The sequence below is a fragment of the Phyllobates terribilis genome, unplaced genomic scaffold (genome assembly GCF_046119375.1).
Source record: "Phyllobates terribilis strain yellow unplaced genomic scaffold, ASM4611937v1 Scaffold_11__3_contigs__length_659146591, whole genome shotgun sequence".
Taxonomy (NCBI): Eukaryota; Metazoa; Chordata; class Amphibia; order Anura; family Dendrobatidae; genus Phyllobates; species Phyllobates terribilis.
Window position 1 is genome coordinate 346181175 of NW_027362771.1, and position 288358 is coordinate 346469532.

A 288358-nucleotide genomic window follows, 5' to 3' on the forward strand; every position below is an offset into this window, starting at 1 on the left:
AAATTCTTATGAAAAAAATATTCCCCACAAACTGCATTGAACTACTGTACCCAATTTATTCCATGTTTTAGGAGTCAGTCTATTTTATACCGACTCCACAGCCCTGCTGACAGGTGTGATACAAATATATGTTATATTTCGTATTACAAGTTAACCGAAAGCAGTCACCTGGCAGCGATGTTAGTTCTAATACAGCTGTATATATCAATAGAGATGTGACTGATGTGTCAGACATTAGATTCAATGCAGAGATCTCATACACTCTGTAGATCTGTTTGTTATGCTCAATTGACATGCCAGTGAAGACTTCAGGTTTGCAAAAACTACTTTATAATATATGCGATTATTCTACACTGACAGCACACATGCTTAGTGTGGTTTGAAGAGAGTCCAGCTGTGGCTCCATTTCAAAGGCTTTGGGAGGGAACCATACATCACCTTTAAATCCCTTCATTGCCACTCCAGTGGTAGAGGTCTAGTGTCTTTAGTCTCCATCACCCATTTTTGCTGGCGATCATAATCATGGCTTGTCTCATGAAGGCCTGACTTCATTTTACAGTTAGGCCATGTGCCCACGATGCAGAAATGCTCCGGATTTTTTCCTGAGCGTTTCGGCATTTCCCTGGCAAAAAAAACGCATGCGGATTGTACATGCGTTTTCCTGCCAGGGACATGTGGAAGTGAAGCGTTCACATGCATTTCCGCATGCGGGTTGACAAGCGCTTTCCAAGAGATTTTAGCATCACTTGCAAAGTGCTTGTCAATTTGGTCACACTATATAAATCCATGCAACCGGCATGGATTTATATACTGTGACCGAAAGAATGTAAAAAAATAAATCTATACTTACCTTCCGATGGCCCCACAGTCTTTTCCCTCCGTCCCGGCTGCGGTACACTGAGGGACCTGCTGACATCAACGTCGCGTGACCAGTCACATGACTATGATGTCAGCACAGGTCCTTCAGTCCATCGCGATTTGCTGGCATGAGAGGAGTGCAGCGGGGGCCGTCCGAAGGTAAACATAACATTTATTTAATTTTTTTACAGTTTCTATGGTACCCAGGTCCGGACGAGAGTCTCCTCTCCTCTAGACCTGGAACGTGTGCATTACGCATGTCCTTATCTAGTGAAGTGCAATGCATGCGTTCTAATGCAAGTCAATGGCGGCGAAAACGCAGCACTTTCGGAAAATAATTTGTAGTGCTGCGTTTTTCCCCGTAATGATAATCGGCACCGGAAATTTCCACAGCATGTGCACAGCACATGCTGATCATTGGGGGAACATGGCAGGCCTTCTGCCATGCGTTTAAGCGTTTCTGCCGCTGCGGAAATGCTTAAAAAAACGCATCGTGGGCACGCAGCGAGATTTGACAACACAAAAAAAGTTTAAGTGCAAGCTATAGCTACAACATCGCTTTAACTTAAGACAACCAGATGGCTGCTCAAGGAACCGTAACAAGATTCATGAAATCCAACAAGATGCACCAGTTATACATTTGGTGCATCTTCTGCCCATCTCATCCTGGTTCTATGCCCTTTAAATTTAAGGGCATATTATAAGGGATACCCCACTTGACATTTATAGCATATTGATGGGAAAAGTCAAATAAAGGTTCTGCATTTATCTTTGCCCCATTGCACAGATCTCAATTTCTAGAACACCAAAAATTACTAAAGCACACTTCTCCATTCACAACATTGCATGACAGCGACTGCTCCCTAGATAGATGCAGGGCCCAGAAGTGTGACAGCCCCTTTAATAAGTCTACCCTATTGAGTGTTAGCAGAAATTAGATACAGACAGCTCCTTATGGGGCCAACAAATCTTTTCATTTACATTTTTATGATCCATTTGTACACTTAAGATTCTGAAAAAAAAAAAAAAAACACTCATTTGCATCCATTAAAGCACACCTCCAACTTTTTTTTTTTTTTTTAAGTTTAAGTGCTGCTAATTTAAGTTCCTTTACCCCGAGCCTTATATTTACCAGCAGTCACCTTCAGCGCTGCTCCTTTCCTGCCATCTTGTAATCCCACTTCTACCTGACCAGAAGTCATAGGTAATGGGTGCAAGTGCTCAGTGTACATCTATGAGAGCATCATTGTGGTTCTCAGACTTGAGATGTAACTGATTACTCCAAACACTGGAGAGGTCACAAGTTGCTGGAGACCGATGAGCGCTGATAAAAGATGAAGATGGCAGCAGATAAATATAATAGCAAGTGCAGGGAACTTAGATTAGTTGCACCATTCCAGAATATAATTTATTTAAAAAAAAAAAAAAAGATCCCAAAAGGAAGGTGCAAATGTGCCCAGTAACAAATTATATGTATTTGAGGTGGCATGAACTGGTTTTCTTAATTTCAGGGGCCTTTCTGCACATGTTCTGTCAGGAGGCATGGCAGTGATGGGGCACAAGAACTGAAGTTGCTACAAGCAGAGCCACCGACTCACTTCCAGCGTGCAAGAGCCCAGGTCAGCTTTACGGTTAGTGGCCAATGCCCATTAGTAGCAGCCACTGTAGGCAGATAGCTGGAGAAAGGACCAGTGTAAACATGCGCATCGCCAGCAATGATACAGTGTAACAAGTTAAAGCGCCAGACAGGACACAGCCGGACATCCTCGTGCAGGAAAGCTATAGCCAGCACCACTGCACGGGGCCCGGGAGACCCGGTGGTGGCACTGCCAGCCGACTTCCCGCCAGTCTGCTCTGTAGGCGTGGCCTGTGGAACCCTGGACCAGGCAGATCCTGCGCTCAGCGCCCGCCATGACTGGAGCAGAGTGCACGGCGCTTGTATGCAGCCCAGTCCTCCATACAGACAGTGCACGGCCCAGTCCTCCATACAGACAGTGCACGGCCCAGTCCTCCATACAGACAGTGCACGGCCCAGTCCTCCATACAGACAGTGCACGGCCCAGTCCTCCATACAGACAGTGCACGGCCCAGTCCTCCATACAGACAGTGCACGGCCCAGTCCTCCATACAGACAGTGCACGGCCCAGTCCTCCATACAGACAGTGCACGGCCCAGTCCTCCATACAGACAGTGCACGGCCCAGTCCTCCATACAGACAGTGCACGGCCCAGTCCTCCATACAGACAGTGCACGGCCCAGTCCTCCATACAGACAGTGCACGGCCCAGTCCTCCATACAGACAGTGCACGGCCCTTATTTGGGGCCCAGTCCTCCATACAGACAGTGCCCGGCCCTCCACATACACTGCAGGGCATTACTGTAATATGCATTACCTAGGGCTGCAGAGTACAAGGCGTAAGTAACCGAGCTTTTAGCAAAGTTTGCACTAACTCTAGCCTGAGGCCTACGCACTGCACGGGAGCCCGCACCGCGGCCAGCAGCCCCTTACCAGTGGAAAAGCCATTGCACTCTACAGCCTCCCCGCGGGCGGAGCTTCTTCAAACTTATATTTTTCTTTGGTAACCCTCCGGTGGTCCCGCAACTTGCTGAGACAAGCTGTAACGTTTCCGTTTTGCACCGACTTGTGCGCGGGAACAGGTCACTTATATCCCCGCCAAATGCACTGATTGCCTGCACCTGCCTCCCGCGCGTCAGAGCCGCGGCTACTCCAGCGGTGTGGGCGGAGCTGGGGGAGGAGCTGTGGGCGGAGCTGGGGGAGGAGCTGGGGGCGGGGCGCTGCTGAGTGCTGGCTGCCGCTTATTCCTAGAGGGAAGGAGTGTGCCCAGTGTCCATACTGAACGTGTAGTGCCCGCACTGAATGTGTAGTGCCCGCTCAGGCCTTGCTTAGCTGCTGCTGGCCTGTTCTCTACTGAGGTGTGAGAGGCAACAAAAATTGATTTATTCAAGGCCTCATTCAGATGTAATTTTTTATTACATATTTTTGCATGTGAGAAAAAAAATACTGACCAAATACTGATCGTGTGAACATGGCCTAAGGCATAGCCGCCAACACCGACGGGGCCATTGAGTTTAACCCTAGAACTCATACCTGGCGCCTCGCAGGCCCGCTCTGTTAATTGTTTACTATTTTCTGCAAGATTACTTTAGTTAGAATTTTGAAACTCTAGGTATTCCTCAGGTACATAGTTGTTTGTCATTTCCAGTTGTTCATTTGTTTTTATGTTACAGGCATTTTCGGTATAACAACTCTTTTTTGAAAATACCCATTTTTATGGTCATGCGTTCTAGGGTTAATGAAGCAGGCTGAGTCACATTGTGCTCTGTCTGACCCCATTTTCGTCAGTGTCCGCCTTATTTGAGGTGGACACAGAATACCACATTTTTGTCCCTGCTCAAAAAGGAAGTCACTGCCGAAAATAAGGTCAGAGCACAAAGTAACTCCTCTTCACTGGCCCGTCGGCGGATACCCCTGAATCCCGTTTTTCAACCGTTCAGATGGAAACCCGAACTGAGCTACTGATGTGTGGCAAAAACGTGATGTGGACGTTGCCTACGTTCACACAATGAACTTTTGGTGCGTTTTTGATGTTGCAGATTTTTTGCACCATTTCTGCTCCTATTATTGAAATTAGGTTACTTGCATTTTTTTCATTACACTTTTGCGCTCGTTTTTTTTAACATGCATATTTTTTCGTGTTTTTGACGCTGTGTTTTGTTGGTGTGTCATGCTTTAAGTAAAGCTGGTTTGTTTATGCTACTTCCTGGTGTTTTTCTTTGACAAAACTTTATTGCTATATTTAGGTGCGGATTACATGCGTTTTTGATACGTTTCAGTCGTGGAAATGCACTAAAAACTCATGTGCGTTTTTTACCTGCAGATTTTCTGCATCTAATGCAAGTTTTTGGGGAAAATTCACACAGAAAACTCAGCGTACCCGCAAGAGAATTTTACATGTTGTGGAATTGAAACACGCACCGCAGATCAGTTTACGCTGATTTAAAAAAAAGCACAGTGTGCATGAGATTCTATAAATGCCATCCACTTTGCTGGAACTGTAAGGCTGTGTGCCCACGATGCGTTTTTTAAGCTTTTCCGCAGCGGCAATTCCACTGTTCAGACGCTTAAAAAACGCATGGTAGAAGGTCTGCCATGTTCCCCATTGATAATCCGCATGTACTGTGCACATACTGCGGAAATTTCCGCTGCGGGTTATCATTGCGGAAAAAAACGCAGCACTACCAATTATTTTGCGGAAGCGCTACGTTTTCGCCGCCATTGACTTGCATTGGACCGCATGGAATCCGCATCACTGCATCTGTACATGCGGAATCCATGTTTTGGCTTTCAATGTGCAGATGGTACCCGGGTTTGGAGTAGAGGAGACTCTCCTCCGGACCCGGGTACCATAGTACCTGGAAAAAAAAGAAAATAAAAAATAAATATTATACTTACCTTCTGATAGCCCCCGGTGTCCTTGTCTCGGCTTGCCGGCAGATCGCGGTGGACTCAAGGATCTGCGGTGACGTCATTTAGTCATGTGACTTGTCACACGACCGCTGACGTCGGCAGGTCCTTTAGTCTACCGCAAGCGGCCGGCAAGCCGAGACGCATCGAATAAAGACACTTGGGGCCATCAGAAGGTAAGTATAGATTTATTTTTTACCATTCTTTCGGTCATACTATATAAATCCATGCCGGTTGCATGGATTTATATAGTGTGACCAAGTTGTCAAGCACTTTCTAAGTGATGCTAAAATCGCTTGGAAAGCACTTGTCAACCCACATGCGGAAATGCATTTGAAGAACGCTTCACATCCGCTTGTCCCTGGCAGGAAAAACGCATGTATAATCCGCATGCATTTTTTCTGCCAGGGAGATGCAGAAACGCTCAGGAAAAATCCGGAGCATTTCTGCATAGTGGGCACATAGCCTAAGACGCTGCAGTTTTTGCTGCAGCGTCAAAAATGCACTAAGAGCTCATTGTGAAAACATAGCCTTAGGCTATGTTCACACACGTTAGGATTTTCAGCATTTTTTGCGGCAGATTTTTATGCAAATTTTCAGCGGCGTTTTGCATTACCAGCAAAGTCTATGAGAAACCAGAATTCTCTGTTCACACATCTTGTTTTTTTTGTTGCTGTGTATTTTCTGCCTTGGTTGGGTTTTTGGAAAATTGAGCATGTCACTTCTTTCAGCGTTTTTCCAGCGTTTTTTCACCAATAGGAAGTAATGGGTGGCGAAAAAAACACTAAAAAAATGCATCAAAAACGCACCAAAATTTGCATCAATGGTTTTTCAGCATTTTTATGCAAAATAGAATGGGGTTCTTTTTTTTCACAGAACTTTATGTACTTGCATAAATAGGGACAGAAGGACAGTGAAAAAAACACTGAAAAAACGCAGCAAAACCTACGCTTTTGACGCAGCTGATTTCCTGCCAGAGATTAGGTTTAGCTGCAGATTTGCGATGCAGAAAAACCCAACATGTGTGAACATAGCCTAAGTATTCTGGATCCGATTTTCACCCATTCTTGGACCATGTGTCCAGGGCTGTGGAGTTGGAGTCGGTATAAAATGAACCAACTCCAACTCCTAAAATATATAATAAATTGGGTACAGTAGTTCAATGCAGTTTGTGGGGAATATTTTTTCATAAGAATATGGGAAAGTTATGAAATGTCCTATAAATGTCTGTCCTATTCCTGATCTAAGGGTCTAGACTTTTAGCTGTGCTGCAGTAAATTTATCACTTAAACATGAGCCATGTATGAGGGAGTCGGAGTCGTCGAGTCAGGGAAATTGAGGAGTCGGAGGTTTGGCTTACCGACTCCACAGCCCTGCATGTGTCCATTTTTACTATCTGTGTGGAATCCGTTTTTCTTAGGCTGTGTTCACACAATGAGCTTTTATCGCGTTTTTTGACGCAGTGTGTTTTCCTTGCTTCAAAAACACAGCGTCTTCCAGTTCCAGCAAAGTGGATGGGACTTCTAGAAGCCTCCTGCACACTGTGCTTCTTATTTACTCAGCGTAAACTGACCTGCGGTGCGTGTTTCAAATCCGTAACGTCAATTTCTCTTGCGGATACACTGAGTTTTCTGCGCCGATTTTCCCCATAGACTTACATTAGATGCGGGAAATCCACAGGTAAAAAACGCACATGTGTTTTTAGTGCGTTTCTGCGGCAGAAACCCATAAAAAAAACGCATAAAATCCGCACATAAGTGTATTAATAAAGTTAAAAAAAAACAGGAAGTTTCAAAAACAAGCCAGCTTTATTTATAGAATGACACACCAAACAAAAACCGCAACGTGAAAAACGTGATAAATACGTGGGTTAAAAAAAGCACACAAAAACGCAATGAAAAAACGCATGTAACTTAATTTAAATAATAGGTGCAGAAAATCCACAACAACAAAAACTCACCAAAAGCTCATCATGGGAACGTAGCCTTATATGCATAAAAAAATTCAAATCTTCTACCCATTAAAAAGTAGTAGGCAGCACTCGGATGATACAATGAAAGCGTCTATGTGCTCAGGGGCGAACATAGAGAGAAAAGGGCCCCTGTAGAAGAACATTATATGGGCCTTTGCTCAGTACTTCTCTCTATGACAGAAATTGCTTACTGCTTTGGAGGTGGATGGCGCCCCCTTGCGCCCCCTTACCTCTCGGGCCCCTGAGCAGCTGCACAGGTTGCAGCAATGATATGTCTGCCCTTGTGTGTGCTGTCCATCTTTTTCACAGACCAATTCATTTGAATGGACTAGTTTCATCCGTGTCAGAACTCATTTTTCTGCTTTCTGTGAAATTAGATCCATTAACAACTAATGCAATACGGATGATGTCTCTATAGCGCCTGTGTTGTTGTTGTTGTTCGCTACTGTTGAAATCTATACTTGGCCTCACTTGAAAAATGGATTAGACTAGCGCATGCTGCGATCTTTCAAAGACCGTTGGATCGTGTGGAATACCGTTCATGTGAACTAACACACTGATTAACATTGGTCCGTGAGCAATCGGTTTTTCTCACAGACAATACTCAGATGTTACATAAACGTCAAATACATTGTGTGAACGTCCTCTAACATAGAGGAGTCAACTATAGCTAACAGAGAAGGTGGCCTTGTTGCCTAAACAACCTCTTAGAATCCATTATTTTTCCAGAACAATGTAGAAGACGAAGGGTGACTTTGGCTTAGTTTCTATGGGCAGCAAACGTCACAAAGTTTTTTTGTTGCCTGCCATGTATAACTAAATATATTCACTATATGTAAATTGCGCCCTATTATACAAGGAAAATGTCTCACAAGCTTTTAGATGTTTGGGGCAGTGAGGAGAGGGGTGGGATTTGCAGGATAATTTTATGAAACAATATTATGAAGCCCATTTTTTATGAATGACTTTCTCTGAAAATATTTGGGATTCTAAGTGTAAACAAAGAGGAGAGCGGTTTCATAATGAAATGAACATTTTTTTTCATGGTAGAAAAATGCTTGCTCCATAATTGTGGACAAGATAAAATCTCTTCTAACTTTTGCATTGCAATAAGCTATATTCACTTGTGGTGTCTTTGCAGCGTTTTTTTCTGCAGCTCAAAATTTCACACTTAGCAGTAAAAACTCTGCATATAAAATGCAGCCAAGTTGTATTTTTGCTGTTTTTCAGGCGGATTATATGTGTGATTTGTCTATAGTATGTGTTAATAAAGTTCGTTTTATTCACTAAACATGCTGCAAAAATGTAGCACAAATATTATGCTGCGTTTTTTTGTAATGTTTTTGCATTTTCTCATTGCTTTCTATACATGAAAAAAACTGCAAAAACTTTGAAAGAATTGACATGCTGCAGATTTTCAAAAATACTACAGTTCTCAAATTTAGTCTGTAAAAAAAAAGCTGTGTGTGCATGAGATTTCTGAAATCTCAAAGCTTTTGAGAATATTGTAAAACACAGCTTCTTTTCTGCATAAAAAAAATGCCCTGTGTGTATAAACTGTATTGTTTAGTTTTCCATCACACATTTGGGGGAACTCTATTAAAGGGGTTGTGCCATTTGAGATAATTATTGTATGTCCAGAGAAAATGTATAAATGCCAAATAAATGGAATTTTCACCACTGGGACCCGCATCTGTCTCAAAAACGGGGCCCCATTATGTTGTGTGCCACTACCAGGGGAGAGGTGGCCAGGCATACACAGTTTTCTCCATTTTTTAGCATGGATGCGGCTGTGGATGAGTGTCCCCACCTCTCTATTACTAGCGGTGTGCAACAGGTTTCATTCTCCAGATAGATGCAGGGACCTGCATTCATCAGACATTTATGGCAAATGCATCCTTTCTTATTTAATCTCATGTATTTTTCACTGTGAAGCAATATAGCAATAGGGTTTCGTTAAGCATCCTGGACTGTTTAGCTTCTACAGCCTTTATGTCAGACATGCACAACATATGGGCCGATTTCTGGTGGCCAGCTCGGAGGACCAGTAAAAGGCTCTTGTTTCAGCGTGGGGGGACACTTTGGAGAGGTGGCAGCGTGGAGGAGTGGGGTTGTCATATGAAGAGATGGGACCCTAGGGGGACACTAAACATGGGGACAATGAGAGGACAGTAGGCCATAGTTCTGAAGTAAGGACAGTGTGGCAGTTATAGATCATAGGGAGGACAGTGTTCTTGCTGTAATTTATAAGAAACGACAGTGTGGTGGTTATAATCTATAAGAAAGAACAGTGTGGTGGTTATAATTTATTAGAGGAGACCATGTAGTGGCAATTTATCATATGATGGACAGTGTGGGGGTCATATTTTGTGCAAGATGCACAATAAGTGGCAATTATTTATTCAGGAGCAAAGCATGGCCAGATATTTTTATACGGGAGCATTATAATGACACTTTTATTTTTAAGAGCACTATATCAGGATGTGCTGCAGGAGACCGGAGAAGAGGGAAGTTTTCAGGGATGAGCTGAGGTCGGGAAATCTCATCATGGCGTTTGTACTACACAGAGATAAAAGGGATGAGAACAACTCCAATCATAGAAAACGTCGCCTGTAAGGCAACTCGATGTAAAAAAAATTTGTGATGCTGACTACATCTCATCAGTGATGTGGTTGTGGTTCCTGTATGTTCTGCAGTCTGATGATGGCTGATAACAACAACACCTAGTATCTCCTTACCCTTTCTAACGTGGAGCGTAATAGTACACCCCACGTCAGATCCCCCTGTTTGGTGTGGGCTACGGCGCTGAGCCCGCACCTTTGCAGGCACATGTCAGCTGATCTATACAGCTGACATGTGCCCGCAACAGCCGCGGATGGAATCGCGATCCACCCGCGGCTGTTAACCAGTTAAATGCCGCTGTCAATCTCTGACAGCGGCATTTAACTCGCGCTTCCGGGAAGCGCGTCACTGGCCCCACCCATCGGCGACCTCGTCACATGATCGCCGGTCGCCCATGGGTTGGCATGACAACCCTGGTCTGCAGGAGACCCCTGTGGTTGTCACTGCCAGATTGTTATGACCGCCACCCAGCAGTTGGCGAAAAATAGCAAGTGAACAAATCTGCTACATACAAGCGATCTGATCATCACCTGTGTGTAGTACTGAAGATCAGAAAAGCGCTGCTTCTAGTCTGTCAGAGAGACTATTGAAGCATGCAAAAAGTAAAAAAAAGTTTTTAAAAATATAAAAAAAAAAATATATAAAAGTTTAAATCACCCCCCTTTCACCCTATTCAAAATAAAACAATAAAAAAAAAACACATACACATATTTGGTATCGCTGCGTTCAGAATCGGCCGATCTATCAATATAAAAAAATAATTAATCTGATCGATAAATGGCGGAATTGCATTTTTTTTGCAATTTCACCGCACTTACTTGGATTTTTTTTCCCGTTTTCCAGTACACGATATGGTAAAAACAGTGACGTCATTCAAAAGTACAACTGGTACCGCCAAAAATAAGCCCTCATACTGCCATATTGACCAAAAAATAAAAAAGTTATGGCTTTGGGAAGAAGGGGAGCAAAAAACGAAAACGCGAAAATGCTCCGGTCAGGAAGGGGTCAAAGACATACTGAAAGTTGCAGATCCAATGCAATACAAATGTATATTGTGGGGGCTGACATGACATTGCAATTGATTTCTGTACTAAGCTTTGTGCTGCATTCATGTACTCATGATGATTCTGGTGATGTATTCATGTACTGACTGTGGTAATCTTCAAATTCTCAAAAACTCAAATCTCCTCAAAACTTTTTAGTTTCTGCTCATTTTTTTCTCAGTTTCTCCTCCAAAAGCTCAGTGTGAACATTCCCTAACTTACAAAGTAAGCTGCTAAAAACCTATCTGCAAACAAAAGAAATTTATCTTATTTTAATTTTGGCCAACCAAATTGTGCAGGTCTGCCCTTTTTTCTTGTTAAAATACTCTGTATCAACGTACCAATGAGAGTTCTAATTATAGAAAAAGGAACAAATAACGAAGCTCACCACGCCAATATTATTCGGGATACACAGGAAAGTTGATGAATGGGTGCCAATTCCTGCTGGTGAAGCTCAGCTATTGTAGAACCAAAGAAGGATTTTCCTGCACTTCCATCCATAAAATTCATATTTTATTAGAAAGTTATTTAAAAACAGGAGGCAACATCATGAGGATAAACCTTACACGTTTCTGGCATTACACCCCTTAGTCATAGGAATGGTCCTATAAAAAGTTGAATTTTTTTGGATGGAAGTGCCGGAAAATCCTTTTTTCTTCTTCAGTTCTAGAGTTCTAATTGCTGGAGAAACGAGTCTTGTAAGTAGTATTTGCACTATCATCAGAAATTTATGGTATGTACTTTCAATATGCCATAAATGTCACGTAGGGGCATACCCTGTAATTTTTCTTTTTTGTCCCTTTGGATTGGTTCAGTATGACAGTGCGGCCTTTGGACCAAAAAGGTTGTGCACACTATACTATGTATTACAGTACATAACTGGCGGTAGAGTGAGTTACCAGTGAAATCCATCAATGAATTTTGATGGCGGGGTCTGTAAACCTTATCTCTATTCTCCTGAAAAATTTTCTTAGTCAATCTATGAAGAAATTAACACCTGTTGCTTATAAACATTGCTTATATTTTAGTTCACCAAATCATTATGCCACTTTTGTCATGATGCAAGTAATATGATATGAATGATCTTTTCAAGGTGAACTATCCTGTACAAAATCACACTGACCTTATGTTAGGCCCGGTTCACTCATTGCTTCCTTTGGGTATTTTGGCTGTTCCATTTCATTTACTGCAATAACTAAAAGCTCAAAGTTGTTAAATGTATGAAATTTACCAACATTGCAGATTTTTTTTTGTTATGATATTGTGATGTAGTTAATGTTCTCAGTAATTGTACTATGATCCTATGTACAGGTTAATTTATTTAAAACATAACAGTGTCAGGGCTTACCACATTCACATAATATTCAAGGAGTTCCAGTCTGTCATCTTTGGGTTCCAAAATCTCATTCTAGCAAAATATGGAAAGGAATCACAGCACTTCCCCTTCTTCTTAAAAACTTTCACTTTCTATTTATAAATCCTTTAAAAGATTAATATTCTACATGCAGTTCAGACTAACTGGCTGTTTTTTGGCTAACTAGGCGCCCTTAGTCATAGTCTAAACACAGGATTATGGGAAAGCCTTTTACAACCCCTGATATCCAACCATGTGTGACTGTATTAGAACCATGCAGAGTATCAGTAACTCAGATATAACATCATTATGAGAAACCTACACAGAGTGAACAGTTCTCAGTCTCCTATTAAAAATAAATGGCAAATCATTTCTGAAGTTCATGAAATTGGGTTGTTTTGTGTTTAGTTTTAATATCAAATATTCTTCTCTTAACAGGAGCTGTGTTTGCCATTGGATATAATTAACCCTTTCTGTGCCATTAAACTATATATATTAACAATGACATTACGTATCTCCACAATATGCTTAGTTGCTCCAAATAGGTTTTATTATTTTTGCTGATGTTAGATAAATACTCCGTAATTCACCTTTTAAGATTCCTAACGGTACATCCAATATATCGGATGTTACACAATTTGCATAGTTGTCGCTTTCTTTTCATTATAGGAGCTGGGTGACAAAATATTGCCAAGCGATCTACCTCTTTTGGCTGTACATCAGCATTCTTTACGAACAACTTATTTTAAGACCTTATCTTGATGCAGAACAGGTAAGTATTTAGAAATTATCGTTCTTATTAAAATTGCTTAATTGCATTATCATTCTTATTATCGTTACTTTATTAAACTGCAAACTGTACGGGGTTGTGAACACCAAATTGATAGCTTCATTCTTATCCCTTTTTCCTCGTCCTTCAGAATATAACAAAGTAAGTTGTGATTTATGATTTTCTTTTTTTCACATGCTGCTTTCACTGTTTTCTCACTATAATCTAACAATCTAATTAATTTATATATTTATTGGGCTGGGAAAAGTGGCTAATTATAGTTAACAGGGGGCACAGTGGTCAATTTACATTTGGAATGGTGGGTTGTATAATAGCTAATTATATATTAATGGTGGGTACATGTCTGTATTCAGTGGTGTAGGATGGGGGATTTCTTTTTCAGGAAACAAATGTGTATATATATGTGACCTTTTTTATTTTCAGGGGTGCGGTGATCAGTGCGGCAAACTCTGCAGTTACCGTGTCACAGCGTTAGGACATCGGCATGAAGGTTTGACAAGATGAGAAAAAGACTGTAATAAGACGAGATGTCAGCGGTAAGAGCTCCAGCCTCCGTGGCTTTTCCTGGTGCTTATGAGACCATTTAGAGGCTCTGCTAGGACATGACAGTTTTCAGAACTGTTCACTGTATGTAGGGCCTATGCGTGGGCTCATACTGTATGTAGGAGCTATGTGTGGGCTCATACTGTATGTAGGGGGCTATGTGGGGTCTCATGCTGTATATACGGGGATGTCAGCATATTTAATTGTCCTCAATATTAAGTCATACAATCAATGTAAAAAAAATTAGAATTAATATTAATATTGAGCAGAATTAATTTCAGCCTATTGGTTCAGCCTCCACAACAGTCACGGTCTCTCATATAGCCCTTTAGGAAAATTAATCTCTCACCCCTGCTCTATTATCTATAGCGCTATGTTATGCATAGTGCTGTACATAAGGGTAATATTTGCGCGGGGCACTGTGCGTGCCGCTGTCTTTTTTCATCTACAGATGTGCACCAGAGCATCTGTGTGTTACTCATATGACCTATCACATGATCTATCAAAGAGGATCATGTGACAAGTCATGTGATACATCGGGTACCTGGGTGGGGTACCACGCCTTCTAAATTGCCTGGGGCCCTGGCTCCTCTTAATCCACCCCTGCTTACAGGTGGTAGTGGGAATGGTGGACATTCTCCGGCTCCCTCTATGTCTGTCCATGTGATCTCTATAAAGAATGGATGATCCCTGATGTTGTTCACTGCTACCTGCCAATTCTCTGGTGACTTATCCTACAGCTGGAAACATACAGTATAATGAAGACTCTAGTCATCGTATATTTTCATTGTGTTTATAATTTCATTTATCTGCTGTATTACTGAAATGTGTCTTTATACTAACCCCCTCTATTATGGCTTTGATTTGGGGGTCTAGTTTTTTTGGGTAGATAAGATCATCATTGATCAGTGACTCTATAGTGGTCTCATCCAATTCACCTTGATAGAATGGATATTTCATAGAATCATAGAATCATAGAATGGTAGAGTTGGAAGGGACCTCCTGGGTCATCTGGTCCAACCCCCTGCTCAACGCAGGATTCACTAAATCATCTTAGACAGATGTCTGTCCAGCCTCTGTTTGAAGAAGTCCATTGAAGGGGAACTTACCACCTCTCGTGGCAGCCTGTTCCACTCATTAATCACCCTAACTGTCAAAAAGTTTTTTCTAATATCTAATTTGTGTCTCCTCCCATTCAGTTTCATCCCATTGCTTCTAGTCTTTCCTTGTGCAAATGAGAATAAAGATGATCCTTCTACAATGTGACAGCCCTTGACATATTTGTAGACAGCTATTAAGTCTCCTCTCAGTCTTCTTTTTTGCAAGCTAAACATTCCCAAATCCTGCAACCGTTCCTCATAGGACATGGTTTGCAGACCAGTCACCATTCTGGTCGCTCTTCTCTGAACTTGCTCCAGTTTGTCTATGTCTTTTTTAAAATGTGGTGCCCAAAACTGTACACAGTATTCCAGATGAGGTCTGACCAAAGAGGAGTAAAGACCGATAATGACTTCACGTGATCTAGACTGTATGCTTCTGTTAATACATCCCAGAATTGTATTTGCCTTTTTTGCTGCTGCATCACACTGTTGACTCATGTTCAGTCTATGATCTATTAGTATACCTAAGTCTTTTTCACATGTACTGTTGCTTAGCTCTATTCCTCCCATTCTGTATATGCTTTTTTCATTTTTATTGCCCAGATGCAGTACTTTGCATTTTTCTCTGTTAAAAACCATTCTGTTGGTTGCTGCCCACTGCTCCAGTTTATTTAGGTCTTTTTGAATCCTCTCTCTCTCTTCTCTAGTATTAGCTATCCCTCCTAGCTTTGTGTCATCAGCAAATTTAATCAGTTTATCCTCAATTCCTTCATCTAAATCATTGATAAAGATGTTGAACAATACAGGTCCCAGGACGGAGCCCTGTGGTACCCCACTTGAGACATTCATCCAGCTGGATGTGAAGCTATTTACAACCACCCTTTGAGTCCGATCACTAAGCCAGTTATGAATCCACCTAACAGTTGCCTGGTCCATTGCATACTTGGTCATTTTTTCAATAAGGATGGTGTGAGATACTTTGTCAAATGCTTTGCTGAAGTCAAGATATACTATATCTACAGCATTTCCTTGATCCACCCAGTCAGTGATTCTGTCATAGAAGGAAATTAAGTTAGTCTGACATGACTTGTTAGTTACAAACCCATGCTGACTCTGGTTAATCACTTCATTCTTATCCAGGTACTTACATACATGTTGTTTAATAATTTGTTCAAAGATCTTTCCTGGTATAGAAGTCAGACTCACTGGCCTATAGTTCCCTGGGTCCACCTTCTTCCCCTTTTTGAAGATAGGAACAACATTTGCTCTTCTCCAGTCTTCTGGGCCTTCTCCTGTTCTCCAATAATTTTCAAAGATTATGGAGAGTGGTTCTAAAATTTCTTCTACGATCTCCTTCAGTACTCTGTGGTGTAATTCATCTGGACCTGGAGACTTGAACTCATTTATGTTAGCTAAATATTCCCTCACAATCTTTCTGTTTACAGATAACTTGGATTCTTCTATTCCTTTAAAAGGACAGTGAAGATCAGTTGATGTTACATTTTCTTTCTGAGAGAAAACAGATGCAAAATAGGAATTAAAAAGTTTGGCCTTCTCAACATCCTCTCTTACCATTTCTCCATTTTCATCTTGTAAAAATCCTATAGCATCTTTGACTTTTCTTTTACTTTTGACATACCCCCAAAATCCTTTTTTATTGCTTTTGACATCTCTTGCAAGCCTTAATTCATTGTCAGCTTTAGCTAACCTGATACGTGCCCTGCAGGATCTGCAGACTGCATTATAATCTTCTTTAGATATGCCTCCCTCTTTCCATTTAATAAACATTTCTTTCTTTCTTTTTAGCATGTGTTTAAGTTCTGTGTTCATCCATCCTGGTTTCCTTAAATGCTTCCCATTCTTCCTACTTTTCGGGATTGTTAACGATTGTGCTTTGAGAATCTCATTTTTAAAAATTTCCCATCCTTCCTGAACATTTTTGTCCTTAAGGACATCCAGCCATTGGATCCCTCCTATTCTCTTTCTGAGTCTCTTAAAATCTGCCTTTCTAAAATCTAACCTTGAAGTTTGAGTCTTCACATGTCTTCCTCCTCTAGTTATCCAAAATTCTATAATAGCATGATCGCTGCCTCCTAGGGTCCCAGCCACCTTTACCTCCTCAACCATTTCCTCCCTGTTTATAAGGATTAGATCCAAAGTAGCAGATCCCCTTGTTTTCTCCCCTACCTTTTGGAAGATAAAGCTGTCAGCAAGAGAGGATAAGAATTTGCTTGACCTGTTAGTTTTACTTGAGAGAGATTCCCAACAAATGTCTGGATAGTTGAAATCTCCCATGACCACTACGTCATATTTTTTTGAGAACTTGGTCATTTGATACATAAAGAGTTCATCCATATCTTCAGCTTGCCCAGGTGGCCTGTAGTAAATGCCTACAATGGTGTCCTTTCCGTTGTTCTCTCCTTGTATTCTTACCCAAACAGTTTCCACAGAACTCCCAGTCTCTGAAGCTTCAATCTCTGTGCAGATATACGCTTTTCTAACATACAATGCGACACCTCCTCCTCTTTTATCAAGTCTGTTTCTTGCAAATAAGTTGTATCCTTTTAGCCTTTTATTCCAATCATGTGTATCGTCCCACCAAGTTTCAGTGATTCCAATGACATCATATTTCTTTCCTGCGTTAGTAGTTCCAATTCTCCTTGTTTGTTGCCCATGCTTTGTGCATTTGTATAAAAACATTTTAGTTTGTGATTGGTTTCTCTTCCTCCCATATTTTTATTATTTAAATTGTTTTGCCTTTGTTCTTCCTTTCCACTTCCAGTAGCAGAGATCTCAATAGTATTTGTCAGCTGTATATCTTTTTCTGGCCTTTTGCTTCCCTTCCCACATTGTTCTAGTTTAAAGCTCTCCTGATGAGTGTAGCAAGGCGACTTCCAAATACATGTTTTCCAGTCTTCGTAAGGTGCACCCCATCTCTAGCAAGTAGTCCATCGTATAGGTAATTCATTCCGTGATCCAGAAATCCAAATCCTTGCTGATGGCACCATCGACGTAGCCAGTTGTTCACCTGTAGAATCTTATTCCACCTCATTGTTCCATGGCCATCCACTGGGAGGATGGATGAGAAGACCACCTGCGCTCCCAATTCTTTCACTTTCTTGCCTAAGTCTTCAAAGTCACTGCAGATGGTTTCCAGGTCCTTTCTTGCGGTGTCATTTGTCCCCACATGTATTAGCAGGAATGGGTAGTGATCTGTAGGTCTGAAGAGTCTTGATATCCTGTCAGACACATCTTTAATTTTTGCTCCTGGAAGACAGCACATTTCTCTTGAGGTTATGTCTGGTCTGCAGATAGCGGCCTCTGTTCCTCTTAACAGGGAATCCCCCATGACCACCACTCTCCGTTTTTTCTTCACAACATTCTTCTTTCTCCATCCAGGAGGATTCTGAGGGCTCACAAGGTTATTCATTGCTGGCAAAGTCTTATCTTGCTGTATTTCTTCATGGTTCTCCTGCGAGAGAGCCTGGTACTGGTTCCTGAGCAGTATGGGTGCTGACTGCCTCTCGATCCTCCTGCTTCTGTGGGTCACATGCTTCCATTCCTCTGTTTCCTCAGGTGCAGTTCGAATTTCTTCTGTTTCTGAATCATGAAGAGATAATTCTGCTCTGTCTAAGAACTCTTCACCTTCCTTAATGATTTTCAAGGTAGTTAACCTCTCTTCTAGATTTCGCAACTTTTCCTCCAACAGGGACACAAGCTTGCATTTCTGGCATGTGAAGTTTGGCTTTTCCACTGGCAAGTCTGTGAACATGTAGCAGGATATGCAGCTCACTAAATGGCTCCTGGACTCTTCCATGTTCTTACTGTTAATGTTCTGAAAACAGTGAAAAACGCTTAAAAAAAAAGCTTCAAAATGCGCACGCCGCCAGGCGCGCGGTTTACCAATGTCCTCTTTTCAGCTCCAACAGCCAAAATCCAGTGTTCTTTGAGCTCTCGGAGACTCTTCACTTACCCCAAAATGCAGTGGGAATATGCAAATTATCTCCTCAGGACTCCTCCCCTTGCCAGTAGCCATCTCACATATCACTACACCAGCAGAGAACCAGTCCACTGCCGTGTTATAAGGCTTCTCTAGATGAATCTGTGAAGACATGAAGAAGACAATAAGGACATTGTCAGCAGAACGTCAGCAGAAGACATGGAGACATCCAGCCTTGTACTCAGTGATAACTCAGTGACATTTAAATGATTTCTCACCTCAGGATCCATGTGCACAAGAGTCCAGGCCCAATCTGAAGTCTTTGTATTGCCAAAGATGTTCATCACGACAAGACCAACATCAGCAATGCTGTCCAGTTCTCAGGTTTTATGTGTCTAGTAAAGGAAATAGTTTGTAAACACCATAGTTATTATATGAATGGGGTTGATGACCCCATGATGACCTGAGATACCAAGTGTCTACAGAGGCATTAGAATGATGGTGTAGGAATATTTATACCAGGTCTACATAGAAGAAGATGTGCTGCACTTACCTGTGTATGATGGCTCTTCGTGTGGAGAAACTGCTGCCCACAGATGATCTTAGCTGCAATAAATCTGTTGAGATAAAAAGAGAAATCCATCAATATCCAACATTTCATCCACTAAACTAAAACACTAATAATGACATAAAGCAGGATGTTCCAGACAACCATCGTCTTCATCTAATATCCATGTTGTGTCTTATCTGGTGGCTGGAATGGGGAATGGCGCATTGGTTGTCATGAGGCCTGTAAGGTCTCCGCTACTGAGATACTCCATGACATAGAAGACGTACTCATGTGATTAAACATAAGATAATACGGGTTATTGCCATATTCTAAATTTGGAGCACTGGTTGTAATCTAATATTACATGTGATAAATACTGTGGTAGTGGCTTGGAAGAACATTACCCACAGATTGGAACATAGACTGGCATTCATAAAATACATAGAAGACTCCGAACTGTTAGATTAGGAGCCTCTTACCTGGGTCTGGAAGGTATCATAAGCCCGAGTAATGGACCTGACTATCAGGATGAGGGGCAGTGTAGGCGCATATGTTGGAGAGGAGCAGTGTGAGGGAATATTATGCAGAAGGGTAGTGTGTGGGGGGATATAATTTGGAGAGGTGCAATATGGGAGGATATTATGGAGAGGAGCAGTGGGGGGAGAATATTATGAAGAGGGCAGTATGGGGGTAATACTATGGAGAGGGGAAGTATGGGTGGCATTATGGAAAAGGTCAGTGTGGAGGGAAATTATGGAGAGGGGCAGTGTAGCGGGATATTATGGAGAATGGGGATATTTTGGAAAGGGACAGTGTGGGAGGATACTTTGGAAAGGGGCAGTTTGTGGGGAATATTATGGAGAATGCCAGTGTGGGTAGGATATTTTGTGCAAGAAGCTCAGTGAGGGACAATTATTTATTCAGGGGCACAGCATAGAAGATATTTTTATTTATGGGGTAGTATAGTTATACTTTTATTTTTAACCACTTCACGACATATGACGTTAACCTGTTAAATCCCGCTATCACCTCTGACAATGGCATTTAAAATGCACACATAGGGGTGCTCATCATTGCACACTCCCATCGGCACGCTCGTGACGTGATCGCGGGGCACCGATGGCCCATCATGACAACCGAGGGTCTGCTGAAGACCCCCGTGCCTGTCATTAGGCTCTTCCTGTGAATTTCAGCTCGTGGCCAGCGTGTAACGATTCCACCACTCAGTGCTGAGCTGTCTGTGCAGTGATTGACAGCTCAGTTGTCCAGTCTGGTGCAGGGGGTGATGAGCTGTCTGTGCAGTGATTGACAACTCAGTTGTCCAGTCTGGTGCAGGGGCTTGTTGAGCTGTCTGTGCAGTGAATAACATCTCAGTTGTCCAGTCTGGTGTAAGGGCATGCTAAGCTGTCTGTATTTTTATTGACAGCTCGGCCTTCCAATCTGAGACTGGGAGGTAACATAGATTTAAAAAAGACCTAGGTCCATCAAGTTCAACCTTCCTCCCCCAATTGTGCTCCCTACACTAACACTACACTAACTTACTAACTAACTGGGACTAGGCCTCACAATATATTATTATTACCATTTTTATTATTGCTGCACTACTACAGTTAAAAATATACCTGTTTATAATTTAATTTTTAAATTAATTTTATATTTTGTATTACTCTTGTAATTCTAATAATGATATTACTAAAATCCCTATGCCTAAATCTGTTGATCCAGAAGAAAGCAAAAACCCCAGGACACATTCAGCCACTTTGTGTCACAGGGGAAAAATTCCTTCTTGACCCCAAGAAACGGCGATCAGACCTAGAACCCTAGGTTCTAGGTGCTCCCGGTCAGTTCCCTAGATTGTTCAGCTATTTAACTGAGCTGGCAGTCCCAAATAGCTGTCAGCTTTAGCTTCAGCTAAGTGTGGTTGGTTTACTCTGTGCCTTGTATTTTGCTGGTTGATGTATCGCTGATTGACCTTGGACCTCACCATCCTTCTGTTTAACCCCTGTAAGGTAGCGCTATTCATCATCCTGGGGTACTCGCTTCACCGGGTCAATTAAAGCACACATGCAACGTTTTTCCGGTAATTCACAGTCCAGCAGTTTATTACATAAACTGCACATAACATAGTCCATCTCAGTGGCTCGCCGACATGTTACACATATAACATCCAAGAGCCTTTCCAGTGACAGATATGCCCACTTGGCTCCAGACACAGCCTTCAGCAAGGTAACAATATCAATGTTCACATCAAGCAGCATTTTTACCTTTGCCGGGTCGTAGCTGCTTCAGTCAGCTCGGTTCTGCCACAGCTGTGGCTTTAAGGCTTCCCAGATGGGTCCTCCAGGCCACGTACATTCAAAGGCTACTGGTATCTCAAACACAGGGGGATCCAGCCTCTGCCTTCCAGGCTAGTGGAGTCCCACACAGGGACCAGGCCTCTCGCCCTCCAAGGCTACTGGTATCTCAAACACCGGGGATCCAGCCTCTGCCTTCCAGGCTTCACCAGGCCTCTCTCTCTAGGCCTCACCAGGCCACTCTTTCTCTCTCTGGTTCAAAACTACCAGGGTTTATATATCCTTTTGTGATCACAGGACCAGTCACGTGATCAGTCACCTGAGGGGGAGGTAAATGGTCAGCTAGAGCACACCCTCTGGACATTCTAGCAATGCAGCAAGCCGCTGCATTACACCCCTTTGCTCTTATCCACTATCCTCCTGGTAATTTGACCTCGGACCATTACCCGACTATGACTTTATCTCTTCCCTCTGTTTATGACATACCCTCCTGGCTATTGACCTCGTACTCCTTTATCATCCCCGCTCATGGCTTGTCCATGAGAAGTGACTCAGCGTCACATTACGGCTGACCGATACGTTTTTCTTTTTCACTAGTATGGAGCCACTACACACTCTTTGTGACCAGGTAGCGAATATGACGCTGATGATGCAGGATCTGGATAAGGAATGCCAAAGTCTGGAATCATCGCAATATCAGTTGCAGGGTCAGATGATTAGTTTGAAGAAGGCTCTCGACAGCCCTCCATTGCTGGCAGTGACTTTGACATCAGTAGCCTCTGACGTACAGTTGGTTTCTCTTGAACCTGTAATGGCACTCCCTGATAAATTTGTGGGTGAGAAAAAACAGTTTAGAATTTTCAGGGAGAGCTGTTGGTTATTTTTTATCCTGCGTCCCCGGTTGCCAGGAAATGAGTTCCAGTGGGTGGAAATAATCATGTCCCTACTGCGAGTGGGTCCTCAGACCTGGTCATTTTCATTGTCCCCACAAGCCCCAGAACAGTCTTCAGTGGATGCCTTTTTTGATGCTTTAGGTCTGATCTATGACGAACCTACAGGATCCAGGTAGCCGAGGCAAAGATCATGAACCTGGCACAGGGGGGCTGCACTGTTGAAGACTACTGCACTGAGTTTCGACAGTGGTCCACTGAAGTTCTGTGGAATGATGCAGCTCTCAGGTGCCAGTTCCATAAAGGTCTTTCTGAGACTCTTAAAGATGCTCTAGTTCTTCATGACCCCCCCTTGTTCTCTGGCGGAGGCTATGACCCAGGCCATTTGAATGGACTGCAGAATCCGTGAGAGATGTGGTGAACAGTGGGCTGCCCGTTATACTTCCCCAGAGCAGGTCCATTTACCAAAGGTGGAACCATTGGCGGTTAGAGTTGCCAGTCTTCATGTTGTGGAGAGAAAACGTAGACAAGATCTTGGACTCTGTCTGTACTGTGGTCTCACTGGACATTTTGTCAAGAATAGCCCAACTCGTCCTCAGACAAGCAAACTGTTGGGAGAACGTCTGAGTCTGGTTGACAACCTTTATCATCCCCTGATAAAGTACTGATGAATACAGTGTTATCCTTCAAGGACCAGGTGTTATCAGCATTGGCATTCATTGCCTGCAGTCTGCTGCTAACTTAATTGATTCAGGACTAGTACTAAAGTTAGGATTACTAACAATTAGTTTAGAAAGACCCATTCAAATGTTCGCCATTGACATGGCACCCGGAATCGGGTCAAGAGGGTAACGGTGGATATCACGATACAAGTGGGAGCACTCCACTCTGAATCTATCTCTTGTTTTGTTTTGGATAATTTACCTGCTAGGTTGGTACTGGGGCTTCCATGGCTGCATATTCACAATCCTGTTATTGATTGGTGTCAGAAGGAAATTGTTAAATGGAGCCCCAATTGTTATGTGACGGGTAGATACTGCACATGATGTTGTTAAGCATCCAGCAACTAGAGGGGTTAACAGGGTTCAGCTAAGGGGAGTGGTCAGGCCTGCCCCAGGGAGACTGGGTAGTTTCAGTGCTGTGCTGGAGAGGAAGCTTGAAGGATGCAAGGTTCTGGAACTCTCTTACTGTAACTGCCTGCTAGTTGCGAGTAGTATCTACAGGAGAAAGAAGTGGAAGCAGGAGTTAACTGTTGTTCAGCAGAGGAAAGTATTGAACACCACGTCCGAGGATTGGACTTATCCTTCTGTTCTCCCCCCCCACCCCCCACCGTACCTCACCGCAATCCAAGGTAAAGCGTGTGGCACTGTGGACAGGGACTTCTGGTGGAAACACTGAAGTAGTGGGACTAAGAGACTGTGATTGTGATTAGGGCAAACTGTGCGATATAAAGAGACTGTTGGTTACTGTGCCTTTACGAAGAACCTGTATTGTGTTGAAGCCTGTTGCCCAAGAGACTTAAACTGCACTAGCCGTGCGGCTACATTAAATGCTACTGTTCAACTGTTCATGAGGACTCTGTCAATTGTGTCTGTGCAAGCAAGTGAATCCATCATGTGCCTGAGAGAGCTGCAGTATATGGTCGCCCTGAGTAATGGTTACCCCAGGATTCCAAAGAATTTATGAAACCTGTCTCGCCCCTATCTAAACCTAGCGGTGTGCACGTAAAAGTTATAAGAAATGTCTAAAGTCTGTACAAATATACTTTGCTAGTCTAAAGGTTCTGCTGGGTTATCTGAAGGATTTTGGAGATGTGTTCTAGGAAAAAGAGGTGGAGATACTACCTCCCCATTGTCCTTATGATTTTGCTAATTATCTTGTCCCTAATGCCAAATTACCTAAAGCTCGCCTGTACAATTTCTCTGGGCCTGAACAGGTTGCCATGAAAGAATATATTAACAAAAGTTTACAGAAGGGTCATATCTGTCCTTCCTCCTCCCCTGTAGCTGCGGGATTTTTCTTTGTAAAAAGAAAATGGCGGCCTCCGTCCCTGCCTCAATTTCTGATAACTACAGTCATGGCCAAAAGTATTGAGAATGAGACAAATAGTAATTTTTCCAAAGTTTACTGCTTCATTTTTTGTAATGGCAATTTGCATATACTCCTGAATGTCAAAGAGTGATCAGCTTAACAGCAATTACTATACTTGCAAAGTCAATATTTGCCCAGAAAATGAACTTTAACCCCCAAAACACATTTCAACATCATTGCAGTCCTGCCTTAAAAGGAGCAACTAACATCGTTTTAGTGATTGATCCATTAACACAGGTGTGGGTGTTCATGAGGACTGGGCTGGCGATCAATCAGTCATGATTAAGTAAGAATGACATCACTGGACACTTTAAAAGGAGGCTGATTCTTGGTATCATTGTTTCTCTTCAGTTAACCATGGTTATCTCTAAAGAAACACGTGCAGCCATCATTGCACTGCACAAAAATGGCCTAACAGGGAACAGTATCGCAGCTACAAAGATTGCACCTCAGTCAACAATATATCGCATCATCAAGAACTTCAAGGAGAGAGCTTCCATTGTTGTCAAAAAGGCTCCAGGGTGCCCAAGAAAGACCAGCAAGCGCCAGGACCATATCTTAAAACTGTTTCAGCTGCGGGATCGGACTACCAGCAGTGCCGAGCTTGCTCAGGAATGGCAGCAGGCTGGTGTGAGTGCTTCTGCATGCACTGTGAGGCGGAGACTCTTTGAGCAAGGGCTGGTTTCAAGGAGGGCAGCAAAGAAGCCACTTCTCTCCAGAAAAAACATCAGGGACCGACAGATATTCTGCAAAAGGTACAGGGAGTGGACTGCTGAAGACTGGGCAAAGTCATTTTCTCTGATGAATCCCCTTTTCGATTGTTTGGGACATCTGGAAAACAGCTTATTCGGAGAAGAAGAGGTGAGCGCTACCACCAGTCTTGTCTCATGCCAACTGTAAAGCATCCTGAAATCATTCATGTGTGGGGTTGCTTCTCAGCCAAGGGAATTGGCTCACTCACAGTCTTGCCTAAAAACACAGCCATGAATAAAGAATGGTACCAGAATGTCCTCCAAGAGCAACTTCTCCCAACCGTCCAAGAGCAGTTTGGCGCCCAACAATGCCTTTTCCAGCATGATGGAGCACCTTGCCATAAAGCAAAGGTGATAACTAAATGGCTCATGGAACAAAACATAGAGGTTTTGGGTCCATGGCCTGGAAACTCCCCAGATCTTAATCCCATTGAGAACTTGTGGTCAATCATCAAGAGACGGGTGGACAAACAAAAACCAACAAATTCTGGCAAAATACAAGCATTGATTATGCAAGAATGGACTGCTATCAGTCAGTATTTGGTCCAAAAGTTGATTGAGAGCATGCCAGGGAGAATTACAGAGGTCTTGAAGAAGAAAGGGCAACACTGCAAATATTGACTTGCTGCATTAACTCATTCTAACTGTCAATATAACCTATTGGTACTCATAATATGATTGCAATTATATTTCTGTATGTGATATAAACATCAGACAAACACTAATAAAAACCAGAGGCCAGCAGATCATGTGAAAATATAATTTTGGTGTCATTCTCAAAACTTTTGGCCATGACTGTACACAAGATCTCGGTTAAAAATACTTATCCACTTCCACTCATCGCCCAACTATATAATCAGCTTCTGAGGGCTAAGTGGTTTTCTAATCTTGATCTTAGAGGGGCTTACAATTTGATACGCATCCGGAAGAGTGATGAGTGGAAAACAGCTTTCTTAACTTCTGAGGGTCTTTTTGAAAATCTTGTCATGCCATTTTGGTTATTCAATGCAAACGCTGTTTTTCAAAATTTTATGAATAATGTTGCATTGGAAGATTTGTTGTTATTTACCTTGATGATATTCTAATTTTTTGCGCCCGATTTGAACTCACACCAGAAACATGTCCCTGTGGTATTACAAAGGTTGAGGGAGAACTCTTTGTTTGTAAAATTAAAGAAATGTGTTTTTTATGTTCAGAAAATTTCGTTCTTGGGGTTTATCTTGTCAGTAGAAGGGTTTAAAATGGACCCTGGGAAAAGATGCAGGCCATAATTGATTAGGTTAAACCTTGTGACCATAAGGCTTTGCAACATTTTCTTGGATTCACCAACTATTATATGAACTTTATCAAGGGATTTTCTCAGATTGCTAAACCTCTTACTGACCTTACACATAAGGGGGCAAATCTCAAGGTTTGGTTGCCGGATGCTATAAAGGCCTTTAACAAATTAAAATACTATTTTATGTCTGCTCCCGTTCTAATACAAACTTGATCTCCAAGAGCCTTTCATTGTGGAGGTGGATGCTTCGGAGATCGGGGTAGGGGCCGTTTTATCACAGGGGCCCAAAACTCTGACTAACCTGCGTCCATGTGTTTTTTTTTTCTAAAAAATTCTCATCTGTGGACAGAAATTATGATGTTGGGAATCATGAGTTACTTGCTGTTAAATTGGCCTTTGAGGAATGGAGCCATTTTTGGAGCAGGTGGTTCATCAAGTTACTGTGGTCACTGATCACAACAATTTAGCTTACATTGAATCAGCTAAACAATTAACCCCCAGACAGTCCAGATAGTCCTTGTTTTTCTCTAGGTTTAATTTCTCTATCACATTCAGGCCGGGTTCTAAGAATGTGAAAGCTGACGCGTTATCACACAGTCTCTATTCAGCTTCTCCTCCAGAACATCCGTCCTCCATTCTTCCTCAGGGTATTGTGGTTTCTATGGTAACCTCGGAGTTGAAAGATGAGATCCGTAAAGTCCAGTCATTGGCTCCTTACGCTGCTCCAGGATCCAAATTATTTGTGCTTGTATACCTAAGATTGCGTATGTTGCAGGAGTTTTATGATTCAGTTTTGAGTGGTTATCCTGGGGTTACTGCTACAAGAAAAGCCATAGCTAGACTCTTTTGGTGGCCATCCATGCCTAATGATATTAAAGATTTTGTATTCGCTTGTGAAGTCCGCGCATGCGCTAAAGTCAGTCATAGCCAGCCGGGAAATTGGCTCCATTGCCAATTCCGGAAAGACCATGGACTCATTTGTCCATGGATTTCATTACGGATTTGCCTCTGTCTGGTGGAAAAACTACTATTTGGGTGATAGTTGATCAGTTCAGCAGACAAGCTCAAAGCAAGTTCTTTTGTCAGGATTACCAAATGCAGAAACACTCTCCAGGTTATTTATTTCTCATATTGTAAGGTTACATGGGGTCCCTCTTAATATTGTGTCTAATAGGGGAGTGCAATTTTTTCTACATTTTGGAGAGCTTTTTGTTGCGTTTCTAGCTGCCAGTACCCGCCTGTCTGCATGCCAGCCGTGCCTGCCAGTGTCCACCTGTCTGCATGCCAGCCGTGCCTGCCAGTGTCCACCTGTCTGCATGCCAGCCGTGCCTGCCAGTGCCCACCTGTCTGCATACCAGCCATGCCTGCCAATACCCTCCTGTCTGCATACCAGCTGTGCCTGCCAGTATCCACCTGTCTGTATGCCAGCCTAACTTGCCTGTTCCTGCATTCCCCGGTGTGGGTCAACAGCTGTGACCGGGGTTGGACCTGGAGTAGCACCTGGTCCCTCTGCTCGGTTCTTCCCTGGTTCACGGAGTCGACTGAGCCGCCGTGTGACCTTGGTCGGACCGAGTTGATACTTAGTTACGCCCCTCCAGGCACTCCTCAGTTCATGGTACAGTGGGATCACTAATCATGCTCACGACAGTCAGTCCGGGCGTGTACGTAACAATATCAAACTTAAGGTACCATTGGCAAAGTTGGGTCCGAAGTTCATCGGTCCCTATGAAATTTTGGAAGTGGTCAATCCACTGGCCTTTAGGTTGAATTTTCTTCCATCTCTCTGCATCCCTAACGTCTTCCATAAATCCCTGTTGAAAGTGTGTGTCCCCTCAGTGCCGGTGTCACTTTTGTCCTCCTCCGGTTGCTGTTAATGGCAGTTTAGAATATGAGGTGCAGAGAGTTGTGGACTCACATAGGGTCTGAAATTCCCTCCAGTACCTCGTCCACTGGAGGGGATACGGATCTGAGGAGAGATCCTGGGTCCCAGCTTGAGATGTGAAGGCCGAGCGGTCAGTCAGGGTCCTCCATCTGAAGTTTCCTGGGAAACCTGGGGATCCGGTGTCCCCCCTAGAAGAAGGGGTACTGTAACAATTCCACCCCTCAGTACTGAGCTGTTTGTGCAATGATTGACAGCTCAGTTGTCCAGTCTAGTGCAGGGGCGTGCTGAGTTGTCTGTGCAGTGATTGACAGCAGGGCCCGCGTCACCACTCGGCGCACTCGGGCAAGCAGGGGGGTCCACTCACTGTCAGGGACACCAGCACGCTATGGGGCTCGTGAATCATGGTGGCCCGTGCTTTATTCTGCATGGAGCATTATATGGGGTCCATTATTCTGTATGGAGCATTATATGAGGTTCATTATACTGTATGCAGCATTATATGGGGCCCATTATTCTGTATTGAGCATTATATGGGGCCCATTATTCAATATGGAGCATTATATGAGGCCCATTATTCTGTATGGAGCATTATATGGGGTTCATTATTTTGTATGGAGCATTATATGGGGTTCATTATTTTGTATGGAGGAATATATGTGGTCCATTATTCAGTATAGAGCATTATATGGGGTCCATTATTCTGTATGGAGCAATATATGGGGCCCATTATTCTGTATAGAGCATTATATGGGGCCCATAATTCTGTACGAAGCATTATATGGAGTCCATTATTTTGTATAGAGCATTAAATGGAGCCCAATATTCTGTACGGAGCATAATATGCAGCCCATTATTTTGTATGGAGCATTATATGAAGCCCATTATTCTGTATGGAGCATTATATGGGGCCCATTATTCTGTACGGAGCATTATATGAGGTCCATTATTTTATATGAAGCATTATATGGGGTCCATTATTCTGTATAGAGCATTATATGGGGCCCATTGTGTTTGAAAAATTATATGGGGTCCATTATTCTGTATGGAGCATTATATGATGGCAATTATTCTGTATGGAGCATTATATGGGGTCCATTATTCTGTATGGAGCATTATATGGGGGCCATTATTCTGTATGGAGCATTATATGGGGTCCACTATTCTGTATGGAGCATTATATGGGGCCCATTATTCTGTATAGAGCATTATATGGGGACCATTGTGTTTGCAAAATTATATGGGCCCTTTATTCTGTATGGAGCATTATATGGGCCCATGATTCTGTATGGAGCATTATATGGGGCCCATTATTCTGTACGGAGCATTATATGGGGTCCATTATTCTGTATGGAGCATTATATGGGGTCCATTATTCTGTATGGAACACTATAAGGGGTCCATTATTCTGTATGGAGCATTATATGATGCCCATTATTCTGTATGGAGCATTATATGGGGCCCATTATTCTGTATAGAGCATTATATGGTGTCCATTATTCTGTATGGAGCATTATATGGGGCCAATTATTCTGTACGGAGCATTATATGCGGCCCATTATTCTGTATGGAGCATTATATGGGGGCCATTATTCTGTTTGGAGCATTATATGGGGCCCATTATTCTGTATAGAGCATTATATGGGAACCACTGTGTTTGCAAAATTATATGGGCCCTTTATTCTGTATGGGGCATTATATGGGCCCATGATTCTGTATGGAGCATTATATGGGGCCCATTATTCTGTACGGAGCATTATATGGGGTCCATTAATCTGTATGGAGCATTATATGGGGTCCATTATTCTGTATGGAACAATATAAGGGGTCCATTATTCTGTATGTAGCGTTATATGATGCCCATTATACTGTATGGAGCATTATATGGGGCCCATTATTCTGTATAGAACATTATATGGGGCCCATTTTTCTGTATAGTGCATTATATGGGGCCCATTCTGTAAGGAGCATTATATGGTGTCCATTATTCTGTACGGAGCATTATATGGGGCCAATTATTCTGTACGGAGCATTATATGCGGCCCATTATTCTGTATGCAGCATTATACGGGGCCCATTATTCTGCATGGAGCAATATATGGGGTCCATTATTATGTATGGAGCATTACATGGAGTCCATTATTATGTATGGAGCATTACATGGAGTCCATTATTATGTATGGAGCATTAGATAGAGTCCATTATTCTGTATGGAGCATTATATGGGGTCCATTATTCTGTATATTGCATTATATAGGGTCCATTATTATGTATAGAGCATTTCATGGAGCCCATTGTGTTTGCAGCTTTCTATGGAGCCCATTATTCTGTATGGAGCATTATAAGGGGCCCATTATTCTGTAGCGAGCACTATAATTAGGCCCATTATTCTGTATGGAGCATTATATGGGGCCTATTATTCTGTATGGAGCATTATATGGGGTCCATTATTATCTATGCAGCATTATAAGGGGACCATTATTCTGTATGGAGCAATATATGGGGTCCATTATTCTGTATGGAGCATTATATGGGGTTCATTATTTTGTATGGAGCATTATATGGGGTTCATTATTTTGTATGGAGGAATATATGTGGTCCATTATTCAGTATAGAGCATTATATGGGGTCCATTATTCTGTATGGAGCAATATATGGGGCCCATTATTCTGTATAGAGCATTATATGGGGCCCATAATTCTGTACGAAGCATTATATGGAGTCCATTATTTTGTATAGAGCATTAAATGGAGCCCAATATTCTGTACGGAGCATAATATGCAGCCCATTATTTTGTATGGAGCATTATATGAAGCCCATTATTCTGTATGGAGCATTATATGGGGCCCATTATTCTGTACGGAGCATTATATGAGGTCCATTATTTTATATGAAGCATTATATGGGGTCCATTATTCTGTATAGAGCATTATATGGGGCCCATTGTGTTTGAAAAATTATATGGGGTCCATTATTCTGTATGGAGCATTATATGATGGCAATTATTCTGTATGGAGCATTATATGGGGTCCATTATTCTGTATGGAGCATTATATGGGGGCCATTATTCTGTATGGAGCATTATATGGGGTCCACTATTCTGTATGGAGCATTATATGGGGCCCAGTATTCTGTATAGAGCATTATATGGGGACCATTGTGTTTGCAAAATTATATGGGCCCTTTATTCTGTATGGAGCATTATATGGGCCCATGATTCTGTATGGAGCATTATATGGGGCCCATTATTCTGTACGGAGCATTATATGGGGTCCATTATTCTGTATGGAGCATTATATGGGGTCCATTATTCTGTATGGAACACTATAAGGGGTCCATTATTCTGTATGGAGCATTATATGATGCCCATTATTCTGTATGGAGCATTATATGGGGCCCATTATTCTGTATAGAGCATTATATGTGGCCCATTATTCTGTATAGAGCATTATATGGGGCCCATTATTCTGTACGGAGCATTATATGGTGTCCATTATTCTGTATGGAGCATTATATGGGGCCAATTATTCTGTACGGAGCATTATATGCGGCCCATTATTCTGTATGGAGCATTATATGGGGGCCATTATTCTGTTTGGAGCATTATATGGGGCCCATTATTCTGTATAGAGCATTATATGGGAACCACTGTGTTTGCAAAATTATATGGGCCCTTTATTCTGTATGGGGCATTATATGGGCCCATGATTCTGTATGGAGCATTATATGGGGCCCATTATTCTGTACGGAGCATTATATGGGGTCCATTAATCTGTATGGAGCATTATATGGGGTCCATTATTCTGTATGGAACAATATAAGGGGTCCATTATTCTGTATGTAGCATTATATGATGCCCATTATACTGTATGGAGCATTATATGGGGCCCATTATTCTGTATAGAACATTATATGGGGCCCATTTTTCTGTATAGTGCATTATATGGGGCCCATTCTGTAAGGAGCATTATATGGTGTCCATTATTCTGTACGGAGCATTATATGGGGCCAATTATTCTGTACGGAGCATTATATGCGGCCCATTATTCTGTATGCAGCATTATACGGGGCCCATTATTCTGCATGGAGCAATATATGGGGTCCATTATTATGTATGGAGCATTACATGGAGTCCATTATTATGTATGGAGCATTACATGGAGTCCATTATTATGTATGGAGCATTAGATGGAGTCCATTATTCTGTATGGAGCATTATATGGGGTCCATTATTCTGTATATTGCATTATATAGGGTCCATTATTATGTATAGAGCATTTCATGGAGCCCATTGTGTTTGCAGCTTTCTATGGAGCCCATTATTCTGTATGGAGCATTATAAGGGGCCCATTATTCTGTAGCGAGCACTATAATTAGGCCCATTATTCTGTATGGAGCATTATATGGGGCCTATTATTCTGTATGGAGCATTATATGGGGTCCATTATTATCTATGCAGCATTATAAGGGGACCATTATTCTGTATGGAGCAATATATGGGGTCCATTATTCTGTATGGAGCATTATATGGGGCCCATTATTCTGTATGGAGCACTATATGGGGCCCATTATTCTGTATGGAGCATTATATGGGGCCTATTATTCTGTATGGAGCCTTACATGGGGTCCATTATTCTGTATGGAGCAATATATGGGGTACATTATTTGTATGGAGCATAATATGGAGTTCGTTATTCTGTATAAGGCACAATATATGGGGCCCATTTCTCTGTATGGATTGCTGTATGGGGCTTATTAGTCTGTATGGAGCAATATATGAGGCTCATTATACTGTATGGAGCACTATATTGGACCCATTATACTGTATGGAGGACTATGTGGTGCCCATAATGCTGTATGGATATAGCAAAAATATATAGTCGGCACTCCGTTGTGAGGTGATGAACGTGAAGAAAATAATGTTACAAGCAATACTGTATGGAGCACTATGTGTTGCCCATAATACTGTATGGAGGACTATGTGGTGCCCATAATACTGTATGGAGGACTATGTGGGACCCATTATCCTGTATGGAGGACTATATGGTACCCATAATACTGTATGGAGGACTATGTGGTGTCCATAATACTCTATGGAGGGCTATGTGGTACCTATAATACTGTATGGAGGCCTATGTGGTGCTCATAATACTGTATGGAGGACTATACGTTCTGGTCTAAAATTAAATCTACAGTATTGAATTCCCCCAGGTCACGCACTGTGCGCTGCGAGGATTTGCTGGTTTCTGAGCTAATGTAGAATTTACAATAGATATCGCTCATGTAATGTAAGAAGTGAAATCTTTGGCATTGTTCTATATATATATATATTTCTCTGCCATATCTGTGCATCATGAATCGTGGTATGTGTTAAAGGGGCCCACTGAGACTCTTTCACCCGGGTCCCAAGAAACCTGGAGCCAGCCCTGATTGACAGCTCAGTTGTCCAGTCTGGTGCAGGGGCATGCTGAGCTGTCTGTGTAGTGATTGACAGCTCAGTTGTCCAGTCTGGTGCAGGGGCATGCTGAGCTGTCTGTGTAGTGATTGACAGCTCAGTTGTGCAGTCTGGTGCAGGGGTGTGCTGAGCTGTCTGTGTTTTTATTGACAGCTCGGGCGTCCAATCAGAGACTGGGAGATGCTGAGCTCTCGTCAGGTGCCCCAGTTTCCTTTATTGTTCAGCTATTTAACTGAGCTGGTAGTCACAGATAGCTGTCAGTCATAGCTTCAGCTAAGTGTAGTTGGTTTACGCTGTACCTTGTATTTTTCTGGTTGATATATTGCTGCCTGACCTTGGACCATGGCTTCATGGCTATGTTAAAGCTTAAAAATCCTCAACATTTAGAGATTTGAGATTATGAGGAGGATTTGGTAAGTTTCTGCTCCAAAAACTCAATTTAAGTTAGCATGATTTTTTTGAAGCAGAAACTGAACATAAACTCTCCAAATGCTCCTCAAATACTCAACACTTGGTCCTAGTGATGTATTAATGTTTTGATGATGGTTCTGGTGATATATTCATGTACCCTTTAAATTTTCTTGCAGAACCTGGGTTTGGTTTTGTATTTCCTAAAACAAAACAGAGAAATGGAATGTCCGAATGGATATGAATACAGCCTAAGTGCCCTTTATATCTCTCCTGTTCTTTTAAATTAATTTGGTTAAGATTGTGTTTCCAATGACTGCTATGTGGACGGAAAAATATAAAAGTTATGCTTCTTGGAATAAGGGGAGGAAAAAAAAATGAAAAAAAACCCCTGAAATTGACCGTGGCATGAAGGGGTTAAAGAGTTTGTATAGTTTCATTTTATTGCATCTATTCTAAATTGACTGATATAAGCCACGATTCACACAAATATCGTCAATGCATATTTATTTCAGTAGAAATATTCCAGATTTCAAATATAAATCTTTACCATCAGTAAAGTACAAATATAACATCCACCACAATCAACATTTAGAAGTTGGTCTGATGTTAAGGTTTCTGAACTATTAAGTGCAAGCCATGGTTGTCAGAGACACTGCAGATATGGCGCCTTTTGCTGCTGGGAGAGAGTCTACTGGAGGAACTAACTCAGTGTATTAATAAAAGGGAATGTCCAGATGAGAAAAAAAATTCTGTCTTTACATGTGTAGCTAGTGAAACCATATATAACTAATATACGAATCTATTTCAGAGATACCCAGATCTTCAGTTATGAGCTGTGGCTCTGTCCTATCAGCTCCACTTCTGGCTTGTGCAGAACACAGGAGGAAGTTTTGTGTCAGCAGTTCACTAATGCTGTGCGAAAAATGGACTGGCTGGCTGCCTCTTTTCCCTTTCACTGTCTATGCTTCAGCTGTACAGATAGAAAGCTAATTAAAGCGTTATTTTCATGTTCATTAACAGTTAAAATAGCAAAATGATCACAAAAACAAAAAACGTAACAATTTATTTATTAGTGTTTCTCTCCTTTCTTAAGGACAGAAGGATTTTTAATTTTATTGTATCGTTGCATAAGGAACCAGCCACCATTCCAGTTTAGCAGGGTTGACCGACTGCAGAGTTCAACAGCTATTTGGTATAGAGCTTGTAAGCACAGCTCTGGAGCTGGCTGAGTCACTGTAATACATTGCTAGTCCCTGATCAGTAGCAGCATGAGAGAGCACACAGTTTGTGCCATCTGTGCAATATTGCCGATGGTCAGAACTGTCAATCAATCAGAAATGCACCCCCCTCAGCAAGCAGGAAGCCTGGGGAGCCGTGCGCTCCTGCTGAAGATAAAACTCCTTTAGCTACTAATTGTAATATCTATTTTTTATTGTATTATTTTTTATTTTCATTTTTATTTATTTTTGTAACTTTTTTTTTTTTAGATTTCTTCTATTATTATTATTTTTTCTTTGCCTCCTTTTATTATTCACCATTTCTTTATTATTCTTTGTGGATTTCATTCAACTGAGTTTCATTCATGTTTGCTGTGGATTTTTATATTTTTTTTAACTTTTTTAATATGCAATTTTTGTATGCATTTTTTTCATAGATCGTATTACACTAGTTGGCGCTTTAATAGATTTTATATTTGCCTTTCGATTTTTATCCTTATCTTTGATGTTTTTTTCACTATTTGCAGGATTCATGCAAAGTTCACATAACGAAATACTTGTTTATATATATTTACACTGATTTGCACTTAGCACTTTATATATAATCCTTACATAGGTCCACTCTAGTTAAGAACATGCACTTTCAGATCCACTCCACCCCTTTCTTGGTTTGTCCGGCAATTTTTCCCCTTTTATGTCATCCTTTCCATTATATCTGAGATCAGCCCTACAAATGGCGGCTTCTAGTGGACTTCTTAAAAATGAACACCAATGTTCGTATGCGCGATGTGCTCCGATGCCTGGCAGCTTCATCCAGCCATCAGTAGTGCGGCACGCGCATGTCAATGCAGTCATTGGGTTCTGATTACCTGACATGCGCGCACTGTCATGATGGCGGTGGGCTGAAGTGGACATCAATGGCACGGACCACGATGCCCATGCGCCATCTTAAATGGCACCATAAATAGATAATATAAATGTCTGGCAGGACAACAACCTTCTAACACTTCCTCTTGAGAAATCAATTACGCGAAACTCACGTCAGGGCTCATCTATCCTCCTGATCATGGGTAAGCAACATATCTTACACTAAACAGCACATACCCTTTACGGTTTTATTCTAGGTTGTGGGCACTTTGATGCTATATTATAATGACTGATTACAAGGACCGTTCATGTGGTCTATGCTGATAGTTCTGTACATTTATGGATATTGATGGTTTCCCACTATTTCCTCCTTTCTAGACCTGTATGTACATGATGGTTCTTATTTTTAATGTTTCTAAATAAACTATTATTTTTAATACTTTATTGGTGGCTACTCCATCAGTTGGTCTTTTTTGAGTTCATAAATGTAATATCTGACTGCAGTGTATAACTTTTTATCTGAAACTGGATGTACACTTTATCATAAATAATTTGGGGAAAAAAATGACACAGCACTTATGCTTCTTCATGTTCACTTTATTGACAGATGTTAATAAATAAAACTATAGTCTTACACTGAAAACAGTACACAGGGTAGGAAACAGTAAGAAGCCCCTGGAGTCACCCCAGGGTTATACAGCGTCCTACTGTCACGGTATCACATCCCATCAGTATGTCTATCAATACTGTGTTGCTAAGAACGCAGCTGTCTACAGTCATGGAAGCACAGCACAGATAGAAACAATATTTGCTCTCATTAATGTAATCTTAATGTATTGACTACTTATAATTTTCACTTATATATTGTGCTGAATACACAGAACACAGCCTCTCACCAATATCTTTTCGAGAAAGGTATACAGTGGCCCCTCAAGTTACAAATGTCTTAAATTACAATCTTTTCAACATACAATCGTCTTTCTTCTTGGATAATTCATGGGTAAAACACCTAAATGGATGCACCAACTGTCTCCTTAGCAATGTCTCTCTAAAGGCTCCCATACACTTTAGCCTAATGGCAGCTGGACCCGCCGATATTGACGGATTTGGCTGACAGTCTAATGAGTATGGGGGCGATGGCCGACGGATGGTAGGGAGAGATGTCGATAGCGCATGTTCAATTTCGGACTGCCGATTGCATTGTTCTCCAGGAGATAAGCCGCCGTCCGAAGTGTCAGCCTGTTGCTTTCTCATACAGAATACAGGAGCACTTGGCTCGGAGCTCTAAGTACTGTGCAGTATTACATGTACACTAATAGTCTTTACCTGGGTTAAGATGAGTTGCTCCTTTGCACACCAGGTGAGGACAACTACATATTTTTCTGGTGCGCAGTGTGTACTGCATAGGACCCTGAAGAAGCTCCTGTCCGCTGTACTGACAGTGATTTACATCTTACAAACAGCTCTTTCTGACTTTTTATGTAATGAGTTGTTTTCTCTGTATTAGGCAGGATGCACACTATGTCTGTGCACTTAGCCTGCAATATACGGCTGGAGCTTTTCCCATGTATACTGTAACATTGCTATACTTCCATTCTCAAGATGGCGGCCTGAAGTGTGTTCTTCCGATCTCCGTCTGACAGATGTGCTCCTGAATACTGCCTGTGTAGCTATACAGAAAAGTACAGCAGACTGCACCTTCCTATACAGAGGGCTAATGCAAGGAAACCTATACCATGCCATATGCATTTTTTTTTACAGTGGTTCCTTATGAGTCCTGACTGTGGTCACTGTGGGGCGCATACCTCCTGAATGTATATGCCTGGCAGTGGGCCCAAACACAATGTGTATCTAGCCTTAGTTATCCAAGCTTCAGGCTTTGTCTGATTTTTTTGGGGAATTAATTCTAGTTTTCCATTGAGATATGATCTCAAGTTACTATACTTTTAGCAGACAATACTCATCCCAGTTTAACTTAAGGGGGTTGTGCGGTCCAAATCGATAAGTCTATAGTCTCTCTGTGTGACTGCAGACTTATCCTCCGGTCCTGGCTCAGAAATCAGCGAATGCCCGAAGCACACACTGTGACTGCAGACTTAACAGTTTGGACCGGACAACCCCTTTAATGAATTACTCCCATGTTCGTAGATGGATATTGTCAGATAGTGCTTGTAAATACAAGCAATTTTGCAATTTACTGCATATTAAAATTTACATCCGTTCTTGAGACATTAACACTTTTGTTTACAGTTCGTAGCCTTGGAAACCGACCACCGCTGCTAAAGCAGAACAAGCACAGTGCTAACAGTCTCACTTCTATTGAGCATGTATACACTGTTTTTAAGCTAGCAAGGAGCGCTGGAACGTGCTGTTCCCATCTAATCCTGCCCAGCTTCAGCGCAGTGCTTAAATGCTAGACAGTAGCAGTGGTCGGTCTCCTAGGTAACAAGCAGTAAAGAAAGACAAGTGTTAATATTTCAAAAATGGCTTAATATTTTTATAAGCAGTAAATTGCAAAAGTGCTTCTTTTTATAAGCGCTATCTGACAATATCCATCTATGATGATGGGAATAACCGTTTAATATTGTAACTTGACTACAGTATATAAATATATTGTTATAAGTCAACCACTGCTGAAGGGTACACTAAAGGAGTTGTAAACACAATATTTATAAGAGGCTCTCTCATTGTATTAATTCTGAATATATAAATAATAGAAGACACCTGTAGACCTGTGATTGTAACAATATGCCATAAAGATACTTGGTTCTGCATTCACCGTTCTACTTTTGTTAATAATGACATTTCTGAGGCAAAGTAAAATTAAGGCCATACAAGTACAGTGTCTTTATCTCTTTTGGTATCCATTTTATCTTCCTCTTATTTAGGCATATAAATAAAAGATTTTCTGATGATGGTCTTATAAATAAACGATAACCTTTAAATGAGTGTTATCAGCATAGTAGATGTTCTATAAGTCACGCAGCATCTGATCTTTACAGTTGTTTCAGTGCAAGTATCGAACCAATACCACATGTGCCCTGTTCCATAATCACCTACAAACTGATCACTGTGCAAGGGCCTGGACAATGTCCTTTGCTAACATGGTTGCGATCACCATTTTTTCGCTATTGATAGTCAGCAGTGCAGAAGTAGCATCCTTCAGAGTCAGGGTCACCAGGACCAGGGTTCCACTGGACACTGTTTTAGCGGCAAATCTGTAGAGATATGACAAATATTAGTAACAAAGTCGTGTGTATATAGAATATATATATTTCCACACTATAGCATAGTACTATGTTGAAGGGCAATGTATTTACAGAGCTGAAAGCAGAACAGGAGAAATAAATAGCAGCAGTATGGTGTGAGTGAGGAGACACGTGGTTTGAAGCTATCAACAATCAGAGTTCTCTGGTGTTTTGATGGAAAACTTAGCGTTGCATGAGTGTTATTTTATTGGCCAAATGTGACAGAATCTGCAACAGAGGATCCTTAGATGCAGATGTGAACAGCCATAAAATACAAATAGTGGCAAGAACTCTTTTCCTTTTGCAGAAGATTCTGGTTTGGCTGTATATTTATAAGTCATGTGGCAAGGCCCTTTAGGGGGTCAATATTAACTTCTTCTCCTTCAATAGGTGGATGTAGGGACCTTGTTCTCTTCCTCTTTGAAGAGGCTATTCATACTCCTTTTTTCCCAGGGAGCATTGGATGGTCAATACGTCTCCCTAGGCCAGTTTGTTGGGCTCCTGAGAAGAAACTTTACTTTGTAGACCCTCTGTCAAAGGCTTCTTGAAAGCCTTAAAACCAGCCAAGTAGTCTCCTGCTTTGCGCTGACGAGATGCAAGAATCCTGAAATGACTGGCTGCTGTTTGCAAATGGATGTTTTTGGAGAAGATTCTGGTTTGGCTTTGTATCCTAAGTCATGTGGCAAGGCTCTTTTAAAGGGTGAATATTGACCACTAGGATTGCTACTCCCAATAGGTGGCACTAGAGCCATTGTTCTCTTCTGTTTTATGTGCCATAAAATCATCTTTCCGCTATTGGTCTTATACAGTAATCCTATAGCAGTATGGTGACCCCACATATGTAACACTGTTTCTAAGTGTATGCCAAGGGAGGACAAATTACTAACACCATGTTGTTTTTTTGTTAACCATTAAATGCACTGCACAGCACTGATTCATGGGCTAAGACATTTTGTGCAAACAGGGGTCAACTGATATAAGAAAGACGTGAGCAGAATTTTACATGCATGTATAATAGGAAGGAAATTGTATGATTCCCTATTCATATAAAAAACAAACAAACCAGGAATACCTTTTGAAAATCATAAAATAAAAAAATGACCTTCTGTTTCTTTGCTGGGTAGAGTAATTGATTATGCTATTCTCCTCGCCATCAGAAAAAAAAGTTTGAACAAAGCAAATATTTTCACTACAAAAGCTTTGACTCCCTCAAATATCAGTCTATTTTACACCAAAAAATCTTTTTCCTATGCTTATATTTTGAGTCTACTGGGAAAAGCTAGTTAGCATTATCCCAAAAAAATGAAACGATTTTTTTGAGATCCATCATCACACTACGTGTTGGTGGAGCTCCATTAAACCATTGATTTTTCGGATGATGCTGGCTAAGTTCTTTCTGTTTTTTTATGTCCTTATCTGGAATGGGAATCTGGATTGTTTGGCCTTTTGTATCAGGACACAATTAAGTGGTAATGATAAGAAAAACTGATGGTAAAAACTGACACATTGAGCAAACTCTGATGAAAATGTGATCAAAAACACTATTGAATCTCAGACCAATTTTACTTACTAGAAAAATCACTTGACATCTGAATTAGCTCTTAATTGTAGAGTTGTGGGCAATGATGTAATGGATGTTTAAATTATATAAACCTATCAGCCATAACATAGCTTATATTAATGAACCATTTGTAGATACAAATGGATAGCCTTATTGTTTGGGTGTAGTGGATATAGATATGTTGATAGAACCCTCTCACAAAATGGGATTCTGCGTATGTGCCAATGGGGCCATAGACTATAATTGTACCGACGAAGTGAACGTGTGCTCTGTCGTGCATCATTTTTGGACGTGTACACCTAATGGAGACAGACACCCAGATGCAGTCTACTTCATCTGAGTGTCCGCCTCCAGTAGTCGTACACGCCTGGAAATGATGCACGACAGAGCACATGTTCACGCTTTCGGCACCATTATAGTCTATGGGCCCATCGCTGCATACATCCGAATCCTGTTTTGCGGGGGTGGCAGGTTCGAACATAAGCCCCGACAGGACCAACGAACGGGTGCCAGAATGCAGTGTGAGAGCACTTTTACAATTGCCCATTTTTCCTGCTATTTATTTACTGCTTAATATATTTACTGGAAGCATTTTCTCGAGATAATCAGTGTTATTTATTGGCTTTAATGTTAGAACTGATTGGTGTATGTATAAACTGCAGTCTATGATAGCACCTGTAATACTCTGAAGATTGGTATCAGCCACTCTCATCCTAATTAGAAAACCCACTTGATTTTTGGACATAATTTAACAAAGGCAGAATAAAACATCTAAAAAGACTGTATGTACTACTCTTTAACACACCATGCATCCACTACCTTATACATGTGGGCTCTGCCTCTGGAATATCTGTGTCACTGTATTAGGAAAACAACTGATTAACATAGGCTGAACGATAAAAACACTTGCATATGGAGTTTATTTATTATTTATTTATATTTGACATTTTTCATATATTTAAATTTAATTGAAAGTACAGTCTACAGAAGCACTCCAGCAATATTCTTCAGTCTTATAGCACAGCTTAGCCTATTGCTAAAGAATAGTGTTAGAAATATTTGTGTATGGGCCATCTGCAATCTTGGCTCCTTCTCTGATGTGGTTCTCCTATTATAAAGCCCGGAAGCCATTATTTCCCATTATGCCCCTGGCTTTTGAGAGGGAGCAGAGTCTCATCACACTGCACTGGTTTTGCTTTGTGCCCTATCTAAAGACAGCAAGTGATGGAGCTCAGGGACATAAAACTTACATTATTTACTTACAAAACTCCACTAACACTGCCATTGCTATCAGCTGTTTGCAGAATTTCCAGAATTCAAAGAAATGCTGCTTCACAGTGGTGTCTCCTGCCTCATACTTGATTGGGAGAATCATATGAAGGCAGGGACAGCAGCATGGTGGCTCCGACAACAGTTATAAAACTTCCCTTAGGATAAAGGGGTATTCCCATCTCCAAGATCCTATCCCAATATGTAAGAGGTGTAATAATAATAATAATATTATTATTATTAATAATATCAAATACCTCCAGTTAGAAATGTAGTATAGTTTTTCTGATTGGCTATGTCTCTTTTCTCATGTGCAGGCATTGCAGGACCTTAGGTATCCATGGTTACGACCACTAGCAACTAGCTAACTAACAGTCACTATATCAGTGGTCGTAACCATGGATACCTAAGGTCCTGCAATGCCTGCACATGAGGAAAGAGACATAGCCAATCAGAAAAACGATACTACATTTCTAACTGGAGGTAAATGCTAATATTATTATTAACACCTACTACATATTGGGATGGGATCTTGGAGATGGGAATACTCCGTTAAGTTAAGACGAACACTGAACTTTGTGGACTAGTCACGCAAATTGCGGACATGGCTGGCTCCGTATATTATCCACATAGCAAACGGATGCAAGAGCTGCCTACTATTTCCATGCACTAGTCTGGTCTATAAATTGAACCAGACAAGCACATGCTACAATATTTTGTTTTTCATGTGGAACAGAGGGACATGCTTCAAATTGCCAATATTATTATTATTTATTATTATAGCGCCATTTATTCCATGGCGCTTTACATGTGAAAAAGGGGTATACTTATGCACGAAAGAGCACATTTTCACTCTTTCGGCACCATTATAGTCTATGGGCCGGTTGGCAGATACACCCGAATCCTGTTTTGCGGGGGTGGCGGGTTGGAACATAAGCCCCGTCAGGACCAACGAACGAGTGCCAGAACGCAGTGTGAGGGCACCCTTACACCTGCTCACTAGCACATAGTCTAACATTGGTCCGTGAGCACACAGACCGAAAGTCGTTCGTGTGAACGAAGCCCTAAGGCCCCCATACACATTAGACTACTGTCAATAGAACCCAGCAATATCAATGTGATACTGGTGACTTCCATTTTTCCTTCTCATACATATGGGAAGGAAAAATGGAAGTCACCAGTACTCACTGAATGGGAAATCATTGGGGAATTCAGAGATGGAGAAGGACTTGGGCATCTTGATTGATAGCAAACTAAATTGGAGTGCCCAAAGTCAGGCCGCTGCTGTAAGGGCAAACAGGGTAATGGGATGTATCAGAAGAGGTATAGCTGCAAAGGATGAGAACATTGTTCTTCCACTGTACAAAGCACTGGTCAGACCACACTTGGAATACTGTGCTCTGTTATGGGCCCCAATATATAGAAAGGATATAAATGAGCTTGAAAAGGTACAAAGGAGGGCAACAAAATTAATAAAGGGAATGGAGGGACTGCAATACCCAGAGAGGTTGGCAAAACTAGGACTATTCAGCCTGGAAAAGAGAAGGTTGAGGGGGGACATAATAAATGTGTACAAATATGTTAGGGGACAGTATAGAGATCTTGCCCGGGATTTGTTCAAAAGGAGGGATATTACGGTAACAAGAGGGCACTCACTAAGACTGGAAGAGAAAAGGTTTCAGCACCAGCATAGGAAGGGGTTCTTTATGGTAAGAGCAGTGAGAATATGGAATTCACTGAGTGAGGAGACGGTAATGTCGGATTCACTACACCAGTTCAAGCGGGGACTGGATGCATTTCTAGATACCAGGCAGATTTCAGCATATACTTAAAAATAAAATAAAATAGTAGGTTGATACAGGGATTTATTCTGACTGCTGGTTTCAGAGTCGGGAGGGAATTTTTCCTCAGGTGAAGATTGGCCAAATCATTTGGGGTTTTTGCCCTCCTCTGGATCAACTTTAGCAATTACAGAACTAACAGGTCGAACTTGATGGACGCAAGTCTTTATTCGGCTTTACAAACTATGTTACTATGTTACTATGTAATGTGTTTGGCCTACAGTCTAATGTGTATGGGCCGATGGCCAACTGATCATCTAGGGAGATGTCGATCGGGCATGTCTGATTTTGGGCTGCTAATCGCTCTGTTGTCCCAGACATAAGTTGCGGGCAAAGGTGTTTGTTGCTAGTTTTCTCATACAGAACACATGGGCTCTCAGCTGGACGAGGGCTCCTGTGTATGCTAGAGACAGATGGAATGGCTGTTGGCCGAATGATTGGTAGAAGCATTGTTCGACTGATCGCTATCTAATGTGTATGTCCAACTTTACTCAGTACCTCAGAGTACTGTTTGCAGAGGGTCCGTTTACAGCTATCAGATGCAACATCATACAGCTCTATCCTATCTCCAGCTTGTGTGTTTAAAATATCTCAGTTAGCTTGTAAAAGTAAGGGCCCCGTCACACTAAGCGATGCAGCAGCGATCCCGACAACGATACGACCTGTCAGGGATCGTTGCTGCATCGCTAATACATCGCTGGTGAGCTGTCAAACAGGCAGGCTCACCAGCGATCAGGGGAGCAGCGATATCGTGGAAAGAATCGTTCCACGATGTCCTGCTCCCGTTACCAGCCTGCTGCAAGCAGGAGCAGGCTGGTAACTATGGTAAACATCGGGTTACTAAGTGCGCGTGTGCCCCTAGTAACCTAGTTTACCATGGATACCACTCTGCTACGGTGCGCGGGAGCCTCCGTGCACCGCAGCAGAGTGGTATCCATGGTAAACAGCGGGTTACTAAGTGCGCGCGTGCCCCTAGTAACCCGATGTTTACCATAGTTACCAGCCAGATCGTTGGTCCCGCTGGCCAGCGGGAGGCCAACGACCAAAAAATGGTCCAGGACACTTTGCAACGATCAGCGACCTCACAGCAGGGGCCTGATCGTTGCAAAGTGTCACACACAGCGACATCGCTGGTGAGGTCGCTGGTGAGTCACCAAAACCGTGACTCAGCAGCGATATCGCTAGCGATATCGCTATGTGAGACGGGGGCTTAAGACTCTGTGGATATTCATTGTAGGGAAACAAATACTATATCAATGCACTACTACCTCTTTTCTTTGTTGCTCTTTAAACCGATGTCCCACAAAGTACATTTTTATCAATAGGTCTTGGAATAAAAATAAGTTTCACAATTGGATTGTGTTAAAAATGTTCCTGTGCTGAGAATCTTATAAATGTGCCCCTTATCATACCACAGCAACTGGGCAGGAGAGGAAGCAAAAGAGTATACAGACAAGACAACATGAGATTGCAGGTGATTCTTTCTGTGAGGTAAAACATTTTCAAACAGGCAGGGAAATGTTTTACCTCACAGAGAGAATCCGCTGCAATCCCGTGCTGTCTTGTATAACGCTCAGTGCACATAGGTTGCCATTATTCTCGGAAGCGCTAGGACGATGCATAGCTGAGAACAATGATCTTTTGTGTGGCACAAAAGATAATTTCATCTGATGAACGAGTGCTTTGCTCGTTCATCGGGTGATCGGAAGCCTGCTTACACTGCAAGTTTATTGTGAGATTGTCACGATAATTTTTCAGAGTAATTGCGCCTCAAGGCTGTATCCACATGTTGCGTATTTTACATGCAATTATTGCAATACTTCACCAGGTATACTGCAGTTTTCCTGAAACCATGGAGGCTTTGTAAAAAACTTGCTGTATATCCACAACACTAAACATAGTCTGTTACCTGGAAAATGGTGCCATTTAATGAGGACTTATCACTGTCCTATAAAAGACATTTTTATTATTGTAAAATAAAGAAATGTGCAAGCCATTTCTTTCTAAATATGAATATTTTTTGAAGGCTTTGAAATCCTTCAAGGGCAATATTTATTCATTAAACTGCATGTATTATGGTATAAAAATAATTATGGTATATAAATAATAATTTAATTTTTTTCAAATTTTTGCAAAAATTGGCCTTTAAAGGTTCTTTGTTTCCCTGCACATATCTGGCTACAGAATGAGTTATCTGAGGATCTTTATTTACCTTGTTTTGATGGAAAGTTTGTGTAACTCTTATCTGTCCTTTGGTGAGTTCCTCTCAGCAGATTTATGACCCACATCAAAGTTCAACTCCACATTGATGCGATCTGTGGTCATAAATCTGCATCAATTCAGTAAAAGACAGATAAAAGAGTTCAGGATTGTCTGCCAGAACCAGCTCACTGACAGATTTTCAGGTAATCTCATTCTGCAGTCTCCAATGTGCAGGGAAACAAACAGCCGGTAAAAGTCAAATGGTGCAAATTATTTAATGAAACCTAACAGCAAATATTATTTTTAACTTACAATACATGCATTTAAGTAAAAAGAAAAATGTTCCCAAAAGTGTCCAAATCCTTTAAAACTGTCTGTTTGCGGCATCTAAAGAACCCCACTGTCCAACAAGAGTTGGGTCAAAACTTCCAGGTGTTAGCAGAGATTCTTCTCTGGTGGTTACTTTTTTCCCTTTATGACACAGCCCAGTCATAAGAAAGTCATAGAGGGGGAAAAAAGCAAACGTCAACAGAGAAGGTCAAAACAGGCTCAATTAACAAGGCTGAAAACTCCTCACTGTCATCACCTCCTGTCATTACAGCGCCAGGAATGGAGGAGAACTGCAGTGTGTCACATGGGAGGGGCCGAAGGACAGCAAGGTTGATGATTATCTGAGCCATCCCATAAGGCAGGGTTGTCAAACTCAAATACACAGAGGGCCAAAATTAACAGCTTGAACAAAGTCACGGGCCAACCTTGATTTTTGTAAAAAAAAAAGTCTACAATTGAAGAAGTTTTTCGTTATTATCAAATATAATGATTAACTTTTTCATATGAAAACAAACTTAAAGGGCTCGTCCCACGAACAAAGTACATTTTAATTAATAGATCTTAGATTAAAATATTGGAATAAAGTATGATGCAAACAAAAGTGCCCCCAAACACAGTATGATATCCCCACAGTGAATTCCTCCACAGTACCCTTCACACACGGTATGATGACCCTACTGTACCCCCTCCCTCAATCCCCCTGACAAAGAATTGTGACCCCACAGTATGATTCTCCAAATGTAATCCACATACAGCCTTCTACTGTTATGTTCTGCTACCAGAGCTAAGGAAAGAGAGGAGATCTGTCCCTACGATAGAACTCAGCTTTATCCCTACGATGTAACAGGGGACCTGATCCTGCGATCAAACCTGCTAAAGTCCTAAGCTAGTCTGTACGGAGACCTATAGATGTGGGGAAGGAATCCCTACAAGTACTAAGGACTGGGAGGAAAATGGGACACCTCCTAACAGAAATAGTAGCAGACAGACAAACAAACAAAATATATAGAACACTGAGGTCCGTAGACCAAGCAAACTAACAGAGTTAGATACAGAGCACAGGCTAGCTAGAAAGTAGTTATACAATGAAGTCCAGCAAAGCCAGAAGAGCGGAGCAGGATTAAATAGGCCAACAAGGTCATGTGACCAGCAAAGGAAAAAAAACCTAAGAGCAAGGTTCTAACAGTACCCCCCCTTCTAAGAGGATCCTCCGGATCCCCTAGGACCAGGCTTATCAGGAAATCTCCTGTGAAACGCTCTGATAAGTCTGGACGCGGAAACATCATCCGACCTCACCCAAGAGTTATCCTCGGGTCTGAAACCTTTCCAGACCACAAGATACTGCAAACTACCTCTATACAGTCTAGAGTTAAGGATGCGAGAAATTTCATATTCCCCGTCCTCCACCACCGGAGGAACAGAGGCAGAGGCGTCACAATCCGATACAACAGCTTTTTTCAACAGAGAGACATGAAATACTGGATTAATTCTCCAGGAGGTAGGAACCTCCAACCTAACAGCAGATTGGTTGACAACCTGAAGCACCTTAAAGGGCCCTACAAACTTGGGACCCAATTTCTTAGAAGGAATCCTCAACCGCAGATTCCTAGAGGACAACCAAACCATGTCACCAACAGCGAACAAATCCTCCTGTCGTTTCCTATCAAAGTAGTCCTTAGATTTTCTGTTGGCCTCCTGAAGATTACCACGCACATCCGTCCAAACTCTCTCCAAATCACCGGAAAAATTCTCCTCCTCAGGCACGGCAGATCCCAACTTGGAGAACGACCCAAACGACGGATGTCTCCCAGAACAACAAAAAAAAGGCGAACAACCAGCAGAAGAAGATGTATGATTGTTCAGAGCAAATTCAGCAAGTGGCAGAAACTCAGACCACCCCTCTTGATTGTCTGCCACAAAACAACGCAAGAACTGCTCAACATCCTGGTTTTTCCTTTCTGTCTGGCCATTAGATTCAGGATGATATCCGGACGAGAACGACAAATGAACTCCCAACCTGTCACAAAAGGCACGCCAAAAACGAGCCACGAACTGAGGACCCCTATCAGAAACAATGTCAGTAGGAACGCCATGAAGTCTGACAATTTCCTTGACAAAGGCCTTAGCGAGAGTTTTAGCGCAGGGCAGTTTGACGAAGGGAACCAAGTGACACATCTTGCTAAAACGGTCCACGACCACCCAGATAACAGTAAAACCCTCAGAGGGGGGAAGGTCAGTTATAAAGTCCATAGCCAAATGTGTCCAAGGAGCACTGGGAACCTCCAAAGGACAAAGCAACCCCGCAGCAGGAGTATGTGAGGACTTAGATCTAGCACATATAGTACATTGACGCACCCACTTAATGACTTCCTTCTGCCATCCAGGCCACCAAAAACTGCGACCCACCAGTCTCTTGGTCTCAGAGATTCCGGGATGACCTGCCAACCGAGATTCGTGACACTCAACAAACAAATCTCTCCTAAAGGTCCCAGGCACAAACAACCTCCCATGAGGAGTGTTAGATGGGGCATTCTCCTGTGCTTTAAGAATCTCATCTTCCAAAACGGAGTCCAAAGCAGCTATCACAACACCTTCTTGTAAAATGTTCTCCTCTTTCTCAGCACCGACTATGGGAGAAAAACTGCGAGACAAGGCATCCGCCTTAACATTCTTAGTACCAGGGATGTAAGTAACGGAGAAATTAAACCGCGAGAAAAACAGTGCCCACCTAGCCTGACGGGCATTCAGGCGCTTGGCAGCATCAAGATAAATCAGATTTTTATGATCCGTAAGAACCTGAACGGGAAATTCCGCACCTTCCAAGAAGTGGCGCCAGTGTTCAAATGCGAGTTTAATAGCCAATAATTCCCGATTACCAATATCGTAATTCAGTTCAGTCTCCGAAAATTTTTTTGAAAAAAAGGCACAGGGATGTAATCCATCCCCGTTATCCTGAGACAATACTGCGCCAACCCCCACAGAGGAAGCATCAACCTCAACCAAAAACGGCTTAGTCACATCAGGCTGCATAAGGATGGGAGCAGAGGTGAACCTCTCCTTGAGATACACAAAAGCTTCAATGGCCTCAGAAGACCACTGAACCGCATCAGCACCTTTCCTGGTGAGATCGGTCAGAGGTTTGACAATACTAGAAAAAATTTTTATGAATTTTCTGTAATAATTGGCGAAACCTAAAAACCTCTGTATCGATTTCAAACCAATAGGCCTAGGCCATTCCTGTACAGCTTGAACTTTAACCGGGTCCATCTCAAAACCTTCGCTGGAGATAATGTAACCCAAAAAACTAATTCTCTGTACAGCGAACTCACATTTTTCCAGCTTAGCAAAAAGCGAATTGTCCATTAACAACTGTAATACCTCACGTACGCTCCGCCAATGAGACTCCAGATCCGGCGAATAAATCAAAATGTCATCCAAATACACAACCACATTTTTGCCGATCAAAAGTCTAAGGATGTCATTAATAAGATTCTGAAAAAATGCAGGAGCATTAGTAAGACCAAAAGGCATAACCAGATTCTCAAAATGACCCACAGGAGTGTTAAAAGCAGTCTTCCATTCGTCACCCTCCTTCATGCGCAACAGATTGTATGCCCCCTTAAGGTCAATTTTAGAGAACCACTTGGCCCCCATTAACTGGTTAAACAGATCAGGAATCAATGGCAGTGGGTAAGGATTGCGTACAGTAATTTTGTTAATCTCACGAAAATCCAGACAAGGACGTAAACCGCCGTCCTTTTTTTTTACAAAAAAAAATCCAACCGCCACAGGAGACTTAGAGGGCCTAATGTGACCGGCGGCCAAACTTGTCTGTATGTATTCCTCCAAAGCTTTCCTCTCAGGAATAGTAAGGTTAAATAAACGGCTTTTAGGAAGAGTCGCTCCAGGGACAAATTCAATAGAACAATCATAGTCTCTATGGGGAGGCAAAACCTGCGATTCCTTCTCAGAAAAAACTCTCCAAAAATCCTGAATAGGAACAGGCAATTCTCCCCTATCCAAAGCTGCAATACTCCCGTTACAACACTTGTCATAACATTTATGGCTCCAGGATTTAATTTCACTGGTAGACCAATCCAGTACAGGATTGTGAAATTTTAACCAGGGCAATCCCAATATTACTGGAGAAGGCAAGTTATTCAAAACTACCAAATCCAATTTCTCATGGTGAACACCATTAATAGTGAGAGGAAATTCACAGACCTTGAGAGTAATATTCTTCAAAGGGGAACCATCCACAGAAACCACAGCAATGGGGGATGATAAAGGTTCGGGTTTTAAATTGAGTCTTTCCAAGAATCCCCCATCAATTACATTCAGAGTAGACCCACAATCAACAAACACCCGAAATTCCATTAATTTTTCCTGAGCAATCGTGGAAGCAGCTAAAAATACACCCTTGGAATTTAAACAGGCAATACGGGCATGACTGACCATTTTTTTTTTCTTTCTTGATACGAAGCTCACAGCCTTTAATCAAATGACCAGATTTTCCGCAATAGAAACACAAGCCTTCAGAAAATCGACGGTCTTTTTCTTGAGAGCGAGGTGCCACCGATCCAATCTCCATCGGTTCACCACTGTTCGTACACACATTCTCATAACCAGAAACTGACATAGCAGAGGATTTGCTCTCATTAACCCTTGCACGCAGTCTCCTATCCACCCGTATAGCTAATTGCATAGCCTGTTTCAAATCTTCAGGTGTAGGATAAGCAATTAGCAGGTCTTTAACCCTTTCATTGAGCCCAGCAAGAAATAGACTTTTCAGAGCAGAATCGTTCCACACTGTTTGAGTAGACCAACGACGGAAATGAGTACAATATTTTTCCACATTACCTAATCCCTGTTTCAAACGTCTCAACTCAGTCTCAGCTGATGCGACACGGTCAGGATCATCATATAATAGCCCCAAAGCAGAAAAAAAACTATCCACTGATCTGAAGCATGTATCACTAGGTTGCAAAGAAAAGGCCCACTCCTGAGGCTCTTTGCGCAAAAGTGACATTATGAACCCTATGCGCTGGGATTCATCCCCAGAGGACTTGGGTCTCAAATGAAAATACAATAAGCAAGCATTTCTAAATGAAAAAAATTCTCGGTGTTCACCAAAAAATAAATCCGGCAAACATACCTTAGGCTCCAAGAAATGTGCTCCAGGACAGTTACTCACGTGCTGACGGAGCTCGGCCACCTCCAGAGAGAGTCCCTGCAGGCGATGAGCCAAATCCTGAACCGACACCATGATGGAACAGAAAAATCTTTCCTTAGAGAATTTGCAGGCTGGACTTACTGTTATGTTCTGCTACCAGAGCTAAGGAAAGAGAGGAGATCTGTCCCTACGATAGAACTCAGCTTTATCCCTACGATGTAACAGGGGACCTGATCCTGCGATCAGACCTGCTAAAGTCCTAAGCTAGTCTGTACGGAGACCTATAGATGTGGGGAAGGAATCCCTACAAGTACTAAGGACTGGGAGGAAAATGGGACACCTCCTAACAGAAATAGTAGCAGACAGACAAACAAACAAAATATATAGAACACTGAGGTCCGTAGACCAAGCAAACTAACAGAGTTAGATACAGAGCACAGGCTAGCTAGAAAGTAGTTATACAATGAAGTCCAGCAAAGCCAGAAGGGCGGAGCAGGATTAAATAGGCCAACAAGGTCATGTGACCAGCAAAGGAAAAAAAACCTAAGAGCAAGGTTCTAACATCTACACAGTATAATGGCCACAAAAAGTGCTCCATACAGTATTGTGGGCCCTACATGATGCTCCATACAGTATAGTGGGCCCTACATGGTGCTCCATACAGTATAAAGGGCCCCACATAGTCCTCCATACAGTATAAAGGACCCCACATGGTGCTGCATACGGTATAAAGGGCCGCACATAGTCCCCCATAGAGTATAAAGGACTCCACATAGTGCTGCATACTGTATAAAGGGCCCCACATAGTCCTCCATAAAGTATAAAGGACCCCACATAGTGCTGCATACTGTATAAAGGGCCCCACATAGTCCTCCATACAATATAAAGGGCCCTACGTAGTGCTGCATATTGTATAAAGGGCCCCACATAGTCCTCCATAGAGTATAATGGGCCCCATATAGTGCTCCATACAGTGTAAAGGGCCCCACATAGTGCTCCATACAGTATAATAGGCCCCACATTGAAAAAATAAGTAAAAAACTCACCTCTGCCCGTTCCCTCACTTGTCTGGTCTCTTCATGATGTCTTCAGATCCTCTGTACATCTCAGTGCAGCGTGTGCATTGTAATGATGTCATCGTGCCTGCTGTGCTTAGATGTAAGACACAGAAGAGGAAAGATGGGAGAGGAAGCATCATCTGACGCTCCCTCCTCCATCATTGCTTTCAACTGTATCGGCATCTAGGATCCCAATTATAGTTGTAAGTGCGATGTCGGGCAGAGACCAAATATATTCTGAGGACCCGCCCGACTCACCCTGAGGGCCATATTTGGCCCACGGGCCAGAGATTGACATATGTGCTACAAGGGCTAGCTCACATGACCGTATAACATGGTCGATGTTATATTATGGGGTAGTGCATGTGTGGCACCCCAGGGATCTGGTTTCCACAGTAACAGCAATGTTATGTCTGAGAGCAGGTGGGAGGTCTCTTGGTCAGGAATCCTATGCATGCCACACCTCCTGCCCAGTCCTGGGAGGGGAAGAACTTCCCCTATATAAACCTAGGGCTGAGGCAGGGTTAGTGAGTAGAGAAGAAGTAGAGACAGAGAAAAGAAGCAAATATAGGAACAGAACATCAGGAGCTCTGTGGGAGCAGTGTTACAAGGAGTCAGGGGCTGGCAGCTGCAGAGCTCGCCCTGACTGAGAAGATTTCTTACCGGACCCGGAGTCCGAGGCTGTGGGGACTAACTCCTACCCAGCAGCAGAATCCGTCAGGCAGGGGATTCCAGGTCCTCTGGCCAAGAAACCCGAAGGCACGGTCACACGCATGGGACCAGCACCGCCGTCGTGGAGCGGAAGCTACTAGAAGGCCCCGAGTCACCGGCCATACGGGTGAGCACCACACGGTACACTCAGGGACGTGGGCTACTTATACCCGCCTCTAGCAAGGTAGCCAGAAGAGTACAGTTAGTTTGGGAGGCCTACAACTCCGCCTGGCCAGGGGAGATCCCATCTGCTCAAGGACTGACCAGGCCCCAATCGCTAGCCAGTACTCCGGGAGGGTCTATCTTTGTCACCAGTAAAGACCCTGAACTACACCGTACCGTCTCCGAGTGGTTCCTGCTACCCCCATCATCCACGTCGGCTGCCCTGAGGCCATACCCCTCCCGTTGGGGGTTATACTATCACGCTGCACAATCCTACCACCGGCCTCAGCGGTCTGCCCTGCAGCAGCAGCTCCTTAGCTGTACTCAACGGGTGGCGTAGTCGTCCAACATCTACCGCTGATACATCGCCGCTCAGTTTGACTCCCTGGGCACGGACCGGGTCACCGCCACGAGACTACAACCCTCAACAGATCCGGCTCCGGGTAAGCTCCGCGTGCGCAACGCAGCGCGACACAGGCCCAGGGGCGCGTCAACTTTTGGCGTAGTCGGCAGGATTTCGTGCCCGCAACCACCGGGTACTGCGTGCCTGAAAGAGACTGTTCAAACTTACCTGTGGTGAAGATTCCCGCCATCCGGCGCCATCTTCAGCCTTCTTCCCGCCATTGGTGAAGATTCCCGTCATCCGGCGCCATTTTCAGCCTTCTTCCCGCCTTCCGTGGAGTTTTCCCGCCGTTGGACGCCATCTTGAAGACGTCGCGCGGGAAGAAGAGGGGCGTGGACTCCGAAAGCGCGCGAGAACTGAAGCCCCGCCTCACGTCCGGACGTCTCGTAAGGTCCTGGAAGGAGCCCAGCAGACGCCGACGTCACAGGAGCGCGACGGAAGGTCCTCAACCCTGACGATCTACTGCGGAGCCGCGGCCTATGGAAGAGGATCATCGCAAGGTAGGCCACGGTCCACTAGGGGGGAGGAGGATGTCGGATACGGAGGAGAGCTTCACTGCCTCAACCCCCGCCAGTGCCATCGCTGCTGCAGTCATGCCTTTCACCATGCCCTATATCCCGGGAGCGGCCTGGCTACCCCAGTACTCAGGGGAGTCACATACCCTGCATGACTTTAGAGAAAAGCTGGATAGCCTCTTCCAGGTGTACCCCCTCACAGAAGAGCAAAAAGTGAGCATCCTGGTGGCCCAATTAACTGGGGCAGCCCGAAGGGAGGTAAAGTCCTGGCCACCTGGGGGGAGGACTGTCGCAGGGATACTAACCCGGCTGAGGGACACCTTTGATACCCGCACCTCAGCCGAGATCAAGCTTAGATTCTACGGGTGCAAACAGCGGGCACATGAGAGTATACGGGACTATGCCCTGAACCTACAAGAGGCCCTGAGAGCCATTAAGCAGACCGACCCTGACGGCGTGGGAGACGAGGACAGGCTGTTGACTGAACAATTTATAGAGGGTTTATATTGCAATGCCCACCGAACCCAGTTGCGGGCAATGGCCTTACAGGACCCTCATCTGGGATTTGCACAGTTCAAGGACAGAGCCATCCGGGTGCTCCGAGAACCGGCACCAGGTGGCGTTGTGACCCACAGACGCCCCACTACTACTTACCACCAGGAGGCGGCGCCCTTGTCGGCAGGGCCTGTGGGAGCTGATGCGCAGGCTTTGAGCAATGACCCGGCTCCAGACCTGCACCATCAGGTCCAAGAGCTAGCTAAAAGCGTTGCTGCGCTAACCCGAACTGTGCAGTCTTTACAGGTTTCTACTCCAGGGAAGATCCAGCTGGCATCCGGACTGGAGGACATCCCGTGGCGTCGACCAAGGAGGACCCCACCGGCCAGAGGAAGACCCAGCGACCGATACAACGAGGACGGACGACCCATCTGCCGCCGCTGTAATCAACCCGGACATATGGCAAGGTACTGTCCTTTAAACTGGCACAACCTAGGGTAGAGGGCCAACCCCTAGGAAAAAGATCATCAGGCCCATCGAACTGGCGCGACAAATATGTGGGAGGACGTCCAGTCTTGCCTGTGGTACTGGATGGCATTCCTATGAGTGCCCTACTGGACACCGGGTCACAGGTCACCACCATCCCGTACGTGCTCTTCAAGCAGTACTGGAATGACTCGGATATTACCCGCTACCCTGACGACGACTTGAGTATCATCGCCAGCAATGGTCAGCCCGTGCCACAGATCGGATTTAAAGAGGTGACCATTAAAATTGGTAGAGTTGAACTGGCAGCACAGGGACTGATCATTGTAGACATTGACAAACACGAGAGTCACCCAAAGATAACTCTAGGAACTAATGTAATTGAAAATTGTCTTGCAGAGGTGATTTTCCTTTTACAGCAGGTTGCCAAGAACGCCAGCTCCGGCGAGCAGCGAGTGCTCCAAAAAGAGATCCGGGCACTGATGCGACGGCAACAGGTGGAACTCTCCGGCGGTGAGATTGGTAGCGTGAGAATGTGTGACCCTTTCCCTATTGCCATGCCCCCAAAAAGTGAAATGATGATTTGGTGCCGGGCAGCTATTGGTCTGAGAGGTAGAGATTACCAGGCAATGGTAGAACCAGTTTACTCAGACAGTAGGCCCACCATCTTGACAGCACGGGGGGTGGTTAATGTACGCCATGGGAGGGTGCCCGTTCGCATAATCAATATCGGGAAGAGGGAAGTGTACCTGCCCCGGTATGCCACGCTAGCCAAATTATATACCATTAACCAAAATGCTATACAATCTGTGGAACCCTTGCCTCCATCTCACCCGGAGGAAGGTAACGGCTCTAAGAAAACAATGGAGGACTGGTGTCAGCAACTACATTTGGGTACTGACTCCACTCCCTCACACCAGAAACAGGGAGTCTATCGGGTGGTTCAAGAGTACGAGAGAGTGTTTAGTAAACACCCGTTAGACTTCGGGCGAGTCAAGGGGGTAGAACACCACATCCCCACGGGAGACCATCCTCCCATAAAAGAGAGGTATCGACCCGTACCCCCTGCACACTACCAACACGCCAAGGGGATGCTTAGAGACATGAAGGAGGCTGGGGTGATCAGGGATAGCTGTAGCCCCTGGGCAGCTCCACTAGTCTTAGTCAAAAAGAAAGACAACACCATGAGGATGTGTGTAGATTACCGGAAAATCAACCGTATCACACACAAGGATGCGTACCCCTTACCAAGGATAGAGGAGTCTTTGGCTGCTTTAAGATCTGCTAACTTCTTCTCTACCTTGGATCTCACTAGTGGGTACTGGCAGGTTCCTGTAGCAGAGGCGGACCGGGAGAAGACCGCATTCACCACCCCGATGGGACTTAGCGAGTTTACCTGCATGCCGTTCGGACTCTGCAACGCACCAGGAACCTTCCAACGATTAATGGAGTGTTGTCTGGGCCACAGAAACTTCGAGACGGTCCTGTTGTACCTGGACGATGTCATCGTATATTCTAAGACTTATGAGGACCACCTGAAACACCTGGCGGAAGTGTTCGAAGCTCTGGCAAGCTACGGCCTAAAGGTGAAACCCTCCAAGTGTCACCTCCTGAAACCAAAGGTGCAGTACCTGGGACACGTGGTGAGCGCTGACGGAGTGGCTCCCGACCCTGATAAGATCACCGCAATTAAGGAATGGCCAAGTCCCTCCAGTGTAAAGGAAGTGCGGCAGTTCCTCGGGTTGGTAGGCTACTACCGCAGGTTCATCCCCGGTTTCACCAAAAAGGCAGCTCCTATGCAGGACCTCCTGATAGGCCAGTCCCGGAAGGCCAAGAACCAGAAGCCGCCCTTCAGATGGGAGAAGTTGGAAGAAGAGTCCTTCCGCCAGCTGAAGATGGCCCTCACGGGGGATGAAATCCTGGCGTACCCTGATTACAGCCAGCCCTTTATCCTCTACACCGACGCAAGTAACATCGGGCTAGGAGCCGTGCTGTCCCAGATCCAGCAGGGGAAAGAGCGAGTAATCGCTTACGCCAGCCGAAAACTGCGACCCACCGAAAGAAACCCTGAGAATTACAGCTCATTTAAGCTAGAGTTCCTGGCAGTGGTGTGGGCAGTCACCGAACGCTTTAAGCACTACCTCGCTTCTTCCCGGTTCGTCGTGTACACGGATAACAACCCGTTGACACACCTGGACACGGCAAGACTCGGTGCCCTAGAGCAGAGATGGATGGCCCGCCTGTCCAACTACGAGTTCACCATCAAATACCGGGCAGGACGCTCCAATACCAACGCGGACGCCCTGTCCAGGATGCCAAACCTACCGGACGTAGGAGAAGATCCAGAGGGACTGGAAGAAGTCGAACTCCCCGCGTTTCACCGTCATGGGACTATCCAGTATTCCCATCGGGTAACGAGTAAGCAAGGCGCTACGCTTAACCCCTTACCTCACTACAACTGGGCGGAAACGCAAGACAGTGACCCTGCTGCCCGGCTGGTGAAGGAGATGCTGACTCAGCCAGAGGCTCGCCTTGACCCAGACGCTCCGGAGGAAGCCAAGCAACTGTGGGCAGAAAAGAGTAGACTGTTCCTTTACAAGGGGAAGTTGTGCCGCAGGATGGTTAACTCCCGGACGCATGAACTAATCTGGCAAGTAGTGGTGCCACGACGAGACGCAGCCATGGTGATGGAGGCATACCACGATGGAGCTGGGCATTTCGGATGGAAGAAGCTGGAGTTCCTGCTGCGCGGGCGGTTCCATTGGGTAGGCATGAGGGGAACCATCGAGAGGTGGTGCAGAGACTGTGGCCCGTGCAACCTGAGGAGGAAGGACCGTGCCAGCCAGAAGACTCCCCTGCAGTCCATCGTCACCCGGCAGCCGTTGGAACTGGTAGCCTTGGATCATGTAAAACTGACCCCAAGCAGAAGTGGCTACGTCTACGCGTTAACCATCGTGGATCATTACTCCCGGTTCTTGGTTGTCGTCCCCGTCAAGGACTTAACGGCTCAAACAGCAGCTAGAGCCTTCCAGCAGCACTTCTGCCGTCCACACGGGTACCCGGACCAAGTGCTGACGGACCAGGGACCTGCCTTTGAAGCGGAGGTCTTCCAGGAATTCTGCAATCTGTATGGCTGCCGGAAGATAAGGACGACACCCTATCATCCGCAAACTAATGGACTTTGTGAGAAAATGAACCAGGTGGTAATGGATCTTCTGAAAACGTTGCCCCTGGAAGAACGCAGTCTGTGGCCTGAGAAGCTGCCCGATCTGGTGGACCTATACAACCACATCCCGGTAGGTTCCACCAACTGTACCCCGGCTTACCTAATTAGGGCGAGACCTGGTAAGTTACCTGTTGACCTGGAAATGGGAGTCCTGACACCCGAGGACACTTCACCAGAAGCAGACTGGGACACAGAGAGGCAGCAGCAGTACCGGAAAGTACAGGAGAGCGTGGAGCGAAGTCTCTGTCAGGCTAGGGAGAGACAAGAGAAAACTTACAACCAGTATGCTCCCGCTGTTCCCCTGGTGCCCGGAGAGCAGGTCTTGAAGAGCAAAAAAGACGGCTCCACAAGTTGGACGACCAGTGGGAGAAGGACCCGTACACCGTACTGCCCTCAAGCCACGAGAACCCGAAGGTCTGTACCATCAGTAAAGACGGAGGGGAGACCACAACCATTGTATCCCGGGATCACCTGAAGAAGTGTCCTGAACAGCTACGGAACCCTGAAGAGGAACAGGAAGACCATCGACCCGTAGAGGAAAGGGAAGATATGGTTAGTACTGTGCTCGGAGACTTCCCTCGGTCTTGGACTCAAGTCAATGGTGCAGTTGTGGTATCCGTACTCACCTTCCTCCAACCAGCATCCCAAGCACCTACGGAGCAACAGGTAGAGCTGGAAGAACAGCCGGTCCAGGAGGCGGAAGACCCCACACCAGCAGACCAGGAGGATCAACCCTCTGCTTGCAGTGAGCCTGCCATATCCCTAGTGAGCCAAAGGGCCCGTAGACCGCTGCCCAGTTTACCCTTAACAGCTCCTACACCCTGTAGTTCAGGGCCAGACAGTCAGCTCCGTAGGTCCACTAGGGCCACTAGAGGCCAGTTACCCGCACGTTGGAGGATTTGAAGTGTATAAATTGTTTTATTTGTGGTTACCTGTTTTTCTTGTTGCTTGTGTATAATTATGTGTTTCTAGTTGTTTATAGGAGTCTTTGGTGGATTTACCGGGAATCCTGTGTACATAGTTGGAGCGTAACCCAGGACGGACTAAAGACTGTTAAGGACTCGGGGCAGGACAGACCCCTACCTGGTTACGTCTCCCTGTTTTGGTGAAATGGACACCTTGCTTTCTTCAAAGACTGCACCCGGTTACGGACATGCCGTGACCACCTTTATGTGTTTCTTTATTGTATTGTTATTGTTATATCTTGTTATGTTTTTCTAAAATATGTTTAGTCCCGGAGTACTAAATTTCACTAGGGGGGAATGTGGCACCCCAGGGATCTGGTTTCCACAGTAACAGCAATGTTATGTCTGAGAGCAGGTGGGAGGTCTCTTGGTCAGGAATCCTATGCATGCCACACCTCCTGCCCAGTCCTGGGAGGGGAAGAACTTCCCCTATATAAACCTAGGGCTGAGGCAGGGTTAGTGAGTAGAGAAGAAGTAGAGACAGAGAAAAGAAGCAAATATAGGAACAGAACATCAGGAGCTCTGTGGGAGCAGTGTTACAAGGAGTCAGGGGCTGGCAGCTGCAGAGCTCGCCCTGACTGAGAAGATTTCTTACCGGACCCGGAGTCCGAGGCTGTGGGGACTAACTCCTACCCAGCAGCAGAATCCGTCAGGCAGGGGATTCCAGGTCCTCTGGCCAAGAAACCCGAAGGCACGGTCACACGAATGGGACCAGCACCGCCGTCGTGGAGCGGAAGCTACTAGAAGGCCCCGAGTCACCGGCCATACGGGTGAGCACCACACGGTACACTCAGGGACGTGGGCTACTTATACCCGCCTCTAGCAAGGTAGCCAGAAGAGTACAGTTAGTTTGGGAGGCCTACAACTCCGCCTGGCCAGGGGAGATCCCATCTGCTCAAGGACTGACCAGGCCCCAATCGCTAGCCAGTACTCCGGGAGGGTCTATCTTTGTCACCAGTAAAGACCCTGAACTACACCGTACCGTCTCCGAGTGGTTCCTGCTACCCCCATCATCCACGTCGGCTGCCCTGAGGCCATACCCCTCCCGTTGGGGGTTATACTATCACGCTGCACAATCCTACCACCGGCCTCAGCGGTCTGCCCTGCAGCAGCAGCTCCTTAGCTGTACTCAACGGGTGGCGTAGTCGTCCAACATCTACCGCTGATACATCGCCGCTCAGTTTGACTCCCTGGGCACGGACCGGGTCACCGCCACGAGACTACAACCCTCAACAGATCCGGCTCCGGGTAAGCTCCCGCGTGCGCAACGCAGCGCGACACAGGCCCAGGGGCGCGTCACATGTAGCATCGGCGTCTCTGCCCCGTACTAGGCAGAGACGCCGTCCCTCTCACCTCCCCGCTCCTGGCGCGGCGTCCTCCAGGGCTTCTTTCCCCGCTGCTTCCGGCACGCGCTCCTTCCCCGGCAGTGTGCTTAGGGCGCGCACGCTCCCCCTCTCTTAAAGGGACCGCGCGCGCCGTCCTAAGGAGTCCCCGGCCAATTGCCGGAGGACCTCCCATATTTAAGGCACCTCCTCCAAAATGGAGGTGCCCGAGCAATGTTGTTGCAAAGCCTTCACTCTGCTTCAGCCCTCAGGTCCCGTTACCAGTTACCAGCCAGTCACCTGCCAGATTCCTGCTTGTTACCTGCCAGTCACCTGCCAGATTCCTGCCTGTTACCTGCCAGATTCCTGCTTGATACCTGCCTGATATCCGTTTACCTTCTTGCAAGCCTGCCCGCTCACCTGGGAGCGCTCATCTGCTACCTGCCTGCTAGCCTACCTGGAGGCTCCGCCGTCACTTACCGTGACCACCTGCCTGTCCAGAGACTCTTGCCTGCTCACCTGGGAGCGCTCACCTGCTACCTGTCTGCTAGCCTACCTGGAGGCTCTGCCGTCACTTGCCGTGACCACCTGCCCGTCCAGAGACTCTCGCCCGCTCACCTGGGAGCGCTCACCAGCCACCTGCCTGCTGTCCTTCTACCCAGAGACTGTCCCTGTCACTTGCTGTGAGTACCCGTCCTTTTACCCAGAGACTGTCCCTGTCACTTGCCGTGACTACCTGCCCCTCTACCCAGAGACTGTCCCTGTCATTTGCCGTGACTACCTGCCCCTCTACCCAGAGACTGTCCCTGTCACTTGCCGTGACTACCTGCCCCTCTACCCAGAGACTGTCCCTGTCACTTGCCGTGACTACCTGCCCGTCTTCCCTGGGAGCCACCCGCTTCCTTACAAGGACTGCCCCCTTGTATAGTTGCACAGAGGTTCCACCTCCCAGACCCGTTACAGTGCAGATTTGTTATTGTTTGTTTTCTCATGCCAATTGTAGCTTGCTGCGAGTGCAGCTGATATTCGGATCACGACCACCCATACAAGTCTATGTGTGTGTGTAAAACATTGGACTGCATTCGGATGTCTTTCGGGTGTAGTCCAATGTATGCACACATAGACAATGGAGAAGAAGGAGAAATTAAGTTCTCCATCTTCTCCACACCTGTGCTATGATTCTCTCGCATGTGACTTTGACAGAGTTTGAGCCGAGTGTCATTAGCATAGTTGGTTTGATTCTCTCGCATAAGAGAATTGACGGCTGTGTGACCCTGGCCTAATAATGATCTTCACTGCTCCAGGTGGTCCCATGCTGCAGCTCTCCTCTTTTCCTTTCCCGATGCTGTAATGTCAACTCAACTCTGCAGCATCATTAGAGTGGTGGACCAAATGATTACTTCAGCTTAGCTGGATTCTGCATGACATTACAGTGCCCCCTGATTTGACACACTGCAGCTCTCCTCTCCCTCTCCTGGTGCTGTAATAACAGGAAAAGCCAGCAGTGAGGAGCTCTCATCATAAGTCAGGCACATCAAATCTCACCAGATCATGCTGAAAAAGCCTGTTCTAATCTTCTCCGTAGGTGTTTGATTTTTATCCCCTCTATGATGCTACCTCCTTATGATTAGGCAGCGTCTTAAAGAGGGAAAAGTAAATGCCCCTGGGAAGAATCTCTGTTAATGCCCCATGGTTGAAAGGGAAATTTAAATATCCTAAAATTCAGGAGCCCATATCTCGGTGAACCAGTGCAAGGAAGGAAAAACACACGTTTTAATCGGCTCTTCAACTCCTTTCTACTGAAATATACAGTTTAAAATAAAGAATGCAGTGAAAGGTCCTAACATCAATTACTCTGGCTACTTTTTAGTTTTGACTAGTATGTCATGTGGAAATGTAGAAGTCTTTTATATATTAAAAGTATATTATTTCTTCTGTCCCCAGATTCTTCACCACAGTTTTTCATGCCAGCAGCCTTCACCCCTATGCTAGAATTAATATGCCTGCCTAGGTTACTACACAGGAGCTGCTATTCGGCTTTGCCTTCTAAAATGATGATTCCAATGGTATACAAATATTTGTGATTTTATTAGGAATTTTTCAATTTTCATTTTGTTCTATTGCTTCTTACCTGTATTCTTTATCTGCACCACAAGGAACACGGTTCATGTTAGCAGCAGATGTGATTCGCTGTACAATGACATGGTCATTTTGATATTTCCCAGACACTGACAATCGTTCTGTGATCTCATTCATACCAGTAAGTTTACCTGCATTACAGAATATACATGTAATTATTTTTTTAAAGCTATTGTAGTGCAAGGCAAATAACTTGTTGCAAGACATTATAAAATGAATACACTCCAAGTCAAACTGAAACATTCCTACCTTTATATTATATTGCAGTAATTTGACTAAACATAGAAACAATACTCTTAACATGGCAAACAATTAACAAGGACAAATGGAAAAAAGAAAAAGCAGTAAAAGTGGTATATGGTTTATTTCATGGGATTTCTATGTTTTAACACATGTAGTCAATTGCACTTGCTAATAATGTTTAAAAAACCCTGAGTTAAACCGACTTAAAGTGAATTTGTCACCAGGTTTTTGCTACTTCATCTGAGAGCAGCATAATGTAGGAAAAGAGACCCTGATTCCAGCCATGTATTACTTAGTTTACTGGGTGCAGCAGTTGTGACACAGAGTTTTTAGATGTAGCAAGTAGTAGTGCTGAAAAGCTGCCCTCGCCCAATTCAAGCTCTCTATGTACATTGTCTGTTCACAGTGAGCTGCTTATCAGAGGCGGGCATGGTCAGTCTAGCAGTCCTGTGAGCTGTAGTCTGGGCAGTGATAATGTCATGGCGATAAAACCTTCATTGTAAGTGAACAACATCTCAGTCAAAAAAGTGACACATCACTGAAATCTGTATTTAAGCCCCTATCTCCTGCTATCTTCAGATTACTATCCATATATTCATTAGGTACAGTACAGACCAAAAGTTTGGACACACCTTCTCATTTAAAGATTTTTCCTTATTTTCCTGACTATGAAAATTGTACATTCACACTGAAGGCATCAAAACTACGAGTTAACACATGTGGAATTATATACTTAACAAAAAAGTGTGAAACAATTGAAAATATGTCTTAAATTCTAGGTTCTTCAAAGTAGCCACCTTTTGCTTTGATGACTGCTTTGCACACTCTTGGCATTCTCTTGATGAGCTTCAAGAGGTAGTCACCGGAAATGGTCTTCAGTTCACAGGTGTGCCCTGTCAGGTTTAATAAGTGGTATTTCTTGCCTTATAAATAGGATTGGGACCATCAGTTGTGTTGTGCAGAAGTCTGGTGGATACACAGCTGATAGTCCTACTGAATAGACTGTTAGAATTTGTATTATGGCAAGAAAAAAGCAGCTAAGTAAAGAAAAACGAGTGGCCATCATTACTTTAAGAAATGAAGGTCAGTCAGTGCGAAAAATTGGGAAAACTTTGAAAGTGTCCCCAAGTGCAGTTGCAAAAACCATTAAAGAGCTACAAAGAAACTGGCTCACATGAGGACCGCCCCAGGAAAGGAAGACCAAGAGTCACCTCGGCTTCTGAGAATAAGTTTATCCGAGTCACCAGCCTCAGAAATCACAGGTTAGCGGCAGCTCAGATTAGAGACCAGGTCAATGCCACACAGAGTTCTAGCAGCAGACACATCTCTTCAACAACTGTTAAGAGGAGACTTTGTGCAGCAGGCCTACATGGTAAAATAGCTGCTAGGAAACCACTGCTAAGGACAGGCAACAAGCAGAAGAGACTTGTTTGGGCTAAAGAACACAAGGAATGGACATTAGACCAGTGGAAATCTGCGCTTTGGTCTGATGAGTCCAAATTTGAGATCTTTGGTTCCAACCACCGTGTCTTTGTGCGACGCAGAAAAGGTGAACGGATGGACTCTACATGCGTGGTTCCCACCGTGAAGCATGGAGGAGGAGGTGTGATGGTGTGGGGGTGCTTTGCTGGTGACACTGTTGGGGATTTATTCAATATTGAAGGCATACTGAACCAGCATGGCTACCACAACATCTTGCAGCGGCATGCTATTCCATCCGGTTTGCGTTTAGTTGGACCATCATTTATTTTTCAACAGGACAATGACCCCAAACACACCTCCAGGCTGTGTAAGGGCTATTTGACCAAGAAGGAGAGTGATGGGGTGCTACGCCAGATGACCTGGCCTCCACAGTCACCAGACCTGAACCCAATCGAGATGGTTTGGGGTGAGCTGGACCGCAGAGTGAAGGCAAAAGGGCCAACAAGTGCTAAGCATCTCTGGGAACTCCTTCAAGATTGTTGGAAGACCATTTCCGGTGACTACCTCTTGAAGCTAATCAAGAGAATGCCAAGAGTGTGCAAAGCAGTCATCAAAGCAAAAGGTGGCTACTTTGAAGAACCTAGAATATAAGACATATTTTCAGTTGTTTCACACTTTTTTGTTAAGTATATAATTCCACATGTGTTAATTCATAGTTTTGATGCCTTCAGTGTGAATGTACAATTTTCATAGTCATGAAAATACAGAAAAATCTTTAAATGAGAAGGTGTGTCCAAGCTTTTGGTCTGTACTGTATTAGATTTTGTCATAAACATTCTTTAAATGGTGTGCGCGTGCATGCTGCGCTGTCTGATGTCCCCGCTCTGCCCCCGGCATCTCCATGGAGCCTGCGTGTTGTCTCGGAGCCATGGCAACTTACCCTGGTCTTCCTGACATGCGCGGGTTACCTTGATGGCTGTGGGCGGTGCGGCTGACGCACAGGGCGCAGTGCGCATGCGCCGATATACCATGATATGATGGGTCCATTGTGACCATAGGTCCTGACCACATTTAAACAGGCATGGAAGGTCCATTTAAGCATTCCCCCCGAGGAAGCTGTCAAATACACCACGCGAAACGTGCGTTGGGGATTTTTTTTGTTGGGCTGCTACCTTCAGCAATGGGTAAGAGTGCAATATTATGACTTAGTGCATTTTTCTATAGGTTGATGTGCTGACACGACTGTTATACCATTTTGCACAGACAATGAACTTACTATTGGATTTGATTGTCGTGTGCAGCACTTAAACAATTATCCCATGTGGGAATAAGCACTGCTGCACTTTTTCCATTGTGGCTTTTACCTTCTAATAGTAGTAATATGAACATATTTATATATGCTGCCTAACTTTGGTGCCGGGTTGTTCCTTTTTTATGTGATTTGTCCTAAGTGTTTAATAAAATATTTTGCTAAACCTTTACCAAAAAACTCCTGATTTTTCGTTTTTGCATACATATCTTCAGATTACATAACAAAAACCTGCTGACAGATTCCCTTTAAACCACACTAATATATGTAAAAAACAGCAAGTTTTTTTAATACACTTAGTCTGTCCGAGTCTAAACCTTCCCACAACCTCTGCCTCTGTCGTTGGGTGGCACCGTGCTTGCACTGCCAACAGCACTGGTGGATGCAGGTGTACTCCTTACATTATCTGTTGTAATCAGTCCTCTGGTGAGCCTTGGGTGAGGCTACTCCCAATTTAAATCTCCTGGAGGTACTTCTAGCTGCCAGTTATAGTTTGTTACTACCCTGGTCTATAACTTTCTCTAGCGCTTTTATTTTGTGTGTCCTCCTGGTTAGCAACTGACCTTGTCTCTTTTTCCTGTTTACCTGACTGCCTCACTATTCTATCCCTTACTTTAATCTCCTGGTAACGAGACAGGTTATCTGCCACATTGCTCCACTTGCCAGCAGCCACTTTATGAACGTAACCCAATAGGCCCTGCGTAAGTCCAGATCCCTGCATTGGACACAGAGTGGCTTGTACAAAGCCTATCTGTAGAAGCCCTATTAAAGGGAATCTATCACCAGGTTTTTGCTATTTAATCTAAGACCAATATGTTGTAGGGGCAGAGTCCTTTTTTTCCAGTGATGTGCCAATTACTGGGCTGCTTGTTGCAGTTTCAATAAAATCAGCGTTTTATCAGCAGGAGATGATCATTAGGCCACGGCCCCACTTTCAGCACTTGGTCAGTATTTGGTCAGTATTTTTTCTCAGGAGTGGGAGCCAAAACCAGGAGTGGGTGATAAATGCAGAATTGGTGCACTTGTTTCTATTATACCTTTTCTCTGATTGTTCCTCACCTGGTTTTGGCTTCCACTGCTGAGAAAAAATACTAACCAAATACTGATAGTGGGGCCGTGGCCTTCGAGAACTAGTTGTTTCCTGCAATGTAGTCCTCCTGCTCTGCATAACCCTACCCTTACCACTGAATACAAGCTTTCTGCCAATTGACAGTGTAAACAGAATCAGTGATGTGTGCGAGATAATACAGAGCTTAGCATTCAGAGAACTGCTAGATCTACAGCAGAGAAAACAGTGATTTTACCAAACTGCAGCAAGCAGCCCAGTAAGTGACACATTGCTGGAATCAGGGTTTCTGCCTCTACATTACACTGCTCTCAGATTACATAGCAAAAACCAGGTGACAGATTCCCTTTAAGAGCTGCCAGGTTCCAACAAAAAGAGCTACATTACAACTTTGCTGTATTTCTTATTTCATAAATCAATAGTATACATGACAATAAGCAAATTTGTAATATATCTTATCAGCGAAACCTGCTTCTTTCTCCTCCAGGACTGATCATTAGTTTTCAAAATTCTCAATTTTCAGGTAAAATCTGTACTCAGTGAAGACAGACTTTCCCATTACTGAGATAGGCTATGGCAGCTGCTACTGATGAGATTCTATGTAAAAGGGAGAAAGGGCTAGAGGCAGAGATCTCCCTCACTTGGTCTTCATAGAATCTTATCACTAGTACTTACCATCTCCTATCTCAGTAATATAACAATCTGTTTTCACTGAATACAGATTTTACCCAAAAATTAAGAATTTTGAGAATAAAAGATCAGTCCTGGCAAAGAAAGAAGCAGATTTATCTTATACAATATATATTACAAAGATTCTTATTTTTATGTGTACTATAAATTTATTAAATAAAAATTAAAACAACAGTTACTCTTTATTTAATGCACTGTCAGGATTTTAAATACGTCAGCTGCCATCAGTTTCCCAGATGTGACAGGCTGCGTAAAGTCGTCTGCTTGAGATAGACGTCAGGTGAGAGCAACGTTCTCTCAGATATCGTGAACGCGCATTCATCTGTTCACTCAACCTGACAAGACACCATAGAGGAGTTGAGCGAACTAAAGCAGGAGATAACCTTTCTTTAGCTGAGTGTGATTGAACATACAGTACAGACCAAAAGTTTGGACACACCTTCTCATTTAAAGATTTTTCTGTATTTTCATGACTATGAAAATTGTACATTCACACTGAAGGCATCAAAACTATGAATTAACACATGTGGAATTATATACTTAACAAAAAAGTGTGAAACAACTGAAAATATGTCTTATATTCTAGGTTCTTCAAAGTAGCCACCTTTTGCTTTGATGACTGCTTTGCACACTCTTGGCATTCTCTTGATGAGCTTCAAGAGGTAGTCACTGGAAATGGTCTTCCAACAATCTTGAAGGAGTTCCCAAAGATGCCTAGCACTTGTTGGCCCTTTTGCCTTCACTCTGCGGTCCAGCTCACCCCAAATCATCTCGATTGGGTTCAGGTCTGGTGACTCTGGAGGCCAGGTCATCTGGCATAGCACCCCATCACTCTCCTTCTTGGTCAAATAGCCCTTACACAGCCTGGAGGTGTGTTTGGGGTCATTGTCCTGTTGAAAAATAAATGATGGTCCAACTAAACGCAAACCGGATGGAATAGCATGCCGCTGCAAGATGCTGTGGTAGCCATGCTGGTTCAGTATGCCTTCAATTTTGAATAAATCCCCAACAGTGACACCAGCAAAGCACCCCCACACCATCACACCTCCTCCACCATGCTTCACGGTGGGAACCAGGCATGTAGAGTCCATCCGTTCACCTTTTCTGCGTCGCACAAAGAAACGGTGGTTGGAGCCAAAGATCTCAAATTTGGACTCATCAGACCAAAGCACAGATTTCCACTGGTCTAATGTCCATTCCTTGTGTTATTTAGCCCAAACAAGTCTCTTCTGCTTGTTGCCTGTCCTTAGCAGTGGTTTCCTAGCAGCTATTTTACCATGAAGGCCTGCTGCACAAAGTCTCCTCTTAACAGTTGTTGTAGAGATGTGTCTGCTGCTAGAACTCTGTGTGGCATTGACCTGGTCTCTAATCTGAGCTGCTGTTAACCTGCAATTTCTGAGGCTGGTGACTCGGATAAACTTATCCTCAGAAAAAGACGTGACTCTTGGTCTTCATTTCCTGGGGCGGTCCTCATGTGAGCTAGTTTCTTTGTAGCGCTTGATGGTTTTTGCAACTGCAACTGGGGACACTTTCAAAGTTTTCCCAATTTTTCGCACTGACTGACCTTCATTTCTTAAAGTAATGATGGCCACTCGTTTTTCTTTACTTAGCTGCTTTTTTCTTGCCATAATACAAATTCTAACAGTCTATTCAGTAGGACTATCAGCTGTGTGTCCACCAGACTTCTGCACAACACAACTGATGGTCCCAATCCCATTTATAAGGCACGAAATCCCACTTATTAAACCTGACAGGGCACACCTGTGAAGTGAAAACCATTTCAGGTGACTACCTCTTGAAGCTCATCAAGAAAATGCCAAGAGTGTGCAAAGCAGTCATCAAAGCAAGAGGTGGCTACTTTGAAGAACCTAGAATATAAGACATATTTTCAGTTGTTTCACATTTTTTGTTAAGTATATAATTCCACATGTGTTAATTCATAGTTTTGATGCCTTCAGTGTGAATGTACAATTTCCATAGTCATGAAAATACAGAAAAATCTTTAAATGAGAAGGTGTGTCCAAACTTTTGGTCTGTACTGTATATCTCAGTCAGTCAGCCTGACAGATTTAGTCTAGGACGGCATGGAGCTGCTGGAATAAACGATACATACATTTTTACTTCTGTCAAACTTACTGAGCAGAAATGCCCGGGCTGGCAAAAGACAGTTTGCATTGCTTGTCCAGCAGCTCTGTCCTTCTGCCCTCCAATAGGCCTGTCAGGTTGACTTTGATAAATGTTCAATCTCAGTCAGCTAAAGAAAGGTCATCTTCTTCTGCTTTAGTCTGCTCCACTCCTACGTGGTGTCCTGTGAGGTTCAGTGAACACAGGAATGCGCATTCAAGATACCTCCAGTAGACATCTTTAAGCAAACCGTCCTTCAACGTCACAGCTGGGAAACTGCTATAGATGGCAGCTGAGATATACAAAAATCCTGACAGTTCACTATATAAAGCTTACCTTTTTCCTAATTTTTTGCTAAATACAGGTATTCAGTAAAATTTGTAATATTTAAATGTATTTTATTTATTTTATTAAATTTCTTGGAGAACCCCTTTAAGCGGCATCTTCAATAAAAGAATAGCCTAACCAAACATTGGTAACATAGCCTAATCAAGGAATGTCTGTGAAGTACCATAATATTTCTTACCTACATAATAGTTTCATTTTGCATGTTTCTTTTAGGCTGTGTGCCCACTATGCGTTTTTCAAGCGTTTTTGCCGCGGAATTTCTGCAGTGAAAACGCTTAAAAAACGATTGGTAATACTTGCCCCATGGTCCTCAATGATAATCCGCATGCGCTGTGCACATGCTGCGGAAATTTCCGCTGCGGATTATCACTGCGGAAAAATCCGCAGCATGTCCATTAATTTTGCGGAAACGCAGCGTAATTGCGCCATTGACTTGCATTGAATCGCTTAATATCCACATGACTACATGTGCACATGCAGATATTAAGCGATTTAATGTGCGGATGGTACCCGGGTCTGGAGAAGAGGAGACTCTCCTCCAAACCCGGGTACCATAGTACCTGTAGTTAAAAAAGAATTAAAATAAAAAAAACATTATACTCACCTTTTGATGGCCCCCGGTCTCCTGTACGGTGTCTTTTGCAACTCGCGGTGGTGTAAAAGGACCTTCCATGACGTCATTTAGTCATGCGACAGGTCACGCGACCACTGACGTCGGCGGTCGCGTGACCTGCCACATGACTAAATGACGTCATGGAAGGTCCTTTTACATCACCGCGAGCCGCTGAAGGCATCGGATAAGGAGACCGGGCGGCCATCGGAAGGTGAGTATAATGTTTTTTTTATTTTTCACCATTTTATTCTTTTTTTTTTTACTATTGATGCTGCATTTGCAGCATCGTAACTTGGTCACACTATATAAATCCATGACGGTTGCATGGATTTATATAGTGTGAACAAGTTGTCAAGCACTTTTCCAAGTGATGCTAAAATTTCTTGGAAAAGCGCTTGATAATCCGCATGCAGAAATGCAAAAACGCTTGACAAACGCTTCTACCTGGCAGGAAAAACGCATGTGCAATCCGCATGTGCAATCCGCATGCGTTTTTCCTGCCAGGGAGATGCGGAAAAAATCCGGAGCATTTCTGCTTCGTGGGCACTTAGCCTTAGAGTATGAAATATATTTAATGGAAAACTATCATAAAATACAGTTGGCCTGGAAAGCAAAAGGAAAATAGGTTTTCCATTATTTAGTATTTGATCGGTCTGTAATCTCTCCACACATTCGTTCACTCACCCTGCTCTCTCTTGAACTCATTTTCACTCATAAACACAGGAAGCATTAGCTCTCCCACTGGTGGCTGGATGGACACATAAAACTGGCGTGTGTGCGTGCTGAAAAATAAATATATTACATTATGCTACATCTCTTTACATTCTGATTAGCAAGGTTATTGCGATAAACTTAGAATTTACAAAAATAAATATCAATAATTTTTACAAATATATGTTCTCACCAGAGCTGGAAGTTGGCCGCTTGTGTGGAGTCACAGAAATCAATGCCCATTATCACAGTGGCAGTTTCACCCGGTGGCAATGATTCTGTAGAAAAAAATGAATATGTTGATGCCTGCATATAATTAAAAGTGAATGTTTACACCAATCAACAGCTTCTTTAAGTGTCCCCTTTAGTGTTGAGCGAGTATGTTCTATTAACCCTTTCGCCGAGTATGCTCAGGCTGAGCTCCGAGTATTTACAGCTGCTCGGTGATATGTTTGAATCGCTCCCGTGTGCATGATTAGCAACTGTTTGACAGCTTTATTACATGTGAGAAATGTATATTTCTTACACATTCCTCACATGTAATAAAGCTGTCAAACAGCTGCAAATCATGCACACGGGAGCGATTCAACCATATCACCGAGCAGCTATAAATACTCGGAGCTCGGCCCGAGCGTACTCGGCGAAAGGGTTAATAGAACATACTCGCTCAACACTAGTCCCCTTCATTTCTGGTAAGTTTTCAGAATAAACAATCATGGGCGTTCTTGAATAATCCAATTTCTGGCCATTGTATGCCCTATAGCCCATAATTATTTGCGAGTTTTCCCCTTTGCAAGCTCTATCTCTAATTTTCAGTTGTCTCTAAGCTAGTGGGTGGAAACTAGCTGCTATGATGTCTACACAGCACTCAGAAAGAGATGAATTCCTACTCTTCTTTCTCTGTAACACACAGACAAATGCAGCAATAAGATGCAAAATATTATACAGCAGTACTACTCAGTTGTGTGGCTGTGCATCCAGCACTGAGGTGAAATACATTTGCTGAAAGCCGCAACACGCCCTGCTCGTGTCTACCCGGCCTCTCACTGCGTTGAGTCCTCCTCACTACTTTTACTCCTTCCCCTCTGCAGGATATAATAGGCTAAATAATTTGACACCTCATTATGCTGGCAGTCTATGTTACTTTGACCAAGATGGGTTTGAGCTGTTTTTCAGAGTGCATGATTCATGAGGCAAGAGTAATGGGATGAAGGGTAGGAAGCAGATTTCTCTGACAATATACTTTACAAAGATTCTTATATTCACTTACATTCACTTGTACTATTGATTTATGCAAAGTTTGTCCAAATGACATTGGCCACTCACTAAAGGACTATTTTACAATTAAAAGATATGGGCATTATTGTAAGCATTTTTTTTACTTAAATGCACAGATTTTAGGCCAAAAAACTATTTGGCAATTGGTTGTTATTAAAAATATTGCACCCGTTGCCGCTGATAGCCTCTGCATTACACTTTATATTGCTGGATGCGAAATGAGTTAACTGAGAGCTGTCAGTGAGCTTGTTCTGATGGAAAAATTCAGCTCAACTTTCCCGTGGTTATAAATCAACTGAGAAGCGTTCCATGAACTGCCATTTTGAAAGCAGGAGTGGTGTGCAGTCTGTGGGGAAGGTTGCACTAATACACAAGTTACAATTTATAAAAAAAAAAAAAATCTTATATATTAGTATGTGCCATAAAATTAAAGCTCAACAAATTTGTGAAAATAAACATATAAGCCCTGAAAAGCTTTGAAAAGTGGAAAGAATATTGTGCAACGCGAGGTTGCGCAAACATTTTGCGACCTTTGGTGTCTTCACGCCATTTTTGCCCAGCTCCCACAAAGTTGGCGGAGCTTGGGCGGGATGGGTGCAAAATAGTATTCATGACAAATGGCAATGTTCTCTAGGTCACAAATCTTACTCCTGTGGGGACTGGAGTAAGATTTGTGGTGAGGCACACGCCATTTTGTGACTTGGCTGATTTATTAAGAGGCACGCGCCTCTTAACGAATCGAGACCCTCGCACTCCAACAGGCCCCCTCATTTTGACCAGCCTGAAATTGCCAGTCTTGATGAATCGGGACTACAGTGATCAATCCCTTTGATGCTTCCTAAAATAAATCCAGAGATCTTTTTGTCTCCATCTAAGGCCTCTTTCACAAGTTCTGATATTTCTGGTACTGCAAAAACCAGTACCGGAGATATCAGTGTCCGTGTGTAGCATACGTTGGGCAAACGTGTGCTGCATCCATATCACACGTACCGACACCTGGGAATCAGCGGTACAGTTAGTGCTGTTCCCAGGCGCTGGGTGATGAAGGCATCTCTCATCACTGTCCCCTGCTTGCGCTGCGATCAGCGTGAGCAAGGGACAATGTTGAGAGTTGTAGTCAGCCCTCTGTCCACATAGAGTGTAAAATTAAGAATGAAATAAAAAACACATTTTACCTTTACACCTAATTCCCTGAAGCCATTGTCCCCTTTAAACAAACCAAAAATAAAAAAGAACAATATCCTTCGCCTGTCCGAAGATGACAGTGTCCCATGCCGTAATCCATCTGATCGACATTTCTTCATCAGTGTGCGCGGTGGCTTGAGGAGAATGACTCGCTGCAAAGAGCGGGCCCCTGAACTGCGCTGAACTCAGTGAGGTCACCACGGTTCAGGGGCCCACTCGCTCCACACACACATACACACGGACATTGATATTTCCGGTACTGTTTTTTCCAGTACTGGAAATATCAGGACGTGTGAAAGTGGCCTAACACAATCTATACTAAAAAGAGCCCTTGATTTGTCTCCATGATACCTCAATAAATACATACTTACTTTTTTGAAGTATTCTTTTATTACAATGTGAATACATTCCCATGAGGATGTACTTCTGAAGTGAATTTTCGTATTAGGCTATGTTCACACAAGTTGTGTTTTGCTGCATATTTTGCAGCAGATTTTGTGCAAATTTTCAGCTGCGTCTTGCAGTACCAGCAAAGCGTATGAGAAACCAGAGTTCTCGGTTCACACATGTTGCTTTTTGTTTGCTGCGTATTTTCTGCCTTGTTTGCATTTTTGGAAAATAGAGCATGGCACTTCTTTCAGCGTTTTTTCACTCATAGGAAGTAATGGATGGGGAAAAAAAACGCTGAAAAACGCACCAAAAAACGCAGCTACATTTTTTTTCAGCGTTTTTCCAGCATTTTTGATGGCAAAATATGGGTTCTATTTTGTGATTAACCATCTTGTCTTGGTCACTGAGATGGTTGTTTGCATTGGGAGAGTTTAATTAAATTAGTGATGCGTAAGTGTAAACATTAGCTGACCTACATGTGAAATTGAACAATACCTGTGGCCCAGTGAGGTATGAAATTGAACAATGCCTGTGCAAACTGAATGGCAGACCCCATAGTGTGAAAGCAAATAGTGTCATACAAACTCAATGCATTGCCAGTGTCTAAACTATTCCTGAACAATTCACCTTCCCCACTATGCCAAAAACAGAATGAGATTTTTTTTTACACAACTTTATGTACATGCATGAATAGAGACAGAAGGACAGTGAAAAAAATGCTAAAAAACCGCATCAAAACCTGCATTTTTGATGCAGTTGTTTTCCTGCCAGAGAAAAGTTGTCAGCAGATTTGCAGCAGATTTAGCTGCAGAAAAAAAACACGTGTGTGAACATAGCCTTAGTGATTAATATCTTCTCTTTTGGCAGTGTGATCCTTATGTGGGAATCTTCACAATAGCCCATTGGATGGCTCTTGACGACTATTACATCAATACTGCAAAAAAAACAAAACCTTTTGAAACTAATACAAACTATTTACCTATTTCCTGAAACTCTTGCATCCTCATACCGCTCAGCAGCTTAGGCTCACTAGTGCGGATACTTCGCACTTCACTCTCGGTATTGTTGGAGATCTTTATTTGAACAGACACCATCCGATGATCAGGTGCAAATGGCTGGCGGCTGAATATATATTCCATAGACAGGCCCTCTCCTGTCATTCGATGTAGCAGTTCGAATGTGCGACCAGATGAAAATATAGGACTGATTACCTTAGGGGGAGATAGAAATACTAAAACACTAAAATGTGGAATAGAATAAACTGACCATTATAAATGAATAGCACATTTTTATTTTAATAGGGTTATTAGAAGCCACCATGATATAGCCCCATGTTACTCACTGTGGGGGTTAGAGAGGTGTCCGTTAATGATAATCCTTCAAGGTCAGTCACTAGGCTGGATGAGACAATACTCCCTGAAGCTGTAAGAGGGGCAGACGGCACTGAGACTATAAAACAAAAAAAATGTATGTTACATTAGTTAAGGAGTTTGCATAAAGTGATGAAATAATATGACAGGGTATCTGTATTATATTGCTGGAGATGGGCTCAGGGATTTATTCTGATTGCTGTATTTGTTAGATGCATTTTGTACATATTTGTTCTATCCGTGTTTTTCACTGATGATAGAACAAGTACCCATTATAGTCTGTAGGGCTATTCGCATGTCAGTATGTTTGAGGACCAAGTGTCCACAAAAACCAGAGAGATGTGTTTGTTTTTGATCCAAGTTACAGATCAAAGTCACCCATTTAAATTAGTGAGTCCATAAAAGAAAAATGAGCGGCACACAGATGCCACCCATGTGTCACCTGAGTACTGTCCATTTTTTAAAAGTTTAATATGTGGGAAAAGCTTAGATATCTTTGCCGCATGAGAAGAACGGATGCGCCACTGATGGTAAAAATTGGCACACGGACCAAAAATGAATGAAAATCAAATCTAGCACACTGATGAAAAACAGTCTGTTTTTCTCTCGTATGAAAACCCACCAACAAAAACAAAAATCAGAATGAGGCCAGCGAAAGGATTTTTTCCCCTCTTAGGGTATGTGCACACGATGCAGAAATGAAGCAGAAAATTTCTGCATCATTTCTGCATCTCCCTGGCAGAAAAAACGCATGCAGATTGTGCATGCGTTTTTAGTGCGGAATACATGCGGATTCACATGCGTTTCCACATGCGTTTCCGCATGTGGATTGACAAGCGCTTTCCAGGCGATTTTAGCATCACCTGGAAAGTGCTTGACAACTAGGTCACACTAAATAAATCCATGCAACCGGCATGGATTTATATAGTGTGACCCGAGGGAGTGGTAAAAATAAAAAATATATGTATACTTTACCCTCCAATGGTCCGCGCTGTCCTGCTCAATCCGTTCTCCCTCGCCGGAAACTTTGAATTGAAAGACCTGCCGACGTCAGCGTCACGTGACCCGTCACATGACTCTGACGTCAGCGCAGGTCCTACAACTCACTGCAAGTGCCGGGAACCAAGCAGGAGCGGTGTGCGGGCCGATAGAAGGTAAGTATACATTTATTTTTTATTTTATTCTTTTTTTACAGATTTTTTAATGGTACCTGGGTGTGGAGGAGAGTTTTTGCAGTTGCGTAAACGCAGCGGAAACGCATTAAACACGCATGGTAGAAGGGCAGCAATGTTCCCCAATTGAAATCCGCATGTGCTGTGCCCATGATGCGGATTTTTCCGCAGCGCATACGCTGCACTCAAAAATCCGCAGTATGTCAATTAATTTTGCGTAAACGCGGCGTTTTCGCCGCCATTGACTTGCATTAGAACGCGCCAATTCCGCAAGACTGCATTTGTACTTGCGCTATTGGCGCGTTTTAATGTGCGGATGGTACCCGAGTGTGGAGAAGAGGAGAGTCTCATCCACACCCAGGTACCATTAAAAAGCTGTAAAAACAAGAAAAAAATAAAAAATAAATGTATACTTACCTTCTGTCGGCCCGCGCACCGCTCCTGCTTGGTTCCCGGCACTTTGCAGTGAGTTGAAGGACCTGCGCTGACGTCAGAGTCATGTGACGGGTCACGTGACGCTGACGTCGGCAGGTCTTTCAATTCAAAGTTGCCGGCGAGGGAGAACGGATTGAGCAGGACAGCGCGGGCCATCAGAGGGTAAAGTATACATTTATTTTTTATTTTTACCACTCTCTCGGGTCACACTATATAAATCCATGCCGGTTGCATGGATTTATATAGTGTGACCTAGTTGTCAAGCACTTTCCAAGTGATGCTAAAATCGCCTGGAAAGCGCTTGTCAATCCACATGCGGAAACGCATGTGAATCCGCATGTATTCCGCAGGAAAAACGCATGCACAATCTGCATGCGTTTTTTCTGCCAGGGAGATGCAGAAATTTTCTGCTTCATTTCTGCATCGTGTGCACATACCCTAACACTTCGTTCACACACAGCATCTTTAAATGCTTTAAAAAAAAAAAAACGAACAATATTTATATTAAAGTAACAACAGGCTGCAGTTAAAAATGCCACATACCATATTTTTACAAAAATGCTGTGCATGAAAAGAGCATAATATGAGCCAATTGACAACTGTTTTATAGAGGTTTGGGGTATGTGCACACATTCGGTATTTGCATATACTGATGTGTTGTAGGAAAAATACATGTGTTTTTGATGCGTTTTTCCCCACACATTAGTATGATTGAAATCTGCAAGAAAAATAGAAGCAACATGTACATGAGACTTCAGGATTCTCATTCACTTTGCTGGCATCAGGAAACCCTTCAGGTTTTGTGACAAATCTGCTCAGAAAATACGTGACCGAAACCGCAATGTGTGCACAGACCCTAACACGGTGCATTATTTTAGACTTTGTCTCTATTTGCTGCTATAAAGAATTGAAGGTCTATGCTGACATTACTATGTGTTGGAAAACAATATTTTGCAATATTTGATCATTCTACCAATGAGAAATGGAAATGTGTAGTTCAGAGGTCCAAAATGAGATACCAAGCAATAGTGACAGTCATCTAGAATTAAAAAAAACAAACATCTTTTTTGCTTGTTGGATGTTAAGAAGCCCCTATATATAATATAAAAAAGTCTACGCTTCATGGAACTTTTTCCACCTTCTATCACGAGAATCATTAAATGGTTTCTGAGTGAAGTTTGTGGAAACTCTTTTCAAGCAGCATATATTCTATTTGCAAGAAAAAGTATTTCTAATATTAAATAACATAGTGTTGCACTGAGGTTTATAGAAAAGGTATTTTATGTTAGGGTATGTGCACACAGCATTTTCTACACACTGGTGTGCCCGCTGAATCTTGCAAAATGAAGATGCTTCAGGAAAATGTCAGCGCTGGTTTTCCTGTAGTGCTACTTCTTTTAACAGCTTCCCAACTTTTGAAGCCTGAAGTGGTTCTAAGAAGTGATAAAAGATGTAGCATATGCACAGCAAGTCATTTTTACATTACTGTGCATTATGTTAATTCTTTCTAGTGTTTTTTTTTTCAGTGTTTTTTTCAGGTGGAATCCACCTGAAAAATACATCATGTGTACATAACCTTATACAAACACCAGTGAAACTATCCATATGTCAAGATTTTACTCACAGTCATCTAGATCCAGTAAAGACATCTCTTTTGTCTCCTTGGACTGCTTCACTGCTGGTTTGGAAGGTACAGACTGAGTAGGGAAAGAAAGCCATGTCACCCATACATATTCTCTCCTTGACAATTTGAAATCCTATACACTGGAGATCTGTTATGATAAAAGTGTCACTAAATTCAGCTTTACCTATTTCAGAGGAACTCAGATTACATCATGTTAAATCATACTTCTCAACTCTCCAATAGTATTTGGGAGGCTCTTCGAAAAAGAAGAGACCTAATAAACAGTGAGTGGGGTGTGAAGGGACCACCAGTAAAATTGAATTTGAGGGTCCACTGTTCAGTTACATGCAAATATTATATTACCCTCATTCACAAATTGTTCTGGACTAATCCTGGGTGAGATGTAATGACCCCCTGCTCTGCTCTCACTGCAGAGAGATTACAAGTTGAGCACAACAGACATAAATGTGATTACTGAGATATGTCCAGACAGGCTGGGTGAGGGAGGGACAATACAGCTGACAGTGCTAAGAGATGAGGTGGGGCTGATAGAAGTACTTGTAAAGTGACACAGCTCAACTCAGCTGTGCTTCCCTCCCCCCACAGGGACCTTATCTGAAAGGTGTTCGTTATCTATGCTTTCTAACCATGGATGAGATTAGACCAGAAGAACAAAGCTGTGTCATTACACCTCATACACTGAGAAAACTGCTTTAACCTAGGGTTGGGCGTGTTCTTCTTTCTTTTGAGTGTGGCTGCCTGCTTATGATTGGTCAGCATCATACAGGGAGAAGAAGTACACGCCTCAAACAAAATCTGTCTGATAACAGTCACTTTGACTTTTAAAAAAAGTTAACTCATTAGGTGTCAAATACATTGATTTCTAATACCTCTGTAATGGAAAGGTGAAATAAAAAAAAAGATTTATTCTACTCTTCAGCCACTATTACATCGTGTGTCCAGTTCAACCTTAAAATTTGGTGAAATGTCTTTTTTAATTCTCCCATACTCAGGTCTCATTCACACATCAATTTTTCCCATACGCATTCTATCCTTGTTTTTCAAAGATAGCTCTTGTACCTATAATAGTCTATGGGATAGTTCACATGTCTGATTTTTTCCTCGGACATGGCTGAGACATGTCCAATATTGATCCGAATGTCGTATAAAAATCATCAATGCAAGTCTATGGATCCATGAAAGAATCAGACAGCACTTGGACGTCATCCATGTGCAGTCCATTTTTCAAGGGCTGATAAACTTTTTTTTTCCTATCAGAGAAAAACTGAATAAAATCTGATGACACTGTGATGAAAATCTGATGAAACTGATGAAAAGAATGATGAAACGTGGACCATTTTTCTCGTACGGGAAAACTGATGTCTGAATGAGTTCTAAGTCTTAGTGCTTTATAAAAGAACACAGAAGTGAAAAGGACTGAAAACTGCAAAAATAAGGAGAGCTGAGTATTGGCAGAGTTTAGAGTTTCTGTTCTTAATATGTACTTATGTGGTCTCAGATCTGTGTTTATTTAGGGGTCTGGTTTGTGGTCGGTATTAGTTTTGGGTGACTGCTCTATGGCTTGAGTACATTAGGTTGTCTGGTTTGGCATCCAGATTAGTTTTCTAAGATAGAGACTTACAGGCCTTTTCTTTTTAGGCTCAGGCTGTGGTTGTTCTTTCTCATCCTCTTCCTCGTCATCCTCTTCTGAAGAAGATTCACTCTCAGATTCACTCTCTGAGCTGCTTTCTTCTGATGCCGATTTCTTTGATTTCCTCACTGGGGTTTTCTTCCCTTTTGTTGTAGATCTTTGATCCCGATCACTTTCTTCACTGTCAATTGATCAAGAATGTCTTTACTGACTAATCAGTTTTAATGTTTTTTTTTACATGCAAACCTATTTAACTGTTACTTTTTTTTCCCAAACAAAATAGAGATATTATATGAATGGTCCCCTGTAATGGCAATGGCAGCAAAACACAATACTGAACCTCTCCTCAGCCTTTGCAGATGTTAAAGAAACAAAAGTTAAGGTTCCAAAAAGTGTGTTATATCTCAATGGGCTTACATGTAAAATGGGCACATGCTTCAAGTGTTATTTAGGGTCCTAATAAGCATGGATCAGTTCTTGCTTATATTTCTAAGCCCGGGGTCACACGGCCATCGATTCTCTTATGCAAGAGAATCGGGCCGATTATGTTAATGACACTCGGCTCAAACGCTGTCAGAGATTGAGCCGAGTGTCAGTTTACTGAGATCCGATTCTCTCGCAGAATCACAGCACAAGTGCGGAGAGGATGGAGAATGTAATTTCTCCATCTCCTCCATTCTCTGTGTCCTCGGATTCCGGACTGTACTCGGATGACATCCGAGTTCAGTCCGATGTTTCACACGCACCCATAGACTTGTATGGGTGCATGTGATCCAATGATTGGATGCACTCGCAGCATGCCGCAATTGTTTTCTCATGCCAAATCGGTATGAGAAAAAAAATCGCAAATCAGCACTGCTCCATAGTATAACATTGGGCCGAGTGCTATCCGATAAATCATATCAGCACTTGGCCGTGTTATAAACCAGTGTGAGCAAGCCCTAACACTTCTCCGTACCTCCCCTCACTCTGTAGTTCATCCTTCTTGTCCTTTTTCTTCTCTTCCTTTTCAGACTCTTCTTCATCTTCACTCTCTTCCTCCTCTTCTTCACTCTCAGACCCTGAACCACTACCACTGCTACTCTCACCACTCTCTGACTCGCTGACTGACTCTGGTTCTGAAATAAAAATATTATAAGGCATTTATCAGCATATGTAAAAAATACTCATGGTACATATGGAAAATTAATAATTTGAACTAATCTTCTGTAATGTGCATACGTTTACCTTAAAGAAAAACATACAAAAAGGGCTGACATTAACTATTGCAAAGAAAAATAGACATTATTAAGAATGTTCAGCTTCTCAATTTTCTTTGTCAACAGTTTCACATGTGATTAAAATGAGTAATAACAGTGTTGCCTTTTAAAAGGGAATCTTTCACAAGGTTTTTGCTACTGAATCTGAGAGCAATGTGATGTAGGGGCAGAGATCCTGATTCCAGCAATGTATCACTTACTGGTCAGCTTGCTGTAGTTTTTATAAAATCACTGTTTTATCAGCAGGAGATTATCACTAGAGGACTAGTAAACCCGCTGTCATGTATACCTCCACATTCATGAGCTCTGTATAACCACGCCCCCACCACAGATTGTCAGCTTTTTGCCTATGCACAGTGCACACAGAAAGCTGCCAATCAGCGGTGTGGGCGGGGTTATACAGAGCTCAGCATTTAGAGATCTGATAAATCAGCAGCAGATAAAACTGTGATTTTATTGAAAATACAATGCACAGTCCAGAAAGTGACACATACTGTGACTGGAATCAGGGTCTCTTCCCCTACATCATGATACTTTCACATGGAATAGCAAACACCTGTTGACAGGTTCCCTTTAACTAGTCTCTTACCACTGTCTGCAGACTCAGTTGGTCCTGATTCACCATCTGAATCAGAATAGAATGGTTTCTCCTCCCTCTCTTTCCTCTTCTCTCTGCTTGGGCACTTAGTCCATTCAGGTACCTGGAAGAGTCAATTGAATTACTATATGCAAGGAAAGGTGAAGTACAAATAGCATTCCAAAGCAGACAAAATTCAGTTTTATTGTGATTCACTTGTCCATTAAAATATAACGCTAAAAAGAAAAATAAATTAAAAAAAAAAAAAAAAATCAAAATACTAGTTCAGTAAAAAGTGTTTCCACTGAATTATAACATGCCATGCCCCAATTCCTAAATGTATATGCATGGTCGGGTCGACCACGGTCAGGTTGCAGTATTTCAATGCAGCAAGAAGTCAATAGTGACTACCAGGCACCTCTAATAAACAAAAAGGAGAGGCCTGACAAATCAGCATTTGGAAAACTTGTCTTCCACACTGTTTGAGATTCTGTAACACATATTTTTGCCAACAGATCCCTTCAAAATGTAATTTCTGTGGTCACCTTTGATTTGCAAATAATGGTATCTAGATATTACATTCTTATTACGAGACCATGTGATGACAGATTGCTGAAAATGGAGCTTCTGTCTGTTCTCTATCCTACATTGATCTGTTGCTGGTTAAACAAACGAGTCTAATTGTAACTCCTGGCCTCTATAAACTGTGGCCTCTAGGTCTATTTCACTCATTGGAGAGTATCAGGTTGGTAGTGTTACAATGATAAGCATGTTATTAATGGTCAGTATTGCTGTAGCAATTAGTTATAGGGTAGAACAAGGTACAGAAAAATCTATTATAAAAAGAGAAAAGAATGGTGCTAGGTAATAAGTACAATTCAACAATTAAGATATTGGAAAACAATTGTTGCAATATGCAATTTGAATTAAGCAGGGAAAAATGGCATAAGCAGAAAGGATAGGTGCAGTGTAAGGCTGCGTACACACGCTGAGCAACTGCATACAGCCAAAATCTTTGCCCATCAGCAGGGGCGAATAAGCGCACAGTTTTGCAGGTAGCACTTGATTGTGAATGCATACGCTTGCACTTATTTGTATCCGCAGGTGGGTATGACTGTTGGTCATATGTGGCAGCCGCACCGTGGGAACCTAGCCTATGGCTACAATCAGCAATAAGGGCACATAGCATTTAACAGCAGGCTGACATCCATGCATTTTAGGTCTGATTTCACGTAGAAGTAATTCAGTTACTAAGGAATAAAGAGGTAAATTCATTGGTAGAATCTTGATGTTCCCTTGAACTATATTGGGGACACGTTTATTACATTTGTGAATTCAGCCTTAGGTAGTGAGGCGAGAATGTAGGTCACTGCACACAGAAAGAGAAGGCTAAGTGGAGAAAAGGGCACACTAAATCACACACAAGTGACACCTCTTTCCACTCCCCCAGCAGGCTGATGTGACACTCTGTGGGCTCAGTATCCTCCTCTTCCTGTATATAAGGAAAAATAGTTGATTTATAATATGTTACACTATCAAATCTAAAAATACCCTATACTACAGACTGCATTGATGGATGAAAACTAAAAGGATTGTCTGAAACTATAGCCCAGAGCAGCAAAACAGAGCAAGTAGCTAGAAAGGGACAGATATTTATGCGGGATAAAAAGCAGGGGGGATAGCAATGGGCTTTGCCTACATCCCTATATACTCAGGTTAGCACGCACAGCTTCCTTCACCTCCACGTTGCGCACAGATGGATCGGGAGCCTCATCTGGCCAGTCTGGTAGCTCCTGATACCCAACAGCTTTGGCATTCAACAAGTGAGAAAGCGAGCCCAACTGAAAGTGATCCCGATCTGTGTGCAGGAGAGAAAAGGATTATTCCTTTTAGTTACATATTCAATATCCTTATTGTTACAACCTCGCTTATTACATTATTTATAGAAATCACAAGAGCGGCACAGTGATGAGCATTTTCAAAGACATGCTGCAATTTTTTTTAAACTATGTTTTTTTAAGGTGTATTCTTACAAATGAAATGTATCCTCTGTGCATAGAATAGAGGATAACTTACTGATCTCTAGGAGTTCCACACAGATCTCGACTCCGAAAACACGGAGGTGCACATGCTCGACCTCCACTTCATTTGTTGTCTATGGGACTGCCAGAGAAAGCCAAGTACAGTGCTTGACTATTTTTGGCAGTACCATGGATAGTAAATGGAATGGAAGTGTTAATACTCAACCACTGTTCCATTCAGACAATGATCTACACGCCCCCTGATGAAGAAAGTGCGAAACGCAAATTGGGGAGGCGGGGAAGTCATTTAACCAGCAGCATTACATGTAAGTGCCTCATCTATTATAACCTTAACTTTATAGGTATACTATGCTTGCACAGTCACTTTAAGCCTTAATTTGGTTACTAATTATACTGTTATATGTCATGTGGACCTGGTTTATATAAATGTATCATTATTTATTAAGTTAACTATACTGCAAATGGTCACTTCATAGTCTTACTAGGTGCTAATTGCACTACTATGTTATGTATATCTGGTGTAAATGTATACTATATACCCCTGCATTTAAATAGCAGCACTTAGTTTTAATATAATTATTTTTTTAATTTATTTAACTAATAAAAATGTATTGTGGTTTAATATGCTCTGGGTGTTTGGGCTTTTCTTCATACCAGTAGTTATGCTTCAAGGATCTACAGAGCCCGGTTCTCAAGATCTATTGAGGTCCCAGCAGTCGGACCACTAGTGATCAGTAAGATATCCCCTATCTAATAGAGGATAACTTTTAAAAGTGGTATAAAACTTTTAACTTGCAAGTATTAAAGCAGATGTAATTATTACTCTCTTGGGTTATACAAATCACTAGTGGGGGGATAAAAATAAAAAAAATACAAAAATGCAAATCTGCTCATCCGCAACATAGCTTATGATTCATAACTTTAAAACAGAGTGCAGATGCCGGTGAGTGAGGCAACGAGCTAATGTCTATTACAGGCATTAGGACAGTTCAACACTACTGCTTCTTCCCCATATTGCAAGAGAGGGAAGCAGTAATGATGACACTCAAATTTGATGATATTTCTAAAATTATTCCTATACTCACAAATGTTGTTAAATTGTATAAAAACAAAGCAATACTAACTTCCCTTCTACTTCTAGCTTCCATTTTACAGCTAGTATGCAGATAGTAAAAAATAAAATATTGAAACATTTGAATCAAGAGTTAATGTAGATAAAGGGAACTTTTTAAGTATTCAATTGTAGTTTAATTTAGTTTTAATTTTATTAATAACTTTTATTCCAAAGAAATTTGTTTGTTCTTTCAATATTTTCTATTGTACCTTTTTTTTTTAACATTTCTAAACCCCTTCCAAAGGCATCCTTATGGGAAGCACCAGCTTCCTGTATAGGGAGAGCAATAGGGAGTGCATACTTTCTGAAAGCTGCCATAAATGAGATTCAATCTACAGAAATATGTCATAGGCCATGTTCACATGCAGTATTTTTGAAAAAAAAAATTCTGCAGCCAAAACATGCTGTATAGGCAGTAATAACGCTGCATTCAAAATGCAGATTTTGCTGTATTTTTTCAGGCTTTTTTTTGCTGTTTTTGGTGCAGATTACATGTGTGATTTGTCTATGGTACATGTTTAATAAAGTTAGTTTTAATCACCAAAATGTGTGAAAAATGAGTGAAAAAAACACTGCAAAAATTCTGCAAATATTGACATATTGCAGATTTCAAAAACGTTGCAATGCTCAAATTCAGTCAGAGAAAAAAAAACAAGTGTGCGCATAAGATTTCTGAAATCTCATAACTTTTGCTGGTGTTGTAAAACTCAGCAGAAAAAAAGCAACAAAAAGTGCTGTAAAAACATTGTGTGTGAACATAGCCTTAGACTACAACAGTCTCCAGAAAGCCCCTTCCCTAGGAAACAAGGGATATGCATATATAGCTTTATCTGTATGTAAAGTGTTACTATCCTTGTTTTCTCGGCCTCAAGTAGTACAACAGATATTTCATTGACTCCCCCACCTTCTATTCTGAACTATAGGTGCATCTCACTAAATTAGAATATCATCAAAAAGTTAAATTATTTCAGTTCTTCTATACAAAAAGTGAAACTGATATATTATATAGAGTCATTACATACAGAGTGATCTATTTCAAGTGTTTATTTCTGTTAATGTTGATGATTATGGCTTACAGCCAACGAAAACACAAAAGTCATTATCTCAGTAAATTAGAATACCTTATAACAGGTTGAAAAATAAAATGTTTTAAAAATCCAAAATGTTGGCCTACTGAAATGTATGTTCAGTAAATGCCCTCAATACTTGGTCGGGGCTCCTTTTACATCATTTACTGCATCAATGCGGCGTGGCATGGAGGCGATCAGCTTGTGGCTCTGCTGAGGTGTTATGGAAGCCCAGGTTGCTTTGATAGCAGCCTTCAGCTCATCTGCATTGTTGGGTCTGGTGTCTCTCATCTTCCTCTTGACAATACCCCATAGATTCTCTATGGGGTTAAGGTCAGGCGAGTTTGCTGGCCAATCAAGCACAGTGATACTGTTGTTTTTAAACCAGGTATTGGTAGTTTTGGCCGTGTAGACAAGTGCCAAGTCCTGCTGGAGAATGACATTTCCATCTCCAAAAAGCTTGTCGGCATGAAGTGCTCTAAAATTTCCTGGTAGACGGCTGCGCTGACTTTGGTCTTGATAAAACACAGTGGACCTACATCAGCAGATGACATGGCTCCCCAAACCATCACTGATTGTGGAAACTTCACACTAGACCTCAAGCAGCTTGGATTGTGTGCCTCTCCACTTTTCCCCTTGACTCTGGGACCTTGATTTCCAAATGAAAATTGGAACTCTGGGACCTTGAAGAGTGTGTCAATGACTGCCTTCTGGACATCTGTAAAGTAAGCAGTCTTCCCCATGATAGTGGAGCCTACTGAAACAGACTAAGGGACCCTTTTAAATGCTTAGGAAGCCTTTGCAGGTGTTTTTTAGTTAATTTAATTTACTGAGATAATGACTTTTTGTGTTTTCATTGGCTGTAAGCCATAATTATCAACATTAACAGAAATAAACACTTGAAATAGATCACTTTTTGTAATAACTCTATATAATATATGAGTTTCACTTTTTGTATTGAAGAACTGAAATAAATTAACTTTTTGATGATATTCTAATTTAGTGAGATGCACCTGTAGATGACTCTTCTCATTCTGTCTCAGTCTACAAAGCAAAGCTGACAAGTGAGCAATTAATTAATTAATGGAAATAATACCTTTAAATGGAGACTCCAATATAGGTGCAGGTTTTTGAGCCAGAAAGAGCTTCTTGGCATGCTTGCTAAGTGCTCCGCTTTTTTCAGTGGGTACAATTAACTGGCGAATGAATCTTGTTCTGTCTCTGATGTCATAGTTTTGGTCATACTTTGCCAGATTCAGAACATACTGAGTGAGAAGCTTCGTCTAAGAACACATATGATGCGGTTAATACTTTAATAAGGACAAACACTAACATGATAATAGGCTACTAGTTTCAAACACATAGGCCCTGAATCATTAAAGCTTTTACGCCAGAAATTGGCCTAAGATGCTTTGAAAACTCACATGTTTGGGCAAGCCGGAGTTGCGCAAAAAATTGCGACTTGGCAGTTTCACGCCAGTTTGAAGCAGCTACATCAAAATGGGCAGAGCTGGGGATGATCCAAAGCAGTATGGGGCGAGGCTATGCCCATCAGTCATATTCAGAAAAAGTACAGGCGTGTCTTACACCAGAAATGCTACTCAAGTCCCCAATTAGAGTAAAAATTTTTGCGAGGCATGTGCCAGAGAGAAGATGCACCAAACTCATTAAGTGGCGTGCGCCAGCAGGCCCTTCATTAATACAGGCGTGCGCAATGCCAATCTTAATGAATCACCCCCGTAGACTGGAAGCATGGAGAAAATGTCTGTTTAAACCCAATAAAGTTTCATAAGCATTGCTTCTCAATGTGGTTTCTGGGATGCGGTCTCAGAATTCACCACAGAAAGAAGTACTTTATTGCTGCCAGTCTTACTGTAGCAGTTTCTTTTCTCTTAGTATAGTAAAGGGACATGGTGCCAAGGAAAAGGGGAGGAATGGAGACACAGCAATGTAGAATACGTCTATGACAAATCTAGAGAAACAAAATGGTGAAAGCTGATGTTGGATCCCAGACCCTAAGAACAACACAATCTCACCTGAAAACACAAAAAGTAGATTTCCTTGTCTAAACTGCTTACAGTGCAACAAAGTTTTCAAGGGTGATAGATGATCCATCATCCACAAACCGGTAAGGGCACCCCCATCTGGGGATTCTTCACAAGCGAGACATCTTTTGTGATATATGCTATTTCCCAACTCAAGTCCACAATTCGTTATGAAAGACTCATGATATCCTTTCCCTATCATTTCCATAGAATGGGACATGGACTTTCGCAGTTGAAATTCCAAGTTTTGGAACAAGTCCTTCCAAACAAAAGGGGAGGGGATCTAACACAACAACTCAAAAAGAGGGAGACATTATGGCTACATGACTTACACACAATAGAGGGTAAACAGAAAATTTGATGTCTAGTTTCTCTAGAGTTTTTCTTGATGGTCCTAACTGTTGTCCGTCTTTTCTTTTGGTTTCAGCACTATCTGTAGCATCTAACGAATCGCAAGAACACCATCACCAGCAACTTATATGTCAGCACATCTACTATCTCCTTGAGGGATATTCCACCTTTATTACCTTCTTTTCTTTCTTTCCTTGTCGCTCTTATTTGCTTCTTGTTACTCTGAGCATATTGTGACACTTTTTCATGTATTTGTGAACAGATTTTCTATGCTGCTTCAGCATATTCACACTTACAAAACATGTATTATGTATTTATTAGTTTTCTTTCATGAATTTGCTAATATTGTATTATTATTTTACAGTGTATGTTTGATGAAGATCAGTTTCACCGAACCGTCACATGATTTATTCACTATATGCTGCACTATACGATTACAGATTTTTCTACCCAAGAGTGCTGGATTCTTTATTACATGGATATTTACGGATTGGGACCTACATGAGAACCTACATACCCATACGTATCAATCAATTAGGGATGGTGTTCAAAAAGGTGAAATGTTTCTTATTGAAGAGGTTTCTGTGTGAATACCACTTGTAAAGTTCAGCAGGTATCCATGCATGGATTAGCCCACATGTACGGAGCTAATCTATAAGCGAACCCCCTGCTGTTAAATCTGAAAATAAACATCACAAATCCAAGGATCAACCTCAGATTCCACTGTACACACACTTAATTAAAAAAAAAAGCCAAATGATCATAATGAGAGAATGGGACCTACATGAGACACGAAGACGTACTTAAACAGCTATGGATTTGGATTGGATCCAATGATACGCCTATAACAAGCAAGGATTGCTTAATAAGGTATGTACCTGTTTACAGCATCTGAGCTAAATTAGTCTGAAAACCATACATATTATATTTCTATAGCACAGCTAGATGGCAAAGACTCGTGTATTGTTGTATCATGCTAGAACAGAAGAGGACCACGTAATGGCGTCTAGAAAACCTCAGCAGTACAATTGTAAAACAAGTCCACAATTGTTATACTGGATGTAGATACTCATGATATACGGCATACATCCCTAGTCAGATCTTTTACTCCTTCTAGGACAATATAACATCCACATACCTGCTTCGAATTAGTCAGATACAGCTTTGCAGCCAGGTTTATGGTCTGTAGTTTAACAATGTCTTCTTCATTAGTGAATGACTTGGCCATCTTCCTCAATACGTCAGGAGCTATTTTAGGCACATGTTCACAGTACTCACCAATCAGCCACAAAATGCTCGCTCTAGCCATGGGCACCTGAACAAATAGGAGAAATCAGGTCCTACTTGTTAGGCTGTGTTCACATGCAGTGGCCTCAAACTAAAACACTTCTTTTTGCAAGCTCTGTTACCTGTAAGATGCATGGACAATCGTAATGATCACGTGGTTTTGAGAGTCAAACAGCCAATTACCTGCACAATTAAAGGGCTTGTCCACTACCTGGGAAACCCTTTTATTAAATAAAGTATTCACCCTTGTAAAATAAAAATAACAGATACTCACCACCCACACTCTTGCTGTTCCAGTGATGTCGACGCCGGGTCTGTCGGGGTTTGCGTGACATTGTTATGCTAGGTGAGCCCTGGAGCCAATCAGTGGCCGTTATTAGGCTCATTTCTCTTAAGCAAAATTCAGACAAGAGGAAGTAGTGAGAGCACAGCAGCCAAAATATGACAGGACTTACCTGTCATAAGAAAGTCACGTGAACCCAGGGAGGCTTAGTGCTGATATTGCTGTAATGGCACCAGTGTGGGAGATGAATATCTGTTATTTTACAAGGGGGGGTACTTTATTTAAAAAGTGGTTGTCCATGTAGAGGACAATCCTTTTAAGTGATTGTGCATTGAAAAAACCACAGTGGTACAGGACTGCTGTGGTTTTCATCCACAGCGCGACCGCTGCGTATGAACATATGGGTTTTGTATGCAGAAAATAATTAAGAGTTGAACTATTATGTACATGTAATCCCATAAGAGACATGGAGTCATAAGTCCAAATAATGAAAATATCAAGCTTTATTAATGCATATCAAATAGACATAGGGCACAAACATGTAGACATAACAACATAAAATCTATCATAAAATAGCAAGGATACGGGTATTAATAGCAGGTGATCCACCATACGTAAAGGGCAGGGAAGGTATATTACCAGATGTCATAAATAAATACTATTCCCACATCAAGTAACCTGTAGAAATCCCAATGTAACTTTGCTGGTATAACACCAAACACTGCTGGCAAAAATTATTACCTGTATAGTAACTTTATATACAGTGCATTGTGAAAGTATTTGGCCCCCTTGAACTTTTCTACCTTTTGCCACATTTCTGGCTTCAAACATAAAGATATAACATTCTAATTTTTTGGGGAAGAATCAAGTGGGACAAACAAGTGGGACACAATCGTGAAGTGGAACGAAATTTATTGGATATTTTGAACTTTTATAACAAATTAAAAACTGAAAAGTGGGGCGCGCAATATTATTCGGCCCCTTTACTTTCAGTGCAGCAAACTCACTCCAGAAGTTCAGTGAGGATCTCTGAATGATCCAATGTTGTCCTAAATGACTGGTAATGATAAATAGAATCCACCTGTGTGTAATCAAGTCTCCGTATAAATGCACCTGCTCTGTGATAGTCTCAGGGTTCTGTTTCAAGTGCAGAGAGCATCATGAAGACCAAGGAACACACCAGGCAGGTCCGAGATACTGTTGTGGCGAAGTTTAAAGCCGGATTTAGATACAAAAAGATTTCCCAAGTTTTAAACATCTCAAGGAGAACTGTGAAAGCGATCATATTGAAATGGAAGGAGTATCAGACTCCTGCAAATCTACCAAGACCCGGTCATCCCTCTAAACTTTCATCTCGAACAAGGAGAAGACTGATCAGAGATGTAGCTAAAAGGCCCAAGATCACTCTGGATGAACTGCAGACATCTACAGCTGAGGTGGGAGAATCTGTCCACAGGACAACAATCAGTCGTACACTGCACAAATCTGGCCTTTATGGAAGAGTGGCAAGAAGAAGGCCATTTCTCAAAGATATCCATAAAAAGTCTTGTTTGAAGTTTGCCACAAGCCACCTGGGAGACACACCAAACATGTGGAATAAGGTGCTCTGGTCAGATGAAACCAAAATCAAACTTTTTGGCCACAATGCAAAACGATATGTTTCGCGTAAAAACAACACAGCTTTTATTCAGCAGGGACAGGGAAGATGGTTAAAATTGATGGGAAGATGGACGAAAGCCAAATACAGGACCATTTTGGAAGAAAACCTGTTGGAGTCTGCAAAAGACCTGAGACTGGGACGGAGATTTAGCTTCCAACAAGACAATGATCCCAAACATAAAGCAAAATCAACAATGGAATGGTTCAAAAATAAACGTATCCAGGTGTTAGAATGGCCAAGTCAAAGTCCAGACCTGAATCCAAACGAGAATCCGTGGAAAGAGCTGAAAACTGCTGTTCACAAACGGCCTCCATCCAACCTCAATGAGCTCGAGCTGTATTGCAAGGAAGAATGGGCAAGAATTTCAGCCTCTCGATGTGCAAAACGGATAGAGACATACCCCAAGCGACTTGCAGCTGTAATCGCAGCAAAAGGTGGCGCTACAAAGTATTAACTCAAGGGGGCCGAATAATATTGCACGCCCCACTTTTCAGTTTTTAATTTGTTAAAAAGGTTTAAAATATCCAATAAATTTCGTTCCACTTCACGACTGTGTCCCACTTGTTGTTGATTGTTCCCAAAAAAATTTGAATTTTATATCTTTATGTTTGAAGCCAGAAATGTGGCAAAAGGTAGAAAAGTTCAAGGGGGCCAAATACTTTCACAATGCAATGTAGTTAGCAGCAATATTTACTAAAGTGCTGGTGCAAAATAGCAGTAAATGGGGTATAGCAGCAAAAGGTTAGAGGGATGCATGAAATCATGCATCACAATACCATATATTTTTTTGTGCTTAATCCAACAGGAAGGGAAAAAAGATATCATAAGTACAGGGAGCAACCTTACCCATAATGTAAGCCAGTGGGCACCCGCAAAACAGCAGCCCCAACGCGCGTTTCACGTGGGCTTCCTTGGGGGCTGTGAGAGCGCAGAAGACAAAATATGACAGGACTTACCTGTCATAACAAGGTCACGTGAATGCAGGCAGGCTAAAGGCCCCGTCACACTAAGCGATGCAGCAGCGATCCCGACAACGATACGACCTGTCAGGGATCGTTGCTGCATCGCTAATACATCGCTGGTGAGCAGTCAAACAGGCAGGCTCACCAGCGATGAGGGGAGCAGCGATATCGTGGAAAGAATCGTTCCACGATGTCCTGCTCCCGTTCCCAGCCTGCTGCTTAAGCAGGAGCAGGCTGGTAACTATGGTAAATATAGGGTTACTAAGTGCGCGTGTGCCCCTAGTAACCCGCTGTTTACCATGGATTCCACTCTGCTACGGTGCGCTGGAGCCTCCGCTCACCGTAGCAGAGTGGTATCTATGGTAAACAGCGGGTTACTAAGTGCGCGCGTGCCCCTAGTAACCCGATATTTACCATGGTTACCAGCCAGATCGTTGGTCCCGCTGGTCACACACAGCGATGTGTGCTGGCCAGCGGGAGGCCAACGACCAAAAAATGGTCCAGGACACTTTGCAACGATCAGCGACCTCACAGCAGGGGCCTGATCGTTGCAAAGTGTCACACATAGCGACATCGCTGGTGAGGTCGCTGGTGAGTCACCAAAACCGTGACACAGCAGCGATCTCGCTAGCGATATCGCTTAGTGTGACGGGGCCTTTAGTGCTGAAATGAATGTAATGGCACCAATGTGGGAGATGAGTATCTGTTATTTTACAAAGGGGTTGTCCAGGTAGAGGACATTCCTTTCAAGTGATTGTGCAGTGAAAAAACTACAGTGGTACAGGGCTGCTGTGGTTTTCATCCACAGCGCGACCGCCGCATATGAACATATGGGTTTTGTATGCAGAAAATAATTAAGAGTTGGATTGTTAGGCTGACAGGGTACATGTACCTATCAGCAACTAGATTTACAGAATATGACTGAGTATAAATGGTTTGCAATTATAGCACTACACAAAGCTAAAATTGCTAAAAAGTTCGGTTGTTGCATTATATGCATTTATTATATTACACGTATCATCACAGTAAGACATGGATACCTGAATATTGTCGGTTAACTTGGCCATGTGCTTTATTATTTCACTGTGCTGTGCTGGCTGCATCTGGAGTAATTTCTTGATAACCACCACAGATTCTGCAACAACCAGCTCTGTAAGAAATGTAAGCAAAATTAATCATTGTGCATATAATGTATAAAATGCAAGGTATCACATTTAGTAGAAATGTGAAAAATAAAAATCTCCTGATTTTACATAAATATATATTCATGATTAGATTCTATATTATTTTACTTAACAAACAAGCCTTAGTTAACTATTGACAATACTGGTAGTTTGAATGTCACAATTTGTATGTGTCTATCTGTCAGATACTTTTCAAGATCATTTCATGTCCAAACAATTTTCATATTTTTGTACATGTGTTTATTCTATTTTGTGTTCACTTATTAAAATTTCGTTTGCAGTTTTTGTGCAATACATGGTGCCTAATTTTTATGGCAGTTTTATGTTCATATTTTTGGGTGAAAATCTAAAGAAAAATGAAAATATGCTTCTATTTTTCACATACTTTTTTAATAGCACAAAATGTCACTAAAATAAGTTTTTAATTGCATTCACCCTTATGTTACAATCACTTTTTACATATTTGATATAGCTGTTTTTTTGTTGAGCGAGGATTGATCTAGCAGTGTCTTATTTCTTATTTAATTTACAAATTGTATCATAAAAGACCTTTGGGGAGCATTTCAATATTAGAATTATTTGTATATATTGCTGATTTCCTCTGTAACTAGGGCTAGTAAATTAATCCCTGTTACAGATCAAATTCAGTCTCTCGAGTGCACTGTAGAGCTGATCTAAGTCTGCTAAGTCCCAACAGCTCCTGCTGCTTACTGGCATCTGGTGATCGCTAAGGGAGGACTCAGAGAAAGTGTCCTGAACTCTCTACATAGCACCCATTCTGCTGTGTATATAGCAATATGGAAGGCAGAAATGGTAATAAACCTTTTCTGTCTTCTGTACGGGCAGTCTCAGACAGCTGAATCTCCACTTCTGCAGCTGCAAAAGAAGGTTCAACTGATGACTGCGCAAATGTTTTAAAACATTTTTGCAGAGTTGTACACAGACTGCCCCAATGTTTTATAATGTTTTTCGATCAATACGTGGGTACAGTATACCTCCAATGAAAAATACTAACTTCACAGTGCCATATACCATTAAAGGAAAGGAAATCCGTCAGCTCACCACAGCTTGTACACGGCCACTTCTCTAAGTAGAATTTGGCTATGAAATCACAAACGCCAGCACAATGTTCCATATAAAAACTGGATTTTTATTTCTTCAACAATGCGTTAAAACAGTAACATAGTCAGTATGAAGAAAAAAACATTTTTGTAAATGACGAGTTTCTGACCATATAGACCTTATTCATGGTCCATAAGTGAAGACTATAAGTAAGGACCATTTAATCAGAAACACATCAGTCCCAAGAATGTTTTATTCTGCATACTGACTATGTCACTGTTTTTAATTCTTTGGTGAATAAATAAAGATCCCATTTTTATATGGAGCACTCTGATGACGTATGCTAATCCTCATAAACAATACCTTTGTAGAGCCTTTCCCTTCAAAGCTCAGCTATTTGTTCTGCAGACATGTCCTTTCATTTCTTATAATTGTCTGCTTTGTTTCAGGTACAGTGAAGATGCAACCCGGTCATTTTTGCTGGGAGTGGTTTATGTTCACTGTTTCTACAAGCTTGCCAATGAAAATCATATTGCTACGTGCCCCCTCCTCTCTAACCTTTGCTTAAATCAATTCCAAAGCCATGTACTTGAAAGTTAATATTAATCAACACTTTAATTAATAGATCTTTGAATAATAATAACTTCCACAATTGAATGTGTATCAAAAAAATGTTCCTGTGCTGAGATAATCTTATACATGTGCCCCTGCTGTGTACTGTGTAATGGCTGTGTCTGACCGTGCAGGAACATGGTCTGATTATACCACAGCTCCTGGGCCGGGGAGGAAGCAAAAGAGTATACAGACATGACAGCAGGGGATCACAGCTGATTCTTTCTTTCATGTAAAACATTGCTAAAAAACAGGCAGTGAAATGTTTTGCCTCACAAAAAAAAAAGTTGCGATCCCATGCTGTCCTGTCTGTATATTCTCTTTCGCTTCCTCCCCTGCCCAGCAGCTGTGGTATGATCAGACCATGTTCCTGCACGGTCAGACACGGCCATTACACAGTACACAGCAGGGACACATTTATAAGATTATCTCAGCACAGGAACATTTTATTTAAACACATCCAATTGTGGAACTTATTATTATTCTAAGATCTATTGAGTAAAATGTACTTTGTTCGTGGGAAAACCCTTTTGTCTAACATGTTCCCTCTGCAGAAACGCGTTATGATTTTCTGTTCAGGTAGAAAATTATTTGCAGTTCTTAGTAACACAATTTGTCTTACCATCCCGGTTTGATAGCAGTTGGACAAGCCCATTCAGACAGGTATCGCGTACTTTGCCTATGTTGGTAGCACATCGGCCAATGGCCTGTATTGAAGCTGCTACAAAATCTTTATCCATGCTGCGAATGTAAGTCTGAAAGGATTGAGATAAATACATTGTACTAGTAATCAGTAATATTGTTAGGTTTTGTCTATTTTGACAAACAGGAATATTACTAAATGCTACTTTCACTCTAAAAGTATGGTTCTTTTATTTTTATAAAATAGAAATTAAAAATGCCCTTAAAATTGGAAAACTGAATTACAAAAGTAGATATAACATGGCACAGGTACTTGAGGTACAAATCCAATCTAGATGCTCTACTAGTTGACATAGAGTCATTTCCGACATGTTTTTAGACTAAACTCGTGTAATTACTGCCACACTTACTTGGAATTCCCGCAGAATTATAGAAATGTTGGTCTCATTGGCCAGATTTGTCAGGACTTCCAGCTGCGCAAGATAAAAAAAAATAAAAATTAAGGTGGACATATATTTTTTAATCAAAATGTTGTGGATACACTATATTTTTTTTATTTAAAGAAGAACTCCCAGCAAAAATGTTATGTCCTAAACCTTTCTAAATATCTATCATCAACCTACAAGCAATGCTACAGAGAACTACAATCCGGTCACAGTTTTTCCTAAAACTAGTTTTACTGAATGATGTTAAAATAATGATGACAATGATCATAGGTAAAAGATGGTCAATATTTGAGAAGTCAAAATGTAAAGGGTTAACTAGCACACGTGTAAAGACCTGATTGTATATAGGAATTTCAGTCAGTTAATAAAATAAAAACAGTGTAATAGAGAATAATAACCAGGTTCATTGAACAGGATTAGAATTGAAGTATCCTAGTGACATCATTCAAAGTATATTTCTGTGGAGTACAGTAAGTGACATGATGTGGCCAATTAGACAAGGAGCTGAATAATCATGACTGTGCATAACAGCGTCACTAAGCAGTTAAATCCACAGCATTAATAGACTGTATAAAGTGCTTACCCATGAGGAAGTGTCAATACTAAACCCAATGACTGTACCTGATGCGAGTTTCGCATGAGCTTTTTCAAGGGTTACCACATGTGTGTAAGTACATTAAATGTAGTGTAAGTGCATTAAAATACTCACCGATTGCCATTTTCCCTGGTTTCTAGCGCTACTCAGGTCCCTTTCACGTCACGGAAACTCCAACTAGCCAGATCACACCAGGGTTTGTTTATGTGTGAACCAGAAGTCGCTTTTACAATGTAAGTCTATGAAGCGTCAGAACTGGGTTCCATAGATTTACATAGTAAAAGTGACATTTTAATAGAATTTGAATTACACTAAAACGCTTCTTTAAAGATTGCATAAACATAAAAGCATTTATTCCTAATATGTACTTTGCAGCAAACTAGAGAATAAAATGTCTCAAAAGAGGACTGCATTGCTAGCTCCCACGGTGCATATGATCTTTCCTATCTTACTACTGTAGAAGTTACAGTCAAAGTTGTACGCACACTGGGACGTGACTACGGCAGTAATGAATAAATGAGTGGCAGGTATTTAAAGAAAACAGAGAAAATATCTGTATGTTTGAAAGCTACATTTTACAGCAAATCTGTATCAATCACAGTTTGCAAACTGATTTCTTACCTTCAAAATCTTAATCTGAGTAGGGTCAGTAGATCGGATGTAGAAACTTTTTAGGTACGGCTCAAACATTCCCTAAGAAAAAAGATCAATGATAGAAACAGATTAACATAAATAACATGTGTTTAAAGGAGTATTTTCATTTTTGGCATAGCCACATGACATACCCTCGTGACCTCTTCATTATTACTGTATAGTCTTTTTCTAGCGGGGATTAAAATATTTGATAGAATAGTTTGTTTTTCACTTTTTAAATGGATGTTCCCATTTCTGATACCTAGATTTTATCAATAATATTGCTATTAAAGGTGTTGTCAACCTTTGTGGGCAATTTTTTTGTCACTTTAATACAGACCTAAAAGTAATTTTTTTTTTACATTTTTCATGAAACATTTTGCACCATTTGCCTTCTATAACCTCAATGATGCTGTCTACTTCTGGCTGCCGAATGAGTTAACTGAGAATTCATCAGTCGGCCCGCTATAATATTCTGCCAGGGAAAGACTGAGCACTGACTGAACCTGTGCGTGCACCCCTATGACTGAAAACCCGAGGCTGCAGGGAGGAATAAAATTAATTTCCTCCTGGCAGCAGGGCTCTCTGTGCAGGCGCCGGACTGCTTTAGAAGGCTAATAACATGCAGATTATCCCCATAGCTGCATGTTAATAGCAATTTTTACATGACAGGTTCCCTTTACACTGGACACATAAAGTAATAGTGGCTGTAGAGTGGAATAAAACATTTTATTTTTATTTTTTTATTTCACTTATTCGCTTCTGAGATTTTAGTAATCAAATTATTTGGCAGCTAGTGAGTTAAGTAGTCCAAGTAGGGGTTAACAGACAGTTTTCATTGGGGGCATGTACTTCTTCTCCCTATAAGATGCTGACCAATCATAAGCAGGCCACAACACTCAAAGAATAGAAGAACATGCCCCACAATAGCTAGAGCAGACATCTCAGTGTCTGAGATATAAGCACACTTATGTCTACTGTGCTTAAGCAATTTGTCATTGCTCTGCAGTGAGACAAGAGCAGGCTGTCATTATATATCCTACAGGAGCAGTCTGTTCTGGGCTACTACTGTGTGAGATGTAATGAGACCTAGCTCTGATTTTACTGCAGAGCAATTATAAGTTGGCAACAACAGACATAAATATGATTTCTGACAGGTGTGACCGTTCTATGGGAGGAGGAGAGCGGATAAAAGATTTTGCAATGTGACACAGCTAAACTCAGCTGTGCCGCCCCTCCTCACTCTGACTCATATAGGATGTTAAACCAAGAGATCAAAGTTGTATCCTTACATTTCGCACATTGAGAAACATGCTCTAAGCTTTGTTGGGTGGCGTGTTCCTCTTTCCTTTAAGTGTTGCTGCCTGTTTATGATTGGTCAGCATCATACAAGGAGAAGAAGTACAGGACCCCAGTGAAAACTATTTGATAACACCCACTTGGATTTAAAAAAAGTTAACTCATTTGGTGCCAAATACTTTGATTGCTAATATCTTTGCAATGGAGAGGCAAAATAAAAAAAAAACGTTTTATTCTGCTCTGCAGCCACTATGTCATGTTGTGTCGAGTCTAACATGTAAAATTTAGTGACAGGCCCTCTTTAAAGTGCCACCTTTTTACTGCAGAGCTTCAGAAGAACATTATAATAATGTATGCTGTCAAGTTCCAATGCCTTCATGTCAAGGGTGTGTCATATGTGACAGACAGTCGCTCTGCAGTTGGCTGCAGAAGATCTCTTCATTGGGAATTACAGACACCTTCTTAACTGTTTCACTGTAGGACCCAGCGGCTACCACCTTCCAGCTAATTGACACCCTGGCTTGGATGTTTAAATAGTTTCACTGTGCAGCAGGAAGGTGTCGGTGATACGTTTTCTTGTGAATGCTTGGAGCTCTCAGACTGCTATCTTCCTCTGTGGTGCTAGGAGGATGCTTGGAGTTATCTCTTTGACGTCGGCTAAAGCTAAGCTACTTTCCCCCGTGTTTGTCTCCCTTGTTGTCTTAGTGTGGATTGACTAGTGCTCACCCCCCCTTCCCTATCCAGCGCCAAGAGCTAGGGAAAAACAGGGTTTAGGTTCGCGTGCGGCGATTGGTGAGGAACCAATATAGGGATGTGAGTGGAGACAGGGTGATATCAAATCAGCCTAGGAGGTCTCCACTCCCGCCTTTTCCTAGAGTCTGGGCTCCCTTTCCCCCTTCCCTTTGTGTTGCACTTAGTCTTTCACAAACCTTGCGTGACAGCCTTGGTTCTAAGTGCAGTGATCACAGACCAAAAGGATTGATCTTCAATATTAATATTTTAATCCCTTGTATGTCGTGGTCAATACTGACCTGAGGTGTCAGGCAGACGGAGGGTGTTACTGTCAGTTCATCTACCTACCTGCAACATGTTCAAGAGCCAATGCTTACAGTGTTATGTAAAAGTTTGGGCATCCCTGGTCAAAATTACTGTTATTGTGAACAGTTAATCAAGTTGAAGATGAAATGATCTCAAAAAGGCCTAAAGTTAAAGATGACACATTCCCTTTGTATTTTAGGCAAAAATATATATCTAGTCATCTTTTACATTTTAAAAATTACAAAAAGACAAATGGGTCAATGCAAAAGTTTGCGCACCCTTCGAGATTTGTGTGCTCAAATAACTTTGACCAAGGTTTCAAACCTTAATTAGCCTGTTAGGGTTATGGCTTGTTCACTATCATCGTTAGGAAAGGCCAGGGGATGCAAATTTCCCAGCTTTATAAAAACCCAGCCTCCTCTAACCTGATGACAAAAAACAGCAGCCATGGGTTCTTCTAAGCAGCTGCCTAGCACTCTGAAAATGAAGGCCCATAAAACAGGAGAAGGCCACAAGAAGATAGCAAAGCGTTTTCAAGTTGCCCTTTTTTAAGTTCGAAATATAATTAAGAAATGGCAGTTAACAGGAACAGTCGAGGTCAAGATTAGGTCTGGAAGACCAAGCAAAGTTTCATTGAGATCTGCTCGTAGGATTGCTAGAGAGGCAAATCAGAACCCCCGCTTGACTGCAAAAGACCTTCAGAAAGATTTAGCAGACTCTGGAGTTGTGGTACATTGTTCTACTGTTCAGAGACACCTGCACACCATAAAATTCAGCGTCAGAAGTATGCAAAAGAACATCTAAACAAGCTTCATGCATTTTTGAAACAAGTCTTGTGGACCGATGAGGTTAAAATAGAACTCTTTAGCCATAATGATCAAAGGTATATGTGGAGAAAAAAGGACACAGAATTTCAGGTAAAGAACATTTCGCCAACCATTAAGCATGGGGGTGGGTCAATCACGCTTTGGGGTTGTGTTGCACCAATTGCACAGGGGAATATTTCACACGTAAAAATCCACAATAGACTACCTCAAAAGGCGCAAGCTGAAGGTTTTACAATGGCCTTCACAATTCTCTGATCTCAACATCATTGAAAATCTGTGGCTAGACCTCAAAATAGCAGTGCATGCAAGATGACCCAGGAATCTCACAGAACTGGAAGAATTTTCCAAAGAAGAATGGATGAAAATCCCTCAAATAAATCTGCAAGACTCTTGGCTGGCTACAAAAAGCATTTACATGCTGTGATACTTTCAAAAGGGGGTGCTACTAGGTACTAACCATGCAGAGTGCCCAAACTTTTGCATTGGCCCATTTTCCTTTTTGTAATTTTTAAAATATAAAATATGAACATATAAATGTGTCAACTTTAACTTTAGGCCTTTTAGAGATCATTTAATCTTCAACTTGCTTAACTGTTCAGAATAACAGTCATTTTGACTGGGGGTGCCCAAACTTTTACATGCCACATGTACATTGACAAGCCGTGAAGCACTTCCAGCCTGATTTAAGCATAGGTGTTATGCTAGCTTTCTCATGATGGGGCACAACTGATTTCTACAAAAAAAGGTATAATTTTTTTGGGGGGGACAAGCTCCAATACAGCCATACCGCTACTTCCATAAGTAAAAACTTGGTGGCAGGTTCATTTTAAGAAATGGAAAGTATTAAAAAAGCATCATATAATTAATTTTAAATATCACAGAATCTTTCACCTACCCTTCTCTTGATTGACATAGTAGCTACGTTCTGTAGCACAACAAATTGCACCTCACTGGAAAGGGAGAGAATAATTGTTAGAAGAGCAGGAACAACAAAAAGAAAAATGAAATGATAATGAACCTCAGATGACTGAAAATCAATCTAGTGAAGAAAAGTGTGACTTTTTACATAAACAGGTAAGAACATGTAAAACAAAACAACATGCTTTTCTTGCCTATACAGTGAAGGAAATAATTATTTGATCCTTTGCAGATTTTGTAAGTTTTCCCACTGACAAAAACACGAACAGTCTATAATTTTAAGGGTAGGTTAATTTTAACATTGAGAGACAGAATATCCAAAAGAAATCAAGAAAATCACATTGTATAAATTAGATAAATTTATTTTCATTTTGCAGTAAGAAATAAGTATTTGATCCCTCTGGCAAACAACACTTAATACTTGGTGGCAAAACCCTTGCTGGCAAGCACAACAGTCAGACGTTTTTTGTAGTTGATGATGAGGGTTGCGCACATGTCAGGAGGAATTTTGGTCCACTCCTCTTTGCAGATCATCTCTAAATCATTAAGACTTTGAGGCTGTTGCTGGGCAACTCGGAGCTTCAACTCCCCTCATAAGTTTTCTATGGGATTAAGGTCTGGAGACTGGCCAGGCCACTCCATGACCTTACTGTGATTATTTTTGAGCCACTCCTTTGTTGCCTTGGCTGTATGTTTTGGGTCATTGCCTTGCTGGAAGACCCAGCCACGACCCATTTTTAATGTCCTGGCGGAGTGAAGGAGGTTGTCACTCAGGATTTTACGGTACATGGCTCCATCCATTCTCCCACTGATGCGGTGAAGTTGTTAGAACCCTCCAGTTAGTTCTTTTTCTATTTTGTTGGTCACATGACTTTCTGCCTATATATCCAGCTCCGCCCTTCTGGCCTTGCTGGACTTCAGTGTTACATTTTACTCTTAAGCTAGCCAGGTGCCTTGTACCTTACTCTGTAGTTTGCTTGGTCTTTGGACCACTAGTACTTTTTGTTTGTTTGTCTTTGCTCTGCTACAATTTCTGCTAGGAGGTGTCCAACTATATCCCAGTCCTTAGTTCTTGTAGGGACCCCTCCCTCATATCTATAGGTCTGCGTTCAGACTAGCCGAGGACTTAGGCGGGTCTGTTCACAAGGAACAGGTCCCCCGCTGCATCGTAGGGAATCAGCTTAGTCCTATTGTAGGGACAGTTTTCCTATCTTTCCTTAATGCTTGTAGCAGTTCATAACAGTAAGTCCAGCCCAAAATAAAACACTCTAAGGAAAGTAATCCAGATATCAGCATGGTGTCGGTTCAGGAGTTGGCTCAACGCCTGCAGGGACTGTCTTTGGAGGTGGCCGAGCTCCAGCAACACGTGAGTAGCTGTCCTGGAGCGCATTTTGTCGAACCGAAGGTAGGACTGTCAGATTTTTTTAATGGTAAACAGCAAGATTTTTTTTCCTTTAAAAACGCTTGTTTATTATATTTTCGTTTAACCCTAGAACGCATACCTGGGGCCTCGCAGGCCCGCCCTGTTAATTGTTTTCTATTTTCTGCAAGATTACTTTAGTTAGAATTTTGAAACTCTAGGTATTCCTCAGGTATATAGTTGTTTGTCATTTCCAGTTGTTCATTTATTTTTATGTTACAGGCATTTTCGGTATAACAACTCTTTTTTGAAAATACCCATTTTTATGGTCATGCGTTCTAGGGTTTTAAGACCCAGATCCTCAGGGAATGAATCACAGCGCATTGGGTTTATAATGTCACTTTTGCACAAAGAACCACAGGGATGGGCCTTTTCTCTACAACCTAATGATCCGTGTTTTAGATCTGTGGAAGATTTTTTTTCTGCTATGGGGTTGTTGTATGATGATCCTGATCGAGTCTCATCTGCTGAAACTGAATTAAGACGTTTGAAGCAGGGATCAGGTGATGTGGAAAATTATTGTACATACTTCAGAAGATAGTCGGCCGAAGTGGAATGGAATGACTCAGCATTAAAATGTCTGTTTCTTGCTGGTCTAGGTGAAAGGGTTAAGGATCTGCTGATTGCCTTCCCAAAACCAGTAACCTTGCAGGAGGCAATGCAATTAGCTATACGTGTGGACAGGAGACTGCATGCTAGGATTAATGAAGAGAAATCTACTGCTATGGCAGCTCCTAGTTTTCAGAGGGTCTGCTCGGAAGGTGGAGAACCGATGGAGATTGGGGCGATGTCACCCCACTCTCAGGAAAAAGACCGCAGGTTTGCTAAGGGATTATGCTTTTATTGCGGTAAATCTGACCACTTTATTAAGAACTGTGTGCTTCGTTTGAACAAAGAAAAAAATAAAGAGGTCAGTTACGCCCGTATAGCTTGTTTAAACTCAAAAGGAGTATTTCTTTCTGGAAGCACCTCATTCCAGGAGGAGTTGATTGAATTTCGGGTATTTGTGGATTGTGGTTCTACACTCAATGTGATTGATAAGGGATTTTTGGAAAAATTTAAATTAGAATCCAAACTTTTGTCATCTCCTATTTCTGTGGTTGCTGTTGATGGCTCTCCCTTGAAATATATTACTCACAAGGTTTTTGAATTTCCCCTCACCATTAATGGTATTCACCAACAGAATTTGGATTTGGCGGTATTAAATAATTTGCCTTCTCCAGTGGTTTTGGGGTTACCTTGGTTAAAATTGCACAATCCTGTACTGGACTGGTGTACCTATGAAATTAAGTCTTGGAGTCCTAAGTGTCATGATAAATGTTGTAACGGTCGCATTGCTGCTGTGGAAAGAGGGGAATTACCTGTACCTATTCAGGATTTTTGGAAGGTTTTTTCTGAGGAGGAGTCGCAAGTTTTGCCTCCTCATAGGGACTATGATTGCACCACTGAGTTTGTTCCTGGAGCTACTCTTCCCAAGAGTCGCTTATTTAATCTGACTATCCCTGAGAGAAAGGCCTTGGAGGAATACATACAGACAAGCTTGGCCGCCGGTCACATTAGACCTTCTAAGTCTCCTGTGGCTGTTGGATTTTTTTTTTGTAAAAAAAAAAGGACGGCGGTTTACTTCCATGTCTGGACTTTCGCGAAATTAATAAAATTACCGTACGCAATTCCTACCCACTGCCATTAATTCCTGACTTGTTCAACCAGTTAGTGGGGGCCAAGTGGTTCTCTAAAATTGATCTCCGGGGGGCATACAATTTGTTAAGTATGAAGGAAGGTGATGAATGGAAAACTGCTTTTAACACTCCGGTGGGTCATTTTGAGAATCTGGTTATGCCTTTTGGTCTTACCATTGCACCAGCGTTTTTTCAGAACCTTATTAATGACATCCTAAGACCGTTGATTGGTAAGAATGTGGTGGTGTATTTGGATGACATTTTGATTTATTCGCCGGATCTGGAGTCTCATTGGCAGAGCATACGTGAGGTATTGCAGTTGTTAAGTGACAATTCGCTTTTTGCTAAGCTGGAGAAATGTGAGCTCGCTGTGCAGAGAATTAGTTTTTTGGGCTACATTATCTCCAGCGAGGGCTTTGAGATGGACTCGGTGAAGGTTCAGGCGGTGCAGGAATGGCCTAGGCCTATTGGTTTGAAATCGATACAGAGATTTTTGGGTTTCGCCAATTATTACAGAAAATTCATTAAGAATTTTTCTATAATTGTTAAGCCGCTGACCGATCTCACCAGGAAAGGTGCGAATACGGTTCAGTGGACTACGGAGGCCATTGAAGCTATTGTGTATCTCAAGAAGAGGTTCAGTTCTGCCCCCATCCTTATGCAGCCTGATGAGTCCAAGCCTTTTTTGGTCGAGGTTGATGCTTCTTCGGTGGGGGTCGGGGCTGTTTTGTCTCAGGAAAACAAGGATGGAGTACATCCCTGTGCCTTTTTTTCAAAAAAATTTTCTGAGACCGAACTTAATTACGATGTTGGTAATCGGGAATTGCTGGCTATTAAACTCGCATTTGAACATTGGCGTCATCTCTTGGAAGGTGCTAAATTTCCCATTCAGGTTTTCACTGATCATAAGAATCTGATCTATCTTGATGCTGCCAAGCGCTTGAATGCCCGTCAGGCTAGGTGGGCACTTTTTTTTTCGTGGTTTAATTTTTCTTTTACTTACATCCCGGGTACCAAGAATGTAAAAGCTGATGCTTTATCTCGCAGCTTTTCTCCCATGGTTGGTACCGAGGAGGAGGAGAGCATTTTACAGGAAGGTGTTGTGATAGCAGCATTGGACTCCGTTTTGGAAGATGGGATTCTGAAAGCCCAGGAGGATGCCCCGTCTAACACTCCCCATGGGAGGTTGTTTGTGCCTAGGAACTTTAGGAGAGATTTGTTTGTGGAGTGTCATGAGTCTCGGTTGGCAGGTCATCCAGGAATTTCTGAGACTAAGAGACTTGTAGGTCGCAGTCTTTGGTGGCCTGGGTGGCAGAAGGAAGTCATTAAGTGGGTGCGTCAATGTACTGTGTGAGCTAGATCTAAGTATTCACATGCTCCTGCTGCGGGGTTGCTTTGCCCTCTGGAGGTTCCTAGTGCACCTTGGACGCATCTTGCTATGAATTTTATTACTGACCTTCCTGCCTCTGAGGGTTTCACTGTCATCTGGGTGGTCGTGGACCGTTTTAGAAAGATGTGTCACTTGGTTCCTTTCATCAAACTGCCCTGCGCTAAGACACTCGCTAAGGCTTTTGTTAAGGAAATTGTCAGACTCCATGGCGTTCCTACCGACATTGTTTCCGATAGGGGACCTCAGTTCGTGGCTCGTTTTTGGCGTGCCTTTTGTGACAGGTTGGGAGTTCATTTGTCATTTTCATCTGGATATCATCCTGAGTCTAATGGACAGACAGAAAGAAAGAACCAGGATGTTGAACAGTTTTTGCGTTGTTTTGTGGCTGACAATCAAGAGGGGTGGTCTGAGTTTCTGCCACTTGCTGAATTTGCTCTTAACAACCATACATCCTCTTCTGCTGGGTGTTCTCCTTTTTTTTGTTGTACTGGGAGACATCCGTCGTTTGGGTCATTCTCCAAATTGGTTTCGGCTGTGCCGGAGGAGGAGAATTTTTCCGGTGATTTGGAGAGAGTTTGGACTGATGTACGTTGTAACCTTCAAGAGGCTAACGAAAAATCTAAGAGGTACTTTGACAGGAAACGTCAAGAGATTTTGTTTACGGTTGGTGACATGGTTTGGTTGTCCTCTAAGAATCTGCGGTTGAGAATTCCTTCTAAGAAATTGGGCCTGAAATTTGTAGGGCCATTTAAGATACTTCAGGTAGTTAACCAATCTGCTGTTAGGTTGGAGGTTCCCACCTCCTGGAAGATTAATCCGGTGTTTCATGTTTCCTTATTGAAAAAAGCTGAGGTTTCGGATAGGGACGCCACTGTCTCTGTTCCTCCGGTGGTGGAAGACAGTGAATATGAAATTTCTCGCATTCTTAATTCTAGATGGCATAGAGGGAGATTGCAGTATCTCGTCGCTTGGAAAGGTTTCGGTCCCGAGGATAACTCCTGGGTAAAGGCGGATGATGTCTCTGCTCCTAGACTTGTCGGAGCGTTTCACAGGAGGTTTCCTGATAGACCTGGGCCTGGAGGATCCGGAGGATCCTCATAGAAGAGGGGGTACTGTTAGAACCCTCCTGTTAGTTCTTTTTCTATTTTGTTGATCACATGACTTTCTGCCTATATATCCAGCTCCGCCCTTCTGGCCTTGCTGGACTTCAGTGTTACATTTACTCTTAAGCTAGCCAGGTACCTTGTACCTGACTCTGTAGTTTGCTTGGTCTTTGGACCACTAGTACTTTTTGTTTGTTTGTCTTTTCTCTGCTACAATTTCTGCTAGGAGGTGTCCAACTATATCCCAGTAATTAGTTCTTGTAGGGACCCCTCCCTTATATCTATAGGTCTGCGTCCAGACTAGCCGAGGACTTAGGCGGGTCTGTTCACAAGGAACAGGTCCCCCGCTGCATCGTAGGGAATCAGCTTAGTCCTGTAGTCCTAGACCTACAGATCACTACCCATTCCTGCTAATACATGTGGGGACAAATGGCACCGCAGGAAAGGACCTGGAAACCATCTGCAGTGACTTTAAAGACTTAGGCAAGAAAGTGAAATAATTGGGAGCACAGGTGGTGTTCTCATCCATCCTCCCAGTGGATGGCCATGGAACAATGAGGTGGAATAAGATTCTAAAGGTGAACAACTGGCTACGTCGATGGTGCCGTCAACAAGGATTTGGATTTCTGGATCACGGAATGAATTACCTATACGATGGACTACTTGCTAGAGATGGGGTGCACCTTACGAAGACTGGAAAACATGTATTTGGAAGTCGCCTTGCTACACTCATCAGAAGAGCTTTAAACTAGAACAATGTGGGAAGGGAAGCAAAAGGCCAGAAAAAGCCATACAGCTGACAAATACTATTGAGATCTCTGCTACTGGAAGTGGAAAAGAAGAACAAAGACAAAAAAATCTAAATAATAAAAATATGGGAGGAAGAGAAACCAATCACAAACTAAAATGTTTTTATACAAATGCACAAAGCATGGGCAACAAACAAGGAGAATTGGAACTACTAATGCAGGAAAAAGAATATGATGTCATTGGAATCACTGAAACTTGGTGGGACGATACACATGATTGGAATAAAAGGCTAAAAGGATACAACTTATTTGCAAGAAACAGACTTGATAAACGAGGAGGAGGTGTTGCATTGTATGTTAGAAAAGCGTATATCTGCACAGAGATTGAGGCTTCAGAGACTGGGTGTTCTGTGGAAACTGTTTGGGTAAGAATACAAGGAGAGAACAACGGAAAGGACACCATTGTAGGCATTTACTACAGGCCACCTGGGCAAGCTGAAGATATGGATGAACTCTTTACGCATCAAATGACCAAGTTCTCCAAAAAATATGACGTAGTGGTCATGGGAGATTTCAACTATCCAGACATTTGTTGGGAATCTCTCTCAAGTAAAACTAACAGGTCAAGCAAATTCTTATCCTCTCTTGCTGACAACTTTATCTTCCAAAAGGTAGGGGAGAAAACAAGGGGATCTGCTACTTTGGATCTAATCCTTATAAACAGGGAGGAAATGGTTGAGGAGGTAAAGGTGGCTGGGACCCTAGGAGGCAGCGATCATGCTATTATAGAATTTTGGATAACTAGAGGAGGAAGACATGTGAAGACTCAAACTTCAAGGTTAGATTTTAGAAAGGCAGATTTTAAGAGACTCAGAAAGAGAATAGGAGGGATCCAATGGCTGGATGTCCTTAAGGACAAAAATGTCCAGGAAGGATGGGAAATTTTTAAAAATGAGATTCTCAAAGCACAATCGTTAACAATCCCGAAAAGTAGGAAGAATGGGAAGCATTTAAGGAAACCAGGATGGATGAACACAGAACTTAAACACATGCTAAAAAGAAAGAAAGAAATGTTTATTAAATGGAAAGAGGGAGGCATATCTAAAGAAGATTATAATGCAGTCTGCAGATCCTGTAGTGCACGTATCAGGTTAGCTAAAGCTGACAATGAATTAAGGCTTGCAAGAGATGTCAAAAGCAATAAAAAAGGATTTTGGGGGTATGTCAAAAGTAAAAGAAAAGTCAAAGATGCTATAGGATTTTTACAGGATGAAAATGGAGAAATGGTAAGAGAGGATGTTGAGAAGGCTGAACTTTTTAATTCCTATTTTGCATCTGTTTTCTCTCAGAAAGAAAATGTAACATCAACTGATCTTCACTGTCCTTTTAAAGGAATAGAGGAATCCAAGTTATCTGTAAACAGAAAGATTGTGAGGGAATATTTAGCTAACATAAATGAGTTCAAGTCTCCAGGTCCAGATGAATTACACCCCAGAGTACTGAAGGAGATCGTAGAAGAAATTTTAGAACCACTCTCCATAATCTTTGAAAATTCTTGGAGAACAGGAGAAGTCCCAGAAGACTGGAGAAGAGCAAATGTTGTTCCTATCTTCAAAAAGGGGAAGAAGGTGGACCCAGGGAACTATAGGCCGGGGAGTCTGACTTCTATACCAGGAAAGATCTTTGAACAAATTATTAAACAACATGTATGTAAGTACATGGATAAGAATGAAGTGATTAACCAGAGTCAGCATGGGTTTGTAACTAACAAGTCATGTCAGACTAACTTAATTTCCTCCTATGACAGAATCACTGACTGGGTGGATCAGGGAAATGCTGTAGATATAGTATATCTTGACTTCAGCAAAGCATTTGACAAAGTATCTCACACCATCCTTATTGAAAAAATGACCAAGTATGCAATCGACCAGGCAACTGTTAGGTGGATTCATAACTGGCTTAGTGATCGGACTCAAAGGGTGGTTGTAAATGGCTTCACATCCAGCTGGATGAATGTCTCAAGTGGGGTACCACAGGGCTCCGTCCTGGGACCTGTATTGTTCAACATCTTTATCAATAATTTAGATGAAGGAATTGAGGGTAAACTGATTAAATTTGCTGATGACACAAAGCTAGGAGGGATAGCTAATACTAGAGAAGAGAGAGAGAGGATTCAAAAAGACCTAAATAACCTGGAGCAGTGGGCAGCAACCAACAGAATGGTTTTTAACAGGGAAAAATGCAAAGTACTACATCTGGGCAATAAAAATGAAAAAAGCATATACAGAATGGGAGGAATAGAGCTAAGCAACAGTACATGTGAAAAAGACTTAGGTATACTAATAGATCATAGACTGAACATGAGTCAACAGTGTGATGCAGCAGCAAAAAAGGCAAATACAATTCTGGGATGTATTAACAGAAGCATACAGTCTAGATCACGTGAAGTCATTATCGGTCTTTACTCCTCTTTGGTCAGACCTCATCTGGAATACTGTGTACAGTTTTGGGCACCACATTTTAAAAAAGACATAGACAAACTGGAGCAAGTTCAGAGAAGAGCGACCAGAATGGTGACTGATCTGCAAACCATGTCCTATGAGGAACGGTTGCAGGATTTGGGAATGTTTAGCTTGCAAAAAAGAAGACTGAGAGGAGACTTAATAGCTGTCTACAAATATGTCAAGGGCTGTCACATTGTAGAAGGATCATCTTTATTCTCATTTGCACAAGGAAAGACTAGAAGCAATGGGATGAAACTAAATGGGAGGAGACACAGATTAGATATTAGAAAAAACTTTTTGACAGTTAGGGTGATTAATGAGTGGAACAGGCTGCCACGAGAGGTGGTGAGTTCCCCTTCAATGGACGTCTTCAAACAGAGGCTGGACAGACATCTGTCTGAGATGATCTAGTGAATCCTGCTTTGAGCAGGGGGTTGGACCAGATGACCCAGGAGGTCCCTTCCAACTCTACCATTCTATGATTCTATTGTAGGGACAGTTTTCCTATCTTTCCTTAGTGCTTGTAGCAGTTCATAACAGAAGTAGTCCTGTGCCCTTAGCAGGGAAAGACCGCCAAAACATAATGTTTCCACATCCATGCTTGACAGTGGGGATGGTGTTCTTTGTGTCATAGGCAGCATTTCTCTTCCTCCAAACACGGCGAGTTGAGTTAATGCCAAAGAGCTTAATTTTTGTCTCATCTGATCACAGCACTTTCTCCCAATAACTCACAGAATCATCCAGGTGTTCATTGGCAAACTTCAGATTGGCCTGCACATGTGCCTTCTTGAGCAGGGGGACCTTGCAGGCACTGCAGGATTTTAAACCTTTAAGGAGTAATGTGTTACCAATGGTTTTCTTGGTGACTGTGGTCCCAGCTGCCTTGGGATCATTAACAAGTTCCCCCTGTGTAGCTTTAGGCTCATTTATCACCTTCCTCATGATCAAGGATACCCCACGAGGTGAGATTTTGCATGGTGCCCCAGATCGATGTCGATTGACAGTCATTTTGTATTTCTTCCATTTTCTTAATATTGCACCAACAGTTGTCTCCTTCTCACCCAGCGTCTTACTTATGGTTTTGTAGCCCTTTCCAGCTTTGTGCAGATCTATGATCTTGTCCCTGACATCCTTAGAAAGCTCTTTGGTCTTGCCCATGTTGTAGAGGTTAGACTCTGACTGATTAATTGAGTCTGTGGACAGGAGTCTTTTATACAGGGGATTATGTAAGACAGCTGTCTTTAATGCAGGCAACGAGTTGATTAGGAGCGTCTAACTGGTCTGTAGGAGCCAGAACTCATAATGGTTTGTAGGGGATCAAATGCTTATTTCTCACTGCAAAATGCAAATAAATGTATCTAATTTATACAATGTGATGTTCTTGATTTTTTTTGGATATTCTATCTCTCAATGTTAAAATTAACCCACCCTTAATATTATAGACTGTTCAAGTCTTTGTCAGTGGGCAAACTTACAAAAACAGCAAGGGATCAAATAATTATTTCCTTCACTGTACTTTTACATTAAAGTCAATTTTCTAAATATTATTTTCAAAGCAGAGTAAAGCAGAAGTGATCTTTTAGGTTAATTTCTTTGGCTTCACATTTACAATATTATGTGTGACAATTTATTGTCAAAGTGGTATTAGTGTATTTATTTAAGGGCTGTTCTCCTTTGTGCTGATGACACAATAGTGTGTATATTTATAAGCTGTACTCTATTTATAAGCGCTGATTTAAATTGATGATATCACAACTGTGTGTCTATAGTTGCAGGCTCTGTTCTATTGTAATGATGTCACAGTAGTGTCTTTATTTGTATGGGCTGTGCTTTATTGAAATTATGTCAAAGTATTGTGAATTTATATTTATTCCTATTAGCACTATAGTGATGACTAGTCAATATGTGAGGATGTCCCAAAAACAAGTCTGAATCCTCTTGTTTTGATGTTACAATATTTATGATAGTTTACTTGTATTGATAGGCTGTACTTTATTGGGGGACATCAGAATACTCTGTGTTTTTGTATTTATTCAATGGGGTCTGGTGGGATGATTTCACAACTGTGTTTGACTATTTATAGATTGTCACAATTTTAGGTGTTACTGTATTTATAGGCTTTGCGCTGTTGTAATGTTGTCAAATAGTGTGTATATATCTATAGGCTACAATCTATTTCATTATTTATTTTACTCACTTATATAGCGCCATTAATTTACACAGCGTGGCTCACAATATAAGTTCCCTTTCAGTACGTCTTTGGTGATGATGTCACAATAATGTGAGTTACTGTGTGTATTTAAAGGCAGCATAGTATGTGATGATTCACAATAGTAAGAGTGTTAATTTGCTTTCTTACAGAATAGGTCCAAAATTAACTATACAGAAGACATATTTATGATTTTTCTCATTACCTGTGACTGCGTAACAAGCGAACCAAGGCCTTTGCTATGACTCCAACTTCTGCTTTTGGTGCTAGATGAAAGTACAATTGCGCCACTGCCATAACCACCTGTAAAAAGATATACATTTATATATATATATATATATATATATATATATAAATATATATAAACACCCACTAAATAAGTTCTTATAAGCACTGTATATAAATAATAATTTCTTGTAAATGTAACATTATTGTAAAATAGTTGGACTTCCGTTAAACATTTGCTTTTGTTAATCCAATCTTTTTAATAGTAGATATAATAAGTCTTTCATAATATAAATTGTATGATATATTACAACAATAATGAGTATTTGTTTACTAAAATATCTTATCTTTTCTGTACGAGATAAACAAGGTGAAATATGACAAATGGCCAATAGGTATGTTCAAATACGCCCTAAGTATGACACTGACAGTACTGTATACACCAAAAGGAAACAGCTTTATTTTACCGCAGCATTGCGACTCTGCAAGAGGGGCTTGGTATTGCGAAGGAGAAGACGGTGGTCTGGGTCCATAATGTATGGCTTGCGTTTGACAACAGAAGATGGTTCTGTCTTTTCCTCTTTGCTCCCTTCATCTTCATCTGAGCCATAGAAAGCTTTCTCTGGGTTTTCTTCTAGAAGGGATTCCTGGAAGAAAGAGAAGAAACAGCAATACTAATAAAGCAAGCTAGAAATAAAGCTCATAGTGCGACATGGTTCAGCATAATAGAGGGAAGTAAGGACTCAACCCAAAATAAAATGTTGAACTTACATTATGGTTAGGGTTCAGAAACTGGGTCCTTGCATAACGTGTCAGCATGTTGATAATGACTACCTGTCCCCATTCCTCCACATCAATCAGCAGGTTACACAACTTGCGATAATTCTTATGTATCAGGTCAATGCGTTCAGGACACACTTCTTCAAAAGCCATTACTACACTTCCTGCAACCAGCTTTGGAGAACAATTAAATAATTAATTCTAATAGTTAATTATACCATATTCTGCAAGACTTAGATGCACAATAATTAGACAAGTGAGTATTATGACCATATTATCATTCTTATGCAGATTTTCCAACCCCAAGCTGTACAAACTGGAATTTGGATGAAGCAGATCAGGAGATGTGATTTGTGTAATGAGGGAGGGTGAGGCCTAAGGATACAACACCCTTTATCATGGTGTGCAGAATTAGTAGGCAGCTTGTTTTCCTAAGGCAAAATGGGCCAAAAAGGAGATTTAACTGACTAAAAAGTCCAAAATTGTTACAGCTCTTACAGAGGGAGGCACCAGTCTTGATATTGGGGGTGATCACAGAACCATCAAAAGTTTTGTTGCAAATAATCAACAAGGTCGCAAAAAATGCACTAAGAAATAAAGATGCACATTAACTGCCAAAGATTTGAGAAGAATCAAACATGAAGCGACCAGGAAGCCATTATCCTCTAGTGCTGTCATATTCCAGAACTGCAACCTCCCTGGAGGCCCAGAAGTACAAGGTGTTCAGTGCTCAGAGACATGGCCAAGGTAAGGAAGGCTGAAACCCGACCGCCACTAAACAAGACACAGAAAGAGGAACGTCAAGACTGGGACAAGAAATATCTGATGACAGATTTTTCAAAGGTTTTATAGGCCTGTGGCTGGATCAGTAACAGGCATAGATCTCCACTTCGACTCAGGCGCCAGAGGTTGGGTACTGCAATGGGTTGGTATTATTAAAGATGAGCTAGTTGGATCTTTTTGGGTTGAAGATGAAATCAAAATCAGCTCCCAAACCTGCTGTCAGTTTTAGAAAACACTTTGTTCAAGCAGTGGTAAAGGAAAAAGTCTGCATCTTTCAAGAAAACCATGATTTTTATCGAAGTACTACACTCCTTGGCTTGCCAGTAAAGGCCTTAAAGGGGTTGTCCACTATGTTCCCCCTTATAAAATAATAACGCCTATACTCACCTCCGGTGGCGGTGCTGTTCCAGCGGTGGCGGTGCTGTTCCAGCGGTGTCGGCACTGACTCTACTGGGGCTTAAATGACTTGTTATATCACATGATCCCTGCAGCCAATCAGAAGCCGCTTCACTTTCTCCTCCTTTGGACAAATCAGACATCCAGAGGAAGTGAGAGAGCAGCTGCAGCTCTCACTTCCTCCAGATGTTAGCTATGTCTGAAGGAGAGGAGAGTGAAGTGGCCGCTGATTGCCGCAAGGAGAGCCCTGGAGAACCAGTGCCAACATCGATGACATGGCGCCGGCACCGGGGGGAGCATGGGCGTTATTATTTTACTTTGTATTAACATAATGATTGAGAAGGGGTTGTCCAAGTAGTGGAAAACCACTTTAAAGACGAAAGCATAATGACATGGCCCCCTTCCTCGCCTAACCCTATTGAGAACTTGTGGACCCTTCTTAAACTGAAGATTTACCGTGAAGGTTAAATAATACACCTTTCTGAGCAGTGTCTGGGAGGCTGTGGTTGGTGTTGCCCAAAAAGTTGATTGTCAACAGATTATGAAACTGACAGACTCCATGGATGGAAGGCTTATGACTAGTATTGAAAGAAGGGTGGATATAATGGTCACTGATATCTTTTTTTTAAATGTAAGACAGGTATACAAAATACACAGTTGTGTGAATATACCCTTTTGGGCATTAATTACATTTTTCTGTTCCTAAAATGGAACAGACAGAACTGTCAAACAGACATGTGAACTTAGCCTTAAACAATCCATAACAAATATGGATTATCCAAAACAGACAATGCCTTTCACTCTTACTTATGTGAACAGAATGAAACTCACCGTGGTTTTATCAGATAAAAGTTTCTCAATCACTTCAATGAGCTGATCTTTCTGGTCTGAATCCAAGCTGCAAAAAATGTTACGGCAATGAAAAACACCAGAGAAGAAAAAGATATTTTGGGGGCATATTATGTAATCAAAAATATTTGATAGGTATAAAGATAACAAATCAACTCCTATGATTTAAAAAGGTGAATTCAGACAGAGCCTAAATCTACCTACAAATCTGATGCAAATCCCTGAAAAAATGTGCAAGTGTTACATGTGGATTTTCTCAGTGGCTACAGATTTTAGCCTTTGCCAATTCAATGGTGAAAATTTTGCTGCATATCCACAACGTTATAAGCATGCTGCAAACTGGAACATTTACACCATGTCCTAAAATCCACAGATGACACATGTAAATTGGGTTTACAGTACAGCAGTACACTAAGGACAGGGCAGCATCATCTAGGCATGCATGCCTATCCTACAACTGTACAACTGCTAGACGTAACCTAAAGTCACCAAATCCAATCCTATTGTCTAATCACTGGGCATCCCAACGTGGAGAGACCTGCCAATGACTAGAACGCAGTTTCCGCACCTCCATTCCTCCTCACTGAGGTCTTGCATGGTTTGAATGGAGCAAAGGTGGAGAACACTACTCCACCTACTATCCATAGGGTTGACAGAAAAAGCCCACTCAGCTGTTTCTGATTGGCCTATATACAGGAGCATCTCACTAAATTAGAATATCATCAAAAAGTTAATTTATTTCAGTTCTTCAATACAAAAAGTGAAACTCATGTATTATATAGAGTCATTACAAACAGAGTGATCTATTTCAAGTGTTTATTTCTGTTAATGTTAATGATTATGGCTTACAGCCAATGAAAACACAAAAGTCATTATCTCAGTAAATTAGAATACTTTATAACAACTTTATAGCTTGAAAAATGTTTTTAAAATCCGAAATGTTGGCCTACTAAAATGTATGTTCAGTAAATGCACTCAATACTTGGTCGGAGCTCCTTTTGCATCAATTACTGCATCAATGCGGCGTGGCATGGAGGCGATCAGCTTGTGGCTCTGCTGAGGTGTTATGGTAGGCCAGGTTGCTTTGATAGCAGCCTTCAGCTCGTCTGCATTGTTGGGTCTGGTGTTTCTCATCTTCCTCTTGACAATACCCCATAGATTCTCTATGGGGTTAAGGTCAGGCGAGTTTGCTGGCCAATCAAGCACAGTGACACTGTTGTTTTTAAACCAGGTATTGGTACTTTTGGCCGTGTAGACAGGGGCCAAGTCCTGCTGGAGAATGACATTTCCATCTCCAAAAAGCTTGTCGGCAGAGGGAAGCATGAAGTGCTCTAAAATTTCTTGGTAGACGGCTGCGCTGACTTTGGTCTTGATAAAACACAGTGGACCTACACCAGCAGATGACATGGCTCCTCAAACCATCACTGATTGTGGAAACTTCACACTAGACCTCAAGCAGCTTGGATTGTGTGCCTCTCCACTCTTCCTCCAGACTCCGGGACCTTGATTTCCAAATGAAAATGCAAAATTTATTTTGCAATTACTTAGTGTGTCAATGACTGCCTTCTGGACATCTGTCAAGTCACCAGTCTTCCCCATGATTGAGGAGCCTATTGAAACAGACTAAGGGACCTTTTTAAACGCTTAGTAAGCCTTTGCAGGTGTTTTTTAATTATTTAAATTTAATGAGATAATGACTTTTGCGTTTTCATTGGCTGTAAGCCATAATCATCAACATTAACAGAAATAAACACTTGAAATAGATCACATTAGTTTGTAATGACTCTATATAATATATGAGTTTCACTTTTTGTATTGAAGAACTGAAATAAATAAACTTTTTGATTATATTCTAATCTAGTGAGATGCACCTGTATATTGAATAGGGTGACAGGGTACATGTACAACCACCGCTCTATATAAACTGCATTGTTGTTGTATAGTGAGGAGGGATAGGGGACTCGGGATGCCTGTTCTAGTGATCGGTGGGAGTCCAGCAATCAGATAGGTAATAAACCTTCATTGTGGAGAAAACCCCTTTAAGAACATTAATATTTTCAAGGATGGACAGTAATGATAAAGGATGTCTATCAAGAGATTATCATAACCTATTTCACAAAGTTTGTGTGCCTTTCTATGGGATTTTTAAGTGGTTTCAATATGTTATGACTGCCTTTATTTGCATGCTTTGTTAATAATAAAAATCATATATCATTTTTGTAAAAAAATCTTGCTGTGATATATAGATACTGGTGTGCCCTGCTTTTCTTATACACACAGTACATGTACTTATGTGTTGTCAGTAGTGTCCAGTGTTAGTAGCAGTACCCCTTCTCATTCATGGTTAGTGGCAGCCTTTTTTCCTTTTAATTTTTTAATTAGGATACACAACCAAAAATCGCTAAGTAATAGCACAGTACCAGAAAATGAATGCAAACACTAACTGAAAAGAAGTGAAATCTTTTGCAAAATCTGCATACAGCGTAAATAATATCTACCATGTCTGGACCTATCCTTAGGCCATGTTCACACGTTCAGTATTTTACATCAGTATTTGTAAGTCAAAACCAGGAGTGGGTGATAAATACAGAAGTGGTGACGTGTTTCTGTTATACTTTTCCTCTGATTGTTCCACTCCTGATTTTGGAACATATGAAATCAGAAGCAATGTAAAACCTAAAAATTTGGTTTATGTCTACTGAAGAAATGTTTAAAGATATTTTTCCAATTATCTTGATGTTACCTATACAGTTTTGGTATAGCATGTGCTGCTGTCTTTCGTACATAAGGAGACATGTCTGATGCAGCTTCTTTTATTGCAAGCATCATAATTGGCACAATGATTGGCACACGGATACTGGAGAGGACACGTAAAGCACTGGCGCGGATAAGCTGATTAGGATCCTGCAAAAGAAAACACAGTTAAGATCTGTTCACATGAAATTCTGAAACTTCCATTAGAGGTCGATGTTAGCAGGGCTCCTGAAGTATATATTTAACGGAAACCTAAAGCTTATCTCTTTGTATAGGTTTTCCCACAATAAACTCCCTGACAGATTTTGGCAAGACAAAAAGTTTTGTCGCCCACAGAAAGTAATGTGATATTCAAACAAATAATTATCTTAAAATACAGATGTGTTGCATAACATTGGTGAATGAAGTTGTGGTGCTATTAGAGTCATATTTAATATTTTGTGTGACTTCCATGAGCTTGAAGGACTGCATCCATGCGGTTCAACAATGATTCATGCAATTTATTAATGAAGTCATCAGGAATAGCAAAGAATGCAGTCTTACATGCCTCCCAGAGTTCATCTAGATTCTTTGGTTTTGTCTTCCAAGCTTCCTCTTTCATCCTACCCCAAACATGCTCAATGATGTTCATGTCTGGTGACTGGGCTGGCCAGTCCTTGAGCACCTTGATCTTTTTTGCCTGGAGGAACTTTGTTGTAGAGATGTATGAGATGGAGCACCATCCTGCTGCAGAATTTGAACCCTTTTATGATTTGGAATGTAAGCGGTAGCTAATACTTCTTGATATTTTAGGCTACTGATATTGCCTTCCACTTTGCAAATGTTTCGCACACCCCCATACTGAATGTAACCCCAGACCATGATCTTCCCACCACCAAATTTAACTGTTTTCTGGGTGTATTTTGGATCCATACCAGTAGGTCTCCTGCAGTATTTGCGGCGGCTGTGGTGTAATTCTACTGAATATTCATCAGAGAAATCCACCTTCTGCCACTTTTCCAGCATCAATCTGTTTAGCAGGCTATGGGACTTTGCAAATGCCACACGGTTTTTTATTTGCCTTTTGTTTAGTGCTGGCTTCTGGGCACTGATTCGACCATGGAGGCCATTTCGAGACAGAATCCTACAAACTGTTCTAGTTGACACAGGGACTTGAGATGACCAGGCCTGTTGGAGCTCTGCTGCAGTGGAAGAGGAGCTTGTTTTGGAATTTCTAACCTGCAAACGTTTCTCCTGAGCAGTTCTCTTGCGGGGTCTGCTGGACCTGGGCTTGTCAAACACATCTCCAGTCTCTTCAAATCTTTTTTTAATTCTTTGTACTTGACGCTAAGACACATTAAAGATGCCAGCCACCTCTGCAGTGGATCTGGTCTTCAGCCTCTTGATAATCAAGGCTTTGGTCGCATGGTGGATTTTTGGCATGATGTCAGAGCTCAAGTTGCAGTTCAAGTGAAGGTCTGGGGTGCTGGGTTTCTTTTTATACACACCCACTAATTAACCGATCATTTACTGAGCACTGGTGAGGATGTAAACTAGGATTGGGTGCATTATATGACCAGGCAACAAAACTTTTGTCTTGCCAAAATCTGACCATTCTGTGTTCATTAAATGATCAATATTTCAGCATTGATGCCAATTTATTTTCTTAACCTAAACCAAATTTGGGAGGGTTTCAGCTTTCAAAAGAGTAATTTATAAAACCAATGGATGAACTTAACGTCAGGTTATAAGATTTTATTTACATAACATGGATAAGCGACATAACGTCTGTCAGGGAGTGTAGGTACACAGCGAAGTACATTGCTTGTACTATGCTTTTCAGCAGCAGAAGGGAAGGAAGGGAGACACAGATTCTCTACTTCGTGGGTAGGCGGAGCCCCATAGGATAGTCACCTCAGATTGGAAAATGACGACCGGCCCCTTCAGTATATAGGCTCCTCCTACTCCCATGTTCATCAGTCTTTTTATCTGAGGTCTCAGAGGATAGTCGCTGCTTCGGCAGCTCCTCAGAAGAGTTTGTTATGTTACCCCCGTGGTCTAGAGGTCTCTGGGGGTCTCGGCGCTGCTGAGACCCCTGACCCTCCCCTGGCAGCTCTGTGTACCCCTTGAGGAGGTTCCCACTTATGCCTGCCGGCCCCGGGGGATACAGGGCGCTCCCTGGCGGAGGCGCACACCACACATCTGAGAGGGTCCCTGCGTGCTCCGCCATAGGGGGGAGCAAAGGGCCATGGCGCCACACATCCCTGAGGATCCCTGTGGCGTTCAGCCGGGTAAGTGCTCTTTGGTCTAAAGAGTATCTTTGACGGCTACGGCAAGTGTACTGCCTGTGTGTTTCTTGTCTATTCCAGACGCTGCCTTGACTGGGGAGCAGAGACGGAGGCCAGTAATTTTTATTTGCGCATGCTTTTTCGTTTTTGCTTCCTGCCTTCATTGAGGCAGGAAGCTCCCTGTATTTGCACGCGTTTCCTTGCTTTTATTGACTTGCTTCCTGCCTTCATAGAGGTAGGAAGTTTTCTGCCCTCGTTTTTTGAATAAGCGCGGGCTTTGGCGGGGGGCGTGGCCTAGCGGGCGTGGCCTAGTGGGGGCGTGGCTTAGCGTCTCCTGGCTTCCTGCCGTCATTACTTAGACAGGAAGTGCTTGGTTGAGCACGCGCTGGCAGTCCCTGCTTCTCCCTCCGGCGTCCAGCGGCATCTCCTGCTCTCTGCTCCCCGTCCGTCCGTCCACACACTCAGGAGGAGCGGTCGCCGCAGTACCGGTGAGTCCCCTCTGCCTCTGGCAGAGGTTCGTTGTCAGTGCTGTCACTTCGGCTACCTATTAGGAGTCCTCGTGAGCACTGCCGCTTTCCCTCCTAAAGCTATTTACTCCACTGACCTTTTTAGGCAGCGTAGTATTATAGTTGCTGTGATGTTAACCCCTTCTGAACAAGTGGAGCTTTAGGGGAAACACATGGTGTTTAAGGGAATTTCTCCCTTTGATTTTTTGCTCGGCATTTCTGGGGTAGCTCTTTTCTAAAAGTGAGCTTTAACCCTTCAGAGCCTGACGCATATATATATAAAAAAAAAAAAAAGTGAAGCGACACACTCAGGAGGAGCGGTCGCCGCAGTACCCCCTCTGCCTCTGGCAGGGGTTCTTTGTCAGTGCTGTCACTTCGGCTACCTATTAGGAGTCCTCGTGAGCACTGCCGCTTTCTCTCCTAAAGCTATTTACTTCACTGACCTTTTAGGCAGCGTAGTATTATAGTTGCTGTGATGTTAACCCCTTCTGAAAAAGTGGAGCTTTAGGGGAAACACATGGTGTTTAAGGGAATTTCTCCCTTTGATTTTTTGCTCGGCATTTCTGGGGTAGCTCTTTTCTAAAAGTGAGCTTTAACCCTTCAGAGACTGACGCATATATATATATAAAAAAAAAAAAAGTGAAGCGACACACTCAGGAGGAGCGGTCGCCGCAGTACCCCCTCTGCCTCTGGCAGGGGTTCTTTGTCAGTGCTGTCACTTCGGCTACCTATTAGGAGTCCTCGTGAGCACTGCCGCTTTCTCTCCTAAAGCTATTTACTTCACTGACCTTTTAGGCAGCGTAGTATTATAGTTGCTGTGATGTTAACCCCTTCTGAAAAAGTGGAGCTTTAGGGGAAACACATGGTGTTTAAGGGAATTTCTCCCTTTGATTTTTTGCTCGGCATTTCTGGGGTAGCTCTTTTCTAAAAGTGAGCTTTAACCCTTCAGAGCCTGACGCATATATATAAAAAAAAAAAAAAAAAAAAGAGTGAGTTTTGAAAACAGGCTGTGCAGCTTTTACACTTTTTTTGCCATCCTTGTTGTACATCCTGGCATCTGGTGTGGGTGGCATGTCGGATCAGGGGCCTGGGAGTGCGGATCGGTCTCCTGATCCGTTTCAGGTTCAGTCGCACGCCTCTGATACACTCAGGCCTTCTACTACATCAAGTTCAACGCTCAGTGATGTTAAAGTGGAGGCGCTCACTCGCTCCATTGATAGTCTCTCTAGTCTCCTGGGACAGTGGGTGTCAGCTAGATCACACCCAATGCCACGAGGTAAAAAGCGCCACAAGACTATGGTGGCGTTGTCTCCCTCGCAGAGCGCATCAGAGGCTTCGGATTCACCAACAGATTCGGTTGATGAAATTTCTGAGTCCGAAGAGGAGGATCAACAGGATCGCTCTGTTTCTCTTTCAGGTCGTGTAGATGGGCTTATTAAGGACATGCGGGAAGTATTAGAGCTGTCTGAAGAGCCGACAAGACCGTCTAGGTCGGCCCGTCTGTATCAGAAGACGCGCCGTGTTCGTTCTACATTACCTGCGCATGAGGAACTTAACGAAGCGGTGGAGAAGGAGCGTCAGTGTCCGGATAAACGCTTCAGAGGAACGCGTTTTTTTTTTTGATGCCCTATATCCCTGTGCCAAGGAGATGGTTATTAATTGGGTTCCCTCTCCTGAGGTGGATATATCTCTGTCTCAGCTGACCAAGTCTTCCCTGCTTCCTGTTAAAGGGAGAGCCAATCTTCAGGATCCTTTGGACAGAAGATCGGAGTCAGCGGCGAAATCCATCTATGAAGCCGCAGGTCATGGTTTCCAAGCGGCCTTGGGGGCCATGTGGGCCGGTGAGGCTTCTCTGCGGTGGTTGGATCAGCTGCGTGCGGCGTGGCAGGATGGGACTTCGCGTTCAGAAGTGGAAAAGCTTTTTCAGCGAATGGAAGAAGCTATGTGTTATGGCAGAGATGCAGTACTGGACACTGCTTCAATTCTATCCAGGGCTCAGGCTTCGGCAGTCACGATTAGAAGAGCTCTGTGGCTTAAACAGTGGACCGGAGATGCGGTATCTAAACAGGGATTGCTTAGTCTGGCATATAAGGGCGGTCAGCTCTTTGGTTCAGATCTTTCGGAACTAATTGCCAAAGCTAAAGCTAAGGATGTTACTCTGCCTGGGAAAAAGGCAGTGGCATCCACAGCCAGCAGGACAGGGCCCGGCAGAGGTCTTCGGTCCTTTCGGGCCAGGGGACGATTCAGTCAGCCTTCTTGGAGATTGGGTCGTCCCTCATCCTCCGGCAGATCCGCCCAGAAATCTCGTACTCCCTGGAAGCAACGGTCCCGTCAGGACAGACGGGAGGTTGATAAAAAGTCCGCTAAGGCTGACTGACGCCAGGGATCCCCCTGAGGGCTCTCGGGTGGGAGGTCGTCTGCTACAATTCGGGTCGATCTGGGCATCCCACATAGCAGATGCCTGGGTGACACGGGTTATGTCGGCAGGCTATTTCATAGAGTTTCATTCTCTACCTCCAGACAGGTTTCGTCTGACGGGCATTCCGTCCGTGCCAAGACTGGCTGCCGCACTGTTTCAGGAGGTCGACTCTCTCCTACAGCAGGGTGTGGTGGTTCAGGTTCCTCCAGAAGACCAGGGAAAGGGTTTTTATTCCAACCTTTTTGTGGTCCCCAAAAAGGAGGACAAGTTTCGTCCGCTGCTGGATCTCAGGGATTTGAATATTTACGTCCAGACACGGAAGTTCCGCATGGAGTCTCTCCGATCGGTGATAGCGACCCTGTCGCAGTACGATTTCTTGGTGTCGATAGACATCCGCGACGCCTATTTGCATATCCCTATCGGCAGGGCTCACCAGCGTTTCTTGCGTTTCGCTATAGGTCAAGCCCATTACCAGTTTGTGACCCTACCCTTCGGGTTGGCCTCAGCTCCCAGGGTTTTTACAAAAATTCTGGCTCCTCTCATGGCGCTTCTTCGAAGACAGGGGGTTACGATCCTCCCCTACCTGGACGACCTGTTCATAGTGTCACCCACAGCAGAGGAGGCAATAACGGCTCGCGATCTCTCCCTTCAGTACCTGATGGACTTCGGGTGGCTGATCAATTGGAAGAAATCGTCATTGGAGCCAGCACAGTCCATTCTTTTCCTGGGGATGCAGTTCGATACAGTTCGGGCAGTTGTGTCCCTGCCTCCTGTCAAACAGACGTACCTTCGTCTTCTGGTCCAGGCTATGAGGTCGGCGCTGTCAATGTCCCTTCGGGAATGCATGCGCCTTCTGGGTCAAATGGTGGCAACTATGGAAACAGTACCGTTTGCACAATTTCATTCCCGGGATCTCCAAAACCTTATTCTGACCCATTGGGATCGATCGCTAACTTCTCTGGATCGCTCGGTCATTATCTCCCGCAGGGTGCGAGAGTCTCTTGGATGGTGGTTACGTCCGGAGTCTATATCCGTGGGGAAATCCTTCCTTCCCCCGAGATGGTCGGTGGTGACAACCGATGCCAGCCGGACAGGCTGGGGGGGAGTTTGGAACGACCTCTGGATTCAGGGGTCTGGTCGCCAAAGGAGTCGTCTCTCCCGATCAACATTTTGGAGTTGAGAGCAATATTTCTCTGCCTCCAACATTGGACGGTCTTATTAAGCGGTCTACCGGTCCGGATCCAGTCGGACAACGCTACGGCTGTCGCGTACATCAACCACCAAGGCGGGACGAGGAGTTCCAGTCTCATGTCGGAGGTCTCTCGGATCCTGGTCTGGGCCGAGTCCAAAGTTCCAGCAATTTCTGCAATTCACATTCCAGGGGTGTTGAATATCTCGGCGGACTTCCTCAGTCGCGAGCAAGTGGACCCTGGGGAATGGAGTCTCCATCCAGAAGTGTTTTCTCTGCTGTGTTCCCGTTGGGGGACTCCTCAGGTGGACTTGATGGCATCCAGGCTGAACGCCAGGGTTCCGACGTTCATGTCCAGGTACAGGGACCCGGAGGCGGTGGCGGTGGATGCTTTAGTGGCCCCGTGGGGTCAGTTCAAGCCGATCTATGCGTTTCCGCCGATATCCTTACTGCCTCTGGTGATCCGACGGATCAAACTCGAAGGGGTATCAATAATTCTGATAGCACCAGACTGGCCGCGGAGGACATGGTATTCGACGCTGGTGTCTCTTCAGGCGGCACCTCCGTTTCCGCTGCCCCTTCGCCCGGACTTGCTCACTCAGGGGCCCATTCGTCATCCGGACCTGAGGTCCCTTCGTTTGACGGCGTGGCTCTTGAGACCGAGATCTTGACCCGTCGCGGTTTTTCGCCCGAGGTCATTGCTACCTTGCGGGAGGCCCGGAGTCCAGCTACGTCCAGGATTTATCACAGAACTTGGGAGTCTTTCTATTCATGGTGTTCTGGATCCTCAAGAAACCCGAGGGTTTTTTCCATCCCCAACTTCTTGGCCTTTCTGCAATCTAGTCTGGCCAGGGGTTTGGCAGTAAGTACGGTGCGGGGACAGGCTTCTGCTCTTTCCGCACTTTTTAGGAAGGCTATTGCCTCTCGCAGGGATGTTCGTTCTTTTTTTCGCGGAGTCGCACGTCAGTTTCCGCCACGGAGGGCAGTTGTGGCTCCATGGCGGCTTAATCTAGTCCTGGAAGCCTTTCAGCATAGGCCTTTTGAGCCTATGGATTCTGCTAAACTTTTACTACTTTCTTGGAAGGTGGCCTTCTTGGTGGCAGTCACCTCTTTGAGAAGGGTATCGGAATTGGCAGCACTTTCTTGCTTACCTCCTTTTCTGGAATTTTTTCCGGATCGCGTGGTGCTTCGTACTCGTGAAGATTTTTTGCCTAAGGTAGTGTCACAATTCCACATTAATCAGGACATTGTGTTGACTTCGCTTTGTCCAGGACCTAAGAATCCAAGGGAGCGGGCCTTGCACTCGTTGGACTTAGTGCGGGCATTGAAGTTCTATCTTACGATCACTCAAGGTTTTCGGAGGTCGGACTCTCTTTTTGTAATTAAGGCAGGTCGTCGGCGTGGTCAACGTGCTTCCAAAGACACGATAGCTCGGTGGATCCGTTCAGCTATCCTGGAAGCGTACCGGCTCAAGGGCGAGCCTTGTCCGGTTAAAGCTCATTCCACGAGAGCCATTGGCTCATCGTGGGCTTTTCGTCAGGGGGCCTCGGCAGCGCAGCTCTGCCGGGTGGCCACCTGGCGCTCCGTTCACACCTTTACTAAGTTTTATAAGGTGGACGTAAGTGCTTCAGCCGATGCGGCCCTGGGACGCAGGGTCCTGCAGGCGGCGGTAATTTAAGTTATCCCTTTATTTAGTTTTCCATTATTTAGCGCGGTTTCCGCTCTTGCCTAAGTTTTGGGGTATGGAAGCTTCTGCCTCTATTTCCCACCCTTAAGTAGGTACTGCTTTAGGACGTCCCACGAAGTAGAGAATCTGTGTCTCCCTTCCTTCCCTTCTGCTGCTGAAAGACGGATTTTGGTAAGAACTTACCTGTAAAATCCTTTTCAGCGAAGGAAGGAAGGGAGACACAGCACCCTCCCAGGGCAGAAGTGTGTTGTTGTGTTTCTAGATGCAGCGCGTCTCCTTCCTGATGTCGATCTTCTGGACTGGGTTTAGCGCTCTACGGCTCTCCTTCCAGTTTCGCCAGCTCTACACAGTTGTCAGGTCCAATGGGGTATGCCTAAGACTGTGTGTTTCTATTACATAACCTGTTTTCTCTCATTTCTGAAATTTCAGAAGGGGATATGTTGTTCTGCTGGTTGGTCTGCTCTTCCTTAGCTTGTGTACGGACTGATGAACATGGGAGTAGGAGGAGCCTATATACTGGAGGGGCCGGTCGTCATTTTCCAATCTGAGGTGACTATCCTATGGGGCTCCACCTACCCACGAAGTAGAGAATCTGTGTCTCCCTTCCTTCCTTCGCTGAAAAGGATTTTACAGGTAAGTTCTTACCAAAATCCGTCTTTCCCTCCCCCTCCTTTATAGAAAATGTTGCCAAATTTAAGTTAAACTGACTGTCTGATCTACTACAGTTTTGTTAAATGTAGTGAAACATTATATTTTTTATCTTCTGTATCTCATGATTATGGGATTATGGTAGCAGTCTTCTTACCTGAGTGCATCTCTGATCTGTTAAAGGGAATCTGACTAGAGGTTTTGCTACCTCATTTGAGAGCAGCATGATGTAGGAAGAAGGATTTTTGGTACTCAACATAAAATCTCTTTTTTGGAGCCTTCATTGGGGGATACAGATAACCAAGGGTGTATGCTGCTGTCACTAGGAGGCTGACACTACTAGGCAAAAATAATAATTAGCTCCTCCTCTGCAGTATACACCCACCGACTGGCACAAAGCTCGTCAGTTAGTGAAAAAGCAGTAGGAGAAGCAACAACAACTATGTGCAGGCCCAACAGAAGCACATAGACCCAACATAGGCACAAAACCAGGGTGGGTACTGTGTCCCCCAATGAATGCTCCAAGAGGTTTTACAGTACCAAAAATCTTTCTTTATCGCTTCATTGGGGGACATAATTAACCATGGGATGTCCTAAAAGCAGTTCCAAGGGAGGGAACAGACTAACTTGCACAAATTAGGTTGAACGGTGGGCAACCGCCGCCTGCAGGATCTTTCTTCCCAGGCAGAAGATCTGACCCTTCAGAGTACTGAGAGAAAGCCCAGAGTTGAGACCGAACTGTAGAAAAGCCAGAATGGATGGGAGAGAAAAAGACATAGGAGCTGAGTGGTTGTCCTCACATCAATGGAAAAAGGCCTTCCAGGTCCTATGATAAATGTGAGAAGACGCAGGTTTTCTTGCGTTGATCATGGTCTGTATGACCTGAGGTGAAAAACCTGCTTCCGTCAGAATGGCGGCTTCAACAGCCATGCCATTAAATTCAGAGACTGAGAATTCTGGAGGAAGAGGGGACCCAGCGAAAGCAGATCTGGCCGATCTGGGAGTTTACAGGGTGTGTCCGTGAGCACGTTGACTAACTCTGCGTACTAGGCCCGTCTGGGCCAACCAGGATTACGGGTACTTCCTCTGCCTTGATCTTCTTGATGACTCTTGGGATCAATGGGAGAGGTGGAAAGAGGTAAGGAAGCTGAAAACGAGACCATGGCATGACCAGGGCATCCTCACCGATCATCAGAGTGTCGCGGGACCTGGTTACAAAACGAGGTGCCTTGCGATTCATTTGAGATGCCATCAGATCGATATCGGGGGTGCCCTATCTTGACAGATCTGATTGAACACGTCGGAGTTGAGGGACCACTCGCCAGAGGTGAGGTCCTGGTGACTTCGGAAGTTGGCGGCCCAATTGTCCACCTCTGGAATGTGCACTGCTGAGATTGCCGGTACGCTTTTCTCGGCCCAAACTAGAATCCTTGAGACGTCCGTCATAACGGATTTGCTGCTTGTTCCGCCCTGGTGGTTTATGTACGCCATGGCTATGACGTCTGATTGAATGAGAACTGGATGTCCTACCAGGAGATCCTGTCAGTGGAGCAGGGAGGTAGATTGATCTGATCTTCAGGAGATTGATTGGCAGGGAGGCTTCCCGAGAATTCCAGTGACCCTGGACTGTGTGATGGAGGAAGACCGCTCCCCAACTGAGGAGACTGGCGTCGGATGTTAGAACCTTCCGATGGAGAGGGAGAAATGATCTCCTGAGACGAATGCAGGACCAGAGAATTCACCATATCAAAGACTGCCTCACCCGGGGTGGGGGGGCAATATAATGGGATGATCTAAAGACGAGATCCTCTTGTCCCAAGCTGACAGGAGGGTCAGCTGAATAGGACGGGCATGGAACTGTGAAAAAGGCAAGGCTTCCAAGGCAGCAATCATCTTCCCCAGAACACTCATGCAGAGCCGAAGAGAGTGAGGGGATGGGCACTTTAGAGAGCGAATTCCCAGACGGAGAGCAAAGATCTTTTCCTCTGGGAGAAGGACATTGGCGTGGGCGGTGTTGAACAACATGCCCAGGTATATATTTATCGTTGACCCGGAATTAGAGAAGATTTCGCCGTGTTGACTATTCAGCCAAGACGGGCAAGAGTGTCCAGGGTGATTTAAAGGCTTTGGCAGCAGTCTCGAAGCATGGACTCTTGATCAAGAGATCGTTCAGGTAAGGGATAATTCCAATCCCCCTGGATCGCAGAATGGCCATGACAGTAGCCATTGCCTTCGTGAACACCCTGGGATCAGAGGGTAGGCTGAGGGGAAGAGCTGTGAATTGATAGTGACTCCCTAGAACCATGAATGGGAGGAATCTCTGATGCGGTACGCAAATCAGAATGTGCAGGTACACGTCCTGACTGTCCACCGAGCAGAGAAACTCTTTGGGTTCCATTGAGGCGATTACCGAGTAAAGAGACTCCATTCTGAAGTGACGGAGACATACTCGTCGGTTTAGACATTTGAGGTCCAGGATTGGACGGAGGGAGCCGTCCTTCTTTGGGACAACAAAAAGGTTGGAATAAAAACCTGAAAAGCGTTTGTGAGAGGGAACAGGTACGATGACTCCTGCCCAGAGGAGATGGCTTGAAAGAAACCTGGGACCTGAGCTGAAAGTTTTGGGGGTGAGACATGAAAAAACGTCTTCCTGGGGGGGAAGAAAATTTAATCTTGTAGCCGGAAGTCACAATCTCTCTGACCCAGGCGTCATCGACCACAGATAGCCACATGTCCCAGAAGAGGAGAAGACAGCCGCCCACCCTGGCAGAAGTCCCAGTTGGGGGTGAACAGTCATGCTGAAGATAACCTATTGGAGCGGGACCCAGAGGACTTTGAAGAGTGACCCCTTGCGCGCCAGTTAGGTGCGGGCTTGAACTACACTTTTTGTTTCTCCTGCTGGGCGGAAGGGCGGTCCTGCTGGGAGGAGGTCCCTGTAAAAGGACGTTTTGGCTAAGGCTGAGAGGTCTTAGCTGATCTGATCTAGCTAAGACTCAAGGAGTCTTGAACCCTGGAAGGGGAAATTAGTAAGGGACTTATTGGAAGCTGGATCAGGCGTTCTAGGCCTTAAGCCAGAGAATTCTTTGCATAACAATGATATTGTTAGTGACGCGGGCTGAACAGCTGGCAGCATCCAGGGACACAGTGAGCAAGTATTTCCTTGCATGGGCGATCTGGTCCGCAAGGTCAGGCAGCTTGTCTGGGGAGGCGGCTAATAGAATGCCCTGCTGAAGGAGTTTTGCCCAGGCGGAAACATATTTGGCTACAGATGTGGAAACAAAGGCTGGACAGTGGGATGTGCCAGCAGCCTCAAAGGCTGATTTGGCTAGAGTCTCAATCTGTCTAGCGGTGGCATCCTTGAGAGAGGAACTGTCAGGTAGAGACAGATCCATTTTTGACAGATAGGTGGGAGACAGGAGAATCAACGGTCAATGACTCTGTCCACTTACTAATGAGGTCCAGATTAAAGGGATATAGGATATCCAATTGCTTTCTGACAGAAAAGAGCTTTTCCGGATGCTCCCAATGTTTCAAAAATATCCCCTCAAACTCTTTATGATTGGAAAACATCCAGTAAGGACGTTTCACCCTTTTAAACGAGACAGAGTGGTCCTGGGGGTCATCCTCGCCTTCCTTAATATTAAGGGTCTGGTTAATGGCCGATATGAGGCTGTCAACCATATCCTGGAGCTTAGAAGTCTGACCTGTGTCTGGCTCAGAATCTGACTCAGACTCTGAATCGGACCCCAGGGCTACCTCAGGGGAGGAGGCGTGGGATAACAAGGGCATCTTGGAGGATGTGGACGGGGAAGGAGAACTGGATGAGGAGCTTGAGTGAGTCTGCTTGTTGGATCTAAATCTTGATCAGCCCCTCTGAGAGTAGTGGTGGGGTGCCTGCGAATCGTCCAGAGGAATGTTCGGAGCACTTGTGGCGGAAGACAAGTTAGGTAAACGTTCTATGACCTGGACCAGGGACTGAGATACCTTGGTGAGGTCAGATACTGATTGAGAAATGACAACAGCCCACTTGGGGGGAGGGGAAGTGCTCTCGTCCCGGGCGGCGGGGGTTTGTTGTGATGCTAGCATGGTGGAAGGGCTGCAAGCTGGGCAGAAGGCTGAGGTCTGGCCTGTGGGCCACTTCTTCTTGCAGAGGGCATGTTAGAACCCTTCTGTTGGTTTTTGCTATCTTGTGTTTTGCGGTCACGTGACCATCTGCCTATTTATTCCAGCTCCGCCCTTCTGGCTTTGCTGGACTTCAGTGTTGTTTGACTGTCTCTCTAGCCAGGTGCTTCGGTGCCTATCTCTGTCTAGTTCGCTTGGTCCTCTGGGACCTCTAGTACGTTTTGTCTGTTTGTCTTTTGTGCTCTGCATCTACTTCTGTTTAGGAGGTGTCCCATTTTTGTCCCAGTCCTTACTTCTTTTGGGGTCCCCTCCCTTAACTCTATAGGTCTTCGTTCAGACTAGCCGAGGACTAAGGCGGGTCTGTTCACAAGGAACAGGCAGCCCGCTACATCGTAGGGATTCAGCTTAGTCTTACTGTAGGGACAGCTTTCCCCTATCTTTCCTTAGTTTATGTTGCAGATCATAACAGGGCACTGGCGTTGTGAATGATAGTGGGGGAGGGGTGGGAGGGAGGCTCCCTAGGTCTGGGCATATGTGAAGGCCTGGGGAATACTGCTGAGGAGGGCGCCTAGAAAAAAAAAGGAAATACAACAGCCTGGACAGAGCCCGGTCCTGGAGAATGAGGTCTTGTCAGCGCTGATTTGGAGAAAACGTTGGTCCGGAAGAGGAGGCTAATAGCGCCATCCCGTGAGGCACTGTGGGGAGAAGACCGGAGCTTCTGTAAACTGACATGGCAGAAGCATGGGAGAAGAGGGGGTGGCCTGAGCAGGGAGCGCTATGATGGCCCTCACTGTAGGAGACAGGTCTTCTGATAGGATGAAGAGGATAAGGGGATGTGCGCGAGTGCCTCGCACTGATTGGCCAGCCCGCCCGGGGGCGTGAATAGGCCAGCAGGAAGAAGACTGTAGATGATACCCGCGCTCTGATAGGCTGGTGCGCACTGGAGGGGGCGTGGCCAGCTGAAAGAGCGAGGGAGAAAGAAAAAAGGATCTAATAGGGGGAAAAGCAGGAGAGGGGCTGTGCCAAGAAAGAAAAAAAAGGAGAGAATAGAATTAAAATGGCGCCCCTGTCACAGAGCATCGGGATAGGAAAAACCACCGATGCACCCCCACCGCCTTGGAAACTGTGGAGAAGAGGAACAGTACCTTTTGATGTGAGACCCGGCTCCTTCTTCTCTGCTTTTGAAGATGGCATCAGGAGCCCTGTGTTAAAAAATAGGGGTCACTGGTAACGGAAAAGGCATCCTCCTTCCCGCACCATCATGGTCCTAGACGGTGCAGAAGATGGTGTTGACCCCTAAAAGAAGGGGGAAGGTCACCTAGAAGGAACCACGGTCTTCCTCCCGGCCCGCTCTGAGGAGGGGGCTGGAGTGGGGAACAGGCAAGGACTGGCCACTTCGAATCACCCTGAGACACTGTGAAGTGACAGGGGATAAGGTCCTGCCTAGCAGACTGAGAGTGGACGATGTGGGTGACTCCACACTGTTCTCTCGGTCGCTTGTGTTTGGAAAAACAGGTTGAGAATTTACACCCTGTTACCCTGTGAAGAATCTGGAAAAGAAAGGGGAAAAGATTAATAAAACACAACAGGAAAAGGAAAAGACGGATCTGAAATCAGATCCAGGTCTGCCTCCTACTGACACTAAGCTTAAACTGATGAGCCTTGTGCCAGTCGGTGGGTGTACACTGCTGAGGAGGAGCTAATTCTTTTTTTGCCTGGTGTCAGCCTCCTAGCGACAGCAACATACACCCATGGTAACCTGTGTCCCCCCAATGAAGTGATAAAGAAAAAATAATAATAAAGAAAAAGAGACCATGAATCTAATGATGTATCACTTAGATTAATGGGTGCAGCAGATGTGACACAATCAGGGTTCTTAGACTTAGCAATCAGCAGAGTTCAGAAAGCTTACCCCGCCTACAAAAAGCTCTCTAAGTACGTTGCCTATGTCAGTGAGGTGCTTATCACAGGGGGAAGGGGTGGAGTTGGACTAGTGCTCACAGAGCCTGCTAGTCACAGCAGTAACTCCTAGTGATAAAACCTTCATTATAAGTAAACAACAGCACACACATAAGTGACACATTGTTGAAATCTGGGTCTTTGTCCCTACCTCACGCTGTCCTCAGATTACATAGCAAAAACCTGCTGACAGATTTTCGTTAACAGCAGTTCAGAGATATATTTACATCAGACATGTGGTCCATAAAGATACTAATGTCTGGCTATGGCCCTTGTTTGGATGGTGCTGTGGGCATGCTTTGAGGACCTGTGCAGAAGTCAATGTACTGGAAGTGGATGGAGGTGAGCTTTGTCATCACCTATTGCAAATTGATTGGTCCTAATATAGAGGTGCTAACTTTTATTGTAATCCTGGCAGAGATGACTGCTGAGAAATTATCTCTAAAGAACACATCATTTTAGCTTATTATGAGGTCCTAAGATAAGTGGAAGAAATGCTACAATTCAGTATTTTTATATAGATAGTGCAATGGAATATTAGAAGAATTCACCAAAAAAATTAAAATTTTCTGAATTTACAACCTCTTTAATGCACAACATTAAACCAAAAGGCGCCTATAAGAATACAGTCATTACTCAACCAACCTTTAACCCCCTCTGAAAGGTGGAAATGGAGAGAAGCGCCAGATCCTGTTGTTCCTCAGCATATCGGACCAAATAGACATAAACCAACTTCTTCACCTAAAAAGATAAATATGGTTTGTTAATGTGGAAAGCTGAATGCTGGGGTCCTAGGGTATTGTTGGTCTTAGCTTCTAGACATACTGACATGCATTGTATTCATTTCTGTAGGCCAAGAAAGCCTATCACATGGACTTTATGCATCTTTTTAGTGCTTTATCCTTGTAAGTTATTGTAACATAGTTAAAGAGAGAGATTTTTTCATTTATTGGGAATAAAAGTTAATACATTTTAACACTATTTTTCTAATAATTTGCAGTGGCCATTTTTTTTAAACTTGACATCAGTAAGTGCAGTCTTAGGCCACATTCACACCTCAGTATGTGGTCAGTATTTTGCATCAGTATTTGTAAGCCAAAACCTGGAGTGGAACAATCAGGGGGAAAGTATAAGAGAAACACGTCACCACTTCTGTATTTATCACCCACTCCTGGTTTTGGCTTACAAATATTGGTGAAAAATACTGAATAAATACTGAACGTGTGAACGTGGCCTAATGGGTGCACTCACAAGTTTACAAAAAAAAAGGCCACTGCAAATTTTTATAAAAATGCAAAGTGACCTTTGGCCAATACTCCAGTTTCTGATTTAACAATACATGACATGTTAACACTTTGGGTGGAAATGCTCATTAAAGTGCTTTTGTCAAGTTTGAACGCTATCACCTATCCACATGCGTGATAACTTATGATCGCTTTGGTAGCTATCTAATAATGTCTATAAATTGTCTGAATTGTAAAGCACTGCGGAATATGTTGGCGCTATATAAATAAAAAGATTATTATTATTAACTACATAATTCTCATACACAATTAAAAGAGCAGTAGTGAACACCAATCCATTCTTGAGATTTGTGGGGTCCTAACAGTCGGACCCCCAGCAATCTACAAGTTACCATCTGTCCAGTACTTTCTAACTTGATACAAACCTTTTCTGTCCATCATCTCTAACTATTGAGAAGTTGGAAGTTATGTTTTGGTGCCTGGTACGAGCAATTTTGAGCTTAAGAGAAACTGACTAAAATAAATGGGATTAGTGACAGGAAGTCCAAAAAAATTCCTTTGCCCTCAGATTACTATTTTAGTCCCTCCTATAAAACATAAATACAGTATATATATGTGTGTAAATGATATGTAACATCTTCTTACTATCTTAAAGGGAATCTGTTACCAGGCTTTTGCTACTACATCTGAGAGCAGTGTAAAATAGGGGCAGAGACCCTGATTCCAGTGATTTGTCAATTACTGGGCTGTTTACTGTAGTTTTGATAAAAGCAGTGTTTTATGTGCTGCAGATCTAGCGGTTCTCTGAATACTGAGCTCTGCATTACCCCACCCACACCAATGATTGGCAAATTTCTGCCTATGCACAGTGTACACAAAAAAATGCCAATCAGTGGTGGGGGTGGGTTATATAGAGCTCGTGAATATGGAGAACTACAAAGCAGCATTCCTCTAGAAATAAAATCACTGTTTTAATAGCAGGAGATTATCTAAACTACAGCAAGCAGACAAGTAAGCGACACATCACCGGAATCAGGGTCTCTGCCTCTACATTATGTTGCTCTGAGATTAGGTGGCAAAAACCTGGTGAAAGATTCTCTTTAAATCAAATAAGACAATATTTACATCATATTTGAAGCCTTTATCATATATGGTAGGAAAACTGCTCTGCTTGTATGCTTAACCATATGTATACGGCTCTATTCACCAGACAGAGACCAAAGAAGCGTACTTCTGGCCTCCATTGGGCCAGTGTCTGTTGGCATACCTGTTCTGTGATATGGAATTGCATGGTACACTAATAGAATACACTATTAAATACAAAGGTATATATATTTTTATTTCAATGGGAGTCTATTAGTGATGTTTCCAACTGTATCTCCAACGTAGGGTAAAAACATAATGTGAATGGAGCCTTAGCTGCTGACTTTACATTTAGCTTTTCTTGAACCAACAAGCATATTACTTGTCGCCATGTTTGTCAGCTCACCTCTATGTTCTTGCAGGCCACATTTTTCACAACAGCTGGAAATAGATCCGATGTATTCTTTCCTCGAGCTATCATCTAAGGAAAGAAGAGATAACATAATATATATTATATAATATATATCATAATATATATCAGGTAGAAATAAAATAAAAACACTTACAGCAACTATCCTCTTCATAGCCTCCAACTTCAGAGAGTCCTTGTTGCTGTCCAACATTTCTTTCAAGTCATCGTGTCTACATTTAAAAAAAAATGTAAGTGACACATTAAAACCACATTTGTATCAAAGAACCAATTCCTATTTATTTTTTACAAATTTTACATGATTGACAAATAGTTTGAACAGATTATATTAACTATGATCGTGAAATTTTTTTGGATGTGTTCACCATAATAATAATCTTTTTATTTATATAGCGCCAACATATTCCGCAGCGCTTTACAATTCAGACAATTTACATAACTTGGTAAGTGGTAACTGCTGCAGGTTTGCATTGTATTTTTGGCCGTGCGCTTTTTATAGGTGTAATTCATGTATTGAACCATCTACATACAACAGGACCCTGTAAATATAGAATACATTTTCTGGGAATTCTGACACTGATAGATGTATATTTGGAGTGACACAAGAATGTACTTTATAAATTAACTATATTTAAGGCATAACTGAACTTACACACAAAATATCTAGTTTTTGGTATAAATACAGTCCTAGTCCAACATGTCAAAAAATTGTCCCAATTTTCACACTTTGTATCTAACCAGCCACTCTTTCTGAGCAGACTGTCCCTCTTCATCAGCATTCTGCCAGCACTATAGCTACTGGAATCTACTTTTTCTCACTACACAGCATGTATTGTGCTGACATTGTCTAATTACTTTTTATCCCCAATCTGAAAGTCCACCTCTCTGTTATATATATTATGTGTACAATAGGGTCTTGTACAGTAGCAGGAGCGGACACAGACAGAAGAGCGTTAGAAAAGCGTTAGAAAAGTTAGAAACAGTTAGAAAAGCGTATATCTGCACAGAGATTGAAGCTTCAGAGACTGGGAGTTCTGTGGAAACTGTTTGGGTAAGAATACAAGGAGAGAACAACGGAAAGGACACCATTGTAGGCATTTACTACAGGCCACCTGGGCAAGCTGAAGATATGGATGAACTCTTTATGTATCAAATGACCAAGTTCTCCAAAAAATATGACGTAGTGGTCATGGGAGATTTCAACTATCCAGACATTTGTTGGGAATCTCTCTCAAGTAAAACTAACAGGTCAAGCAAATTCTTATCCTCTCTTGCTGACAACTTTATCTTCCAAAAGGTAGGGGAGAAAACAAGGGGATCTGCTACTTTGGATCTAATCCTTATAAACAGGGAGGAAATGGTTGAGGAGGTAAAGGTGGCTGGGACCCTAGGAGGCAGCGATCATGCTATTATAGAATTTTGGATAACTAGAGGAGGAAGACATGTGAAGACTCAAACTTCAAGGTTAGATTTTAGAAAGGCAGATTTTAAGAGACTCAGAAAGAGAATAGGAGGGATCCAATGGCTGGATGTCCTTAAAGACAAAAATGTCCAGGAAGGATGGGAAATTTTTAAAAATGAGATTCTCAAAGCACAATCGTTAACAATCCCGAAAAGTAGGAAGAATGGGAAGCATTTAAGGAAACCAGGATGGATGAACACAGAACTTAAACACATGCTAAAAAGAAAGAAAGAAATGTTTATTAAATGGAAAGAGGGAGGCATATCTAAAGAAGATTATAATGCAGTCTGCAGATCCTGCAGGGCACGTATCAGGTTAGCTAAAGCTGACAATGAATTAAGGCTTGCAAGAGATGTCAAAAGCAATAAAAAAGGATTTTGGGGGTATGTCAAAAGTAAAAGAAAAGTCAAAGATGCTATAGGATTTTTACAGGATGAAAATGGAGAAATGGTAAGAGAGGGTGTTGAGAAGGCCGAACTTTTTAATTCCTATTTTGCATCTGTTTTCTCTCAGAAAGAAAATGTAACATCAACTGATCTTCACTGTCCTTTTAAAGGAATAGAGGAATCCAAGTTATCTGTAAACAGAAAGATTGTGAGGGAATTTTTAGCTAACATAAATGAGTTCAAGTCTCCAGGTCCAGATGAATTACACCCCAGAGTACTGAAGGAGATCGTAGAAGAAATTTTAGAACCACTCTCCATAATCTTTGAAAATTCTTGGAGAACAGGAGAAGTCCCAGAAGACTGGAGAAGAGCAAATGTTGTTCCTATCTTCAAAAAGGGGAAGAAGGTGGACCCAGGGAACTATAGGCCGGTGAGTCTGACTTCTATACCAGGAAAGATCTTTGAACAAATTATTAAACAACATGTATGTAAGTACATGGATAAGAATGAAGTGATTAACCAGAGTCAGCATGGGTTTGTAACTAACAAGTCATGTCAGACTAACTTAATTTCCTTCTATGACAGAATCACTGACTGGGTGGATCAGGGAAATGCTGTAGATATAGTATATCTTGACTTCAGCAAAGCATTTGACAAAGTATCTCACACCATCCTTATTGAAAAAATGACCAAGTATGCAATGGACCAGGCAACTGTTAGGTGGATTCATAACTGGCTTAGTGATCGGACTCAAAGGGTGGTTGTAAATGGCTTCACATCCAGCTGGATGAATGTCTCAAGTGGGGTACCACAGGGCTCCGTCCTGGGACCTGTATTGTTCAACATCTTTATCAATGATTTAGATGAAGGAATTGAGGGTAAACTGATTAAATTTGCTGATGACACAAAGCTAGGAGGGATAGCTAATACTAGAGAAGAGAGAGAGAGGATTCAAAAAGACCTAAATAAACTGGAGCAGTGGGCAGCAACCAACAGAATGGTTTTTAACAGGGAAAAATGCAAAGTACTACATCTGGGCAATAAAAATGAAAAAAGCATATACAGAATGGGAGGAATAGAGCTAAGCAACAGTACATGTGAAAAAGACTTAGGTATACTAATAGATCATAGACTGAACATGAGTCAACAGTGTGATGCAGCAGCAAAAAAGGCAAATACAATTCTGGGATGTATTAACAGAAGCATACAGTCTAGATCACGTGAAGTCATTATCGGTCTTTACTCCTCTTTGGTCAGACCTCATCTGGAATACTGTGTACAGTTTTGGGCACCACATTTTAAAAAAGACATAGACAAACTGGAGCAAGTTCAGAGAAGAGCGACCAGAATGGTGACTGGTCTGCAAACCATGTCCTATGAGGAACGGTTGCAGGATTTGGGAATGTTTAGCTTGCAAAAAAGAAGACTGAGAGGAGACTTAATAGCTGTCTACAAATATGTCAAGGGCTGTCACATTGTAGAAGGATCATCTTTATTCTCATTTGCACAAGGAAAGACTAGAAGCAATGGGATGAAACTAAATGGGAGGAGACACAGATTAGATATTAGAAAAAACTTTTTGACAGTTAGGGTGATTAATGAGTGGAACAGGCTGCCACGAGAGGTGGTGAGTTCCCCTTCAATGGACGTCTTCAAACAGAGGCTGGACAGACATCTGTCTGAGATGATCTAGTGAATCCTGCTTTGAGCAGGGGGTTGGACCAGATGACCCAGGAGGTCCCTTCCAACTCTACCATTCTATGATTCTATGATAGGGCCCCTGTGCAAGAACAGTATATGGGCCCTTTACAGTCCAGTAGCTCATCATAAAGCACAATTCCACTTGTTTTGGAGGTGGTAGTGGCCCCCTTACCTCTTGGGCCCCCAAGCTGCTGCACGGGTTGCACCAATGCCATGTCCACACCTGCACAGCAGTATGGTTCTGTACTACAGAGTGGTAGGCACTGGACATCTTCATTGTACCCTCCACATCATGGCATACAACTAGTATCGAGGTCAAATTTCTTTTGGATACCTTCCTTTTCATATACATTTCTTTGAAAATCGAATACCTGTTTAAATTCTAACTGAAAATGGTGTGTACATGGTTTGTATTATTTTATATACATTTTAGCATTTGCATAAACTTATCGATTATATAAACTTTATATTATTCGTTTTATTACTTTTTCCATTCTTATTTGCCTTCTAATAAATGTATAAAAAGAAAAAGAAAGTCAAAAATGTCTTCAGTCTGTTGCTACCATAAAACTTGACAGTAGGTTTTAAAATATTCATTCGTGGTATCTTATTGCACTGGGATGAAAAGGTGTAAGACGGGCCACAGACGGTATCACAGCAACCATGGGTCTTAAATTCCATTAAATGATGCTATATACATTGCCCTCTAGATGCTAATGTTGAATAGACTTCTATGTAAAAAGCCAGGAGTTCAGGAAGAAGTATGATGGAACTGGGCTTACAATAAATTAGGAGAAAGTACAGGGCATAATTGTAAAAAGGACTAAAATGTAACTATTCATGTGACGTCATGGCTATCATTTTACACCAATTTAATTGTTATTTGCAAAGTAGCAATAAGGTTTCACATTTACAAATAACAAATATAACATAAAATCATTTTAATAATTGAAATTGCCCTGCAGCAATGTACCTATGTCATACCATCTACACAAGATTTTTTTGTGGTTCCCAGCAATAGGGCAGTGCAGTCCTGCAAAGATTACGTCCTGGTGAGTCTGACACTTCCGCTGTAGAATAGACATTGCCATGTGAGACTTCTCACCCCTGAGCTATTTTACCACCCAGCAATTTAGAATACGCTCCACCAAAGTTGGACTGGGGTGCCAGGGGCCCATCAGTAACATCAACTCCAGGGCCCCACTTTTCAGCTACATACAATTGTGACTTTATCCTAATTCACAAATGTCTAGAGCAATAAACTGGGTAGATTGTTAAATGAATAAGACACTGCCTTTGTCTGCACATAGTGATTCATGTGTATTATGCCAAGTACTGCTCATATAGGAGGGTGATGGTTCACTGATGCACAGGGGCCCACCGGGGGATACTCCTGTGGGCCAGTCCGAGCCTGCGCTCCACAAACTACCATCCCGATGTTTGTTTACAGACAGTAAATTAAAGTATCACCACTTTCTAGAAATTGTCTATACACCTAGGCCATATGACAGCACAATGGATAAACTGATTACTTTATCGGTATTATCACTTTTTTTTGCTAATATGACGCCACTGTGTAGACTTTTTAGATTTGTAGCATGTAGACTAATACAACTTGTAATGTTTGCAATTGAGGAGTCTGTTTTCTGTACTATTAGTATTGCCATTAATATGGAGAGACTAGTCACTAGTGGACCATCTGCACTCTACCCAAATATCGTTGCGATCACTATCATACTGAAGCAATGGTTCTTGGGACTGCATGTAAAGTTTGCACTGGCTTCTTTCTACCTGATTCTGACCGGTCTGGAGGCATTCGCTTTTCATCACTTCTATTTGCTTTCCAGCTCACAAGCCCTATGTGAAGGACATGTCCTGTTCATTACTACACACGGCACCTTTCAGTCTCCTGTAAGTATTTGATCATCTAGTACTTATCTAATACTTAAACATGGACATTGTATATGATACATGTCTACTGGAGTCAGAGAATCCAGACTGATACTATGGAACACAGGGACAAGAAGAGTAGAAATACTACAAGAATATGACGTAATTGTACAATAAGGTATTAGGGTACTGTATCCAAATCTCTCACTTAAGCTTCTGTTCACAATAAAACATTAATTAAGGCATATTATCAATTTGATTATTAAGTATATCTATGTATTTCTATTGTTAATACCCAAACACAGCATGCTAACAAAAATATTCTATCTATATGCAACTTATGCACTACTAAAGCAATGCAAGAGGTATTAGCCAGAGGCACTAGGTAGTTCAGGGGCTCCATACCGCAGAGGCTGACTTTGGGAGCTGGATCCACTGTTTTCTGTGCTGGTTTCTGTAGCTGGAGACTTGAGCAGTTTCAGCTCATCTGCTTGTAGCGCATTGTAAAAGGTCTGGACTCCTCCATCTGGTGTCAGAACTGGGCTTTTTGCCTCCTCTGATCGGTGATTCTTTACCAGATTCACAGCTGTCACCGGCAATTGTAAAAGCTTCTGCATGGGCTTCATCTCTGTTGGTTGGATGCTGGAAGCCCTTTCCAGCCAGAACCAAAAATTGTAATATATTGGAAGACTTGATAGTATTTGCAGCACGGATTAAGGCAACATTTAGAGTGATCACTAGTTTGCTATGGTAAAAGGTGAGGGACGAGTCTACAGTCTGATGGGCTCATTCACTTTAGAATAACACAGCACTAACTGTAAAACATCCTTTTTTGATATCTGTTTCGTCCAACAGAAAAGGAGCCTTTTAGATCCCTCAGAAAGATCCAGTATAATCCACAGGTGATTTAGTATATGGTATAATCAATACCCAGGTACGTATGCTTTAAATGGAACCTGCATGAGAAGTGCACCAGGTGCTGGCTCAGAGTATACAGCTCCTAATGCTGTCCACTTCAGTATTCAGTGTGACATAATGCTACCTGTGCCCCATTCATCTGTGAATAGCCTGCAATGCAATAGTTCCAGATGTCTTTATACTGAGGATCAGATTACAGCCCCGCCTGTATTTTTCTTCAAACCTCCCATTCACTCCTTACCTATCTAATTTCACTTCTGACAATATCCCTCCTTCAGACTTGTCACTTCACTCCCTTCTTTCTACTTAGTCTCCCATCATCTGATCTTCCCTACCATGCCTTATTCTCTTCACCCTCTTTCATTCCATCCTTCCACTATTTCATCCCATTCCTTTCTACAGGAATGTCTCAGTCTCCCTTTATCTGACCTGATTGTCCTGTTGTTAGCTCTTGCTCTTTTAGTTTGTTTTGCCAAATTATATCCTAAAACACTGTTCCGTTCTTTTCTTCTATTTTACCAGCTGATCCTGTTTCAGTCATTTTCCAGCCACGTTTGCAGGTCATTCTCCTCCTCCAGCTTCTCCCACCCCTCCCACACATACTGTACACACATCTCTGAGAACATGACTCAGCCTAGATGATGTGCTGCATACACTCCTTTACTCCCACCTACCGCATCCACCACCTCCCCGTGCCACCATGATCATTCTAGCCTCCCCTGTACTTCATATCGAGCGGATTATATTACGAGAAATGCTCCAGTAAGCAGACTGATCATCAATATTAATGATCCTTTTGGTCGCACTGTAGTAAAACAAAATCACTACATGCAAACAGCAAGTATAAAGCTGTCCTTAGGGTACGTGCCTACGATCAGTATTTGCAGCGATTTGGAAGCAGCTCACCTGTGCTGCGTCCAAAACGCTGCGTTCTAGGTTAGAAGCACAGTGGATGGATTTATAGAAATCCCATGCCTATTTGCAGCAACGTAAACTCACCAGTGGCGTGACTTTATGAGCAGCAGCATGTCAATTTCTGTTGCGGAGATGCTAGTCTCCGCAACAGAAATTTCCACAATAGAATACATATGGCAGAAAAAGAAAGGGAAAAATCAGCTCACCCACCTAGAAGATCAACAGCACGGAGCCAGGAGTGCTACCAGACGAACAATGAGGAACCAGGAAGATCCAGCTGAACAAATCTTCTAAAATCCATATTTTATTGGGTCATGCAAAAAATATTAAAAGTTCACCTTGGAGAGGAACAGCAAACGCGTTTCGAACTATAAGTTCTTAATCATTGCAATGATTGGGCACGTAGCCTTAACGTAAGCATACACATTAAACTGAAGTAATCAGATCGCCAATATCAGAGGAATTGGCCAACAATTTAATGTGTATTGGGGACGCCTGAATTTCCCAACAGAAATGAAGTTGTGGGAGATAAGGATGGGCAGTTAGAATATTAACACTCGACTCTTGTGTATTTCTATATGTTGTTGTATTTTTCAACATACAAAAGTAGAAATAATGAACAATGCCCATCCAAAGCTTTTGGCAATATTGTCGCCAAGATGAAATAAAATAAGCCAACAACATTATCCTTGTAGAGCATGGGAGCTCAACAGGTTACAAGGTAGAAAAGTCAGGACAAATAGGAGAACAGTGGCTAGTGCGGGGCAAATTTCTTCCAAGTTTGTGGAGAGATCATCCCACAAGATGCACAAATCGTCACAATAATCTACATATATTTAAAGGGTGTCAAATAAAACCATTAAGAAACAACAAAACAGAAATATATCAAGAACCCGAGACAGGACAAGCCAAAAAGAAAAGGGGACAAAGGTACCAATTGTTACAGGTCCGGGTGGTGGAACCTCTGTGCTGTGATGCAAGGAGAGACCAGAGGGGCGTAACTAAGTGCCTGCCTGAACCGACCCTGGCCACACGGCGGCTTAGTCGACTCCGTGATCCAAGGAGGGACCGGGAAGGTGAACCAGGTGCCACTCTGGGACCGACCTTGTGAGAGCAGGTGACTCCCACGGGACTGATGGCTGAAGCTGACAGGCACAGCAGACGAGCACGGCTGGTAGACAGGCAGGTGATGCGGATAGGAAATCAGGCGGGCACGGCAGGTAGACAGGCAGGCGGGCACGGCTGATAGACAGGCAGGCGGGCACGGCTGATAAACAGGCAGGCGGGCATGGCAGATAAACAGGCAGGTGATGCGGGTAGGCAAGCAGGCGGGCACGGCAGTTAGACAGGCAGGCGGGCACGGCTGATAGACAGGCAGGCGGACTAGGCTAATAGACAGGCAGGCGGGCATTGGTGATAGACAGGCTGGCGGGCACAGCAGATAGACAGGCAGGCGGGCACGGCTGATAGTCTGGCTGGTGGCCCTGGAACCTGAGGGCTGAGAAGAGTGTTAGCACACAAACAACAACCTTGCACAGGCACCTCCATTTTGGAGGAGGTGCTTTATATTGGAGCAGTCCTTTGGCCATTGGCTGGGGACTCTTTAGGACGGCACGCGTGGCCCCTTTAAGAGGGAGGGAGCGCACGCGCATGCGCCCTAAGTACAATGCCCGGGGAACTGACCGTGGTGCGCGCATCCCGGGCAGATGCAACAGGGGAGCTGGAGGACGCGGCAGTGAGGGGATCGGCGTCTCTGCCCGGCAGGAGGCAGAGACGCTGATGCTACAGTACCCCCCCTTTAAGCCCCCTCTTCTTTAGGCCCGCAAGAAATTTTTCTAGAAGATGAGGAGCATGAATGTTCTCCCTGGGCTCCCAAGACCTCTCCTCAGGACCAAACCCCTTCCAATCCACAAGAAAGAAAGTCTTTCCTCTTACCCTCTTGATGGCCAAAATGTTCTCTATCTCAAACACGTTCTCAGCGGAGACTGGAGCTGGAGTGGTACCTGGATCATCAGAGAAAGGATTAAGGACAACAGGCTTGAGGAGAGATACGTGAAAGGAATTGGGAATCCGTAAGGAGGCAGGGAGTTTCAGCTTGTACGCCACTGGATTTATTTGGTTCAGAATCTCGAAAGGACCGATGAACCGCGGACCCAACTTGTATGATGGTATCTTGAGACGGACATATTTGGAGGAAAGCCAGACCTTGTCTCCCGGACGAAATAGAGGCGGATCCAGACGTCTCTTATCAGCATGCTTCTTCATCCGCTCGGAGGACTGAAGAAGCACAGATATAGTGTATTCCCAAATCACCGAAAATTAACTGACGAGAGACTCCGCGGCAGGATTGTCCACTGAGAAGGAGATGGGAAATGGAATTCGGGGGTGTCGACCATAAACCACAAAAAACGGAGACTTAGCAGAGGACTCACTCACATGGTTGTTATAAGAAAACTCGGCCCAAGGCAGAAGTTCTACTTAATCGCTATGGTGAGCGTTGACAAAGTGCCGAAGAAAACTGGTAAGGATCTGATTAATCCGTTCAACTTGACCATTGGACTGAGGATGATAGGCAGGAGAAAAGTCCAAAGAGACATCCAGCAGCTTGCACGTGGCTCTCCAGAAGCGAGAAGTGAACTGAACTTTTAGGTCCGAGACAATGTGGAGAGGTAAGCCGTGGAGACGAAAGATGTGACGGATGAAGTACTTAGCCAGCAAAGGTGCGGAGGGAAGACCAGGCAGAGGGATGAAGTGAGCCATCTTGGAGAAGCGGTCAGCGACCACCCAAATGAAGGTAGAACCGGAAGATACCGGAAGATCAGTGATGAACTCCATAGAATGTGTTGCCAAGGAGCAGAAGGCACGGGAAGAGGAAGAAGACGACCAGCTGGAAGGTGCCTATGTATCTTGTTACGGGCACAAGAGGAACAAGCCGCGACAAAATCCGCAACATCTTTGCGCAGGGTGGGCCACCAATAATGTCGGGCAATGGGCAGAAGCGTCTTCCTCTGGCCGGCATGACCAGCCAGTTTGGACGAATGACCCCAGAGTAAGACCCTCTTCCGATCCTGAGCCGCTACAAAGGTCTTACCAGGAGGTAGATGAGACAGGTCAAACGGAGCAACAGTCATTATTCTGGAGGGGTCAATGATGTGTATAGGCTCCTCCTCTTGGTCGGTAGACAGAAAAGAGCGGGATAGAGGTTCAGCTTTAATATTCTTGTCTGCCAGGTGGTAATGGAGAGAGAAGCTGAAACGAGCAAGGAACAAAGACCATCTGGCCTGATGCGGATTTAGGCTGTGTGCCCAGGATGCGTTTTTTAAGCGTTTCCGCAGCGGCAAAAACACTGCAGAAACGCTTAAAAAACGCATGGTAGAAGGCCTGCCATGTTCCCCAATGCACATGCTGCGGAAATTTCCGCTGCGGATTATCATTGCGGAAAAAAACGCAGCATTACCAATTATTTTGCGGAAGTGCTGCGTTTTGGCCGCCATTGACTTGCATTAGACCGCATGGATTACGCATCACTGTATATTTAGATGCGCATTCCATGCGTTCTAATGTGCGGATGGTACCCAGGTCTAGAGAAGAGGAGACTCTCCTCTGGACCTGGGTACCATAGAAAACTGTAAAAAAAAAAGAATAAAATAAAAAATAAATATATACTTACCTTCTGGCGGCCCCCGCTCTCCTTCTCTTCACTTGCTGGCAGTTCGCGATGGACTGAAGGACCTGCGCTGACGTCAGAGTCATGTGACGGGTCACGCGACGCTGACGTCGGCAGGTCCTTCAGTGTAAAGCGATCTGCCGGGACGGTGAAGCAAGACAGCGTGGGCCATCGGAAGGTAAGTATAGATTTATTTTTTTATTTTTTGACATTCTCTGGGGTCACACTATATAAATCCATGCTGTTTGCATGGATTTATATAGTGTGACCAAGTTGACAAGCACTTTCCAAGTGATGCTAAAATCGCTTGGAAAGCGCTTGTCAACCCGCATGCGTAAATGCAAGTGAAGAACGCTTCACTTCCGCATGTCTCTGGCAGGAAAACGCATGTACAATCCGCATGCGTTTTTTTCTGCCAGGGAGATGCAGAAATGCTCAGGAAAAAATCCTGAGCATTCCCGCATCGTGGGCACATAGCCTTTGTCTTTGGGCGGTCTGCAAGTAAGCGAGGTTTTTATGGTCAGTGTAGATGATCACCAAGTGCAGAGCCCCCTCAAGCAAGTAGCGCCACTCCTCCAGTGTTAATTTGATGGCCAGCAGTTCTCAATCCGTGGAGTAATTGCGCTCGGACAAAGAAAAGAGTTTGGAGAAGAAGCCGCAGGTCACCATTCGCCCGGACGAGGATTTCTGGGTGAGCATTGCTCCGGCCCCGGAGGAAGAGGCATCAACCTCCAGGAAGAACTGTTTATTGCAATCAGGACGATGTAGCACTGGAGTGGAGGAGAAGGCTTGCTTAAGAGAGACAAAGGCATTTTCCGCCTCGGAAGTCCATTCCCTGGGATTTGCTTCTTTACGGGTGAGAGAAGAGATGGGAGCAGTCCGGGAGGAGAAATGAGGAATGAAGAGGCGGTAATAGTTAGTGAATCCCAGAAACCGCTGAATAGCCTTCAATCCCTCAGGTCGTGGCCATTTTAAGACGGCAGACACCTTCTCGGGATCCATCCGCAGTCCGGTCTCAGAGACGATATACCCCAGAAATGGTAGGGAGGTCTGCTCAAAGAGGCATTTCTCGTACTTAGCATACAGGCGATTCTTCCGGAGCCGCAGTAGTACCTGACGAACATCCCTCCGGTGAGAGGGCAGATCAGGAGAGAACACCAAGATATTGTCCAGGTACACCACCACGCAGGAATACAGGAGATCTCGGAAGATGTTGTTTACTAACTCCTGGAAGACGGCTGGAGCATTACAGAGACCGAAGGGCATCATGCGGTACTCGTAGTAACCATCTCAAGTGTTGAATGCAGTCTTCCACTCGTCTGCCTGGCGAATCCGGACCAGATTGTACGCTCCACGAAGATCGAGCTTAGTGAAGATCTTCGTGCCTTTTAGGCAGTCAAACAGCTCCGAGATGAGAGGCAGGGGGTACTTATTTTTGATGGTAATCTGGTTTAGACCCCTATAGTCGATACATGGACGAAGAGAGCCGTCTTTCTTTTTGACGAAGAAGAATCCTGCTCCAGCCAGAGAGGTGGATTTCTGGATAAATACCCTAGCAAGATTCTCTACTATGTATTCAGACGTAGCACGAGTCTCGGCCAGCGAGAAGGGGTAGATTCGCCCGCGAGGAGGTGAAGCACCAGGTATTGGGTCGATGGGGCAATCATATGGCCTATGAGGTGGTAGTGTCTCTGCCTCCTTTTTATCAAAGATGTCCGCATATGACCAGTAGGGTGCCGGCAGGCCAGGTAGGTTAGCTGGAGTAGATGGAGGTCGAGCAGGACAAACCGGAACCAGACAGGACTTATGACATTCCTGACCCCAACGGAGGACCTCACCCGAGCTCCAATTCAGGACGGGCTCATGTCTCTGTAACCAAGGCATGCCAAGCAAGATGAGAGACCGGACAGCACGTAAAAGGAGATCTTCTCCGAATGTAGCATTCCCACCTGAAGAGTTACAGGTTCAGTGACAAACAAAATGGTCTCAGAGAGAAGCTTTCCATCCACAGAGGAAACCGCTAAAGGATCAGCCAGACGTATGGTAGGAATCTGATAACGCTCCACAACGGCCTGTTGAATGAGATTCCCAGCGGCTCCGGTATCCAGATAGGCAGTCTCGAAGAAGTGGGTCTCATCACTGGTAACGGAAACGGACAGAGTCAAGGGCGGAGAGGAAGAACTTTTGCCTAGGACGACCTCTCCGAGCGGTCCTAGACACTGGAGTTTCCCGGTCTCACCGGACAGGAGCGGATTTGATGCTCTATACTGCCACAGTAGAAGCAACTCCCCTCGGCGCGGCGGATCGCCTGACAAAACTTGACCATGTTAACTTGGTCTATTTGCATAGACTCTGGAGAAGACACCGGAAGGGATGCTGGTTGCGAGACTGGCCTTTTCTCACGAGTCGCCTCCTTAGAACGCTCCTGGAAACGGATGTCGATCCGTGTAGCTAATGACACCAAGTCTTCCAGAGAGGCAAGTATGTCACGACCGGCTAGCTCATCCTTGATCCGTCCGGAAAGGCCCTCCCAAAAGGTGGACACCAGAGCCTCATTGTTCCAAGCAAGTTCTGATGCCCGGGGGCGGAAACGCATGGCATACTGTCCCACAGAGAGACTCCCTTGGCGGAGTCGGAGAAGAGAGGAGGCAGTCGAAGATTTTCGTCCGGGCTCATCGAACACCTTCCGGATAGCCGCGAGGAAGGCCTGGAGGTCGGACACCAGAAGATCCCCTCTCTCCCACAGAGGGTTAAGCCACGCCAACGCCTCTCCAGTGAGATGAGACATGAAGAATGCCACCTTGGCCCGGTCGGAGGTGAACTGGTGTGCCAGGAGCTCGAAGTGCAGCGTGCATTGATTAATGAAGCCCCGACATTGGGCAGGGTCACCACCAAAACGTGGAGGAGCAGAAAGCCGGGTTCCTAAGCCGGATGCCACAGCGCCACTGGGTTGAGGTGCCGGCGGAGTGGGTGCCGCTTGGCTAGAGGCGGACACAGTCGGGGAGGACAGCGCAGTCAACCGAGAGTTGACTGTCCGCAGATAGGACAGGATAGTATCCTGTTGGGATCTCTGGCGAGAGACATCTTGGTACAGGTCTGAGAGTGAAGGAGCCACACAGAGGGGTGTAACTAAGTGCCTGCCCGGACCGACCCTGGCCACACGGCGGCTTAGTCAACTCCGTGAACCAAGGAGGGACTGGGAAGGTGAACTAGGTGCCACTCTGGGACCAACCTTGTGAGAGCAGGCGATTCCCACGGGACTGATGGCTGAAGCTAACAGGCACAGCAGATGAGCACGGCCGGTAGACAGGCAGGTGATGCAGGTAGGCAAGCAGGCAGGCACGGTAGGTAGACAGTCAGGCGGGCACGGCTGATAGACAGGCAGGCGGGCACGGCTGATAGACAGGCAGGCGGGCTTGGCTGATAGACAGGCAGGCGGGCACGGCAGATAGACAGGCAGGCGGGCATGGCTGATAGACAGGCTGGCGTGCACGGCTGATAGACAGGCTGGCGCGCACGGCTGATAGACAGGCTGGCGGGTACTGGAACCTGAGGGCTAAGAAGAGTGTTAGCACACAACCAACAGCCTTGCACAGGCACCTCCATTTTGGAGGAGGTGCTTTATATAGGAGCAGTCCTCCGGCCGTTGGCTGGGGACTCTTTAGGACGGCGCGCGCGGCCCCTTTAAGAGGGAGGGAGCGCACGCGCGCGTGCCCTACGTACAGTGCCCGGGGAACTGCACGTAGTGCGCGCACCCTGGGCAGATGCAGCAGGGGAGCTGGAGAACGCTGGACCGGGTCCGCGGCGGTGAGAGGATTGGCGTCTCTGCCCGGCAGGAGGCAGAGACGCCGACGCTACACCAATATTGTGAAGACAACAGGAGATGGACACGGTAAGAGCGGTGGTCGTGCTTGGCAAGAGTTGTCTATGCAGAAGCATCAGAGCCAATTAAAATCATTTATCCAGTGCTGCCATATATGCTTACATTTGGAAACTTTATCATTAAAGGGGTTGTTTAGGTTTGGGATGAAAGTCTGTAATCACGCTGATGGCAGATTTTTGAATCCTTACAGTGTACACACCGCACCCTGTCAACATTCTCTGATGCCAGCAACGAGAGCGGGCAGTCACGTGAATGCAAGTATGCAATTTGCATACATGCGGTCACTTGTGTTAAGCGGGGCCGCACATGTCTAGTCGGAATGTGGCTGGAAGTATACAAATCGCATACTTGCAAGCACGTGACTGTCTGTTCTCGCCGCCGGCACCAGAGAGTCCTGACAGCGTGTGGCGCGCATGCTCTGAGGCTCCAAACGTCTTTAGTCACATTGAAAGACTTATATTCCAAACTTAAACAACCCCTTTAACCTCTTCACGGCCTTTGACATAAGTTTACATCATGGTAGGATAGGGGTTCACAACCTATGATGTAAACTTACGTCATGGTGATCGTGCGGGCACAGGAGCTGTGCCCATGTGATCGCCACCGGGAGCTCGGCATAAGTTATAGCTGAGCTCCCACTGTCACGGCCAGGAGCAGTGCCCGCACCAGCCCTGGCCATTTAACCCCTTAAATGCTGCGATTGATATCAATCGCAACATTTAAGAGGCTGGGAAAGGGAAGGGGCTCACTCTCCCTTTCCGATCGACGCCCCAGCGACGCTATTGTGAAGGCCCGATAAATAAAAAAAAATATTATACCAATAAATAAACACATTTATGTAAAAACAAAAATAAACAAAAAAACTATACATATTTGGTATCGACCAGGGCTCTATATAATAAATTGGGTACAGTAATTCAATGCAGTCTGTGGGAATATTTTTTCATTAGAATTTGGGAAAGTTACGAAATGTCCTATAAACATCTGCCCTATTCCTGATCTAAGGGTCTAGACTTTTAGCTGAGATAAATCTGTGCTGCAGTAAATTTATCACTTAAACATGAGCCCTGTATGAGGGAGTCGGAGTCTGTGTCATGGAAATTGAGGAGTTGGAGTCGGATTTTTAGCTTACCGACTCCACAGCCCTGGTATCGACGCGTCCGGAATGATCTAAACTATAAAACTGTCACACTAGTTAATCCCTTCAGTGAACTGAACACCATAAAAAAATATTATACCAATAAATACATATATTTATGTAAAAACAAAAATAAAAAAAGTACAAATATTTGGTACCTCCATGTCTGGAACGACTCAAACTATAAAACTGTCACACTAGTTAACCCCTTCAGTGAACACCGTAAAAAAAACAACAAAAAAAAAGTGGTAAATAACTATGCTTTTTCATCATACCACCGAACAAAAAGTGGAATAAAATGCGATCAAAAAGTAGAATATAAATAAAATTGTATCTCTGAAAACGTCATCTTGTCCTGGAAAAAACAAGCTGCCATACAGCTCCATCAGCGGAGAAATAAAAAAGAATAGAGAGATTCAGAATAGATTCAGATTCAGAATAGAGAGATTCAAAAATTATTTTTTTTTCTAAAAAATAGTTTTTATTGTATAAAAGTGCCAAAACATAATAAAAATAATATAAATGTGGTATCACTGTACTCGTACTGACCCAAAGAATAAAGCCACCTTATCAATTTTACCACATGTTGAATGGCGTTAAAAAAAAAAAAAAAAACAATTCCTGAATTGCTGGCTTTTATTCATTCTGCCTCCCAAAAATCTGAACAGAAAGCGATCAAAAAACGTTATGTACCCGAAAATGCTACCAATAAAAACAACTCGTCCTGCAAAATACAAGTCCTCACGTGACTGTTGGCAGAAATATAGAAAAATTTTAGCTCTTAGAATATAGCAATGCAAAACCTTTTCTTTGTAAAAAAAAACAACATCTTTTAGTGTGTGAGAGCAGGCAAACATAAAAAAAATATATAAATCTTGTATTGCTGTAATCGTACCGACACAAAAAATAAAGTTGTCTAATCACTTATACCGCACGGTGAACGGCGTAAAAAATAAATAAAACCAATTCTTGACCTGCTGTTGCTTTGTTCATTCTGCCTCCCAAAGACTGCATTTATTCTGCTTTCTACGCTGAGCGCTTACACCGCGGCTACATGCAAATCTCTGAAATACATGATTCAGATGGAACCCATGACGGAAGATTCCCTATAATGAGGCAGTGTCCATATTTTTAGGTGCGCATAAAAGCGCAGCTGACTACAGTTTTGTGTACATCTGAAAAGGAGACAGTTGAACAGAGGCCAGACGGACTCCAGAGTAACTCTGCTGCCTCATTATAGTGAATGGATCCCTCAGGGGTTTCATCTGAACCACGTCATTTATAGATTTAGATGTCTAAGGGGTAACGTTTCTCCTTGTGGAGAGTGACATACCGGCTCTGGCATGTCAAGGTAAGGAGGCTTATTCACCGTATAATGCTCCTCTGGGAAATTTAATATGCAAATTGCCTCTTCAGAAAGAAAGAAGACTTGAACTCTATAGCGCCACTTATTGGAAGCTGCAATCCTACAAGTCACAATCGAGCCTTTAACGAGTCTTGCAATATGACTTAGGATAATAGCCAAATCAGAATCTCAATTTGCAGACACGTCTGCAAATTGGGCCAATGCAACATTTTAGTGGAAAAATGGTAATTTTCCATTTACACAGCCCAAAGTTCTTGAGGTTTAAAAATGCTCACTTCCCACTTAGATAAATTCATTGAGGGGTGTAGTTTCCAAAATGGGGTCACTTGTGTGGAGTTTCCACTGTTTAGGCACATCAGGGGCTCTGCAAACGCGACATGACATCCACTATCGATTCCAGCCAATTTTGCGTTCCAAAAGTCAAATCGTGCTCCTTCCCTTTCGAGCCCTGCCGTGAGCCAAAACATTAGTTTTCCACCACATATGGGGTGTCGGCATGCTTAGGAGAAATTGCACAACACATTTTGGGGTATCCTTGTGAGAATTTTGTGGGAAAAAGTAAAATGTTCATTTTTTCCTTCCACATTGCTTTAATTCCTGTGAAACACCTAAAGGGTTAATAAATATCTTGAATGTGGTTTTGAGCCCCTTGAGGGTGCAGCTTTTATAATGGTGTCACTTTGGGGTATTTTCTGTCGTATGGCCTCCTCAAATGTGATGTGGTCACTAAAAAAAAAATGTTTTGTAAATTTTGCTGGAAAAATGAGGTCTAAGGGGTAACGTTTCTCCCTTTGGAGAGTGACATACCAGCTCTGGCACGTCAAGGTAAGGAGGCTTATTCGCCGTGCAATGCTCCTCTGGGAAATTTAATATGCAAATTGCCTCTTCAGAGAAAAAGAGGACTTGTACTCTATAGCGCCACCTATTGGAAGCAGCAATCCAGCAAGTCACAATCAACCCTTTAACGAGTCGTGCAATATGACTTAGGATAAAAGCGAAATCAGAATCTCAATTTGCAGACCAACAAACCGAAACACCGTGTCTGCAAATTGAGATTCTGATTTGACTCAATAGGTGGCGCTATAGAGTCCTCTTTTTCTCTGAAGAGGCAATTTGCATGTTGGAAAAATGAGAAATTGCTGATAAACTTTTAACCTTTTTAACTTCCTAATGAAAAAAAAATGTTTCAAAAATTGTGCTGATGTAAAGTAGACATGTGGTAAATGTTATTTGTTAACTATTTTTTGTGATATAACTATCTGGTTTAAAGGCATAAAAATGAAAAGTTGGAAAAATGCTAAATTTTAGCCAAATTTCCGATATTTTCACAAATAATCACAAAAAATATTGTCCTAAATTTACCACTAACAAAAAGTACAATGTGTCTCACAAACAGTCTCAGACTCACTGGGGTCTCATAAAGTGACACTGGTCAGAATTGTAATATTTGGCCTGGTCAGGAAGATGAAAACAGGATAGATACCCTAGATTAAGGTTAATTGACCATTATACACATTAGTATGTGTTTATCTAATTGAAAGGGTAAAACTGCAAACTTCTATGAGCAGGCAAGTGTGATTTAGTTGTCAGGAAAATGACAGAAATAAAGGAATGCATAACATATGGTATTTGAAGAATTTGCTCATCACAGAGAGCTTGCAAGGGGTCTGTCGTCAAATGAGTGGAGGTGATTGCTAAAAAATCACACACCCGAATGCAATTTGTGATGAATCCAAGGAATACATTTGGAGACAGATCGGACGTTGCACTCATCCCACAAGGCACAAAGGGAAACTCCACATAGGGTGAGACCCCACAGGGACCAGCCCCTGCAACGAGTGTCACTGATGACGCTTCATTTCAGGGAGGGGGCAGGAGCCTTGACAGTGACCACAGCCTATGACCCTGTGATGATGCATCGTTTCAAGGAGGGACAGGGGCTGTGACAGTGACCACAGTTTATGCCCCTCCTGATGATGCTTCACGTGAGTATCCCAGCATACACTGGGGTACTCAAATGAATAGTCATCAGACAGGAAGTAGGAAAAAAGTACAAAAACTGCTAGATAGTATAGTTAGGGAACGGTAGAACATTTTTAAAGCAAGTATATTAGAAATTAGCTTCGATTATGGGACTAAATAGATAGGGAGTTAGGAGAAAAATGCTTTGTCTTTGGACCACCCCTTTAAGGCAAAAATTAGGCTTTCCCTCATCCCAGCCAAAAAGATGAAACCCTATGGTAAGGCTGCATGCACACGATGCGTTTTTCATGCGTTTATGCTGCGGAATTTCCGCAGCGGAAACGCATCAAAAACGCATGGTAATCCGCACCCCATGGTCCCCAATGGCATTCCGCAATGTCAATGCACATGCTGCGGATTTTTCCGCAGCGTTTCTGCAGCGCTCATAAATCCGCAGCATGTTCATTAATTTTGCGGAAGCGCCGTCATTGACTTGCATTGAGACGCATAGAATGCGCATCTGTACATTTGTACAAGCGGATTCTATGCGTCTCTATGTGCAGATGGTACCCAGTTCTGGAGGAGAGAAGACTCTCATCCAGACCTGGGTACCATTGTACCTGTAAAAAAAGAATAAAATAACAAATAAAGTTTATACTCACCTGTCCAACGGCTTCTCTCGGCATGCCGGCAGCGCTGAAGGACCTTCGGTGACGCCACAGTCATGTGACTGCAGGCCCTTCACCGCTGTGTCTCGTGATATGCTGGCAGCCGGGAACCAGACAGGAAGGAGCGCTGCAGCACACGCCGGGCATCGGGGGTGAGTATAGCTTTATTTTAAGCATTGTTTTACGGTCACACTATATAAATCCATGCTGTTTGCATGGATTTATATAGTGTGACCTAGTTGTCAAGCACTTTCCAAGTGATGCTAATCGCCTGGAAAGCGCTTGTCAATCTGCATGCGGAAACGCATGTGAATCCGCATGTATTCTGCAGGAAAAACGCATGCACAATCTGCATGCGTTTTTTCTGCCATGGAGATGCAGAAATGCTGCACAAATTTTCTGCTTCATTTCTGCATCGTGGGCACATAGCCTAAAACTGCAGATATATATCTGTGAGCTAGGTGTGAATGTTTTTGATCAAAGATAGCTGCGCATGCACAACTCTCTCTATTCTTCTTTATGGGACCTCTGAAAATTGTTGATCAAGTGCCAACCATTGCTAGCTCTATTCATGGCGGTTTTTTTCTGGAGGGCAGTTTTCATTTTGTAACATTTAAAACAAGCACTTTTCTGTCCTGCAGAAAACCTATGGGAAAAACTCCAAAAAACACCATACATACCATTCTGCTGTTTGACGAAAAAGTGAAAAAAAAAAAAAAACAGCCAAACCAAAATACTTTTTACTATTTTGCTATAGGCTTCAAAATGTCGGTGTTTGTGACCTACCAACACTGTTAAAAATTACAAGAAAATCAATGGATGGATGGATACCTCCTTTATTGAGAACCAAAGGCACCAGGTGTCTGTGTGCTGCCACCCTCCAGAAAAGACAAGTTCCCCTGCTGAGTACAGAATTGTATGTTTTCTATAAGCAGGCTATCTCTTAATGCAGCTAACACAATTATGTTTGGTGATACTGAAATGTGGTGCTTTAGTTAGAAATATGCAGTGTGGAAAGACACTTTACATACATAAAGCACCATCTAGTGGGCTGTTTGTACTTACCATGCAGCAAAGTTCATATTAGTAACGACTATATATTCTTCAGGTTTTTGGGTTTTTCCAGTGTCAACATGCATTAAAACTCATGTTTTAGAGACACAGTGTCCTTGTCACCCAGCTAGGTCAACTAGACAATTAGAATTTTTAACCAAAAGAATTAACATTGCTAATTACTAGCTACAGTGGTGTGAAAAAGTGTTTGCCCCCTTCCTGATTTCTTATTCTTCTGCATGTTCGTCACACTTAAATGTTTCAGATCACAAAACAAATTTAAATATTAGACAAAGATAACACAAGTAAACACAAAATGCAGTTTTTAAATGAAGGTCTTTATTATTAACGGGAAAAAGAAATCCAAACCTACAGTCTCAGTTTTGCCAGAAAACATCTTGATGATCGCCTCAGACTTTTGGAAGAATACTTTGTGGACTGACGAGACAAAAGTTTAACTTATCTGGCATAGAAGTAACACAGCTTTTCAGAAAAAAGAAACATCATACCAACACTAAAATATGGTGGTGGTAGAGTGATGGTCTGGGGCTGTTTTACTGCTTCAGAACCTGGAAGACTTGCTGCGCTAAATGGAACCATGAATTCTGCTGTCTAACAAAAATCCAGAAGGAGAATGTCCGACCATCTGCACTTGGGCTATGCAGCAGAACAATGATTCAAAACACACCAGCGAGTCCACCACTTAATGGCTTAAGAAAAACAAAATTAAGACTTTGGAGTGGTCTAGTCAAAGTCCTGACCTTAATCCGATTGAGATGCTGTGGAATGACCTTAAAAAGGCGGTCCATGCTCGGAAACCCTCCAATGTGGCTGAATTACAAATATTTTGCAAAGGTGAGTGGGCCAAAATTCCTCCAGAGGGTTGTAAAAGACTCATTGCCAGTTATCGCAAACGCTTGATAGCAGTTGTTGCTGCTAAGGCTCCCAACCAGTAATTAGGTTTAGTGGGCAATCACGTTTTTCACACAGGGCTCTGTAGGTTTGGATTTCTTTTTCCCTTAATAATATAGACCTTCATTTAAAAACTGCATTTTGTGTTTACTTGTGTTATCTTTGTCTAATATTTAAATTTGTTTTGTGATTTGAAACATTTAAAGTGTGACGAACATGCAAAAGAATAAGAAATCAGGAAGAGGCAAACACGTTATCACACCACTGTATAGAGATCATGGAAGTTTAAATGTTATATAGTTGACCTACATACAATATATCATCAGCAGAATATAGCCACATTCTAAAGCATTGTTTAGTGGGTCAATGTTCAACTAAATGCAGCTGTAATATTCACCGCACATCACAATAGCAACACAATGAGAAGAGTAGTTGTGTGACCAAAAGTGCAAAGCTTGCAAATATGTAAACAGATCACAAATGTTGGTTTCAGTTGTTTTGGCTAAACATGATACAAATAGGATACAAAATATTTTATAAAATATTTAAAGGGATATTTACATACTAGACACTCCTCAATTGTAACACCAGGAAATAAGAGTTGTTGAATTATGTAAATCACTGGATCGATAAACATGTTAATGACATGTAAATGATGAAGAGGGAAAATAAAATTTTCAAAACAACTTGATTTATTCAGAATTGAGTATGAGCGGCACATGCAGAAATACACACATTTTTGCATCATGGCATGCTACCAGTGAGGTTAGTAATGATTGTCTGAGGAATGTTTTGCCACGCTGAATGCACTTGGGAACGCAACTCATTAAGAGCAGCTGCTGGCAGCTCCCTTTGGCAATTGCCAACCAATGATGTCCGAGATATGCTTGATGGGAGACAAGTCCAGTGATGCTGCAGGCCATGGTAGCACATTAAGGCCATGCTGGCTGCTCATAGTAACACAATCAACAGGCAGCCTGGGGTTGTCGTGTTGAAAAATGGCTCCTGGGACACTTTGTAGAAGTGGTCATACTACTGGTTCCATGACTAAACTGAGAACAGATTGTGTGGCCTAAACGTGCTACTACGGCCTGCAGCATCTCCGGACTTGTCTTCCATCAAGCACATCTGGAATTGCAAAGGGATCTGCCAATAGCGGATCTTGATGATTTGAGAGCCCAAATGCACTCAGCGTGGCAGAACATTCCTCAGACAACCCTTACTAACCACGCTGATAGCATGCCAAGGTTTGCATTTCTGGACTCATACTTGATATGGAATAAATTGAAAGTTTTCAAAACTGTGTTTCCATTTTTTATAATTTGCATATTACTAACATGTCTATTCAACCTGTGATTCCCATAATTCCACACCTTTTCCTTCTGAGTATTGCAATTTAAATGTTGAGAAATGTATCTCATAGTTTCTACCTCTTGGTGTTGAGAAACCCACATTGTGAAGGTGGAACCTGCATTGGCCAGACATTTATGGCATATCTTGTACAGTGGCATGTAAAAGTTTGGGCACCCCTGGTCAAAATTACTGTTATTGTGAACAATTAAGCAAGTTAAAGATGAAATGATCTCTAAAAGGCTTAAAGTTAAGACACATTTCCTTTCTATTTTAGGCAAAGATATATATATATTTTCATCTTTTACATTTTAAAAATTTAAAATCATTTAAAAATGATAAAAACAAAACAAAACAAAAACATACAAATCACTGTGGAGTGGGCGTTTGTGAATACGGCAACTCAGCTCCTATAGAAGTGAATGGTCAACTACACAGTGAACACAGTGAACAGAGCTGCGCTGTTCAGCACCATTCACTGTTTACATCCAGCAGCTACCGCAGCTTACAGCAGCTGATCGGTGGATGTCAGACCCCCACTAAGCTGATATTTATGATCTATCCTTAAAATAGGTCATCAATAGCTTAAGCCTGGAAAACCCCTACAAATATAACGGAATCTATCTGGCTTTTTTTATTTTTCTATATATGTAAAGATTTGGCCAGAATTTAAGCAGCAAACCGGCATTTTCAGCATTGGAATAGAGTCATTCCATTATCTGTCACATCTGTAGTTATACACATACTTTGTTGTGAGATAGTGCAGCATTTAGTAACAATTTGACACTAGGATATATGTAGTAGCAAGGCTTTATTGTGAAACCGTTGCTTTTCTATGGTAGATGTAACTATGTGTAAATGTGTAGCTCGTCTGATCCTCCCACTTAGGATATTTCTTTGCACATTTGAGTAAAACACATCTTACAGAGCTACTCAATGTAAAGTTTTCCATCCTTTGGTCTGCTAGGAAGAACTTATTCAGACTTTCTTCTATCGTATGGAACTCGTACCCATCATGATTTATTGGGCTGTTCATGCCCGTGCGAGTGATCCGCACTAAAACATGAGGACATTCCAATTCTGATCCGCTCCACGGATCAAACTCGCCAACGCAAGTCTATGGGTCTGTGAAAAAAATCAGATATCACTCGGGTGCCATTCGTGAGTCCGTTTTTTTTACTGACTGTTTGATAGGAGAAGCTTAAGAAACTTCCATCAGTTTTCTTTTTAATATTTTCGGCTACAACAAAAACTGCTGAAACTCTAATGGTAAAAACTGACCACTGACCAAACACTGGTGACAATCATCCAAAACACTGATAAAAATAGGCCACTTTTTTATGTACATCTGAATGAGCCCTAATTTGTCTTTGAGTTTCTCCTGAAAGCCTTCCCCTTCCTTTATTCTTAGTGATCAATAACTGCAGATCACCTCTAGGTGGATGTGAGCCCCTTATCATCTGGGTCCTACAACAGCTGCCATGCCTGCAATCCTGGCCGCTACACCAGTGCTCGAATATCTCGAGTTTTGAGAACACCCTGGTACCATCTTACATACAGGGGGCATAACATTATTGGCTTTTTTAATAAGCTACTCACTTTTGGAGCATGTCCTTTAGGATTAGTGTCTTTATAATTGGTCAGTGTTGATGACCCTAACATACAACACCAACCTTCCTCCAGTCTTCGGGTAATGTTGGATGTGAACCCTAAGAGCACGTATTTTAAATACAAAGAAGTCTCAATTATTACTTAGTGCCGTTCTCATACATGAGTCTTAGTGGGGGTTGGCACGATCAAGGTGATGTTTAGGAGGTGGATGGTACTCAGGGTTGCCAACCATTCAGAATTTCCAGGACAGTCTGTAAAAATAGGGCACTTTCTTGCCCTGTCCCTTAAAATAAATGAAGGTGTCCATGATTTTTTTGAAGCTGAAGAAATTTCTACAGATAATTTTGACTGTAATTGTCATCATTTTACAGTGAATTCAGCTGATGTCTTCACATTAGAATTATGGGCTGTAGATACTGATCACTTAAAATCACTATGATTTATTATGTTTTTTTTATTGTGTCCATAAAAATATTGTCGGTCTGTGATGTTTTGATAAAATGTCCAGAAAAGTTGGCAACTCTGGTGGTACTGTATGTGCAGCACTGAAAAGATTACATTGCGCCTGGGTCCTAATCATAATTACTACGCTAAGAAAGTGAACAGCCCGCTGTGACGTCACCACTAGTTTCCAGCACTGAAAGTGTTATTTTTTGGTTGCATTTCAGCCCCAGATGTGAGATTTCAAGTGCCCCAGATGTGAGGTATCAGTAGCCACAGTGTGGTGATATCTGTGGTGATGCCCCCTATGCAGCAGGCCCATAACCCCCTATATCAGGGCTGGGGCAGGCTGCAGGGTTGTTACAATAATAAATACACTGCAGCCACAGATGTGAGATCTCAGGGGCCCCAGATGTGAGGTCTCAGCGGTCACAGATGTGAAATCTCAGGGGCCCCAGATGTGAGGTTTCAGGGGCCCCAGACGTGAGGTCTCAGGGACCCCATATGTGAGGCCTCAGGAACTCCAGATGTGAGGCCTCAGGGGCCCCAGATGTGAGGTCTCAGCGGTCACAGATGTGAGGTCTCAGGGACCCCAGATGTGAGATCTCAGGGGCCCCAGATGTGAGGTCTCAGGGACCCCAGACGTGAGGTCTCAGGGGCCCTAGACGTGAGGTCTCAGGGGCCCCAGACGTGAGGTCTCAGCGGTCACAGACGTGAGGTCTCAGCGGTCACAGATGTGAGGTCTCAGGGGCCCCAGTGTGGTGATATCTGTGGTGATGCCCCCTATGCAGCAGGCCCATATCCCCCTAGATCAGGGCTGGTGCAGGATGCAGAGCTGTTACAATGTGACAGTAATAATCACAGCCCCAGATCCTGGTATATGGAGCTTCCAGGAGGCAGATCTCTGGGTGACACCTTGGTGCCATCTGTAGGCCCGAGCCATGGGAAGGATGCAGCCCCGACCCCTCCTCTCCTGGAAGGAGATAACACCATCCCCCTTTCCCAGCAGCATCACTAGCCCAGCACAAGCCTCCATTGTGTGTGTGGTGGGCTAGCACCGGCCATACTGTAATTGTCTCCCTCTGCACCTGCCCGCTGGTTACACGGACTCCACATGCGGCAATGGTGTATTACTAGCGGTAATATGGCAGTGTGCCCGCCGCCCGGCCACCTACCTCTTGTAGTCGCTGCTGAAGATGCCCCCGCTGGCAGGGTCCTGGCCATATTCGGGCTCGCCCAGGCTGCCCCCCTTTTCCTCGCTGTACCCCGGACTGGCGGACATGGCTCAGCACTGTGTTCGCGGACAGCGCCTGGCAGTATACAGCCCCTGCTGACGTCACCAGAGGAGGAGATTCCACCGAAATCTTTCCTCCTCGCGTTAACCCTCGCAGTGCCATGCAGATACCCAGCTCCTCACGTAGCACTTAGTATGTGGCTAGATTTTGGGAACACAGTGCTCCGGTAACGGCTGCACTTACCCCGACTAAGCCGGGTGCTAGCTGTGATTTACACTGGCTGCCATACATGCCCAATACCTCACAGGTGCCATCTGCCTGCAGTGCCAGGCTCACCCTTCATGCCTCCCCACGGGCAGCATTCTGGTTTTCTCTCTATTTGGTATACATGACTTTCCTGCTATTTACAAACACAACTTTTTTTTAGCAAATTCTTGTGTCAGTTTTCATCCCTTGGTTTCACCACAATGATGGTTTTCCATAGGATTTTATCTGGGGCGGGGGAGGGGATGGGGGCAAATACTTTACACAAGGGGCAATGTGAGAGGCCGTGACTGTCGTGTAGGGATGAATCAATATATCAAATTTAATTTGGCTCAATATTAATGTTATTATTATTAACAATTAATTATTAGAAATATTATTATATTAATGTTATTATTAATAATATTTAAATATTGTTAATACTGTATTAATATTAAAGGGAACCGGTCGTCTGATTCATGCTGACCAAACCACGGGCAGCATGAATCTGAGCCTGGCTCTCCATTGCAGACAGGTGTATCCTTCTCTGGGACGGTCCAGTGATTCAGAGTAAATATACTTTAAAGATCCGGCCGTGGACTATAGTAGGACACGAGACCAGTCCGGTGCCGCCCCCCGATGGTTTCTCAAGTCTCTCCCATAACAAAAGACCTTGTGTAGAAACCAATCAGTGAGCTCAGTGACTGCCGATGTAGCCGGAGCCCCCTGTCAGAGATGCTGATCTCATTGATTGGCTGCTGCGTTGTTGATATGATGTCAGCACTGCAGCCAATACCAGACACTGGGATCAGCGCCAGAAACTCAACTCTGGCCCCGAGGGCGGTGAGTAAAAAACATATTTTTTTTTCATATATAACAAACTGCAGCTGGGGACTAAAATTCCCTGTAATAGGACAACCCCTTTAATATTGAGCAACATTAAATATGTTGACTAACTGCTACTGCGTATACATTTTAATTTACGATAGGGCTTATTGTAACTTGTATTCTTATCAGTAACAGATAATCAAGGTCATATAATTTACTGCTTTTTATAATGTTTATAAACCATACAGCTCCTGTTATTCACTGTAAGTAAACACAGACAGGTCATAATTCGTTTGGTCTCTATCCTTGTCCCAATCTCTGTCACTATCTTTTTTTACGTCACAATCCTCTCTTTCTTCCCCCTCCAACATTTTGTCTTATTACCATGGCATTACCCCAGATCACTATCTACACTCTCTTCCCCTGCTGCACAGTAATTGTCCACTTTCCAGTCCTTAGTTTAAACACTCCTCCATCCTTCTAGCCATTTTTCCCCCCAGTACAGCTGCACCCTCCCCATTGAGGTGCAGCCCATCCCTTCCATTGAGCCTGTAGCCAACAGAGAAGTTGGCCCACTATTGCAGGAACCCAAAACCCTCCTTCCTCCAACAACTCCTGAGCCACATATTCACCTTCGTAATCTCTTGCTGCCTCTCTGGCGTCTGGCGTGGCACGTGCTATAGGTGGTATTTCAGAGATTATTACCTTTGAGGTCCTTGCCTTAAGCGTTCAGCCTAATTACATTAAATCATTTTTAATAACCCGCCACCTACCTCTAACTTTGCGATTGGTGGCAATGTGCACCATGACTGCTGGGTCCTCCCCAGCCCCAACCAGTAATCTGTCAACCCAATCAGCGATGCGCACCAGGAAGACAACACACCTTTTGGTGATCCCATTCATTGTGACAAATTGCCCTTTTTGTTCCCCTAATTGAATTCTTCATTACCTGCACCTGTGTGGCCTGCCTTTTGCTCCTATTTTCTAGAGCAGATACTCCCCCAGTTTTCAGGGGACATGCCTTGCTGCAACAGTGCTATCCCTGTACTGACACCTCCCTTATCTGCCAGCTTCTCAAACTTGCTGTGGTGTGCCAGATCAGGACTAGCCTCCCTGACACTAGCCGCCTCACTGTCCTGCAGCTCCATGCTACAGTCCTCCCCCACATCTACCCCAGCGAGCACCTGCTCAGTGAGCAGCAGACTCCTTTCCATATTGTCAATAGATCTCAGTGTTGTCCGCTGCTCATTTAGATCCAGCAATGCACACATCTCACACAACAGTATACACCCTCAAACAACTGTTCAAGGGTTACATACATGTGACAAGATGTACACTGCATGGCATTGTCAATAATGGAGAACATATTACCAATGGGGATTACACAACACAGAAATATAGGTAAATATAAACAGGGATTTACTACAAGTTACACCCTCCAACTCCCTGAATCTCAAGTCACACTTCAGCCAAACCACACTTAAAACAAATCCCTCGCAAGCTCTTTATTTCAGATGATTTAAGGAGAACCTTTCAGCACAATTTAAGACATGGCCATAATGTCGCTGTTATATATATATACATTTGATACCTTTGATGAGGAAATCTGCTGTTTTGTTCTTCTTTAATCGGCATTTGAAGTTTTTTTCTAAGGAAATTTAGGTGCACAGGGGCCGGACTACATACAGCCGGCTGATGACGTATCAGCCATCATGTGTAGGGAAAGATGCGGGCTCACACATCGAGCCCGCATGAAAGGCAGGGACACTACTTATGATGTAAATGTACATCATGAAGGGGTTAAACACATTTAAAGGGGTTTTCCCACTAACAAAAGTTCATTTTAATCAATAGTTCTTGGAATGATAAGTTCCACAATTGACTGTATTTACATAAAATGTTCCTGTACTGAGATAATCTTATAAATGTGCCCCTGCTGTGTACTGTGTAATGGCTGTGTCTGACCGTACAGGAACATCTTCTGATCATACCACAGCTCCTGTGCAGGGGAGGAAGGAAGCAAAAGAGTATACAGACATTACAGCACAGAAACATTTTATTTAAGCATTCAATTGTGGAAGTTATTAGTATTCCAAGATCTACTGATTAAAATGTACTTTCGTTCGTGGGAAAACCCCTTTAAGTTCTCAAGTGAAGACTGACTGGTCATCAGTTGATAAAGCTAAAACCCTCAGCAATAAGCTGTTTTTGCTGGGAAATACCGGCCTCTCCAGGATATATGCAGTATATATGGTGCTCATTCAAAAAAATGGGTTACTATTAGATTTGGTGCATATTGATTCGCAAAACCTGGTCCATCCATGTCAGTAATCTGTGGCCGCTAGACAGGAGCCCTGAGAACTAACTCCTACCTGTTAGAACCTTGCTGTTAGTTTTTTTTTTCCTTTGCTGGTCACATGACCTTGTTGGCCTATTTAATCCTGCTCCGCCCTTCTGGCTTTGCTGGACTTCATTGTATATCTACTTTCTAGCTAGCCTGTGCTCTGTATCTAGCTCTGTTAGTTTGCTTGGTCTACGGACCTCTATGTTCTATCTATTTTGTTTGTTCGTCTGTCTGCTACTATTTCTGTTAGGAGGTGTCCCATATTCCTCCCAGTCCTTAGTACTTGTAGGGATTCCCTCCCCACATCTATAGGTCTCCGTACAGACTAGATTAGGACTTTAGCAGGTCTGATCGCAGGATCAGGTTCCCTGTTACATCGTAGGGATTCAGCTGAGTCCTATAGTAGGGACAGATCTCCTCTCTTTCCTTAGCTTTGGTAGCAGAACATAACACTACCTCCTGGCATCCATGGCCTACCTGATAGGAACCATAGCTCTTCTTTTGATTAGCTGCCTGGCTTGACGTCATCGTTACGGCGTAATGCACCCATGACATTCCTGCCAGGCCAGCTAGTCAAAAGTAGAGCTGCAGATGCTATCAGGTAGGAGGAAGTCCTCAGGATTCATGTCAAGTGGATTACTGACGTGACCAGTGGTCCGGGTCCTGTGAATTGATTTGCACCAAGTCTAGTTACTGTCTCGATTCAGCCTATCGGTGTGTCTGGAAGCAGTGAGTGACAGTTCAGATGTCCAATCTAGGACGGGCCGTGCTAAGCTGTCAGTATTGTAATGGACAGCTCAGCCGTCCAATCGGAGACTGGGGCGCGCTGAGCTGTCTGTGTTTTGAGTGACAGTTCAGCTGTCCAATCAGGACCGGGACGTGCCGGGGCCATGTGTCTGCTATTTGAGTGATTTCCTGGCTATTTAGCTAGCTCTCTGCCTCCAATTAGTGCCAGTTGTAGCTAAGTTCAAATGTTGTGCACTTGCTCTGTTCTCTGTGTTCCTGTATTTGATCTTTGTTGTTCGATCTTGGACCTTGCATTTGACCATCCGTTTGCCTTGACCTTTTGTCTTGATCCACTACCTTCCCGGAACTCTGACCTCGGACTGTGACCTGACTATGCCTTTTCCTTAACCCTTTGTTTATGATGAGCCCGCTTGATATCTGACCTCTTGACTACCCAGCATCACGGTTTGTCCGTGAGTAGTGACTAGCGTCACAGTTATTATGAAATACATTGTATCTCAGGGTTTTGCAGAAAAAGAAGACTGAGAGGAGACTTAATAGCTGTCTACAAATATGTCAAGGGCTGTCACATTGTAGAAGGATCATCTTTATTCTCATTTGCACAAGGAAAGACTAGAAGCAATGGGATGAAACTAAATGGGAGGAGACACAGATTAGATATTAGAAAAAACTTTTTGACAGTTAGGGTGATTAATGAGTGGAACAGGCTGCCACGAGAGGTGGTGAGTTCCCCTTCAATGGACGTCTTCAAACAGAGGCTGGACAGACATCTGTCTGAGATGATCTAGTGAATCCTGCTTTGAGCAGGGGGTTGGACCAGATGACCCAGGAGGTCCCTTCCAACTCTACCATTCTATGATTCTATGATTCTATGATAAGACATGTAATGATTTATTACTTACTAGTAAATTTGCACATTACTATTGACTATTGACACATTTGGCATATTTATCATTTGACAGAAAAAAATAGCACTACATGTATCAATAATTTTCCCATCAGAACAATGGACACCTTGGCCCAATCCCCAGCCCAGCATGAATGTGTTTGGGGGAGACAAGAGGAATAGCTATCTGCCAAGCGAGTGCTTGGCCAACACCTATTAAATAAACTAGGAAATGGTATGATCCAGCTTAGCACTAATTTAAATCTCTCAGGGAAAGATAAGTGTATAAGGGTGCACGGCCCAAAGGTTGGCCACAACCTATAATGCACAATGCAGAAAAATATTGGACAAGGCCTGAACTACTATAGTATTAAATTAATGTGAAGGGAAAGATGTGTGGATAAGGGTGCACTGTTTTTAGGGACGTTATTAGAAAATGATCTATTATTTAACTCAGGTTTTTGTGTTAAATATATTTTTCTTTTTTCACAATCTGTGCTAAAAATGATCAATAGAAATCTAGCAATATTTACCCTGGCCAATGGGCCTTTTTACACTTTAACTTCCTGTTGTTTCTGGAAACATAATCAAAGGTAATGGGTCCACAAACTCCAAGTAGTGCCACCAGGAAAGTCAATATAATAGTAAAGAAAACCTTTAGGCACAATGGATATTGATGCAAATTAAGGTATTTATTCAGACAATAAATTGTTCATGAGACAGATGTATGACCAACGTTTCGGCCTTCATCAAGGTTTATCTAAAACAATACAAAAAAAAGGGAAGAACTGTATAAAAAATGAAAATCCATTGTTTCACGATAAATCAAATTACAATCATATCTGAAAAAAGGGGGAGTAACAAATAAGCCGACACTCAGCACATGAAAATATCTCATATAAATGAATACATAGCGGTGCTTCATTCCAAAGTTAACCACTAAAAAAGAAAAAATAAAGAGATATATACGATTTAGTTATAGATTGTAAAACATGTACATGTCAAGTGTAAAACAGCCTCCTTCAAAAGTGTAAAAAGGGGACATACTATGAGGTCAGACGTATCACAGGTGTCAAAAGAAAGAAAATAAGTGACAAAGAATAAAGCATACAGGAGACCCGAAGCAGCAGAACTTCAGTATTGTTGTAATAATATAAAAGATAGGGAAGGTAAACCTGTGTCACGGTGCGCTTCATATGAGCATAATGAACGATCAGACGACGGCGTGTGTCCGGGTGCCATGAGTTGCATTTAAATACCGGAGGTGCTAAAGTGCAATCAGCTGGAAAATCACATGATGTGCTGGGGCCGTGCGGGCACAGGGAAAGTCCGACGCAGGCGCAGATGCAGGATGCTGCTGCGCGTGTGCACAAGCTGGTGTGTAGCGCAGGCGCAGCTCCTGTGACTGGACTTAATCATGCAGTGAGACACAAATGTAGCGCAGGCGCCGATCCCAAACATAAAAAACTACTGCGCATGCGTACTTACCATAAGGTCTTAACATAGAGAACAAAGCAGCACTGCGCATGCGCAGGTAGCGTAAGGCTAAAAAGAGAAGCCCCAAGAATTAAAGATAAACAGCATACCCACGGGCAACATAATGACACAGGACACGTTAGACATTAAGAATAAGAAGGATAAGACAAAAGGGTAAGAGGGGAAGGGAATAGGTATACAGACAGAAGGAATGGTAAAGCAAATATAGACATTGACAAAAAGTAGCCAAGTGTGAAAAAGGTTTATTGATACCTGTGAGGTGTTCAATTGACCTAAAAAAGGGGGAAAAAATAAGAGGAGGGGGAAAAAAGGAAAAAAATAATTAGGATATATAATACAATACATAAAGTTATGTATATAACAGTAAAATTATTTGACAAGTATTTACTACTGACTGGTCAAATAACATAGAGATGACAAAGGAATATGCTAATCAATTAGAGTTCATACTCTCTGTTGAGGCCATATGGTTCCAGGGTTAAAAAAATTGAAATGACAAATTCCCAGTAAAGGTAATCCTCCTAAGACATATCACCCGGTTGAAACGTATATCTCTTTGGTTAAAAGAGATATTGCAACTAAATTACAACAGATACATCAAGGAAGTTTCCGGATTTTACATAGAGTTGAACAACGGGCCGTTAAGGATTTAAGTACTAATCCACATATCGTCATCAAACCAGCTGATAACGGCGGATCAATAGTGGTTATAAACAAGGAGGATTATATTTCAGAAATCTACACTCAATTGAGTGATAGAGACACATATTCACCTATTCCACATGATCCAACCAGCTCTATTGCCAGGGAGATATGCGATTTGGTCGGCCGTTTTAAAACAATAGGAACCATTGACACCAAGCTTAGTGAGTTCCTTATCAATTTGCATCCTGTCACTCCGGTACTGTATACTTTACCCAAGATACACAAAAATCTTTTTCATCCTCCCGGGCGACCCATAGTAGCATCGACCAACTCAGTATTATCTCCATTGGCCATTACTTTGGAGAAAATCCTCACTCCATTATTATCTTTAATACCCTGGTACTTAAGGTACACCTCCTAGTTTTTGACACATATCCGTATTCTAAGGGTTATTCCAACCAATAGCCTACTTGTAACTCTGGATGTAAACAGTTTATATACGAGTATAGCACACCACAATGGGATCCATGTGTTTTCAAAATTTCTTGATGACAAAACAACCCTTTCCATTTAACAAAAGGAATTCTGTATTTCTATGTTAACATTGATTCACACCAGGAATTTTTTCATATTTGAGGATCAATTTTACATACAAAATAAAGGGACCGCAATGGGATGAAATGTCGCACCGCCATATGCTAATATCTATTTGGCTGATTTTGAATCATCCTTTGTCTACACTCATGACCTCTTCCAGAAACACGCGTTAATATGGAAGAGGTACATAGATGACATTTTTGTGATATGGCAGGGCGATTCTTCTTCTCTAGAGACATTCTTCACATATCTCAATGAGCGGGTTCCTAATCTTACCTTTACAGTTCATCAGAATTCACACAAAATCAACTTCCTAGATACGTATGTCATCGTGATAGTTTAGGCCATTTATCTACTGATCTTTATGTTAAACCAACAGATAGGAACAGCCTACTTCATTTCTTGAGTTGTCATCCTACACATGTCAAGAGATCCCTCCCTTGCTCTCAGATCCATAGACTTAAACGGATTTTCTCTGATGACCAAACTTGCGATATTCGGATTGGTGAGATGAAACAAAAATTTCGAGACGGGATATCCGGATGTCTTCCTTTCACCTCCACCATCTAGAATAATCTCTTCCAATAATGAACAGCAAAGGGTGGACTTCGTCAAGACTTACCAACAGGGTCGGTCTGGGCTGGCGGGATACCGGGAATTTTCCCGGTGGGCCCCGCCCCCTGCTGCAGAGGAGAGGGGGGAGAAGAGAGCAAAAAAAAAATCCTGCGGTTTTAAGGGGCACGGGCCCTTTAAAAGCACAGGCACAGTGTATGCAGGGACACGCGCATGCGGCGTTCATTACCTGAACCACCGCGGCGCACCTCCCAGTGAAGCAGCTGAAGCTGCGCGTCTCCCTTCGCCGGCCGGCGTATGACGTCATCGTCATGCGCCTGCTGTGAAGGAGGCGCGCAACTCAGGAGAAGGAGGACACCGCACGGGAGCGCAGGAAGGTAAGAGGTGTGTGTGTGTGTGTGTAATGGTCTGGGCCCCTGGCTGGACACACAAGGGGGGGCCCAGCTGGACACACAAGGGGAAGCCCAGCTGGACACACAAGGGGGGGCCCAGCTGGACAGACACACAAGGGGGTAGCCTGGCTGGACATATAAGGGGTTAGCCGACTGGGCACAAAAGGGGGGGTCCTGGCTGGACACACAGGGGGGGAACCCTGCCTGGACACACAAGGGGGAACCCTGGCTGGACACACAAGGGGGGCCCAGCTGGACACACAAGGGGGTAGCCTGGCTGGACACACAAGGGGGAGCCAACTGGACACAAAAGGTGGGGTCCTGTCTGGACACACAAGGGGGGAACCCTGGCTGGACACACAAGGGGGGCCAAGCTGGACACACAAGGGGGGGCCAAGCTGGACACACGAGGGGGGGCCAAGCTGGACACACGAGGGGGGGCCAAGCTGGACACACGAGGGGGGAGCCCTGGCTGGATACACGAGGCGGGAGCCCTGGCTGGATACACAAGGGGGGCCCTGGCTGAACACGCAAGGGGGAACCGTGGCTGGACACACAAGGGGGGCCTTGGCTGGACACACAAGGGAGGGGCCTTGGCTGGACACACAAGGGGGAGCCCTGGCTCGACACACAAGGGGGGGGCCTGGATGGACACACAAGGGGGGACCCTGGCTGGACCCAGGTAAAGGGGGGTGGGCAGGATGGGTATATGGGGGGCAGGCTGGACACATGGAGGCCAGGATGGATATATGGGGGGCAGGCTGGACACATGGAGGCCAGGATGGATATATGGGGGGGCAGGCTGGACACATGGAGGTCAGGATGGATATATGGGGGGGGCATGCTGGACACATGGAGGCCAGGACGGATATATGGGGGGGCAGGCTGGACTCATGGAGGCCAGGATGGATATATGGGGGGCAGGCTGGACATATGGAGGAAAGGATGGATATATGGGGGGCAGGCTGGACTCATGGAGGCCAGGATGGATATATGGGAGGGGGCAGGCTGGACACATGGAGGCCAGGATGGATATATGGGGGGGGGCAGGCTGAACACATAGAGGCCAGGATGGATATATGGGGGGGCAGGCTGAACACATGGAGGCCAGGATGGATATATGGGGGGGCAGGCTGGACACATGGGGGCTAGGATGGATATGTGGAGGGGCAGACTCGATACACGTGGGCTAACATAATTATATGGAGGGGCACGCTGGATATATGGGGGGTGTCAGGATGGATATATGCAGGGGGTAAGGGCAGGATGGATATATGAGGAGGCAGGCTGGACACATGGAGGCCAGGATGGATATGTAGGGGGAGCAGGCTGGACACATGGAGGCCAGGATGGATATATGGGGGGCAGGCTGGACACATGGAGGCTAGGATGGATATATGGGTGGGGCAGGCTGGACACATGGAGTCCAGGATGGATATATGGGGGGCAGGATGGATATATGGGGGGTGTCAGGATGGATATATGCAGGGGGGAAGGGCAGGATGGATGTATGGGGGGGGCTGGACACATGGAGTCCAGGATGGATATATGGGGGGGCAGGCTGGAAACATGGAGGCAAGGATGGATATGTGGGGGGGGCAGGCTGGCCACATGGGGGGCTAGGATGGGTATATGGGAGGGGGCGGGCTCGATACACATGTGCTAGGATAAATATATGGAAGGGTCACACTGGACAAATGGGGGCCAGAAGGGATATATGCAGGGGGGTGTCAGGATGGATACATGGAGTCCAGGATGGATATATGGGGGGGCAGGCTGGAAACATGGAGGCAAGGATGGATATGTGGGGGGGGCAGGCTGGCCACATGGGGGGCTAGGATGGATATATGGGGGGGAGGGCAGGCTCGATACATGTGGGCTAGGATAAATATATGGAGAGGCCACCCTGGACATATGGGGGCAAGAAGGGACATATGGGGGTGTCAGGCTGGACAAGGGACTTAATTACTGTTTGGGGGCCAGATTGAGGAACATACTTTATTAGTTTATTGTGGCCAGTGGGGAACATTATTACTTTAGATTCCAATTATTATTATTACATTATTACTTCTGCAATATAATTTACTTTTTAGGAAACTGTTTTCCATGGGATGGGACAAAAGAGGAGTCCTGTTACTGTGCAGGATGGCACTATGTTGCTTTTTTTCTTCAACTGGTATAGTGTAGAAGTCGGGGGGGGGGGTGGGAATATTCTCTAGAAAGATCAATTATTGGTAACTGTGTGTTATTTTCTGCAGAGACGATTCCTGGCTGGAAGAAGTGATGGCCGTCTGTGCCAGATGAAGAAGAAAAGCGAAGATGAAGGACTTCACCTAGAGACGTCACTGGTGAGTCAGTGTATTACATGTACACTTACACTACACACGTGGTCAAAATTGTTGGTACCCCTTGTTTCATGAAAGAAAAACCCACAATGGTCACACAAATAACTTGAATCTGATAAATTACAAATTTTTGAAAATGAACAAATGAAAGTCAGACATTGCTTTTCTGCTTCCACAGAATTTAAAAAAAAATTAACCTCATGAAATAGGCCTGGACAGAAATGATGGTTCTTCTTAACTTAATATTTTGTTGAACAACCTTTTGAGGCGATCACTGCAATCAAACGATTCCTGTAACTGTCAATGAGACTTCTGCACCTCTCAACAGGTATTTTGGCCCACTCCTCATGAGCAAACTGCTCCAGTTGTCTCATGTTTGAAGGTTGCCTTTTCCAGACATCATGTTTCAGCTCTTTCCAAAGATGCTCAATAGGATTTAGGTCAGGGCTCATAGAAGGCCACTTCAGAATAGTCAAATGTTTTCCTCTTAGCCATTCTTGGGTCATTATCCTGTTGCAAGACCCATGACCTGCGACTGAGACCAAGCTTTCTGACTCTGGGCAGCACATTTCTCACTAGAATCCATTGATAGTCTTGAGATTTCATTGTACTCTGCACAGATTCAAGACACCTTGTGCCAGATGCAGCAGAGCAGCCCCATAACATAACAGCCTCCCCCATGTTTCACAGTAGGGACAGTGTTCTTTTCTTCATATGCTTAATTTTTCCGTCTGTGAACATAGAGCTGATGTGCCTTGCCAAAAACTTCCATTTTTGTCTCATCTGTCCATAGTACATTCTCCCAGAAGCTTTGTGGCTTGTCAACATGTAGTTTGGCAAATTCCAGTCTGGCTTTTTTATTATTTTTTTTTTCAACAATGGTGTTCTCCTTGGTCGTCTCCCATGAAATCCACTTTGGATCAAACAACGATGGATAGTACGATCTGACACTGATGTTCCTTGAGCTTGAAGTTCACCTTTAATCTCTTTAAAAGTTTTCCTGGACTCTTCTGTTACCATTCATATTATCCGTCTCTTTGATTTGTCATCAGTTTTCCTCCTGCGGCCACGTCCAGGGAGGTTGGCTACAGTCCCATGGATCTTAAGTTTCTGAATAATATGTGACACTGTAGTCAAAGGAACATAAAGCTGCTTGGAGATGGTCTTATAACCTTTACCTTTAACATGCTTTTCTATAATTTTCTTTCTAATCTCCTGAGACAACTCTTTCCTTTGCTTCCTCTGGTCCATGTTAAGTGTGGTACACACCATGTCACCAAACAGCACAGTGAGTATCTGTAGCCCTATATACAGGCCTACTGACTGATTACAAGATTGTAGACACCTGTGATGCTAATTAGTGGACACAACTTGATTTAACATGTCCCTTTGTCACATTATTTTCAGGGGTACCATAATTTCTTTCCAGGCCTATTTCATGAGTTTATTTTTTTTTTAAATTCTGTGGAAGCAGAAAAGCAATGTCTGACTTTCATTTCTTCATTTTCATAGATTTTTAATTTATTATTACTTTTGTCAGATTCAAGTTATTTCTGTGACCATTGTGGGTTTTTCTTTCATTAAACGAGGGGTACCAACAATTCTGACCACGTGTGTATATAGTATATACAGAGCTCCTGTGTATGTCACTGGTGATCACTGTATTACCTGTCCAATGACACTATATACAGAGCTCCTGTGTATAATGTCACTGGTGATCACTGTGTTACCTGTACACTGACACTATATACAGAGCTCCTGTGTATAATGTCGCTGGTGGTAATAACAGTGTTGTTAGTATTGTGGTTTGTATTCATGATCAGTATTGTAGTATTTGGTCACTTTGGGGTGGTAATATGTGGTCTGGTCATGGTGTGGCCGTATTTGTTCCTTGTATGTGGTATTATTCGGTCACTATGTGGTGGTAATATGTGTTCTAGTCATGGTGTGGCGATATTTGTCCCTTTTGTATGTGGTATTATTGGTGTTGATATAGTGAACTGTGTTGTGTATGGCAGTCATTTTGTTCTTGCTGATATTAACTAGGAAAAGATTTTTTTCCATTAGGCCACAGCCCCACCATTAGTATTTGGTTAGTATTTTTTCCCAGGAGTCACTGCCAAAACAAGTAGTGGGTGATAAATGCAGAATTGGTGACTTGTTTCTATTCTACCTTTTCTCTGATTGTTCCTCACCTGGTTTTGGCTCCCACTCCTGAAAAAAAATACTGACCGGATACTGACCAAATACTGATAGTGGGGCCGTGGCTTTAGAGATTAAATACTTGGACCAGAGCAGCAGATATGCACTTACAGGGGTTCTCCGGTGAAAACAAGTAATCACCTCTCCACAGGATCAGTGATAATATTGATTGGTAGGGGTCTGACTGCTGGGACACAATTGGCAGAATGTGGAGCTTTTCTCCCCATTAGACTGGAGCGGTATGTGAGATGCGACCACTGATCCATTCATTCCCTCAGTGGCTGTGAGCGCTGCTCTTTTTTGGAAGCCCCCAAGAGAATGAATGGAGCTGCGGTCAGACGTCCCAGCTGTTGCTGCATTTTAAAATAGGGATAAGTGTCCTGTCAGGTATAAAAGTTCCCCATTCTTCCAATAGGTGCGTTTTCCAATGTTCGGACCCAAACGATCAATAAGTGATCACCTATCCTGTAGAGCCCATGGATCGGTGATAACTTGTTTTAACCAAAGAACCTCTTTAATGCAAACTACAGTAATTGTACGTCCCAGTTAGTGTCGCACAGTAGATGTGCAGGAGCCGCCAGTCAATGCTCCACTATAACAGGGATAGCGGATAACAGATATTTGCATATGGCTATAGGTGGGCCTCTAGAGTCAGTTCTCCCTGTGGGCCCCAGACACCCCAGTCTGACCCTGCTTACCAACCATTCATGCGTCTTTTTCACCAAGCCATACGTAAACATCGGGCACTTTTGGGCGATTCATATCCTCAAATTCCAGAGTTTAACACCCTTCCATTAATTTGTTTCAAAAGACCACAGAATCTAAGAAATCTTCTAGTTAGAGACAATATTGGCTCCAGGAAAAAGGTCGATACACAAACATTTTTAGTGACACAACGTAAAGGCACTTTTCCTTGCCTTCATTGCCCACAGTGCTCCAATGTTACGAAGGGAGATGCTTTTACTCACCCTCGTTCTGGCAAGAAATTTCCCATTAATGTTTTTTTCACCTGTGACTCTTCCTTTGTTGTTTACATGATTAAATGCCCTTGTGGTCTCGGATATGTTGGGGAGACCACCCAGCATGTCCTAGACCGCATCTCTCAGCATAAATCAACCATCAGGTGTAAGAGGACGATGCTACCGGTTCCCTCCCATTTTGTTTCGGCCGGACATAACGTTTCACAATTATGTTACCAAGTATTGGAGACTATTCCCTTGAAAAGACGAGTCGGCAATAGAATACATAAATTGAAGGAGAGAGGGGCTTTTTGGATCTACAAGCTACAAACCCTGGAACCATATGGCCTCAACAGAGAGTATGAACTGTCTTATTGATTAGCATATTCCTTTGTCATTTCTATGTTATTTGACCAGTCAGTAGTAAATACTTGTCAAATAATTTTACTGCTATATGCATAACTTTATGTGATGTATAGTGTTGAGCGATACCTTCCGATATCAGGAAATATCGTATCGGATTGGATCGGGCCGATACCCAAAAAGTATCGGATATCGCCGATTCCGATACCGGAAACCAATGCAAGTCAATGGGACACAAATATCGGAATGAAAATAAACCCTTTCTTTCCTTGTAGGTTAATTCTACATGAAGGAAAACAACTAACAATAATGTAGAATGTATTGGGGGAGGTGGTTGCCCAAATCGATGGGAACAGTGCTCACAGTGAAACATGAAAAGCCGGCAATTCAGCAGCGGCATACACCGGTACCCGACAATTTAGAACAGAAAGAATAGAGCGTCACACATAGATTAGATAGATAGAAACATGTCAGTCACATATATATGAAGTACAGTGACAGTGTTGCTTACTGTACTTGTCATTTAGTGTAAAGGATTTATTTTAAAAAATATTAGTGTTTTCATGCACAGTCTCTTTAAAAAAGCCGGCCGGCAATTCAGCAGTGGTACCCGACAATTTATAAAAGAAAGATAGAGCATCACACATAGATAAAATACATAGAAACATGTCAGTCACATATATAAGAAGTACAATGACAGTGTTGCTTACTGTACTTGTCATTTAGTGTAAAGGATTTATTTAAAAAAATAATAGTGTTTTCATGCACCGTCTCTTTAAAAAAGCCGGCCGGCAATTCAGCAGCGGTACCCGACAATTTATAACAGAAATAATAGAGCATCACACATAGATTAGATAGATAGAAACATGTCAGTCACATATAATAAGTACAGTGATAGTGTTGGTTACTGTACTTGTCATTTAGTGTTAAAATAAAGGATTTATTAAAAAAAAAATTGGCGTAGGGTTCCCCGTAATTTTAGTCTCTAGCGGAGGTTAAGCAGACAGCTGGGGCAGATGTTTGAAGCCTGGGAAGAGGGTAATACCCACGGAGCTTCCCAGGCTACTAATATCAGCCCCCAGCTGAATACCTAGCCTTTACTAGCTATTAAAATGGGGGACCCCCCCAAAAAATGACGTGGGGTCCCCCCTATTTTAATAGCTAGCAAAGGCTAGGCAGACAGCTGGGGGCTGATATTAATAGCCCAGGAAGGGTGCCATGAATATTGGCCCCCTCCCAGGCTAGAAACACCAGCTGTCAGCCGCCCCAGAAATGGCGCATCCATAGGATGCGCCAATTCAGGCACTTAGCCTCGCTCTTCCCACTGCCCTGTAGCGGTGGCAGTGGGGTAATAGGGCTGGGGTTGATGTCAGCTTATAATGCCAGCTGACATCAAGCCCAGGTTAGTAATTACTAACCCCATAGTCAAAGTTACAAAAAAACACAAACACTCAGAATAAAGTCCTTTAATTGAAATAAACACACAATACTTTATTGTTCTAAATTAAACCATACTTACCATCACGTCCATTCCAGCTGAAGCCAACGATCTCCTGCAATAAAAGAAAAATAATAAAGCAACATCATCCTTACCTTTCGATGGTTCCCAGGACAGCTCCAGCTATGCTACATCGAGATGACAGGCTGGACCGCAGCAGAACGCTGCCATCCAGCCTGTCATCCCGCAGACACTGAGAAGCGCAGGCATGCTTGCGCTCTGCAGTGTCCGGCTGTGATGGCATCCAGATGAGCCGACAATGAACTCAGCTCACCTCATGCATGTCACTGACAGCGTGGGAGAATTCTCCTGCGCATGCGGTGAGCGTGAGAGACTCGGCTCATCGGGATGCCGTCACAGCCTGACACTGAGGAGCGCAAGCAAGCCTGCGCTTCTCAGTGTCTGCGGGATGACAGGCTGGATGGCAGCTTTCTGCTGCGGTCCAGCCTGTCATCTCGATGTAGCAGAGCTGAAGCTGTCCTGGGAACCATGGAAAGGTAAGGATGATGTTGCTTTATTATTTTTCTTTTATTGCAGGAGATCGTTGGCTTCAGCTGGAATGGGCGTGATGGTAAGTATGGTTTAATTTAGAACAATAAAGAATTGTGTCTTTATTTCAATTAAAGGCCTTTATTCTGGGTGTTGTGTTTTTTTTTAAATACTTTACTAGAAATTCATGGCGGTCATGTATAATATTGGCGTGACCCCATGAATTTCGGGCTTAGGGCCAGCTGATAATGCCAAGCTGGCCCTAACCCCTTTATTACCCAGTGAGCCACCGCACCAGGGCCCTGGATGAGTTGGGTACAGCGCCAGAAGATGGCGCTTCTATGAACGCGCCATTTTCCGGGGTGGCTGCGGACTGCAATTTGCCAGTTGTACCTGGCTGGACACAAAAATAGGGCGAAGCCCCACGTATTTTTTTTTTTAATTATTTCATGCATGATAATGCCCAGTCTCATGCTGCACATAACACATCTGCATCTCTGGCTGATATGGGCATAAAAGCGGACAAACTTATGGTGTGGCACCCATGCTCCCCTGACCTCAACCCCATTGAGAACCTCTGGAGCATCATCAAAAGGAGTGTCTATGATGGCGGGAGGCAGTTCACATCTAAGCAACAGCTCTGGGAGGGTATTCTGTCCTCATGCAAAACAATTGAAGCAGAAACCATCCAAAACCTGACAAATTCAATGGACGAGAGAGTTCAGAAGCTCCTTTCGAACAAGGGGTCCTATGTGCAAATGTAACATCACCTAGAATAAAGTTTTGAGTTGAAAACTGTTTGATTTCAGTTTGTAATAACCTGCTAATGCTTAGAATTTCAAAAATGACAATTTTTTTGTTCTTTATTAAAATGAAAAGGTTGAAAACTCTGCTGTGCGTAATAATTTGGAACATGCATTTTGAGTGCAGTTTGAGTTTTTCATTTTTTTAAAAATATACTGTTATCATAGGCAGTTTGTACAAAAATCTTTCAATTGTACTCTAATAGTTATTTGACTGGAAAATTACAATGACTGCAATTCATATAGGTAATTTGGGAAATTCTGAGAAAATATTATTTGCATAATAATTTGGAACACAGTGTATATTCATTTATATGAGACAATGGATTTTCATTTTTTATACAGTTCTTCCCTTTTTTTGTATTGTTTTAGATAAACCTTGATAAAGGCCGAAACGTTGGTCATACATCTGTCTCATGAACAATTTATTGTCTGAATAAATACCTTGGTTTCAGGAAACAACACATATACATAGCCAAAATGGTCTGATCCGGACACTATGTTTTGTATTGAAGTAACAAATGATGCAGCGCAAAGGACATTATGGAGTAAAGAGGAGCAGGGTCAGCTGTGACATCACCTTTTGTGAATGGTGAATCCTGTCTTGCACTAGATTCACACACCCATGTGTTATCATTCGGGACAAATGGACCGATTTTTTTTCTCAGGTGTCATTCTAGTTGCATCATTTTTTTCTCATGCTTTTTTTTACTGATGCAGGTATACTTTCTGAAGTTTTTTTCATTCATTAACTCTTAACGATGGATTAGTTAAAAAAGGATGAAACCAGTATGGAACACTGACATCAAAGTATGTCTTATTAGTTTCATCCATGTCTCATGGATCTTCATAGACTTTAATGGCAGAGTCTGATCCGCAAAATTCATCAGAATAGGACATGCTCTGAGTCTCACGGACAGGAGATATGAATCTGTTTTTAAAACTGATGTACAGTTATATGAAAAAGTTTGGGCACCCCTATTAATCTTAAGCTTAATGTTTTCTAAAAATTGCAACAGCTATTTCAGTTTGATATATGTAATAACTGTTGGACACAGTAATGTTTCTGCCTTGAAATGAGGTTTATTGTACTAACAGAAAATGTGCAATCTGCATTCAAACAAAATTTGACAGGTGCATAAGTAGGGGCACCCTTATCATTTTCTTGTTTTAAATACTCCTACCTACTTTTTACTGACTTACTAAAGCACTTTTTGTGGTTTTGTAACCTCATTGAGCTTTGAACTTCATAGCCAGGTGTATGCAATCATGAGAAAAGCTACTTAAAGTGGCCACTTGCAAGTTGTTCTCCTGTTTGAATCTCCTCTGAAGAGTGGCATCATGGGCTCCTCAAAACAACTGTCAAATGATCTGAAAACAAAGATTATTCAACATAGTTGTTCAGGGGAAGGATACAAAAAGCTGTCTCAGAGATTTAACCTGTCAGTTTCCACTGTGAGGAACATAGTAAGGAAATAGAAGAACACAGGGACAGTTCTTGTTAAGGCCAGAAGTGGCAGGCCAAGAAAAACATCAGAAAGGCAGAGAAGAAGAATGGTGAGATCAGTCAAGGACAATCCTCAGACCACCTCCAGAGAGCTGCAGCATCAACTTGCTGCAGATGGTGTCACTGTGCATCGGTCAACTATACAACGCACTTTGCACAAGGAGAAGCTGTATGGGAGAGTGATGCGAAAGAAGCCGTTTCTGCAAGCACGCCACAAACAGAGTCGGCTGAGGTATGCAAAAGCACATTTGGAGAAGCCAATTTCTTTTTGGAAGAAGGTCCTGTGGACTGATGAAACCAAGATTGAGTTGTTTGGTCATACAAAAAGGCGTTATGCATGGCGGCAAAAAAACACAGCATTCCAAGAAAAACACTTGCTACCCACAGTAAAATTTGGTGGAGGTTCCATCATGCTTTGGGGCTGTGTGGCCAATGCCGGCACCGGGAATCTTGTTAAAGTTGAGGGACGCATGGATTCCACTCAGTATCAGCAGATTCTTGACAATAATGTTCAAGAATCAGTGACAAAGTTGAAGTTACGCAGGGGATGGATCTTTCAGCAAGACAATGATCCAAAACACCGCTCCAAATCTACTCAGGCATTCATGCAGAGGAACAATTACAATGTTCTGGAATGGCCATCCCAGTCCCCAGACCTGAATATCATTGAACATCTGTGGGATCATTTGAAGAGGGCTGTCCATGCTTGGCGACCATCAAACTTAACTGAACTGGAATTGTTTTGTAAAGAGAAATGGTCAAAAATACCTTCATCCAGGATCCAGGAAATCATTAAAAGCTACAGGAAGTGACTAGAGGCTGTTATTTTTGCAAAAGGAGGATCTACTAAATATTAATGTCACTTTTCTGGTGAGGTGCCCATACTTATGCACCTGTCAAATTTTGTTTGAATGCAGATTGCACATTTTCTGTTAGTACAATAAACCTCATTTCAAGGCAGAAACATTACTGTGTCAGACAGTTATTACATATATCAAACTGAAATAGCTGTTTCCAAAACACCAATTTTTATAAAACATTAAGCTTAAGATTAATAGGGGTGCCCAAACTTTTTCATATAACTGTATGTATGACTCAATTAAACTATATGGGTCAGTGCGCTGTTTGAGAAAATGGATGGCACTTGGACGTTTTACAAGGATGTGTGAATGTAGCCTTACCAGCTGTATGTACAGTTGTTACCTGTCATTGTACAGTAGTGTTCAAAATCATAGCAGTCCAATATGACTGTTACTGTAAAAGTCAGAAGGCCGGTAAAACCTAGGATTTACCGGTCAATCTGGACATTTACCGAGGCCGTCGGTAAAAGCTCAAAATGAAAAGTAAAATTGGACTTTTACCGGTGAAGTCTTGGTAAATCTTAACATTTCTCAACAGCGTTGGTAAAAGTTAGATGTATTCCATATAAACGAACGATTTTGGACTTTTACATGGGCGAATTGGTAAATCTTTACATTTACCAGCATGTGTTGGTAAAAGTAACTACCAGCATGTGTTGGTAAAAGTAACTTTGAGTCACAGAATTCTGACTCTTACCAGAAGATGATGGTGGTAAAAGTTAACTAAACGCAATTTCCGACTCTGATGAAGGCCTTAATCGTTCGAAATATTTTTATTCTTCAAAATGCAAATGAACAAATACAAATAGGAAAATGCAAATAGAAAACATTTATGTAGGAAAATACTTCTCAAAAATGACAAATTACCGCAAATACAATAATAACGCAACTTCAAAACTATGTAATTCTGAATTCAAATAGGAAACATTTATGTAGGAAAATACTTCTCAAAAATGTCAAATTAACGCAAATACAAGAATAACGCAACTTCAAAACTATGTAATTCTGTAATTGTGACTAGGGATAAGCGGATAGATCCGTCCAGACCCGTTATCCGAGCGGATAACGGGATGTACGGATACGGATAATCCCGATATCTGTCGTATATATCCGTGCCTTCCGATAATGCATGTTTCATGCATCATCGGAAGGCATGGATGGTGCGAGTGTGCAGGGCAGACAGGTATAAAGCTAAATTGCTACTTACCGGAGGTTTCCCAGGTCTCGTCGTCCGCGTTCTCCTTCCAGGTCACATGACTGCATACGTCACCACGCAAGTGACGCATGCGTAAGTTATGTGACACAACTCGTGTCACATGACTTATGCACCTGTCACTTTCGTGGTGACATATGCAGTCATGTGACCCGGAAGAAGGAGGATGCGGCCGGCCGACGAGACCTGGGAAGCCTCTGGTAGCCTCCGGTAAGTAGTGATCTTTAAGTGGCGGAGAAGGGGGGTCCGGCCAGAGGGCGGGATGACCCTAGTGGGCGGGGAGTTCCTACTGCAGTGACGCAGCGAGGATCTCCTCGCTCAGGTATGCCCCGGCCGAGTCCCCACCATCACTAGTGACGGCAGGGATGCCCACCGGCGTGCAGGGAGTCTCCCCCGCATCACTGGTGACGCAGGAGGGATGTCCCTGCACATGGATAGTTGTCCCATAGACTTATATGGGACACGGATAGACGGATATCCAGCTATCCACTCAACTCTAATTGTGACCCGTTAAATTGCACTTAATTTTTCATCTCAATGAAAAAGACATACAACAAACACAAAAGAGGACCTATTTGTTGCAACACGGTTGGGAATTGTGACACTTTGAATGGCACTTCATTTTTGCCAGCCTACAAACACATTTCTTGTTTAGGCACTTCTTTAAACAGTTTCATTTCTTCAATCCCTGACCTCCCACCAACGATTGTTGGGAAACCGCCGTGCGAAGGCTGATCTGATCTTTTTTCACATCCTGCAATCCTATGAAATTTTCCTGACAGATGGTGAACTGATTGCGATAATATAATGCATTTAGGATCCCGGCGGTAGTCCCCACTTGGTAGAAGTCATCTTCTTTATCGCAATGATCGACTTAGGGTCCATTTTTGAACGGTCGACGTCTGGAATTCTGATTCTGATGTTCTGTCCAATGTTAGGTTCGGGTAATTTTTGACTGGAACATTTCAACATTTTCTTGGCCTGTGTTTCAAGTCCTTCTCTTGCAGCTTTTCGAACTCTTCTGACCGCACCAATTCTTCTATTAATTGTATGTGAAATCAAAACGTCAGGTTGCTGATCATCATGAAGTTGTCCATCTTTCTTAGAAGGCTTTGACTCGACACTTTTTTCTTTTAGGTCTTCATTATTCTTGGATGGCAAAATTGGTGGAGTTTCATATGCTGTTAAGGTGTGCGGACAGTTGGATAAGTCCAAAGCTTCTCCTTCCGTTGTGAACAGCTGATGACAGTTGGATTCATCCAAAGCTTCTGCTGCTGTCGGTGCTAACGTGTGATGAAAGTTAGATTCATCTGACCCTTCGGCTTCTGTTGGTGATGTCGGATCACTAGCTTCCTCTTGCAAACCAACAAACATTTTTTCAAGATCTTCTTCTGAAGAGAGATTTCTGATCCCATCACTAGGAATTTTGGAGGTAGCTAGACCCATCTGCATTGGTACTCCGAACATAGCTTCATAGGGCGAGCATTTTATTCCCTCATGGTATGCTCTATTTTTCATTGCTTGTACAAAGCGAAGGCCCTCAGACCACTTGGGTGTCTTATTTGTTTCCATCCACGATGACAACATGTTTTCAATGTCTTGATTTGCTCTTTCCGCGGAGCCTTGGGACTGGCTGTGTCTTGGTTTACCATGCACTATTTTCATATCAGGCCACATCGCGCACAAACTCTGTATGACCTTGTTACAAAATTCCCTCCCATTATCAGAATGCAGAATACACGGGGCACCAAAAGTGGAAAAAATGTCAAGGAGGTGGTACGCAACCTCTTCTGCTCTTTTAGTGCATAAAGCACGTAGAAGAACAAATTTAGTGACGTGGTCTTGATAGACGAATATGAACTTGAAATCATTATCACAATTGGATTGCATGTCAATGAGATCGACTTGAGCACGAGAATTCATTTCACTGTGTAGGATGGGTTTCACAACAAGGCCTTTTTTGGTAATCTTCTGTTTTTTTTCTGGCATGGCTGGCAGAGTCGCAGATAAATAACTATTGACTCCATTGTGACATTTTTGAACTTACGGTTCACCTCCTTTTGGATCCTGGTCCGCCCTCCGTGGCCGGTACTGATGTGCGCATTATGAATGACACTAAAGAGTTCTGCACACCGAACGTAATGCAACACGTTGTCCTTTTCATCACTTCCGACGGTCATGATGTCGTACCTCTTCAAACGCCTGTAGTGAATACTCTGTTTAGGTACCGCCACCTTAGCCTCCTTCACTTCTTTCAATATATTCTCGTATTTATCGTCCGTGAGATAAAAATTATTATCTCGCTTTTTCTCCACCACTTCATTCAAGAGCTCCGAAAAACCCTCTTTCATTTCCTCACTCATGATCTGACAATCAGCTAGTGCCTGTGCAGCTTTGACAGGCAGTCGGCTATGCAGCTTTGAGCAGTATGTGCAGCTTGCAAAACACTCAGGCAGTCATCCAGCATGAGGACACAAACAGGAAGTACGCCCATTTACCCACACTGCTTGGCAAGAATCCCATGTTCTTTTGTAATAGGGTTACTCAGCATTGTGTGAAAGACTGTACAACAGCACCATCTACTGGTCTAACACTGCCATTGATGAGTTAGTGATTTTCTTCAGGCACTGATTGGGCAGCAATCTAAGAAGAGAACCCCAGGAAACTAGGACTTGAGGCAGGAGCTATTTTAGGGAGAGTGAGAGGACTGGTGCTGTGCTGACTAGACTGAGCCCAGACAGAGCTGTTGCGCTGTTTCCTTCCAGCCTTTTCTCGGATTGCGCTGTCTTCCGATTCCCCTGATCAGAGACTACGGTACTCGGGTGGAACAGACCGTTCATGGCACCCAGCAACTCCGGATCAGAGCTTATCTGCATATCTTCTGGTTCTACCACATTGGCGCGGCAACGGTAAATCGTGTGAGTGGTGTTAGCGTCCACCTTGCAAGGGGACCTTGGAAAGACTTTGGACTCTGTGCTCTACAGGAAGCTAAGTACAGGACAATTTATACACTACTACACCGGCAGCGTGTGTACTTCTTGTAACTTTTTAGAGGGTGCTGCGGAACACTGATACCCTAAGATTCATAGGACGTTCTCTTTTGCCTATTTTAGTGTGGGGTTAGTGGTTGTATGTTAGCGGGAAGTGGGCACTTTCTGTATGATCGGAACAATAATCATAGGATAGTCAGGATTGACATCTGTATATATAGAACGTACATACGTTAAGGATAGTCAGGATTGATATCTGTATATATAGAACGTACATACGTTACAGGGTAGCAGATACCTTACAGGGTAGCAGATTTTGTTCATTGTTATTACCATATTTTCCCCATTTACTCTTATTATATTTATAAAAACTTTGAACACTGTGTCCTCCATTTCCTCGCCGTATCTGCCTAATCAGACACCTTTCCCACCGTGTCCTCCATTTCCTCGCCGTATCTGCCTAATCAGACACCTTTCCCGCGGTGGCTTACACTTTTTATTACACCCTTCTCAGCTACATTTACCAAGAAGCCGTGGAAATGTGCACATTTACCAACTGCGCTTGGTTAAAGTCAGATGTTCCATCTTCACACCTGATATTTCTGACTTTTACCACGCTCGACAGTAAATGTTAAGATTTACCAAGACTTCACCGGTAAAAGTCCAATTTTACTTTTCATTTTGAGCTTTTACCGACGGCCTCGGTAAATGTCCAGATTGACCGGTAAATCCTAGGTTTTACCGGCCTTCTGACTTTTACAGTAACATGACTAACCAGATTAATCACTGTTTTTGGTATAAATTATATTACCACATGTCAAACAATTTACCAGTTGGTACAGTAGATTCTAAGAAAACCAACAGACCCAGCATTCATGATCTGCATGTTTTTGAGTCTGTGTATTTGAATAATTAATTGAAAGGGGGTGTGTTCAAAATAATAATAGCAGTGTAGAGTTCAATTAGTGAGGCCATTCATTCTGTGAAGAAACAGGTGTGAATCAGGTGGCCCTTATTTAACATGAAGTCAGCACATGTTGTGCATGCATTTGTCCTTGAAAGCTTGAGAAATATGGGTAATTCGAGACACTGTTCAGAAGAACAGCGTACTTTGATTAAAAAGCTGATTGGAGAGAATAAAACTTATAAAGAAGCACAGACAATGATAGGCTGTTCAACTAAAATGATCTCCAATTCTTTAAAATGGAAAGCAAAACCAGAGAGATGTGAAAGAAAACGGAAGACTACCATTCGAATGAATCGAAGAATAGCCAGAATGGCAAAGGCTCAGCCAATGATAAGCTTCAGGATGATCAAAGACAGTATCAAGTTACCTGTGAGTACTGTGACAGTTAGAAAATGCCTGTGTGAAGCTAATCTCTTAGCAAGAAGTCCCTTCAAAGTCCCACTTTTAAAAAAAGACATGTATTGAAGCAGATACAATTTGCAAAAGATCAACTGCCCTAAAGAGAAATGGAGAAACATTTTGTGAACTGATGAAAGTAAAATTGTTCTTTTTGGGTCCAAGTGCCGCAGACAATTCGTCAAACTCTGCATTCAAGCCACAGTACACTCTGAAGACAGAGAAGCATGGTGGTGCAAGCATCATGATATGGGCATGTTTCTCTTTCTATGGTGCCAAACTTTTTTTACCACATACCAGGGATCATGGACCAGTTTGCATATATTAAAATACTTGAAGAGGGCATGTTGCCTCACTCTGAAGAGGATATGCCTTTTGAATGGGTGTTTCTGACGCACCCCCTGGGGCCGTGGGGTACTCGGTAGCCGGGCCGGTCGATGCTGGGGATATCACGGTGGCAGTGACCCGGTCCGTGGCCCCTGGGGGGTCAAATAAAGAACAGTCAATTGTGGAAAATAAAGTGTTTGGGGATAATGTTCGTGACGCCACCTGTGGTATGCAGCTATATGGGGCCGCCGCGGCGGTGCAGATCCACTGTGGCTGATGGTGAAGCAGCAGAGTTGGTTCAGCTCTCCACGGGCAGAGCTAAGCTCCAGGGCAGTATATAGTGGATTTTAGAGGTAGATGTTGCTGGTGTAGTGCAAGGCAGGTTATGGCGCAACAATTATTCAAGGACACAGTGGGGTGCAGTCTTCAGGTTTTACTCACAGTTATTAAGCTCTTCCAGGTTACAGTTACCGGTCTGTAACCGCCCACGTTGTCCTGTGTCCTCCAGGGAAGTGATCCAGTCAACTCTCAGATATCTTGGAAGCACTTGAACGGGACCCCTTTCTGTGTACCTCTCTAGGTCATCTCACTGCGCTGGCTCTCGCCCTCCTGCCCTGCACCTCACACCCAGAGTCCCAAGCCAGTGGCCGCGTGCCTTGTCGGGCAACGTCCGGTCTGTCCCCTTGGTCCTATATGGCCACCTTTTCGGCAATTGAGTGTGGAGTGTGGTTACAGCACATGAAATATTGCAACCTCCGGTTTGCTAGCTGAGCCCTAAAGTACTCCACTAGGCTGGGGCCGGTCTCCTACTGCGGCCTGATCCCTCCACGTCAGCGTGCCCCTGGGATCCCTTCTCTCTCTGGAGCCCTCCTCACTGCTCCGGTCTTCTCTCCTCACTCTCCTCCTGGCCCTCTCTGGCTGGGCCCTACTCCTCACTCTCCACTGAACTGTGCTCCTGCTCCAGGCACTGAAACAGGAGACTCCCCCTTCTAGATGTTTCCACCTTCCTTATATACCCTTCCTGTCTGTGCTCCCCTAAACTACTTCTTCCACCCACCTCCTCCACTTAGTTCCACCCTCCTGACAGGGACTGTGCTCTCCCTCAGGAGCAATCTTGCCCTTCCCTCAGGAGTGGTGTATGCTGGATGTGGGTGTGTGGGTCCCGGGTAGTGCTCCCTATTTACCTGAGAGTGGGGTACCACACCTCTGGGTGAGATGCAGTACCTCTCTGGCAACTGGACCCGCAGGGGTGCCACATTTCAACAAGACTAAGACCCTAAAACACACCAGTAAACGAGCAAAATCTTGGTTCCAGTCCAACAAAATTAAGGTTATGGAGTGGCCAACCCAATCCCTGGACCTTAATCTGATAGAACACTTGTGGGGTGACATCAAAAATGCCATTTCTGAAGCAAAGACACCAAATGGCAAAAAAATTGTTGAATGTAGTCAAAGCATCCTGGGCTGGAATAACAGTTGACAGGTACAAGAAGTTGGTTGACTCTATGCAACATGGATGTGAAACAGTTCTAAAAAACTGTGGGTATACAACTATATATTAGGATAGTGATTCACAGGAATGCTAAATCCTCAAAAAAAGAGAGTACATATTGTGAGTTTGTAAAGACTAATGCAGACACTGCAATATTCATTTTTTATTTTCTGTAAAGTAGTTAAACATTATATATATTTCTCTTCATGTTTTAAATTAAACGTAGCAGAAGTAGATGGGTTGTGTATAGATTGTTACTTCATAGGCCGGAGCAAACAGCAGTGATGTGGCAGGAGTGGATAGGTCCAAGTATCATCTGAATGAATTATGCGATTAAGCGAACGAACGCTATGATTGGCTGACGGAACTTCAAATAGTAGTGACGCTCCCGACCTTGACATGCCTTCAGGAAGAAGCAAGACGAAACTCTCATCGGGGTGAGGGGAGTCCATTTGGAGAGCGCACACGCTGCCCGGTAGATAACCAAATAGGCAATCTCTGACATTATTAGTATTTATTGAGCTGTTGTGAAGCTTGTTACACTGTCTGTTGTTAAGCGCCGCTGGACTACTGCTTCAGCTGGTAATCCTCAGTAGTGCCAACATCTATAGCACCATATTCTGAGCCAGCTGAATAACAAATATTCCATAGGCTGTATGGTTGATAATTTTGTAAGTGATTTTTGCCTAATGAGGATATATTGTGTGATATTCAGGCTTGCTGTATAGATATTCATAATTAAAATTTTTGACGTTTTTGATTATTCAGGAGTATCTAATACTAAATCATATTTGAATGTCATATAATGATTTCTTTGATGTCTAGGATAAATATACACTGCTCAAAAAAATAAAGGGAACACTTAAACAACAGAATATCACTCCAAGTAAATCAAACTTCTGTGAAATCAAACTGTCCACTTAGGAAGCAACACTGATTGACAATCAATTTCACATGCTGTTGTGCAAATGGAATAGACAATAGATGGAAATTATTGGCAATTATCAAGACACCCTCAATAAAGGAGTGGTTCTGCAGGTGGGGACCACAGACCACATCTCAGTACCAATGCTTTCTGGCTGATGTTTTGGTCACTTTTGAATGTTGGTTGTGCTTTCACACTCGTGGTAGCATGAGACGGACTCTACAACCCACAGAAGTTGCTCAGGTAGTGCAGCTCATCCAGGATAGCACATCAATGCGAGCTGTGGCAAGAAGGTTTGCTGTGTCTGTCAGCGTAGTGTCCAGAGGCTGGAGGTGCTACCAGGAGACAGGCCATTACACCAGGAGACGTGGAGGGGGCCGTAGGAGGGCAACAACCCAGCAGCAGGACCCCTACCTCCGCCTTTGTGCAAGGAGGAACAGGAGGAGCACTTTCAGAGCCCTGAAAAATGACCTCCAGCAGGCCACAAATGTGCATGTGTCTGCACAAATGGTTAGAAACTGACTCCATGAGGGTGGTATGAGGGCCCGACGTCCACAGATGGGGGTTGTGCTCACAGCCCAACACCGTGCAGGACGCTTGGCATTTGCCACAGAACACCAGGATTGGCAAAGTCGCAACTGGCGCCCTGTGCTCTTCACAGATGAAAACAGGTTCACACTGAGCATATGTGACAGACGTGACAGAGTCTGGAGACGCCGTGGAGAGCAATCTGCTGCCTGCAACATCCTTCAGCATGACCGGTTTGGCAGTGGGTCATTAATGGTGTGGGGTGGCATTTCTTTGGAGGGCCGTACAGCCCTCCATGTGCTAGCTATAGGTAGCCTGACTGCCATTAGGTACCGAGATGAGATCCTCAGACCCCTTGTGAGACCATATGCTGGTGCGGTTGGTCCTGGGTTCCTACTAATGCAGGACAATGCCAGACCTCATGTGGCTGGAGTGTGTCAGCAGTTCCTGCTAGATGAAGGCATTGAAGCTATGGACTGGCCCGCCCGTTCCCCAGACCTGAATCCGATTGAGCACATCTGGGACATCATTTCTCGCTCCATCCACAAACGTCACATTGCACTACAGACTGTCCAGGAGTTGGTGGATGCTTTAGTCCAGGTCTGGGAGGAGATCCCACAGGAGACCATCCGCAACCTCATCAGGAGAATGCCCAGGCATTGTAGGGAGGTCATACAGGCACATGGAGGCCACACACAATACTGAGCCTCATTTTGACTTGTTTTAAGGACATTACATCAAAGTTGGATCAGCCTGTAATGTGTTTTTCCACTTTAATTTTGGGGGTGACTCCAAATCCAGGCCTGCATTGGTTAATAAATTTGATTTCCTTTGATAATTTTTCTGTGATTTTGTTGTCAGCACATTCAACTTTGTACAGAACAAAGTATTCAATGAGAATATTTCATTCATTCAGATCTAGGATGTGTTATTTGAGTGTTCCCTTTATTTTCTTGAGCAGTGTATCAATTTACTAAGGGAAAATTTGATTTGGTCTTTTTTCTTATAGGCATTTGTGTGCAAAATGATTATACTGTTCATATGAATTTTGAATTCTCTGAGTGAGCCCCCCCCCTTTTTTGTCTGATTGAAAGCACCTTTTTAATGTTTTTGAATCAATATTTTTTTTAAATGTTATTCAGTAAAGGTATTATTTTATTATTAACACTTCATTGTTTTTTTTCTGTGATTAAACTATCATGGGATTGGTGTGATAAATCTGAATTTAGAAGTGTTGCGCTCTCTGGGCATAGAGAGATGCTATTTGGGTAGTATGATTACCATGTTTTAAATTAGAAAACAGTGTGCAATACATGGAAATAAAAACTATTATAAACATTTTGTGCTTACCTCATGTTTTTGAACACACTGCTATTATTTTGAACATTACTGTATTCCTGCCTCTGCTGATAAGTAGCCTGCTGAAAACTCTTTCTGAAAGGACAAAGAGTATGAAGCAAAAAAATCCCGAGTGGCCAGTGTGAAAATTGTAAGACTACAAATTTTATTTTAATAAAATGATATAAAAAATGCCAACATTTTATTAAAAATAAATGTAACACAAAAACCTGATTTAAAGACTAGGTCATTTTCTGATGATGGCTTCCAATTAATTAGAGCAAAGCTAAGCTGGATCCTATCTCTTCCCCCAGTCATTTGAGCCCTAGTTATATACAGTGGGTACGGAAAGTATTCAGACCCCTTTAAATTTGTCACTCTTTGTTTCATTGCAGCCATTTGGTAAATTCTAAATAGTTCATTTTTTTTCTCATTAAAGTACACGCTACACCCCATCTTTTCTGGAAAAAAAAAACCCAGAAATGTAGAAATTTTTGTAAATTTATTAAAAAAGAAAAACTGAAATATCGCATGGTCATAAGTATTCAGACCCTTTGCTCAGTATTGAGTAGAAGCACCCTTTTGAGCTAGTACAGCCATGAGTCTTCTTGGGAATGGTGCAACCAGTTTTTCACACCTGGATTTGGGGATCCTCTGCCATTCTTCCTTGCAGATCCTCTCCAGTTCCATCAGGTTGGATGGTGAACAGCCATTTTCGTCTCTCCAGAGATGCTCAATTGTATTTAGGTCAGGGCTCTGGGTGGGCCAGTCAAGAATGGTCACAGAGTTGTTCTGAAGCCACTTCTTTGTTATTTTAGCTGTGAGCTTTGGGTCATTGTCTTGTTGGAAGGTGAACCTTCGGGCAAGTCTGAGGTCCAGAGCACTCTGGAAGAGGTTTTCATCCAGGATATCCTGTACTTGCCCGCATTCATGTTTACTTCAATTGCAACCAGTCGTCCTGTCCCTGCAGCTGAAAAACACCCCCATAGCATGATGCTGCCACCACGTTTCACTGTTGGGATTGTATTGGGCAGGAGATGAGCAATGCCTGGTTTTCTCCACACATACCGCTTAGAATTATCAAACTCTATGCGGGCTTTCATATGTCTTGCACTGAGGAGAGGCTTCCGTCGGGCCACTCTGCCATAAAAGCCTGACTGGTGGAGGGCTGCAGTGATGGTTGACTGTGTGGAACTTTCTCCCAACTCCCTACTGCATCTCTGGAGCTCAGCCACAGTGATCTTGGGGTTCTTCTTTACCTCTCTCACCAAGGCTCTTCTCCCACGATTGCTCAGTTTGGCTGGACGGCCAAGTCTATGAAGACTTCTGGTGGTCCCAAACTTCTTCCATTTAAGGATTATGGAGGCCACTGTGCTCTTAGGAACCTTGAGTAATGCAGAAATTCTTTTATAACCTTGGCCAGATCTGTGCCTTGCCACAATTCTGTCTCTGAGCTCCTTGGGCAGTTCCTTTGAGCTCATGATTCTCATTTGGTCTGACATGCACTGTGAGCTGTGAGGTCTTATATAGACAGGTGTGTGCCTTTCCAAATCAAGTCCTATCAGTTTAATTAAACACAGCTGGACTCCAATGAAGGAGTAGAACCATCTCAAGGAGGATCAAGAGGAAATGGACAGCATGTGACTTAAATATGAGTGTCTGAGCAAAGGGTCTGAATACTTATGACCATGTGATAGCTCAGTTTTTCTTTTTTAATAAATTTGCAAAAATTTCTACATTTCTGTTTTTTTTTCAGTCAAGATGGGGTGCAGAGTGTACTTTAATGAGAAATAAATGAACTTTTTAGAATTTACCAAATGGCTGCAATGAAACAGAGTGAAAAATTTAAAGGGGTCTGAATACTTTCCGTACCAGCTGTACAGAAGAAAGGTGAGTTACTAGGTCACCTTATTGCTGTGGGATGGCTTATATACATTTAGATACAAAAATGTTAAAAATAAATGAGGTATTTAGCTATGTATGTGTATCGCGGCGTTGGGGGGGTAGCAGCAGGCGAGGTACTCGTCTTCTCCTGTTGCACCCCAATGCGCTACATGAGAGTGGGTCCTGGCTGCGTGTTGGTGCTGTGAAGGACTTCCACCTGTGCAGGCCACATGTAGAGCCGATGGTGTTGCCTGGCTAGGACCATAGGTTCCACACTTCAATAAAGTAGATGGTCATTCAAATAGTCTTTACTGAACGATAACTTGGCGAACGATAAATTAAAGGGATAGTGGGTACAAAGTCTTATGGACGTTTCCTCTATGGAAAAAAGCTTTCTTCCCTCAGACCGTATCCTTCCTCTGTAGTTCTACTCCAGATCTCAGCAGCTTGTGTTTCATCCTACATCGCCACAATCCAGCCTGAATGCCACAGTCCTGATCAGAGAGTCTCTCTACTCGCTCAGCATCCTATTTCTTCCACTATTTGCACCCTGGATCTACCTCTGTGGACCCCCACGAAACTCAGTCCTGTTCAGGCCCATTACCTTCGGCGTTGAAAGCTCGGGGGTTCTTGACTTGGCGTCCAAGGATGCTTCTAGAAGGCCAATATGACTAGTCTGTCACCTCTCTTTCTGGATCTCGCTATCCCTCTTATTTGGTCTCCTCTTGCCTGTGGATCACAACAATTGCAGCACTGATTTCTGCAAACTAACTACAGTATATACAGGAAGCAGTTACTTGCCGTATCACAAAGCCGCTGCCACTATGGGCTAGTTCCAAGCATTGTCCGGTATATATATGTATATCTGTGCTGGATTAAGTGAGATTAGCAATAGGATAAAATGAAGATGGACTAAGATACAGGTGACTATCAAAAATATATATAGTTTATTTAAATGAAGAACAATGGTTAAAATCCATTTTAAAATAGATGATAAGAAGGCTTCCTGTTCAGTTTTAGAGAGGCTTTGCCTGTGGGGATTTATGGAAAGGCAGGAGGTTCCTGTGGGGGAATCCAAAAAGGGATTTCGTCATTCTTACAAACTCTAACTACGGTATATACAGGAAGCAGTTACTTGCCCTAACACAAAGCCACTGCCACTATGGGCTAGTTCCAAGCATTAACTCTATCCTTACCCTAATGTAACTTATCTAACTACAGTCACTATCTTATACTACATGCCTTATGTCCTAAGCCCTAAACTATGTCTTACACTACTACATCACACACGAACATCTCACATAACACATATATACAAAAGGCGTATGACACATTAAACACAACGCAATTGGTGTCTTCAGGGGTAAGAACACGATTGTCCAGTCCACACCCCTTACAAATTAATAATGGAATTAAAGTATTAACTGCAGAGTGCTGCTGCATGGTATTTGCATATATGTCTGCAATGGTGAACAGACAGAAATGGGCCCCCTTACCTCTTGGGCACCTGCACATGTTGCCTCAATGGTAGGTCCACCCTTGTATGTCTGTATATCGGCCACCGCATACGTGCACCTGAACCATAATTTGCTAATATAGGCTAATAATTCTTGCTTTGCCTCAAATTTTCTGTGGTATACATACAGGTGCATCTCACAAAATTAGAATATCACCAACAAGTTAATTTATTTCAGTTCTTCCGTACAAAAAGTGAAACTCAGATTATATAGAGTCATTACAGAGTGATCTATTTCAAGTATTTATTTCTGTTAATGTTGATGATTATGGCTTACAGCCAATGAAAACACAAAAGTCATTATCTCAGTAAATTAAAATAATTAACAAAAACACCTGCAAAGACTTCTTAAGCATTTGAAAAGGTCACTTAGTCTGTTTCAGTAGGCTCCACAATGATAGGGAAGACTGCTGACTTGACAGATGTCCAGAAGGCAGTCATTGACACACTCCACAAGGTCCCAGAGTTCCAATTTTCATTTGGAAATCAAGGTCCCAGAGTCTGGAGGAAGAGTGAAGAGGCCACAATCAAAGCTGCTTGAGGTCTAGTGTGAAGTTTCCACAATCAGTGAGGGTTTGGGGAGTCATGTCATCTGCTGGTGATGGTCCACTGTGTTTTATCAAGACTAAAGTCAGGACAGCCATCTACCAGGAAATTTTATAGCACTTCATGCTTCCCTCTGCTGACAAGCTTTTTGGAGATGGAAATTTCATTCTCCAGCAGGACTTGGCACCTGTTCACACTGCCAAAAGTACCAATACCTGGTTTAAAAAAACAACAGTATCACTGTGCTTGATTGGCCAGAAAACTCACCCGACCTTAACCCCATAGAGAATCTATGGGGTATTGTCCAGAAGAAGATGAGAGACACTAGACCCAACAATACAGACGAGCTGAAGGCTGCTATCAAAGCAACCTGGGCTTCCACAACACCTCAGCAGTGCCACAGGCTGATCGCCTCCATGCCACGCCGCATTGATGCAGTAATTGATGTAAAAGGAGCCCTGACCAAGTACTGAGGGCATTTACTGAACATACATTTCAGTATGCCAACATTTTGGATTTTAAAAACATTTTTCAAGCTGTTATAAAGTATTCTAATTTACTGAGATAATTATTTTTATGTTTTCATTGGCTGTAAGCCATAATCATCAACATTAACAGAAACAAACACTTGAAATAGATCACTCTGTTTGTAATGACTCTATATAATATAGGAGTTTCACTTTTTGTATGGAAGAAGTGAAATAAATTAACTTTTTGATGATATTCTAATTTTGTGAGATGCACCTGTATACAACTTGGCCAGGTCTTTGTTTTGGCTTCCATCGGGTGTATAGGGCCCTATGGATACATTTAGCATATAGGCCAGGAGCTTTTCTCAGTGTATACCGTAATGAAGGCTCTTATTGTGATGTGAACAGTGACAAAGGTGCATAGAGAAAGCAGAGAAATATATTTTGTACATCAGAATGTTAGGTCTTAGATTGTAAGCTCCTGAGAGCAATGTGTAGTTTAGTATGTCAATTTGGTCCCTTTCTTCACAGGGTTGGATCTCTTGAAATAATTACATACAGATTCATAGTAATATGTAGCACAACAGACGTGATCCAATGGAATATTTGATCGCCAGTGCTTGGGTTAGGAAGGAATCCCCCCGAGGTATCATTCTTTAGGGGGGTGGGGGGGCTCTGCACCTTCCTATGGATCTTTGGGTTGTGTGACTCTCCACCAGCAAGCAAAGACCATAGGTAGTTCTGAGGTCTCCAGCCAGCCCAATTTTTATTGGGCAGTGAAGAATAAAAATTTAATTTTTACCCCAAAAAATAAAAGGTTGTTTTAGCCCCAGATTTTACATTGTCACACAGAGAAATCTGTAAATATGACACCTAAATGTCAATTTCTGCTGAATGTAGAAATACCCCATATGTGGTTGTACAGTACTGCTTAGCCACACAGCGAGGCTCGGTAGGGACGGAACACCATTTGCCTCCTGGAGCGCAGATTGTCCTAGAATAGTTTGGGAACTCCATATACAGGGCCACCAAGCGCTAAAAGAGCAGAATCCCCTCTTAACCCTAGAACGCATACCTGGGGCCTCGCAGGCCCGCCCTGTTAATTGTTTTCTATTTTCTGCACGATTACTTTAGTTAGAATTTTGAAACTCTAGGTATTCCTCAGGTATATAGTTGTTTGTCATTTTTGTTTGAGTTATTCCATGTTATTTGCACAAGGGCCTAAAAGGCACCAGGTATGTGAAAAAGTAGATTTTTATGGTCATGCGTTCTAGGATTAAGTGACTACACTTTGGAAATTCTACTCCTTTGGGAATTTATCTACAGGTGACGATTTTGACTCCATGAGTGTTTTCCAGAAACAAGCAGCAGTGAAGGTTAGAGAGTCAAAATTGCAAATCTATTGTAGTGACTGGTACGTTTTGCCCAGCTCATGCTTCAGGAGACATGGACATGTAAATTAGGCCGGCTGTCAACGCTACAGAAAAGCAAAACATGTGGACGCCAACTGTGGTTTAGGCACACTGTGGGGCTCAGAAGGGAGGGGGGCATTTGGATTTGGGAGCGCAGAATTGGCTGAATTTCTTTTCCAGAGCCTTTGTGCTACCAGTAACATGGAACCCTACCTTTCTTTTTTTGTGAACTGATTTGAAGCTTTTGTTGGGAATATTTTACATAACATTTTGGATCACATTTATCTTGCGCTCTTACGCTGATCACTTATATCAGAGTTTGCACCTAAATGTCAGAGTGATGCAATTCAGATGAAACCCCAGAGGTATCCATTCACTATAATGAGGCAGCAGAGTTACTCTGGACTCAATCTAGCCTCTGTCCAGCAGTGTCCTTTGCAGAGATGCACAAAAAACTGGTCGACCACACTTTTATGCACGCTTCAAAAGACGGACACTGCCGGATCACAGGTTAGACGGCATCCACAGTGCCTCCATCTGCCTCATTATAAGTAATCTTCTATTGTGGATTCTGTCTGAATCATGTATTTCAGAGATTTACACGGAAACCCCGATGTAAACACTCAGCACAGGATAAATGTGAGCAGAGTCTTAACACGATCTTTGGGAGGCAGAATGAACAAAGCAACAGCAGGTGAAGAATTAGTTTTATTTCTTTTTTACGCCGTTTCTCGCGTGGTATAAGGGATTAGACTACTTTATTCTTTGTGTATGTGCGATTACAGCGACACCAGATTAATTTTTTTTTTTTATATTTGGCTGCTGTCACACTAAAAGACGCAAAAACTTTTTAGCAAAAAAAAAAAAGCATTGCGATACTGAGATAATTTTTCCATATTTCTGCCGATGTCATGGGAGGTCTTGGTTTTTTGCGGGACGAGTTGACATTTTTATTGGTATCATTTTCAGTCACGCCGTTTTTTGATCATTTTCTATTCAGATTTTTGGGAGGCAAAATTAAAAAACAAACAAACAAGCAATGCAGGAATTGTTCTTTTGTTTGTTTTTTTTATGCCGTTCCAAGCGTGGAAAAATTGATAAGGCAGCTTTATTCTTCAGGTCAGTACAATTACAATGGTACCACATTTCTATAGTTTTTTAAATGATTATTTTCATAGAAAAAAAAAAATTCTTTTGGTATCGCTTTTTTCTGAGAGCTATAGCTTTTTTATTTTTCCACTGATAAGCCGCTATACAGCTCTGTTTTTTGCTGGACGTGATGTCGGTTTCAGAGATACCATTTTTACCTACATTTGTCTTTTTGATCACATTTTATTGCACTTTTTCTTCAGCACTATGATGAAAAAGCATAACTTTTTGCCTTTTTTTTTTTTTTCACTGACGGGTTTAACAAGTGTGACAGTTTTATAGGTCTGGTTGTTTCAGACATGGCAATACCAAACGTGTTCTTTGTTTATGCTTTTGTTATTTCAATGTATTTATGGGTATAATATATATATTTTTTAAAAACATTTTTTCAGTTTTAAAACTTTTTTTTTTTTTTCTTAGACCCTTTATGGGCCTTTCACTTTTAGCAGTCTGATCGCGGTTATAAAGCATTGCAATGCTTTATACCAGTCAGTGGTGCACTTACAGAAGCCTATTAGACCATGCTTCTAGCATGGTCTAACAGGCTTTGAGTAGCCTGGTGGCCCGGATATCGTCATGAAGACCTGGGGTCACCATGGCAACAATCAGGCCCTCGCAAAAGCAGTCCCAAAAAACCCACCATTACCCATAAACCCCTGCACAGTGGCAATGCTACCACTGCAGAATTTCTAATCCAGTCAGATTAATGTAAAGGGAATATGCTTCTTAAAAATAATAAAGTTAAGCTGGCCATAAAGAGAAGATAACATCATTATATTCCAGAATGAATTTGCCAACAATCTGATGCGTAGGGGGCACTCAGACAGTGACCCAATGTACTGACATTTCCAACATGCTTGGTCATTGTCCCCCCCCCCCCCCAGGGAGATGATCCACTACCAGAAGTGACTGACAGATTATTCTCCTCTTCCCAATGAAATAAAGCGTCAGACAAATGAGTTCAGCTCATGTGTATGATCAGCATTTCTTCTAGCATAAAAAAAAGCACACCCACAACAGACTGGCATTTAAGATTACTATTTTTTTCATATGCAGTTTCAACTACATTCTGAGTACATGTTTGTGATCACAGACTGCAAGGTGCTTGAAGTTGACGCTCTTAAAACAAAATTGCAGAAAAAAACAACCCAAAAACAAAATCTTATTCATAAAACTGAAAGAAAGGCCAAAAATATCAGTCCATCGCATTACCATGCGCGCTTGTCCTCCCATGCCTAGGGAAAAAGTGCGAAAAATTCTCAGCTACTTGGATACACACAAAGAAAACAAAAAGAAAGAACTCAAAAACAAAAATGGAGCTACAAGAACTACATGTCCTCTGTATATTATTCCTCATCTGATGAGCTCTGGTCAAGACTGTACACCATGAACAAAACTTCGGGACGTGCGGGGACACAGGGGTGCCCAGGGCGCACAATCTCAAAACCGAGGAAACTGAACGTCTTGAGGAGCGGACCTATGAAAAGAAAAGAAAAAAATAAAATAAAAGTACACTGACCAGCAAATAAATATAAAAATATCAGTAGTAGCGACATAAAATTGAACAAAGATACAGTCGTGTCCTTTATTCTTACTAGCGACTAATGGAAATTTGAGAAATCTAAAATCGCCAGCACGCGTTACGTCATTTTAATCACCCACTACCCAGGTTACACATAATATATTAGCTTAATATTGGAGGATTTTGGTAAAATCTGCTCAAAGCTTACAATCATCATAATTATATTTTTGATCAGTGAAGTCATGTATTGCCAATATGTTTCTGTATTTGATCTATAGTGCAGTGAAATGTGGTACATTTCTGTTACCGTATTTTTCGAACTATAAGGATGCACCCCAAATTTTAGGGTGGAAAAAAGAAAAAAAATTATTTTTTTTATAAGATGGGGGTCCGTCTTATAGTCTGAATAGGGATCTTACCTGGGGGGGGGCAGTGGAGCTGGGGTCACAGGAGGCATGCTGGTGCCCTGGTACCTCGGGTGCTGGGGGACTGGTGCCCTGGGGGACTGGCGCCCTGGGGGACTGGCGCCCTGGGGCGCTGGCGGCGTGGTGCTGGGGGCCGATGACCTCGTACCTGGGGTGCTGGGGGCCGATGGCCTCGTACCTGGGGTGCTGGGGGCCTGGTGTTGGAGCCGGTGTATTGCTGTGAGCGGAGTGGCAGAGGAGTGAGCGGCTTCCGGTGGCCGCGGCCATCTTTCTGAAGCTGTGATCTACAGGAAAATGGCAGCTGGCTCGGCAGAGCACATGCGCCTGCTCCGGTGGCCATTTTCCTGTAGAGCACAGCTTCAGGAACATGGCCGCAGCCACCGGAAGCCGCTCACTCTGGTCTGCCACTCCTCTCACAGCAATACACTGACCCGGTACCGGGCCAGGCTCGGCCCCCAGCCAGATATCGGACCGCCTCACCTCTTCTTCCGCCGCCGACCTGCGATCCCGCTCCACCACCACCGGTAAGTTGCGTTCGAACCATAAGACGCACCCCCATTTTCCTCCCAAATTTGGGGGGGGGGAAAAGTGTGTCTTATGGTCCGAAAAATACAGTACATTTTTACTGTTGCTTGCCCTTTAACCTCTTGACATTCACCATACATGTACGAAGCAAGCAAGTAGCGGTTGTATGGCGTAGGCCCACTGGGCAAGCTCGCCCCATACCCGGCAGATAATGGCTGTGTTCCAGCCCGGACCTGCCTCTAACAGCTGATGTTGGAGTAGAGCTCCATGTGAGACTGTCAATCGACACACGGGGACGGCCTCATTCCATCCATCCATCGGAGCTCCCTTGAAGAGATCGCGGGGTGCTGATGAGTTGCTATGGCAGCTGGTGATCTGTTGGAGGCTTCGATGCCTGTCATAATGGAGCCCTCTTGAAATAAAGTCTGTGGCTGTCCTTCAAAAGAGACTGATTTTTTTACCCGATCAGTATTTTATTTTATTTTTTTTTTTTTAAAAGTACCTCACAGCACTATTGTGCCAAAAATGAAAATGTTAAAACGTTACGGGACTTGGGAAATGGCAACACAAAACAACATTTTTATTTTTTCTTCTTTAAAATTTCTGATTTCTTTCCCGATCACCAGTAAAAAAAAAAAACAAAACAGACAAAAAACTGGACAAGTTTGGTATTGCAGTAATCGTACTGATGAGAATCATATTGCTAGGTCATTTTTACCACACAATGTACACAGTAGAATTTCCAAAAAACAATGTCAGGATTGCGTTTTTTTTTCCCCCAGCAATTTCACTACAAATGGAGGAGTTTTTTAGTTCCTTATTTTCCAGTACACTATGTGGTAAAATGAATGGTGTCATTCAAAAGTACAATTCGTCCTGCAAAAAACAAGCCCTCATACGTTTGCGTGTACAGAAAAATAAAAAGTTATGGCTCTTGGAACAAGGGGAGGTAAAAACGAAAATCGGCCATGTCAGGAAAAGGTTAATGTCAAATTAACCGGTTTACTGTTGCTTGAAACCCAGGTTTTGGCCACTGTGTGTAAAGATAAATCTAACATCTTCAATGAAATGTCACAAGAGTTACTTTGAAAGGTAAGCCATCTTATCCTTTGGATATTTATAGAGGCCTTGTCAATCACTTCCAATACCTCTATCCGGGTCACGACATGCCAAAGGATTGTCTGATTAACAAGGTATAAATTTAGGTGCGATACCATAGTTCAGAGCTAAGAGGATCTTGCAGTACCATTTTAACAAGCTCTTTAATATTTAAGGGATGTTCCCACTGCTGGATAAAATCAGAAATCTTCTGCATTAAGTGAACTTCTAATACTGATGACCTATCCTTAGGATAGACCATACATGTCACACTCCGGCCCGTGTGCCAAATCTGGCCCGCAACACCAGAACCACCCCTCATGTGGAGCTCATTATTCTGTACAGAGGACTAGGTCGGGGCCCATTATACTGTATACTGGTTGGCTTGCTACTTTGTCCAAGTTTTTCATTTTGGCCCTCTGTGTGTTTGACATCCCTGGAATAGACCATCAGTATTAGGCTGTGTTCACACATTGCGTATTTTTGCGCGCGCACTTTTCAAAATACGCAATGTGCTTAGTGTCTGCCAGCAAAGTGAATGGGAAATTCACTTTGCCGTTCAGACACTGTGTGATTTTATGCAGCGCGAAAGCGCAGCTGCGTAAAGAATTGACATGTCAATTCTTTATGCACCGCGGCCTGCGCTTTCTCACATATTGGGCCCATTATAAGCGATGGAATTACGCAGCGGTGTTCACACACAGCGTAATTCCAGCGCTTTTTTACGGAGGTGCAGGAGAAATGAATGGCGGTAAGTATATGTATGTGTACTGTCTGTGTCTATGTGTCGTGTGTGTGTGTCCCCCCCTAGCCAGGGCCGGCGTACTTACCTCTCCCCGTGCCTCTGCAGCGTCTTCCGCGTCCTCTGACTGTGATGTCTCAAGTCAGAGGGCGCGGTGATGTCTTTACACCGTGCGCACTCTCTCCTGAGCAGTCAAAGCACAGAGCGGGAAGACGCGCGCAACGCTGCAGTCCGGAGCAGCACCAGGTGAGAGGTGAGGTGAGTATTTGATTTTTTTTCTTTTTTTCATGTATGGGAGCATGGGGCATTATAAGGGAGGGGGGGGGGGTGACACTCTGCATGGGGCATTATAAGGGGGGGCGACATCCTGCATGGGGCATTATAAGGGGACCAGTATCCTGTATGGAGCGTTATATGGGGACCAGTATCCTGTATGGAGCGTTATATGGGGACCAGTATCCTGTATGGAGCGTTATATGGGGGCCAGTATCCTGTATGGAGCGTTATATGGGGGCCAGTATCCTGTATGGAGCGTTATATGGGGGCCAGTATTCTGTATGGAGCGTTATATGGGGGCCAGTATTCTGTATGGAGCGTTATATGGGGGCCAGTATTCTGTATGGAGCGTTATATGGGGGCCAGTATTCTGTATGGAGCGTTATATGGGGGCCAGTATTCTGTATGGAGCGTTATATGGGGGCCAGTATTCTGTATGGAGCGTTATATGGGGGCCAGTATTCTGTATGGAGCGTTATATGGGGGCCAGTATTCTGTATGGAGCGTTATATGGGGGCCAGTATTCTGTATGGAGCGTTATATGGGGGCCAGTATTCTGTATGGAGCGTTATATGGGGGCCAGTATTCTGTATGGAGCGTTATATGGGGGCCAGTATTCTGTATGGAGCGTTATATGGGGGCCAGTATTCTGTATGGAGCGTTATATGGGGGCCAGTATTCTGTATGGAGCGTTATATGGGGGCCAGTATTCTGTATGGAGCGTTATATGGGGGCCAGTATTCTGTATGGAGCGTTATATGGGGGCCAGTATTCTGTATGGAGCGTTATATGGGGGCCAGTATTCTGTATGGAGCGTTATATGGGGGTCAGTATTCTGTATGGAGCGTTATATGGGGGCCAGTATTCTGTATGGAGCGTTATATGGGGGCCAGTATTCTGTATGGAGCATTATATGGGGACCAGTATCCTGTATGGAGCGTTATATGGGGACCAGTATCCTGTATGGAGTGTTATATGGGGACCAGTATTCCATATGGAGCGTTATATGGGGGCCAGTATTCCATATGGAGCCTTATATGGGGGCCAGTATTCCATATGGAGCCTTATATGGGGGCCAGTATTCTGTATGGAGCATTATATGGGGGCCAGTATTCTATATGGAGCATTATATGGGGGCCAGTATTCTGTATGGAGCATTATATGGGGGCCAGTATTCTGTATGGAGCATTATATGGGGGCCAGTATTCTGTATGGAGCATTATATGGGGGCCAGTATTCTGTATGGAGCATTATATGGGGGCCAGTATTTTGTATGGAGGTTATATGGGGACCAGTATCCTGTATGGAGCGTTATATGGGGAGACTTTGTTTCTCTGTCTTTGTAGTGTACACTGCAGAAAAAACGCATGCGTAAAAAAAGGCAGCAAAAAACGCAGTGTGTGAATGGAGGTGCTTTTTTTTACCTGCGTAAAAAAAAAGCAGGTAAAAACTGCAGGAAAATACGCGCGCGCAAAAAAAGCAGCAAATACGCAGTGTGTGAACGTAGCCTTAGATCAGTGAAGGTCATACAGCGCGGCTTCATACATGGGGTAGTGGCTATTCCTGGTTACTACACCACCGCTACTTGTGAAATGAATGGAAGCTGAAATGCAGTGCGCAAGAACAGCCACTACCAAGTGTACAGGGCAGAGCAGTTGGGCTTTGTATTATCTTTTGGTATTTTTATTTATTTTTCATTTTAGACCGTCAGCTTTTGGAATCCACATTGGGAAAAAATGCATTAAAATCCTTTCTGGATTATGGGGGATTTGCCTCAAAATCTGCCCCATATAGACCCAACCATATGCTTTATTATGGACATGCTGGTCATTTAAAGGGGTTGTCCAGGCTTGGGGTTCAAGTCTGTAGTCACAGCATGCACAGTGCACGAAGTTAGGATATTATGGTCCCGGGGGCGGTCGGGTACTTTATTTGCATACAAGCTGTAACGTGCCGACGCTTAAGTGAAATCACAATTGCGATCATATGACCACCCACTCCTGACAGTGTGAAGATTCACAGGTCTGCAGTCACAAAGTGACTACAGATTTGAGCCCCCAGCCTGGACAACCCCTTTAAGATATTTTACATTGTACTATCTAAAGCACTAGGAATGATATTCCAAGATCATGTATATTGCTGCACGTCTAATCTCCAAGCCAACAAAACGAAAGAAGAATTGTTACCTATAATTCTGTCTATGGTACTAAAGCAGAGGTTTTTCTTTAATAGAAAGATCATTTATAGCGAGGTTAGGATTTGACAGGTCGTACATTCACAAATATATTTTTTTTTAGGATTGAAGGAAACTGCACATCACAAATCTCATTAAAAATGTTACTTATTTTTTGACTTTTCAATAAGGGAAAAAAGATTAAAATCCACATGGCATGGTCTGAAAATTCTCTGAATGCTAGTGAATATTCAGACCATGCCATGTGGATTTTAATCTATTTTTCCTTATGGAAAAGTCAATAAATAAGTGGTTTCCTTCAATCCTCAAACAAAATTTACTAAGTTGTAAGTCCAGATTAAGAGTGGCACCCAGTGATATGGAAAAGATGAGTGAAATACAGACATGGTAGGCTCATATATGACTTTCTCGTGCATATCTTAGTACATTCACATACCTCTATCTTCTCGACTTTTTCTGAAGCAGATAAAGACATATCTAACTTTCATCTTTTCTTCTGCAAACTCAAGCAGAGCTAGCAACCTATGGACACAGTGTAAGTATATCAGAAGCAAACCAAATGTAAAAGATTGTGCTAGAATGGAGAAACGGATTATACAGTCTCAAGAGTTTACATGATCGTATTATAAAGACAGCAGAGGAAAACCAGCCTTAGTACAGACATCATTTATTCTATACTGGTCAGATTGCTCAGCCCGATACAGGAAATCTGTCACCAGGTTTTGCTACCCCACATGAGAGCAGCATAATGTAGGGGCAGAGACCGTGCTTCCAGTGATGCATCACTTACTGGGCTGCTTGCTGCAGTTTTAATAAAATCCCTGTTTTCTCTGCTGCAGATCTAGCAGTTCTCTGAATGCTGAACTCTGTATAACCCCGCCAACACCACTGATTGGCAGCTTACTGTGTACACTGTGCATAGGCAGAAAGCTGCCAATCAGTGGTGGTAACCGGGTTATACAGAGCTCATTATTGAGGACTACATGGTGACAAATATCCTTTAAGGATGCAACCAACTTTCATTTTTATGTTTTCATTTTTTCTTCCCTTTTTTCAAATCGCTGCAACTTTACTTTTCTGTCAACCTAAGTTGCATGTTTTTTTGTGGGATGAGCTGTAGTGATGAATGACACAAGTAATTTTACCATATAGGCGTAAGTAAAAATTGCAAAAAAAACAAAAAATGTAATCCTGGCGGGATTTTTTATTTTTTTTATGCCATTTACTGATCAGATTAATTTTACATTTTTACAGATCGGATACCAAGTGTGTATAATTAATTAATTTATTTTTTTAAATGCGGCAAAATGGTGATTTTCACTGTTGTTTTTTTTAACTTTTAACTGTATTTAATAGTCCCCTTAGGAGACAAAGCTGCAATCATCCGTGCTTTACATGGCAGTGCTACATAACTGCTTTGTATAGTAAAAATCACGATCTATGAACGCCAACCACAGGCCAGCATTCACAGGAGGATCATGATGACAGGCACAGGGTCTTCAGCAGACCCCCCTCCCCCCCGTTGTCAGAACAACCCATCGGCAACTGCGTGTGTTAATTGCTGCTGTCAGATTGACAGCGGCATTTAACTGGTTAACAGCCCATTTTAACTGATTTCAGATCCGCCCGCGGCTGTTAGTGGTTTAGGGACCACATCACATTTGAAGTGACTTTGAGGGGCCTTTTTGACAGAAAATACCCAAAAGTGACACCATTCTAAAAACTGAACCCCTTAAGGTGCTCAAAACAACATTCAAAAAGTTTATTAACCCTTCACGTGCTTCACAGGAATTTTTGGAATGTGGAAGAAAAAAAAATGAACATTTAACTTTTTTCATAAAAATGTTACTCTAGACCCCAAAATTTGTTGTGCAGATTCTCCTGAGCACGCTGATACCCTATACGTGGGGAAAAAACACTGTTTGGGCGCATGGCAGGGTTCGGAAGGGAAGGAGCGCCATTTGACTTTTTGAATGTAAAATTTGCTTGAATAATTAGCGGACGCCATGTCGTGTTTGGGGAGCCCCTGATGTGCCTAAACAGTGGAAACCAACCAGAAGTGACACCATTTTGGAAACTAGACCCCTCAGGGAACTTATCTAGATGTGTAGTGAACACCTTGAACTCCCAGGTGCTTCACAGAAGTTTATAACATGAAGCCGTGAAAATAAAATTTTCACATTTTTCCCACAAATTTTTTTTTCAGCTCCCAGTTTTGCATTTTCATAAAGGTAACAGGAAAAATTGCACCATGAAGTTTAGAACATGAAGCCGTGAAAATAATCTAACTTTTTCCACAAAAATAATCTTTTAGCCCCAAATTTTTTAGTTTCACAAGGGTAAGAGGAGAAAATGGAACCTAAAAACTGTTGTGCAATTTCTCCTGAGTACACCAATACCCATATGTGGGGAAAATACACCGTTTGGGCACACGGCAGAGTTCAGAAGGGAAGGAGCACTGTGTGACTTTTTGAACTCAAAAATGGCTGGAATCAAGAACGGACGCCATGTCGCATTTCGGGAGTCCCTGATGTGCCTAAATAGTGGAAACCCCCCACAATTGACTCCATTTTGGAAACTAGACCCCTCAAGGATTTTATCAAGGGGTATAGTGTACATTTTGAACCCAGAGGTAAGACAGAATTTGATAAAATTAGGTCATCATATTGAATAAGTTGTCATTAGTCTTAAGAGTAAGTGCTCTCCACTTGAGTTTGCATCGGGTACTCCGGTATGCACCATGTATCATGGGTGCTCAAGTGACATGCTCGAGTCCCTGCCCTGCATGTTTCACGGTTGTTAGACACCCCAAAAAAACAAACAAAAACATGCGGGGATTGCTCGTGCATGGCAGGCGATCCCAGCACAGTTTTTTTGGCCGCGAAGCATATGGGGCGGAGACTCGAGCATGTCAATCGAACACCTACGATACTCCGTGCATACACCAGCACCCGATGCAAACTCAAGTAGCAAGCACTTGCGCTCAACACTGGTCGCCATATCATAATTTTTTTTTTTTCTTTACTTTTGAAAAAATCCCAACCCTAATACAACCCCAACCGTAACCCTAGCTCCACCCCAACCCCAAGCCCAATACAACCCCAACCATAAAAATTTATTTTTTTACGCTGTTCCTTGTGTGGTATAAGTGATTCAACGACTTTATTATTCGGGTCGGTGCGATTACAGCGATGCCAGATTCATATCGGGTTTTTATGATAGACGGCTGTCATACACTAAAAGACGCTTTTTTTTTGTTGCAAAGACTAGTTTTTGAATCGCCATTTTTTGAGAGCTAGAATTTTTCCAGATTTTGGCCGAAAGCAATAAACAAAAACACAGCAATTCCGGAATTGTTTTTATGGGTTTTTTATTTTATGCAGCTCCGCGTGTGGTAAAATTGATAAGGCAGCTTTATTCTTCGGGTCAGTACGTTGACAGCGGTACCACATTTATATATTTTTTTATGTTTTGGCGCTTTTACACAAAAACTATTTTCTAGAAAAAATAATTTTGTTGCATCGCTTTATTCTGAGAGCTATAACTTTTTTATTTTTTGGATGATGGAGCTGTATGGCGGCTTGTTTTTTGCGAAACAAGATGATGTTTTCAGCGGTACCATTTTTATTTACATTCGTCTTTTTGATCGCGCGTTATTCCATTTTTTGTTTGGCGGTATGATAAAGCATTGTTTTTTGCTTCGTTTATTTTTTTATTTTTTTTATCGTGTTCACTAAAGGGATTAACTAATGGGACAGTTTTATGGGTCAGGTCATTCCGGACGCAGAGATACCAAATATATGTACTTTCATTGGTTTATTTTATTTTTTTCATAATAAATATGGGTTCAATATATTTTTATTTTTGGGGGATTCTTTTCAATTTTTTTAGCACTTTTCTACTTTTTTTTATTTTTTAACTCTTACACATTGTCCCACTATGGGACTTTTACTTTTTGCAGCCTGATCGACTGCATGGAATAGAGAGCAGCAGCTCCCTGTGCCATGCAGCCTGTCAGCGCTGCACACAGGGAGACATTACTTTGGACATGCACTGTGCATGACCAAAGTAACGTCCAGCCTCCTGGTGACCTGGATGTTTGAAGCCGCGGCAGACAACGCTGGAGGCCGGCAGGAGAGGTGAGTATAGCGATCACCTCCTCATGCCCCCGCAATGCTGCGATCGACTTAAATCGTAGCATTGCGGGGGTAATGTGCCGGGAGCGGTGCGGGACCGCTCCCTGCACATAACACCGGATCTCCGCTGTAACAATCAGCTGAAACCCGGCGGCGATCGCCCCGCACTGCTTGTGTGCGGGCGCTATCGCCCCGCACTGCTTGTGTGCGGGCGCTATCGCCCCGCACTGCTTGTGTGCGGGCGCTATCGCCCCGCACTGCTTGTGTGCGGGCGCTATCGCCCCGCACTGCTTGTGTGCGGGCGCTATCGCCCCGCACTGCTTGTGTGCGGGCGCTATCGCCCCGCACTGCTTGTGTGCGGGCGCTATCGCCCCGCACTGCTTGTGTGCGGGCGCTATCGCCCCGCACTGCTTGTGTGCGGGCGCTATCGCCCCGCACTGCTTGTGTGCGGGCGCTATCGCCCCGCACTGCTTGTGTGCGGGCGCTATCGCCCCGCACTGCTTGTGTGCGGGCGCTATCGCCCCGCACTGCTTGTGTGCGGGCGCTATCGCCCCGCACTGCTTGTGTGCGGGCGCTATCGCCGCTCACGTAATAGTACGTAGCTGGTCCATAAGTCCCAGGGCGCAGCTACATACCATTACTGACGTCGTCGGAAAGGGGCTAAAGTCTCAAGATTTCAGAGATACAGAGCCCTGGTACTGCTGAGAACCACAAGAAGTCCATGACTGAAGCCCATAAGCTTCTTCAGGGGTGGCATCCTATACATATATAATTGTGGGGCTCATCAGCAGACGACAGATCTAGTTCAAAAGAAAAAGATGATGGCAGTCACCGACTTGTACGGTCTTCAATCATTGCGTATTCAGCCAGGTAAATGGCATAAAATTGCAGGGAAGAGAACTGGCGAACAGAGGCAACGTCCACGTCACTAATATTCTAGGGGTGTGTGACAGAACAGAGCAACACTCTAAACCGCAGTAGTCGTCCCCTTCCCCGTGCGCCAGGTCCCTCCTCTTTAGTATATTCCATTTTTGTTGCAGAAAATGCAAAGTCTGTGAGCGCCATTGTCTTACTTTTGACCTGAGTATAGTGCAATCTGATGCATTACTTTACATTATATAAATCTTGTTGCATACCCCTCTTTGCTCCCATCAGCTAAGATGCCCTCAGGTATTTCCACGAAGAGGCTCTGATTTGATAGCATGGCCTTCCATGAGGAATGTTTCACCTCAGTGACCTTATATTGGAAATGGACGAGGTGGGGCTTCCCATCATTCCCCGGGAGATCCTGAGAAACCGTAAGCTTTTCGTCCTGTGTCAAACAATAGACAAAACAAGTTAAACAAAGTGGATCTACTGCAAAAAAATAAGATGTGGACTTTGGTTTAAGACCGTGATAAGACACTTCTACACACTGCTCAAAAAAATAAAGGGAACACTCAAAACACATCCTAGATCTGAATGAATGAAATATTCTCATTGAATACTTTGTTCTGTACAAAGTTGAATGTGCTGACAACAAAATCACACAACAATCAAATGAGATCAAATTTATTAATCAATGGAGGCCTGGATTTGCAGTCACCCCCAAAATTAAAGTGGAAAAACACACTACAGGCTGATCCAACTTTGATGTAATGTCCTTAAAACAAGTCAAAATGAGGCTCAGTATTGTGTGTGGCCTCCACGTGCCTGTATGACCTCCCTACAACGCCTGGGCATGCTCCGGATGAGGTTGCGGATGGTCTCCTGTGGGATCTCCTCCCAGACCTGGACTAAAGCATCCGCCAACTCCTGGACAGTCTGTGGTGCAACGTGACATTGGTGGATGGAGCAAGACATGATGTCCCAGATGTGCTCAATCTGATTCAGGTCTGGGGAACAGGCGGGCCAGTACATAGCTTCAATGCCTTCATCTTGCAGGAACTGCTGACACACTCCAGCCACATGAGGTCTGGCATTGTCCTGCATTAGGAGGAACCCCGGGCCAACCGCACCAGCATATGGTCTCACAAGGGGACTGAGGATCTCACCTCGGTACCTAATAGCAGTCAGAGTACCTCTGGCGAGCACATGGAGGGCTGTGCCGCCCTCCAAAGAAATGCCACCCCACACCATTACTGACCCACTGCCAAACCGGTCATGCTGAAGGATGTTGCAGGCAGCAGATCGCTCTCCCGGCGTCTCCAGACTCTGTCACGTCTGTCACATGTGCTTTCATCTGTGAAGAGCACAGGGCACCAGGGGCGACTTTGCCAATCCTGGTGTTCTGTGTCAAATGCCAAGCGTCCGGCACGGTGTTGGGCTGTGAGCACAACCCCCATCTGTGGACGTCGGGCCCTCATACCACGCTCATGGAATTGGTTTCTAACCGTTTGTGCAGACAAATGCACATTTGTGGCCTGCTGGAGGTCATTTTGCAGGGCTCTGGCAGTGCTCCTCCTGTTCCTCCTTGCACAAAGGCGGAGGTAGGGGTCCTGCAGCTGGGTCGTTGCCCTCCTAAAGTCCCCTCCATGTCTCCTGGTAGCACCTCCAGCCTCTGGACACTACGCTGACAGACACAGCAAACCTTGCCACAGCTCGCATGGATGTGCCATCCTGGATGAGCTGCACTACCTGAGCAACTTCTGTGGGTTGTAGAGTCCATCACATGCTACCACGAGTATGAAAGCACAACCAACATTCAAAAGTGACCAAAACATCAGCCAGAAAGCATTGGTACTGAGATGTGGTCTGTGGTCCCCACCTGCAGAACCACTCCTTTATTGAGGGTGTCTTGATAATTGCCAATTTTTTCCATCTATTGTCTATTCCATTTGCACAACAGCATGTGAAATTGATTGTCAGGAAGCAACACTGATTAAGTGGACAGTTTGATTTCACAGATGTTTGATTTACTTGAAGTCATATTCTGTTTAAGAGAGATAGAGATCGATAGATACACCCAGCCTCTGATCTGGAGAAACTGAACTTTTATCAAATATGTAAATTAGGGTGGTCAGTGCACCCTCAGTGTGGCTAAACAGCTCTGTGCACAATTCCGCCCATTAGTTTTGCATGCCCTGCCCCCCCTCACTGGTGACTGACTGCACTGGCTTGCCTGAGCTTTCTCTGCAGACAGTGCTCAGTCCTGGTAAACCAGTATTGTCAGTTACCAGGGAGGCTGGAGGGCATGCAAACCAATAGGCATAACAGTACATGGATCCCACAATTAGCATATTTCATTAAAGGGATGTCATCATCAGAAAATGATCCATTGTTTAAATCCAATTTGTGTTACATGTATTTTTATTTTGTTTTACAGGTAGTGTTTTATTTTAATATCAAAATCTTTGTAAAATAAAAAAAACTTATTACAACAATCCTGTATTTTTATTTATTTATTTTTTTAAATTATACTTCCTTCCTTTGAGTTAGAGTTTCAAAAAGGCTCATTATCAGCAGACCAAGGATTACATTGGCAGGTGACACCTGTATACAAAGGATCCCGCTTCTCCTCCCTTCACATTTGCACACGCTTTTTAGATGCTTCAATACAAAAGATAGGGTCACAGTTTCCTCATTGTGGCTAACAGTTCTTGTTTCCAGGAAACCAGAAGTTAAATGTTTATTCTCCTGATGTCTTTAGGAGATCTACACAGCAATACATTCTCTTTACTTCCTGGCAGGGCAGGCTCTCCTATTTGAGTGACAGTTCTGGTGAGCAGAAGAACTGTAGTATGAGTAGAACTATAAAGCTCAGCACAAGTTCTGCTGTAATACCTTCAGCTATCAGTGTGGGGGGGGGGGGTTCTGGAGTGTGCACTGCTATCATTATATTTACACAAAGATAAGGCATTTGAACAAGCACACAGGTCTGGACAGCAAGAGCAGAAAGCAGAGGTTAAAAGTCCTGCTCTGAAAGCCGCAGGCTGGTGATTTATAACTGCATCCATTCAGAAGATGAGATAGCGGAGAGGGAGGTGAGCAGCTAACTGCTGTTATGGAAATCAATGGGATGGAAAGAGCCAACTGGGAAGTTAAGAGTTAAGGTACCGTCACACTAAGCGACGCTACAGCGATCCCGACAACGATACGACCTGGCAGGGATCGTTGCTGCGTCGCTATGTGGTCGCTGGTGAGATGTCAAACAGTCAGATCTTCCCAACGACGCAGCAACGATGCGGCGACCTGTATAACGATGCACGCCTATTTGTCTCAGTTCTGAGTCGCTAACGAGGTCGTTGGTAAGGTGTCAAACACACCGATGCATGCTACCCAGCGGGGCCTCAACGATCAAAAAATGGTCCAGGCCATTTCGACACGACCAGCGATCTCACAGCAGGGGCCTGATCGCTGCTAAGTGTCACACGTAGCGAGATCGCTACTGAAGTCGCTGTAGCGTCACAAAACTTGTGACTTAGCAGCGATCTTGCTTAGTGTGACAGGGGCCTTTAAAGGCGTTGTCCAGTCGAAAACAATCGATGACTGCAGACTTGTGAATCCTCACATAGTGCGCACTGTGCCGAAAATGGCAAGTATGTGATATACATACTCCAACTAGACTATCTCCAGCGCGCTCAATGAAAGTGTATTGTTCGTGGCAGGAAAGTCTAGCCGGATTTTGGCCAGGAATATGCATATCACATACTTGCCATTCGGGGTGCTGAAACCGCAGAATTCTCACAGCGAGCAGTGCGAGCTAGGTGCACTCACAAGTCTGCAGTCACATACAGTGACTGCAGACTTGTCGATTTAGACCAGACAACCACTTTAAAAGGAACCTATCACCAGAAAAAAAAAAAAAAAAGCTATTTACATGCAGATATGGAATTAATTTGCAGGTTAATAGCATTATTAACCTGCCCGGCGCCCGCACTTAGCCGAAAGCTGCGGGGAGAAAATGTACTTTATTCCTCCCCAGCAGCATTTGGCGTTCAGTCAGAGGTGCTGCGGTGCTTCAGTCACTGCTCTGAGGATACAGAGTGGCGGCTGTAACTGCGACCCCCGGGGGTACGGTTAGATCCACAGCTATCTATACTCAGGTGACTGATGACGAAGCCCCATTGGCTGAATGCTGACTGCTGCTGAGGGGGAATAAAGTTAATTTTCTCCCCGCAGCATTTGGCTAAGTGTGAGCGCCGGGCAGGGTTAATAACGCTATTAACCTGCAGATTAAATCCCATTAGCATTTTTTTTCTGGTGACAGGTTGCCTTAAACACATCTCCTGGAATACAACTACTTATCACTCTTGGCCAAAGTCTGGAGGCAAGCTCTATGGAAACCAGATGAGCCCTATACAAGTTAAAAGCTCTCATTGTAGGAGAATGACAGCAGATAGATGGCATGAAAATAATCAAGTTTTCAATTGCCTTCCATTTTCTAACTAATGAAAGCAATTTAATAACTTGAGAATACCCCTTCAAAAGTAGGCGGCTATGTTCACACATTTCTGCTGCTTTTTTATGCAAATTAAGTTTTACAGTACCAGCAAAAGCTATGAGATTTCAGAAATCTCATGCGCACAGTATTTTTCATGACTGAATTGGAAAACTGCTGCATTTTGTGAAAACAGCATCATGTCACTTCTTTCAGCCTTTTTTCACCTATAGAAAGCAATGGGCAAGTGCAAAAATGCAGCAAAAAAAAAATGCAGGCATCAGCTTTTGCTGCGTTTTTTTGTGCAGAAAACTAAACACAAGAGACAAAAGTACCTGAAAAACGCAGCAAAAGCTGCTTTTGTTAAACAGTTTCTTTACTGCCAAGAGAGCAGGCTTTGCCTACAGAAAGAAACGCAGCAAAAAGACAATGTGTGAACAAAGCCTTAAAAAGCCCCAGTGACCAGTCTGAAAATTACAGGATTTCTATTACCACATTTGTGATACGCATGTATAAAAACATACAAGCCTGATTTAATAATTTTTTTTACATTTATAGATTTGTTTGCTGATGATCGCTTTCGTTCTGCAGAATGGAAGCAGTGATTAGACCACTAAAGGTGTGACTACATAGGCTTCATCGCTTAAAAGGCTATGTGCTTAGTTTATGCTATCAGTTTGGGCTGACAGACTAGTAGACACATGAGGAGACAACAGGGGATTAAGACACTACAATAAGATGATGTAAGAGCGCTGCTGCAACTATGTTCTATTCTGCAGAACTACACTGGGCGTCTCCCTACAATCATGCAAGAGAGAAAGCTGTGGAAAGAAAATATAATGTGCAAGTGGCTGTATCAATCTGTGGGGACAAAAACTAAGAGGGATCATTAATAAAATAGCCATTTGAATACACCTTTAGGAAAATTGGAGCAAAATGTGGTAATGCCAAAGCTACCACGCGTGGAATTGGTAGAACTGCTGCTACCATGATCAAATGATCATAACAGAAATGCGCTGCTGTTTGTTCATATGAAGCATTGCGAATGGGATGGTCTGAAGATCAAAGTCATTTTCCTCCTAAATACCTTTCAATTTATGGCCATAATCTAAACTATCTTCTAATATACTCGAATTAAAAATTCCCTATCCTTCCCCAACTACACTAACTGCTTTTCTCCCCCCCCCCCACTTCCTTTTTGATGATGCTTCGTTTGAGAATCCCAATGCATGCTGACAAAGTTTCTGACAAAGATCTTTGCTGCAGTCTCATTGCTGCTGATGAGAGCCACCAACAAAGAGCGCGCTGTCATTGTGCACACCACAATGGGATTGGCCCAGCCCCTTAAAATGAAAGTCACTGATGAGGCTTTGTTTCAAGGAGAGGGCAGAGGCATCAGCAGTGACTGCAGTCTCAGCTCCTTGATGACGCACTGGGATTCTCAAGCAAAGCATCATCATAAAGGAAGTGGGGAAAAAAAATAAATCAGTTGGATAGTGTCGTTCGGGAAGGATAGGGAATTTTTAATTCAATTACAGTGAGTTTACTGATTATCTGCTGCACGGTCTACGGGATGTCACACATAGCAAGTGAAGAGCAGGTTTTTCTTTTTAATTTATAAAACTGCGCCCAGGGACCAGGATTTTCTGAAAGGGAACAAACCCTTTAATACCAGCCTTAGTTTCTCCAAATAATCTGAATTTTTGTTAAATTCTACTCCTTAGCTAGTGCCACTAACTGAGATGAACATTATCAACTGCATGGAAGAGGTAAATCCAGGGCCTCTCACTTCCACAAAATGAGTGTGAAGTGGCTACTAAACTCATGTCACTTGCCAGGTATTGAGCACAAATCAGTGGCGTCTTATCCCATGATGCTAGTAAGAGGCGCGGGGTAACCCCTCAAACTAAACCTAATCAACACATTTACATGTAGGTGACCAGAAGGTGGGCAACCTGCTCAGCGTCAATGAGCTAGTTAATCAAATTGTAGCCGTAAAATGACGAAGGTCTCCAGCCGATTCAGATTAAAACTTGTTCACAGTATTTATTTCAGCATTTTAAAAATTTGTGTACATTAACACATGCCATTAAAGCATTAACGTATGCGTTTCAGGCATAGTGCCGTGTCTGAAACGCACAAGTCATCGCTTACATGCCATGCTTTAGTGTACCGTAAATTCTAAGCTGCGGAAATAAATACAGTGAACAAGTTTTATTCTGAAATGACTGGAAACTTTAGTTTGTGAGGTTTGCACTTTAAGCCAGAGGACTGCTTTCCATGCCGAGGGTTAATTAGAGCGACACGGAGGGCGAGCTGGTGTATCCTGTGTTTTGTGGAAGTAATCAAATTGTATCCTGTGCATTACATTTTATGCTGCATCTGTGGTTGACCCTATAAAAGACAACATGAATGCATACATTGGACATTGTCAGGGTACATGCCAACAATCAGGAATAGCAGCGTTTTTGGACGCAGCGCATCTACGCTGAGTCCAAAAAGTCTAATCATGCAGGTAAATCCGCATGTGTTTAGGGAACTATGCGTATTTACAGCACCTAATGACTGGCTATTGGGGGAAACTATGCAGCGGAGACTACAGAAATGAACATGCTGCGGCTCGGCAGCGTTAAATAGAAGCACAGTGGGCATGGGATTTCTAGAAATCCCAACCATTGTGCTTGCAATGTAGTACGCAGCGAAAATACACTGCGTCCAAAGCTATTCCTGATCATGGGCACGTACACCAACAAGGATTTGCAGTAGACCAGGAAGTTATTGCCATGAAAGAGCAGCATGTTTTATGTCATTTAACACATTTAAAAAGAGTGGTTCGCCCTCCCCCCACCCCCGCCAAAAAAAAAAAAAAAAAAAAATGCTGTTAAAACCTTATGATAAGCCACAAGCTTAATATTAGCAGCATGTATCAATGCTCTCAAAACAACAGTAATCAGAAGGGGAAAAAAACCGGCAAATTTCCATTTATGGTACTTGGAAAGATGCAAGTGAACAAGGCTAACAGCCTGGAAGCATGCAAAAATAAGACTGTCCTATGACTGTAAGGGCAAATAAATGTGTCTGCTACCCAAGATAGTAGTGGCACGAGTCACATCAAGGAGATAAAACAGAGCTTGAATTTATTTGTAAATGAATAGCAAGAGATGACAACCTTCATCCATCTTTAAACACCATTTTACAACTATCACAACAAGTTGTCTGCATTGCTCATTTTGTACGGGATCTGAGTTACACCCAGTATCATATCCCAGAGCTGCATTCACAATTCTGCAGGCTTCTTAGTCACCATCTTTAAACCTGTGACTGTACTGAAATATGTAAAACACAGTGCAATACATAAATAGAGCTCAGCCCAGAGCGAACCTTGAGATGTGCCAGTCCGCTATCCTACCAACTGGTTTTAATAACCAGCAGAACTGGAAATTTAGCTCTGGACTGGAATAGCTAATTAAATGTTTTTGTAAAGTCATTCAGAATATATCCTCCTTAAGTTATAGGCACAAAGGTCTTTCTAAGTACGCAACAGATCAGGGACCAACAACATGTGCCACTCCAGCTGCGGTCTAAAAAACAACTCCCAAGGTTTCCTGACAGCCAAAGGCTGTGAGGTGGCCACTATGGCATGTTGGGTGTTGTAGTTTCACAAAAGCCTGGGTGCTTCAGGTTGCTGATTCTGTAATAGATGTACAGATAGAAATACATTAAAGTAGTACTCCTACAGCTTCTGACTGGTCTTCATTAATCAAAAAGCACCTGACCGGATCATGTTGTAGCCAGACTGATGCCTAATAGATAGATGTGTATATCTCACATATTCATCTCTCAACTAATGACATACTTAAGACTTCAACTAGATCTCGTCTGCATGCACATGCCCATGTACCAATCAAGTCAATAGATTAACATTAGGTTATTAGATTAGCATTCCCCGTGGATGTCAGAAACTGCTGCATTAATGACACCTGCACTTCAGTTTGATGGCAATGCGCCCTCCTCCCTTTGCGTTAACATCTGCATTACTGAGTACGTTTAATAGTGATTGTCACTTCTCTACAGCAGAAAGTGCTGCAGCTTAAAATAAATTCCTACTGATACTCACTGATATTGCTGCAAAAACAGACTAAAAAAAAGTGCTTTTCCTATAAACTCCATGCGTGAAGGCACCTCGATGAAGGTGCTCAGTACACCGTAAACTTGGAAAGTAATTCTTACCTTATAAATCACAGCTGGGAGTGCAGGATCCCTGCTGTCCCCTCGCCCACCGGGGATCTTCAACAGTGGGTGAGGGGCATCAGGAGCACCACAGAGGCCCGGGAGCGAGGTGCCTGCAGCACTGAAGCTGGAGACTGCTACTCAAAGGTAAAATACTACAGCAAGAGAAAAGAATGAAAAAAAAAAAAAAAGGGTTAATAACAATTACACTTGTAGCTGCTATAAAACTACATCCCCTATACAAAAATCCCAAATAATTGTGTTTCTGAAACAGATTTATGTATAGTAGCTATTTGTCAATACCAGATACATGCACAACAGAAAAAATACATCTCAGATCATCCGTACGGCTAATTCACAAGACAGGTGAGAAAAAAAGCGGTATATTATCCCTCCCCAAAAAATAAATAAAATAGCAAAAATATTTTTATCAGTATAGATTCCTGTGCGCATGTCCGAATTAAGTTCCCTTACATCTGTGCTCTGCTCTTACTGAAACCACTTTTGTTTTATTCTGTACTTTCAGAAATCATTCAGAATAAAATCCTTTATAATCCCATCTGTAATATGGAGGTAAAAATCACGTGGGTTTTTCTGAACCATATTAGAAATGAAGTTGTGTGACTGCTGACTTCTATGGGCAACCCTCACCCACAAATCGGCATCTGAAAATCCAAGCTGCATTTTAGCCTTGTGCACTAGTATCACCGCACACAGTTCCGCTTACCTGTTCTATTTATCCTGCTATGGCTACTGTAGGGGATTTAACAACGGGCTGTTTTTCTGCCCTTGTAAAAGGGGCCTAAGCAAGCAGGACAATATAGGGAGGGGATATAGGAGAGTAATAGGCGGCTGTCGATCAAGTGATTCACATTCCTGAGGATTGCACAAAGTCAACATGATAGTTTGCCCCTATACAGCATGATGGCCCCAATATAGAAATAGCGGCAGTATTCGTATTAAATACACCCATGGTCCAACAAAACATTTCTCAAACTTTGTCTAAAGTTAGTCATACAATTCTGGGCAGCCAAAAAGACTGAAATAGACCATTTGAGATAAAATCTGCCGATCACTACAAGCCAAGACTAGGTTACTGATCGTCGCACAGATTCATCAAGAGTTTGTTATAACTTATGGCATTGTTGGCCACAATGAGAACCTTGAAGAGGTTAACCAAGACAGGCAAAGCGTATAGAAAGCTGCCGTCTGAAGTCTCGCACGTACAGCTTAAGAGAACTGCGGTTCCATTGGATTAAAGTAATCTCATGATTTTCATTCATCTGTATAAACGTCAAATGTGAAGGAAATGCGAGTGCCATTCCAGCCTGCTCTTCCTTATTTCTTCCTCCGCATTCCACTCAATCAAGGAAATGTCTTATGTCTGGGAAGGTCACAAGCTAATCCAAACATTACTAATTACTGTCCAAGGAAGATTAGGAAAAGGATTATATTAGGTCTTACATTTCCAGAGTACAAAAGGTAAAACCTCAGATTCCCCCCTTACCCATCCCGCTTATTAACAAGGCTCTATTACAACTTTACACCTCAACATTAGGCCACGTCCACACAGTCAGTATTTCACCTCTATTTCTGTAAGCCAAAACCAGGAGTGGGTGATAAATACAGAAGTGGTGACGTGTTTCTATTATATTTTTCCTCTGATTGTTCCTCTCCTGGTTTTGGCTTACAGATGCTGATGTAAAATACTGACAATGTGAACATGGCCTTAGGTGGACAGGGCTCATTAAGGCTATGTGCCCACGTAGCAGATTTGATGCAGAGCGTTTTTGCTTCTCTCTGGCAGAAAAAAAAGCATGCAGATTTATATGCGTTTTTTCTGCCAGAGAGAAGCGTTTTTACATGCGTTTTTTCAAGCGATTTTAGCATCACTTGGAAAAGTGCTTGACAAGTTGGTCACACTATATAAATCCATGCAACCGGCATGGACTTATATAATGTGACCAAGTAATAGTTAAAAAAAAAAAAAAAAAAAGAATAAGAATGGTAAAAAATAAAAAAAGATTTATACTCACATTCCGGTGTCTTCCCGGTGTCATCTCTGCTGTGTCCGGTCTCTTGCATTGCTTGCGTTGGTGTGAAGGACCTGCGGTGACGTCATTGAGTCATGTGATGGGTCACATGACTGACGTCATGGCTGGTCCTTCACAACAGCGCGAACATTGCAAGAGACCGGACGGCGTGGACAAAACACTGGGAGGACATCGGACGGTGAGTATAAACTTTATTTTTTTACAGATTGTATGGTACCCAGGTCTGGATGAGACTCTCCTCTCCTCTACACCCGGGTACCATCCGCACATTAGAACGTGCCAATTCCGCAAGTACCGATGCAGTCTTGCGGAATTGGCGTGTTCTAATGCAAGTCAATGGCGGCGATTACGCTGCGTGTCTGCAAAATTAGTGGACATGCTGAGTATTTTTGAGCGCAGCATAAAAGCTGCGGAAAAATACGTAGCATGGGCATTGAAAGTGCGGAATTGCATTGGAGACCATGGGGGAAGGTTTACCAAGCGTTTCCCAAGCGTTTACGCTGCGGAAATTCTGCAGCGTAAACGCTTGAAAAACGCATCGTGGGCACACAGCCTAAGGCTCATTTAGTCTTGCTGATAATCGACAAGCAAGTGTTAAGACCCTTTCGTCTACCCTTCTAGGTGGCAATATTCTTACAATAGGCACCCTGGCTAGTCAGAGTGAGGCAAGTCACTAGGTTTAGTGTTACCTTGTTGAGGCGATGAGCTTACACAATTTTGATCAAAACTGTAAACCTAGAACGACACATTTTTATGCGTGCAGCAAGTGGAATTCATGTATTCGGTAACTGCAGAGTGGTGTTGCATAGTGTTTGGACAAACGTCTGTATATTGGCCATAGCGTACGTGCACCTACACATCAATTTAATACTATAGAGGTGCTGGCCTTGCCTTATGTTTTCCATTTCTACATATCATATCACAGCGTGACAGAGACTTTATGGTGATTGACAAAGATTGCTAAAACTTCTTTACCAAAATGGTTTTATTGGGATTCATCTGGCTCTTCTGCACCCATACAAGCTTTGGTGTTAACTAATTAAAAGGAGTTGTCCACTACTTTCACATTGATGCATGATCGGCCGGGGTCTCGCACTCATCACCCCTGCCAATCAGCTGTTATCGGTGCCGGCAGTGGTGGCCGCAGCGGGGTACTGCACATCCGCCTCCCATTCCACTGAATAGGAGGCGGATGTGCAGCAACAAGCGGAGGCCACTACAACTTGATGACCAAGCACCGCAGGTAAGAACTTCCGGCCGCCGCCACCGATAAATGCTGATCAGCAGGGATGCGGAAAGGGCATCAATGTGAAAGTAGTGGACAACTCCTTTAAATTGAATTTAAAGGGAATCTTTCACCAGGTTTTTACTATCTCCTCTGAGAGCAGCATGATGTAAGGGCAGTGATCCCAATTCTAGCGATGTGTTACTTATTGGGCTACTTGCTGTTTTGATAAAATCAGTGTTTTATCTGCTTAAATTCTACCAGTTCTCTGAATGCTAAGCTCTATATAACCCTACCTCCACCACTGATTAGCAGCTTTCTGTGTGCACTGTGCATAGGCAGAAAGCTTCTAATCAGTGGTGAGTGTGAGGTTATACAGAGCTCATGGATGTGGAGGACTACATGACAGCAGGTTTACTAGTCTAGTGATAATCTGCTGCTTTTATTAAAAAGATAGCAAGCAGCCCATGAGCAACAGATTGCTGGAATCAGGGGTTCTGTCACCACATTATGCTGCTCTCAGATTAAGTGACAAATTCCCTTTAATAGAGAAGCTTGTGCTCCACCTTTTTCATTAGGATCTGAATGTCTCCAATGACACCTTAGACATCAGTATTTATATTACTCACAGATATAGCGCCATTAATTCTACTGCGCTTTACAGACATCATCATCACTGTCCCCATTGGGGATCACAATCTAGGTTTCTTATCAGTATGTCTTTGGAGTGTGGGAAGAAATCAGAGAACCCGGAGGAAACCCACACAAACACGAGAACATACAAACTCCTTGCAAATGTTGTCCTTGGTGGGATTTGAACCCAGGACCCCAGCGCTGCAAGTATCAGCTGCATTACTTATGTCATTTGTTTTAAGCACAGATCTCAATGGTTTTACATCATTTGTATGTCTAGATTTCCATTATGCATAAAACTGTTAACAAGCAAGTGTGCCACAAAGTGTCAGCCATCTTTGTGCACTTTTCAGGAATTTCTACAAATGTTTGCGCAGACGTTTTTTCATATACTAAACTGAAAATAAAAAGTTGGATGAACAAAACATGTGACCTGTGATTTTTTGATGAAGTAACACTATCCAGCTAATTAAAGAAACATATGATCTGTACCTGAAACAATATACAGGTCTGTGTTTCCGAGGTCTGCACACCGAAAAGAAAGGGATATCGGAACATGAAGTTTCAAGTTTAGCATCTAAAAATTCCCTGCAGGGTACTCTTACATAACCTCCCTGTCATTAGGTCAGAGGGATAAAGGACAATCGCTGCAGAGGCCACACAAGAGCTGCTTATTACCAGAACATTCACTATCTAATCCACACGTGGAATTAGCAATTCATCAATGTGAAGAGCATCTGTTAGCGTCTAATGGTGATATTCTGTCATGGGTCTGTAGCGTCCTGATGAGGACAGTCTACTCAAACTAGGGTTCTCCATCATTCGACTAAGTGGGTGGCAAGGGGGAAACACCAACCAGCTCTGTATGCCATTCATTCACGCTATCAGCGGGAGGCTTACGGGTCAGACCCCCACTAGACGTCATATAATGGCAAGTTCTGTCAATATGCCATAATTGTATGACATAGGAAAACCCTTTTAAAGGATCTGCTGCAGGGAACCTTCAGAGGTCTTGGAGAGTCCATGATTAAGCAGGTCTCAGCTGTTTTCCCTGGCACAAGGTGAACCTGTATAACAGGCTAGTCAGTGAATAGAAGTCATAGAGGAGGGGGTCCTTCTATTAGCAAGAGGAGAGCGACTGCACGGAGCACCGAAGTAAATCATCACCCATTCATTAGAACAGGAGTGTAATAATGCATTTCTTGCAGGCGTCATGTGTGGCAGCAGTAGACATATCAGCTGATCAGGAGTTCCGGAAGATTTCCCCAGAAAGAGAATCCTTCACACTATATTGTATTCAAATATTTTCAACTGGGTACCCAAAAATATCTCTGCAGGGCATCTGGCTCTCTCTAGTATTGCAGGGTGTAATGCCGTGACAGGAGAGGACTTGTCACCTTGCTGTTTTAAGTAAACCTTTTCACAGCTCATAAAATGATGACGTACTGCCAAGATATGCCATCACTTTACAATCGATCCCTGGGGCCCCACCAATTCTAAAAAGGAACTGCAGCCTTGCTTGCTGTTTAATGGGGAACGCCATCATTGCCTTGTTGACTCAAATGGGGCTGTGCTTCTGTTCCCAGCACAGTGGGATGGCGAGGATCTGTGCAGGGAATGACAGAATCAGGTGTGTGGCCCATTCATTCTCAGGATCAAAGGGGTCCCAGAGGTGCCAATGACAAGATGATAGCATTTACTCCTCCCAATGGAGAGAAGGGGGAAAGCTGACACTCATCTCCCCTGATATTTCAGCAACAGGAGGCCTCCATACACACGTTCAGTATTTCTCAGAATTTGTAAACCAAAATCAGGAGTGGAACAATCAGAGGAAAAATATAATAAATACAGAAGTGGTGACATATTTCTATCATCCACTCCTGGTTTTGGCTTACAAATACTGATGTAAAATACTGACCAAATACTGAAAGTGTGAACGTGGCCTTAGAGGCAGGATATTCCAGTTTACTTCTGTCCAGCTTGTAAACTCAGACCAGCAGGAAACACCAGACTGGCAGGTAGAGGTCAGGAATTTATCAGGTAAGTAATAGCATGTTAACTATTTCAGAACGTATATACTAAATGTGCCCGCACACATGCAGGCTAGGTTCTGTCATGTGTTTTCAATGCAAAGAGGAGTAAACCGTGGCCAGGTACTTTTGGTGAATGCTTAGCTCCGAGAGAAATAAAGAATCAGCCACTGAAATTCATCATAGTCTCCTGGGGGAATTGATAGGCCGCCACATACATTACATGGTTTGCCAGAAACAGCAGGTCTGACTACAAAGGGTTTATTTCACCTTTAGAAGATATCACCTATACATGGGATAGGTGATAACTTGCTGACTGGCAAGGCTCCAAACACTGGGATCTCACCAGTCATGTCGGTGATAACTTCTAAAGATGGAAAAAAATATTTTCATGTGTAAAAAGTCCTTAAAGGGAACCTATCACCATGAAAATACAGGCACCAGGTTATAGAGCAGGGGGGAGCAGAGTATATTGATAGATAGTTTTGTGAGAAGAGATTGAGTATAACCTGTGTTTTCATACACCTCTGCCTTCTGAGGTTTTTGGTCCATTGGGCGGTCCTATCAGTGACTGACAGCTATCTCTGTAAGTACACTTATATAAAGTAAACTGTCAGTCACTGATTGGGATTTGGGGTCCAGTGGGTGGTCTTATCAGTGACTGACGATCAGTTGTGCATACGTTTTTCGCTGAAACACTATAGGGAGAAAAGTTTGGAAAGCTGAGCGGAGAACATGTGTTTTGGATGTCTAGTCCAAGGCCAGTCCCTGCTGGCTTCTCCCCACCCCATGACTGACAGGTCTCTCTGTATGTGATTGTATCAGGAGACACCTGTCAGTGTAGGAGAGAAGCTGCCAGGGACCTGCCTTCAACTTGTTATCTGAGATGCAAAGTTCCTGGCTGACTTTTCAAAGTATGTTTTCTCTGAAATGTTCAAGTGTTTCAGGGTAAAACATGCAGGGAATTAGAGCAGCATGAATCAGCTGACAGCTTCCCTTTAACAAACCATCTTCCTTGCCAACACTACTTATATTTGGTCACCAGACACCTATAATTACTTGTCAATGCCTGGAAGACACACGGGTAAAACAACTCAAGTAGTCATTATTATTGTTGTTTTTGTAAAAACAATCCCCTCCGGTGAGTGGTAACAAACCGGTCGCCCTTCTACTAGTTCTGTATTGTCAGGTGACCAGAATAGTATCCGGAAACCTAATCAACACAGGTAAGCCAGTAAGATCTGTCCAGACTGGACTTTAGGTATTCCCATCTCAATATGTAGCAGGTGTAATAATAATAATTATAACAACAACATTAGCAAATACCTCCTATTAGAAATGTAGTATAGTTCTTCTGATTCGCTATGTGTCTTTACTTATGTGCAACAAGATGGATCCAACATGACTTCTGTAAGGCTGTGTGCCCACGATGCGTTTCCGCAGCGTTTTTGCAGCTGTGGAAATGCATTTAAAACGCATGGTAGAAGGGCAGCAATGTCCCCCAATGATAATTCTCATGTGCTGTGCACATGCTGCGGAAATTTCCGCTGCGGATTATCATTGCGGAAAAAAACGCAGCACTACCAATTAGAACGCATTAGAATGCGCCAATTTAGCAAGATTGCATCTGTACTTGCGTAATTGGCGCGTTCTAATGTGCGGATGGTACCCGGGTGTGGAGGAGAGGAGAGTCTTCTCCACACCCAGGTACCATAAAAAAAAAGAATAAAATAAAAAATAAAGATTATATTCACCTTCCGATGGCCACCGGACTCCTTTCTTCGCTGGGTGACAGATTGCGCAGGACTGAAGGACCTGCGGTGATATCACAGTCATGTGACGGCAGGTCTTTTCAGCACCGTGATCTGACGGCAGCACGCGCAGGAGCGCTGCAAGTCTCTGGGGCCATCGGAAGGTAAGTATTAGTTTATTTTTTTATTTTTAACCACTCTCTCGGTCACACTATATAAATCCATGCTGTTTGCATGGATTTATATAGTGTGACCTAGTTGTCACAAGCACTTTCCAAGTGATGCTAAAATCGCTTGGAAAGCGCTTGTAAATCCGCATGCAGAAATGCATGTGAAGAACTCTTCACATCCGCATGTCCCTGGCAGGAAAACGCATGTACAATCCACATGCGTTTTTTTTCTGCCAGGGAGATGTAGAAACACTCAGGAAAAAATCCGGAGCATTTCTGCATCGTGGGCACATAGCCTAAAAGCTTAGCGATGTAAACACACAGAACAGAGCCTGAGCACTGACATTTCCTACACGGCTAAAAATATCCAGTGCTAGTTATCAAAGCCCCCTGTCTGGAGATAGATACATATCTATGTCTCATTACCACCCATACATAAGGCCACCAGTAAGTCGGCAGTGTGGCCCCTAGGAATGATTCCATGGACGGTAAGGTCAGAGGGCAGCATGGCGGGGTCATATCACGGGTGACTGGATGTCTCCTGCCCTCCATGTACCGCTGTCCTGGCCCCTATGGGCCGCAGCCGCACACCCAGGAATACACAAGCTGCCGGCGATCAGATTGCACTGCTGTACCGCTGCCAGCTGTGTCCCCAGTGCGCCTCCTCGTCAGTGTAGGGTTACACCACGACTAGCCCGGGTTGTGTCTGTGTACACACACATACATTATATTATATATACACACACCCCGCGGCTCTGCTATTAACCACTCCTCTGCCGGGCACTGTTCGGGCAGCCACTTGGCCCCGTTGTTTCCTCCAGCCCTCGCCCATAACCCCTACTCCTGTCTATGGGGGTGTCCGCACCTGTCCTGCGGGTCTATCATTCTCCCCGCGCCGTGTCCTGCTCTGTTCGGACGCTTCTGTGTGTTCGGGCCCGGTCTCCTTCCGCTTGGTCTTGGCCCGTCCACAGCTCGGGTACTGGGCTAGGTATAGAAGTCTCTGGCCGGTAACTGCGCGTCTTCTGTGCTTTCCTGGTGATACACATAAACCGCATCCGGCCCCGCTGTTCCCTGGTGCTGAGCGCCCGACAAGCCGCACTCCACTCTGCGCTCAACAACTCCGCTCGGTTACTGACCTCGCTCCGCCCCCTCTGCGCTCGAGAACCTTCCCAGACCACGCCCTCCCTGGACGTCAGCCGCGCCGGGACGTGTGATTGGATGAGCTGTGGCGTCCGTCCTCGCTTCCTCGCGAGTCCGCTATAGATCTTGGCCTCGCTTTCGTCCTGATCTTCCGCCTTTCTGTTGTTGTTTGGCGTTCCGACATCTCTAGGCCACGCCCATCCCCTACAGAAGCACAAAGGGGCGGGGCTATGGTGGAGGTGACTGCGTCGTCATAGAGATGTGATAGGGTCAATAGTGTGGCGGGTGCGTGTAGTCAGTCATGTCCTGTGTCTGCATTGCAGCTGCTCTCACAGTCCCAGCGCAAACACTCTGTGCATAGACCCCACAGCAATGCTCCTGTACTCATTTAAAGGGGTATTCCCAGCTTCATAAATGGATATTGTTGGAAAGAAGCTGTAATTACAACCCATTTTGCAATTTACTGCTTCTTCTAATTTGCAGCAGTTCTTGCGATATTACCACTATTTTGTTCATTGTTTACAGCTTGCTCCCTTGGAGACCGACCACCGCGGCTAGACAGCGGAACATGTGCGCTCCAAGTAGTTACAAGCTCTTTTTTATTGAGCTTGTCAGCACTGTTGTGAAGCTGGCAGAAAGCATTGCTTCCCGCTAACCCCTGACAGCTTCTGCGCAGCACTTACAAGCTGGAAAGCCACGGTGGTCGGTCTCCTAGGCAACGGGCTATGAACGAAAGGAAAAAAGTGCTAAGAGCTCAAGAACGGCTGCAAAGCTTAATCCACAGTAAATTACAAATGTGCTGTTATATACAGGCGCTGAACGACAATACCCATCTATGTTATTATTATCTAATATTATCATCTATGTAGATGGGAATAACCCTTTCAGTGCAGGCACAGCATACTTCCCCACTATTTAGAACTGCCTTCATGAAGATTTAGGAAAGTCTCCTTCCACCTTCACACAGTATTAACGCCCCCTCTGTCTCTCCACATCTTAATTGTGCCACTTTGTGCCCACACACAGTAATATCCCCTTGTGCACCCCCATTGTTTCCCCCATGCCCTGTTTGTGCCCATAAAGAAATTATATTCTACCCTCGTGAATCGCCCAGGGGGGTGGGGACGACTCGGTACCGGGGCCTTTGCCTGGCCTTGAGAATGTCGCGGTGGTCGGCTCCTGGGCCTGTACCCTGGGGTCAGCTTTTAAAAAGGGATTGTTTGTTAATTTTATGGAAGTTCGTGACGCCACCTGTGGTTTCTGGTGAGAATCACCAGCGCTGCGGCAGTCCACTGAGGCCGGTGATATGGCAGCTCGATGGTATAGCTCCCCACAGGTGGAGCTAGGCCTCAGGGCAGCGTACAGAGAGGGGGATGCAGGACAGGCGAGACCCAGCCGGGTCAGAGCAAGAACGGGGACGGACACGGTAGTCACTTCAGTACCTTTTACTGGTGGTAGTTCAGGCACCTCCCGGAGCACTGTAGGGTGAAGGGTGCAAATCAGCATCCTCCCCAATGAGCGGGTGTAGGGCCTCCTGTTTCTTGCCTCTGCGTAGTAAGTTTCTGACCTGCCTGGAGCTAGGCCTAACTTTATCTCTGTCCTGCACCGGCTGACGTTGTGGTAGGGCCTTCTCTTGGAGTGCACGCTCCCAGTTTACGGGGCCTATGTGTCTCCTGGCTCTGTTACGTATCAGCTCTCTGGTGAACATGGGACCTGTAGTTCTCCAGGGATTCCGGTTATGCCTTACTGGGTCGTAGAGATCCCGGTAAGCTCAGACCCGGTGTCCGGTATATGTTTCGGGGTGAGCTGGGTAAACTCCTCTGCCCCCACTGCTACTCACTTTCCACTCGCCTTCGGCCACGCTCGGGCCCTCACTAGGCTACTCACACTAACGGCAGCTTGCCGCTCTTCACCGATCTTATGGCGTCGGCACACCTAAAGCTCACTATTCTGAGCTACAACTGAGTCTGAACTATGCTCCACTGCAAGCTGACCTCGCTCAGGCTTCTCTACTGCAGGAACTCTCAACAGACTAAACTGCCTGGCTCCACCTTCCCTATTTATATCCATAACGGGCTCCCTCTGCTGGTCTGAGGTGAAAGGTGGAGATGTTTATGGGGGCCTCTTGTGGAGGATTCCAGTAATACACCCTTCTAGGATCTGTGGCTCCAAGCGCAGCTGGGCGCCACACTCTCACATGGAGCGGTGATGTCTTCCTCCTCCCTGTGGCCTGACATAGTTGGTGCAATGACGTCATCACACTACATGTTGTTTATGCGCCCCCTGTGCCGTGGGGTACTCGGTAGCCGGGTCGGTCGTTGCTAGGGGAGATGTCACAGTGGCGTTGACCCGGTCCGTGACTCAGGGCGGTCAATAAAAGGGGATATTTACAGGGGATTTATAGTTTTTATATAAAGCTTGTGACGCCACCTGTGATATACGGCAAAAGGGAGCCGTCGCTGCGGAGCAGGTCCTCTGGAGCTGATGTTGGTGCAGCAGAGTTGGTTTAGCTCTCCACAGGTAGAGCTTAGCTCCAGGGTGTTGCAGGAATGTTATAGATGAAGTAGGGGTGTAGAGTGGTGCAGGGGATGATGGCGCAGTAATAATTCGCAGATACATTGGGGTGCAGTCTTCAGGGTTTTACTCACGATTTTTAGACTCCAAGTTACCAGGGCCAGGGTAACTTCCCACGTCATCCTGTGCTTACTCAGGGAGGAGTTCAGCAAACCCTCAGGCAATTCCAGAGTACTTAGCGGGACCCCGTTCTGTGTGTTCCTTCTGGCCGTCTCCCTGCACCTCACACCCAGTGTCTCAGGCCAGTGGCAGCGGACCTTATCGGGCGATGTCTTCTCTGTCCCCTGGGTCCTCTATGGCCTCCTTTTTGGCGATCAGATGTGGCTGTTGGCTGCAGCACCTGAAATGCTGCACCCTCCAGTTATCTAGTTGAGACTTGTTGAACTCTGCTAGTTTAGGGGCCGGTCCCCTCACTGCGGCCTGATCCTTCCACTCCTGGTGGGTTCGCACGGGTGGCATCCGCACTGCCCGTGCCCCTAGGATCCTCTCTTCCTTTCCTGGAGCCTTCCTTCCTGCGTCTCTCCTCTCTCCAGTCTGTCCTGGGCCTCTCTCACTAGGCCCTCCTCCTGAGCAGAGCTCCTGCTCCTTTCACTGTTCTCCCAGACTGATCTCTCTGACTAGATGAAAACTACCGCACTCCTGGGGTGATGGTGGTGCCTAGGTAGGGTTACAAGCCCGTAATCATGTAGAGAAGTAACCTGGCACTCAGAAGACTCATGGGTTCTTTTATAATTATTAATAAAGTAGTGTAGAAAATAAACAACAGACGTTTCGGTCACATTAGACCTTCATCGGTGTACAGTATGCAGAAATGGATATATTAAAGCAGTAGCCTATTAGGTTCTGTAAGCTGGAGATGTGTGGTAGCCGGACACGGTGTCCACCGTTTGTCTGGAGGTGCTATGAAAGAACCCATGAGTCTTCTGAGTGCCAGGTTACTTCTCTACATGATCTCTCTGACTGACTGCACACCCAAGATGGCTTCTCTTTTTATATCCTTCTTCTCAAGTGATCCACTGATCTACTTCCTCCACCCACACCCACTACATGGTTCCCCCTCTCTTGGTTCCCCCCACTCCAGCCAGGGACAGGGCTCAGCAGAGGAGCAGCGCATCTTGCCCCTCCTGCTGGTCTGGAGTAGTGTAGTGTTGGATGCAGGTGTTTGGGTCCCAGGCAGCACTCCCTCCTTACCTGAGAGTGAGATACCACACCTCTGGGTGAGATGCAGTACCTCTGTGGCGACTGAAACCGTAGGGGCGCCACAATGTCATCCAGCGCTTCGGACCTCTGGTACACCACAGGCCCATTGAAGCTTATGTCCCACCAGAGTAAGCGGCAGGGCCGGGCATCAATGGCTCTTTGTTCCATTGTAGTTTTTAGCTGTATCCGCATCTTGAGGACATTAGTACAGATGAAAACGCTGCCTATCTGGGAGTTTTACTAACTCCTCCAGGAATCCGGAAAGTCTCCCCTATTTCCAGGAGCCTCTTGGATGTTTCAGGAGAGTTGGCAAGTATGATATATAAGTAGTACAAACGGATCACGTTCACGGAGTGTGGTAGTTGAGGGGCTTAAAGACTTCTTTCTCATATAAAAGGACCAGTATTATAATTAGCATATGGTAACTGGGGGTCCCTGTTACAGATTTTGAAATCCTTAGAATCATAATGATTGGGATGAAGTGTTTACAAAAGTAATTGGAATGTATATGTGCTCCTAATACTGATATATTAGTTGTCAGTCCATTACTGGTGTAAAGGGGCAATTACACTGCAAGATAATTAAAAACGCTCGTTTTACAATTAACCTGGCATGTAAGCAGGCTGCCGATCACCTGATGAACAAGTACAATGCTCATTCATCGGGGAGTGATCTTTTGAGCAGCACAAAAAAAATAATCATTCTTGGCGATCTAACATAGATGGCTCAGTGTGCATCATTTGCTCTGGTCTGTCGGTGGAAACAGGCATTCATACGACTGCCGATCAATAAAAGTTTACCAATCAGCAGTCGTATTGTGCCTCCGTAGAGTCCGTGTGAACAGACCTTAAGGCACATAACTAGTAACACACAATCTTAAGTTATTGGCTGATTTAAAGAGGTTGTCCACTACTTTTACATTGATGGCCTATCCTTAGGATATGTCATCAATGTCTGATCGGCTGGGGTCCGACACCCAGCACCCCCGCCGATCAGCTGTTGTCGGCGGCAGCGTCTGGAAGTACTTACTTGCAGAGCTGGCCGCCTACTTGTAGTGTCTGCCGCAGGGTCAGGGGCGGACATACAGCTGGTGCAGCTGCACCAGGGCCCGGTGGTGCAGGGGTCCCACCGATTATATCAGCTGTATGCACACATACAGCTGAAATATATTGCAATGCAGGGGTCACTCCGGCTCACTGCGCTGCAATACAAACCGTCGGCCAATCACAGGCCAGCAGCTGACATCGGCGTGCCAGCGACCTCATGACGTCATGCGCAATGGCGGGGATGCTGAAGTCAGCTGTCGGATCCTGCGCCGGCTGCAGAAGAGTACTACACGCGGCGTGGGAGCAGAAGAAGGTAAGTGGAATTGCGTTTTTTTTTAATATAGAGAATGGCGAACATTATATTAGGAAGTAGCCAGGATGAGACACAAGAGGCCCAGGAGTGGAGCATAATAACACCAGGAGTGGGGCAGAATAACCCCAGAAGGGGGGCACCAGAACTCAAGCAAAGGGCCAGGATGGGGGCACAATAACCCCAGGAGGGGGGCACAATAACACCAGGAGGGGGCACAGGAACCCCCGGAGGAGGGCATAAAAATACCAGGAGGGGGCACAATAACCCCTGAAGAGGGCATAATAACCCCAGGAGGGGGGCACCATAACCACAGGAAGTGGGCACAATAAACCAATGAGGGAGGCACAATAACCCCAGGAAGGGGGCACAACCCCAGGAAGGGGCCAGGCGGGGGGCACAATAACCCCAGGAGGGGGGCACAATAACCCCAGGAAGGGGCCAGGAGGGAGAATAATAACCTCAAGAAGGAGCCAGAGTGGTCACATTACCATAGGAAGGGGCACATTATTACTAGAAGCTTTATCATTACCTGATAGAATCCTCTCCCACCCCCCATTTCATTATACTACCCTGATGACGTCTCTCCCACCCCCTAATTCATTATAACGTTATCAGAGACTTATAATGAATTTGTGTGTGGGGGAGAGGACACAGGACAGGGACTAATACTATGTGTACATGTTCAGGATTTGAAGCATAACATTTTGGTGCAAATCCTGATGTGTTGGCAGGAAAATATGCTGCGTGAAATACGTGTTTTTGCCATGTATTTCACATGCATTTTTGTTGCGTATTTCCCCCCACTCATTAGTATGGGTAAAATACACTGAAAGAATTGACATGCTGCATATTTTAACCTGCTGCAAATCTACAAGAAAAAAAAAATCAATGTGTGCATGAGACTTCAGAAATCTTATTCACTTTGCTTGTACTCTAAAATGCTGCATAATTTCCAGAACAAATCCATGTGGAAAAAAGCAACAAAAACAGAAGGTGTACGCATAGCCTTCAAATCAAATGGGGGAGAGTCAAAGAGACTGATTTATTTATATTTCTTGGGCTGTGGAGATTATAGTTAATGGGGAGCACAGTGCTGGCTAATAAGTTTAATATTTTGAATGGTGCATGGCTAATAGTATATTAAGGGTGTGGTCCATATTTATATGGAAGGGTACAGTGTGGGGGATTTTTTATTTAGGAGCAAATGTATATACAATGTGACCTTGTTATTTTTAGGGCTGCAGTGATCAATGTGACAAGATGAGTCGTGGCTGGGAGATATCGACATGAAGGTCTGACCAGATGGAGAAGAAACAACAGAAAACGTCTCTAATCAGACGATACGTCAGTTGTCACTGGATGTAAGTATTTATTCTTAATATTGTATGACTTGGAGTAATTCTGTTTGTAAAATCCCTTAGGCTGCATTCTCACATTCATGTGAAAAGTCCGTGTGCTGCCAGATTTTTTTATTGGATGGCACACGGACTCATAGATTTTCATAGATCCATTCAGATATCCGTGCAAATCATGGATCAGAGAATGAGATCTGCGAAACTCTCAGCATGTCTATTTCTGATTAGATCTTGAGGATCAGAATAGGACATACTCAACTGGTCTCTGTGCTGTCCAAGAAAGAAATTGGGCAGCACACCAACACTTCACATGGATACAGGAATGTAACCTTACTATTTATAGCACAGTCACTTAGTGTATAGTGTACGTTCTAGTTATATATAGCGCTGTCCTTAATTACATAGTTTCCTCTTTTATTATATATAACACTCTCTCATTACATAGCATCTTCTCTAGTTATGTATAGCGCCCTCCCTTATTATGTATCATCCTCTCTAGTTATGTTTGGGGCAGTTCTGTATTTTATACGTCAACTGTTATGTACAGTGCCATTTCATTATTATATAGTTAGTCTCTTGTTATGTATAGCACTGTCTCTTACATCAGGGGCGGACCTACCGCCCGTGCAGCCGGTTCATTGAACGGGGGCCCCCGAGGGAGAGGGGGCCCCTCCAGCCTCCAGCAGGGCCGCCATCAAGGGCCCCCTCGGAGCCCCATTGGGGCCCCCCTCTTGTGCGTCTCCTCATGGGGCCCCCCCGCAGGACCCCCCGCCATCACATGACCGGAGATGTCCCTGCACTCAGCATGGTTCCCCGGCCACATGCTGAGCGCAGGGACATCTCCGGTCATGTGACGGCGCCGGCACAATACTTACCCCTCTCCGTGCCTCCGCAGCGTCTTCCGCGTCCTCTGACTGTGACGTCTCAGGTCAGAGGCCGCGGTGATATGTTTACACTGCGCGCGATCTCTCCTGAGCTGTCACAGCGGGAAGACGCACGCAACACTGGAGTCCGGATCAGCATCAGGTGAGAAGTGAGGTGAGTATTTGATTTTTTTTTTTTTTTTATGTATGGGGCCATGGGGCATTATATGGTGGGGGGAAAGTGGGTGTGACATCCTGCATGGGGCATTATATGGTGGGGGGAGAGTGGGTGTGACATCCTGCATGGGGCATTATATGGGGGGGGGGTGACATACTGCATGGGGCATTATAAGAGGGGAAGGGGGGAAGTGACGTCCTGCATGGGGCATTATAAGGGATGGGGTGTGACATCCTGCATGGGGAATTATAAGAGGGGGAGGGGGGAATTGACATCCTGCATGGGGCATTATATGGGGGTGGAGACATCCTGCATGGGACATTATAAGAGGGGGAGGGGGGAATTGACATCCTGCATGGGGCATTATATGGGGGTGGGGGGGAATGTGACATCCTGCATGGGGCATTATAAGAAGGGAAGGGGGGAAGTGACATCCTGCATGGGGCATTATAAGAGGGAAAGGGGGAAGTGACATCCTGTATGGGGCATTATAAGGGAGGGGGGTGTGACATCCTGCATGGGGCATTATAAGGGAGGGGGTGTGACATCCTGCATGGGGCATTATAAGAGGGGGAGGGGGGAATTGACATCCTGCATGGGGCATTATAAGGAGGGTGGGTGTGTGACAAACTGCATGGGGCATTATAAGGAGGGGGGGTGTGACCTCCTGCATGGGGCATTGTAAGGGAGGGGGTGGTCTGACATACTGCATGGGGTATTGAAAAGGGGGGAAGTGACATCCTGCAAGGGGCATTATATGGGGGGGAGAGGTGACATGCTGCATGGGGCATTTTATGGGGGGTAGAGGTGACATCCTGCATAGGGCATTAAAAGGGGGGTGTCATCCTGCATGGGGAATTATAAGGGGGGAACAGCCTGCATGGAGCGTTACATGAGGGCCAATATTCTGTATGGAGTGTTATATGGGGGTCAGTATTCTGTATGGAGCGTTATATAGGGGACAGTATTCTGTATGGAGCGTTATATGGGGGTCAGTATTCTGTATGGAGCGTTATATGGGGGTCAGTATTCTGTATGGAGCATTATATGGGGGTCAGTATTCTGTATAGAGCGTTATATGGGGGTCAGTATTCTGTATGGAGCATTTTATGGGGGCCAGTATTCTGTATGCAGTGTTATATGGGGACCAGTATCCTGTATGGAGCGTTATATGGGAACCAGTATCCTGTATGGAGCATTATATGGGGACCAGTATCCTGTATGGAGCATTATAAGGGGGTCAGTATCCTGTATGGAGCATTATATGGTGCCCATAATACTGTATGGAGGACTATACTGTCCGGTCTGCATTGTGCGCTGTGAGGATTCGCCAGTTTCTGAGCTTTTGTATAATTTACAATAGATATCGCTCATGTAATGGGGCATTATAAGGGGGGAACAGCCTGCATGGAGTGTTATATGGGGGCCAATATTCTGTATTGAGCGTTATATGGGGGTCAGTATTCTGTATGGAGCGTTATATGAGGGACAGTATTCTGTATGGAGCGTTATATGGGGGCCAGTATTCTGTATGCAGTGTTATATGGGGACCAGTATCCTGTATGGAGCGTTATATGGGGACCAGTATCCTGTATGGAGCGTTATATGGGGACCAGTATCCTGTATGGAGCGTTATATGGGGGCCAGTATTCTATATGGAGCGTTATATGGGGGCCATTATCCTGTATGGAGCGTGATATGGGGGCCAGTATCCTGTATGGAGCGTTATATGGGGGCCAGTATCCTGTATGGAGCGTTATATGGGGACCAGTATCCTGTATGGAGCATTATATGATGACCAGTATCCTGTATGGAGCATTATAAGGGGCTCAGTATCCTGTATGGAGCATTATATGGTGCCCATAATACTGTATGGAGGACTATACTGTCCGGTCTGCACTGTGCGCTGTGAGGATTCGCCGGTTTCTGAGGTATTGTAGAATTTACAATAGATATCGCTCATGTAATGTAGTAAGTGAAATCCTTGGCCTTGTACTATATATATATTTCTCTGTGGTATCTGTGCATCATGAATCATGGTATGTGTTAAAGGGGCCACTGAAACTCTGTCGCCCAGTGCCCACAAAAAACGGGAGCCGGCCCTGGGAGTAAGTATAACAAGTTTTATTTTTTTTAAATACAATTAATTAACTAGGAGTGGGGGGAATCAGAGTTGCACGGGGGGGATGAGAGATGCACGGGGTGGGGGGGGACTTCATGCCCCCTATGAAGGGCAGGGGGGGCCCCCAAAAAATTCTTGCACAGGGGCCCACTACAGTCTGTGTCCGCCCCTGTCTTACATAACATATTTTTGTTATTCACAACACTCTCTCTTTATTACATAGTCCTCTCTTGTTAGATATAAAATGACTGCTAATGGAGCAGCATCTGACCAGAAGACCAGTCCATCAGTTCCTCCATTAGAAAAGAAGTTTTCCCATGCTCCATCAGCCGTCATTGCATTATATATCTAACAAGAGAGGGCGCTATGAAATAAAGAGCGTTCATTATGAATAACAAAAATAATAAGAGAATCTAATATGTAAGGCATGGTGTTGTCCATAACAAGAGAGGGCACTGTGTAATAAGGTACGGCAATATACATAATGAGAGGCGACTAATATATATATCTGTATCTTTGTTACCATAAAAAGAGGGGGGCCAGACACATTTCTTGCACAGGGGCCCCAAGCTGTCAGTGTCCACCCCTGTGCAGGGTACTACACATCCGCCTCCCATGGGGTACAGCACATTCGCCTCCTATTGATTTGAATAGGAAGCGGATGTGCAGTACCAAGCCCTGGCCACAACAAGTACAGTAGATGGCAAGCTCAGCAAGTAAGTACTGTACTTCCGGCCGCTGCCGCTGACACCGATAATAGCTGATTTCCGGGGGTTGCTAGTTGTCGGACCCCAGCCGATCAGACATTGATGACCTCTCCTAAGGATAGGCCATCAATGTAAAAGTAGTGGACAACCTTTTTAAGTATGACATTATTGTGTGACAAACATAAATATAGACAGTTTACTGATATACACATACTTGGGGGCTTCACCCATTGTTACTCTGGCTGAAGCCCCTTGTTAGCACAGCCTTCTCTCCTGACTGTACAGCGATCCTGACTTGGAAACAATAGCAAATGAAGGGACATATGGAAAGTCCATCAGCAGCCACCTTGAAAACACACTGGGCATGTGCTTGTTCTCTGGATGTTCAGCCCCAGAGGATTTGAATGTAGCACAAAATGTCCTAACAACTGCAATCCCTCAGAGCAATCCCTATGGTTTTCAAATCCCCCACCACCACTTTTCCCCTTTTAAGGCATAGGTCTTGCACAACATGAATTTTTTTTTACACCATTAAAGGAGTCATCTATTTTAGAAAAAAAAAACATTTTTCTGCAGGACCTTTGTAGTATTTATTATTATTATTTATTATTATTATAGCGCCATTTATTCCATGGCACTTTACATGTGAAGAAGGGGTATACATACAAGAACAATTACAATAATCTTGAACACAATGTGACGGCGACTGGTACAGGAGGAGCGAGGACCCTGCCCGCGAGGGCTCACAGTCTACAAGGGAAGGGTGAGGATACAGTAGGTGAGGGTAGAGCTGGTCGTGCAGCATTATTTGTGGAGTGGTGGTTACTGCAGGTTGTAGGCTTGTCGGAAGAGGTGGGTCTTCAGGCTCTTTTTGAAGGTTTCCACGGTCGACGAGAGTCTGATGTGTTGGGGTAGAGAGTTCCAGAATAGAGGGGAAGCACGGGAGAAATCTTGTATGCGATTGTGGGAGGAGGAGATTAGAGGGGAGTAGAGAAGGAGATCTTGTGAGGATCGGAGGTTGCGTGCGGGTATGTAGCGGGAGACTAGGTCAGAGATATATGGAGGAGACAGGTTGTGAATGGCTTTGTATGTCATGGTTAGGGTTTTGAACTGGAGTCTCTGGGCAATGGGGAGCCAGTGAAGAAATTGACAGAGAGGAGAGGCCGGGGAATAGCGGGGGGACAGGTGGATTAGTCGGGCAGCAGAGTTTAGGATGGATTGGAGGGGTGCAAGAGTGTTGGAAGGGAGGCCACAGAGCAGGAGGTTGCAGTAGTCAAGGCAGGAGATGATGAGGGCGTGCACTAGTGTTTATGCAGATTCATGGTTGAGGAATGTGCGGATCCGGGAGATATTTTTGAGTTGGAGTCGGCAGGAAGTGGAAAGGGCTTGGATATGTGGTTTGAAGGAGAGTTCAGAGTCCAGGGTTACCCCAAGGCAGCGAGCCTGAGGGACTGGGGACAGTGGGCAGCCATTGACTATGATGGATAGGTCAGTTGGGGGGGTTGAATGAGATGGCGGAAAGATGATGAATTCTGTTTTGTCCATGTTAAGTTTTAGAAATCTAGCAGAGAAGAAGGATGAAATATCAGACAGACATTGTGGGATTTTGGTTAGTAAGGAGGTGATATCAGGTCCAGAGAGGTAGATCTGTGTGTCGTCAGCATAGAGGTGATAATGAAAGCCATGAGACTCTATGAGCTGTCCCAGGCCTAAGGTGTAGATGGAGAAGAGCAGGGGTCCTAGAACTGAACCTTGGGGGACACCGACAGATAGACCACCTCCTCATCTCACCCCCTGTGAGTGAGAGACACTGAATGTCCTGTCTGTTAGATATGAGGAGATCCAGGATAGGGCCAAGTCTGTGATGCCGAGAGATGAGAGAGTTTTTAGTAAGAGGGAATGGTCCACCGTGTCGAAGGCAGATGACTGGTGTAGGAGGAGGAGGACAGAATAGTGTCGCTTAGATTTGGCGGTTAGTAGGTCATTGGTAACTTTGGTCAGTGCAGTTTCAGTAGAATGGTGCGGTCGGAAACCAGATTGTAGGCGGTCGAAGAGGGAGCAGGAAGAGAGGTGGGAGGACAGCTCAGAATGGACGTGTTGTTCCAGTAGTTTTGAGGCATAGGGGAGAAGTGATATGGGGCGATAGCTAGACAGAGAGGATGGGTCAAGGGAGGGCTTTTTGAGGATGGGTGTGATTGAGGCATGTTTGAAGCATGAGGTGAAGACACCAGTTGTTAGTGACAAGTTGAAGAGGTGGGCTAGGGCTGGGATGAAGATAGTGGTAAGGTTTGGGATGAGGTGGGACGGGATTGGGTCAAGTTTACAGGTGGTGAGGTGTGATTTGGAGAGTAAAGAGGAAAGTTGATCTTCCGTAATGGTGGAGAATGTGGTTTTGGAGGAGGAGGGTTGAGTAGGTGTGGGGAGGGGCTGTGGGGGTAAAAGCTTTGTCTGATGGTGTCAATCTTCTGTTTGAAGAATGAGGCAAAGTCTTCGGCTGAAATAAGAGGAGAGGAAGGAGGCACTGGGGGACGGAGGAGAGAATTGAAGGTGTTGAATAGTTGTTTGGGGTTGTGAGACAGGGAGGAAATGAGAGAGTAGTACTGCATTAGGCAGACAACCCAAAGATTTAAGTGGTCCATTCCCCTGTGGTGACACTGCACAGAATCTGAACAGTGACTGGCAGGTATCCTCAAAAATTCTGATTGCTGGAGTCTGTAGTAGGGAGACATGTCTGTGGAACGCATGGTGCAATGGCTCTGATGGCTGTGCATTCACTTTCCACTTTGTGCTGTCTGACATGGCACCTCTTACAGCATAAGGCCTCACTCCCACTTTCAGTTTCCCAAGTTTCAGTTTGCAATCTTCATTCCTTCATTCATATTTAGACCACCTGATCTTCAGTTTGCGGCCTAACCGGAATGTCAGATTTTTCTCTTGTAGGAGGGCCCTTCACAGTCTTTACTGCTCAAGTATTAGCACATCTTCTATCCTGCACTTATTTCCTCCTAATGTGCCTACTTTTCTATAGCCTGTTTTCTCTGCCCTCCCTGTGTTACTTTCTTGTCTGTGCTTGCTCTGAAAATCTGTGTACAACCCCCTTCCCTTCCTTCTGTCTCTAATAAAACTGAAGACAAGAGGGAGATTTTAACCTGGAACTCTGACGGATATATAACATTTTGGCAAAGAACTTAAAGGGGTTATCCAGGATTATTATTTTTTTCTCATTTGGCTAACTAACTGGCTTACAGAAAATCAAATACTAGGATATATGTTATCAAAGTTTTTGTAGAGAAAAAAAAACATATATATTAAAATACTTATACTTTATTCATAATCATATTAAAAGTGGATATCCCCATAACAATAGTAACAAGAGTAATTAATGAAGTAGAACTCTAAATATACCAATAAGTGCTAATACTACACCAATATTCACAATTTCTCCCAAGGCAAAGAGTAAGAAAATAGCACATAAAAGGTGAAAGATATGGTAATAATAATAATGTAGGCAGTTGGAACAGTATAATGGGTTAATATGAACCACTTAGTAAACACATTAGTCAGCGTGCATAATATATAATGACCCTAATAAGGCCTTAAATAACTGACTGTTCTCTGCCTGACCATGGAGGTTGGCACTCTGATATGCTTTTTGGCGCTTCCACTGAACGACGGCTGCCCCCAACTATATATCTCTACAAATGGCCCTAAAAGGGAAGAGCAGATAGATAAAGGTAAATATACAAATATATCCAGGAGTACCTAGCTATAAAGTAGGGGATCCCCTTAACACCAAGTGTAGAAGAAATCCCAAAGGCAAGATTCCAGTCAAAGGTCCGGAGTCCCAGTCTCGATGCATTTCCCCCTGCCGATGTGTGACAGAAATCTTGAGGGGCTGTGAAAAAGGAAGGGGTATATGGTGAAACCCTACCTGCTTGTTCTGCCCAACAGTGATCCTGCTGCTTCACACCAACAGTACAGCTCTTCCTCTTCCGGGCTGCTCTGTCGACGGGGCGTCACGGCTGACGTCATGCTGATGGACAACCGGCTCCCCGCAGTTATGCAGCTGTTACGCGGTTGCTAACTACCTGCCTGCTCTGAGATCATAGACCACTTATGCCAATAATTCTGCTGCCTCACATCAATGGAGCAGCTCTACCTCTAATGGGCTTCTCTGTCGATGGGGCGTGACTACTGACATCATGTTGATTGATAGGTGACTCCCTGCAGTTATGGAGCGGGGAGCAGGCTGTCAATCAGCATGACATCGGCAGTCACGCCCTGTCAACAGAAAAGAGTGGAAGAAGCAGCTGCTCTGTCGACGTGACGTCACTGGAACGACAGAATCGCCAACAGGACCGCTCTAACGAAGCAGAGATCGGCACTGGGCACAACAGGCAGGTAGATAGCAACTACCTGCCTGTAAGTTCTTAGGCCCATAAGAAAAAATAAAATAGTCCTGGATAAGCCCTTTAAGCTATGTTCCCATTACATTTGACCCTACATTTGACACTGTCAGGGGCTTCTGTTTGAAGCCCGGAAAAACAGAATTGCAACATGTTCCCCGCCATTCACTGTAATGAGGCATAGAAAGTCACTTTGTACTCCATCTGGCCTCTGTTCTGGCCGTGCTCGCCTTTTTAGGAGGACACAAAAGAGAGGTCTAACACACCTTTGTGTTCACCTGAAAAAAAACGGACAATGCCAGCTCAGAAGCCAGCCTGTATCACTTTCTTGCCTCATTATAGTAAATAACTCCATCGGGGGTTCTGAATCAGGTTTTTCGGGATAGCCGACTGAAATTACTCATGGAGTCTGGAATGTAGGATCAAGCGTATTGTGAACATGGCCTTACAGATTCTCTAGAGCAGCAGAATGATAGAGCATTTTCACTGAAGACTATTACTGCAGCTTCTTTAGACAGGCTGTGAATGCAGTCTTTCCTCAATATCACTGTACGGATGTGCCTGTGGACATGAACTCACGTATAAAAGTCTATAAAATGCAATCTCTCTGATCTTGGTTTAGAAAAATTAGAAAAAAATAATCCTTTGTTCAGGCTCCATGTAGTTTCAGACATTGTCCTGTCAATTGTTATTTGGTTTTGTTAGTTTCATTCCATTAAAACTACTGCTAAATATGTATTTAAATAGGCTTTGTTTTCTGGATGTCCTTCCAGATTAGGGAGTATTTTCCCTTTAATAATACCTAGAGTAAAACATGCTGTGTTCAGCATCCCGATCTTCTATTTTTATCCATCAGGAAGGCAGATATGAGGTTCCCACGCTGTGCAGGGCACTTGTTCAGCTTGTTTGTTGCTGCGGATGTTTTCTTGGGTATACAGTACTGTTTTTAGTAGGATTCTCATGGGAAAGTTGATATATTCATGCCATTCAAAGGTAGAAATGCTGACATTAGCTGTACCCATTTGTTTATACATTATGATGTTATGCAGTAAAATTAGTAATTTATTAGGCATTATGAAATAAAGCACAAAAGCACATTTATTACCACTGCCTCAGTTTAGACCCAGCGTTACTGAGATCGCTGGAAAGCACAATAAAGTAGTGAGCCTACTCCTATTCTGCCTTTGCTTGCGCTTGACAATCACATATTACTCAATCATCCCTCTAAAGCACACGTGTCAAACTCCAGCCTGTGGGCCAAGTCTGGCCCCCAGGGTGATTTTATTTGGACCTCTACACCAGAACCACCAACCCCTATGTGGGGTCATTATTCTGTGTGGAGGACTATGTGGGGCCCATTATACTGTATGGAGGACTATGTGCGGCCATTATTCTATATTGAGGACTTTGTGGGGTCCATTATTCTGTATTGAGGACTTTGTGGGGCCCATTATTCTGTATTGAGGACTATGTGGGGCACATTATACTGTATGGAGGACTATGTGGGGCACATTATACTGTATGGAGGACTATGTGGGGCACATTATACTGTATGGAGGACTATGTGGGGCTGCCACGCACAGTGTAGGAAAGACAAAGTGCAACACAAAGGGATGAGGGGAAGGGAGCTCAGACACTAGGGAAAGGGGGAGTGGAGACCTCCTAGACTGATCTAATATCACCCTGTCTCCCCTACCGTCCCTATACTGGTTCCTCACCAATCGCCGAACAGGAAACCTAAGCCCTGTAAATCCCTAGAGCAAGGCCCTGGATAGGGAAGGGGGTGTGAGCACTGGTCAGTCCCCACTATAAATGAAAGACAACAAGGGAGACAAACACAGGGGGAAGAAACTTGGCTTGTGCCGACTTCAGAGAGATTAAAAAAAAAGTCCTCAAAGCACCAGAGAGGAAGTAAGCAGACTGAAATAGCTTCAAGCCTTCACAAGGGAACATGTGAATATGGCAGGCCCCTCCCTGCAGCAAACTGAAAGTATTTAAACACCTATGCCAGGGTGTCAATCAGAGCAGGAGGGAGGTAGCCGCTGGGTCCTAAAGTAAGACAGATTTAAGAAGGTGTCTGTAATGCCAAACAAAGAGACCTTCTGCAACCAGCTGCAGAACGACTGTCTGCTACATCTGACACAGCCGTGACAGTACCCCCCCTTCTACTTTGGCTTCAGAACCAGGTTTCTCAGGATAAGAGGTGTGGAATGAACGAACCAGCCTGGGAGCATTTACCTCTGATGCTGAAACCCATATCCTCTCCTCAGGGCCAGAACATTTCCAGTGTACCAAGTATTGTAGGGAACGACGTTGGAGATGAGAATCTGCAATCCTCGAAATCTGAAACTCCAGATTACCATCAACCATTCTTGGGGGCGGTGGTAGAGGTGAGGACTCAATAGGTTCCACATATTTCTTGAGTAGAGACCTGGGAAAGACATTGTGGACCTTAAGGGCCCGAGGTAGCTCAAGACAAAACGCTGCTTGGTTAATCACGGCGGTTATTTTATAGGGACCAATGAACCAAGGTGCCAGCTTCCAAGAAGGAACTTTCAACTTGATATTCCTGGTAGACAACCACACAAAGTCATTCACATTCAGGTCTGGACCTGGCAAGCGTTTTCTGTCAGCCATACGTTTGTACCTGTCTCCCATGATTTTCAAATTACTCAGGACCCCCTCCACACCAAGGAGTGCGACGAAGCAAAACGTTCCTCCTCAGGAACTCCCGAAGCTTCTCCCCCACTAAAAGTACCAAACTGTGGGTGGTAACCGTATGCACCAAAGAACGGTGACCTGCCAGTGTATTATTGACACATTCTGCCAGCGGTAAGTAGGATGCCCAATCCTCCTGATTTTCGGAGACAAAACACCTGAGGTAGGTGTTAGGAGGGTGGTTGCAGACAACTTTATTATAATGGAACGAAACCGACCCCGGGGTCCGCGATGCAGCCTGGTGGACTGCTGCCAAACACTTTCCGGGTGAAAAGGAAAGCAACCAACTTAAATGATAAACCCCTCCGTGTTACAGCACACTGGAACGGGTATAGGAATGCGCACTATCTCCATTAGCAGCACAAGAGATATGCGGTAAAAAACTGTAGTCCTGTTACAGCACAGGGACTACACTGGCGGCGCTAGGATGCGTGTGTGACTACGCCGACGGTTACACGTGCCTCCAGCCGGCGTGCTACCGGACTGAAGGGTACTACTCCACGTGGCTGACAGGCGATAACCGTGGATAGGACGTCTGCAGGCTGCTCGGGGTGTTAGGCGACCCCTTTGGCAGAGCCAGACTGCTAGACGAAGCTACCTGCCTATTTCTACTACACCTGCCTATGGAAACTACGTGGAACACAGTCGTGCACACATCAGCATCACTGCTCAAAGATCAGAGCGCGCCGCCATGTTTGTGGGCGGGTCTTTTAAAGACTAAGCCCTGCCCACCTTCACACTATTGGTGGCGTCACCCGCGACCAATCAGGCGGTGCCAGGTCACCGGATCAGCTGACTCCCGAACCACCAATCACGGTCCGCCATGTCACAGGCATGCTCAGTACTGAGAATCCTGGACTTAGGCTCCAACAGCCCTGTCTCCCTCCGCAACCTATGTTTAACATTGCTAGGCACAAATACCCAAAAGACAATCTGTACATCTCGTGGACCAGCTAGGCGTTGGGGCTCACGACGATGCTGAGCAGCATCAGCCCCAGCTGGACCAGAATGAGAGATGACAGAAGGCTCCGGACCCATTTCGAAACCAGCAACAGCCCGATGCCTAACGTTAATCCCCCCTTCTAACATCCCTCTCCACTTGACGCTCATCTTCCTAAATGAGCAGGGGAGCATGAAAGTGGTTCACAGGGATGATCCACAGATCCATGGCCCCTCCAGTGTACTGGGTAACCTTTTTTTTCACAAACCATTTTAGGCCCCATAATAGCCTGCACCTCGAAATTATCACCCCTGGTGTTGGTAGCAGGTTGGGGCTCAGCGAGTTTTGACAGGTGAACGGGTCTAAGGAGCGACACATGGAAAATGTCGTGACTTCCCAGGTGTCGTGGTAACTGTAACAGGTACATTACAGGGTTTATTTGGGACAAAATTTTGAAAGGACCTATAAAGTGGGGGGCAAACTTAGCAGATTCCCCGCATATTTTAGTATTGCGAGCCGTGAGCCACACTCTGTCGCCCGGATAGAATATGGGAGCAAGACGACGATGAGTGTCAGCTGACTCTCTAACTGTGGAGGCCGCCACGAGTAACGGGTGGAGAAAGCCAGCCGAACTTTGATGGGAAGATTTATCTCTCGCACAGAAGGCACATGCAAGAACATGTTCCTTAACGTCCTGGAGCCACCGGGGCCACCAATAGGACCGTTGAAGGGACTTTGTGGTACGTTTGACCCCAAGATGGGCTCCGATCTTAGGGGCATGAGCCCAGGAGAGCACCTCATATTGTAGATTAGGGGGAACAAACGTCCTCCCTGAAGGAACCTGGTTCTTTTTGACATAATCTGACAAGACCTGGGTCTCGAGGACAGACAGAGGATCTGTGCAGGGTGCCACATCGGTAGAAGGGTCAGACTACCCTCCGGGTGACTGTAACCATACACTGAGACACACAATTCTCACTCCAGGAAGAAATTCTCCCCGTATTCCAGTCAATGTGTGGAGTGTGACAACGTAACCATGGAAGACCCAATAACCCCTCATCTAATCCACCAGGAATAATAAGAAAGGAGATAACCTCCCGGTGACCCTGAGGAAATGACATGGTGAGGGGAATCGACTGGTGGGTGATTTGCGTGTCCAAGAGTGAACCGTTGACTACTCTGATATTCATTGGTCTTGGCAGTAACTCTATAGGGATGGCATGCCTCTGGGCAAACGTAGATGACAAAAAATTTCCATCGGCGCCAGAATCCACCCACGCCTTGGCAGTAACCGGGGTTGCTCTGAAGGACAAGGACACCTTATACAATAATTTGGAGGAAGAGGGGAATCTAACACACCTCCTCCAACGGTGGTTAGACACACTCGTTTACCCGACTGCTTGGAACCCTTATTAACGGGGGACTCCAAGAGATGTGCAGGTCGGGAATGAGAAGAGCTAGACTCAGTTTGGGATATATCCATAGCCTCAGGCTCCGGGTCGGGAGTCACGGGTTTAGACACGGATGGTGCCAAACGGTACTGAGGTCTGGCGACCTCCAGCTCTAACTTGTGTTCTGCATGACGCAAATCTATTCGGTTAGCGAGAGATATTAATTCCTCCAGGGAGGTTGGAATCTCTCTGGTAGATAGAGCATTTTTAATATGTCCAGCCAGACCCTTCCAGAACACTGGGATTAAAGACCGCTCAGACCAGTCCAATTCAGCCGCTAAGGTTCTGAATTGGATGGCATAGTGGCTGGCGGTGACCGAACCCTGGACCAACGCAAGAAGCTTAAGAGCCGTATCATGCGTGACCTGAGGACCTAGGAAAACACTCTTTAAGGCATTAAGAAAGAGACCCGCATTAGCCACTACCGGGTCATTCCGCTCCTACAGAGGAGTAGCCCACTCCAGAGCCCTGTGGGAGAGTAACGAGATGACATAACCCACTTTGGCTCTTTCGGAGGGGAACCGTGCCTCCATCATCTCCAAATGAATGGAGCATAAATTAATAAAACCCCTGCAGAATTTACTGTCCCCAGAAAATTTTTCCGGGAGAGCAAAACTGGGTAATGGAGCACTTGCAGTGGTCACAGTATTCACCGCAGCCGAGTTAATATTGGCTGCTAGAGAAGCCGCCTGGGTAGCTACTGCAGTGATATCAGCGACCGGGACAGCTTGTTCAAGAGACTTAAGTCTGGCCTCAATTCGCTGTATATAGTGCAGCAGTTGCTGGTTGTCGGCCATGTTCGGCAAGACCCTGGCGCTCTGATACTGTTAGGAGGGCGGTTGCAGGCAACTTTATTATAATGAAACGCAACCGACCCCGGGGTCCGCGATGCAACCTGGTGGACTGCTGCCGAACACTTTCCTGGTGAAAAGGAAAGCAACCAACTTAAATGATAAACCCCTCCGTGTTACAGCACACTGGAATGGGTATAGGAATGTGCACTATCTCCGTTAGCAGCACGAGAGATATGCGGTAAAAAACTATCTGTAGTCCTGTTACAGCACAAGGACTACACTGGCGGCGCTAGGATGCGTGTGTGACTACGCCGACAGTTACACGTGCCTCTAGCCAGCGTGCTACCGGACTGAAGGGTACTACTCCACGTGGCTGACAGGTGATAACCGTGGATAGGACGTCTGCAGGCTCCTCGGGGTGTTAGGCGACCCCTTTTGCAGAGCCAGACTGCTAGATGAAGCTACCTGCCTATTTCCACTACACCTGCCTATGGAAACTACGTGGAACACAGTCGTCCACACACCAGCATCACTGCTCAAAGATCAGAGTGCGCCGCCATGTTTGTGGGCGGGTCTTTTAAAGACTAAGCCCTGCCCACCTTCACACTATTGGTGGCGTCACCCGCGACCAATCAGGCGGTGCCAGGACACCGGATCAGCTGACTCCCAAACCACCAATCACGGTCCGCCATGTCACGGGCATGCTCAGTACCGAGAATCCTGGACTTAGGCTCCAACAGCCCTGTCTCCCTCCGCAACCTATGTTTAACATTGCTAGGCACAAATACCCAAGAGACAATCTGTACATCTCATGGACCAGCTAGGCGTTGGGGCTGACGATGATGCTGAGCAGCATCAGCCATGGCTGGAAGCTCCAGACCCATTTCGAATCCAGCAACAGCCTGACAGCTAACAGTAGGTCTCCAAATTCTGATTGACACGCTCAGTCTGTCCATTTGACTGAGGATGGAAGGTAGAGGAAAAGAATAGCTGCACCTCCAGTTGAGAACAGAATGCTTCCAGAACTTGGAAAAAACTGGGACCCCTGATCTACCACCACATCAGAGGGAACCCCATGAAGCTTCACAATCTCCTTTATAAACACCTGAGCAAGAGTCTTGGCATTTGGAAGTGCCGGTAATGCGACGAAGTGAACCATTTTACTGAACCTATCTACAACCACTGAAACCACCGTTTTGCCTGCAGAAACTGGTAGGTCAGAAATAAAATCAATGGACAAGTGTGTCCATGGTCTGCTAGGGTTTGGTAGCGGAAGAAGAGTACCAGACGGACGAGTATGCGAAACTTTAGAACGCGTGCAAATCCTACAAGCAGGTATGTATTCAACCACATCCCGATGCAACCCAGGCCACCAAAAATGACTAGAGAGGAGGTCCTCGGTTGCCTTACCACCTGGATGCCCAGTAAGCACAGAGTTATGATGTTCGTTAATTACTTCCTGAAGGGCAGGAGGCAGGGGCATCCCCCTGAGCCTCCAACACCTCACCCTCCAGTTCGGGAAACAGTGCCGAAATTCCTACCCCTTTCTGTAATATCGGGGCACTGTTCTCATGGTCACCACCACCAGGGAAGCTCCGGGACAAAGCATCAGCCTTGACATTTTTGACCCCTGGACAAAAAGTGACAACAAAATTGAACCTAGCTAAAAACAGGGACCATCTGGCTTGCCTACGGTTGAGACGTTTAGCTGACTGGAGATATGACAGGTTCTTATGGTCAGTAATAACAGTAATATGATGGACAGCCCCCTCCAACCAATGTCGCCATTGCTCTAACGCCAATTTGATCGCCAAAAGTTCCCTATTACTCATGTCATAATTTCTCTCAGCCGAAGACAATTTTTTAGAAAAGAAGGCGCACAGACGCCACTTCCCAGGGGATGGACCCTGAGACAACACAGCCCCAACCCTGACATCCGACGCATCAACCTCCACAATAAAGGGTTGGGAAACATCGGGTTGACTGAGTATAGGTGCAGTGGCAAAATGATTCTTTAAGGAATAAAAAGCCTGGAGGGAAGCATCCGACCATTTGGAAAAATCAGACCCCTTCTTAGTCATGTCAGGGGTTTCACAATAACAGAGTAATTTTGGATGAATTTCCGGTAAAAATTAGTAAAGCCCAGAAAACGTTGTGGAGCCTTCAGGTTCTCAGGACGTTCCCAATCAAGGTCTGCGCGGATCTTCTCCAGATCCATCCGAAAACCTGAAGATGACAACAAGTACCCCAAAAACTGCACCTTCTGAACAGCGAAAACACATTTTTCCAGTTTCGCATAAAGTTTGTTATCCCTAAATATCTGGAGCACCTGCTTAACATGCCCCCAATGTGTCTTAAAATCAGGTGAGTAAACCAAAATATCGTCCAGAAAGACTACCAGGTGCATTGGTCAAACCAAAAGGCATAACCAGACTCTCGAAATGTCCTTCTGGGGTATTGAACACTGTTTTCCATTCGTCCCCCTCTCTGATTCTAACCAGATTGTAGGCTTCCCTTAAATCCAACTTGGAGAATACCTTAGCTCCAACAATCTGGCTGAACAAATCAGGAATCAGAGGAAGAGGGTATGGATTACGGATAGTAATTTGATTTAGCTCCCGGAAATCTAAACAGGGACGTAAACCGCCATCTTTTTTCTTCACAAAGAAGAACCCTGCCGCCACGGGTGAAGATGAGGGTCTGATATGTCCCTTCTCCAGACTTTTCGCAATGAAATCCTTCATGAGTTGTCTCACAGAGCCAGAAAGGTTATACAGTCTGGACTTCGGTAGTTTAGCTCTGGGGGTCAGGTTAATAGGACAGTCATAAGCACGATGAGGAGGCAAATCCTGACACCCCTTCTCAGAAAAAACGTCCTCAAAACCAGACAGAAAAGCAGGTAATATTTGCGTAGAGACAGTAGCAAGGGAAATATTTAAACAGTTCTCATGGCAGTAATCTTCCCATTCAATAATCTACCCGGTTTGCCAATCCACCAATGGATTATGTTTAACAAGCCAAGAAATGGCCAAAACAATAGGTGTGGGAAGATTGTCCAGGACATAGCAAGGGAGTATTTCACAATGAACTGACCCCCACCCTCAGTTTTACATTATGTACAATCTGAGTAAATGTTTTCTGTGCAAGTGGCGCCGAGTCGATGGCAAAGAAGGAAATAGGTTCAGCTAAAGCACAGCAAGCTTGACCGTGAGTTTTCACAAACTCAGCATCAACCATGCTGACTCCGGCTTCACTGTCAACAAACACACAAATTTTCTCGGATTTGCTCTCTAGCACCACTTCTGCTGACAGACAAAGCGGGAACTGCAGGTTGGTAACAAATTAGCCCCTTGTTTATCCAACTCCAGACTACCAAGAGTTAATCTAGTCTCTTTTTGTTATGGGTTCCTCCACCTCCGCCAGTAGTGGTTCACCTCCAGACCGCTCCCCCGGCAGAGGTACACAACCCTGACAAGGAGGCCCTGGAGAAGGTGGTCTCACCCATCTATCCCATAGGCATCTATCAAGATGTATGGCCAACGATATGGCAGCTTCCAAGGACTGAGGGGTTTCATATAGTGCCAAGGCATCTTTCAACCTTTCCGTAAGGCCCTCACAAAATTGACTTCTAAGGGCTGAGTCATTTCCTTTGGAATCCGTTGCACATCTACGGAATTCCAAACTGTACAACCCATGGCAAAAATTATGGAATCACCGGGCTCGGAGGATGTTCATTCAGTTGTTTAATGTTGTTGAAAAAAAGCATATCACAGACATGGCACATAACTAAAGTCATTTCAAATGGCAACTTTAGAGCTTTAAGAAACACTAAAAGAAATCAAGATTAAAAATGTGGTACTCGGTAAGGGTAATTTTTTCAGACCACACAGAGGGAAAAAATTATGGAATCACTTAATTCTGAGGAAAAAATTATAGAATCACCCTGTAAATTTTCATTTCCAAAACTAACACCTGCATAAAATTAGATCCCACCTTGGAGAGCTGTTGCACCAACTGGACTGACATGAATCATGGCTCCAACACGAGAGATGTCAATTGAAACAAAGGAGAGGATTATCAAACTCTTAAAAGAAGGTAAATCATCACGCAATGTTGCAAAAGATGCTGGTTGTTCACAGTCAGCTGTGTCTAAAATCTGGACCAAATACAAACAACATGGGAAGGTTGTTAAAGGCAAACATACTGGTAGACCAAGGAAGACATCAAAGCATCAAGACTGGAAACTTAAAGCAATATGTCTCCAAAACAGGAAATGCACAACAAAACAAATGAGGAACAAATGGGAGGAAACTGGAGTCAATGTCTGTGACCGAACTGTAAGAAACCGCCTAAAGGAAATGGGATTTACATACAGAAAAGCTAAACATAAGCCATCATTAACACCTAAACAGAAAAAAACTAGGTTACAATGGGCTAAGGAAAAGCAATCGTGCACTGTGGATGACTGGATGAAAGTCATATTCAGTGATGAATCGCGACTCTGAATTGGGCAAGGTGATGATGCTGGAACTTTTGTTTGGTGCCATTCCATTGAGATTTATAAAGATGACTGCATGAAGAGAACATGCAAATTTCCACAGTCATTGATGATTTGGGGCTACATGTCAGGTAAAGGTACTGGGGAGATGGCTGTCATTACATCTTCAATAAATGCCCAAGTTTACATTGATATTTTGGACAGTTTTCTTATCCCATCAATTGAAAGGATGTTTGGGGATGATGACATAATTTTTCAAGATGATAATGCATCCTGCCATAGAGCAAAAACTGTGAAAACATTCCTTGAAAGAAGACACATAAAGTCAATGTCATTGCCTGCAAATAGTCCGGATCTCAATCCAATTGAAAATCTTTGGTGGAAGTTGAAGAAAATGGTCCATGACAAGGCTCCAACCTGCAAAGCTGATCTGGCAACAGCAATCAGAGAAAGTTGGAGCCAGATTGATGAAGAGTACTGTTTGTCACTCATTAAGTCCATGCCTCAGAGACTGCAAGCTGTTATTAAAGCCAGAGGTGGTACAACAAAATACTAGTGATGTATTGGAGTGTTCTTTTGTGTGTTTGTTTTTCATGATTCCATAATTTTTTCCTCAGAATTGAGTGATTCCATAATTTTTTCCCTCTGCTTGGTCTGAAAAAAATTACCCTTACTGAGTACCACATTTTTAATCTTGATTTCTTTTATTGTTTCTTAAAGCCCTAAAGTTGCCATTTGAAATTACTTTAGTTTTGTGCCATGTCTGTGATATGCTTTTTTTCAACAACATTAAACACCTGAATGAACATCCTCCGAGCCTGGTGATTCCATAATTTTTGCCAGAGGTTGTATGTCTCCACTGACCGATTCCCCTGCTGAAGGCGACGTAGCCTGGACTCAGCCAAGGCGACTTGGTCAGGGTCAACATAGATGAGGGCCAGAGCCCCGAAAAACCCCTCCACAGACTGGAGACAAACCGAGTCCTGCGGTAAAGAAAACGCCCATGACTGAGGATCTCCCTGCAATAGAGAGATAACAATACCAACCCGTTGCTCCTCATTTCCATTTCCGTTGCTCCTCATTAAATTTGCATGCCTCCTTTAATACAAAAAACCTGTCCCTACCTCCTGAAGACCTGTCCGGGAGGGCAACCTTGGGTTCAGGCTGGACAAGCCTACCTGCAGAGACCCCCACATTGGTGACCTGTAACTAGTGTTGAGCCACCCCCGTAGTGGTCGAGTTCGGTTCGGTTTGTCGAACACCCGTATGTTCGCCGAACTGTTCGTCGAACACCTTCGAACACCGTTAAAACCAATGGCAGGCAAACAAATACAAATAGAAATACATAGAAAACACCTTCAAAGGTGTCCAAAAGCTGACAAACTGCTCAGAAGACACAACTAACACATGGAAAAGTGACAAGTACATATAGTCATGCAAAAAGAAAAGAGGTGGAGGAGTAAAAGGAGAGGGAGACACAGATATAGGCATGTCATGCCCTTCTAAAACCAAAAAAGTGCGAAGCCGACACGGCCAGTCCGTTCCTGCCCATGCGACCTCCGTGTCGCCGGGTTTGTACCAGAGCTGCGGTGGACCCTGACGGCCAGCCATCTCCCAAAACTGGTGCCTGTCCGCTGGTGGGTCGAGCGAGCCCCCCTGTGGTGGAGGCAGGTCTAAGCTTTTTAATTTAAATTGTCTCTCTAATTTGAATGAATACACTTTAAATCCTTTTACAAGGATCTATTGGAGGGCAAGTCTCATGCCTGCAGCCGCGTAATTCCAGCTCCAGTAGCGTCCACTAAAGCTGCTGCAGTTAAAAAGCTTTTTATAAGGATCGAGCTCGGCGGTCCACCGGAAGGCGTCCTACCGCCAGTCCCAGCCCCTATGCCTTGGGGTGTCTCCCCGATGCTCTTCACTGAGTGTCCCGGGGGCCCGGACCATTTCCTTTGAAAAAATTTAGTGTCCAAACTACAGGTGGTGTAGCTTGCTTAACAGCTGGGATAATCCGCTGACTAGCAGACACTGCTACTAGGCACAAAGTATTTCCTGGGCTAGATGCAGTTAAAAATTTGTAATTAGATACTCTTGTAGGATGCTGAGAAAGCACTCCATGGAGTCTCCTGGAACGCCATATATTATTCCCTTAAAAAGCTTGGGGTAGGGGTCTAGGGGACCCTTTTATAGGCAAAATCACGGCCCTGTATCGCAATTCTTCACCTAGGCTGAAGATAAATGGAACATTTTCATCACCTTTCATAATCACCAATGGGACAAGGCAGGGATGTCCTCTGTCCCCTCTCTTATACATCCTAGTGACGGAGCACCTGCTCTCATCAATTCGCCATAACCCCAATATTAGGTGGATTGAGGTGGGAGGCACCGAGTACAAGTGCTCTGCATTTGCTGATGATGTCCTAGTATATATCACTCAATCACATATATCCATCCCCGCTGTTATGGCTGAAATAGATCACTTTGTTACATAGTCAAATTTTAAAATCAATGCAGCGAAGTTTGAGGCCCTCGATGTCTCCCTCCCCAAATCCATACAGGATTCCATCCAGTCCAACTTTCCCTTTGCCTGGCCCTCACAGGGTATCAAATACTTAGGAATTCGTATTCATAGAGACCGCTCCCGTCTATGTTATCTTAATTTTTGGCCCTTTATTGAACAACTCCATACAGACCATGGTTGGGAAGTTAGAACTGTAAGATTCACTACGTGAACCACTGGTGTTTTGTGGAAAAGCACATGTACACTGTGTTCCAAATTATTATGCAAAAAGTGTTTAGGAGTGATAAGGGAAGAATTTGCTTGTTTGTCAGTTAAACTCATTGATGGTGATGTGTGTCAGGGCTCTTTATATCACTGTAAGCAATTGCAGACACCTGTGCTAATTAGTTTGGCAGGTGTGTCCAATGAAAGGCAAGACTACTTAAGAAGACTGTCCCACATTATTAAGCAGCCTACATTTTCTGCCAAAATGGGAAAGAAAAAGGATGTGTCGGCTGCTGAGCAGCAACAAATTGTGGAGTGTTTAGGTCAAGGCATGACTACTATCAACATTGCCAAGACACTTCATCCTGATCATCGCACAATCAAGAAGTATGTAGCTGATTCACAGTACACACGTGTGCGTGCTGATAAGGGAAAATTGAGGACTCTTTCCTCCAGGCAATTACATCAGGTTAAAAGAGCAGCGGCAAAAAAGCCTTGTCATAGCAGCAGACAAGTTTTTGAAGCTGCTGGTGCCTCCAACGTCCCCTGAACAACAAGATGCAGAGTCCTTCAGAGGTTTGCAGCTGTGCGTAAGCCATCCTGTCGACCTCCTCTATCCACTGCACACAAGCAGAAACGGCTCCAGTGGGCCAAACAATACATGAAGATTGACTTCAAAACTGTTTTGTTCACCGATGAGTGCCGTGCAACACTCGATGGTCCAGATGGATGGAGTGGAGGATGGCTGGTTGATGGACACCCCACGCAAACACAGCTACAGCGCCAACAAGGAGGAGATGGAGTAATGTTTTGGGCTGGAATCATGGGGAGAGAGATTGTCGGCCCCTTTAGGATCCCTGAAGGGGTAAAGATGAACTCCATAATGTATGTGGAGTTTCTCAAACAGCACTTCCTGCCATGGTTCAAGAAGAAGAACCATGTATTCCGCAGCAAGATCATTTTCATGCATGATAATGCACCGTCTCATGCTGCACATAACACATCTGCATCTCTGGCTGATATGGGCATAAAAGGGGACAAACTTATGGTGTGACCCCCATGCTCCCCTGACCTCAACCCCATTGAGAACCTCTGGAGCATCATCAAAAGGAGTGTCTATGATGGCGGGAGGCAGTTCACATCTAAGCAACAGCTCTGGGAGGGTATTCTGTCCTCATGCAAAACAATTGAAGCAGAAACCATCCAAAACCTGACAAATTCAATGGACGAGAGAGTTCAGAAGCTCCTTTTGAACAAGGGGTCCTATGTGCAAATGTAACATCACCTAGAATAAAGTTTTGAGTTGAAAACTGTTTGATTTCAGTTTCTAATAATCTGCTAATGCTTATAATTTCAAAAATTACCATTTATTTGTTCTTTATTAAAATGAAAAGGTTGATCGAAGAGTGTGGTGGATCTAAGAGTGTGGCAACCCAGTAGTCAGGATTACTTCGAATTCTGACAATCTGAGGGTCATGTTGCAGGTAGTGCAGCAAGAAGGCACTCATGTGTCTTGCGCATCTAGGAGACCCAAAATTATTTTCCGGGCTAGATGCAGCTAAAAATTATTATTAATTTGAAAGCTGGTGGAGCTTAGTATAGATGGCCTAATAGAATCAGTACTGCAAACTGCTGCAAAGCCCAAATTATTTTCCAGCCAAGATACAGATAAACATGATTAGTAATTTTAAATCTGGAAGAGCTTAGTATAGATGGCCTAATAGAATCAGTACTGCACACTGCTACAAGGCCCAAATTATTTTCCAGCCAAGATACAGATAAACATGATTAGTAATTTTAAAGCTTAAAACGGTTGGTGAGGTGATTTTAACAAATCATCAAGCTTTTACTCTCCCCAGGATGACACAGGGGTAGAAAAGTCGTTTCGGATCCATGATTTGTTCATCTTTATGAACGTGAGTCTGTCTACATTATCAGTGGAGAGCCGCGTGCGCTTATCTGTCAGCACACCACCAGCAGCGCTGAACACACGTTCAGACAGAACGCTGGCTGCAGGGCATGACAAGATCTCCAAGGCGTAAGTGGCGAGCTCCGGCCATTTATCCAGATTGGAAGCCCAAAAAGAGCAAGGGTCCAGTGACACAGTCATGGCTTCTATGTTTACTTGGAGATACTCCTGTACCATCGTCTCTAGGCGTTGACTATGTGTCAGACTTCTTGTCTCCTGTGGCCTTGCAAAGGATGGGCTAAAAAAGTGGTGAAATGATTCCGCAAAATTGATGTTACCAGCAGATACTGTGTTTCTGTTACGGTTTGAGTGCTGAACACTCGACGGTCCCACGGTTGGCAAGTTGGTACTGTGAGATTCACTACGTGCACCACTGGTGTTTTGTGGAAAAGCACATGTAAGATTCTGCTGATACTCCTGCATGCGTGCATCCCTTTCTATGGCAGGAATAATTTCTGCAAATTTACTTTTGTACCGTGGATCTAACAGTGTGGCAACCCAGTAGTCAGGATTATTTCTAATTCTCACAATTCGAGGGTCATGTTGCAGGTAGTGCAGCAAGAAGGCACTCATGTGTCTTGCGCATCCAGGAGCACCAAGTCCCTGTTGTGTTGGTGGCGAAGCAACAATCATGCTTCCTTCCTCTGCCCTCTCCCCCCAACCTCGCACAACAGAAATGTGATCAAGGTCTCCCTCATCTGATGAGTCTTCCATCAGTTCGTCCTCCACTTCTTCCTGGGCTCCTGCACCTTCCTCACTAGTTGGCTGCTACCATGCGCCCTGGTAAAACCATCTCCCCCACCCTCACATGCCTGCCGCCTTGGTGCTGCCGACCGTCTGGACCTTGCAGATGTTAGCCCTTCCGCATACAACTCCTCCTCCTCTACTTCCTCCACCTCCTCTTGTCGCACCACCTGACTCCGAATTCTGTTTAACATGTGCTCCAGCATGTAAATCACCGGAATAGTCATGCTGATAATGGCATCGTCAGCACTAAACATCTTCGTCGCCATTTCAAAACTGTGCAGAAGGGTGCATAGGTCCCTGATCTGAGACCACTCCTCCAGCGTGATTTGCCCCACCTCTGGATCTCGTTGGCCCAGGCTATACATCAGAACTTATTGCACCAGGGCTTGTCGGTGCTGCCACAGTCGCTGCAACATGTGCAGAGTTGAATTCCACCGGGTAGGCACATCGCATTTTAGCCGGGGAAGTGGCAGGCCCAACGACTTCTGTAGAGATGTAAGTCGCTGAGCTGCGGGATGCGAACGGCGAAAGTGAGCACACAGCGACTGTGCCCTCTGCAGAAGGCCATCTAGTCCGGGATAGTGGGCTAAAAATTGCTGGACAACCAGGTTCAACACGAGAGCCATACAAGGCACGTGTGTGACATTGCCCTGGTGAAGGGCCGCACCCAGGTTTGCAGCATTGTCGCACACGGCCTTCCCTGGTTTCAGGTCCAGTGGAGACAACCATTCATGAAACTGGTTCTCCAGAGCTGACCACAATTCCTCAGCTGTGTGACTCACATTTCCCAGACATTTCAAAGTAAAAACCGCCTGATGACTTTGAGCCCTGCTGCCAGCATAGTAAGGAGGTGTGCAGGATCCCTTCTGCGCAGTTAGAAAGCTTGTGGCATGACCAGACAGGCTTTGGGTGCAGGTGGAGGACCGAGAGGAGGTTGAGGAGGCAGAAGCAGTGGAGGAAAAATGACATAAAGAGGATTGACGCACAACTCGTGGGGACGGCAAGACTTGGACAGCAGCCCCTTGTCCTGCTGTCACCATAGTTACCCAGTGCCCAGTCAGCGACATGTAACGCCCCTGTCCATGCCTACTCGTCCAATTGTCTGTGGTGAAATGCACCCTGTCACACACAGAGTTTCTCAAAGAAGCGGTGATGTTGTGTGCGACATGCTGGTGGAGCGCAGGCACACCTTTCTTTGAGAAGTAGTGCCGACTGGGCATCTGGTACTGGGGCACTGCGACGGACATAAGGTCTCGAAAATCCTCTGTGTCCACCAGGCGGAAAGGCAGCATTTCTGTAGCCAAGTGCTTGCAGATGGTGAAATTCAACCTCTTAGCTTTCTCATGGCTAGGAGGAAATGGTCTTTTACTTGTCCACATCTGAGGGACCGAGGGCTGGCTGTTGTGTTTAGACGGGGTTGAGAAGGGTGTGCCCGGCAAACTGCCGGTCTGTGAGGAAGATGCAGGCGGACATGTTAGGTTGCCTTGATCCAAAGGTGGTGCTATCGATGTCGGACAGTGCTGAACACCAGCTGGTGTTTCCACCTCCAAAGAAAATGATGACCTGCCAATCACGCTGGCTGTTGCGGGTAAAGAGGTGGCAGGTCTGCGTCCCAAAACAGGTGTGACCGCTGTCCCCACAGTCACAGAGGATGAAGAGGCCGCGGATGCACAAGATGTGGCAGACGGTGGCTGGCCCGGCCGGCTATGCCACATTGTAGCACAGTGAGTTTCCCACTGCAACTTATGCTTCATATCCATGTGCCGGTTCATGCATGAAGTACTCAAACTATGTATTTTTTGGCCTCTACTTAGCTTTTGCTGACAAATGTTACAGACAACAAGAGTTGGGTCATCTTTATCGATCTGAAAAAATGCCCAGGCTATGCAAGGCTTAGCACCCATGCAACCTGAAGAGCCACCAGACACCAGACACCAGAGGCAGAGTTGTGTTTGAGGATGCAGTTGTTGACGTGCTTCCAGTACTACGTCTCTGTCCAGGAAGGCGCAACCTAACCTCGTCGTCACTAGCATCCTCCTCCACCTCCTCTGCTGACCTCATCTCTTGGCTGACTGTGGGTTGACAGTAAGTGGGATCTCCAACCTCATCATCATCACCCTGTGTGTTATCACACCCGTCATCCTCAGAGCCAACCTGTTCCTGCCCTGACAAAAAACTAAAGTTGTCGCTCCAATCAGGTATTTGAGTCTCATCATCGTCTTCCTCATTGTCTCCACCAACAGGAGTTACAGTTTGGGAACGAGGGTCTACATTATGGTCAGACCCTTCTGCGTCTGGTCCTGGATCCGACTCATAAAGATTCTGGGCATCAGTGCAGATCATTTCCTCGTCTGGATTCACAGAAACTCTGGAGCCGACCTCTGATTCCCAGGCTATAGTATGAGTAAACAGCTCTGCAGACTCAACCATCTGTTCTACCCTATACTCAGAGGGGCAGCTGGAGACTTGGGAGCTGTGAGGAAGCAAGTGCGATTGGGGTGACACCTCTGAGGACTGGAGTATTTGTGATGTTGAAGTTGAGGTGGAGGAGAGCCCACTTAAAGGAGCACTTGATATCCATTGAAGCACCTGCTGTTTTTGTGCCTCACCTGGAATTTGTAGCGATTGGCGTGGCCGTAAGAAAGGGATCTTATCACATTGTCCGCTAAAAGAAGTAGACATTTTAGTTTGGCTGGAAGATGGTCTTTCTTCTGCAGCTGTTACTGTTGCTTTAACACCTACCCCACGGACACAACCTTTTTTTCCTTTCCCAACACGCCTATTCCCCTTTCCACCAGCAGCAGGCCTTTTTCCACTCATTTAGGTGGTTAACTAATTCACAACTCTGGAGTTGTTTGCACAAAAAAACAATGGATGGGAACCGAGCAGAGCTGAGTGGCCAAACTGTGGTATTAGCCCAAAACTATTGGCTGGGTTAGATAAAAATTATATTGAATTTGTAACCTGATGGAGGTTAGTATAGATGGACTAATAGAACAAGTCCCACACACTGCTATAAGCCGAAATATTTTTTCAGAGCTAGATGCAGAAAAAAATTATATTGAATTTGCAACCTGGTGGAGGTTAGTATAGATGGACTAATAGAACAAGTCCCACACAATGCTACAAGCCGAAATATTTTTTCAGCGCTAAATGTAGAAAAAAATTATATTCAATTTGCAACCTGATGGAGGTCAGTATAGATGGACTAATAGAACAAGTCCCACACACTGCTACAAGCTGAAATATTTTTTCAGAGGTAGATGCAGAAAAATATTATATTGAATTTGCAACCTGATGGAGGTCAGCATAGATGGACTTATAGAACAAGTCCCACACTCTGCTAGAAGCCAAAATAAGTTTTCAGAGATAGATGCAGAAAAAAATTATATTGAATTTACAACCTGATGGAGGTTAGTATAGATGGACTAATAGAACAAGTCCCACACACTGCTAGAAGCCGAAATATTTTTTCAGAGCTAGATGCAGAAAAAAATTATATTGAATTTGCAACCTGGTGGAGGTCAGTATAGATGGACTTATAGAACAAGTCCCACACTCTGCTAGAAGCCAAAATAAGTTTTCAGAGCTAGATGCAGAAAAAAATTATATTGAATTTACAACCTGGTGGAGGTTAGTATAGATGGACTAATAGAACAAGTCCCACACACTGCTACAAGCCGAAACATTTTTTCAGAGCTAGATGCAGAAAAAAATTATATTGAATTTGCAACCTGATGGAGGTCAGTATAGATGGACTAATAGAACAAGTCCCACACACTGCTACAAGCCGAAATATTTTTTCAGAGCTAGATGCAGAAAAAAATTATATTGAATTTGCAACCTGATGGAGGTCAGTACAGATGGACTAATAGAACAAGTCCCAAACACTGCTATAAGCCGAAATATTTTTTCAGAGCTAGATGCTGAAAATAATTATATTGAATTTGCAACCTGATGGAGGTCAGTATAGATGGAAAAATAGAACAAGTCCCACACACTGCTAGAAGCTGAAATATTTTTTCACAGATAGATGCAGAAAAAAATTATATTGAATTTGCAACCTGGTGGAGGTCAGTATAGATGGACTAATAGAACAAGTCCCACACACTGCTGCAAGCCAAAATATTTTTTCAGAGCTAGATGCAGAAAAAAATTATATTGAATTTTCAACCTGGTGGAGGTTAGTATAGATGGACTAATAGAACAAGTCCCACACACTGCTAGAAGCCGAAATATTTTTTCAGATCTAGATGCAGAAAAAAATTATATTGAATTTGCAACCTGATGGAGGTTAGTATAGATGGACTAATAGAACAAGTCCCACACACTGCTACAAGCCGAAATATTTTTTCAGAGCTAGATGCAGAAAAAAATTATATTGAATTTGCAACCTGGTGGAGGTTAGTATAGATGGACTAATAGAGCAAGTCACACACACTGCTACAAGCTGAAATATTTTTTCAGAGCTAGATGCAGAAAAAATATATATTGAATTTGCAACCTGATGGAAGTTAGTATAGATGGACTAATAGAACAAGTCCCACACACTGCTAGAAGCCAAAATATTTTTTCAGAGCTAGATGCAGAAAAAAATTATATTGAATTTGCAACCTGATGGAGGTCAGGATAGATGGACTAATAGAACAAGTCCCACACACTGCTACAAGCTGAAATATTTTTTCAGAACTAGATGCAGAAAAAAATTATATTGAATTTGCAACCTGGTGGAGGTTAGTATAGATGGACTAATAGATCAAGTCCCACACACTGCTAGAAGCCGAAAAAAATTTTCAGAGCTAGATGCAGAAAAAAATTATATTGAATTTGCAACTTGGTGGAGGTTAGTATAGATGGACTAATAGAACAAGTCCCACACAATGCTACAAGCCGAAATATTTTTTCAGCGCTAAATGCAGAAAAAAATTATATTGAATTTGCAACCTGATGGAGGTCAGTATAGATGGACTAATAGAACAAGTCCCACACACTGCTACAAGCTGAAATATTTTTTCAGAGCTAGATGCAGAAAAAAATTATATTGAATTTTCAACCTGGTGGAGGTTAGTATAGATGGACTAATAGAACAAGTCCCACACACTGCTAGAAGCCGAAATATTTTTTCAGATCTAGATGCAGAAAAAAATTATATTGAATTTGCAACCTGATGGAGGTTAGTATAGATGGACTAATAGAACAAGTCCCACACACTGCTACAAGCTGAAATATTTTTTCAGAGCTAGATGCAGAAAAAATATATATTGAATTTGCAACCTGATGGAGGTTAGTAGAGATGGACTAATAGAACAAGTCCCACACACTGCTACAAGCCGAAATATTTTTTCAGCGCTAAATGCAGAAAAAAATTATATTGAATTTGCAACCTGGTGGAGGTTAGTATAGATGGACTAGTAGAGCAAGTCACACACACTGCTACAAGCCAAAATATTTTTTCAGAGCTAGATGCAGAAAAAAATTATATTGAATTTGCAACCTGATGGAGGTCAGTGTAGCTGGACTAATAGAACAAGTCCCACACACTGCTACAAGCTGAAATATTTTTTCAAAGCTAGATGCAGAAAAAAATTATATTGAATTTGCAACCTGATGGAGGTCAGCATAGATGGACTTATAGAACAAGTCCCACACTCTGCTAGAAGCCAAAATAAGTTTTCAGAGATAGATGCAGAAAAAAATTATATTGAATTTGCAACCTGATGGAGGTTAGTATAGATGGACTAATAGAACAAGTCCCACACACTGCTAGAAGCCGAAATATTTTTTCAGAGCTAGATGCAGAAAAAAATTATATTGAATTTGCAACCTGGTGGAGGTTAGTATAGATGGACTAATAGATCAAGTCCCACACACTGCTAGAAGCCGAAAACAATTTTCAGAGCTAGATGCAGAAAAAAATTATATTGAATTTGCAACCTGATGGAGGTCAGTATAGATGGACTAATAGAACAAGTCCCACACACTGCTACAAGCTGAAATATTTTTTCAGAACTAGATGCAGAAAAAAATTATATTGAATTTGCAACCTGATGGAGGTCAGTATAGTTGGACTAATAGAACAAGTCCCACACACTGCTAGAAGCCGAAATATTTTTTCAGAGCTAGATGCAGAAAAAAATTATATTAAATTTGCAACCTGATGGAGGTCAGTATAGATGGACTAATAGAACAAGTCCCACACACTGCTAGAAGCTGAAATATTTTTTCAGCGCTAAATGCAGAAAAAAATTATATTGAATTTGCAACCTGGTGGAGGTTAGTATAGATGGACTAATAGATCAAGTCCCACACACTGCTACAAGCCGAAATATTTTTTCAGCGCTAAATGCAGAAAAAAATTATATTGAATTTGCAACCTGATGGAGGTCAATATAGATGGACTAATTGAACAAGTCCCACACACTGCTACAAGCTGAAATATTTTTTTCGAGCTAGATGCAGAAAAATATTATATTGAATTTGCAACCTGATGGAGGTCAGCATAGATGGACTTATAGAACAAGTCCCACACACTGCTAGAAGCTGAAATATTTTTTCACAGATAGATGCAGAAAAAATTATATTGAATTTGCAACCTGATGGAGGTCAGTATAGATGGACTAATAGAACAAGTCCCACACACCGCTGCAAGCCAAAATATTTTTTCAGAGCTAGATGCAGAAAAAAATTATATTGAATTTTCAACCTGGTGGAGGTTAGTATAGATGGACTAATAGAACAAGTCCCACACACTGCTAGAAGCCGAAATATTTTTTCAGATCTAGATGCAGAAAAAAATTATATTGAATTTGCAACCTGATGGAGGTTAGTATAGATGGACTAATAGAACAAGTCCCACACACTGCTACAAGCTGAAATATTTTTTTCGAGCTAGATGCAGAAAAATATTATATTGAATTTGCAACCTGATGGAGGTCAGCATAGATGGACTTATAGAACAAGTCCCACACTCTGCTAGAAGCCAAATAAGTTTTCAGAGATAGATGCAGAAAAAAATTATATTGAATTTGCAACCTGATGGAGGTTAGTATAGATGGACTAATAGAACAAGTCCCACACACTGCTAGAAGCTGAAATATTTTTTCACAGATAGATGCAGAAAAAATTATATTGAATTTGCAACCTGATGGAGGTCAGTATAGATGGACTAATAGAACAAGTCCCACACACCGCTGCAAGCCAAAATATTTTTTCAGAGCTAGATGCAGAAAAAAATTATATTGAATTTTCAACCTGGTGGAGGTTAGTATAGATGGACTAATAGAACAAGTCCCACACACTGCTAGAAGCCGAAATATTTTTTCAGATCTAGATGCAGAAAAAAATTATATTGAATTTGCAACCTGATGGAGGTTAGTATAGATGGACTAATAGAACAAGTCCCACACACTGCTACAAGCTGAAATATTTTTTCAGAGCTAGATGCAGAAAAAATATATATTGAATTTGCAACCTGATGGAGGTTAGTAGAGATGGACTAATAGAACAAGTCCCACACACTGCTACAAGCCGAAATATTTTTTCAGAGCTAGATGCAGAAAAAAATTATATTGAATTTGCAACCTGGTGGAGGTTAGTATAGATGGACTAGTAGAGCAAGTCACACACACTGCTACAAGCCAAAATATTTTTTCAGAGCTAGATGCAGAAAAAAATTATATTGAATTTGCAACCTGATGGAGGTCAGTGTAGATGGACTAATAGAACAAGTCCCACACACTGCTACAAGCTGAAATATTTTTTCAAAGCTAGATGCAGAAAAAAATTATATTGAATTTGCAACCTTATGGAGATTAGTATAGATGGACTAATAGAACAAGTCCCACACACTGCTAGAAGCCTAAATATTTTTTCAGAGCTAGATGCAGAAAAAAATTATATTAAATTTGCAACCTGATGGAGGTCAGTATAGATGGACTAATAGAACAAGTCCCACACACTGCTACAAGCCGAAATATTTTTTCAGCGCTAAATGCAGAAAAAAATTATATTGAATTTGCAACCTGGTGGAGGTTAGTATAGATGGACTAATAGATCAAGTCCCACACACTGCTAGAAGCCGAAAAAAATTTTCAGAGCTAGATGGAGAAAAAAATTATATTGAATTTGCAACCTGGTGGAGGTTAGTATAGATGGACTAATAGAACAAGTACCACACAATGCTACAAGCCGAAATATTTTTTCAGCGCTAAATGCAGAAAAAAATTATATTGAATTTGCAACCTGATGGAGGTCAGTATAGTTGGACTAATAGAACAAGTCCCACACACTGCTAGAAGCCGAAATATTTTTTCAGAGCTAGATGCAGAAAAAAATTATATTAAATTTGCAACCTGGTGGAGGTTAGTATAGATGGACTAATAGATCAAGTCCCACACACTGCTAGAAGCCGAAAAAAATTTTCAGAGCTAGATGCAGAAAAAAATTATATTGAATTTGCAACTTGGTGGAGGTTAGTATAGATGGACTAATAGAACAAGTCCCACACAATGCTACAAGCCGAAATATTTTTTCAGCGCTAAATGCAGAAAAAAATTATATTGAATTTGCAACCTGATGGAGGTCAGTATAGATGGACTAATAGAACAAGTCCCACACACTGCTAAAAGCTGAAATATTTTTTTCGAGCTAGATGCAGAAAAATATTATATTGAATTTGAAACCTGATGGAGGTCAGCATAGATGGACTTATAGAACAAGTACCACACTCTGCTAGAAGCCAAATAAGTTTTCAGAGATAGATGCAGAAAAAAATTATATTGAATTTGCAACCTGATGGAGGTTAGTATAGATGGACTAATAGAACAAGTCCCACACACTGCTAGATGCCGAAATATTTTTTCAGAGCTAGATGCAGAAAAAAATTATATTGAATTTGCAACCTGGTGGAGGTTAGTATAGATGGACTAATAGAACAAGTCGCACACACTGTTAGAAGCCAAAATATTTTTTCAGAGCTAGATGCAGAAAAAAATTATATTGAATTTGCAACCTGGTGGAGGTTAGTATAGATGGACTAATAGAACAAGTACCACACAATGCTACAAGCCGAAATATTTTTTCAGCGCTAAATGCAGAAAAAAATTATATTGAATTTGCAACCTGGTGGAGGTTAGTATAGATGGACTAATAGAACAAGTCGCACACACTGTTAGAAGCCAAAATATTTTTTCAGAGCTAGATGCAGAAAAAAATTATATTGAATTTGCAACCTGGTGGAGGTTAGTATAGATGGAGTAATAGAACAAGTCCCACACAATGCTACAAGCCGAAATATTTTTTCAGCGCTAGATGCAGAAAAAAATTATATTGAATTTGCAACCTGATGGAGGTCAGTATAGATGGACTAATAGAACAAGTCCCAAACACTGCTATAAGCCGAAATATTTTTTCAGAGCTAGATGCTTAAAATAATTATATTGAATTTGCAACCTGATGGAGGTCAGTATAGATGGAAAAATAGAACAAGTCCCACACACTGCTAGAAGCTGAAATATTTTTTCACAGATAGATGCAGAAAAAATTATATTGAATTTGCAACCTGATGGAGGTCAGTATAGATGGACTAATAGAACAAGTCCCACACACCGCTGCAAGCCAAAATATTTTTTCAGAGCTAGATGCAGAAAAAAATTATATTGAATTTGCAACCTGATGGAGGTCAGTGTAGATGGACTAATAGAACAAGTCCCACACACTGCTACAAGCTGAAATATTTTTTCAGAGCTAGATGCAGAAAAAAATTATATTGAATTTGCAACCTGATGGAGGTCAGTATAGATGGACTAATAGAACAAGTCCCAAACTCTGCTATAAGCTGAAATATTTTTTCAGAGCTACATGCTGAAAATAATTATATTGAATTTGCAACCTGATGGAGGTCAGTATAGATGGACTAATAGAACAAGTCCCACACACTGCTAGAAGCTGAAATATTTTTTCAGAGATAGATGCAGAAAAAAATTATATTGAATTTGCAACCTGATGGAGGTCAGTATAGATGGACTAATAGAACAAGTCCCACACACTGTGCAAGCCAAAATATTTTTTCAGAGCTAGATGCAGAAAAAAATTATATTGAATTTGCAACCTGGTGGAGGTTAGTATAGATGGACTAATAGAACAAGCCCCACACACTGCTAGAAGCCGAAATATTTTTTCAGAGCTAGATGCAGAAAAAAATTATATTGAATTTGCAACCTGGTGGAAGTTAGTATTAGAGATGAGCGTTGTTCTACTCGAACTGTTCGCCAATCTCAAATTCGAGCTGTTTTGGGCGGTGTTCGAGCCGGTCGGCGAACACGAACAATTTGAGAAAAATTCGGCTGTTCGAGGTTATGTTCGATAACTGTTCGTGCACCAAAATCATAACTGGATTTTTTCTCAGTAATGATGAAAATTAATGTTAATACGCAGTTTGAGTGTACAGCGTGGCGGGGGGAGGGGCAGGGGATGGATCTCTGCAGGAACAATGAAGATCTCCATTTTTTTTTCTCTTTCCCGCATTTGCAGTGGGGAGGTGCAATCTGTCAGCCTATCAGCAGCGCACACACGGAGCGAAGTGCTTTTTTTCACACAAGCAAGGGCATGTGTGATTGGCAGTGTATGTCACATGTCCTTGCCCTATAAGACCAAGCCATTTTCCCCGTCGCCACCATTTTCTCACTGCTGCAGCTGCGTGTTAGACGGCACCGCTGTTGCTGTGTGCGCTATACCTTGTTAATTTCAAGCCAATTTTCGCACAAATATACAGATAGCTTGGGAGTAGGGAATAGTTGTGATTGCAGTCCTTTTAAGGACTAGGTTACAGCATTTCCTACGACTTTTATCAGGCAGGTCTGTGCTCTTAAATAGATAGATTGTGGGAGTAAAGACTAATTGTAATTGGAGTCCTTTTCAGGACTAGGTTACATCAGTTCCTATCAGTTTTTGCCAGGCAGGTCTGTGCCAGTGCTGTGCAAGTTTTTTTCACAGCATTTGGCTGAATCTAGCAAAGCTAATCCTTTTTGGCCTATTGCAGAGTGTGTTAGTCAGTGGAGTAGCCTATCTGTGTTGCAAGATATACCACCTGTGTATAGAATACCAATTTTTTTACTGCACCTAGTGAAGTAAAATCTTTTGGGCATAGCATCATTCTATTAGTCCATCTATACTGACCTCCATCAGGTTGCAAACTGAATATAATTTTTTTCTGCATCTAGCTCTGAAAAAATATTTGGGCTTCTAGCAGTGTGTGGGACTTGGTCTATTAGTCCATCTATACTGACCTCCATCAGGTTGCAAATTAAAAATAATTTTTTTCTTCATTTAGCTCTGAAAAAATATTTGGGCTTCTAGCGGTGTGTGGGACTTGGTCTATTAGTCCATCTATACTGACCTCCATCAGGTTGCAAATTAAAAATATTTTTTTTCTGCATCTAGCTCTGAAAAAATATTTGGGCTTCTAGCAGTGTGTGGGACTTGGTCTATTAGTCCATCTATACTGACCTCCATCAGGTTGCAAATTGAATAAAAAAATTTTCTGCATCTAGCTCTGAAAAAATATTTGGGCTTCTAGCGGTGTGTGGGACTTGGTCTATTAGTCCATCTATATTGACCTCCATCATGTTGCAAATTAAAAATAATTTTTTTCTGCATCTAGCTCTGAAAAAATATTTGGGCTTCTAGCAGTGTGTGGGACTTGGTCTATTAGTCCATCTATACTGACCTCCATCAGGTTGCAAATTAAAAATAATTTTTTTCTGCATCTAACCCAGCCAATAGTTTTGGCCTAATACCACAGTTTGGCCACTCAGCTCTGCTCGGTTACCATCCATTGTTTTTTTGTGCAAACAACTCCAGAGTTGTGAATTAGTTAACCACCAAAATGAGTGGAAAAAGGCCTGCTGCTGGTGGAAAGGGGAATAGGCGTGTTGGGAAGGGGGGGAAAAAAGGTTGTGTCCGTGGGGTAGGTGCGGAAGAAAGACCATCTTCCAGCCAAACTAAAATGTCTACTTCTTTTAGCGGACAATGTGATAAGATCCCTTTCTTACGGCCACGCCAATCGCTACAAATTCCAGATGAGGCACAAAAACAGCAGGTGCTTCAACGGATATCAAGTGCTCCTTTAAGTGGGCTCTCCTCCACATCAACTTCAACATCACAAATACTCCAGTCCTCAAAGGTGTCACCCCAATCGCACTTGCTTCCTCACAGCTCCCAAATCTCCAGCTGCCCGTCTGAGTATGAGGTAGAACAGATGGTTGAGTCTGCAGAGCTGTTTACTCATACTATAGCCTGGGAATCAGAGGTCGACTCCAGCGCTTCTGTGAATCCAGACGAGGAAATGATCTGCACTGATGCCCAGAATCTTTATGAGTCGGATCCAGGACCAGACGCAGAAGGTTCTGAACATAATGTAGACCCTCATTCCCAAACTGTAACTCCTGTTGGTGGAGACAATGAGGAAGACGATGATAAGACTCAAATACCTGATTGGAGCGACAACTTTAGTTTTTTGTCAGGGCAGGAACAGGTTGGCTCTGAGGACGACGGGTGTGATAACGCACAGGGTGATGATGATGAGGTTGGAGATCCCACTTACTGTCAACCCACAGTCAGCCAAGAGATGAGGTCAGCAGAGGAGGTGGAGGAAGATGCTAGTGACGACGAGGTCAGGTTGCGCCTTCCTGGACAGAGATGTAGTACTGGAAGCACGTCAACAACTGCATCCTCAAACACAACTCTGCCTCTCACCACAAGTCGTGGTGGCTCTTCAGGTCGCATGGGTGCTAAGCCTTGCATAGCCTGGGCATTTTTTCAGATCGATAAAGATGACCCAACTCGTGTTATCTGTAACATTTGTCAGCAAAAGCTAAGTAGAGGCCAAAAAATACATAGTTTGAGTACTTCATGCATGAACCGGCACATGGACATGAAGCATAAGTTGCAGTGGGAAGCTCAGTGTGCTACAATGCGGCCTAGCCAGCCGGGCCAACCACCGTCTGCCATATCTTGTGCATCCGCGGCCTCTTCATCCTCTGTGACTGGGGGGACAGCAGTCACACCTGTTTTGGGGCGCAGACCTGCCACCTCTTTACCCGCAACAGCCAGAGTGATTGGCAGGTCATCATTTTCTTTGGAGGTGGTAACACCAGCTGGTGTTGAGCGCTGTCCGACATCGATAGCACCACCTTTGGATCAAGGCAACCTAACATGTCCGCCTGCATCTTCCTCACAGACCGGCAGTTTGCCGGGGACACCCTTATCAACCCCGTCTAAGCACAATAGCCAGCCCTCGGTCCCTCAGATGTGGACAAGTAAAAGACCATTTCCTCCTAGCCATGAGAAAGCTAAGAGGTTGAATTTCACCATCTGCAAGCTCTTGGCTACAGAAATGCTGCCTTTCCGCCTGGTGGACACAGAGGATTTTCGAGACCTTATGTCCGTCGCAGTGCCCCAGTACCAGATGCCCAGTCGGCACTACTTCTCAAAGAAAGGTGTGCCTGCGCTCCACCAGCATGTCGCACACAACATCACCGCTTCTTTGAGAAACTCTGTGTGTGACAGGGTGCATTTCACCACAGACACTTGGACGAGTAGGCATGGACAGGGGCGTTACATGTCGCTGACTGGGCACTGGGTAACTATGGTGACAGCAGGACAAGGGGCTGCTGTCCAAGTCTTGCCGTCCCCACGAGTTGTGCGTCAATCCTCTTTATGTCAAAGTTCCTCCACTGCTTCTGCCTCCTCAACCTCCTCTCGGTCCTCCACCTGCACCCAAAGCCTGTCTGGTCATGCCACAAGCTTTCTAACTGCGCAGAAGGGATCCTGCACACCTCCTTACTATGCTGGCAGTAGGGCTCAACATCATCAGGCGGTTTTTACATTGAAATGTCTGGGAAATGTGAGTCACACAGCTGAGGAGTTGTGGTCAGCTCTGGAGAACCAATTTCATGAATGGTTGTCTCCACTGGACCTGAAACCAGGGAAGGCCGTGTGCGACAATGCTGCAAACCTGGGTGCGGCCCTTCGCCGGGGCAATGTCACACACGTGCCTTGTATGGCTCACGTGTTGAACCTGGTTGTCCAGCAATTTTTAGCCCACTATCCCAGACTAGATGGCCTTCTGCAGAGGGCACGGTCGCTGTGTGCTCACTTCCGCCGTTCGCATCCCGCAGCTCAGCGACTTACATCTCTACAGAAGTCGTTGGGCCTGCCACTTCACCGGCTAAAATGCGATGTGCCTACCCGGTGGAATTCAACTCTGCACATGTTGCAGCGACTGTGGCAGCACCGACAAGCCCTGGTGCAATACGTTCTGACGTATAGCCTGGGCCAACGAGATTCAGAGGTGGGGCAAATCACGCTGGAGGAGTGGTCTCAGATCAGGGACCTATGCACCCTTCTGCACAGTTTTGAAATGGCGACGAAGATGTTTAGTGCTGACGATGCCATTATCAGCATGACTATTCCGGTGATTTACATGCTGGAGCACATGTTAAACAGAATTCGGAGTCAGGTGGTGGCACAAGAGGAGGTGGAGGAAGTAGAGGAGGAGGAGTTGTATGCGGAAGGGCTAACATCTGCAAGGTCCAGACGGTCGGCAGCACCAAGGCGGCAGGCATGTGAGGGTGGGGGAGATGGTTTAACCAGGGCGCATGGTAGCAGCCAAACTAGTGAGGAAGGTGCAGGAGCCCAGGAAGAAGTGGAGGACGAACTGATGGAAGACTCATCAGATGAGGGAGACCTTGATCACATTTCTGTTGTGCGAGGTTGGGGGGAGAGGACAGAGGAAGGAAGCATGATTGTTACCTTGCCACCAACACAACAGGGACTTGGTGCTCCTGGATGCGCAACACACATGAGTGCCTTCTTGCTGCACTACCTGCAACATGACCCTCGAATTGTGAGAATTAGAAATAATCCTGACTACTGGGTTGCCACACTGTTAGATCCCCGGTACAAAAGTAAATTTGCAGAAATTATTCCTGCCATAGAAAAGGATGCACGCATGCAGGAGTATCAGCAGAGACTGTTGCAGAATCTTACATGTGCTTTTCCACAAAATACCAGTGGTGCACGTAGTGAATCTCACAGTTCCAACTTGCCAACCGTGGGACCGTCAAGTGTTCAGCACTCAAACCGTAACAGAACCACAGTATCTGCTGGTAACATCAATTTTGCGGAATCATTTCACCACTTTTTTAGCCCATCCTTTGCAAGGCCACAGGAGACAAGAAGTCTGACACATAGTCAACGCCTAGAGACGATGGTACAGGAGTATCTCCAAGTAAACATTGAAGCCACGACTGTGTCACTGGACCCTTGCTCTTTTTGGGCTTCCAATCTGGATAAATGGCCGGAGCTAGCCACTTACGCCTTGGAGATCTTGTCATGCCCCGCAGCCAGCGTTCTGTCTGAACGTGTGTTCAGCCCTGCTGGTGGTGTGCTGACAGATAAGCGCACGCGGCTCTCCACTGATAATGTAGACAGACTCACGTTCATAAAGATGAACAAATCATGGATCCGAAACGACTTTTCTACCCCTGTGTCATCCTGGGGAGAGTAAAAGCTTGATGATTGGTTAAAATCACCCTACCAACCGTTTTAAGCTTTCAAATTACTAATCATGTTTATCTGTATCTTGACTGGAAAATAATTTGGGCTTTGTAGCAGTGTGCAGCACTGATCCTATTAGGCCATCTATAATAAGCTTCACCAGATTTAAAATTAAAAATAATTTTTAGCTGCATCTAGCCCGGAAAATAATTTTGGGGCTCCGAGATGCGCAAGACACATAAGTGCCTTCTTGCTGCACTACCTGCAGCATGACCCTCATATTGTCAGAATTCGAAGTAATCATGACTACTGGGTTGCCACACTCTTAGATCCCCCAAACTTTTCGATCAACCTTTTCATTTTAATAAAGACCAAAAAAATGGTCATTTTTGAAATTATAAGCATTAGCAGGTTGTTAGAAACTGAAATCAAACAGTTTTCAACTCAAAACTTTATTCTAGGTGATGTTACATTTTCACATAGGACCCCTTGTTCGAAAGGAGCTTCTGAACTCTCTCGTCCATTGAATTTGTCAGGTTTTGGATGGTTTCTGCTTCAATTGTTTTGCATGAGGACAGAATACCCTCCCAGAGCTGTTGCTTAGATGTGAACTGCCTCCCGCCATCATAGACACTCCTTTTAATGATGCTCCAAAGGTTCTGAATGGGGTAGAGGTCAGGGGAGCATGGGGGTCACACCATAAGTTTGTCCCCTTTTATGCCCATATCAGCCAGAGATGCAGATGTTTTATGTGCAGCATGAGATGGTGCATTATCATGCAGAAAAATGATCTTGCTGTGAAATACACGGTTCTTCTTCTTGAACCATGGCAGGAAGTGCTGTTTGAGAAAATCCACATACATTATGGAGTTCATCTTTAGCGCCTTCAGGGATCCTAAAGGGGCCGACAATCTCTCTCCCCATGATTCCAGCCCAAAACATTACTCCACCTCCTCCTTGTTGGCGCTGTAGCCGTGTTTGCGTGGGGTGTCCATCAACCAGCCATCCTCCACTCCATTCATCTGGACCATCGAGCGCTGCACGGCACTCATCCGTGAACAAAACAGTTTTGAAATCAGTCTTCATGTAATGTTTGGCCCACTGGAGCCGTTTCTGCTTGTGTGAAGTGGATAGAGGAGGTCGACAGGATGGCGTATGCACAGCTGCAAACCTCTGAAGGACCCTGCATCTTGTTGTTCGGGGGACGTTGGAGGCACAAGCAGCTTCAAAAACTTGTCTGCTGCTATGACAAGGCTTTTTTGCCGCTGCTCTTTCAACCTGACGTAATTGCCTGTAGGAAAGAGTCCTCAATTTGCCCTTATCAGCACGCACACGTGTGTACTGTGAATCAGCTACATACTTCTTGATTGCCAAGACACTTCATCCTGATCATCGCACAATGTTGATTGTAGTCATGCCTTGACCTAAACACTCCACAATTTGTTGCTTCTCAGCAGCCGACACATCCTTTTTCTTTCCCATTTTGGCAGAAAATGTAGGCTGCTTAATAATGTGAGAGAGCCTTCTTAAGTAGTCTTGCCTTTCATTGGACACACATGCCAAACTAATTAGCACAGGTGTCTGCAATTGCTTACAGTGATATAAAGAGCCCTGACACACATCACCATCAATGAGTTTAACTGACAAACAAACAAATTCTTCCCTTATCACTCCTAAACACTTTTTGCATAATAATTTGGAACGCGGTGTACATGTGCTTTTCCACAAAACACCAGTGGTTCACGTAGTGAATCTTACAGTTCTAACTTGCCAACCGTGGTCTGTATGGAATTGTTCAATAAAGGGCCCAAAATTAAGATAACATAGATGGGAGAGGTCTCTATGAATAGGAATTCCTAAGTATTTGATACCCTGTGAGGGCCAGGCAAAGGGAAAGTTGGACTGGATGGAATCCTATATGGATTTAGGGAGGGAGACATCGAGGGCCTCAGACTTCGCTGCATTGATTTTAAAATTTTACCATGTAACAAAGTGATCTATTTCAGCCATAACAGCAGGGATGGATATATGTGATTGAGTGATATATACTAGGACATCATCAGCAAATAGAGAGCACTTGTACTCGGTGCCTCCCACCTCAATCCACCTAATATTGGGGTTATGGCGAATTGATGAGAGCAGGTGCTCCGTCACTAGGATGTATAAGAGAGGGGACAGAGGACATCCCTGCCTTGTCCCATTGGTGATTGTGAAAGGTGATGAAAATGTTCTGACGCACCCCCTGGGCCTTGGGACACCCGGAGCCGGACCCTTTTTGGTGGATGCTGGTGGTTGTAGTCTTCGTGGCGGCGATCCGGTTCCGTGGCTCAGGGCGGTCAAACCAGTGGCGGAACTAATTATGTGGTTTTGATGTTTAAATGTCCGACTACGCCACCCGTGGATTGCGGTCAGAGTGAACCGCCGCTACAGGGCAGACCGCTAAGGCTGGTGTTGTGGGTGCAGCAGAGCGTAGCATAACTCCCCACGGGAGGAGTATAGCCTCAGGGCAGTGTATGCGGAGGATGGGGGTGATGGTGCAGGGCAGCAGCAGTAACGACACGGAGTCAGTGATGCAGTTCAGGGCCTTTACTCACAGTTCTTATTATCCAGACCACGTCTGCAGGTAACGGCTGCCCACGTCGTACTGTGCTCACCAGGTGAGGGGCTCAGACAACACCCAGATAACTTTGGAGCGCTTCACAGGACCCCCTTTGTGTGTCCTTTGTCTGGCCTTTCTTACCAACACTTCTGTCCGGCTGCCTCGGGCCTCCTCTTGGTAAACTTGGCGCCAGTTTCCCTGACCCTATGTGGTGCCTTCCTAGCGGGTGGAGCAAGGGGCTGCGCCACATAAAATGTCAGAGCCTCCGGTTTCTAGCTGAGGGTCGTTTCCTGCCTCCACTAGTTCGGGGACCGGTCTCCCCCTTTGGCCTGACCCCTCCACGCAGGTGGATTCGGGCGTGCGGTGGCGACTCGCCCGTCCGCACCCCTGGGATCCCTTCATTCCTCGTTCCTGGAGCCTTCTCCGCTCCTCTTCCTTCCTTCTCCCTCTTGCAGGCCTGGGCCTCTGTTACTAGGCCCGCCTCCGGAGCAGAGCTCATGCAGAGCCCCTGCTCCCTGCCACTTCTGCTCAGACTTCTCTGCACTGAACTAAGATGGTGCCCACCTTTTATACTCCCTTCTCAATGCACCCAGGAACTGCTTCCTCCCTGCTCCTGCACTGCAGGGTTCCCCTTCCTCAGTGTTCCCTCCCCCCACTCCAGCCAGGGACAGGGACTGTCGTGCCCATCTCAGGGGCATATTGGTCGCCCTGCCCCACGGCAATGTGGTGTAATGCATGCAGGTGTCGGGTCCTGATCCACACTCCATCCTTATCTGAGAGTGAGATATCACACCTCTGGGTGAGGTGCAATACGTCTGTAGCAACCGAGCCCTCGGTGCTACAGTTCCATTTATCTTCAGCCTAGGTGACGTATTGTGATACAGGGCCGTGATTTTGGCTATAAAAGGGTCCCCTAGACCCCTACCCCAAGCTTTTTAAGAGAATCATATATGGCGTGCCAGGAGACTCTATGGAATGCTTTCTCAGCATCCAACGAGAGTATCTACTTACAAATTTTTAACTGCATCTAGCCCAGGAAATACTTTGTGCCTAGTAGCAGTGTCTGCTAGTCAGCGGATTATCCCGGCTGTTAAGCAAGCTACACCACCTGTAGTTTGGACACTTAATTTTTTCAAAGGAAATGCTTCAGGACCACGGGATACTTAGTGAAGAGCATCAGGAGGCACCCCAAGGCATAGGGGCTGGGACTGGCACTAGGATGCCTTGCGGTGGACAGCCGAGCTCGATCCTTATAAAAGCTTTTTAACTGCAGCAGCTTTAGTGGACGCTACTGGAGCTGGAATTACGCGGCTGCTGGCATGAGACTTGCCCTCCAATAGATCCTTGTAAATGGATTTAAAGTGTATTTATTCAAATTAGAGGGACAATTTAAATTAAAAAGCTTAGAGCTGCCTCCACCACAGGGGGGCTCTCTCGACCCACCAGCGGACAGGCACCAGTATTGGGAGAGGGGGGCTGGCCGTCAGGGTTCACCGCGGCTCTGGCACAAACCCGGCGACACGGAGGTGGCACGGGCAGGAGCGGACTGGCCGTCTCGGCTTCTCACTTTTTGGATTTTAGAAGGGCATGACATGCCTATATCTGTGTCTCCCCCTCCTTTTACTCCTACACCTCTTTTCTTTTCGCATGACTATATGTACTTGTCACTTTTCCATGTGTTAGTTGTGTCTTCTGAGCAGTTTGTCAGCTTTTGGACACCTTTGAAGGTGTTTTCTATGTGTTTCTATGTGTTTTTGTTTGCCTGCCATTGGTTTTAACGGTGTTCGAAGGTGTTCGACGAACAGTTCGACGAACAGTTCGGCGAACACACGGGTGTTCGACGAACCGAACCGAACTCGAACACTACGGGGGTGGCTCAACACTAGTTAGTATAAATGGACTAATAGAACAAGTCGCACACACTGCTACAATCCAAAATATTTTTTCAGAGCTAGATGCAGAAAAAAATTATATTGAATTTGCAACCTGATGGAGGTCAGTATAGATGGACTAATAGAACAAGTCCCACACACTGCTAGAAGCCGAAATATTTTTTCAGAGCTAGATGCAGAAAAAAATTATATTGAATTTGCAACCTGATGGAGGTCAGTATAGATGGACTAATAGAACAAGTCCCACACACTGCTACAAGCTGAAACATTTTTTCATAGCTAGATGCAGAAAAAAATTATATTGAATTTGCAACCTGATGGAGATCAGTATAGATGGACTAATAGAACAAGTCCCACGCACTGCTAGAAGCCGAAATATTTTTTCAGAGCTAGATGCAGAAAAAAATTATATTGAATTTCCAACCTGATGGAGGTCAGTATAGATGGACTAATAGAACAAGTCCCACACACTGCTAAAAGCTGAAATATTTTTTTCAGAGATAGATGCAGAAAATAATTATATTGAATTTGCAACCTGATGTAGGTCAGTATAGATGGACTAATAGAACAAGTCCCACACACTGCTACAAGCCGAAATATTTTTTCAGAGCTAGATGCAGAAAAAAATTATATTGAATTTGCAACCTGGTGGAGGTTAGTATAGATGGACTAATAGAACAAGTCCCACACACTGCTAGAAGCCGAAATATTTTTTCAGAGCTAGCTGCAGAAAAAAATTATATTGAATTTGCAACCTGATGGAGGTCAGTATAGATGGACTAATAGAACAAGTCCCACACACTGCTACAAGCTGAAATATATTTTCAGATCTAGATGCAGAAAAAAATTATATTGAATTTGCAAACTGATGGAGGTCAGTGTAGATGGACTAATAGTACAAGTCCCACACACTGCTACAAGCTGAAATATTTTTTCAGAGATAGATGCAGAAAAATATTATATTGAATTTGCAACCTGATGGAGTTCAGTATAGATAGACTAATAGAACAAGTCCCACACACTGCTAGAAGCCGATATATTTTTTCAGAGCTAAATGCAGAAAAAAATTATATTGAATTTGCAACCTGATGGAGGTCAGTATAGATGGACTAATAGAACAAGTCCCACACACTGCTAGAAGCCGAAATATTTTTTCAGAGCTAGATGCAGAAAAAAATTATATTGAATTTGCAACCTGATGGAGGTTAGTATAGATGGACTAATAGAACAAGTCCCACACACTGCTAGAAGCCGAAATATTTTTTCAGAGTTAGATGCAGAAAAAAATTATATTGAATTTGCAACCTGATGGAGGTCAGCATAGATGGACTAATAGAACAAGTCCCACACACTGCTACAAGCTGAAATATTTTTTCAGAGCTAGATGCAGAAAAAAATGATGTTGAATTTGCAACCTGATGGAGGTCAGTATAGATGGACTAATAGAACAAGTCCCACACACTGCTAGAAGCCGAAATATTTTTTCAGAGCTAGATGCAGAAAAAAATTATATTGAATTTGCAACCTGGTGGAAGTTAGTATAAATGGACTAATAGAACAAGTCGCACACACTGCTACAAGCCAAAATATTTTTTCAGAGCTAGATGCAGAAAAAAATTATATTGAATTTGCAACCTGATGGAGGTCAGTATAGATGGACTAATAGAAGAAGTCCCACACACTGCTAGAAGCCGAAATATTTTTTCAGAGCTAGATGCAGAAAAAATTATATTGAATTTGCAACCTGGTGGAGGTTAGTATAGATGGACTAATAGAACAAGTCGCACACACTGCTAGAAGCCGAAATATTTTTTCAGAGCTAGATGCAGAAAAAAATTATATTGAATTTGCAACCTGATGGAGGTCAGTATAGATGGACTAATAGAACAAGTCCCACACACTGCTACAAGCTGAAATATTTTTTCAGAGCTAGATGCAGAAAAAAATTATATTGAATTTGCAACCTGATGGAGGTCAGTGTAGATGGACTAATAGAACAAGTCCCAAACACTGCTAGAAGCCGAAATATTTTTTCAGAGCTAGATGCAGAAAAAAATTATATTGAGTTTGCAACCTGGTGGATGTTAGTATAGATGGACTAATAGAACAAGTCCCACACACTGCTACAAGCCGAAATATTTTTTCAGAGCTAGATGCAGAAAAAAATGATGTTGCATTTGCAACCTGATGGAGGTCAGTATAGATGGACTAATAGAACAAGTTGCACACACTGCTACAAGCCAAAATATTTTTTCAGAGCTAGATGCAGAAAAAAATTATATTGAATTTGCAACCTGGTGGAGGTTAGTATAGATGGACAAATAGAACAAGTCGCACACACTACTACAAGCCAAAATATATTTTCAGAGCTAGATGCAGAAAAAAATTATATTGAATTTGCAACCTGATGGAGGTCAGTGTAGATGGATTAATAGTACAAGTCCCACACACTGCTACAAGCTGAAATATTTTTTCAGAGATAGATGCAAAAAAAAATGATGTTGCATTTGCAACCTGATGGAGGTCAGTATAGATGGACTAATAGAACAAGTCCCACACACTACTAGAAGCCAAAATATTTTTTCAGAGCTAGATGCAGAAAAAAATTATATTGAATTTGAAACCTGATGGAGGTTAGTATAGATGGACTAATAGAACAAGTCCCACACACTGCTAGAAGCCGAAATATTGTTTCAGAGCTATATGCAGAAAAAAATTATATTGAATTTGCAACCTGATGGAGGTCAGTATAGATGGACTAATAGATCAAGTCCCACACACTGCTACAAGCTGAAATATTTTTTCAGAGCTAGATGCAGAAAAAAATTATATTGAATTTGCAACCTGATGGAGGTCAGTATAGCTGGACTAATAGAACAAGTCCCACACACTGCTAGAAGCCGAAATATTTTTTCAGAGCTAGATGCAGAAAAAAATTATATTGAATTTGCAACCTGATGGAGGTCAGCATAGATGGACTAATAGAACAAGTCCCACACACTGCTACAAGCTGAAATATTTTTTCAGAGCTAGATGCAGAAAAAAATTATATTGAATTTGCAACCTGATGGAGGTCAGTGTAGATGGACTAATAGAACAAGTCCCAAACACTGCTAGAAGCCGAAATATTTTTTCAGAGCTAGATGCAGAAAAAAATTATATTGAGTTTGCAACCTGGTGGAGTTTAGTATAGATGGACTAATATTACAAGTTGCACACACTGCTACAAGCCAAAATATTTTTTCAGAGCTAGATGCAGAAAAAAATTATATTGAATTTGCAACCTGGTGGAGGTTAGTATAGATGGACAAATAGAACAAGTCGCACACACTGCTACAAGCCAAAATATATTTTCAGAGCTAGATGCAGAAAAAAATTATATTGAATTTGCAACCTGATGGGGGTCAGTGTAGATGGATGAATTGTACAAGTCCCACACACTGCTACAAGCTGAAATAATTTTTCAGAGATAGATGCAGAAAATAATTATATTGAATTTGCAACCTGATGTAGGTCAGTATAGATGGACTAATAGAACACGTCCCACAGACTGCTACAAGCTGAAATATTTTTTCAGAGCTAGATGCAGAAAAAAATTATATTGAATTTGCAATATGGTGGAGGTTAGTATAGATGGACTAATAGAACAAGTCCCACACACTGCTAGAAGCTGAAATATTTTTTTCAGAGATAGATGCAGAAAATAATTATATTGAATTTGCAACCTGATGTAGGTCAGTATAGATGGACTAATAGAACAAGTCCCACACACTGCTACAAGCCGAAATATTTTTTCAGAGCTAGATGCAGAAAAAAATTATATTGAATTTGCAACCTGATGGAGATCAGTATAGATGGACTAATAGAACAAGTCCCACACACTGCTAGAAGCCGAAATATTTTTTCAGAGCTAGATGCAGAAAAAAAATTATATTGAATTTGCAACCTGATGGAGGTTAAAAAACCAAGCAATGTGAACTGAGGTCTAAGATGGTAGACATGCAAGAATTAGGAGCATGTTCACACTAGCAAAAAGAAGCAAAACCTGCAAAAGACAAAAGACAAAAGACAAAAATATATCTCATACCCTACCATCATTATATATAAATGTAAAGCAAAGTTGCATAATAAATATAGGGTACTTAGTGAACTATTTTTGATCAAAAAAAGTATACAAGCCGTCCCACCAGCGGCAAGGTGACCATAAATTGGGACGGTACCTATACTGCCTATATTAAAAACCTTACTGTATATCGAAGTTGAAGCAATGCATATAAAAGGGTAGACAAATAGGACCGGGTCCCAACTCCAGACCACCCAGGCCCGTGGTAAGCTACATATATACCAGTCAGCTCAACAAAAGGGAATGCCACACCCTTAAATTGCACAGAATGCAAACAAGATAAAAAACCAAGCAATGTGAACTGAGGTCTAAGATGGTAGACATGCAAGAATTAGGAGCATGTTCACACTAGCAAAAAGAAGCAAAACCTGCAAAAGACAAAAGACAAAAATATATCTCATACCCTACCATCATTATATATAAATGTAAAGCAAAGTTGCATAATAAATATAGGGTACTTAGTGAACTATTTTTGATCAAAAAAAGTATACAAGCTGTCCCACCAGCGGCAAGGTGACCCTAAATTGGGACGGTACCTATACTGCCTATATTAAAAACCTTACTGTATATCGAAGTTGAAGCAATGCATATAAAAGGGTAGACAAATAGGACCGGGTCCCAACTCCAGACCACCCAGGCCCGTGGTAAGCTACATATATACCAGTCAGCTCAACAAAAGGGAATGCCACACCCTTAAATTGCACAGAATGCAAACAAGATAAAAAACCAAGCAATGTGAACTGAGGTCTAAGATGGTAGACATGCAAGAATTAGGAGCATGTTCACACTAGCAAAAAGAAGCAAAACCTGCAAAAGACAAAAGACAAAAATATATCTCATACCCTACCATCATTATATATAAATGTAAAGCAAAGTTGCATAATAAATATAGGGTACTTAGTGAACTATTTTTGATCAAAAAAAGTATACAAGCCGTCCCACCAGCGGCAAGGTGACCCTAAATTGGGACGGTACCTATACTGCCTATATTAAAAACCTTACTGTATATCGAAGTTGAAGCAATGCATATAAAAGGGTAGACAAATAGGACCGGGTCCCAACTCCAGACCACCCAGGCCCGTGGTAAGCTACATATATACCAGTCAGCTCAACAAAAGGGAATGCCACACCCTTAAATTGCACAGAATGCAAACAAGATAAAAAACCAAGCAATGTGAACTGAGGTCTAAGATGGTAGACATGCAAGAATTAGGAGCATGTTCACACTAGCAAAAAGAAGCAAAACCTGCAAAAGACAAAAGACAAAAGACAAAAATATATCTCATACCCTACCATCATTATATATAAATGTAAAGCAAAGTTGCATAATAAATATAGGGTACTTAGTGAACTATTTTTGATCAAAAAAAGTATACAAGCCGTCCCACCAGCGGCAAGGTGACCCTAAATTGGGACGGTACCTATACTGCCTATATTAAAAACCTTACTGTATATCGAAGTTGAAGCAATGCATATAAAAGGGTAGACAGATAGGACCGGGTCCCAACTCCAGACCACCCAGGCCCGTGGTAAGCTACATATATACCAGTCAGCTCAACAAAAGGGAATGCCACACCCTTAAATTGCACAGAATGCAAACAAGATAAAAAACCAAGCAATGTGAACTGAGGTCTAAGATGGTAGACATGCAAGAATTAGGAGCATGTTCACACTAGCAAAAAGAAGCAAAACCTGCAAAAGACAAAAGACAAAAATATATCTCATACCCTACCATCATTATATATAAATGTAAAGCAAAGTTGCATAATAAATATAGGGTACTTAGTGAACTATTTTTGATCAAAAAAAGTATACAAGCCGTCCCACCAGCGGCAAGGTGACCCTAAATTGGGACGGTACCTATACTGCCTATATTAAAAACCTTACTGTATATCGAAGTTGAAGCAATGCATATAAAAGGGTAGACAAATAGGACCGGGTCCCAACTCCAGACCACCCAGGCCCGTGGTAAGCTACATATATACCAGTCAGCTCAACAAAAGGGAATGCCACACCCTTAAATTGCACAGAATGCAAACAAGATAAAAAACCAAGCAATGTGAACTGAGGTCTAAGATGGTAGACATGCAAGAATTAGGAGCATGTTCACACTAGCAAAAAGAAGCAAAACCTGCAAAAGACAAAAGACAAAAATATATCTCATACCCTACCATCATTACATATAAATGTAAAGCAAAGTTGCATAATAAATATAGGGTACTTAGTGAACTATTTTTGATCAAAAAAAGTATACAAGCCGTCCCACCAGCGGCAAGGTGACCCTAAATTGGGACGGTACCTATACTGCCTATATTAAAAACCTTACTGTATATCGAAGTTGAAGCAATGCATATAAAAGGGTAGACAAATAGGACCGGGTCCCAACTCCAGACCACCCAGGCCCGTGGTAAGCTACATATATACCAGTCAGCTCAACAAAAGGGAATGCCACACCCTTAAATTGCACAGAATGCAAACAAGATAAAAAACCAAGCAATGTGAACTGAGGTCTAAGATGGTAGACATGCAAGAATTAGGAGCATGTTCACACTAGCAAAAAGAAGCAAAACCTGCAAAAGACAAAAGACAAAAATATATCTCATACCCTACCATCATTATATACAAATGTAAAGCAAAGTTGCATAATAAATATAGGGTACTTAGTGAACTATTTTTGATCAAAAAAAGTATACAAGCCGTCCCACCAGCGGCAAGGTGACCCTAAATTGGGACGGTACCTATACTGCCTATATTAAAAACCTTACTGTATATCGAAGTTGAAGCAATGCATATAAAAGGGTAGACATATAGGACCGGGTCCCAACTCCAGACCACCCAGGCCCGTGGTAAGCTACATATATACCAGTCAGCTCAACAAAAGGGAATGCCACACCCTTAAATTGCACAGAATGCAAACAAGATAAAAAACCAAGCAATGTGAACTGAGGTCTAAGATGGTAGACATGCAAGAATTAGGAGCATGTTCACACTAGCAAAAAGAAGCAAAACCTGCAAAAGACAAAAATATATCTCATACCCTACCATCATTATATATAAATGTAAAGCAAAGTTGCATAATAAATATAGGGTACTTAGTGAACTATTTTTGATCAAAAAAAGTATACAAGCCGTCCCACCAGCGGCAAGGTGACCCTAAAT

The 288358-nt window shown here is 43.5% G+C and overlaps 2 protein-coding genes across 5 annotated transcripts; both read right to left on the bottom strand.

The window, feature by feature from the left end:
• Nucleotides 1-36963: 36963 nt before the first annotated feature.
• On the bottom strand, nucleotides 36964-164115 carry AP3B2 (adaptor related protein complex 3 subunit beta 2). Of its 4 annotated transcripts, none has more exons than XM_073652851.1 (27): nucleotides 143273-143533; nucleotides 137565-137640; nucleotides 137405-137479; nucleotides 135317-135412; nucleotides 119864-120024; nucleotides 117103-117169; nucleotides 115084-115266; nucleotides 114780-114959; nucleotides 114293-114390; nucleotides 103011-103065; nucleotides 98940-99011; nucleotides 97688-97750; nucleotides 97258-97390; nucleotides 94818-94927; nucleotides 90724-90900; nucleotides 88286-88472; nucleotides 84694-84824; nucleotides 82979-83090; nucleotides 82089-82248; nucleotides 81122-81311; nucleotides 79480-79552; nucleotides 76221-76327; nucleotides 75858-76089; nucleotides 72219-72303; nucleotides 71999-72096; nucleotides 63492-63630; nucleotides 36964-39611 (listed from the first exon to the last, which is right to left on the bottom strand). In XM_073652851.1, the coding sequence occupies exons 1-27, from the start codon at nucleotides 143491-143493 to the stop codon at nucleotides 39461-39463; spliced, it is 3432 nt and encodes a 1143-aa protein (XP_073508952.1). In that variant the 5' UTR covers nucleotides 143494-143533; the 3' UTR covers nucleotides 36964-39460. The 4 variants fall into 4 exon arrangements, with proteins under 4 accessions (XP_073508952.1, XP_073508955.1, XP_073508956.1 ...); XM_073652854.1 differs by lacking the exon at nucleotides 143273-143533 and adding an exon at nucleotides 163927-164115 and having other exon boundaries at nucleotides 36965-39611; XM_073652855.1 differs by lacking the exon at nucleotides 143273-143533 and adding an exon at nucleotides 163927-164114 and having other exon boundaries at nucleotides 36965-39611; nucleotides 84706-84824.
• A 37824-nt stretch (nucleotides 164116-201939) lies between these two features.
• On the bottom strand, nucleotides 201940-230483 carry OAZ2 (ornithine decarboxylase antizyme 2). Its single transcript, XM_073652856.1, is given in 6 exon segments — nucleotides 201940-202394; nucleotides 208136-208221; nucleotides 212972-213147; nucleotides 221425-221505; nucleotides 221507-221579; nucleotides 230153-230483. Coding segments are annotated over 6 exon segments (567 nt in total). The 5' UTR covers nucleotides 230173-230483; the 3' UTR covers nucleotides 201940-202263.
• Between the last annotated feature and the right edge of the window lie 57875 nt (nucleotides 230484-288358).

What these genes read in the sequence shown, in the direction of transcription:
- AP3B2 (XM_073652851.1), bottom strand. Translation starts at nt 143,493, where the DNA reads ATGAAGCCCATGCAGAAGCTTTTACAATTGCCGGTGACAGCTGTGAAT. An exon ending in CGCTTGTTACGCAGTCACAG is followed by an intron (nt 103,066 to 114,292) that starts GTAATGAGAAAA and finishes CTCCCTTTCCAG; the next exon opens with TGAGGTGCAATTTGTTGTGC. An exon ending in ACGTGGAGGTGAAGGAAGCT is followed by an intron (nt 83,091 to 84,693) that starts GTGCGTGCTAAC and finishes TGACTCTTCCAG; the next exon opens with GTACCTGAATGGACTAAGTG.